The following is a 288,358-nucleotide window of genomic DNA, read 5'->3' on the forward strand; positions in this document are numbered from 1 at the left end:
GTTGTTACAGGTATGTGGAGTGCACCGGCCACCAGGCCAGCCAGTGTGGCACGGAGCCACAGCACAGCCAGTCCCCCCCCCCCTGTGAAGCACCAGAAGTTGGACAGTGCCCGGCGGGAGAGGGGGAAGACTCCAGCCAGCAAAACCGCTCACAAGGGTCCCGGGGGGAGTGTCGACTCAGCTGTGACTCCTCCCAAGGTGGGGAAGTGGCAGAAGAAATCTCCAAAGTCTGGGAGGAGCAGCACGGTGGAGAGGGCTGCCATCATCCGTGCTGCCCAGGAGGCCACCGCCAGCCCCATCGTCACTGGCCAGGACGCCACCGCCAGAGTGACTGCCCAGGAGGCCACCGCCAGAGTCACTGCCCAGGAGGCCAGCCCCATCGTCACTGGCCAGGAGGCCACCACCAGAGTCACTGACCAGGAGGCCAGCCCCATCGTCACTGGCCAGGAGGCCACCACCAGCCACAGCCCAGCTGGCCAGGAGGGCCCCACAAGCCACAGCCCAGCTGACCCATGAAGGACCGCCAGCCACAGCCCTGCTGGGCAATGAAGGACCGCCTTGGTGAACAGGCCAGGGACCGCTGAATAGGGCAAAGACCGCCATGGAATGCACTGCTGAACAGGTCTGACACTGGCAACGCAAGCACCGCTGAACAGGCCAGGGACCGCTGAACAGGGCAAAGACCGCCATGGAATGCACCGCTGAACAGGTCTGACACTGGCAACGCAAGCACCGCTGAACAGGCCAGGGACCGCTGAACAGGGCAAAGACCGCCATGGAATGCACTGCTAGCCCATTTGCGGCAGGGGCAGTGACGTAATTGGGACCGTCACAGGGTGTGTGCTGCACTCTGGGCACCAGTCCCCCTCCAGCACCAGTGGAGACTGTTATCCACTTGAGAGACTGTGGCTTTGCACTCCCCAGGATATGGCAGTGGGCAACCCACCCACTGTAGAGACTTGAGAGACTGTGGCTTTGCACTCCCCAGGATATGGCAGTGGGCAACCCACTCACTGTAGAGACTTGAGAGACTGTGGCTTTGCACTCCCCAGGATATGGCAGTAGGCAACCCACCCACTTGTGAGACTTGAGAGACTGTGGCTTTGCACTCCCCAGGATGTAACAGTGGGCAACCCACCCACTGTAGAGACTTGAGAGACTGTGGCTTTGCACTCCCCAGGATACATCAATGGGCATGGAGCCCCCTCGTGGATCTGGCGTGGTGCACTCATCCGGCTGAGGTGCCTCCTCTTCCCTTCCCCCTGAGGTGCCTGTTGTATTTCTATCTGATGCCCCAGCAGTGTTCTCTCCGTTTTGATCAGGTATCTTGTGTGGGCCTCGCCCATGCATTTTGGGCCCAGTGGTCCACTGACAATGAATGGTGCATTACCTGCACTACTAATCGTGGTGTATTTTTTGTTTAATGTGTATATATATCTGTATATATTTGCTTACCTTATTTTGATATATTACAATGGTTCAACTCATTTCCTTTTGTCTTTGCATTCTTCCAGGGGGGTTGGGGGTGTTACTGTAATGTATAGATATGCATTGGTGTGTGTGTTGTAGTGGGTGAGGGTCGGGGTGGGGGTTGGGATGTTGGTTGTGTGTGTCCCTGTGTTTTTGCCTCCCCCCCTCCCCTATGTCGTAGGTGAAGTACTCACTGTGCTCTTCGCCGCCGGCGTTGATGATCCTCCTATAGGAGCAGGAAGACTATCGCTGGCAGAATATGGAGTTCCGGCTCCATGGTGTCCTGATTCCTCGTGGGATGTGTAGAGGTGAGCGTTTTCCCTTTGAAATGGCTGTTTCCGCTGTGTTTTTATCCGCGGTGAATCCGCCCCGGAAAAGGTGGCGGATTGGTAGGTTGTGATACTGTGGGCAGTAGATTGTCTTCCGCCTGTCTGTTGGAGGTGACCGCCGCGCTGGTTGTTACGCCGTGGCGGTCGGAGTGTTAAAGTGGCTGTCTTTGTTGGCGGTTTCTGCCACGGTCATAATTCCAAAATTCTTACCGCCGGCCTGTTGGCGGTCTTAACGCCGCTTTAACACCGTCCGCCAGGGTTGTAATGACCACCTTACTGTGCAAAACGAAATGTTCGATTACTTGTTCCAACGATGGAATTGAGGTGCAGACAAACAGTGATGATGAAGGGGATGATGGTCAGTTCTCAGAGTTAGAGACAGAAACCGCGAATGAGGATTACCTTTTGATAACCTTATTCCCGATGCTTACAGTGACTGACTTACCAGCCGAGTTACAGGGAACAGTGACAGAGAATGTGTGGGATCTAACAGGAAAGGAAGTGGGACTGGTAAAAGGAGTGGAACCAGTTAAAGTACAAGTGAAGCCAAATGCAGTGTTTCCCCAGGTGCCACAGTACCACATGGCACAAGATGTCCTTATCCAGGTGTTGCAAATAATTGCGGATTTTGTAAAGCAAGGAGTTCTGAAAGAGGTATTGAGCAGCCCATGTAATTCACCAATAATGGGTCTGAAAAAGCCTTGTGGAAAGGTTCGAATTGTGCAGGACTTAAGGAAAATAAACAAGATTGTGGTAAAGTGTTGCCCCATAGTGCCGAACCTAGCAGTGATTATGTTTCAGGTCCCGTGTGATGCAGAATGGTTCACCGTTGTTGATTTGTCACAATCATTCTTTTCGGTGCCTCTTCATGAGGACAGCCAATTTCTCTTCAGTTTCAAATTCCTGGACAAGGTGTACAGTTGATGCAGAATTCCTCAAGGGTTTTCTGAGTCACCGTCCATCTTCAATCAGATATTGAAAAAGGACTGTAGCATATTTTTCAGCTACCTTGGACCCAGTCACAGCAGTCTTACTGGGTTGTTTGCGTGCAGTTGCAGCCGTTGGTCAGAGCCTCACGCAGTGTGAAGGCATAGTGATGGGACATCCCTTAACAGTAATGGTTCCACATTCAGTTGAAATTCTGTTGACCCGAACTAAGACTCAGCACATGACAAATGCCCAACTTACCCGATATGAGACAATTATTTTGAGGTCACCAAATGTCTCCTTAAAGAAATGTACTGTATTGAACCCGGCAACTCTACTTCCTATTGAAAGTACTGAGATTAATAATGAAGAGGAAGTGCAGCATGATTGTCTTGAGGTAACAGAACTATGTACCAAGCCCCGACCTGACATTTAAGATACGCAGTTAAAAGGAAATGACTGCATTATGTTTGTTGATGGATCCTGTTTGAGAGACTCAGTCGGAATACTGAGAGCCGGTTATGCTGTGTGTACAATCGCTGGTATCATTGAAGCTTCCTGGCTCGAGAGAGTGTATTCCGCACAAGTGGCAGAATTAATTGCCCTTACTAAAGCATGCCACGCCACTGAGAACCTGAAAGTCACTATTTATACTGACAGCAGATGCAGATTTGGCAGTGTACATGATTTTGGCCAATTGTGGTCACAGAGAGGTTTCATGACCTCTTCTGGTTCTCCAGTTAAAAACGGCAAACAGATTAAGGATTTGTTACATGCGATTCAGTTACCTCTTGAAATTGCGTGGTGAAATGCAATGCTCATGTTAAATCACAAGACTTTGTGTCAATGGGAAATGGCTATGCAGATCAAGTCGCAAGGTTTTGCGCATTGAACTGTATATCGTTTAAGGATCAGTGGGAATTGTTACCACAAACTGAAAATGAGACATGTTTGAACTTTGCCTTAAGAGTTGTCGACACACTAGACGAGTTGAAATCATTACAGGGCTGTGCAAGCAGGGAGGAGAAACGCTCTTGGCAGAGAATGCAATGTGTACAAAGAGCTGACGACTTGTGGGTCTCAGAAGAAGGGAAACTGGTTTTGCCAAACAGTCTTTGTCACAATTTGCAAGGCTTTATCATGGACAGGCACATCTTGGGAGAGATGCAATGATCAGGTTATTCAAAATTGACTGGTTTAACCCGAAATTCAGACAAGCCGCAGAGGTTACTTGTCACAGGTGCATCATCTGTCAGCAGATGAACGCAGGAAAAGGGACTGTGGTAACTTTGAGCCACATAGGGAGAGCTAGAGGTCCATTTAGCAAGATGCAAATGGATTTCATTGAAATGCCTGTATGTGGAAGATTGAGGTACGTGTTGGTGATTGTATGTGTTTTCAGCCACTGGATTGAAGCTTACCCCACACGTAGGAACGACAGTCTCACAGTTGCAAAGCTATTGCTTAGAGAACTAATACCCAGGTTCGGTTTTCCGGTCTCTTTAGAATCAGATAGGGGCAGACACTTCGACAATGAGGTGATTAAGCTCTTGTGTGCTGCATTAGACATTGAACAGAAGCTGCATTGTAGCTACCACCCTGAAGCCTCAGGACTAGTAGAACAGATGAATGGTACCTTGAAGTCGAGAATGGCAAAAATGTGCGCAGCTACTAATATGAAATGGCCAGATGCATTGCCCTTAGTACTGATGTCGATGAAAAACATCCCTGATAAGAAGACAGGACTATCACCCCATGAAATCCTCATGGGCAGAGCTATGAGGCTACCGGCAGTACCCGCAAATGCTCTTGTGAATATCACAGATGATATGGTGTTGGACTACTGCAAAGGTTTGGCTGATGTGGTTCGCTCTTTTTCCCACCAGGTGGAAGCCAACACATTGCCACCGATCAGTGATCCAGGTCACACCCTGCAAACCGGTGACTGGGTGGTTGTCAAGAAGCACGTGACAAAGTCGTGTTTGGAGCCGCGCTGGAAGGGGCCATACCAAGTAATACTGACAACAACCACTGCTGTGAAATGTGCAGGCGTTCCAAACTGGATACATGCCAGTCACACAAAGAAGGTAACATGTCCGACTGATGAGGAACTTGAAGTTTCCGACTCAGCAATTCCAGAGAAGGAAGTCTCAGGGCCAGAAAACAGCCAAGGGGGAACTGAGACTACAGGAGAGCCCACTGAGGACGGCCTAGTCCCTCAAACAGTAAACAAGTTCGAGAGAGGTGACAGTGAGCCTATCTCAGTAGAGGCAGCAGGAGAACTAAATCAAGGAGAAGTTCTCCCAGAAGTAGACAGGTACGGGTTAGAGCTTGAACCTGTTACAGACCCAGAAGAAGAAGAAGGGGAGATAGTAGAGAGAAGTCAAAGCACACCGGCATCCCCTGAGCCCGTTGCAGGTCAGTCAAGAGAAAACACCATAGCACAAGAGGAGGTTGCTGTTCAGCGTCCTGAAAGGCCAAGCAGGAAGAAGACGCATGAAGGTGATAACTGGCCAGAGAAGCAGGCTGCGAAAGAAAAGGTCGTACCAGGTGAAACAATAGCTGAAGAAATCGATACAACCCGAGTAGAGGATCTAAGTGAAGGAGAATTACAAAGTGAACGCAGGATGAAAAGAAAAAGAACCACAAATAGAAGGTACGCATGTCCTGAATGGGCATATGCAATGACATCTGAATGGCAACAAGAATTCTTAGCATTCTGTTTTGATCGAGGAGTACCAGGCCAATACTACGGTACCTGAAATAAATCAGAGAAAGAGACTGTGTTAAAATTGAAATCGAAATTGAAGGCTGAAAAGCTGAGAAAAGACACTTATAAATTACCGGATGTGACACTGATAACCGGAATTGACTTTGAAACCCAATTATGACAAGCTGCTAACCTAATTTGACAAAAGGGTCCTGGGGTGAGTGAAACGCTGTAAATACACGCAGAGAGCAAAAGAGACCTTGCATCAAGAGAAAAAAAAAAGACAGAGAGTTTTAAATCGTCCTCAAGTTGATTGTTCTGAGTTATTCTGCTATCTGATTCTTTACAGACCATGGCTTATAATAGAGGTAGTAGCAAGAAGGGTAAAGTGTGTGGTTGGTTAAGTGTTATCTTAGGTATTGTGTGTGCGATAATAATTGTAGGTGTGATTGTGGGAATGCTGTGGTTGGATAAGAAAGTGACTAACAATGTTTCAAAACCTGAGACTACAACGCTAACACCATGGGAAAAGTTTGAGCAGGATACAAAACACTTGCATGAGGGAACTAATTCGAAAGGGGAACTCTCCACTAACGTCTTCTATCGCTGGTTGAATGAGTATGTTGAAACCATGGATGCAAGAAATTGTTATGTGTGTACAAAGATTCCTTCATCAGTGCAAGAAGGGGTCACTTATCATAGCTTGCCGTTAACATATGGGATAAGCTGTAGTTTGCTACTAACAAAATTCTATAATCAGGAGCATGTGCAATATTTTTACTCAAATTTGGATGTGGTGTCTTCTTTTGTGCCTGTGATTGAGTTTCTGAGTAAGGAGCATAGTATAAAATTAGTTAGAGGTTTCTTTGAACCGACACTTACATTTGGGACAGCTTATGCACACCGCAACAATCTGACTTGCTTATTAACACCTGTAGAGAAAAGCTTCTTAGATCACACTGATGATAGACGCAAAGCACTGAAAGAAAGATTAGAAAAAGGGCTAGAGAAACGCACATATGCAAATGATTATGCTTACAAAAAAGACACAAGGCAAATTAGCTATAGATGCATTACATGTAGGGAGGCTTTGTATATACAGGCCAAAATCTGATCATGACACTTTATTTGTGGGAACGAGTGAATGCAGGCATGTGTTTTTGTTTCAGAGTAAATGGACATTCATGTTAAATAGACAGGATCCAGCGATCCCTGGGATCTATTATATCTGTGGACTTAATGCTTATTACTGTCTCCCTAAGGGATGGTATGGGACATGTTATTTGGGGATAGTTTTCCCAAAGATTTACCAGATTGATGACTTAAAGCAAATACCTAAAGCGTCTGAATTACAACATGCTGGACAAAAACGAGAGACAGCGGCTGCTGTCGTTGGTGATATATTTGGAGCCATAATTCCTTAAGTAGGGGTTATTTTAAACTCCATAAAGATTCGAAAGTTGTCCACTATTGTGGATAACATACTGACAAATTGTGCAGGGGCTATGCTCCTGATGGATACTGAACTTGCTGCGGAAAGAGCTATGACTCTTCAAAATTGGCTTGCTTTAGACATTCTTTTAGCAAAGAGCGGCGGAGTCTGCAAGATGCTCAACGAGCGTCATTGTTGCTCGTTTATACCGGACAATAGTAAAAAGATTAGAGGTATGCTTACTAACCTAACTAGAGATAGTGCAGATTTGAAGGAATTGAAGGTACCTGGAGTGTGGGAGAAAGTGGGAAAAGGAATTGCCAGAGTAGGGAGCTGGTTTAGCAACATTTGGAATGGGGTTCTTGCAAAAATATTAGGGGGTCTATTAATTGTCCTGGTCTGTTTATTAGGTTTATGGGGAGCATGCAAAATTAAAAGAAATTGGACAAAGAGAAACAAGAGAAATGAGGAAAGTGAAAGGGAGAAAATGTTCAATGAAATTTGGGAAAGTTCACACAAGGGACAAGATGTTGAAATGCGCATTATGCGCAAAGTGAAAAACTAAAAGTGAAAGGTCGAAAGGGAAAGGTTTGTATGATGACGAACGTCATCAGAGGAGGGACTGAGAGAGCGCAGCTTATATAATCTATATTAACATGAAATGTTTATGAATTAATGTGTGATAATGCTGCATAGAAACTGTAGTAATGATTTTTTTCGCTTAAACGTGCACTTGAAATGTGACCACGGGGAGTGGCCGCCAATGTATACATGGACTAATAAAAATGACTAATGTTATGAATTGACATAAAGAATACGTTTATACTAATTATTAATAATTGCATTATTGAATTTGTGCTGAAATCCTTGTAGGCCTTAAGTTAGCATGAGTCGAAGCTTAGCTGCTCGGCTCTCATGTTAAACGTATTTTTACTATCTTGCAGTGTGCTGACTCGCAAAAGGACATGACCCCTTGTTGTTTTTTTCTCAAACTAGAAGCTGAATGTAACCATAGTAGATCTGTTCTCACCAAATCCACATTCTTGTAGAAAATATTGGGCAAAATGCAACAGTGTAAATTAATGTAGTGTACAAGGTCGTTTGAACCGGTGAAGACAATGGAGCTACTGACCAAAAGATGTGCAAAGAATTACAGAAGGATTAAATCATACCGGACGTGCTACCTCTGAAGACGTCAATCATGTGGACCAATAAAAAGCTTGTAAAATAATATGGGGTGAAAGATTAATGACATAATCCATTTTCTAATTGGGTAAAGATAGTGGGGTATAACGTTCAACCAATAAAATCTTAGGGGAATGTACAACGAAAAAGGGATAAAAACCCATGACACGGGGAGCCATTTAGGTGGGTTAGGGAATGTTATTGATTTTATCCAGAAACTTTGTCACTCTGTTTGGTGACTTTGCTGGTTTTACTTAGAACCATCCTCTTTCTTAGATTGCCCATTTTACACTTTACCTCCTTATGAGGGAAGTGCCCCTTTTGCCCCAGAGCTGAATTCTGACTGATGGCAATTTGACTGGTGTCCTGAGGACGAAGACTGAACCTGAGTGCTGACCTAAACCTTGGAGGGTAACTATGACAATACAATTGTGATTTGTCTGTTTGCTTTTCCTTTCTAGTTACCAACTGCTTACTTTTGACAGAGACCATAGCTAGATGTTTTCCAAATTGGCGTTCCAAATTATTTTGCATGAAGCCCAACATGCCAATGCTCATCAGTGGGTTAGGTCAAGTAATCACTAAACTGACGCAAATAGACAAACAACTGAATCTATGCTTTGTTGAATTGACGCGTTAATGAGACTCTGCTAAAGTTGATCTATGCTGACTCTTTGTTATGTTTTAATAATTGCGTTCCTTGCGTCGTTTAAGTCTTATTCAAGTTGCCAAATTATGACAATGTTATTGAGTGTTTTGGTTTTAAGATTAACATACATGCTTTTAGAATTGTAATCAATAGGGAATAAACATCATAAAATTCTACTAAACTGGTGTGGTTATTCTTGACTGCAAGGTCATGGTAGTGTCTGGAATTGATTAATGACTTTGACTAAAGTGAAATGTATTGTTGTGATAAATATTGATGACATTATTGACGTATTGAATGACATATTGATTAGTTATCTCGTCCTAAGGTGTCTCTCAACTGGGTCAAAAGATTAATTGGCCTAAAAACGAGTCCTAATGTGTAATAAATTGTCATAAAGGGACGCGTTAACAAAGGTGTTCCCCGGTATTCCCTCAAAAAACACTGAAGGCTGAGGTCTGGGTCCTCAGCTTCAAGTGTGGCACTCCATAGGGCCTTTGTCAAGAGTACGCATGAGATGCTGAACTTCACCATTGGCCTGTGGCCACTGCAGGGTGATCAGTTGATGTTGGATGCCCAATCTACTCATCAGTTCTTGGAATTCGGCTCCTTGGAAAGGGGACCCATTGTTTCTTTTGACCTCTTTAGGGAGTCCAAATATATCTTCTCGATGTTAGGTGCAATATTGCTGAATGCAGTAGAGTCAATGACCTCTACAGGATACTTTGAGTACCAACTGATCAGAACCAATGTGGTCCTTCCATCTGGGGGCTCCCAAAATCAAGACTGACCTTTGGACCATGGCATAGTGCACTGTTCCTCCTTCATGACTGGTGCAGGCACCACAGATGTACTTACAAGCAGCAGGCTGGACACTGCCTCACAAAGACATCGACTGCATTTTCAAGGCAGAGAAATCATACCTTTTCTCATAGGGCTCACCCTAATTTTCACGGTGTCTTGATGTCCTCCATGTGCTAGCTTTGCCACTCATCCTTGGAGGCTGATGGGAATCACCAGCAGGTGTCCCCACAGTATGAGACCACCATAGGTCATGCTGATTTTGTTGCAAATTCTTCAGACTTTTGTCAGTCTGTCATTGTCCAGGCTTGTACAGTCATTTCCATCTTTGAGAAAATCTTGCCAGGAACCACCATCTAGAGCATGTCTCACTTTCCTCAAGATGGCATCATCAACTGTGTCTTCAGAGACCTACTTCAGGCCGAGGCCTCTAGGACAACTGCTGTAAACTAGCACTCCTACACATTCCTCAATCCCCTTGTCAGTGATCATGTTTTCTTCAGCCTGTTGTGGTGGGTGTCGGAATAAGAAATCATTTGGATTCCTCACACTAGGATGGTATGCTACCTCCATGCTGTAATGTATGGCCCTGGGTTATGTACTTAGAGGAGGATGTGGTGCAGTACCCTTGAACAATGGCACAAGTGGTTGATGGTCAGTGACCACTCTGAATGGTGAGGACTTCTTCTTCAATCTGCGCATAGCGCTACTCAGTTTATGTTATTGCTTTGCTTGCAAATGTGAGTTGTGCCCAATGGCCAGGCTCTACTTCCTGCTTCAAAACAGGCTCCCAGGCCTACTGGACTAGCATCACAACAAGCCCTGTCTTCTTTATTGAGTCAAAATATGCTGTAGTGGTCTTGCAGAGCAGTGCTTTTTTGAGAGCTTGAAATGACTTCTTCTCTTTGCCCCCACACCCAGGGATCGTCAGACTTGGTGAGGGCTCAGAGCAGTTCAGACATTGTGGCTAGGTTGGGTATGAACCTTCCACAATAGGTGGTCATCCCTAAAAATCTCTGCACTCCAGTTACAGTTCTCAGTGCCAGGGCCTGCTTAACTGCTGGTACTTCCACTGGATCACCTTGGACACCCTTTTAGCTAAAAATTTATCTGAAGAATTCAATAGGTGTCTGGAAAAAGGAACATTTTTTCCCTGATGAAGAGTGAAGCCATGATCTGACAGTCGCTTGAGGGTGACCCTCAAACATTTGTGGTGCACCTCAGCGCTGGTTGATTGAATGAGGATGTCATCACTTATGTTCATGACATAGTGCAGTCCTGATAGTATCTCACGGATGGCGTCCTGGAATACTTCCAGTGCGGAAGAGATGCCAAATCTAAGGCATTTATATCTCCTCAGTGTCAGCTTCCCTACCGACAATGTGGAACGTGGCTTGAATCTCCTTGTCCTCTGACTTGACGCTTACTGTCATCCGTCCTTTCAGTGGCATGGATGTGAGGCTCCCAGATATGAAGATTTTTGTGGTAGAGGCTACCAATGTTGGACATGGTTGAATGTGCTGATATTGCTCACGCCCATTACATTGATTGAGGTGCCTGTGTCTATCATGGCTTTTACCTGGGACCCCGCTACTTCAATCACACATGTCGGCTGGGTTTCGCTGGCTCTTTAGTTAATTTGTGAAGAGAGTAGGAAGACTTCCTCTTCATCAGGAAATGAGTCTTCAGGGTGTACTTTGACACCTGATGGCATGTTTTGTGTGACTGTGGTTCTTCCAGCAACAGTTGTTTCACTGCTCTTGTCGGAGCATGTCTTCCTCTTGCTCCTCTCCCTGGGGTGCCTCTTCTGCAAACAGTAGCGAAGTGATCAAATTTTTCACAATTGGAGCATACCCTTCCTTGTGCCAGTCAGCTTTTTGGAGCATGTTCTTCTCTTTCACAATACACGCAGTGTGCCCCTTGTTTAGCTGTGGTGTTGACCTTTGTACTCTGTGTCTACATCACATCAGCACATTCCATCTTTGTTGCTGTAGCCTTTTCAGGTGCTTGTGTTATTGCCAAGTCCATTTTGGCAGCTCTGGTGGTCGATAGATCATGTGACCGCGCCATTATCAGAGTGTCATCCAGGCTGATGTTCGAATGTCTCAGTGTGAAGCCTGTGAGCATTTTGTTTCGGCACCCTTGGATGATTTGTGCACATATCTCTTTGGCTTAGTCATACTCCATCCATGTGCTCACAAGCTCACTGATCCGAGCGTAAAATTGATCAATTAACTCCCCTTCTCTCTGATGTGCCTGGCAGAGCTTAAACCACTCAAAGTCTGGATTCAGTTGTGGGTCAAAATGAGCGTTAAGTGCCCTCACTGCTGTGCCACAGTCATCAATGGCACCGGTGTTTGGGAGGTGCCTGAAGGGTTTTTATATTTTGCATCCCCCAAAGTGTAGTAGAAGAAACCTCTTTACTGCTCAATCGTACTCACAAGTAATACTTTTCTAACCTTCCAACCCACATTCTCTGGCAAGGGAAAGCTGTGGTTGGGTCTGCCAGTTTGCTAAATGGAAGGAGTGCCTCCACCATGGTATGTTGTTGTGAAAAGGGTAGGCCACCAGCCTTGGGTTGTCTACCATTACTGATAAATGAGCGGCCCACCAGTGATGCTAAGCTGTAGTGCACCTCAAATTCTCAAGCGGTCACACTATTGTTGTGCAGACCAGGTGAATACTATGCTGCTCACGTCAACTCCTGCACCTGCACAGCAGCCAAATTGCGGGTCACTAGGAAAATGGTGATCATGATGTCATCAGATCATCCACTTGACTGTGTGAGGTGGCAGCAGGCCATGACAGGGTGCAGGGATATTCAGCAGGTGTTCTATGCAGGAACACATGCAAGGTAGAGTAGGCAGGACAGTTCGTGTTTAGTGAGCTACTGAAGACAACAAAACCCACTCACTTGCCTCAGCTAATCGATGATGTGTACAAACCAGCATCAGGGATGCAGGAAACAAATTATTGCAAGGAACAATCATCACTTGACAGGCCTGATGGAAGAGGATAACTGGGGCCTGTTGTGCGAGCCTCTCCAGGGATCTTAGTTGCTCTGATGCAGTATCGGCGGGGCTTCAGGGCCAGCAGTGTAGACAGTCAAAACATATCCAGAGCTTGTTGTTCAGGTGGCATGCCGGCCGTGCAGAGGGAGAATAGAAGTGTCCACTACAGGCTTCAGAAGGCAGTTGGGCTCTGCCGATATCCTACATCTGTAACATGGTGTGCTGTGTGGTTTCTGCTGATGCTGATGCTGGTGCAGGCGGCCCACGGGGACTCAGACAGCTTACGAGCAGGGTGCATGGGTAGGGACCCTCGTCGCCAAAGTGGTAGCCTTGTTGGCAGGGCCACTGATAGGCTGCGCCGCAGCACCGCACAGTAGATGCAGCAAATAGAAACATTCACACACCGTCACATATGCTTGGGTGGAAGACCCCAAGTGGTACTTCCCCAATATATATATTGCCTCTGGCCATGCCTGACCAGCGGATGTAATTAGTGCATATCTGGGACCAAAATGGTGATGAGAGGTCATGCCGCTAAGAACTACACGGCATCATTACAATCACAGCAATGTTTCTCATGGAATATTGCAGCACAGACCGCAAGGCGAATGTGTGGTTATCCACACCAATATGCACCTACTCATTGTTCCTTTATTTGCAAAGGCCAGTGCTCCTTGTGTCAAGGGGCATTGAAATTTGTCTTGGTCCTGTCAAAAACATTAACTTAGTTGAGTTGCAGATCTCTTTGTACACACAAGACCTCACAGAGTTTTTCAGCTTTACTGCAAAGTCTCTGGTCACCTTATTTAGCGCTGTGAAAGTTAGATTTCACAGCAATACTAATGGAAGAACAGCTGATCTGAAAATATGCTAGAGCAGCTCAGTCAATCAGTGAGTTGAAGAAAGACAGTCGTCATATCAGTTGTTCCAGAAATACACTACATAACTAAAACCTTCACCGGTCTGACAGCTGGATCTCAATCCAATTGGAGTGCACTTCTTTTAGACTTGCGCTAGACACACAGAGGATCCATTCTCAGCACCAGAGCTGCAAGGTGTCTGAAGGGGACATAACATACAAGAGCACTGTCTACTAAAGAATGATGTGGCCTATTTATAATGCCCTAGAGCCACCTTGCACCACATTAGCGTCATTATTTTTTACATTAATGTGGCTTAACGATGCCGTAATCCCCGCACCGTATATGCATGCATTGAGCCACTCTGTAACCCTTTGCGCTACATTATGCCTGCACCAGGCATAATATATGCAAAGGGGGCATTCCCCCATTAGGGGGGGCGAAAAAACGGAGCTAGGAAATCTAAGAGATTTCCTTGCACCATTTTTTAGGCACTTTTAATGCCTGCTCAGAGCAGGCGTTAAAAGGGGGCTTCAATTCTTTAGAATGGCCCCCTATGTACTCTGCAGGAGTAGCACCAACAGTTTGGCGCTAAACCTGCAGAGTACATCAATAGCGTCAAAAATAATGACACTATTGCCCCCTACACTGCGCCATGGTGGCGTACGGCACAGGGAAAGGCTAAGGGGCACAGGGAAAGTGGCACTGCACTCAGTGCAGTGCCACTTTCTATAAATCTGCCCCTATGTTTTTCTGCTTCATTACCAAGCAGTATCGTAAGGAGTTTTGGGGCCCTGGTCAAGACATATTATGTGGCACTTATCCATAATTTTGCAACCCATTTTCTACTAACTGAAGTTCACATGATGCCAAACAAACTTTTTAAAAATTGGGTTTATATTGAAACAGTTGAAATACATCTTTCCTCGGCCCCCAAAATCATTAAGATGCCACTCAGCCATAAAATACATACTCAGAGGTAGAGGTAACCAGCGAGGAGAAAGTCTGTGATATGGAAATAGACAGAGGAGGGAAAGTTCTTTTCCGGGGGCCCTTGGAAAGTAGGGGCCTTGGGCAACTGCCCACTTTGTCCATACCTTAAAAAATCTCTCTTATCAAGCCTCTCCAATATTAGATTTAATCAAAAGTCACTCTTGGTCATTCGGTGACCTGAGAAGACTTTAAATGACGATACCGCAGAGAAAGGCTGAACATAAGGCCACTATATGTAGAGAAAAAAACAAAGACTAATGCAATTCATATTGTGGTATGTCTATTCATGTGATGTTAGGCGAACTATAGACTAACACAGTTTGAGGGTTTTGTTCGTCTTCTGTTTTGGGAGGATAATTCTACGTTTCGGAACAAACATTGTTAACTTGCACAAGATAACTTCCAATATGTTATTTATCAATTGGCAATGTAAACGAGGACAGGTTCTATGAAAAATATACCCTGAGTTAGAAAACATTTCACTGAATATGGCCAACATAAGCCTGAGCATGTATCTAGTCCAGTGTGCCCGCGCATCTGTTTATCTAAATGTTTTTTTACTTACTGAAACAAAAAGTCAATAAAAATGTGCCAACCGAGCTCAAAGCAGATGTCCTGTTTAGGTATTAATAAAAGCTGAGTCTGGAGGGAAAAGTAGAGCAAGTAAAATGTCTTAATTGATGCGCATATTTTCTGCTGGAGAGCACACAAGCGTCAGTCTCTGTGAATATACCGTGAGGAAAAGATGAATCTAGAAGCTTAAAAAGCAGAATTGAAACGTTTTAGACATCATCAGAATTGTTGGGGTAATGGTAAAGTGACCATAATAATGATTTTAACACAACCCATGAAAAGTTATCTGACAGTGACAGGAACAACAATATGGGTGCACAATAATCAACTAGTGCATTTCCACAATGCCATGCCTGAAATAAAGAGATCAGTAAAATTCTGTAAAACATTCCACCTGCTTTTTGAATATTGATACCTTGACTTCATCTGCGCTGTGATTTTGAACCTCACTGAGGTCTCAGGCTTCTTTCAGGATGTCAGTCTTTTTTCTCATGTGCACATCATACTTGGCACGTAGAAGCTTAGAGTTACTGCACAGCACTAAACAGCCGTACCGTATTTTTCAAAAGGACTGGAGATATATGTATCTTGGCAACCACTGAAGCATTAGAGAAGTACAAAAGTGGTTGGTTTGCATTGTTCATTCCTCTAAGCGTGTATGTTCTCATCTCCAGAGGAACCAGAGTCAACCTACCCCCCTAACCCCCCCCCGTTTGTCAAAAATGAAAGTACAAAATGTGCGCAGAAAATCTGACTTCAGTAATGTCACTAGTTCTTTTAGGCTGCTTAGCACAGGAGTAGTTAGTCCGTGTTGGTTGTATATGTGCCTGGGAAGAGTACAGCACAAGGATAGAACACTATTGGTAGTACATGTGATATTAATGCATGTGCCTAATATATGTATACCTGTGAGGAATACACAGGGCCACTTCAATTGTGCATCAGCTGCGTTTTTCACATAATTATAGATTAGCCGCATTTGCCACATAATCAACCATCTGTTGCATAATCTGCAGACAACTCAAATGGTTCAAAAGTTACTAAAAGTGCAGCAACTTGTGTTACCACCCAGTGCAAGACCCTTTCCAAAGGTTGACTGATCACCCTTCTGGTTGTTAATTTGAGTGTTAAATTTGGACAAATGAGATGCAACCAATGCCCAATGTTAGCACGTGTAAAAATGTCAAAATAGTGAGATGAAATAATGATATCAAACAATTTGCTGCATTACGCTGCATAATTTGGCTTTTCTTGCTGCATACTTTACTCAGCCCTGCCGCATAATTTGGCCCTCCCCTGCTGCATAACTCCATTGGCCCTGGGAATACGACATGAAAGATGTCTTAGCACGTGTCATTTACCAGCCCTGTTAACTTTTTCATGAAGTGTTGTTTAAGTAATACTATTTATGATTTTTCTGCACAGTGTAATGCTTGCCCCCACTCCCATCCACCTCCTGTCCTGATCAGTACTTGCACCTATTCAACCTTTTGCTGGGGACATTGCCATTCAGGATGTTTTCTGTGCTGGTATGACAGGAGCCATGCTGCCCAGGATTAAGGCTGCCCAGTTTTTACCACCCCCATTACCAATACGGCCAACCCTGTCTTCTTGTGAGCACCCCCAAAGGCCCATAGCTACATCTGAGTGTCAGACTACAGTGGGATTTGAAGATCTGCTGCTGAGTTCAAGGATCCTGGACTTTTAAGGATTTACCACAGGATTCAAGGACCCCATTACATGAGGATTTCCTGAAGAATTTGAAGATTAACCCCTTCGCTGCCAGGCCTTTTCCCCCTCCTGTGCCAGGCCATTTTTTGGCTATTTGGGGCAGTTTGCGCTTAGGCCCTCATAACTTTTTGTCCACATAAGCTAGCCAAGCCAAATTTGTGTCTTTTTTTCCAACATCCTAGGGATTCTAGAGGTACCCAGACTTTGTGGGTTCCCCTGAAGGAGGGCAAGAAATTAGCCAAAATACTGTGAAAATGTTGTTGTTTTAAAAACAATGGGAAAAAGGGGCTGCAGAAGAAGGCTTGTGGTTTTTCCCCTGAAAATGGCATCAACAAAGGGGTTGCGGTGCTTAAAATCACAAGCTTTCCAGCTTTCAGGAACAGGCAGACTTGAATCAGAAAACCCAATTTTTCAACACAATTTTGGCATTTTACCGGGACATACCCCATTTGTTGTGCTTTCAGCCTCCTTCCAGTCAGTGACAGAAATGGGTGTGAAACCAATGCTGGATCCCAGAAACCTAAACATTTCTGAAAAGTAGACGGAATTCTGAATTCAGCAAGGGGTAATTTGTGTAGATCCTACAAGGGTTTCCTACGGAAAATAACAACTGAAAAAATAGATATTGAAATTGAGGTGAAAAAAACAGCACTTTTTCTCTATGTAACTTTTTCCTGCAATGTCAGATTTTTCAAAGCAATATACCGTTACGTCTGCTGGACTCTTCTGGTCCCCAGATCCCCAGTGCCTAGTTGGTCTAAATACAATTTGCCCCCCAGGGGAGCGACCCATCTCTAAAAAAAACAAAAACAAAAAAAAACATTTTTTTTTTTAGCCCTGGCACCTAGAGGTTTCTGCACCCCGTGGGGGCAGATCGGCCTAATAACAATAGGCCGATCTGCCCCCAGGGGGGCAGAAATGGCCTAAAATAAATTTGACCCCCCCACACCCGCAAGCCCCTCCGGGAGCAACCCTTGCCTACGGGGTCGCTCCCCTTGCATAACATTGGCACACAAAAAAAAAATCCCTCGTGCCTAGTGGTTTCTGCCCCCCTTGGGGGCAGATTGACCTAAAATCCACCGATCTGCCCCCGAGGGGGGCAGAAATGGTCTAAATACAATTTGCCCTCCAGGGGAGCGACCCTTGCCTAATGGGTCCCTCCCCATCTCTAAAAAAACAAACAAACAAAAAAAAAACACAATTTTTTTTTAGCCCTGGCGCCTAGAGGTTTCTGCACCCCCTGGGGGCAGATCGGCCTAATAACAATAGGTCGATCTGCCCCTGGGGGGGCAGAAATGGCCTAAAATAATTTCCCCCCCCCAACCCCCGCCTGGGAGCGACCCTTGCCTACGGGGTCGCGCCCCTTGCGTGACATTGGCGCAAACAAAAATTCCCCGGTGCCTAGTGGTTTTTGCCCCCCTTGGGGGCAGATCGGTCGATCTGCCCCCAAGGGGGACAGAAATGGTGTAAATACAATTTGCCCCCCAGGGGAGCGACCCTTGCCTAATGGGTCGCTCCCCATCTCTAAAATAACAAACAAACAAAAAACACATTTTTTTTTTTTAGCCCTGGCGCCTAGAGGATCGGCCTAATAACAATAGGCCGATCTGCCCCCAGGGGGGCGGAAAAGGCCTTCAAAAAGAAATGCCCCCCCTGGGAGCGACCCTTGCCCAAGGGGTCGCTCCCCTTGCGTGAAATTCGGAGAAAAAAAAAAAACTCCCTGGTGTCTAGTAGTTTCTGTCCCCCTTGGGGGCAGATTGGCCTCATAAAAATAGGCCAATCTGCCCCCAAGGGGGGCAGAAATGGCCTAAATGTAATTTGCCCCCCAGGGGAGCGACCCTTGCCTAAGGGGTTGCTCCCCACCTCTAAAAGAAAAAACAAAACAAAAACGAAACAAAAAAAAAAAAAGATCCCTGGTGCCTAGAGGTTTTTGCTCCTCCTGGGGGCAGATCGGCCTAATAATAGGCCGATCTGCCCCAAGGGGGCGCAGAAAAGGCCTTCCAAAAAAAAATGCCCCCCCTGGGAGCGACCCTTGCCCAAGGGGTCGCTCCCTTATGCCAGTTTCATAAATATAATAGAATTCCCTGGTGTCTAGTGTGCGTTTCAAAAGCTGGATTGCTTTACAATCCGGCTTTTGAAACGCTGAGAGAGACTTCAAAGGGAATGAAATACATTTCCTTCCCTTTGAAGTGTCTCTCGGCCTCCTCCACGTGATCGGAAGAGAAATGCTTTCCATTTCTCTTCTGAGCGCTCTGAAAGCTGAGCTTCCAGCGCGAAGGAGGAGGCCTCTGTGACAATAGCGCATAATGCGCGCTGATGTCACGGGGGTGGGGGGTCGGCGGTGGAAGGGGAAGGGATTCCCCTTCCATCCACGACCGGGGGGTGTGGGTGGGGGGCACATGGGGGGAGCGCTAACGCTCCCCCCGGTTCCCAGGTGCAGGACGAGGTGATCTCGTCCAAGGCACCCGGGAACCGGTGCCTTGGACGAGATCACCTCGTCCAATCCACCGTAGGGGTTAAACAGTCTATAAAGGCCTCACCAGGGGTGGCTAGTTGCTTGGCTCTCCTCCCCATTGATGACAAGGAACCTCTGCTCGGGCTCTGTTTTTCATCTGTATTCCTCTGCTTGGGCACATGTTTTCACCTGTTCCTGGCTCTCCAGTGTAGATTATCTTCAAACATTATGAATATCTCCCCAGATGTTTTTTTTGTTCCCAGAGTTTTTATGTTTGTGCTGCTTCTTGAAATTCCTTCTGTCACCACAGAAACTTTACTCGCATCCTTGGAAATATTTGTGTTTTGACAGTGAGCAGTGTAATGAGAGACTAGTCTTTTGTTGTGCTAGGAGAGTACTAGTTGATTATTGTTGCTTTTTCACATTTTGTTTAAAGAATTTTCAAAATATACTTTTTCTCTTGCTCCCTCCTCACTTGCAGATTTCACTTTCATTGAATTGCCAGGAAGTTGTCTTTGAGGTTTGAGGTACCCAGAAATACAGCTTTACTCAGAATAAGTTTGTCCTGTAAAAATATGATGTCAGGATCTCACACCTTCAAGTAGCTCCTTAACTTTTGCTGAATGTTTAATAACTTAGACCTTTAAGGTTTTGAAGGATCAACATGGATTGAAGGTTGCTAACCAAGTAACATTTCCCTTGATTCTGCTCATGTTTGTCTCTACTCAAGAGTGAGTCCTCTTTTCTTATTATTCTCTTAAACGTAACAAGAAGCCCCTTTCCGTTAAACATGGTCATAACATAATTGGGGTTGAGGGTTTGTGACCCAAAGGATTACATCTATGTATGCAGTCAATGTATAAAACTATATATGGCATTGAATTAGGCTGTAACCATCACTGAGAGCCAGATATATCATTGTATTGAGTTGCCCTTGTGTCATGCATGGTGTCGCAAGGGCAACACAATACTTAAGTCACATATGCTAAGCAATGCAAGGCCACCTTGGGTTGCTTGGTAAATCTAGAGTAACACAAGGCAGTGCAAGCTGCAGCGTTGCACTAGTCAGCCCGGGATGGCGCTTTAGGAATGGTGCATGGGTGTTCCCATGCATCCACCCATAGATTTGAGTGCATTCCCAAATTTACCAAGACTGGTAAACCTGGGACTTTGTCAAAATGCTACACCTTGCCAGGGGAGGGGCAACATGGAGAAATATTTTTATTTCTCCCTGTTGTTTCCTCTTTCTAAGTGTGATGCATTCTGCAGCACATATAGAAAGATGCAAAGGCCTCTAAGGATTGGTTTTGTACAGGAACGCCTTCCTCTCTGCACAAACACAATCCTACCTGTAACACAGGCCCCCTTGCACTATGGTGCAAGGGTGCCTGCCTTGGCGATAGGCAGAAGATTATGCGCCAGCACATGCAGAGAGGAGGAATGCACATTATATTGGTGAATATAACACATAACTGTCTTCTCCCCTTGAAGCACCGGATCAAGTTGTCTTGATAAATTGATAAATCTGGGCCCAAAATATCAGTGGTTGTCCCACTTCACAGCTTGAAACAGAGGAAGGTATTAAGTCTCAACAGCCATTTTGGTGCTCTCACTAGAATTCAAAGCTCTCTCAAGAAATGCAAGCCCAGCTGTTGTTTTGGCCACCTGCCATATCAAAAGCCATGCTCATTATCCACACAACCACTAAAGATAGAAGGCATGCAATGAAGAGAGCTACTGATGATTAAAACAATGTCCCAATCCTATATCCCTTGTTCTGTGTTTAGGCCCACCAGATAGTGAACTTGGTCCAAAACTAGTACTTCCTTCATGATGCTTCATGATTTTCATTGTGATTTCAATATATCAAACTAAGAAAAACCAAAAATATGTTCTAAGCAGATACTTAGATTTTCAATAATTACAAGTACATATACAAGATATATTGCCTTAGAAACCATATTTGTAGTACTAATTGTCTTTTTGTGTTTGACTAAATTTCACTCACAGACCTGTTGGAGGGATTGCAAGATGTGCCTAGAGTTCAGTCCAGAACAGTCTACTTTGGACGTTCTTCATCCAGCTGTAATTTGGATAACTCTTAGGAATAGGCTGTTCAGAGGGGTGAGAAGGACACTCATTGCTCATTCCAGACCAGTTTACAGTTACCTAGGTGAGCTGATAGCAGCCACTAGAGATCTCAATCTTTACAATAAAGGTTAGTGTTTTTGATGTCTATCATGTGTCTAGTCTGCCATTCTTCTTCACTGTACCTGATAGTTTTTTTCCTGCTTTTAGTAGCCACTGAAGAGTTTCTGTTTCTGTCACCATCCACTTAAATTGCACACCATAAGGCAGTGGTTCCCAACATTTTGACTTCTGTGGAACCTCTCTTTATCATTACTAGAACCTTGGGACCCCAACTGAATCATTATTGGAATCGGAGGACACCCCCACTGAGTCATTACTGTAAGCCAGGGATTCCGGCCTAAACATTGTCAATTATTTGAAATACAAAACAATACAAAAAAACTACAGAAACAGACATTCATCAATCTCATACACCAATTGTTAGAAATGGGGTTTTTGGTTGGCAGTCAGGTTACCCTCTGTCCAAGCAAAAGCCCTCACTCTAGTCAGTGTAAGTCACACACTATCCAAGATTATCCTGTGCCCACCCTCTGGTAGCTTGGCACAAGCAGTCAGGCTTAACTTAGAAGGCAATGTGTAAAGTATTTGTGCAATAAATCATACAATACCACCATATAGCACCACAAAAATACACCACACAGTGTTTAGAAAAATATATAATATTTATCAGGATAATTGTAGGTCAAAAAGAATAAAGTTGCAATGGAAAATTGTAGAAATATCACAGGGAAGTGATATAAAGTGTCTTAAGTCTTTAGAATGCAATAAAGTGTCTTTCAAGCACAAAGTACCTGGTTTCTGGTGGAAAATCTCCTCAGAGGGCCACAGGTGGAGAGATGCGTGGAAAAAGGGTGTGTGCGTCGATTTCTCCTCAGCACACAAAGACTTGCGTCGTTCTTTTCCACGCGGGGAAGTCGGGCGTCGTTTTCCGGCGCGCAGACAGTCTCTTTTCGTGGATCGCGAGGATTACCAGATGTCCCGGGTCTGTGCGTGGATTCTCCTGCTTGTTTTCCGGCTGCCCGTCGTTCTGCGGGGCTGTGCGTCGAAGTTTCGATCTCACGGTAGGCGTCGCGTCGATTTCTCCTTGGAAGTCGGGCGACGTTGTCCTTGCGAGGCCGTGCGTCGGAAGTTTGGTCTCACGGCAGGCGTCGCGTCGATTTCTCCTTGGAAGTCGGGCGGCGTTGTCCTTGCGAGGCCGTGCGTCAAAGTTTCGCGCTCACGGTAGGCGTCGTGTCGATTTCTCCTGGAAAGTCGGGCGGCTTTGTCCTTGCGAGGTTGTGCGTCGAAGTCTCGAGCGTCCCGAGGGCGTCGCGTCGATCAGCGTCGGTGTGCGGCGTTTTTCTCGCCGCAAAACAAGCTGTGTGTCGAAATTTTCGGCGCACGGAGCGTCCAAGTGAAAGGGAGAAGTCTTTTTGGTCCTGAGACTTCAAGGAACAGGAGGCAAGCTCTATCCAAGCCCTTGGAGAGCACTTTCACAGCCAGACAAGAGTTCAGCAAGGCAGCAGGGCAACAGCAAGACAGCAGTCCTTTGTAGAAAGCAGACAGGTGAGTCCTTTGAGCAGCCAGGCAGTTCTTCTTGGCAGGATGTAGTTTCTGGTTCAGGTTTCTTCTCCAGCAAGTGTCTGATTAGGTAGGGCAGAGGCCCTGTTTTATACCCAAATGTGCCTTTGAAGTGGGGGAGACTTCAAAGAGTGGCTAAGAAGTGCACCAGGTCCCCTTTCAGTTTACTCCTGTCTGCCAGGGTCCCAGTAGGGGGTGTGGCAGTCCTTTGTGTGAGAGCAGACCCTCCACCCTCCCAGCCCAGGAAGACCCATTCAAAATGCAGATGTATGCAAGTGAGGCTGAGTACCCTGTGTTTGGGGTGTGTCTGAGTGAATGCACAAGGAGCTGTCAACCAAGCCCAGCCAGACGTGGATTGTAAGGCACAGAAGGATTTAAGTGCAAAGAAATGCTCACTTTCTAAAAGTGGCATTTCTAGAATAGTAATATTAAATCCGACTTCACCAGTCAGTAGGACTTTGTATTACCATTCTGGCCATACTAAATATGACCTCCCTGCTCCTTTCAGATCAGCAGCTGCCACTTCAACAGTGTATGAGGGCAGCCCTAATGTTAGCCTATGAAGGGAGCAGGCCTCTCAGTAGTGTGAAAACGAATTTAGGAGTTTTACACTACCAGGACATATAACTACACAGGTACATGTCCTGCCTTTTACCTACACAGCACCCTGCCCTAGGGGTTACCTAGGGCACACCTTAAGGGTGACTTATATGTAGAGAAAGGGGAGTTCTAGGCTTGGCAAGTACTTTTAAATGCCAAGTCGAGGTGGCAGTGAAACTGCACACACAGGCCTTGCAATGGCAGGCCTGAGACAAGGAAAAAGGGGCTACTTAAGTGGGTGGCACAACCAGTGCTGCAGGCCCACTAGTAGCATTTAATTTACCAGCCCTATGCACATAAAGTGCACCTTACTAGGGACTTATAAGTAAATTAATAGTCCAATCAGGTATGATTCCAGGTTACCATGTTTTAAGGGAGAGAGCATATGCACTTTAGCACTGGTTAGCAGTGGTAAAGTGCGCAGAGTCTATAAACCAGCAAAAACAGTGTCCAAAAAAATGGAGGGAGGCAGGCAAAAAGTTAGGGGTGACTACCCTAAGGCTGTCAGGTCTAACATGTGTCCCCCCCAGCTGAAAGTGGGGAGAGCTACCCGACCTCCTGGGAGCTCTCATCGCTAAGGCAGAAGTACCTGGAGAGACCATCAGCATTGGCGTGGTCAACCCCTGGGCGATGTTCCACCGTAAAGTCCATCCCCTGTAGGGAAATGGACCACCTCAAGAGTTTTGGATTCTCACCCCTCATCTGCATGAGCCATCTGAGGGGCCTGTGGTCTGTCTGAACCCGGAAGTGAGTCCCAAACAGGTAGGGTCTTAGCTTCTTTAGTGCCCAGACCACAGCAAAAGCTTCTCGTTCAATAGCACTCCACCTCCGTTCCCGTGGTAATAGCCTTCTGCTAATAAAGACTACCGGTTGATCTCTGCCCTCCTCATTCAGCAGTGCTAGGACTGCCCCTATGCCATGCTCTGAAGCGTCTGTCTGCACGATAAATTCCTGGGAGTAGTCAGGGGCCATGAGTACGGGGGCCGTGCACATGGCTTCCTTCAGGGCGTCAAAGGCTTTCTGACAAGCCTCTGTCCAATTCACCAACTTAGGTTGCTTCTTGGAAGTGAGTTCTGTCAAGGGTGTTACAATGGTACCATAGCCCTTGACAAATCGGCGGTAGTATCCTGTGAGGCCTAGAAAGGCTCTCACATCCGTCTGTGTTCGGGGTGGTTGCCAGGCCTTGATAGTTTCAATCTTGGCCTGGAGTGGCTGCACCTTGCCACCACCCACTAGGTGTCCTAAGTACACCACGGAACCCTGCCCAATCTGGCACTTACTGGCCTTGATGGTCAGGCCTGCCTGTTGCAGGGCCTGAAGCACCTCCTTGAGGTGAAGCAGGTGTTCCTCCCAGCTGGAACTGTAGACAGCTATGTCATCCAGGTAGGCTGCACAGAAGGCATCCTTGCCAGCTAGGACCCCGTTAACCAACCGTTGGAAGGTAGCGGGGGCATTTTTCAACCCAAACGGCATCACCCGGAACTGGTAATGGCCATCCGGGGTTGAAAATGCGGATCTTTCCTTGGCCCCCTCAGTTAGGCCGATCTGCCAGTACCCTGAAGTAAGATCAAACGTACTCAGGAACTTGGCAGCGCCTAGCCTGTCCACGAGCTCATCAGCTCGGGGATGGGGTGAGCATCAGTCCGGGTGACTGAGTTGAGACCCCGGTAGTCCACACAGAACCGGAGTTCTGGCTTCGCACCTGGGGCAGTAGCCTTAGGGACCAATACCACTGGGCTGGCCCAGGGACTACTGGATTTCTCAATGACCCCTAGAGTCAACATCTTGGAGACCTCCTCCTTGATGCTGGCCTTCACCTTATCCGACAACCTGTAAATTTTGTTTTTCACAGGGAGACTGTCACCGGTGTCAATATCATGAACACAGAGGTGGGTCAGCCCAGGAGTAAGGGAGAACAGGGGGGAGAACTGCTCCAACAGCTCATAACAGTCTCCTTTCTGATTTAGAGTCAGGGAGTCAGACAGGATGACCCCGCTTACTGACCCATCACCTTCTTGGGCAGAGAGGAGGTCGGGGAGAGGTTCACTCTCCTCTTCCGTTCCTTCATCTGTGACCAGAAGCATGTTGATCTCCGACCTCTCAAAATGAGCTTTTAGTCGGTTCACATGGAGCACCCTTAGGGGATTCCTAAGGGTTTTGAGGTCCACTAGGTAAGTGGCCTTCCCTTTCCGCTCCTTTATTTCAAATGGGCCAGACCAGCGGTCCTGGAGAGCTCTGGGCTCTACTGGCTCCATTACCCACACTTTGTCTCCAGGTTGAAACTCTACCAGGGTGGCCTTCTGGTCATACCATTGTTTCATCACCTCTTGACTGGCCTCAAGGTTATCTTGGGCTTCTTTCCAGAAGCGGGTCATCTGGTTGCGGAGGGCCAACATATAGCTGACCACATCCTGAGGGGGTGTCTTTGGAGCTTTCTCCAATCCCTCCTGGACAATGCTTAAGGGTCCCCTGACAGGGTACCCATAGAGAAGTTCAAAGGGACTGAACCCTACCCCTCTCTGGGGGACCTCTCTGTAAGCAAAGAGAAGGCATGGTAAGAGGACGTCCCACTTACGCCTCATGGCCTCAGGGAGGCCACCAATCATGCCTTTCAGGGTCTTGTTGAATCTCTCCACAAGACCATTCGTCTGGGGTGATAGGGTGTGGTGAACTTGTAAGTTACACCACACGCATCCCACAGAGACTTCATGTATGCAGACATGAAGTTAGTGCCTCTGTCAGACACTATTTCCTTGGGGAATCCCACACGGGTAAATATCCCCATCAGGGTTCGGGCCACCACCGGTGCAGTTACTGTCCTCAGAGGGATTGCCTCTGGGTAACGGGTGGCATGGTCCACCAAAACCAGGATGAACCTGTTGCCTAAGGCAGTTTTGGGGTCCAAGGGACCAACAATGTCGATGCCCACCCTTTCAAAGGGGGTGCCAACGACAGGAAGTGGAATCAGGGGGGTTTTAACCCTTTTTCCTGCTTTACCACTGGCCTGGCAGGTAGGACAGGATCTGCAGAACTTGTCTGAGTGTGTCCTCATTTTGGGCCAATAAAAGTGGGTGACAAGCCTGTTAAAGGTCTTGCCCTGCCCCAAATGTCCTGCCAGGGGAATGTCGTGAGCCAGACCCAGTAGGAAGGTTCGGTAACATTGGGGGACCACCAGCATACGTGCTGCCCCAAAGCCCGGAACCTTAGGCTCACTGTAGAGGAGATCATTCTCCCAATATAGGTGGTGATCGCCAGAGGCGTCGCCGGCTGCCTGGTTTGAGGCTTGTTTCCTCAAACCTTCTAGAGTGGGACATTCTTTCTGCGCCTTGCAGAATTCCTCCCTGGTGGGTCCACCCTCAACTTGCCAGCCAGCAAGCTCAGGTAAGTCACCTAGGGCGGCAATGTCTTCCCCAGTTGGCTCGGAAGCCTCCTCCTCAGGAGCCCCGTCAGCCACTGTGGGAACAGCGGGGGCCGGTTTCCTGCACCCCTGGTCCCTCCTCCTGGCAGCTCTCTGGGCCATCGTTCCAGGCTCCAGATGCCCTTGACTTCCCTCTCGGTCAGCCATGGACCGTGTGGTCATGCAGACCCACTCAGGTAACCCTAACATCTCCAGGTGAGACCTGAGCTCCACTTCTTTCCAAGCAGTGTGCTCAAGGTCATTGCCTAACAGACAATCTACAGGCATGGCAGGACTCACAGCTACTTTCAGAGTACCAGAGACCCCCCCCCACTCAAAGGGAACCAGAGCCACCGGTAGGTGACTCTCGCGATTGTCAGCGACTCTGACCTGGTGGAATGTATTAGGTACTATCTGCTCTGCTGACACCAGCTGACTCTTGATAGTAGTCATACTGGCTCCTGTGTCACGCAGAGCCTCCACCCTCTGCCCATCAATGGTGACCCACTGCCGGTACTTGGAAGTATTTCTGGGCATGTGGGCCTTGGGCACCATTTCTCCTTCTCCCAGGGACACTAGGGAAATCTCTACCTGCTCCCCAAAGCTAGTTGGGTCCATCTCCCCCCCGAGTGCTACACTAGTCAACCCAGGTGCCTGTCCGGTAGTGGACGGTGCCCTCTTGGGGCACTGTGGATCGCCTTTGTAGTGACCATATTGGTAACACTCCATGCATTTGGGGCTAGATTTTCCTGACTTGTCAAATGTCCCTGGCTTTTTCCCAAATTTGGAAAAGGAAGGGTTGCCACCCCCTCCCTGGGAATTCTTTTGGGGGCCTTTAGAGAGTTCCTTATCTGTAAGTTTATCTCCCCCCTCTTTCTTCTGTTGGGAACCCTGACCACCTTTGTGGGAGTCCCCCCCAGGTACCTTTTTGGACACTCTGGTGCTAACCCAGAGGTCCGCCTCCTCACCAAGCTTCCTGGGATCAGTCAGCTTACTATCCACTAGGTGCTGGCGCAAATCTGTATAAGTAACATTAAGCATATGCTCTCTCAGGATCAAGTCATATAAACCTTTATAATCTGCTACTTTGTTGCCCCGCACCCATCCATTCAGTGCCTTACTAGAGAAATCAAAGAAATCTACCCATGTTTGTGTGGTTTGTTTGGTGCTGTCCCTGAACCTCTGACGGTATCCCTCAGGGGTCAGCCCAAACTTGGCAAGTAAAGTGGCTTTCTGGAGTGGGTATGTGTTTTGATCCGGTGGATCCAATGTGAGAAGTGTGTCCCTCCCCAATGGCGGCACATAACCCCACATAGCTACCCCCCATTGCCCTTCAGGAACCTCATGAGCCCTTAGTGCAACTTCATAAGCAGCTAACCATTTATCTATGTCATCTCCCACCACAAAACTGGGCACCACATTTTTGGGTATACAAACCTTCTTTTCTCCAGCAGGTCCTGTCTGTATGCTGCCACCATTATTGCTGGATTCAGACTGTCTTGCCTTGATCTCCAGCTCCTTGAGACTCAGTTCATGAGCCAACAATAGTTTCTTTTCAGCCAAAGCTCTTTCAGCTTCCACTTGTTTGGCTGCTCTTTCAGCTTCTGCTTGTTTGGCTGCCCTTTCAGCTTCTGCTTGAATCTGTTTGGCTGTCCTTTCAGCTTCAATCTGTTTGGCTGCTCTTTCAGCCTCAGCTTGTTTGGCTTCTCTTTCTGCCCTCCTCTCCTCCTGTTGCGCCTCAATTTTCAGTTTTGCCATTTGCAATTGGAACTCCCTTTCCTCTCTCCTTTCCTCTGCGGTCAGGCTTTGCATGGAGACACTGCTCCCTGGTCTGGAAGGGTGCACAATTGCAGTGGTAACACCATCCATAGATAGTGAAAATCCTTCTGAGGGGCCATTTTCTGACTCCCCTTCCTCATCATCCTCTAAATGGGCTTCTGCCCAGGCCCTCAGCGCCACTTGAAAGTCCTCCTTTCTGGAGGCCCCTTGGGTGGGTACCCTTAATGCCCTGCAGAATCCTCTTAGTTGTTTGACCGTGTATGTATCCAACTGGACTAGGTCAAAGTCCCCTGTCTGAGACCCAGTCAGAGACATGTTGAGTGAGGATTTAGTTTTTGAAAATTGTCAGGAAAAAACGGATTTTCAAAAAGAGATAAAAACCAAGTTGACCTTCAACTGTGGGTAGGTAGTGAGATACTTAGCTACTGTATGTCACTGCACAAATACAAGTCCTATCCTCACCGCTGATCACCAATGTTAGAAATGGGGTTTTTGGTTGGCAGTCAGGTTACCCTCTGTCCAAGCAAAAGCCCTCACTCTAGTCAGGGTAAGTCACACACTATCCAAGATTATCCTGTGCCCACCCTCTGGTAGCTTGGCACGAGCAGTCAGGCTTAACTTAGAAGGCAATGTGTAAAGTATTTGTGCAATAAATCATACAATACCACCATATAGCACCACAAAAATACACCACACAGTGTTTAGAAAAATATATAATATTTATCAGGATAATTGTATGTCAAAAAGAATAAAGTTGCAATGGAAAATTGTAGAAATATCACAGGGAAGTGATATAAAGTGTCTTAAGTCTTTAGAATGCAATAAAGTGTCTTTCAAGCACAAAGTACCTGGTTTCTGGTGGAAAATCTCCTCAGAGGGCCACAGGTGGAGAGATGCGTGGAAAAAGGGTGTGTGCGTCGATTTCTCCTCAGCACACAAAGACTTGCGTCGTTCTTTTCCACGCGGGGAAGTCGGGCGTCGTTTTCCTGCGCGCAGACAGTCTCTTTTCGTGGATCGCGGGGATTACCAGATGTCCCGGGTCTGTGCGTGGATTCTCCTGCTTGTTTTCCGGCTGCGCGTCGTTCTGCGGGGCTGCGCGTCGAAGTTTCGATCTCACAGTAGGCGTCGCGTCGATTTCTCCTTGGAAGTCGGGCGACGTTGTCCTTGCGAGGCCGTGCGTCGGAAGTTTAGTCTCACGGCAGGCGTCGCGTCGATTTCTCCTTGGAAGTCGGGCGGCGTTGTCCTTGCGAGGCCGTGCGTCAAAGTTTCGCGCTCACGGTAGGCGTCGCGTTGATTTCTCCTGGAAAGTCGGGCGGCTTTGTCCTTGCGAGGTTGTGCGTCGAAGTCTCGATCGTCCCGAGGGCGTCGCGTCGATCAGCGTCGGTGTGCGGCGTTTTTCTCGCCGCGAAACAAGCTGTGCGTCGAAATTTTCGGCGCACGGAGCGTCCAAGTGAAAGGGAGAAGTCTTTTTGGTCCTGAGACTTCAAGGAACAGGAGGCAAGCTCTATCCAAGCCCTTGGAGAGCACTTTCACAGCCAGACAAGAGTTCAGCAAGGCAGCAGGGCAACAGCAAGACAGCAGTCCTTTGTAGAAAGCAGACAGGTGAGTCCTTTGAGCAGCCAGGCAGTTCTTCTTGGCAGGATGTAGTTTCTGGTTCAGGTTTCTTCTCCAGCAAGTGTCTGATGAGGTAGGGCAGAGGCCCTGTTTTATACCCAAATGTGCCTTTGAAGTGGGGGAGACTTCAAAGAGTGGCTAAGAAGTGCACCAGGTCCCCTTTCAGTTTACTCCTGTCTGCCAGGGTCCCAGTAGGGGGTGTGGCAGTCCTTTGTGTGAGAGCAGACCCTCCACCCTCCCAGCCCAGGAAGACCCATTCAAAATGCAGATGTATGCAAGTGAGGCTGAGTACCCTGTGTTTGGGGTGTGTCTGAGTGAATGCACAAGGAGCTGTCAACCAAGCCCAGCCAGACGTGGATTGTAAGGCACAGAAGGATTTAAGTGCAAAGAAATGCTCACTTTCTAAAAGTGGCATTTCTAGAATAGTAATATTAAATCCGACTTCACCAGTCAGTAGGACTTTGTATTACCATTCTGGCCATACTAAATATGACCTCCCTGCTCCTTTCAGATCAGCAGCTGCCACTTCAACAGTGTATGAGGGCAGCCCTAATGTTAGCCTATGAAGGGAGCAGGCCTCTCAGTAGTGTGAAAACAAATTTAGGAGTTTTACACTACCAGGACATATAACTACACAGGTACATGTCCTGCCTTTTACCTACACAGCACCCTGCCCTAGGGGTTACCTAGGGCACACCTTAAGGGTGACTTATATGTAGAGAAAGGGGAGTTCTAGGCTTGGCAAGTACTTTTAAATGCCAAGTCGAGGTGGCAGTGAAACTGCACACACAGGCCTTGCAATGGCAGGCCTGAGACAAGGAAAAAGGGGCTACTTAAGTGGGTGGCACAACCAGTGCTGCAGGCCCACTAGTAGCATTTAATTTACCAGCCCTATGCACATAAAGTGCACCTTACTAGGGACTTATAAGTAAATTAATAGTCCAATAAGGTATGATTCCAGGTTACCATGTTTTAAGGGAGAGAGCATATGCACTTTAGCACTGGTTAGCAGTGGTAAAGTGCGCAGAGTTTATAAACCAGCAAAAACAGTGTCCAAAAAAATGGAGGGAGGCAGGCAAAAAGTTAGGGGTGACTACCCTAAGGCTGTCAGGTCTAACACCAATGATAACACATTTTACTTAATTAGCAAACAAATGTAAATACAAAAAATAAAAATAAAAATTAAATAGGAAGGCTGGAGCTTTTGTAAATTCAAATGAAGCCACACACCGTCCATACTATATTCTGTTTGATGCACCTGCACTGCTCCCACAAATCAATCTGAGGATATTAATTTATTGTTTAGCCTCCAATTTCAAATTTCCTGACATTTACAGTTGGTTTTAAAATTTTTAGTTGTACATTTAGCCACTATATTGATATATACTTTATTAATCTGTTAATTTTATTTAATTTTCTAAGCAGTCGCGGACCCCTGAGGAGGCTTTGCGGGCCCTCAGGGGTCCCTGGACCATAGGCTGGAAACCACTGCCATAAGAGATTCTTATTGGGACCACCACTGTACCTACTACCTACTCTTTAAAAGTGTAGTTGTGGACCCTATCTAGCTACATTATTTGACTATCGGAGTAATACATCTGGCCTTCCCTGAGTGGAAATTATTCCATTCTGATGTTGTATAGCTATTTTAGCTATATTTTATACACTTTATTTTAGCTACCTAGGCCTGCAGCTGTGTACTTTCACCTAGATATGCTTTAGTCAGCATGGTTTTATTTTTCTAGCAAGAGCCACTTTTGCGGTGCTGTTTTTATTATTTCTATTGAATTGTCCTTTAGCCTAGTATAACACTGCGTTCTTTGGAGAGACTCTGTGCTACTTCCAAGGCTACAGTTAGATAGGTTCGCCAACAAATGTGGTATGCTGTGTCTTTAACATTCACAGAAAGAGGGGACTATTTCTTAGAATGTTAGTAGTTTTACTATAGGAACACCTCTTTGTCCCAGACACGTTAGAGGGAGATTCCAGCCAGATGACCACAATGCCTCTGTTGTCTTTGCCTGAGTGAGATTTTTGTAACTGAGAGAAAGGAATATGATCTGATGTACCACGATTCCCTGAGGAGTCTATCTTGCCATGAGCCCGGTTGCCACAGTCATCTCGGTCAGAGATGAGGCGCTGCTAGTTATCCGGAAACCCTGGATTAGATGTCGCCAGGTGTGGAATTGTACTTTGTACCCGCAATTCAGGTGACCCTACCGGCCAAATCCAGTAGCCTCATTCCCATAATGAGAACCTATGAGACAATGGTGTATCTCAGGCAATCAGACATCTAGGGCCCTCTCTTACCAAAATCCCTCAGAGCAGTTGCCTGAGACATTTCTTAATATCTTCCCCTTGCCTGTCCTCACAGAGGTTACAGACCTGTATATTGTCTCAGTGTGGTCTATTCACAGGTTTCTCACACTTCTTGAAAGTCAAATTTGTTTCCATGTGGGCTACAAAAATTGTTTAATTGTAAATGTTTATATCTGCCTTTTAGCTATTTATGCCTGAATATCAATATTTACTTTAACTATATGTTTGCTGAAATCTGTGTTTAATTGCTGAAATTATTGATTAATAATGTACAAATGTTACCTCTTAATTCAGTTAGTCAAGTACTAATGTTGTCTTTTGCCAGTGACACAGATGTTTCTAATGTAGTATTGTTGATATGCTTTTTTGTGGTGTTTAACACCTGACGTATGCTCTTCATTTACAGGTTAAGGCCACTGAACCTAGCTTTTCTCTGGTATTGTGACAAGATGAACAAGTAGAACACTTTTCCATGTTCTATCTTCCTCTGACCTCAGTGGCCATACTAAAGCTGTGTTAACAGTTTAAGTATTTAAAAGTAGAACATTGCTGCCTAACAGTGAAAAGTGTAAGGAGCCATACACCATTTAATTGGGACATCACTATGATGGAGTCAACCATTCCTACATGCTCACTTCAATCTCTGTTTACTTCAATAGTTATGTGCTCATATATGGCATTTTATCCTAATACTCCCTCTAAAGTACCCACAATCTAACAGTGTTCTTCTCATTGTTACCCCACAGTGTACCTGTCTTACAGGCTGCACCGTGCCCAGAGTTATGATCCCTTCCCATCCTGTGAACACTCCACTTTTTCACTCGCAGTGGTTTTGATTGTCTCAGAAATTAGTTGCTTACAAACATGCACTGTCACTTTTAATACCATTGCATTTGAACTGAGCTACACCATCCAGTGAGACCCACTGTGTGAGACTTTGCATGTTATTATTATCTCAGATCTATAGCCTTTGACCTGTGTCTTTCACCTTTGGGACCTAACATTTGCTGCATGTCCAAGGCTTATTTTCAATGTAGCCTATGACAGAATTTAGGCCAATGAGATTGGGCACCTTCCTCTTGAGTTGCATATGTACTTCACCTCTTGTAATAGAAGACTTTCTAGCTAATAATGATTACTGCTAGAATTTTGTTTGTAGGAAGAAGTATCATCTATAACCATCGTAGTTTTTTCTATTTTTTACAGTTTTGCTCACTGGGCTACTGCTACTTAACATGTGATGTTTGCTATATTGTTAAATATATTTACTGGTAGATTGGTTTACAGCAAAAGTCTCTGAAAATACTAGTTCATGTGTTTTGTAGGCTGACTTAAATAAAAGCTTCTTAAAATACCGTTCCTGTGTTCCTTTTTTGCCGACTCAGAGGACAATGTGAGGAGAACACATTTGACTTCACTGCCTCTGACAGAGCTGAATGTATGTCCCAATATGGGTTCTTCTTCAGGTAAGGTAAGAGGGAGGGTTCATTAAAGATCTGTTGATTTTCTCTCCTCTAGAAGATATGTGGGTATACCCTCACTACCTGTCAGCCAAGTAAAATTTACCAGGTGAGTATCCTCAGTGCTCTTTTTCTTGTATTTGCTGTCCCACTCTACATAGAAGGCCCCTCTCTACAGCATGCATGTGGTGAAAGTGTTAATCCTACATACATCATTGGAGGATTAGAAGATTCACTGTCTCTCTCAACCAGTGGAGCACACCTTCTCACCACCTTCAGTTGCGCTTCCTGTAGATAATCCAACTTTGCTATTTATGAGTTTGGTCTTCAGAGCACATCAATGTGACTTAGTCCTGGCAGAACACTGTTGTGTGAGGGCAGCAGATTCCTCCTTATCAGTCCTTAATGTGCCCATTTGAGTTTGAAGAGCTGTAACATTTTCCCAAGAGTCATTTTAAGTATTCGTTCCTCAGCATTTCACAACTGGAGTATATGATGAGCCGGTGTATATGGCATTGTAAGGCAGATGATACCATCCAATTATCATTCATCAGCCTGGCTGGTCTTATTCATGTTGAGAGGTGCAAGCTAGGTGTTCTTCTTCTAACCTGCTGCTGGTATCTTGTATCAGGGATTCTGTTGTGTGAGAGATCGTATCTCATCACTCTGCTGCCTGTAGATCACTTCCCTTCAGCCTCCATCAGCCTTTAGATTTTTAAACTTTCTGGTACCTATTCTATGTATTGGGCTGGTACGTGACAATCACACCTGTTCCTCTGGTGCAATTTCTGTGGATTGGGCGAATCTCCGCTGCCTGTTTTCCAACTTGGCCAACATGACTAGAAGTCAGCTCTCCTTTTTAACATGACCATGTGTGTTTACCAATATTTAATTCTTTAGAACTACATTTGTAATACAGGAATTGGTACTAGCATCTCCAAAGCCTATAAATCGAGGAGAGGACCAAATGAAAGTCAATGGGTGATTGATTTACCCAAATGGGTGATGGACGTTAGAGCAGGTGGGAAATACATATTCTTGTTTGTGTTTTATACATTGGATTTTACTTCTAATAAAATACCCACTTGAAGAACAGATTGTCATAATGAATCAGCTATAATTTTTTGGAGTGCACTCTACTGCTGTTTCCTTGCATAGCTTTTACTGATAAACTACAACAGTGGCTGTATTATGTGTTACATAATGCAATGCATGCCTATAAAACTGATACTTTTTGTGATATTGCAACTACTTTGTGACCATCTGATGTGTGAGATGTGTGAGAAATGTTCTACAACATGTATTAGTTATCATGTTCTACTGTTTTGAAACAATATTTTTTGAAAAAATAGGAATTTCTAAAGAAGGTAGATTGCAATATACAGCCACACTTAAAATATGCTATCAAAAATGACTTGAAAAATATGTAACTTATCACAAGATAACACAGTTTTAGAGGATGCTTTCAGATTTGTAGTGTGCATCATTTTCCAAATAAAGAAGTGATTTCGTTTGATTTCAAGGTTAAAGCTCTGCATAGGAAAGTAACATCACCCTTCTCACAACTCAAACATTCTTAGAGAGTAACCTGAGCTTGTTTGTGAACGAGCATATCACTATCTACTCATCGATGTATGTATGCTGCACTCAGTGGAAGACAGTTAGCCACAGTGCACCCTTTACTGATTTGGATTTTCCCGGAATTTTGCTGCATATTTGTATAAACCCACTTTATCAGTGCTTCATGTACTAGCATTCTCCGAAACTCACACCAGGGTCATCAAAATATATCATCGAATGCTTTCTGTGGGATTCTTTTAAAGTAAAAAAAGCTAGTAACCTAAGTGAAAGGTTCATTTTAAGTTAGTTCAAATACTTTAAAAGAAGCTGAAAGCTGCAAATGACTCATGTCATGTTTACATTTCTAAGACTACTCACTGAGGTTCCCGCGTGTATTGTGGTTTATTAAATTGCTGCTGTCCTTACCAAATGTCGATATGTTGAGTAAGAAGACACTGTTCCCTGCACGTCCCTTAGGAGAGAGATTCTCAATTGTAATATAATGATATGATGTGTAGCACATTAAGGGGCATATTTAAGAGCATCTAGCGCCATTCCAAGGCCACGTTAGCATAGTTTTTTTACACTAATGTGGCGTTGGAAGGCCAAACATGCCACGCCATATTAACAAAGTGGTGCAATTCATGCACTACGCCACTTTGTAACCGTTTGTGCTATAATATGCCTGTGTCATTCATAATGTATGCAAAGGGGGCTTTCCCCCGTGAGTGGGGCCAAAAAAATGGCACAAGTAAATCGAAGAGCTCTCCTTACGCCATTGTTTTCTGCACTTTTAAAGCCTGCTCAGAGCAGACATTAAAAGGAGGCTTCCATTGTTTAGAATGGGCCTCTGGGTGCTATGCAGGATTGGCGTCAACATTTTTTATGCTAATCCTGGGAAGAGCCGGACTAGTGTCAAAAATGTTGATGCTAGTCCCCTAACTATCGCCATGGTGTGCCGTATTTTAAATATGGCACACACATGTTGGCCTTAGGGGGGGCACTAAGGGCTGCAAGAAAAGTTGTGCTGCATTGCGTGCCACTCCACTTTTCTCAAATATGCCCCTAAGAGCTTTGAAGAGCAAACGTAACCTAGAAGAGGGCATCAAAAGAATGACAAGTGAAGACCAGCATAGTCGTGACATACTTTCTCCACTGCTTCAATGCAAAGGCTTTGAGGTTTGGTGGCACATTGAGCTGTGCATTCTTTCAGACTATTGGTCTGAACAGTGGAAGTTACTGCAGAGATGTTTTTCCTCAAATGTGAATATGATTATAAAGTCAAATCGAAGTGATCATTAGTTTTGCAAAACAGCAACGCAGAACAGTGGTAGAATATTACAACAGTGACGCATTTCATAGAGAGATATGATTTATGTAGTAAACACTTATCAGCTCTGCAAAGAAAAACATATGGATTGGTACCTACAATCACACATGAGTGAAACATCTGGGCCTGATTTAGGGTTTGTCTGATGGGTTACTCTGTCACAAACGTGACGGACATCCTGTCCGTTCTATTATGATTCCCATAGGATATAATGGGATTACAGTACAGCGGATGTGATATTCCTCATGTTTGTGACTGAGTCACCCCATCCACCAAACTCTAAATCAGGCCCTTATTTGGTTAACATAAGTTATTTACTTGCTCTCTGGGCCACATTGGTGCCTTCCTCAGACAGCAGGCATGTTGTATGCTGTGACATTTATCATGTGACTGCATTTGAGACTGGGGCTCACCCTGTATTCCAACATTGAGTAATTGGTGTGTTTATATATGTATGTATGGATATATCTATCTATCTATCTAGATACGTATATATATATATATATATATATATATATATATATATATATTTGTATATATCTATATCTCTAGCTATATATATATATATATATATATGTTTATATTAATAATGTTGCAGGGATGTTATAGTTACGTTCTGAATTTACTCGTTCAAAACCACAGAAATTCAGCAGTTATAGTTTGAGTTTTTTCAAGTAACTATACATTGCACCCGATTTATGAAAAGTGACACAACACTTCAGCGACGCAGCTATGCATCAGAAACATTGTGCTGCAGTGAGACACTTTCTTGAGACATGGATGTGCCATATTTAGGTACGGCACAGGAATTCATAAGGTCCCAAGCTGCAACAAAAATGTTGATGCATCGCTGGGAAGGATGGCACACAGTACTGTAACTCATCGGCTACAAAAGTGCCACAATGTTACTGTGCCGCAAATCAGATATGCACCATGTTGGACTGCAATGTGCTTTGGAGAAGGCTAATAAATTGACGCATTTAAAAAAAAGTTCTGCAAAGAACAAATGCAAAAAATGGAGGGAGCAGCAAGCACAGGTAGGGGTCAATATCCCAACACCAGCCAAGATGTCCAGACAGAAGTCCAGGGGAAAAGGAAGAGCAATTTTAGTGAGGAGGAGAACCAAATATTAATAGCTGAGGTGGCAAAAAATGAACACCTTCTGTTTGCCACCTCAAAATTGACATTAGGAAAGAAGGAAGCCATTTAGCAGTCCACAGCAGATAAGATCAACAGTGTGGGCCAAACAAAAAGGACAGTTTCTGAGGTGAAAAAAGGTGCATGATTATGAGTGCAAGACCAAGGAAAAATTGGCAAAGACCCTGAGGACAGCCATGCAGACTGGGGGAGGACAAGACGAACAGGAGGAGTTGGACCCTTTCAAGGAGCAGGTGGCATCATTTATCCCAAAAGAGTTGGTGGCAGGAGTTAGACAGTGCTGCAGATCAGAACCAGGATGCTCTACAGGGTAAGTGCCATCAATAAACAATATGGTTATTTTTTTTATATTGTGCACACCTTGCTGCACTGAGCTTTGTCCAAGGGAAAGGGCATGGATGTCTAGCAAATCAATCTATGCATCACAGAAATGTGAGTCAGTTTGCTAAGTGACAATTTGTCCAGTCCAGTCCAGCTTAGCCAAGTTCCTCATTGCCATGTGTGATGTGCTGCATCCAGGTTGTCCTTTGAATACTGCAGCTTGTGGTCTGGTGTTTTACATAAGTGACCAGGAATACAAGTGCCCCAACACAAACCAAAAAACCTGGAATGGAGCAGCATATTATTCATGGACCTTCGAAACTTGCCCAACCTGACTGTCACAATACAGGCCCCTGCACCATGAGGCAAATGTGTTTGTCTTATGGTGACACAGCCAAAAGTGGATTGTGAACTAATGGAATGGAATTAGGTTTCCGGAGTATTAACTTTTCACTTGAGAGATATTCCCGGAGTTCAGTATGTGGTGTATTTCCAAGTAGGATAATGTGAACAGCAATGTGCACAGTCACTAGCATGAAACCACAATGCACGCAGCTGTCCTGATGTGCTGGGTCAAATTTCACAGATGTCGTCTGCCATCTTAGAAACAATACTACCTCCTGTCTTGTACAAATGAATATTGGGGTTGGAGGTTAATCCAAGGGATTCACACCAGAGGTCCTTGATTGTTTGTCAGAAGCATAGATGCTTTGAGACCCTGGTGGCGTAGTGCCTTGTAGGTTTGGCAGAGCTCCCTGAACTGGCAGTGTGTCTGAATGGGGAGCCGTTAGACCTCAAGGAGGAGAGGGGTGATATATCTGTGGCAAGGTAGCCTGAGTGAAATTCATGGACTGCTTCTTTTTTATAGTGTTGCATGTGTGTAGTAGCTGGGAAGTGATACTGTAAAAGGGGGCATTAATGCACTACACTTGACATGTTATGGGGGCCTTGCTAAAGGTGTTGTAGGTGTCAGGATGCAGGTGTAAGCACGCCTCTGACTATGCTACATATGTCAAAGCAGTAGACTGTTAAAAAGGGGTGAATAAAGTGACAGGAAGAGTCAATTGTCCAGGATGATAGGTCGGTTTTGGGGATGGTTAAGGGGTGAATTGCCTGGGCCTACTCGTGTTGTCAACCAGTATAGGTATATGCTAGAGATTTTTATGACTACTCTCTTGTAAGCTTTGGCATGTGCCCCAGTTCTGACATACAGGATAGGCATGTTGGGTAAATGTATTCATTTTTAGTAACATGTGTTCAACACATCTATGTGTAACATGAAGTGAATGTTAGTAAAGTTTAACATTTAATAAATAATAATGTTTGTCTTTTAACATACTATAGACAACATCTATAATTCATCATGATAAAACAATAATTATAATAATTAATTGCAGATGAACAATCAACACATTCTGTGCAGCAGCCTGTCCTGGATGACCCACATGTAGGTGAAGATCTCCTGTCCCCCATGGATGATGTCACCTTCCAGGAACACCTAGATGCCATAAAATCTCTTTCTCTGGCTAGGGATGACAGTGTTGCAGGGTCTCCACATGAACCACCACCAGCAGAAGGTGCCCTATCTTCACAGCTGTGGACTCCGAGGACCCCCAAGTATTTTTTCCAATGGCACTTAGTAGGAATACAGCAGCAGGCGGTTGATGAGGTGTGTGCGGGGATGGAGACAAAAGCAGGCACCCTTGTAGGAGTCCTTATTGGCCTCAGTCTATAATAAGAATCCATCTGAGGCAAAAAAGTCACCTGCACTGCCTCCAAGGGTGCTTAATTACAAGAGGCCTGCGCCACCACATCAGTGTCACTTTTTTAGACGCTCCAGTGGTCCAGGCCTCCCTATCATATCTATGAGATGACGCAAAACCACCCTGCGTGGCTTCGCATGGCCTTATAGATATGGAGTAAGGCAAGGCAGCTGAAAGCACTACGTTGCCTTACTCTGTGCCTAGGAGGCATTCCATGGGTGTTGCGGTGGGTGTTCCCATGCAATACCCATGGATTTTGACATTGCCCCAGATTTGCAAGAGCCTGTAAACCTGGGACAACTCCAAAACATTATGCCTCACCAGAGCAGGCATAATGAGGGGAAATGTTTTTCTCCCTCCATTCTGCATTCTGCAGCACACATAGAACGGGGAAAACAGCTCCATGGGTTGTTTGCAGGAAGGTGTCCCTTCCTGCACAAAAACAATGCTGCCAACAACTCAGACACTTTTGCACCATGGTGCAAAGGTGTCTGCGTTTGAGCTAGACACCAAATTTTGTGCCGGTGTAGGCTGAAAGTCAGGTATACACCATATCTTGTAGACATGTTGCATTCCTGCCCTTTTGAATTGGCGTAGAGCAGTGCAGCAAAAATACTTGTGGTGCTGCCCTACTCCAAATTTTGTAAATGAGGCCAATAGTATGCTCCAGTCTCTCGCTGACATTGCTGGTGTCATGAGGCAGAGGAAAAACCATCAGCTCTCCTCTTCAGACATCAGTGAAGTAGCCATGATGCTGGGGGCTATCAGTAATATCATGGAATCCATAGAGCGCAAGTTGGACTCCTACAAACCAACAATGGGTGACATCAGTTGAAACATTGTTGGTTTGTTGGCCAGCCACCACAACTTTGTCAGGGATTTGCGAGCTGCCTTAATGGCTCAGACAAACGCTACTGGGGACAGGGAAGTCACATCTTCTGCCTCTGGGGTGTGTGTGTGCCTCAGATTACCTTCACACAAACACCACCAACTGCAGGGAAGGTACAACACCCATCAGAGGATGAAGATGTGTTTTTCTCCAATTTTTGTTGGAGAACTACCAGGTGGCATTTATCTGTTCCCCCATACCTCTTTTGTTACCCAGAACTGCCACTTTATGTTTGTGCACCTGTTAATCTAATCCACCTGTGGACTTGTGAAGAGCTTACCTTCCCTAATGGCAATTTGTACCTCCTCATTGAAAGTCTCAACACCTCTACATGTTGCATGACATGTTTCCGCAGTCTGTTGTGTTGCTAACTATACATTTTTGTGTTATTGCCTCAAGTATAAATGCTCATGAACTCACACATGTAAATGCATTCTCTTCTGTAAACTTGAGTGTTGGATGGCTGTTCCAGAAAAGAATACTTATACCATGGTTTATGCATACATACATAATTCACATTTTAGCATTTCAATGAGAATGAGTTACAGTCACTATCACCTGCTCTTGTAGTATATGGACAAACATCATGTACCCCCACTTCCATTGCATTATGCACTGATAATATGCAGGTGCTCATGGCCACACACATTCAGATTTAGCATCATACCTATGGTGCAAAAGGATGTACAAGGTAAGCCAAACACCTTGGATGTCAGTAGGCATGAAATGCAACTTCAAATTACTACAGGGACATTTAGTAATAATGCTGTTGAAAGATCCACTGGGATACATAGGATTAATGTGTACCTCTGTCCCTGAGAGGGCTCACATGTATTGAGTGTGATTGTGACCACACATGACATCAGTTGTACAAAATACACACATATTACTGATTTGGAGCAAGATCACTGACCCTGGAACAAAACAATCCCTCTCCAAGCTAAGAGGCTTGTTTTAAAAACATTGCAAGTAGTGCACAAAGTTACATGCATTTAGTGCCACACTTAGCAAGTGCACAATGCCAAGGATTATTGAGGTTCTCCAGCCAGGTGGGGCCACATACATGAGTTTTAACCAACGAACAATAAGTAACTATGTGCTAAATTGTGCAAGGGTGTGCATGTCAGTGGCATGCATCTGTGTGTGTCCCAGCATAGCCAGTATGCTGTGATTTGTGTTGTCATAAAACCATCCACATGATACATAGTTTATCTCTTTCACATACAGTGCTTCATTGGGCGAGTTTCTGTATTGGCCTTTGTGTGAAATCACACTGAGGCCACTTACAATGAATTAAGATTGTCCAATAGTCCTTAAGTGTCTCATATGTGATAAACACTACCTGTTGACCGTAGTCCTCTTATAAAATCACATACACATTTAAAGACAGCAACAGACTCAACATAGTTAATGTTATAAACTCTCAATGATGCAATAATTACGAGGTTGTGAAAGTTAAAAAATATTTACTAAATATATCTCAATGTAAAAAACAAAACCTACCTAAACCACACTACCTAACTTAAACACCAACTAAAATTATCTACACTTATCCCTATTTAGCTAAATCTATGTATCTTAAACTAGCTATTCTAAACACTACCTAAAACTAACTTAACTTATCCTACAGTAACTTAACTACAAAGCACAAATGACTGTTAAACATCAACTCCCCACCTCCTTAACACACATTGAGTGACACAATACAAACATAAACTACACCTATACATAAAGTAACTATATGAAAATGTAAAAAATATTTATTTTTTGCTATTTCTTTTCTGTTTATTTTTATTTTTTTAATAACAAAGCCTAAAAATTATTCCCCAACCCACTAAAACCTTATAAACATAGAAATATATAAAAGCAAGAACTCATAAAATATCATAAACTTGTAAAACCTACCTTATTTAAACTTATCTCATTAACTATCTAACAGTTTAACTATCAAAGTACTACTCTATAAAAATATAATACAAGATGCTAAATAACAATGTTCAGGCAAGTTGGGAGAACTGCTTCATTGCTTCCTCAAGGTTGGTCATGCAAAATTGCAAGCTGGCCTGATCCCCCCGAATACCAACCAGTTTTTAGTTGACCTTTCATAGTTCCTTTTTATGGTGTAGATTACCATCTGCTCGTGTTGGTCTCTGCTGTGTGGCTGCCACAGTAGCCGGTGGAATTGGTGGCTGGTTGCCTGTTGGTGGCTTGGCCCTTCTCTGTCCTGGTCACTGTCAGATGTGAGCATTGCAGGTGCATCTTCCTGTATGCCTTTGAAATATTTCTCACATGTCAGAATTGATCATAAGGCATCTGAAAAGTACATGTTCCATCAGTTTTCATGTTGTCTAGAGTGAAAATGTAAAAATTAGCTACTAAATGCTGTACGCACCCATGATGTGTGTGAGAAATAGTCAAACACTGTAACACAATCATATGTCCCTGCCCAAATAATAGAGGAATAGATGTGGATATATGGACAATCTGTTGTCACTACATAGACATCCACTACTTGGGATCAGGAAAACTGAGTCAGGTGCCTTCTGTGTGGGAGCATGAAATGTAACATTAGTCACAATTACATAAATATCATATCATGCAGGACTAAAAATCACATTCATGTTGATTCCCATAGTTATAATTGGACACAGGGGCCTGTTTCACCAAATTTGGGATTTAGAGTTCCATCGTGCAAATGTGCTGATCATTGATCATCCACATAAGTATACTTGGATAAGGAGATACAGTCAAGCAGTGTGGCCTGGCCTTGCAAACCCCATGTGGAGTGTCATAAACCTCCTCACATTGCTGCCTTCACTTACACTGTGTCCGATAGTTAATAACTGGATAGGAGGTTGTCCTGCACCTCCTGTAGACCATGACTGGAGAACATTACTACTGTCCAGAAATGTAACACGTATCTCCTGCTTCAGACTTGTATGGAAAGTCATTAGGGGGCATATTTATACTCCGTTTGCGCCGGAATTGCGTCGTTATTTTTTACGCAATTCCGACGCAAAACTAACTCCATATTTATACTTTGGCGTTAGACGCGTCTAGCGCCAAAGTCCATGGAGTTAGCGTAATTTTTTAGCGTGGACACCTACTTTGCGTTAATTATATGCAAGGTAGGCGTTCCCGTCTAAAAAATCGACTCCGAGGCATGTGCGTCGGATTTATACTCCCAGGCAAAATTCACGCCCGGGAGTGGGCGGGTCAAAAAAAAATGGCGTACGCCCGCTTTTGCGCCGTTTTTTAGCGCCTGCAAAAGGCAGGCGTTAAGGGACCTGGGGGCTCTGAAGGAGCCCAGAGGTGCCCTCCCATGCCCCCAGGGACACCCCCTGTCACCCTTGCCCACCCCAGGAGGACACCCAAGGCTGGAGGGACCCATCCCAGGGACATTAAGGTAAGTTCCGGTAAGTGTTTTAAAAAAAAAAAAAATTGTGGCATAGGGGGGCCTGATTTGTGCCCCCCTACATGCCACTATGCCCAATGACCATGCCCAGGGGACAGAAGTCCCCTGGGCATGGCCATTGGGCAGGGGGGCATGACTCCTGTCTTTGCTAAGACAGGAGTCATTTCTATGGGGGTTGGGAGTGGAAGAAAATGGCGCAAATCGGGTTGAGGCGAAAAAATTGCCTCAACCTGACTTGCCCCATTTCTTGACGCCCAAGCCCCATATCCCCCTACGCCGGCGCTGCCTGGTGTACGTCGTTTTTTTTAACACACACCAGACGGCGCCGGCGGCTAACGCCGGCTAACGTCATTCAATAAATACGGCGCCCGCATGGCGCTTCAGAATGGCGTTAGCCGGCGCTAATTTTTTTGACGCAAAACTGCGTTAGCGCAGTTTTGTGTCAAAAAGTATAAGTATGGGCCTAGGTGTCATAGATAAACATGCTTATGTGCACGCACCATCCCAAGACTGAATTTGGATGCATACATCATTAAGTCTACATAGCATCTGAGTAGTCTGTATGGTTGTCAGACTACTCATTTGGATTAAAAAAGGTTTGATATGGGGCATGGACCTTTGTACCATAAATCTGAGAGAGGATGGATTACAACAGACACACTTTAGGAATTTGCTACCACATCAAAGAACTATGGCCCTCATTATGACATTGGCGGCAAATGCCGCCTAACGCCACGGTGACAGCTGCCAACATACCGTCGCAGTGGCTACCAACCGTCCATGCAATTATGACCGTAGCCAGAATTCTGCCAGAAGGATGCTGGAATTCCGGCAAAAGTCATGGTGGCGGAGGGCAGTAAAGTGGCGCTGCTGCCAGCAGCAGCGCCACGCCAGAAAAACACTGCCTACTGTATCATGTTCCATGATACGGCCTGGCGGTGTTTTGCTGGCTGACGCTGCTGCTGGCAGCAGCGCCACGTCCCGTCTTGAGCCAGAGGACCCCCTGCAAGCAGGTAAGTCCGACAGGAGAGGGGGTGGGGGGTGTTGTGTGCGTGTGTGAGGGTGTGTGTGACTGTTTGAATGTGTGCATGCATGTGTAATGCGTGTGTGCATGAAAGTGTGTGTGTGTACGTGCATGTTGTGTCGTGGGATTGTGTGTTTGCCTGGATGTATGTTCGTGAGTGTTGCTGTGAGTGTGTATGAATGTATGCATGCGTGGGTGAATGTGTGTATGCGTGTGTGTATGAATGTGTATGTATGTGTGTGTATGTGGGGGGTGGGAGGGCTCTGGGGAGGGGAGTGGGGTAGACCTCTGATAATGCCTACCGCTATGGTTTTTGTGGCGGTACAGAACCCACAGAAAGCATGGCAGTGGGCAGGGTCATAATGCCAAGGGCGACCTAGTGATGGCTGCCGGGCTGGAGACTGTAGTCTCCAGCCCGGCAGACGTTACTGCCGTGGCGGTCGGTGTGTTAACTTGGCAGTTTGGCTTTGGCCAACCCGCCAATGTCATAATAGTAGAGGTATGTACCACCAGCCTGTTGGCGGTATTACCTCCACTATTGCACCGACTGTCGGGGTCGTAATAACCTCCTATATGTCCCTACAAAGAAACACATGAATAGACACAGATTTAGGCATGTCATATGTTGTCTGTCATGGGCCAAAGACATTACTTAAGAATATGGTGGTCCATCAACAAAAATGCATGCTGCAGTTACCATATTCAAATATACTTTGATTGTGAGGGGAACCCTGATGCCAATGTCACGTGTTTACATTTTCTGCTTTATTTTTTTCATACCTCTATAGAGACAGTTCTGTTCTCTAAAAACAGATTATGTGTAGCACAGTAAGTGTGCTAGTCCACCCTTAAGTTTATTAAAACTGAAAAACCTTATCTGGAGAGCACAAAAGCATGCAGCATGTCTGAAGCCATTATGCTGCATGTTGATGATATATGTGTTGTAATATCACAGTGTGTGAACCTTACTCTATCCTGTCCATGTTTGGTAACAGTGCCTGTGTAGAAATATTGCACATCATCTGTCCCTGTGACATGCATTCATTTGGACATATGCAACTGATCCCTGCCCAGACTTGATTAGCAAAACGAAAATCACTGTGCTACCATATACGTTAACTCCAGAATATCTGGATTTCTGCCACTTTTTGTACAATATAATGCATTTCTGTGGAACACATGCAGACATTGTGCCACGTGATGATCACTGTACCCAAAGCCACATGACTATAGGTGTTCCACTATGTAGAGATGTTTAGTTACTGTGTCAAATATTTTAGACACTCATCATCACTGAAGGATCTGTGGGCAGGTTCTGTTCTCATTCACAAACTGTCATCTAATTGGTGACATCTGAGTCAAAATGGTACATACATGTACTAATAACACTTACTTGTGGCATTGATGTCCTGGAAGGTGTGAACCTCTCCCCTGGTGAAAGGAAGATGTCCACCTTTGAGACATGAATGAGGACGTAGCATTGTAAACATTGCTTTCCCAGGTTTCAACATTCTTATAACACAAAACATGCAATCCCAGTATTTCAGAAGTACACAACAGCTCATGCACACATGTAAATATTCCCAGATTATTTAATACATCTAGTCCACCTGCAGGCCTGACCTGGCTGGATGCCAAAGTTTAGATGTACCCATCATTACTTGTCTAAAGCATGACTCAAGGATGTGATCTTTATAGTAATGTTGACCAGCATAAATTCAGACTCCAGTGTACCATGAATCTTAGATGACATGTTTGACCCTAGGGGTTCCTAAGTATAGTTATGATGGAAAACGACAGACATACACCTTATTTTACATAAGTGTGTACTGGCACTGGTATATAGAGTGCTAAGTAGTAGTGAGCTGTTGTGCATTCCAACTTTGTGTAAGTCTGCATGGCTTCTCAACATGTATAATGTTGTTTGGACTGACAAATGCAGAGTTCTGCACATCTAGATATACATGAGACATAGCAATTTGTGTACTTGTGCAGCACAATGCAGCACACATTTAGGAGTACCCATGCAAAAATTACCGGAATAAGTCTGCAGCTTAGGCTTCAACATTGTGTGTTGTGGAAATTAAATGCCCTTGAATTTTGGTATTTCAGTTATAAGCACAACCCACTAACCTTTGGATTGACTCTTGTGACAGGGTATGGGAATAGTGCAAATTTACCAGTGCTTGTTTTAAGTTTCATTGGGGGAAGCACTGTGAGGTTCACTAAGTACCCTTACTTTACATCATCTCTGTTAGAAATTGGGTCTCTAGTTGGCAGAGGGATGCACCCTGTCCAGCTAGGAACCACCATCCTAATTAAGGTAAGTCACAACACAACCTAAGTTATCCCTTGCTCACCCTCGGGTAGCTTGGTACAGAGCAGGTAGGCTTAACTTAGAGGGCAATGTGTAAAGTATGTGTGCACTAACTCATGCAGTAACATAGTGAAAACACCACAAAAATTACTCCACACCAGTTTAGAAAAATAGACAATATTTATCTGAATAAAATATAATTACAATGACAAGAATCCAATATGCACAAGTCAAGATACCACTTCTTAGAAGTTTAGGTAAGTCTTAATCCATTGGAATCAATGGATGTATCTTTTTAGCACCAAGTACCTGGGATGCATCAAAAATAACGACACAGAGTCCCTCATTACAACATTGGCGGTAAAAGCCGCTTACCGCCGTGCAGAAGACCGCCAACACACCGCCGCGGCAGCAGAATTCCGCCACAGCTATTATGACCCACTGCTCGGAATCCGCCAAAATTCAGACACCCACACAAGTCCGCCACACCAAAGGTCAGTGATAAACTGGCGAAAACAAAAACTCCACCGTCACGCCAACAGAAATATGCCCACACTATCACGACCCACGAATCCATGCAGCGGTCTTTCAACCGCGGTATTCCATTGGCGGTACACACCGCTGCGCTCAAAATACACACACATTTACAAAACACTACCACATTGGACAATTCCAAATACACACACCTGATACACATACACACACCACTCCCACACACCCATTACAATATAAAACACACACCCACATCACCCACAAACCCCTATGACCAAAATACCGAAAGAAGGCCAGAGAGAGACACTACAAACTACTACCAAGCATCCACAGGCACACAATACCATCACCCACATAACTTCCACACATCTCACACAACACACCACTAAATATCACCCCACTTATCACTACACAAACCACCCGACACATCACCCACACCACCCCATGGTACGGCAAAGACACCCCAGGTTCTCTGAGGAGGAGCTGAGGGTCATGGTGGAGGAAATCGTCTGGGTAGAGCCACAGCTATTCGGATCACAGGTGCAGCACACCTCCATAGCTAAGAAGATGGAGCTATGGCGAAGAATAGTGGACAGGGTCAACGCAGTGGGACAGCACCCAAGAAATAGGGATGACATCAGGAATAGGTGGAACGACCTACGGAGGAAGGTGCGTTCCGAGGTCTCAAGACACCACCTTCCGGTTCAGCGGACTGCCGGCGGACCCCCACCTCCTCCCCCACAACTAACAACATGGGAGGAGCAAGTCTTGGCGTTTCTGCATCCTGAGGGCCTCGCAGGAGTAGATGGAGGAATGAACTCTGGTAAGTAAAACTTTAACTACGATATCCCCCACCCTACCTGCATGCCATCACATACCCCCACCCTCGCCCTCACCTCCATCACTCCAACTCCTCACAAATGTCCCAATATCACAAACCACACATCCCAACACCAAGCCCTGCATGCAACAACAAAGCATGGACACCCATCACCAAAGCATGGCCACTGCACATACCCATGCACCCCCTTAAACCACCATCACACAAGGTCCCACACAGGAATGCAAGCACTGGGGTACACGGTCACCCACCCATAGCACACCATGGCACACACAGATGAAATAAACATCCTTTTATACCCCTGCAGGACCCCTACCCAACGTCACCGGACAGGAGGGTCCACACATGTCCACACCACCAACAGAAGAGGCCCACAGTGATGACAGCAGCTCTGTCCAACTGGATCTAGATAACCAGCCCGGCCCATCTGGGACCTCGGGACAGTCGGTTCCCCTGACACAGTCAGAGGCCACCACAGAGCTTCCCCCCTCTGGAAACACCAGCACAGCACCCACCCAGAGGGCCCATACCTCTGTCCCACGACACGTCAATCAGCAGTGTGTCCATCACTACAGGGAACCCAGGCTAACCCACCACCCCAACAACAACAGGGACCTGGGGCAGTGGCAGTGGGCACACGATCCAGGGGACAGAGGCCCAGGAACACAGGGGAACTGGGAGGACTGCTGTGCGACAGGGGGAGGACAGACCCAGGGAACCCACTCTCCACAAGGCACTCTCCAACATCATGGGAGCCTACCACCACTCCCAGGAGACGATGGCAACGGTACTGGCCAAGTTTCAGGAGACCCAGCGGCTGCAGGAGGAACAGTATTTGGGCTTGAGGGAGGAACTCAGATCCATCAATTCCACCCTGGGCACCATCGTAGGGGTGCTGAAGGAAGTCCTCAACACCAGGAGGGACACTGTGGCACAACAAGGGGCCCCTGACACTAGCCTGGATGATGAACTGCCCACCACCTCTGCCGGCGCTAGTGGACAGGAGGCCCCGCCACAGGACCACCACACCAGCACCTCACCCCCTGCAGAGGGAGAACCACCCCGCAAATGGTCCGTGAGATCCAGGACAAAGACGGAGAACGATGCCAAGACCCCCGCCAAGAAATGAGACCGCCCTGATTGTCATCCTTTCGTCCCACCTTGTCACCCTTCCCATCCTCAAACTGCCCCAGCTCCACTTCCTAGGCCCATTTGGGCAAAGCACCTGTGAGACTAATAGATTGGACTCTGCCATAGACATTCCTCCACCCTCACCATTTTACAGCACCCTCCAATATTGAGCACTTAAGTAAACACCCTTAAAGCACAAAACAATCTGGAGTCTGTCTGTGATTTCGAAATAGTGTATTAGCAATTACAGTGTCAAAATGCTCTTTCAGTTGTAATGTCAACATACCTATGTCACACAGCTCTAGTCCATGAGGAAACAAAGCAGATGTCACACAGTGGGACCCACATCTGTGAAATCGTAAGGGAAAGTGACAACTCAGTGACCATACACTGGGTGAAAATGACAGACAGTAGAGAGGTAGTAGTGTTAAAGTACATGTAGTAGGCAGATTTGTATTCTTACCTGGAAGTATTGCAGGATCACCGAGTTCCTGTTGTCGATGTCCTCTTCTTCTGCTTCCTCGTCTTCACTGTCCACAGGATCCACAGCTGCCACAACACCTCCATCTGGACCATCCTCCTGCAGAAAAGGCACCTGTTGTCGCAAAGCTATGTTGTGAAGCATACAGCAGGCCACGATGATCTGGCACACCTTCTTTGGTGAGTAGAATAGGGATCCACCTGTCAGATGGAGGCACCTGAACCTGGCCTTCAGGAGGCCGAAGGTCCGCTCTATAATCCTCCGAGTTCGCCCATGGGCCTCATTGTAGCGTTCCTCTGCCCTTGTCCTGGGATTCCTCACTGGGGTCAGTAGCCATGACAGGTTGGGGTAACCAGAGTCACCTGCAAATGGCGAGGGACAACTGTTAGACACACACTAACCTGTAGGGATATCCCCAGACCCAGACAACCATTCCCACTGACTTGCTTCCAGGTGCTCACCTAATAGCCACACACGGTGCCTTTGGAGTTGACCCATCACATAAGGGATGCTGTTATTCCGCAGGATGTAAGTATCATGCACTGAGCCAGGGAATTCGGCATTAACATGGGAGATGTACTGGTCTGCCAAACACACCGTCTGCACATTCATCGAATGATAACTCTTCCGGTTTCTGTACACCTGTTCACTCCTGCGGGGGGTACCAAAGCCACATGTGTCCCATCAATGGCACCTAAGATGTTGGGGATATGTCCCAGGGCATAGAAATCACCTTTCACTGTAGGCAAATCCTCCACCTGAGGGAAAACGATGTAGCTCCTCATGTGTTTCAGCAGGGCAGACAACACTTTGGACAACACGTTGGAAAACATAGGCTGGGACATCCCTGATGCTATGGCCACTGTTGTTTCAAATGACTCACTTGCAAGGAAATGGAGTACTGCCAGCACCTGCACTTGAGGGGGGATTCCTGTGGGATGGCGGATAGCTGACATCAGGTCTGGCTCCAACTGGGCACACAGTTCCAGGATTCTGGCACGATCAAGCCTGTAGGTGATAATCACATGTCTTTCCTCCATTGTCGACAGGTCCACCAGCAGTCTGTACACCAGAGGATGCCGCAATCTCCTCACATGTCCCAGCGGACAGTGCCTATGAAGGACAACATCGAGCACAGAGTCAACCAACTCAGAGGTACGTACCAACAGCTTACACAGAACACGATTCATAATCCGAAATTTGCATGTATGAGTGTTGAGGCAAGGCCTAGGTATGTGTGACGCAGTTAAAAATTAAGCCATGTGGGCCCCTGAAATGGCGGCTGCCTGACCTGTAAAGTGGGACAATGGGATGTGAGGTAACTGCACTGGCGTTGTACACCGTTGCGGTAGGCGGTCGAAGACCGCGGCACAATTCTGCATTGGTTAACAGTGGACCCTATGGGTCCCAGGTGCCAATGACGACGTACGCCGGCGGTGACGGTACGCTCCGCCGCGGACCTGACCGCCATTTTCTATCTGTTCAATCACTCGATACCTGATCTTCGACAGGAGAGGACCTACACTGCAAGTGCTGCTGTGACCTCAGTCTGGAAGAGACAATGGCTCGTGCGTCTGGGGAAAGGGCCCCTGCCTTCACATCGGAGGAGTTGGAGAAACTCGTGGATGGGGTCCTCCCCCAGTGCACGCTACTCTGCGGTCCTCCAGAAAAACAGGTAAGTACAGTGGGAGCATGCTGTATGGGCTATGCCTGGGTGAAAGATGGGGGGGGGCGATTGAGGAGTGCATGAAACGACGGTGAGTGCATGTGCCACATGGCAAGGGTAGGGATGGGGGCCAATGACTGTGACGGTGCAGTTGGTAATAACTTTTTTCTTTTTCCCCTGTATAATTCATGTAGGTCAGCGCCCACCAGAAGAAGGACATCTGGCGTGCCATCGCCAAGGACGTCCGGACCCTGGGGGTCTATCACAGATGGAGCACTCACTGCCGTAAGAGATGGGAGGACATTCGCCGCTGGAGCAAGAAGACGGCGGTGGCCTCCAAACGTGGGAGGGGTGCCCGTCGCACCATGACCCCCCTGATGTTCAGGATCCTGGCGGTGGCGTACCCGGAGTTGGATGGGCGCTTGAGGGCATCACAGCAGCCTAAAGGGGGTGAGTACACTCTCATTCAGCTGATTCAGCGCGCAGTGGAGGTGTCTGGGTGGGGGAGGTGGGCTGTGGGTTTCCCTAGGCCAGGGCGAGTGTGCTAGTTAGGTCCCCTTGTTCTGGCAGACCCTGTGGCACCCCACCCCACCTGTGTACAGTGCCAACTACACCTAGTCAGGCTCCTCTGATATCCATGTGTGCAGATGTCGGCCATAGCCTTGTAGGCCATATCCCAGGGATTGAACAGTGGACCCCAAGTGCGTGGCGTAGTGCAGGGGGCTTCTGTGTCTGTCGTGTCCGCCAACGGTAGTGGTAATGCATGCACTCAACATGTCTTTCTTCTGTCGTCCCCCCCTTTTTGTGGTGTCCCTGTTCTTGTGTGCATTAGCATCATCAGGCGGAGGAGCAGTGGCACCGGAGCAGGAGGGAGCTGCATCCCACATGGCCCTGGTGGGCGAGACTACGGGCTCGGCATTCACCAGTGGGACAGAGGGCGAGGGGAGCTCCACGGCGGGGACAGGAGCTGACACCAGTGATACGGACTCGTCCTCTGATGGGAGCTCCCTTGTGGTGGCGGCCACATCTGTGCCCCCCGCATCTAGAGGTACAGCCGCCACCCACCCTACCAGCACCGCCCTCCCAGCAGCTCCTCAGCCTTTGCCCCGTGCCCGCTCACCCAGGAGGGTGGGAATCACCTTCGCCCCAGGCACCTCAGCCCCTGCCCCAGTCACCCCTGCTGCACTCAGTGAGGAGGCCATTAATCTCCTCAGGTCCCTCACTGTTGGGCAGTCTACCATTTTGAATGCCATCCAGGGTGTAGAGAGGCAGTTGCAACAAACAAATGCATTCCTGGAGGGCATTCATTCTGGTCAGGCAGCCCTTCAGCGAGCTTTTCAGACTCTGGCCTCAGCACTGATGGCAGCTATTGTCCCTGTCTCTAGCCTCCCCCCTCCAACTTCCTCCACCCAGACCCACACCCCTGTACCTCAGCCTACCCCAAGCACACCATCAGACCAGCATGCACACACCTCAACACACAAGGGAAGCTCTGGCAAACATAAGCACCACACATCCCACAGGCACTCACGCAAGCATCAAACACATGCAGACACACCAACATCCACTGCCTCCACTGTGTCCCCCTCCTCCTCGTCTCCCTCCTCCCTCCCAGCCTCATCTCCACTCACACCTGCATGCCACTACTTCCATCACCAGCACACACACCACCACACCCCACTCACGTGCAGTCACCACCCCCACTACCATTCACACGTCCCCTGTGTCCTCTCCCAGTGTGTCTGTGATGCCACCTCCCAAGATACACAAACACAGGCACACACCCACCCAACAGCCATCCACCTCACGACAGCCTCTAGCGCATGCACCTTCACCCAAAGTCACCAAACGTACACCTCTTACAACCACAAACTCTTCCTCCACTCCCAAACCCCATCCAGCTACCCGTCCCAGTGTTCCCAAGAAACTTTTCCTGTCCACCCTTGACCACTTTCCCTCACCTCCCCCACCCCGTCAGTCTCCTAGGGCCCGACTCTCCAGGTCCCAGCCTAGAACCTCAGCCACAACATCTCCGGGACCAGTGGTGCCAGTAGTCACCGGATTCTGGAGTGCACCAGGCAGCAGGGCAGCCAGTGTGGCAAGGAGCTACAGCACGGACAGTCCCCCACCTGTCAAGCATCAAAAGTTGGCCAGTGCCCGGCGGGAGAGGGGGAAGACTCCAGCCACCAAAGCCGCTCCCAGGGGTACAGGTGGGAGTGTGGAGTCAGCTGCGACACCTTCCAAGGTAGGGAACGGCACAAGAAACCCGGCAAGTCTGGGAAGAGCAGCACGGCAGAGAAGACTGCCATCCCCGCTGCCCAGGAGGCCACCGCCATCATCCCCGCTGCCCAGGAGGCCACCGCCATCAGCCCCGCTGGCCAGGAGGCCACTGCCATTAGCCCCGCTGGCCAGGAGGCCACCGCCATCAGCCCCGCTGGGCCAGACAGGACTGCCAGCACCAGCCCTGCTGGGCCAGACAGGACGCCAGCACCAGCCCCGCTGGGCCAGACAGCACCACCAGCACCAGCCCCGCTGGGCCAGACAGCACCACCAGCACCAGCCCCGCTGGGCCAGACAGGACCGCCAACAGCTGAGTCACTGACAAGGACCCTGCCACAAAAAGCACCGCTGAACATGACACCACCGCCACAAGCACCGCTGAACAGGACACCGCCGCCACAAGCACCGCTGCCAAGGACATCCCCGCCACAAGCACCGCTGCCAAGGACATCCCCGCCACAAGCACCGCTGAACAGGACACCGCCGCCACATGCACCGCTGTCAAGGACACCCCCGCCACAAGCACCGCTGAACAGGACACCGCCGCCACAAGCACCGCTGAACAGGACACCGCCGCCACAAGCACCGCTGGCCCATGAGCGCCAAGGGCTCTGACGCTACTAAGTCCGCCACGAGCAGGATGAAGCACTCTGGGCACAAAGCCCCCTCCAGAACTAGTGGAGAGATACATCCACTACCTCTGTCCTTGGCAAGATGAAGCACTCTGGGCACAAAGCCACCTCCAGAACCAGTGGAGAGATACATCCACTACCTCTGTCCTTGACAGGATGAAGCACTCTGGGCACAAAGCCCCCTCCAGAACCAGTGGAGAAAGGCATCCACTCACACAGTCCTTGGCAGGATGGAGCACTCTGGGCACAATGAAGCACCCTGGGCACAAAGCCCCCTCCAGAACCAGTGGAGAAAGGCATCCATTCACACAGTCCTTGGCAGGATGAAGCACTCTGGGCACAAAGCCCCCTCTAGAACCAGTGGAGACTGTTATCCACTTGTGAGACTGTGTCTTTGCACTCCCCAGGATCGAACAGTGGGCAAACCACCCACTGTAGAGACTTGAGAGACTGTGGCTTTGCACTCCCCAGGATTGAACAGTGGGCATGGGGCCCTCTCGTGGATTTGGCGTCGTGCACTCAACCGGCTGAGGTGACCCCCCTTTCCCTTCCCCCTGAGGTGCCTGTTTTATTTCTATCTGATGCCCCTGCAGTGTTCTCTCCGTCATGTTCGGGTATTGAGTGTGGGCCTCGCCCATGCAGTGTGGGCCCAGTGTTCCATGGACTTCAATGGAGCAATACCTGGACTACTAATCTTGGTGTATATATTTGTTAATAGTGTATATATATTTTTGCGTACTGGATTTTAATATATTACAATGGTTACACTCATTTAATTTTGTCTTTGCATTCTTCCGGGAGGTTTGGGGGCTGTAACTGTAATGTATCAACATGTATTAGTGTGTGTGTTGTAGTGGGTGAGGGTGGGGGTGTTGCGTGTGTGTGTCACTGTTTTTTCCCTCCCCCCTCCACTGTGTCGTAGGTGCTGTACTCACCGTGGTCTTCACCGCCGGCGTTCGTGCTCCTGGTAGAGGAGCAAGAAGATGAGGGCAGGGAAAATGTGAAGCTCAGGTTCCATGGCGTCCTGGTTCTTCGTGGGGTGTGTAGAGGTGAGCGTTTTCCCTTCAAAATCCTGTTTCCGACATGTTTTTGTTCGCAGTGAATCCACCCCGGAAAAGGTGGCGAATTGGTAGGTTGTGATACTGTGGGCGGTACATTGTCCTCCGCCTGTCTGTTGGCGGTGACCGCCATGCTGTTTGTTTGTACCGCCATGGCTGTCGGAATGTTAAAGTGGCTGTCTTTGTTGGTGGTTTCCGCCACGGTCGTAATTCCACTTTTTTTTCCACCGGCCTGTTGGCGGTCTTACTGCCACTTTAACACCGTCCGCCAGGGTTGTAATGACCACCAGAGTGCCACAGGTGAGGTGATACATCAGAAAGTAAAGCGATGTGTTGATTCTTTCCTCATTGGCAAGGTGATGTGTGTTAATTTCCGGGTGCGCAGCCTTGGCTCCTGTAGGAAATTACCATCTTGCCTGGCATGTTACCCCCATATTTCACTGTATATATGTTGTTTTGGTGTATGTGTCACTGGGACCCTGCCAGCCAGGGCCCCAGTGCTCAGAAGTGTGCCCTGTATGTGTTCCCTGTGTGATGACTAACTGTCTCACTGAGGCTCTGCTAACCAGAACCTCAGTGGTTATGCTCTCTCTGCTTTCCAAATTGTCACTAACAGGCTAGTGACCAATTTCACCAATTCACATTGGCATACTGGAATACCCTTATAATTCCCTAGTATATGGTACTGAGGTACCCAGGGTATTGGGGTTCCAGGAGATCCCTATGGGCTGCAGGATTTCTTTTGCCACCCATGGGGAGATCTGACAAATATTACACAGGCCTGCCAGTGCAGCCTGAGTGAAATAACGTCCACGTTATTTCACAGCCATTTACCACTGCACTTAAGTAACTTATAAGTCACCTATATGTCTAACCTTCACCTGGTGAAGGTTGTTCAGGGCAAATTCCCCGGACTTTGTGAGTGCGGGGACACCATTTCACGCGTGCACTGTACATAGGTCACTACCTATGTATAGCGTCACAATGGTAACTCCGAACATGGCCATGTAACATGTCTAAGATCATGGAATTGTCACCCCAATGCCATTCTGGCATTGGGGAGACAATTCCATGATCCCCCGGGTCTCTAGCACAGAACCCGGGTACTGCCAAACTGCCTTTCCGGGGCTCCACTGCAGCTGCTGCTGCTGCCAACCCCTCAGACAGGTTTCTGCCCTCTTGGGGTCCAGGCAGCACTGGCCCAGGAAGGCAGAACAAAGGATTTCCTATGAGAGAGGGTGTAACACCCTCTCCCTTTGGAAATAGGTGTGAAGTCTGGGGAGGAGTAGCCTCCCCCAGTCTCTGGAAATGCTTTGATGGGCACAGATGCTGCCCATCTCTGCATAAGCCAGTCTACACCGGTTTAGGGATCCCCCAGCCCTGCTCTGGCGCGAAACTGGACAAAGGAAAGGGGAGTGACCACTCCCCTGACCTGCACCTCCCAGGGGAGGTTCCCAGAGCTCCTCCAGTGTGCCCCAGACCTCTGCCATCTTGGAAACAGAGGTGTTGCTGGCACACTGGACTGCTCTGAGTGGCGTCAGAGACTCCTTCTGATAGGCTCTTACCTTTCTTACTAGCCTATCCTCCTTCCTAGGTAGCCAAACCTCCTTTTCTGGCTATTTAGGGTCTCTGCTTTGGGGAATTCTTCAGATACCGAATGCAAGAGCTCACCAGAGTTCCTCTGCATCTCCCTCTTCACCTTCTGCCAAAGGATCAACCGCTGACTGCTCAGGACGCCTGCAAAACATCAACAAAGTAGCAAAGACGACTACTGCAACCTTGTATTGCTTCTTCCTGCCGGCTTTCTCGCCTGTTTCCTGGTGGTGCATGCTCTGGGGGTAGCCTGCCTCCTTCTTGCACCAGGAGCTCTGAAGAAATCTCCCGTGGGTTGACGGAATCTTCCCCCTGCAACCGCAGGCAACAAAAGACTGCATCACCGGTCCTCTGGGTCCCCTCTCAGCACGACGAGCGTGGTCCCTGGAACTCAGCAACTCTGTCCAAGTGACTCCCACAGTCCAGTGACTCTTCAGTCCAAGTTTGGTGGAGGTAAGTCCTTGCCTCCCCACGCTAGACTGCATTGCTGGGTACCGCGTGATTTGCAGCTGCTCCGGCTTCTGTGCACTCTTCCAGGATTTCCTTTGTGCACAGCCAAGCCTGGGTCCCCAACACTCTAACCTGCAGTGCTCAACCTTCTGAGTTGTCCTCCGGCATCGTGGGACTCCCTTTTCTGACTTCGGGTGGACTCTGGTCCACTCCTCTTCTAAGTGCCTGTTCCAGTACTTCTGCGGGTGCTGCCTGCTTCTGTGAGGGCTCCCTGACTTGCTGGGCGCTCCCTCTGTCTCCTCATCCAAGTGGCGACATCCTGGTCCCTCCTGGGCCACAGCAGCATCCAAAAACCTTAACCGTGACCCTTGCAGCTAGCAAGGCTTGTTTGCTGTCTTTCTGCGTGGAACACCTCTGCAAGCTTCTTCAGGACTTGGGACATTCATCCTCCAAAGGGGAAGTTCCTAGTCCTCTTCGTTCTTGCAAAACACCAAGCTTCTTCCATCCGGTGGCAGCTTCCTTGCACACTCAGCTGGCATTTCCTGGGCTCCTGCCCACTCTCGACACTGTCGCGACTCTTGGACTTGGTCCCCTTGTCTTACAGGTACTCAGGTCCAGAAATCCACTGTTGTTGCATTGCTGGTGTTGGTTTTCCTTGCAGAATCCCCCTATCACGACTTCTGTGCTCTCTGGGGGTTGTAGGTGCACTTTACACCTACCTTACAGGGTCTTGGGGTGGGCTATTTTTCTATCCCTCACTGTTTTCTTACAGTCCCAGCGACCCTCTACAAGCTCACATAGGTTTGGGGTCCATTCGTGGTTCGCATTCCACTTTTGGAGTATATGGTTTGTGTTGCCCCTATACCTATGGGCTCCTATTACAATCTATTATAACTTTACACTGCTTGCATTACTTCCTTTTGCTATTACTGCATATTTTTGGTATTGTGTACATATATCTTGTGTATATTTGGCATCCTCATACTGAGGGTACTCACTGAGATACTTTTGACATATTGTCATAAAAATAGAGTACCTTTATTTTTAGTATATCTGTGTATTGTGCTTTCTTATGATATTGTGCATATGACACCAGTGGTATAGTAGGAGCTTTGGATGTCTCCTAGTTCAGCCTAAGCTGCTCTGCTATAGCAACCTTCTATCAGCCTAAGCTGCTAGAAACACCTCTTCTACACTAATAAGGGATAACTGGACCTGGTACAGAGTGTAAGTACCCCTTGGTACCCACTACAAGCCAGGCCAGCCTCCTACAGCTCCTAACTGCGACGCAGGGATATCTTGATGCCCAGGGAGGATGCTTGGAAAATCCAAAACATGCTGCAATGATGAAACAGGCACTGTGTCAATTCAGAAGGTGCTACAGCAATGTTTTCAGCCAGGAAACAAGCACTGTGCCGATTCTGAAGATGATGCATCGATTTTTTGCAGGCGTTGCATTGGTTTTCAGACGCAGTGAGTTTTCTGCCTCTGGTGAAGTCTTTGACGACCTTGAGACTTCTTAAGAGGAAGCAAGCTCAGTCAAAGTCCTTGGGGATAACTTGTGAGGGAAGGAAAACTCCTTCCAGCAGAGTCACAGAGCAGCAGGCAGCAGGACAACAAGCAGGAGAGTATTCCTTCCAGAAAAGCAGTCTAGATGAGTCCTTTGGGCAGCAAGGCTGTCCTTCTGACATAGACCAGTTGTAGCTCCAGAAATGTCTGATTTTAGGGGGTTGCAGACCCAGTATAGATACCCAAATGTACCTTTGAAGAGGGGGAAACTTCAAAAAGTGGTTTTGAAGTTCACCAGTTCCCCTTTCAACCTGTTCTTGACTGCCAGGAGATCTGTGGAGGGTGAACAGTCATTTGTGTGAGATCAGGCCACTAGCCTTTGACGTGTGTGTGAGAGCACCTCAATCCTTCCTGCCTAGGAAGACCCATCAGTATGCAGATGAGTGCAGATGCAGCTGAGTGTCCTGTGTTTATGGCTGCCTGGGTGGAATACACCAGGGGAGCTGTCAAGCAGCACAGACCAGATGTAGATTGGAGACAGGCTGTAAGGCACAGACAGCAGTGAGTACAGAGAAATGCCTACTTTCCAAAACTGATATTTGTAAAATAGTTGTGTTAAATCCAACTTCACCAGTAAGCAGGATTTCTCACTATCATTTCAACCATACAAAACATGACAATGCCACTCCTTTCAGGTCAGAAATGACTGCTTAAAAGTATATAAGGGAATTTCCAATGTTGGCCTATGAGAGGAGCAGGCTTCACTATAGTGAAAAATGACTTTGGGAGGTTTAGAGTACCAGAACATGTGAAACTTACCAGTGCATGTCCTGCCTTTTACTTACATAGCACCCTACCTTATAGGCTACTTAATGCCTACCTCAGGGGTGACTCATATGTAATAAAGAGGGGAGTGGAGGAGTTTAAGGCTTGGCAAGATGATTCAAATGCCAAGTCGAAGAAACAGTGAAACTGCACACACTGCCCTTGCAATGGCAGGTCTGAGACATAGTTAAGGGACTGCTTATGTGGGTGGATGCAATCAGTGCTGCAGGCCCACTGATAGCATTTATTTTACAGGCCCTGGACACATATAGTAAATTTTACTAAGGACTTATAGGCAAATTAAATATGTCAATTGAGTAGGAGTCATTGTTACCATGTTTAGGGTAGAGAGCACAAGCACTTTAGCACTGGTCAGCAGTGGTAAAGTGCACAGAGTCCTCAACCCAGCAAAAATTAGATGGAGGGTGGCACAAAAAAAGTTGAGGGAAGACCACCCTAAGGCTGTCAGGTTTAACAATCTCTTTATATAAGTGTGTCCTAATATAACTCAGGTACATTGCATATTGAAAAAAACACAAAAGAAGTACATTTCATATTTATGTTGGGCATCACAGAAAAACGTACATCACAAAAATCAAACAAAACATACATACATACCTCCGGCTTCACCGATCTCCAGTCCTAGGTAGTCTATAACATCGGATTCCTGGGACATCACATCTACCCATCAGTGCTTTATCTGGAAGGTAGTCTGGTCCACTTGGAAGATCTTTTGATGGTGCCAGTGCACCCGCTCCCACCTGTCCTTTTTCTCCTTGGCAGGGTAGCCCAGGTGCACCCTGCCACCAGCTCAAGCATCAGTTGCCAATAATGCACTATAAACTAAATAAGACGTCCAAACTGGGTCTTGCTGAAATTCCTGCTCCTCCATGACATTTCAACACCCTCCCAAATACACAGTACACAAATACTAATTCTCCAACAAAACCTAACCACCCCAGTAGGAAAACCCCAAAATGACCAAGTTCTGACAACACAGAGACAAATATTACAACAACACAATGACACTTGACCAAATATGTAATAGACAGAGACAAAACATGGACAGAACACACAGTGACAAGACCGAAAAGCTATATATCCACAGATACACTCTCAAAACAGTTCCAACACCAGGCACAGACTATCAGAGAGAAAGTGAAAGTAACTTCACACGTCCTAGTTTACAGCCTGCCACACCTATTCAGTGACTTCCTGGCTGTATCCAGCCCAATTTTTAGAAATGCATCATTTCATTCTGATGCATCAGTACTGAAATTGCTAATGCTTGATTAATGCCCAACACATTAGCCACAGTGCATTGTTTTCTACACATTAGTATTGATGCACGCTTTACAACCCGCACAGCAGGGGGCAATAAGCAAATGGATCAATGCACAGGTTTTGACCAACACAACTTGTCTGTTGTCTGGGATATGCTGTAGGGAATTGTGCAATGCAGGAAAAACCACCTTGGGCCCACTTCCCTTGCTCCTCTTTTCTTACCTGACAGGTTGTTTTTTCTGATGTGTGCTTTATCAGTGGTTTTAGTGTGCCAATGTATGAATGTTTAACTTTTGTCAAATTGATGGACAAAATAATTATTTGAATAACACACAAATATTTTAATGTGTTGATATGGTTATAGTGTGCCTATGTGTGAATGTTTACCTTCTTAGAGTTTCCATATTGATGAAATAGCCTAATGTGTTGCTATGTTTCCCAATTTTTGTTTAATAGTCTATTTGTAGTATTCTTGGGTGAGCGCAGTTAGCTGCGGAGAAGGCAGATTTTCGTCTATTAAAAAGTGTTACTATGCCATCAGTTTCCCCTGTTGAGGAATGTTGATGGGCCTGGCAGTTGGTGGCAGCAGACTTGGCCCACTCTTCTGGATTAATTCTATAATGGACTCCCTCCTGAGCCTATAGAATTTGACCACTTCATCCTCACTGAGGTTGATGTGGGAGATTCACTGGTGGAAGACGTGCTTCCTCCTCCTTCGCTGCCTATATGGTGGTGATGGTCTACTCACTACTCCTTGTTGCAAAATGATGACCTCCATTGTGTAGTTAAGCTTGTCAAAGTGTTGTTGTATTTTAAGGTTAATATAGCACAGCCACTGCATCGTAAGTATGGCCCTTAGTTATTATAAGAAAAACATTTGTTTGCCACTCACTTCAGCTGCTGTCTGGAAATTGTAGGGGTGATTTGTCAAGCGAGGGAAGACAAAAAGGAGGCATCCCAAAACATGATAACACCATGACATTTTCCATAGGGATTTTAAGCAAAACTACAGCCTGAACAGCTGAACAGAACAGAATTACACCAAATTTGGCAGGAAGCTAGATCTTGGTCCAGAAAGATCTCTTCCTGTAATTTGAAGTAAATCTGTTCAGTAGTTTTGGAGTTTTTAAAGAAATAAGATTTATGTATGTCTAGGAATGACGATCTGCCGCAGACCCACCACAGTTGATCTGCTGATACATGTACCAACAGTAACGCTGTGATTTTTTGGCTGCAATCTGAGAAGAAAGTTTTGGTTGCTATTTTGTGTATCAGCACTCAGTCCAGGAGAGAAAAAAAACGTAAAACCGATAGGAGGGACCTTGGCAGAGGTACTCTGACCCCAAGGGAATGATAGAGGGGTCTGTGAAGGACTCCTCATGGGCAAGAAACTACCCAAAAATATTTGGGGGGGCGTGGGTGAGGCTCTGCGGATCCTCCATGGTGCACAGCATGGCCCCCCAATGTGAATGCGTAAAGGATCTGCAGATCAATTAAAAAGAAACACACCCACTCACAGACCCACTCACAAACCCATTCACACACTTACACAACAACTTACAGATGCACAAAGCCACTAACACACCCAGTCACAGACCCACAAAGCATCTCACACACCCACTCACACACCCGTACAGCCACTTACACACCCACTCGCAGACCCACAGAACCGCTCGCGCACCCACTCACAGACCCACACAGCCATTCATACACCCACTCACACACCCATTTATACACCCTCACAAGCACTCACACATCCACTCACAAACCCATAAAGTCACTCACACATCCACTCACCGACCAACAAAACCATTCACACACCCACTCACACATGCCCTCACATACTCCCACTTACTCACCCACATAACCACACCCACCGATCATGCAGCCACTCACACTCCCACACACAGACCCACAGTGTAAGGGGTGTTTGGGTGAGATATATATATATATATATATATATATATATATATATATATATATATATATATATAGATATATATATATATATATGTGTGTGTGTGTGTGTGTACATATATACACACACCAGCAATAGTTCCTGTAAATTAGTTATGCCATAAGTGTCCATTCACTGTCCATGCAATCTACTGATGTCATGAAAAGTAATGAATACTAAGCAGATACAAATTCGTGTGTTCAACCAGACATTTTATATTTGTTTTAAAATATTTGTTGAAGCAGCTGAACTTGCGAGTTCAACATGAAACGTACTAATACTTTGGATATGTTTTATCAATACACAGAGTGCTACATGCATCTCTAAGGATGAAAATGAGACTCAAACATTCATGGTTTCCGTTCTTTTTTTATTCAGTCTTTTTCAGGCTTGTTGCATAGAACCACAACAGGCTCCCTCACCCTGATCAAGACTGCTAGGCACAAGCCAAGAGGCTGAAACACTGACTTTATTCTTAGGACTAAGCATATGATACTCTCACAAACTACCTAATTACCTTATTTTTGCCCACACAAAACAAAATACACAGCCAGAATATCTCTTTTTATTCCTATTGTTACTTTGGTATTTTGTGGAATTGTTTAACATTGTAGCCTGTACCAACTCATTGTGAGTTGGTAACCTGTCTCATTAGCCTAGCTGCAATGTGCACCCCCTAGGTCATGGGCTGATTTGATAACTACTGTCTATTGAAAAACTGTAGAAAAATTTCTGTTTGCACGCAGTCTCCAGTACCGGTTTAATATTTTGTAGTTTGTCTCATTATAAATTATTTGAACAAAGGATTGTAACATATAGTTGTAACAGGTGCCATGGAACACATTTTTTAGATAGCTGCACCATACGATGACATCCAGGTACAAAGATAGATGGTGAATACCACATCCTACGTGGGAGGATATCAAAAGATGTGCTACCATTTAGTAGTAATGGCTTGCCAATAAAAAAAAAATGATGCTGTAGTTAAAATACTCAGAATCCAGACTCAAATAATCATTTTTTTATGTTTTTTCGATCTGAGTAGCTACCCGGGGATATGTACCATATGGTCCAATAATATTCACAAAATCTACATTGGCAACGTGTTAATCTTTTGTCTTTTTCATGGATGCGCAAATATGCATTTCCAGATTCGCTTACACTAAAAATGTTTGAGCAGTTAATTAGGCCTTTGCACAATTATATTTACCATTACTTGTTTTCAACGCACTGCCGAGTTCTAAATAATTACTAACGAAGTATTGGAGAGAGCTAAAGATGAGTACAAACCAACAATGGAAATTTCGAAAAATTCCTTCCTCGTTTTATGCAGTTTGATGGATTTCTGTGGTTTTCCCAAGCCACAAAGAAACAGTAAGGACAATCCTTCATCCTAATGAAATGCAGAGGTCACCTGGGACCTTCTAAAAACACAGTTAGTATCTAGTTCCAGCACTTCATCTCTCATATTGTATCCAGAAAACACATAAGCTTTTTCGTTTAAGGCGGGCATGCTTAAAGGTTAACTAAACAGATACTGTATTTCCAGTGCGCTTGAAATGGCATCATTGTTCCTTTCATGAATCTGAAATACTTTAATGTTAATAGTAGGTCGTGGAATATGACCAGTAAATAGCATTGCATCTATTTCATTACATTTTTGCATGTTGTTCGAAACACATTTGGAATCCAAAACTATATCTGAGTGAGTATATAAAGGGTCTTTCTTATGCTTATACAAAAAGTTCAGTTGATGAGACCCACAAAGCGATATCTTATACCTGCCTTTTTTAATTCGCTTTGCTGCAGTACGCATTGTAGCCACTCAATATACAACAATGTTAACTTGCTTTTCAATATAGCCCTTTTAATAACAGATTTGATTATTTACCAATGTATGGCACTTAATTAAACAGCCTTAGGAAAAATGCACTGAAGAGACCTAGGCCTTGAGAGGATGGCTCACATTTATAAATTGAAATACAGCGTGTAATTTTTATATAATAACGATAGAAAAAAGAAGGATGGGTACTAAGGGCCATATTTAAACTTTTTCACGCAAAACTGCAGGAAGGCAGTTTTGCATTAAAAAGTTTACTGCTGGCTAGCACCATTCCAGAGCGCCAGCCGGGCGCCATATTTAAGGAATGATGCAAGCCAGAGCTAAGGGTGAGCTAATGTCAAGGAAAATGACGTTAGCCGTGTGGTGGTGGCGTATTGGGGGAATGGGGTTTTGCACTGAAAAATGACTTTAGGCTGGTTAGAGTAAAAAAGAAAATGACTCTAACCGGCCTAGATTCACTTCTCAACGCAAAACCTACCACCATACCACATGACTTCTGTCTTAGAAAAGACAGGAGTCATGCTCACCACCCCAATGGCCAGTACAGGGGACAAGGGTCCCCTGGGCATTGTCATTGCACCCAGTGCCATTTAAGGGGGCCCATTTCAGGGCCCCCAATGGCACTTAAATAAATTAAACCAAATACTTACCTCTACTTACCTATACTTACCTGGGATGCGGTCCCCCATCCTCGGGTGTCCCTCTATTGTGGATGGCTGTGCTCCTGGGGCTTGGGAAGAGCAACTGTGAGCTTATTTCATGGTGTTCCACCATGGAAATAGACCCACAGGTCCCCTAATGCCTGCCCTGACCCAGTCAATAAATAATGGCGCTAAGCAGGCTTAGCGCCATTATTTAGGCCCGCCTCCCTAACATGCATTATTTTATATGGTGCTAGGGCCTTAGAGTAATTTTTTGCCTAGGAACGCCTACCTTGCATCTCATTGACGCAAGGTAGGTTTCCACTAGCAAAAAATGACTTTAACTCCAATATTTTGATGTTAGACTAGTCTAGCATCAAAATATAAATATGGAGTCAAATTTGCGCTGAATTAGTGTAAAAGCAATGACGCTAATTCAGCGCAAACAGAGTATAAATCTGGGCCTAAATGTGCTGACTTTATTTGTGTATCCATGGGAAACGTTTATTAACATTTGTACACATAGCGAATCCTAGGTAAATTTAGTCATAGTAAAGAATATTCCAAAATCCAATATAAGCAGCAAGTGTGCTTTTGCAAATGCACTGTGGAGTTGCAGGTCGTTTTACCTTTATACATCAGTCAGACAGTGAGCACTGCGAGGGTGAACGGGCCCCCTGCGGCTGCAGCATTGCCGCCGCCTCGATTATGAGCTGGCCACAATGCTGCTGACAAGAGTGCAAGTCCTGTGTATTTCCATATCTAAACAAATCATAGTATGCTTTTTCCATAATGTATCTATTTTGCTTGTGTTGTGCATTGCTATCAAATCTGGTGTGACATGTACTCTTACATTTGATTAGAGGGATCTCTTATATAAAGAAATTGAAATCAACCATGAAGAAGTCTGTTGCGACACCTAGAACATATGAAGAAACACATGCTGGCATTGGCATTTGTGACTCATCTATAAGAAAATAAAGCCTTGCTCATCCAACATACGCCAGAGATTATTTCACTGCATTGAAAGGCATTTATCAAAAGTGCAGTTTTTTAAACAGGAACATAAAAAACAATCCTGCCACCCCCCCGCAACGCAAGCAGTGATTTAAGAGGCAAATTAGTTATCATGCACACTCTAGATGAGGAGCCACATTAAAGTCTACTTACATCAGACACATGGTGTGCTTGCATAGCATACACCCCGAACTAATTTTTTAAAAAATGCTCTCAATAGCAATAAGGAAAAAGGAAGCAGAGGGAAATAAATTATTTGCCGAAGATCCCACAGTTTAGTCAAATGAGAAAGCTGAGAAAAATCCAGGCCCATATTTATACTTTTTGACGCTAAACTGCGCTAACGCAGTTTAGCGTCAAAAAGTTTTGCGCCGTCTAACGCCATTCTGAAGCGCCATGCGGGCGCCGTATTTATGGAATGGCGTTAGACGGCGCAATCAGACCGGCGCTGCCTGGTTTGCGTGGGAAAAAACCACGTAGACCAGACAGCGCCGGCGTAGGGGGAAAATGGCGCATGGGCGTCTTAAAATGGGGCAAGTCAGGTTACGTCGAAAAAATCGTCTTAACCCGACTTGCGCCATTTTTTAACGACGCCCATCCCCCATCAACATGACTCCTATCATTGTAAAGATAGGAGTCATGCCCCCTTGCCCAATGGCCATGCCCAGGGGACTTATGTCCCCTGGGCATGGTCATTGGGCATAGTGGCATGTAGGGGGGCACAAATAAGGCCCCCCTATGCCACCAAAACAAAATATAAAAAAATAAAAACTTATACTTACCTGAACTTACCTGAATGTCCCTGGGGTGGGTCCCTCCATCCTTGGGGGTCCTCCTGGGGTGGGCAAGGGTGGCAGGGGGGGTCCCTGGGGGCATGGGAGGGCACCTGTGGGCTCATTTTGAGCCCACAGGCCCCTTAACGCCTGCCCTGAGCAGGCGTTAAAAAGTGGCGCAAATGCGCCGTTTTTAGCCACGCCAACTCCCGGGCGTCTCTTTTGCCCGGGAGTATAAATACCACGTAAAGGCCTGGGAGTCATTTTTTAGACGGGAACGCCTCCCTTGCATATCATTAACGCAAGGAAGGGGTTCACGCTAAAAAATGACGCACATTCCGGGAACTTTGGCGCTATTCGCCTCTAACGCCATAGTATAAATATGGCGTTAGTTGGCGTTAGTTTTGCGTCGAAATTGCGTCAAAAAAAACGACGCAATTTCGGCGCAAACGGAGTATAAATATGGCCCCCAGTGTTTTTTGATTTCACATCCTGCCATTCAGTCACTAGATGGCTATCTTTTTCGTCTCCCTTTTTAATAAAAGTTTCATTTTTCTTTAATTTGTGGAGCACTATGTGACAGCATGGGTGACAGACAGAAGCCACATAAAAGCTTGGCTCATTTTTGCTCAAGGCTGAGCCAGAGCCAGTTATCCGGCTCAAGCCTGATTTGAGCTTTTACTGGCTCAGCAACCTCTCGGAATGCATGGATACATTTTTGCAGTATTTTCTGCAAGTGTGGGCAAAGTGTGTGTAACAGTGCACCACTGGTTGTTGACGTTGATGTTCTTAGACTGTAATCTCTGCAAACCTTAGTAATAAAAGTATTTGTTATCTGTTTCGGTGCTCACAATGTCTATATATATGACATGACATTAACTGAATACCCACAGATATGCTCCTCTACCAATAACTTATGATGGAGTCTCGTCCTCATGACTCAATGAGACTGGGGGACAGATTTACCAAAGTACTACATTTCTCTCACATCACGCAAAGGGAAATGCAACATTAAAGTCAGATATACTATGCCACTCATGGCCACCTTCTGTGGCCCTGCTGTGCTTGGCAAATCTGGAATAACTCTTGGCAAGTCATTGCTTTGTGTTACTTTGCCCAAGGGAGGTAGACATGGGTGGTAGACCTGGGAATGTGTCAAAATACTACGGCTTCCCAAGGAAGGCGTAGCACATTTTTTTCCTCTTTTTATATGTGCTCTATTATGCAGCACACGTAGAAAGAGGAAAAAGTAAAAGGGTCTCTTCCTGCACAAAACAAATCTGCCTACAAAGCAAGCACCCTTGCACCATGATGCAAGGGTACCTATGTTAGCTCTAGGCAACCAAAAGTGCGCTAGCACATGGAGAGGACAGATATGCGCTATATACTTGTGATGTGCAAGATAATTTAATTTCTGTTTCTGAGGCTGGCAAAATTATATAGTATTCTCATAACTGGTTGATGCTTTAAACTCCAATATGAACATTGCTTTATGAACCTTGAACTTATCCAAGCTCTCTCATGACAGTAGAAGATAAACAATGGTGCCTATAGTATTTTTTCTATTGCGATATGCAGTTTTCACAATTCACTATCATCTTCCTGAGACACCACAGATGAATTCTTCCATAGTAACCATTTACTTGACAATTCTTTCCAGAAACTAAACAGCTTTTAAGTCTAAGGTGTACAAATAGAAGCCAATGGCAGATCTCTCAGAATACCAGGCTATGGGGGGATTTTCTCATAATAGGGGAAGAGGACTTCAACTGCCCATTGTGCCCCATCTCCTGTAACACTGTGTGTGGATTGTAGGACAAGGGTACAGCTGACTATTCGCACTTCAATCATAACCCAAGTGGTGAATCATTAAATATTATAATTGTGAGACATAATCTTACACTTACTGTCAACCTGGTAGAGGATATAATCACTAGGCAGTGTCTTTCACTGACCTATTCCAACCAAATATTTAATCTAAGGAAAGCACTTACTAGGAGCTGGCACATTCTTCAGACAGACCCAGACTTACATGAGGTTGTGGGCAACAATCCAGCACTAACCTTTCGTAGAGGCAGATCGCTTAAGGATAGCCTCAGCCACAATATAGTACGGAGCAGCATCGAATCTGAGAGTGATAGATCTGATATTGTGGGGTTCTTTTGCTGCCAACAATGCAAAGCATGTAGATATAGTAAAGACTGCAAAAATGTAACATGGGGTGGCGGGCAGAACCAATATGCCATAAAGGGATTCTTTACATGCAACACTGAATTTTGTGTGTACTGCCTACGATGCCCATGTGATAAGATATATGTGGGTAGCACAATCCACAAGGCGAAAAAGAGAATGCTGGAGCATGTTAGAGCTATTCGTAATTTTGACCGCAATTATCCTGTGGCACGCCATTTTCATGAAGTACATCATGGCGATGAAAAACAACTTACATATATGGTCTGTGATCAAATCAAATCTAATTTAAGAGGTGGAGATAGACAAAAAATGCTACGTGTCCTAGAATCCAAATACATTATTTAAATTCATGACTTTGTCGCCTAATGGGTTACATTTAAGTGAGGAAATGAACACCCACCTTGGCAGTTAATCTGATTCGGATTACAGCAATGTTTTAGTCTTCGAGCTTCCATACTGGTATATTTACACTTTTTTGAGGTTTTTTAGCTGTGAGTGTCTAATCATGACAAAAAGAGCAAGATGAAGTGGATACATGAAATTTATAGTGCAGTATTATGTATGTAACCCGTATTACATTGAATATGCAATTCAGAACTCATGGTATTTATATTTATATACAAGTTGATTTAATATGATGTGTGGAATGTATATTTATAGGTTAAAGATGAGCTTACACACGTACTATGATGTTTCTTGGTATGCATTTTGTTTTATATACTCTTACAAGATGGCACTCATGTTTTTCAGAAGGACATGTGTATGCACTTTGTGATCAGTCCTTTTTTATGTTTATGAATATGTATTTAAACCTGTTGTTTGTTACACACCCCCACCCGTGAATAAGGCTACGGCTGAAACGCGTTGGGAGGAATACCATTTTTCCTTTTTTTCAATATATTTTTGGAACTATCCGTTTGGTGTCTTGATCTCTTGTTTGATTGAATGAGTGAACTTACAAATGTATATATATATATATAATAATATAAATATTCACCTCCAGTTCTCTTGCAGCTTGCGTCTTCAAAGCAATGCACACACTCCAACTGCCACATTTCAACTGTAGCTTTTAGGCAGCAATAAAAAAGTCACGCTAACTCTTGTGATTATGTTTCTGCTAGAAAAGGATCTGACTTTAGTCTAGTGCCAGTGTTGATGCCATAAATTAGCACAGAAGGTTTATATGCCTACTGCAAAGATCAAATTGATATTTTATGTACTGTAAAAAGCTGAGTGGTTAGTAAAAGCCAGCCATTACCTGCGCTATAATACAAATGAAATGTATGTGCGAGGGGGGCTATGGAGACATGAAGGGCACTTTTGCGGGGCGATAATGAGGGAATCCGAAGAGGAGGTCACGGGAGGTGGAGCATCAATAATGATTGTCAGACTGGGCACCAGAGGAGCTAAAAACTGTGATGATTGGTATGTGACAAGGTGAAGTAATAGAGTGTCTTTTTTGTTTTTTGAGTGTCTTGAGAGAACGTGATGATTGAGGGAAGAAGCGAAGGTAAGATGACCTTTACTGTTGCAGACATTACACACACCCACCAGCAATTTTGTGACTGTCTACATAGACTAGTGTTTTAGGGCGAGAGTTTAGCCAGTAGCAGAGATGGCCTCTTACTGGATGACTGCTGCTCAAGCCCTAACACGGATTATAGAGGACAGCTCTGATGTAGGATCAGAGACTGAGACAGCAGATACTGAGACAGTATCTGAGGGATAGGACAATGGCGCAGACTCTGGGAGTGATTTTTCAGTCGGAAGAGTCCCATCCTATAACTCCTCTTCCAGTGATTCTGAAGGAGGTGATGAGGAAAGGCCTGCTGTCCCTTCACAAGCACAGTCTGTGCAGCGGGACAATAGCGGGTTAGCCCAACCCAGAGTAGGTGCATGAGGCAGCAAGCACAAAGAGAGTGTTCTCTTGGGAGCTCCTCAATTTAGTTCAGCCCTAAATTCTACTGCCTAAATCGCATTGTGGAATACATCAAAATTATCTATCCCTTGAGTGCGTGTACCTAGTGCCTGCATCAGGAATGGATAAACCCAGGGTCAACAGTTGCCCTCATGGAAGTACTAACATTGACCGTCCTGTGATCTACTCCTGACAATTGGCACTAGGCCTATCCACACAAGTGAGGTACCATTTTTATCGGGAAACTTGGGGGAATGCTGGGAGGAATTAAATTTGTGGCTCCTCTCAGATTCCAGAACTTTCTACTGAAATGTGAGAAAAAAGTGGGTTTTTTTTGCCGAATTTTGAGGTTTCTAAAGGATTCTGGGTATTAGAAGCTGGTGAGAGCACCACAAGCTACCCCATCCTTGGTTTCCGTGGTTGTCTAGTTTTCAGAAATATCCAGGTTTGATAGGTTTTCCTAGGTGCCGTCTCAGCCAGAGGCCAAAATCCACAGCTAGACCACTTTGCAAAAAACAGGTCAGTTTTCTTTGGGAAAATGTGATGTTTCCATGTTGTGTTTTAGGGCGTTTCCTCTCTCAGGCACTAGGCCTACCCACACTAGTGAGGTACCATTTTTATCGGGAGACTTGGGGGAACACTGGATGAAATGAAATTTGTGGCTCCTCTCAGATTCTAGAACTTTCTATCATCGAAATGTGAGGAAAAAGTTTTTTTTTTTTGGGGCCAAATTGTGAGGTTTGCAAAATATTCTAGGTAACAGAACCTGGTGAGAGCCCCACAAGTCACCCCATTCTGAATTCCTCTAGGTGTCTAGTTCCTGTCGCACAAACGTGAGGTACCATTTTTATCGGGAGAGATGGGGGAACGCTGGTTGGAAGGAAATGTGTGGCTCCCCTCAGATTCCAGAACTTTTTATCTCCAGAATGTGAGGAAAAATAGTTTTTTTTACAAATTTGGAGGTTTGCAAATTATTCTGGGTAACAGAACCTGGTGGGAGGCCCACAAGTCACCCCATCTGGGATTCCCAGAGGTGTCTATTTTTAAAAAATGCACAGGTTTGGTAGGTTTCCCTAGGTGCTGGCCGAGCTAGAGGCCAAAATCCGCAGCTTGGCACATTAAAAACACACATTGGATTTCAAAGTAAAAATGTGATGTGTCTATGCTGCACTTCCTGTCGCGGGCATTATGCCTACCCACACAAGTGAGGTACCATTTGTATTGGGAGACTTGGGGCAACACTGAATAGAGGAACAAATCTTATTACCCCTTGACTTTCTCTACATTTTTTCCTTCCAAATGTAAGACAGTGTACAAAAAAGGTGTCTATTTGAGAAATGCCCTGTAATTCACATGCTAGTATGGGCACCCCGAAATTCAGAGATGTGCAAATAACCACTACTTCTCAACACCTTCTCTTGTGCCCATTTTGGAAATACAAAGGTTTCCTTGGTACCTATTTTTCACTCTTTATATTTCACCAAATGAATTGCTTTATACCAGGTATACAATAAAAAATGCATTACACGGTGCAGCTCCTTTATTGACTCTGGGTACCTAGGGTTCTTGATAAACCTACAAGCCCTATATATCTCTGCAACCAGAATAGTCCAGCTGATGTAAGGTATATTGCTTTAAAAATCTGCCATTACTGTAAAAAGTTATAGAAGAAAACGTGATAGAAATGTCTCTTTTTTCACCTCAATTTCAATAATATGTTTAGTTTAGCTGTTACTTTCTGTGGGAAAACCTTGAAGGATCTAAACAAATGACCTCTTGCTGAACGTAGAATTTTGTCTACTTTTCTTAAATGTTTAGCTGTCTGGGATCCAGCATTGGTTTCACACCTATTTCAGTCACTAACTGGAAGGAGGCTGAAAGCACAAAAACTAGTAAAAATGGGGTATGTACCAGTAAAGTACCAAAATTGTATTAAAAAATTCGGGTTTCTGATTCAAGTCTGCCTGTTCCTGAAAGCTGGGAGGATGGTGATTTAGCACCATAACCCTTTTGCTGATGCCATTTTCAGAGATAAAAACACATGCTTCCTTCTGCAGCCGTTGTTTCCCATTCTCCTGAAAAAACTAAGGTGGTCATTACAACCCTGGCGGACGGTGTTAAAGCTGCGGAAATACCGCAAACAGGCCGGCGGACAAAAAAAGGGAATTACGACCCTGGCGGAAACCGCCAACAAAGACCGCCACTTTAACACACCGCCCGCCACGGCGGTACAGACAAGCAGCGCGGCGGTTACCGCCAACAGACAGGCGGGAGACAATGTACCAGCGGAACAGCTTTTGCTATGGGAAAACGCTCACCTGAACACATCCCACGAGGAAGGAGGCCACCATGGAGCCGGAATTACAAATACTCCCTGCCCTTGTCTTTCTGCTCCTCTATGACCAACAGCTACGTAGGCGCCGAAGACACCGGTGAGTACTGCACCTACGACACGGGGGAGGGGAGAGGCAAAAGTTAGGGGGACACCAACCAAACATCCCCACCCTCGCATATTACAACATACACACCAATGCATTCACAAAATATCACAGTAACAACCCACAATACCCCCGGAAGAATGAATAGACAATGCGAAATTCGGTCAAACATTATAATGTGCCAATATACATGTCATACAAAAATATACAGATATATATCTCAAAATCACTCATAATTATATGTACAATACGAGAAGTAGTGCAGATATGTACACAACAATGTCCGTGCACCAACAGTCCAAAAATGCATGGGCGAGGCCCACAAACAATACCTGACCACTATCGGAGAGAACCATGCCGGGGCATCAGATCGAAATACTACAGGCACCTCAGGGGGAAGGGAAGGGGGGCACCTCAGCCAGATGAATGCGAAGCCAGATCCACGACGGGGCTCCATGCCCATTGATGTATCCTGGGGAGTGCAAAGCCACAGTCTCACAAGTCTCTACAGTGGGTGGGTTGCCCACTGTGCCATCCTGGGGAGTGCAAAGCCACAGTCTCACATGTCTCTACAGTGGGTGGGTTGCCCACTGGACCATCCTGGGGAGTGCAATGCCACAGTCTCACAAGTCTCTACAGTGTGTGGGTTGCCCACTGGACCATCCTGGGGAGTGCAAAGCCACAGTCTCTCAAGTAGATGCAGTTCTCTACTGGTACTGGGTGGGACTGGTGCCCAGACTGGATGAGTCTCCCCGTGAAAGTTCATGTCCTGTTACTGTCCCACCTGCACATGGGATAAGGATGCCTGATGTGGCGGCCTTTTCATTCCTACACGGTGCTTGCCCTGTTCAGCGATCTTCACCATGGCGGTCTTTGCCCTGTTCAGCGGTCTTCACCATGGCGGTCTTTGCCCTGTTCAGCGCTGCTTTGCATGGCGGTTCAGGACTGTTCAGCGGTCTTCACCATGGCGGTCTTTGCCCTGTTCAGCGGTCTTCACCATGGTGGTCTTTGCCCTGTTCAGCGCTGCTTTGCCATGGCGGTTCAGGACTGTTCAGCGGTCTTCACCATGGCGGTCTTTGCCATGTTCAGCGGTCTTTGCCCTGTTCAGCGCTGCTTTGCCATGGCGGCCTTTGCCCTGTTCAGCGGTCTTTACCCTGTTCAGCGGTGCTTTGCCATGATGGTCTTTGCCCTGTTCAGCGGTGCTTTGCCCTGTTCAGCAGTGCCTTGCCATGGCGGTTCTGATACGGAAATTGGTGTGTGGCATGACGATCTCTACACTGGGCATTGGTGTGTGGCATGACGTTCTCTACACTGGGCATTGGTGTGTGGCATGATGTTCTCTACATTGGGCATTGGTGTGTGGCATGAAGTTCCATCATTGCCCAGCGGGGCTGTGGCAGCCGGGACCCTCCTGGGCTGTGACTCTGGCGGTGGTCTCTGGACCAGGGACGATACTTGTGCCCTCCTGGACTGTGACTCCGGCGGTGGTCTCCTGACCAGTGACGATACTTGGGCCCTCCTGGGCTGTGACTCTGGCGGTGGTCTCCTGACCAGTGATGATACTTGGGCCCTCCTGGGCTGTGACTCTGGCGGTGGTCTCCTGCCCAGTGACAATACTTGGGCCCTCCTGGGCTGTGACTCCGGCGGTGGTCTCCTGACCAGTGACGATACTTGGGCCCTCCTGGGCTGTGACTCTGGCGGTGGTCTCTGGACCAGTGACGATACTTGGGCCCTCTTGGGCTGTGACTCCGGCGGTGGTCTCCTGACCAGTGACGATACTTGGGCCCTCCTGGGCTGTGACTCCGGCGGTGGTCTCCTGACCAGTGACGATACTTGGGCCCTCCTGGGCTGTGACTTTGGCGGTGGTCTCCTGACCAGTGACAATACTTGGGCCCTCCTGGGCTGTGACTCCGGCGGTGGTCTCCTGACCAGTGACGATACTTGGGCCCTCCTGGGCTGTGACTCTGGCGGTGGTCTCTGGACCAGTGACGATACTTGTGCCCTCCTGGGCTGTGACTCTGGCGGTGGTCTGCTGACCAGTGACGACGGTGCTGGCGGTTGTGTCTGGACTGCCGGAAATGATGGCACACTTCTCCGCCGTGACACTCACAAGAGGCTGGGCAGACTTCCTCTGGACCTTCCCCACCTTTGTTGGAGTCACAGCTGACTCACCAATTCCCTTCGAACCCATGTCAGTTGTTGTCCCACCAGGAGTCTTAACACGGTCCCGTCGTCCATTCTCTAATTTTAGAGCCTTTACAGGGGGTGGGCTGCCAGTGCCTTGGCTCCGGGTCCTACTGCCTGCCCTAGTGGCTGGTGCACTCCACAAGCCTTGAACAGCCACCACTGGTATTGGAGGCTTTTTGGCTGAGGCGCTACGACAGGACTGATGAATTGGAGGGGGGGATGGGGGCAAAAATTGCAATTTTACAGAGGGACAGTTTCTGACGAACACTGGGATGGGTAGCTGGAGGGGGTCTAGTAGTGGAGGAAGAGGAGGTGGTTGTAGGAGGTGTCACTTTAGCTGTTTTGGGTACAGGTGCAGGTACTGGAGGCTGTCGTGAGGTGGATGGATGTTGTGTGGGTGAGTGATTGCCGGCGTTTGTGTACTTTGGGAGGGGGCGTCACAGACACACTGGGAGAGGACACAGGGGACGTGTAAATGGCAGTGGAGGTGGTGAGTGCAGGTGAGCGGCATGGGGTGCTGGGTCTCCTTGTGCGACTCATGGTGCCTGTAGATGTGGTGCATGCAGGTGTGTGTGTAGACGAGACTGGGATGGAGGAGGGAGAAGAGGAGGAGGGGGACACAGTGGAGACAGTGGATGTTGCTGTGTCTGTATGGGTGTTATGCTTGTGTGAGTGCCTGTGGGATGTGTGGTGCCTATGTTTGCTTGAGCTACTTTTGTGTGTTGACTTGTGTGCATGCTGGTCTGTAGGTATGCTTGGGATGGGCTGGGGTACAGGGGATTGGGTCTGGGTGGAGGAAGTTGGAGGGGGGAGGCTAGACACAGGGACAATGGCTGCCATCAGTGCTGAGGCCAGAGATTGCAGGGTTCGCTGAAGGACAGCCTGACCAGAATGAATGCCCTCCAGGAATGCATTACCGTGTTGCAACTCTCGTTCTACACCCTGGATGGCATTCACAATGGTAGACTGCCCAACAGTGAGTGACCTGAGGATGTCAATGGCCTCCTCACTGAGGGCAGCAGGGGTGACTGGGGCAGTGCCTGAGGTGCCTGGGGCGAAGGTGATGCCCACCCTCCTGGGTGAGCGGGCACGGGGCATACGCTGAGGGGCTGCTGGGAGGGCAGTGCTGGTAGGGGAGGTGGCGGCTGTACCTGTTGAAGTGGGGGGCACAGATGGTGCCACCACCACATGGGAGCTCCCATCGGTGGACGAGTCTGTGTCGCTGGTTGGTGATCCGGTGGCCGACGAGAAGCTCCAACACCCTCCGTCCCACTGGTGCATTAGGAGTCCGTGGTGTGGCCATCCATGGCCATGTGGGATGCAGCTCCCTCGTGCTCTGGTGCCACTGTACCTCCGCCAGTTGATGCTGATGTACAAAAGAACAGGGAGAGCAGGAAAAGGGGGGGAGACAGAAGAAAGAGAGTTTTAGTGCATGGCATTCCGCTACCGTTGGCGGACAAGACAGACGCAGCAGCCCCATGCATAACGCTGTGCTCCTGCACTCCGCACATACAATTTCTGGGTTATGGCCTACATGGCAATGGTGGACATCTGCGCACATGGATGCCACGGGGGCAACTATACCTCGACTTGGCACTCTGCTGAGGTGGGGTTGAGTGCCACATGGCCTACATTACGGAGGGGCCTTGCCTACCTAACTCGCCCTGGCCTAGGGAAACCCACAGCCCACCTCCCCCACCCAGACACCTCCACTGCACGCAAAGTCCTCAGAATGAGGTTGTACTCACCCCCTTGTGTCTGCTGTGATGTCCTCAAGCGCCCATCCAACTCCGGGTAGGCCACCGCCAGGATCCGGAACATCAGGAGGGTCATGGTGCGACGGGCACCCCTCCCACATTGGGAGGCCATCCCCAGCTGAGCCTCCGCCGTCTTCTTGCTGCAGCGGCGAATGTCCTCCCATCTTTTCCAGCAGTGGGTGTCCTGTCTCTGCTGGGCCCCCAGGGTCCGGACCTCCTTGGCGATGGCACGCCAAATGTCCCTCTTCTGGTGGGCGCTGACCTACATGACATGCACAAGGGAAGAGGAACAGTCATTACCAACTGCACTGTCAATGTGAGTGGCCCCCTCCTTACTCTGGCCATGTGGCCCATTCATTCCCATGCATTAATGTTCTATGAACTCTGCCCCCTTCCCTCTTCCACCCAGCCCTCTCCACCCAGGCCTAGCCCATCCAACGTGCTCCCTGTGTACTAACCTGTTGGTCTGGAGGACCGCAGAGTAGCGTGTACTGGGGGAGGACCCATCCACAAGTTTCTCCAACTCCTGTGCAGTGAAGGCAGGGGCCCTTTCCCCAGACGCAGCAGCCATCGTCGCTTCCAGACTGAGGTCACAGCAGCACTAGCAGTGTAGGTCCTCTCCTGTCGAAGGTCAGGTATCTAGTGATTGAACAGATAGAAAATGGCGGTGACATCCACGGCGGTGACGTCCGCGGCTGTGACGTCCGCGCGGTGTTCATCATCACCGCCGGTGCACCTGTTCATTGGCTCCTGGGACCCATAGGGTCCAATGTTAACCAATGCAGCATTGCGCTGCGGTCTACGACCGCCTACCGCGACGGTTTGCAACACCAGCCCAGTTACCCCACAATCCCATTGTCCCAGTTTAGAGGTCAGGCAGCCGCCATTTCAGGGTCCCACATGGCTTCATTCACGACTGCGTCACACATAGCCAGGCCTACACTCAACACACATACAGGAAGGGTTTTGTGTCTGGTGTAGTCTTGCGTGTAACTGTGGGTACATACCTGGAGGAATAGTGACTGGTTCTTCGCTGTTTTCCTTCGTAGGCACCGTCAGCTGGGACATATGAGAAGATAGCGGAATCCTCCGGTATACCGACCGCTGGTGGACCTGTTGACAATGGAAGAAAGACATGTCTTCGTCACCTACCGGTTTGACCGTGCCACTATCCAGGAACTATGGGGGTCATTCCGACTTTGGCGGGTGGTGGAGGCCCCCGCCAAAGTAACCCCGTCGGAAGACCGCTCCGCGGTCAAAAGACCGCGAGGGTCATTCCGACTTTCCCGCTGGGCCGGCGGGCGACCACCAAAAGGGCGTCCGCCGGCCCAGCGGGAAAAACCCTGCAACAAGGAAGCCGGCTCCGAATGGAGCCAGCGGAGTTGCAGGGGTGCGACGGGTGCAGTGGCACCCGTCGCGATTTTCACTGTCTGCAAAGCAGACAGTGAAAATCTTTATGGGGCCCTGTTAGGGGGCCCCTGCACTGCCCATGCCAGTTACATGGGCAGTGAAGGGGCCCCCAGCGGCCCCACGACACCCGTTCCCGCCATCCTGTTTCTGGCGGTGAAAACCGCCAGAAACAGGGTGGCGGGAAGGGGGTCGGAATCCCCATGGCGGATTCCCTGGGCCAGGGGAAAACCGGCGGGAAACCGCCGGTTCCCCTTTTCTGACTGCGGCTTTACCGCCGCGGTCAGAATGGCCCTGGAAGCACCGCCAGCCTGTTGGCGGTGCTTCCGTGGTCCCCGGCCCTGACGGTCATGGACTGCCAGGGTCGGAATGACCCCCTATGTACCCAGTTGGAGCCAGACTTGATGTCACCAATCCGCCATCTGACTGGAATCCCCCCTGACGTGCAGGTGCTGTCAGTGCGCCATTTCCTTGCAAGTGGGTCATTTCAGACTACTGTGGCCATGGCATCAGGGATGTCCCAGCCTATGTTTTCCAACATCTTGTCCAGAGTGTTGTCTGCCCTGCTGAAACACGTAAAGAGATACATCATTTTCCCTGAGGTGGAGGATTTGCCTACAGTGAAAGGTGACTTTTATGCCCTTGGACATATCCCCAACGTCATAGGTGCCATTGATGGGACCCATGTAGCTCTGTTCCCCCCTCACAGGACTGAACAGGTGTACAGGAACAGGAAGAGTTATCATTCCCTGAATGTCCAGATGGTCTGTTTGGCAGACCAGTACATCTCGCAGGTAAATGCTATGTTCCCTGGCTCTGTGCATGACGCCTACATCCTGCGGAATAGCAGCATCCCTGATATGATGGGTCAACTCCAGAGGCACCGTGTATGGCTATTGGGGGACTCTGGTTACCCCAACCTTTCCTGGCTCTTGACCCCAGTGAGGAATCCCAGGACCAGGGCAAAGGAACGCTACAATGAGGCCCATGGGCGGACTAGGAGGGTGATAGAACACACCTTTGGCCTCCTGAAGGCCAGGTTCAGGTGCCTCCATATGACAGGTGGATCCCTATTCTACTCACCGAAGAAGGTGTGCGACATCATCATCGCCTGCTCCATACTCTATAATTTGGCTTTGCGACGCCAGGTGCCTTTTCTGCAGGAGGATGATCCAGATGACGGTGTTGTAGCAGCTGTGGAGCCTGTGGACAGTGATGAGGATGAAGCTGAGGAAGAAGAAAACGACAACAGGGAGTCAGTCATACAGCACTATTTCCAGAGACACGCAGGTGAGAACATTTTCTGGTTTAACATTACATTAACTTTCACACGTCTACCTCTATCCTGTTCCTCCATTTCAATCACTATTTGTTAACTGAGCTGTACCCTTCCATTTCAGTTTCACAGGTGTGGTAACCTACGTGTCAACTGTTTGCATCCTTCATGGGCTTGTGATGTGTGACATAGGTATGTTAGCCTCACAATGGTACAGCCATTATGACACTGTCATTGATAATACAAAGTACCAAATCATAGACTGACTCCAGATTGTTTTGTGTTTCAAGGGTGTTTATTTAAGTGCTCAAAAAATGAAGGGGGGTTGTAAAATGGCGATGGGGGATGGTGGAGGAATGTCCATGGCAGAGTCCAGTCTATTAGTCTCACAGGTGCACTGCCCATCTGGGCATAGGAAGTGGAGCTGGGGCTGTTCGAATATGGACAGGGTAACAAAGTGGGACAGTGGGAGGACAATCAGGGTGATCTTATTTCCTGGCGGGGTCTTGCCATCTTGCTCTGTCCTGTTCCTGGATCTCAGGGACCGCTTGCGTGGTGGTTGTCCGTCTGCAGGGGATGGGGTGCTGGTGTGGTGGTCCTGTGGCTGGGCGTCCTGTCCACTAGCACCGGCAGAGGTGGTGGGCAGTTCATCGTCGTGGCTAGTGTCAGGGGCCCCTTGGAGTGCCACGGTGTCCCTCAAGGTCTGCTGTATGTCCTTCAGCACCCCTACGATGGTTCCCAGGGCGGAGCCAATGGTCCTGAGCTCCTCCCTGAACCCCAAATACTGCTCCTCCTGCAGGCGCAGGGTCTCCTGCAACTTGTCCAGGACCGTCGCCATCATCTCCTAGGAGTGGTGGTATGCTCCCATGATGGTGGAGAGGGCCTCGTGGAGAGTTGGTTCCCTTGGCCTGTCCTCCCTCTGTCGCACAGCAGCCCTCCCAGTTCCCCTATGTTCCTGTGCCTCCGTCCCCTGGACCGTGTGCCCACTACCACTGCCCCCAGGTCCCTGTTGTTTTTGGGGTGGTGGCTTACCCTGGGTGCCCTGTAGTGGTGGACACACCGCTGATTGATCTGTCCTGGGTAGGGAGGTTTGGGCCCGATGGGTGGGTGCTGTGCTGGTATTACCAGAGGGTGGAAGGTCGTTGTTGGGCTGTGCCTGGGCAAGGGGAACCGACTGTCCTGAGACCCACGATGGTCCGGGCTGGTCATCAAGATCCAGTAGGGCAGAGCTGCTCTCGTCACTGTGGGCCTCTGCTGTGGGTGGAGTGGTGTTGTCTGGACCCTCTGGTGTGGTAACGGTCCTTCGGGTTCCTGCAGGGGCATTCCTGTGTGGGGGCTTGTATGATGATGGTTGGGGGGGTGTTCTGGGTATGTGCAGTGAGCAGGCTTCAGTGAGGGGTGACCATGCTTAGTTGTGTCATGCAGGGCTTGTTGCTGGGATGGTTAGTTTGTGTTATGGGTACATTAGTGAGGAGTTGGAGTGATAGGGGAGGATGTGAGGGTGGGGGGGTGTGAGAGCATGCAGGTATGGTGGGGGATATGATAGTTAAGATTTGACTTACCAGTGTCCCATCCTCCACCGACTCCTCCGAAGCTCTCAGGATGCAAGATGGTCAAGACTTGCTCCTCCCATGTTGTTAGTTGTCGGGGAGGAGGTGGGGGTCCGCCGCCAGTCCACTGCACCGCGATGTTGTGCCTGGAGACCGCAGAACGCACCTTCCCCCGTTGGTTGTTCCACCTCTTCCCGATGTCCTCCCTATTTCTTGGGTGCTGTCCCACGGCGTTGACCCTGTCCACTATTTTGCGCCATAACTCCATCTTCCTGGCTATTGATGTGTGCTGTACCTGTGAGCCAAATAGCTGTGGCTCTACCTGGACGATTTCCTCCACCATGACCCTGAGCTCCTCCTCGGAGAAGCGGGGTGTCTTTGGCGTGTCATGGGGTGGTTTGGGTGAGGTGTGGGGTGGTGCATGTGGTGATGGTTGTAGTGAGTGTAGTGGTGTGTGGTGTTTTGTGTGTGGATGTTGTGTGGTTGATGGTGTTGTGTGCCTCTGTGTGATGGGGTTGTCAATTGCTCTGCTGTCTCTCTGGCCTTCTTTCTGAATTTCCGGTCGTAGGGGTTTGTGGGTGATGTGGGTGTGTGTTTTATATTGTATTGGGTGTGTGGGAGTGTTGTTTATATGTGTATCAGGTGTGTGTATTTGTAATTGTCCAATGTGGTGGTGTTTTGGAGATGTGTGTGTATTTTGAATGCAGCGGTGTGTACCGCCAATGGAATACCGCGGTTGAAAGACCGCTGCGTGGATTCGTGGGTCGTAATAGTACGGGCGTGTTTCTGTTGGCGTGGAGGTGGAGGATTTGTTTCTGCATGTTTATCACTGACCTTTGGTGTGGCGGTGTTGTGTGGGTGTCTGAATTTCGGCGGATCCCGAGATGTGTGTCATAATAGCTGTGGCGGTCTACCGCGGCCGTGGCGGTGTATTGGCGGTCTTCTGCATGGCGGTAAGCGCCTTTTACCGCCAATGTTGTAATGACCCCCTAAATGTTTGTGGATTTTGGCTAATTTCTTGGTCTCCACCAGGGGAACCAACAAACTCTGGGTACCTTTAGAATTCCTAGGATGTTGGGGAAAAAAGGATGCAAATTTGGCGTGGATAACTTATGTGGACAAAAAGTTACGAAGGTCTAAGCGTGAACTGCCCCAAATAGCCAAAAAAAGGGCTTGGCACGGGGTTGGGGGAGGCCCAGCAACTAAGGGGTTAATATCCATTAATACTTGTTCAGTGTCTGTCAGACGAACTAGGATAGGGGAAAGTTCTGTGTGTATAATTTCTTTAACTTTAGCAATGCAGTCATTCAATAGTTATAAAACCTACCACAGTTTAGATGCAGTTCCCCCTTTATAAGCCTTAAAATGTAGTTTATCTAAACCAGATGGTATGGAGGGCCATCTGACTGGGCTACTTTGCAACCGCAGTTGGCTATGAACACACCTCTGGAGAAAGCGGATTAGGAGATGTATACAAAGCTTGGACTTGGCCTCCATTCACTTCATAAGTGGCTGCAAATGTGTTTAAAGAGGCATAAAGTGATGTGGCAGGTATCATACCAAAGCCCGTGGACAACCACCTCTCTTTTAATTTGATTTCGGTGGATAGAACCCCAAGGTCCTCTGCAACATCATATCTATCAAGGAAGCTTTGGGACGAGGGATTGGGACAGAATGCCCTGCTACTGCTTTTATCTTGCCCATTCTACATATTGTTACAATCAAAACACACAAATATATTTTAGTCTATTTGTCCAATACCTTCAGGGACAATGTCCAAGGGGGGATGGTCCAACCCAACCCCCTTCAGGCCCCTCCTCAATGAGCAGCGGTAACCTGGGGGTTGGTAATTCACCCCAGGAGGGATCAGCAGATACATAAAACGCAGCGTGGGAAGCCTATTCCAAAAAGTCTTGCTTACCACATAGGAGTGGCCCAGTCGAGCCTCGTCTGTTTGTGGACTCCTGCAAATAGGGCGGGTAACTTCCTCAGCTGCAGGAGGGCTGTGGTGGGCTTTAAGGGTGATGGTAGTGGGAGGCCCTACCCCTTCTTAGCTGATGCAGCACCTCCAGGCACTGAGGATTAAGAATGTTCATCCCTGTTCCAGAACTGTAAGTGTCCATTGAGGGTAAGGAACCCCCTCCTGGAAGCAAGCGCTGCAGGACTTCGTGGAGCACTTCAAGAGCAATGGCAGTGGCATGGCTGTCGGGTGTCGGGTGGGTGTGTGCCTGCGTTTGTGTATCTTGGGAGGGGGTGTCACAGACACACTGGGAGAGGAAACAGGGAACATGTGAATGGTAGTGGGGGTGGTGACTGCACGTGAGCGGGGTGTGCTGGTGGGTGTGCTGGTGAGGGACGTAGTGGCTGTAGAGGTAGTGCATGCAGGTGTGTGTGCAGACAAGACTGGGAGGGAGGAGGGAGACAACGAGAAGGGGGACACAGTGGAGGCAGTGGATGTTGATGTGTCTGCATGTGTCTGATGCTTGCGTGAGTGCCTGTGGGATGTGTGGTGCTTATGTTTGCCTCAGCTTCCCTTGTGTGGTGAGGTGTGTGTAGGCTGGTCTGATGGTGTGCTTGGGATAGGCAGAGGTACAGGGGATTGGGTCTGGGTGGAGGAAGTTGGAGGGGGGAGGCTAGACACAGGGACAATGGCTGCCATCAGTGCTGAGGCCAGGGTTTGAAAGACTCGGTGAAGGGCCGCCTGACCAGAATGAATGCCCTCCAGAAATGCATTAGTTTGTTGCAACTGCCTTTCTACACCCTGGATGGCATTCAAAACGGTAGACTGCCCAACAGTGATGGACCTGAGGAGGTCAATGGCCTCCTAACTGAGAGCAGCAGGGGTGACTGGGGCAGGGCCTGAGGTGCCTGGGGCAAAGGTGATGCCCACCCTCCTGGGTGAGCGGGCACGGGGCGAAGGCTGAGGGGCTGCTGGGAGGGCGGTGCTGGTAGGGGGGGTGGCGGCTGTACCTGTAGATGCGGGGGGCACAGATGTTGCCGCACCACAAGGGAGCTCCCATCAGAGGACGAGTCCGTATCACTGGTGTCAGCTCCTGTCCCCGCCGTGGAGCTCCCCTCGCCCTCCGTCCCACTGGTGAATTCAGAGTCCGTAGTGTGGCCCTCCATGGCCATTTGGGATGCAGTTCCCTCATGCTCCGGTGCCACTACTCCTCCGCCTGACGATGCTAATGCACAAAAGAACAGGGAGACCACAAAAAGGGGGGGGGACAGAATAAAAACATGTTGAGTGCATGGATTACCGCTACCGTTGGCGGACAAGACAGACACAGAAGCCCCCTGCACTATGCCACGCTCTTGGGCTCTACAGTGCAATTCCTGGGAAATGGCCTACAAGGCTATGGACGACATCTGCACACATAGATGACACAGGGGCATGAATAGCCGCACTTGGCACTCTACAGAGGTGGGGTGGGGGGCCACAGGGCCATGCCTTACGGAGGGGCCTAGCCTATGGAATTCGCCCTGGCTTAGGGAAACCCACAGCCCTCCTCCCCTCACCCAGGCAACTACACTGCGCGCAAAGTCAGCTGAATGAGAGCGTACTCAGCCCGTTGTGTCTGCAGTGATGCCCTCAAGTGCCCATCCAACTCCGGGTAGGCCACCGCCAGGATCCTGAACATCAGGGGGGTCATGGTTCGACGGGCACCCCTCCCACGTAGGGAGGCCATCCCCAGCTGAGCCTCCGCCGTCTTCTTGCTCCAGCGGCGAATGTCCTCCCATCTTTTCCCGGCAGTGGGTGCTCCGTCTGTGGTAGACCCCCAGGGTCTGGACGTCCTTGGCGATGGCACGCCAAATATCTTTTTTCTGGTGGGCGCTGATCTACATGAAATGTACAGGGAAAGAAGAGAAGTCATTACCAACTTCACCGTCAAAGTAAGTGGCCCCCATCCCTACCCTTGCCATGTGGCACATGCACCCACCGTCTTTCATGCACGAAGAACTCTGCCCCCTTCCTTCTTACATCCAGCCCTCTCCACACAGGCATAGCCCATACAACATTCTCCCTGTGTACTTACCTGTTTGTCTGGAGGACCGTAGAGTAGCGTGTACTGGGGGAGGACCCCATCAACGAGCTTCTCCAACTCTTCCGATGTGAAGGCAGGAGCCCTTTCCCCAGGCGCACGAGCCATTGTCTCTTCCAGACTGAGGTCACAGCAGCACTTGCAGTGTAGATCCTCTCCTGTCAAAGATCAGGTATCGAGTGATTCAACAGATAGAAAATGGCGGTCACGTCCGCGGCGGTCACGTCCGCGGCGGTGCGTACCATCACCGCTGGCATACATCGTCATTGGCTCCTGGGACCCATAGGGTCCACTGTTAACCAATGGGGCATTGCGCCACGGTCTCAGACCTCCTACCACGATGGTGTACAACGCTAGCGCAGTTACCTCAGATCCCATTGTCCCACTTTAGAGGTCAGGCAGCCGCCATTTCAGAGTCCCACATGGCCTCATTTCCAACTCCGTCACACATACCTAGGCCTAGTCTCAACACACATACAGGCCACCTTTTGTGTATGATTGGTGTTCTGTGTAAACTGTGGGTACGTACCTCTGAGTTGTTTGACTCTGTGGTCGCTGTTGTCCTTCATAGGCACCGTCCGCTGGGACATGTGAGGAGATGGCGGCATCCTCCGGTGTACCGAACGCTGGTGGACCTGTCGACAATGGAGGAAAGACATTTGATAATCACCTACAGGTTTGACAATGCCACAATCCAGGAACTGTGTAAACAGTTGGAGCCAGACCTGATGTCAGCAATCGGCCATCCCACAGGAATCCCCCCTCAAGTGCAGGTGCTATCAGTGCTCCTTTTCCTTGCAAATGGGTCATTTCAAACAACTGTGGCCATGGCATCATGGATGTCCCAGCCTATGTTTTCCAACGTATTGTCCAGAGTGTTGTCTGCCCTGCTGAAACACATGCAGAGCTACATCGTTTTCCCTCAGGTGGAGGATTTGCCTACAGTGAAAGGTGACCTCTATGCCCTTGGACATATCCCCAACATCATAGGTGCCGTTGATGGGACCCATGTGGCTTTGGCACAGGAGTGAACAGGTGTACAGAAACCGGAAGAGTTATCATTCCATGAATGTACAGATGGTATGTTTGGCCGACCAGTACATCTCCCATTTGAATGCCATGTTCCCTGGCTCAGTGCATGACGCCTACATCCTGCAGAATAGCAGCATCCCCAATGTGATGGGTCAACTCCAGAGGCAACGTGTGTGCCTATTAGGTGAGCCCCTGGAAGCAAGACAGTGGGAATGGTTGTCTGGGGTTATCCCTCCAGGTTAGTGTGTGTCTAACAGTTGTCCTTCGCCATTTGCAGGTGACTCTGGGTACCCCAACCTGTCATGGCTACTGACCCCGGTGAGGAATCCCAGGACCAGGGCAGAGGAACGCTACAATGAGGCCCATGGGTGGACTAGGAGGGTGATCGAGCGGACCTTCAGCCTCCTGAAGGCCAGGTTCAAGTGCCTCCACATGACAGGTGGATCCCTATTCTACTCACCAAAGAAGGTGTGCCAGATCATCGTGGCCTGCTGTATGCTTCACAACTTGGCTTTGCGACGACAGGTGCCTTTTCTGCAGGAGGATGGTCCAGATGGCGGTGTTGTGGCAGCTGTGGAGCCTGTACACAGTGATGAGGATGAAGCAGAGGAAGAAGACATGAAGAACAGGGACTCAGTGATCCAGCAATATTTCCAGTGAAACACAGGTGAGAATAAATTCCTACCTACTACATGTACTCTTACACTACTACCTCTCTCCTGTCTGTCGTTTTCACCTAGTGTATGGTCACTGAGTTTTCACTTTCCCTTACGGTTTCCCAGATGTGGGTCCCAACGTGTGTCATCTGCTTAGATTCCTCATGGACTAGAGCTGTGTGACATAGGTATGTTGACATTACTATTTCAAGAACATTTTGTCACTGTAATTGCAAATACACTATTTCGAAATCACAGACAGACTCCAGATCATTTTGTGCTTTAGGTGTGTTTATTTAAATGCAAAATATGGGAGGGGGAAGTTAAATGGTGAGGGGTGATGGCGGAGGAGTGTCCATGGCAGAGTCCAAACTATTAGTCTCAGAGGTGCATTGCCCATATGGGCATGGGAAGTGGAGCTGGGGCAGTTTAATTATGGACAGGGTGACAAAGTGGGACAGTGGGATGACAATCAGGGTGGTCTCATTTCTTGGCAGGGGTCTTGGCATTGTGCTCTGTCTTGTTCCTGGATCTCAGGGACCATTTGCGGGGTGGTTCTCCCTCTGCAGTGGGTGGGGTGCTGGTGTGGTGGTCCTGTGGCGGGGCGTCCTGTCCACTAGCGCCGGCGGAGGTGGTGGACAGTTCAACGTCCATGCTAGTGTCAGGGGCCCCTTGGAGTGCCACAGTGTCTCTCCTGGTGTTAAGTAGTTCCTTCAGCACCCCTACAATGGTGCCCAGGGTGGAGCTGATGGTTCTGAGTTCCTCCCTGAAGCCCATATACTGTTCCTCCTGCATGCGCTGGGTCTCCTGAAACTTGGCCAGTACCGTTTCCATCGTCTCCTGGGACTGGTGGTATGCTCCCATGATGGAGGAGAAGGCCTCGTGGAGAGTGTGTTCCCTTGGCCTGTCCGCCCCCTGTTGCACGGCAGCCCTCCCAGCTCCCCTGTGTTCCTGGGCCTCCGTCCCCTGGACCGTGTGCCCACTGCCACTGTCCCCAGGTCCCTGTTGTTTTTGGGGTGGTCGGTTATCCTGGGTTCCCTGTAGTGGTGGACACACAGCTGATTGACGTGTCCTGGGGACGGAGGTATTGGCCCGCTGGGTGGGTGCTGTGCTGGTGTTTCCAGAGGGGGAAAGGTCTGTGGTGGCCTGTGCCTGTGTGAGGGGAACCGACTGTCCCGAGGCCCCCGATGGGCCGGGCTGGTCATCTAGATCCAGTTGGACAGAGGTGCTGTCATCACTGTGGGCCTCTTCTGTGGGTGGAGTGGACATGTCTGGACCCTCCTGTCTAGTGACGTTGGGTAGTGGTCCTGCAGGGGTGGAAAGGCATGATTATTGCAACTGTGTGTGGCATGGTGTGCAATGGGTGGGTGACCGTGTACCCCAGTGCTGGCATTCCTGTGTGGGAACTTGTGTGATGATGGTTTAGGGGGGTGTATGTTTATGTGCAGTGTGCATGCTTTGGTGATGGGTGTCCATGCTTTGTTGTTGCATGCGGGGCTTGGTGTTGGGATGTGTGGTTTGTGATATTGGTACATTTGTGAGGAGTTGGAGTGATAGGGGTGGGGGCGAGGGTGGGGGTATGTGATAGCATGCAGGTAGGGTGGGGGATGTAATAGTTAAGATTTGACTTACCAGAGTCCATTCCTCCACCTACTCCTGCGAGGCCCTCAGGATGCAGAATTGCCAAGACCTGCTCCTCCCATGTTGTTAGTTGTGGGTGAGGAGGTGGGGGTCTGCCGCCAGTCCGCTGAACCGCAAGGTGGTGTCTTGAGACCACGGAATGCACCTTCCCCCATAGGTTGTTCCACCTTTTCGTGATGCCCTCCCGATTTCTTGGGTGTTGTCCCACTGCGTTGACCCTGTCCACTATTCTTCGCCATAGCTCCATCTTCCTTGCAATTGAGGTGTGCTGCACCTGTGCTCCAAATAGCTGTGGCTCTACCCGGACAATTTCCGCCACCATGACCCTGAGCTCCTCCTCCGAGAACCTGGGGTGTTTTTGCCGTGACATGGGGTGGTGTAAGTGATGTGTGGGGTGGTGTGTGTGGTGATAAGTGTGGTGATATGTAGTGGTGTGTTGTGTGAGGTGCGTGGAAGTTGTGTGGGTGATGGTGTTATGTGCCTGTGGATGCTGTTGTACTTGCTGGTGGTGTCCCTCTCTGTGCTTTGTTCTCAATTTTGGTTGTAGGGGTTTGTGGGTGATGTGGGTGTGTGTTTTATATTGTATTGGGTGTGTGGGAGTGGTGTGTGTATGTGTTTCAGGTGTGTGTATTTTGAATTGTCCAATGTGGCTGTGTTTTGTACGAGTGTGTGTATTTTGAGCGTGGCGGTGTGTACCGCCAATGGAATACCGCGGTTGAAAGACCGCCACGTCGATTAGTGTGTCATGATAGTGTGGGCATATTTCTGTTGGTGTGATGGTGGAGGTTTTGTTTTCGCCAGTTTATCACTGACCTTTGTTGTGGCGGACTTGTGTGTGTGTCTGGATTTTGGCGGGTTCCGAGATGTGGGTCATAATAGCTGTGGCGGAATTCCGCGGCAGTGTGTTGGCGGTCTTCTGCACGGCAGTAAGCGGCTTTTACTGCCAATGTTGTAATGACCGCCTAAGTGTTTTACAGTCATCAAAACAGATACAGCAAAAAAGCTGGGGATAGACCACACAAAAGATGTCCATTTCCTACATGGGTCACCCACAGGAGAAGGCAGGAACAACTACCCACCCATGGGAGTTCTCATCACTAAGGTAAAAAAAAACTCTGCAGACCATCAATACTGGAGTGGTCCGTCCCAGGGCGGTATTACATCATTAAGTCCACCTGTGGGTTCCATGCACCACCTCATTAGCTTATGATTCTAAACCAGCATTTGCATTAGCAAACTGAGAGGCCAGTGTCCTGTCTAAATTCGGCACTGAGGCCAAACAGCTATGACCTCAGTTTCCTCAAAGCCCAGACAATGCAAATACTGTCTTGCACTCCACCTTTGCTCTTTGAGATGTAACTGTCTACCTGTTGATTAAGACTACCAGTTAGTCTAGGCCGTCCTTATTAAGATGTGATTGGAATGTCCCAGTGTTATACTTTTAAGCAGTTATTATTCCTACCCCCCCCCCATAGAACATAGCTGTGTCTTGCCCTTCATTCAGATAAGATGCTTTTGGACCCCGATCCAGTGAATTCAGCCCCCTGTTTCACTCCTCCTCTGGTCACTTTTTCTCTTTCTCTTTCTCTCTCTTTCTCTCTCTCTCTCTCCTTCTCTCTCTCTCTCCTTATCTTTCTCACACATTCCTTCTCTTTTTGTTCTTCCTTAGATTTGTTCTCGGCTTTGTGTTTTGCCAATTTCTTTTTCTTCAGTCACTTACCTGTATTCTTGCTATGTTTTGCATTATTTCTGCCATTGCTCTTTGTGTGTTTTCTCTCTCTTTGTCACTGCCCTTTATTTATCCCATTTCTCTTTGTCACTGTCTTTCATTTTTCTCTCTGTTTTCAGCTCCCCCAGCGCTCCTTACCTTCCCATGCCCCACATATCCCCATCCACCACCTTTTGTACTCCTCCCCCTTCCCAGGATTTACTTAAGGGTAGCCAAAGGCAGTTGGTGCATTGTTGGTGTGCTACAAGCACATTAAAGGCAATCCTGCCGACACCTGTTCATGACCTATCTGTGTCCAGCACCTGGAACCCTGGTGCTACTCCCACAAACTGTTATTTCGCTGCAAACCACTGATATATCATACCCAAATGCTGAAAGCTGCTGCCGCCCTGTACTCAACAACACTAGTGCAGTATTCTCCTGCATGCCCTTGAAGTTTTCACATACAAATCTGCACCCCACACTCACAGGTCCCACACCACTTAAATTCCCACTGTCTCACACTCACATCCTCCTGTCATCCTGCAAACAACACTCCATACTTGCATGCATGATCCTCAATACCTGTTTACCAAACATGGCATGGAGATCTGGAATCTGCTGCAAGACCACACTCCAGAATGGCAGAATTTGTTGCACCATTAGATCTCAACGCATGCAATGACACCTTGTCAGAGACCTAAGCTTCCACCTGAGATACCCCATCGACTCCAACCCAAAAACACTTCTCGATGGTCTTAGAAACCTGGGCCTCACCTATAAGATATAGGACCTACCCAAGTCCTCAGGCCCATCCTTGACCCCATTTCCATTTCCTTCATCACTGTCCGAGTCAAATAACCTACACCGGTCACCTGGACTGACCACACCCTTGTTAAGGACAGCTCAAGTTCAGCATTCTTGTCCCACTCCCACACAGATGTACCCCTGACAGAACAGTCTGTCACAATTGAAATAACATCCGATATATGGACTGGACCACCACTCTTAACACCCAGTGACCCAAATGTAGAAACAGCCTCCACAAAGCCATCAAGAAAACAATTGGGTCACCTTTTCACTGGTGCTCTGGCCCCTTCCACCCCAACCACCCCCTTATAGGACCTCTGCAACAGTATCTCCCTATTCTTCAGCAACACTAGCACCACCATATACAGCAACTTCAACCAGCACCCAGACCCAACAGATCTTTCTGATTACTCACAATCTCAAAGAACCAATACTTACCTCAGGGCACAACATCACCCAGGGCAAAATAGCCTCCTTCATGAAGTCCATTCACTCTGGGGTTCCGATCGACCCCTGCCCCAAGACGTTTATTTCATTGGGCTTCTGTGCATCAGTCCCATGCTCACATCCATGCTGAACACCTCCACTTGCAGAAAAATCCTCAGCGAACCCCTCTAAGCTCACCAACTACATGGTGATCTCCCTTCTTCCATACTTTGCCAAGGGATTACATAAATTCCCAATAGATCAATTGCTCCTTCCTAACCTTCTAAGCATTGTACACCTACCAAGGAAAGATCTGGATATTCCAATTTTACATGAATTAGCAATCTCTCAGGATAACACTCCAATCTCCAACCACACAGAATCTGACAAGACACAATGAGACAGATTTATACTTTTTTAGTGCAACGCAGAACAGCAACTAAGATGCTGCACTGTGTTGTGCAATGGGAATAAAGCAGCAGAGAGCTGTATTTCTTGAAAATAGCCTGCTGCACAGAGACGTTTTAAGGCACGTGCATTGTGGGATATTGCCCAGAACTTACCACATTCCAAATGGCCCCTGGGAAAAGTGGACTTCCTCTTTAATTGACCTCCATCTATTCAGTTTCTCTACTACACCTCTCTCCCTCTCTGCTTATGTCCAGCTCTGTCTCTCCACCTTGTGTCTTTGTAAGGATTTTTGGAATCCCAGGCAGACATTTTTCAACTGTTTTATGTAACCCTGTTACACTTCAACATATAATTTAGTACTGTTTGGCATCATGCAGGTTTGAATTAGAAGGAAATGGGTGATAACATTAAAAATAGTTTTGTGCGGGGGCCCCAAAAATGAATCTTGCTGGAGGCCACAAAAATCCTTAAAATCAAACTGGGTATTCTGTAATCTCAGCTTTGAATTGTGCACCTCAGGCATCAATGATCAGGTTGACATTGTCATCTTTTGTATTGTATTGTATTGTAATAGTATTTATATAGCGCTTACTACCCCTGACAAGGCATTGAAGCGCTTTTCGGCGAGTAGCACGCTACTCTGGAGCCCAAAAGGAATTAGTGGTGGATTAGTATAGGGAAGTATGACTACAGTTTTAGTATTATTATGGGTTAATTTGAGCTGTGGATATGTGAGTTTGTTAGTTGGATTGACTGGAGTAATGGAGGGATGGAGGAGGGAAGAACCCAAAAGTGTTAATTGGGAGTTTATGGTAATAGGATTTAGGCTTGGGGTGAGTAAAGGGGGGTATGGAGGAGGGAAGAGTCTGTAGAAAGGGTTAGGGAGATCATAGTAGCAGGTTGGGATAAATGAGGGAGACTTTAGTAGGGTTGTTTGGGAGATCATGGTAGTAAAGTGAGGCTTGGGTTAGTTTGATGTGGAAGAGGAGGGAAGAGCTTAGGCAGGGTTATTTAGGAGGTGGAAGTAGTAGAATAGATTTGGGATGAGTCAGAGTGGGAATGGAGATTGATAGAGACATGACATATGGTGATGGGTAGACAAAGTGTGATATAAAATGAGAGAAGGGATTCAGAAGTATCTAATATAACAACTTATCTAGGAGCTATGCAATGACCTATGAACATGTTAAGTATAGAATAACAAATATATATACACACACGTACACATGAATACACACACACACACATATGCACACATGTACATACATGTACATATTTAAACCATGAGTAAATATACATTAGTTAAACAGGTTCAAAGAGTGTGTGTGTAGTTTATTGTTATGACTTAGTAGTGATACATATTTTCTAAAGAACTATATATAACTAGAATATACACATAATCTGATAAAAAATAGTTATCAACATAGGCATATGAGTCCATAGCTGTTTCAATATGGTGGTTGTGAAGGAAAGAGCCAACTCTTAAGCAGTTTTCTGATTACAAGATAGTTATCTGTGGCTCTGTAGGTGTGTTAAATATTTTAACACTGTTGTGTCAAAGATAGTACATCATCAGCCATGTAATGGTAAATTTGGTGCTTCTCGAACAATACGCTCCTGACAGATGTAAACGTGCATTAAAGAACACTTCAGACTCAGTTCTCACACAAGCAGTAGGACATCACAGCTCTCTGGTTGGCAAAGCAATGTCGACCATCCGCAAACTGTTAGATTACCATACTGCACTAGTTAAAATGATCACAAATAGACGATTTAAAGCAATACAACATACTCCTCAAACGTGCTACAACTTTAAAAACAGAACACATTAGACTGTCCATTCTGACATGTGCAGTGAACCAGCAAAGCTGGCTTGCTAGCAGACGTGATGCGTCTCCAAAAGCACTTTTATTCCTTGTGCAATCTTCCAACATATGTCTAATAGAACATATTTCTCAGACTATTCAGCACTCTAACAGAAACAACACACTACTAAAACCATATCTCTAGCAACCAGGGGCCTCCTAATTACCCATATCAAAAAACTGGCTGAGTAATGGATAATCGACCTCCCACTTGAAATGAGATAGATCGCAACATCATACATCTCACTGACTCAACTTGACAAAAAGCCATCCCTTACATAATACTACAACGAGGAACAACTAAGGGTTACTCAGTGCCCTAATAACAAGCATCATTAAGAACATAACAGACACAAAAATATCTCAATAAAATGACCCTGGCTGACCAAAAACCTCAGAACTGTGTGTAAGGACACATTCAGACCGCTGAATACATCATGAGGCTCCACTCTTTAGAGTGCATTAATATTTCCCGGCTGTATCTATTGGTCTTCAGCTGGAATTGTACAATGGCTGCTTGTGTGTTTTTGATAAACTGTGTATTTTCTGCCATGTGTGGCCACTGGCTGTAACATAAACCGAGCACCTCATAAACGAATATACCTTTATTGAGTACTTGCAGTCAGGAGAAAACTAAAGGATTGGTTCAAGATTTAGAACTTACTCACTTGCAGACTATGGAAGATCTGGGAATGGCTGAATGAATGGCCAATGGGTGATTACAGGAGCAAGAATGCCTGCCTAGTCGAGCACCAGACAAGACTTAAGATCATTTGAACTCCGAAACATGCTGTGACTGATTGGCCTGGAAAAGGTTACAGGGCTTTTTTCGGGAAGGACAATTATGGGGGAATTCTCTGTATTCTTGCTACTGTGAAGCAAACAGTGCACATTGACGTGACTAAAAGGAAAGATGGTCACTTATTTAAATCATGATGTGGCATATGTGTATTAATGTTGCCTAGCTCAATGCTATAAACGTACTAGTTTGTACATACAGTGACCACCCAGGCTCCTTTCAAACAGCTCCAGTGTGGCACACTATTTTTGCGTTCTTTAGGTGTTCTGCATGACGAGCCCAGACCTGTGACAGGATATAACAACCTTTTAACAAAGAACTAGTAGAGCAGAGCCAAAAATGCATTTTGGAAATTAGATAACTTTTGGGGGCATATTTACAAGAAACTGGTGCATCGGCTCCAAGAGCCAATTTCCTTACATCACACTGCGCCCCACTAACATCATCATGATAGCGTTGTATTTACAATACAGCGCACCATGGAACAAATTAGCACAATAGCATAAAAATTTACGACGCTATTGTGGCGCATTGCTGGACCAATCTCAGGGAGGCCCATGGCAAATGGCTTAGCATCACTTTAACGCCACTGGCAGGCGTTAAAATATGACACTAGAATGGCACAATAAAATCTTTAAAATGTCACTGTGCCATTTTTTTGGGCCTCCCTGTGGGGGAACGCCTCCCTACCATACATGATACCTGGCGCAGGTATAATGTGACACAAGGGCTTATAAAGTTGAGCAATGCTAACATTGTGCCACTTTGTAAATGTGGTGCAGCATAAGGGCCTGTTTAGCGCAGCCATAGTGTAAAATAAAAATATGCCACAGCAGCCCTAAGGGGCGCAAGGGGCTTGTAAATATGCCCCTAAATGTATTACTACTGGAATACCGATAAATTATAATTTGTATGCATAATTAATGAAGGATGAACTGACCACTGATTTGATACAATTTGCAGGTGGACTTGCTCCAGAGAAGGGCCTGATTTAGAGTATGGCAGACAGGGTACTCCATCACAAACATGACTGAGTACGTGTCAGGGTACCTTAAGTATTCAATCTACAGGGACCTCATTGGCTACATCAAAGGAATACTTCCTCTAACAGCAGTGGACAAGTGGTCATGAGAGGAATGACTTTACACCATCCACCCAGTTAGGATGAATGGTATAATATATTTTTCCTGTCCATTGCCACTATGACAACCTTGGAGTAAGGGGCAGGAAAAAACCTATAATGACCTCACATCCTGGAACAAAACTCTCAGGATGTGGGTGGTGATTCATCTTTTGTTTTTCAAAAACAAACTCCTGATTGAGGAAGTTATTTCAGAAAAGCAAAAAGCCAAACGTTTGGTGAACGACCATTAAAACTAACGGCGGTCTTCCATCAAACATTTAGTACATTGGCAGGAACTGCTGTGGTAGCTGATCTTTTCAATGTATAGTGATGATCAATGGACTGGCAGTCATCTCTAAATTTGGCAACAGTAGTGTGTCAGGGAAGCAGAGGTAATCTTTCTGCCTCCCTGATAGACTGTTTTTTATCCTCCAAACATTACATTAGTCCTTGTCTTTAAACTGATAAGCAAATAATGAAAAACATCACCTTGATCAGTTAGTATACATCACCTCGAGGAAAAAGTGTCTGTGTAGAGTGTTTCCAGTGTTTCCTAACAATGATGACAGAGAAGGCACTAATGAATAATGACCTGGTACAGATAATACTTTTCTTTTTCTCTCCTCAGTTACTAGTAAGCGACTGCCACACACATCTATCAACAGGAATGAGACACTACAGACCTTCATTACATATTATTGTGCTGTGCTTCTGAAGGGGCCACATGCCAAATTCCTACTTCTTAGATTGCTTTTGGGTTTTATCCATCACATATTGAAAATATATGTCTGATTGCATGAGCAGTTATTTTACTCATGCAAAAAACATGGGAACTGCTCTTCAAATCATTTGCTGCAGAATGTTTATTAGGTGACGGTGTAGTGGTTAAAAGTATTATAAAAGGTAGTAACTGGTGTAGTTTCACGTAATTTCAATAATTTGACATTGCTCTTGTTACATAAAATTCTTGAAATGACTTTATTATGCTTCGTTGCACGATTATGTGTCATATGCAGCAAACATTCAGTGCAAGGGCACAACATAAATATCCAAAACGCAACTGTGCTTCTGTCGGTGGCACTGGCTTTTTTGTGCTATTTTTAGTGCAAAATGAAATCGGTGTGAGGACACCTTTTGCTCAAATGCATTTCACAGAATTTCACAGAATTTTCATAAAATTTGGAGTAATTAAGCAAATACAAATTACTTGAATTTCACACCCCCTGAGGTTTACCCGAATTTATTTGAATAGATTCACATTCATAAATGATTATGTTGGTACCGTGAGCCTCATTGATGCCTCGATTTTTGGGACCCGATTCACAAAGCTACATTTGTGTAAGTTCACTCTTTTTCTGTGTTAAAAAGACTGCAATTAATCAGCAATTTTCAAATGGCAGGGACTCTGCAGTTGGAGCGGAGAATGCCGCACATAAATAGATAGGGCAGGACGATCTTTTTGTGTGTGACGTTCTCTGCCCCAAATGGAGATTGTCCACAGTTGGAAAGTTACTATTAAATTGCAGTTTTGTGAATAACGAAATTGAGTAAACATGAACAAACATGCAAGATTTGTGAACCTGGCCCCATATATCATGTAAGGATAGATATTGTTCTGGAGACAAATTCATACCCACATTTACTAGTGGTATGTGTTGCCCTCCCTTTGTTAATGCAAAGCAACATAAACCTTAACTGCTAGGTGCCACACAGGGGGCTATTTGCACTACCTTCTATGCCAATGCGACAAAATATTATTCGACAAACACAGCACATAGCACTGCCTTGCCTTATCTTACACCATGCAGCCCTTCCATGAGTGGACAAGGGGTTTCCCATGCATCCGCCCATTGATTTTGCTACAATCCCAGAATAACATATAATTCTAACTGCCTTATCCACAAATTGTTAATTATCCCCAAGCTAGACAAGAGGAAGTGACCTAAATGTATTTATGCACATTATTTATTATTTGTGTGATGAATTCAGCACCACACATGCAAATCCTACCATCCTTCTACTTTTTTTGTTGGGTGCAGGGAAAAGTTTCCGACTGCTTAGACACAAAGCTGGTAATGACACAGGAACACTTGCTCCATGGTGAAAGGGTGTCAACAGTGTAGCTACAATGTCACAAGTGCAATAGCATACAGAGATCTCTATTCCTTTCACACAGCTCAGCACAGCAAGTTACCTTTCAGTTCTATCTGAGTATATTACATATGTCCTTATTTTAAAAGGGACCGTAGTTTGTATCCACTGCTTGTTACTATCAAACTACCCATCTTACTACCCTGTCCAAAAAAACAGAGGCCTCCACCACTGACATAGAGTTTCAATGGATTACACCAGTACATCATGTGTGAATTTTTGTAATCTTTTGGCCCTGGAATATGGAGTGAGGCTACTAATGTGAAGTCTTCACTGTCTCTCACCACAATGCAACATCTGTTTGTAAGGGCTGGTGGAAAAGAGAAAATGAGCACCACAGCATGGCAACTGGAAGCCACAGGGGATGCTCAGCTGTATACGTCTTAAATAAATTGACTAAATTAACATTTTGTTACAAACCTGTAAGTCTCCATCTTGTTCAGAAAACCACCCTACAGTCACTCAATGCATAGACATCACCATTGAAATAGCTTTTGCAGAGAATGCTTGAGATGTCCAGTGGGCCAGAGTTTATCTCAAAACTGGAGAAACATTTACTCCCAAGGGCAATTGAGTTCTTAACTCTTAGCTTTGAAGGACTACAAACACATCAGACGAAGGTTTTGCATGGTCTACACTTTAACTCTTGATACCAGCTTTTATTGCATACATTATAAAAGGTTAACGGGTAGTCTCAGGATGGAATTGATGGACAGAGTATTAAATGTCCTTCTCTTATAATTGACAACAGACTGTGACACCACACAAAGGCAGTATCCCAACTGGTAGCTCAAGAGAAAAAGGTGTCGACCAGCTGGTCACGCACCTGCATACCCTGCTGTCTGCTTGGGACAACACCCTAGTTCCCTGGATTTTGATGTTGGTGTTGGTTCAGAGGTATGTGTAAGCCTTGACATATTGCAATGCAAGACACAATAAGCTACTATTATTTTGCACATAGTTTCAGGGCGATACAGCAGCACCCCCTTTGTATACTCAAGACATCTGAATCACAACTATAGGAGACCAAAAGTGCACTCGATGATGACTCATGTACAAATGTGTGCCCTAGTGTAATTCCGTTGAGGTGCAGTGGTTGTACGTCAGTGTGGTATGAGATGAGGAGACAGTACATACACGGAAGGGGAAAACCGGCGGGAAACCGCTGGTTCCCCTTTTCTGACCGCGGCTTTACCGCCGCGGTCAGAATGGCCCTGGAAGCACCGCCAGCCTGTTGGAGGTGCTTCCGTGGTCCCCGACCCTGGCGGTCATGGACCGCCAGGGTCGGAATGACCCCCTTAGTGACATTCTGAAAGGTCTGAAAGAGTTTGTTTCTGCTTGTCCTTTTTGTATATTTAGTCTAGCTGTGATTGGCTGTTTGGTTAATGCCATTCAGGTGAAGACGGGTTGGGGATGATAAACAAGTTCACAGGTGTATGTGAAGTGTTTGAAAAACTGTTGGAAATGTAAGTTTTGAATTGACATTTTGACTGATGACTATAATTCACATTTGATCAGATTGTGAGAGAAAGTACAGAGCAGATAAGTCATTTTTATATTTAAACTGAAGGTTTTAATGCTGTTGCAAAATAAAATTACATTTTATTATTGCCACTTGTAGGATAATATGATAATATCACTGTGAATGTATTTTAGTTAATATTTCTAAATTGCTTTGCTGCTGGGTGTTGACAGTCTCAATAACCCTCCCAGTATACCTACTTTCTCCTCCCTAATTTCCTCACATTTAAAACACTGGTGTTGGCTTTTGTCCTCCAAGTTAAGCATATCACTCACTCATTATGTACTCCAATGTTTAGTTACATGTTGCCACATGCTGCTGTTTCCTACATGACATGCACACATATACATATGGGACAGATGGAGGCATGAGACTGCTTTTTGGAGGACTTGCATTTTGTACTGCTGTTTGTAGTACTAAAAAATGCACTACGTGATATGGTGTCTGATTCAGGGCCTATGTGCAGAGGCTTGCATCCCCATCTGTCCTATTATTTCATTGGAATGTGCACCTCCCCAAGAGCGGAAACTCCACCCGAGTGTGGAGACTGCAACCATAAAGGTAGTACTCATAAGTGCCTTTGTGAGTACCAAAAAGTAGTAAACTTAGACTTAAGTCTAGGTTTACCTTTGTGAATCGGACCCCCTAGTGTACAAATATTTAGACCTCTTTGTATTAAGTAAAAGCACACCTGGACTACAATGTTCAGTAGCCATTTAACATTTTTATATCCTCAAGCTCAGAGCCCATCAGAAAGGCTAAACTGTTGAATACCTGTGTTCAGCCTCTCTTGCTTAAGGTATCTGTTGCGTCCTGGTGATGTTGGCACACCCCTTCATCAAGGAATATGTTCTAGAATATCTTCAAAGTGCAAGTTCTATAGTGTTTTGGATAAGTTTGGCTATTATATGGGAGACTGCTCACGCTGTGGCTGGGTGCTGGATTTAAGCAGAGCTTTTATTCATCTCTTGACTTGTGTTAGTGCGTCAGACCTTTATAAGTAAACTTACAAAGGGACGTGAATAGGTCGATGAACCTTTTTGACTCGCAATTAAGAGGTTCTTACCATAGCTCCAGTACATCATCAATAATCGATACACAATAATTAAAAATCATTAGTAATCAATAAAATCAATAATCTATAGAGTCAGTAATTATCACATACCATGACCTTTCAGTCATGAATAACCACACCTTTAGTAAAGTTTAGAATGTTTATTTCCCTATATTAACAATGCTAAGGTCATGTAGATTAATCTAAAAATCAAATGAAACACATACAGAAACAACATTGGTTGTCTAAAGCGGTGGAAGAAACGCAATCTAATCAAAACTTGAATTACAACACATTCTAAAGTTACAGTGCAAATCAATAGCAGAGTCAGCTGCGTTAATGAGATGTAATACATGTAGTTAAGCAGAGAAATCCATTAAACATTAGTCTTTTCGTCATACGCCAGAATCCTCAACTAACACCAAATTAGCATCGGCATATTGGGCTTCATGCCAAACAATTTAGTAACACCAATTTGGAAAACGTCTAACTATGGTTCTATCAAAACAGCTCAGTTAGGACCTAGAAAGAAAAAAAAGCAAATATGCATGATAATCACATTTCATTTTATACCTATCCTCGGTATGTGTCAGCAAGGCAGAATCAGTCTTTGTCCTCAGGACATCAGTCGATCAGCAAGGCATCAGGCCGTCAGTCAGGGAATATGAGCCCAATGTCTGTATGAATGTCTCTCTCCTAAAATTTCAAATCTCTTAGAAAGTTCTGAAGTCTCTTCCTTTCGTCGCGTTGTTATATCAAAGTCACCTATACTATCTCCTAATTCCCTATTGGTCAGTTAATCATATGTTTGCACTCTCTCCAATAACACTACTATGCCAAATCTAAGAATTCTAATATTTCTCCGCTCTCATACGGATAATTGTTTTGCCTTACGATGTTCTCATCATCCGGTTCGTCAGGTAACAATATTGTTGCAGTTTCCACTCTAGTCAGTGTCTTCGTTGTTCTTCTCCTGGGAAAATCAGTCTCACACACATTACACATAAAATGTTGCGTTAGCAAGAGCATCACCTCCTAGCAGTTGGTTCCCACAAAAGGCTTCCGTTAAGCATATTTAACAGTACAATGGACATTTCACAGTTTAATTCACTTGGTCAGCAATTTTATTAAACTCTAAGAAATACAGCTTCTGCATGAGGCCTGGCAAAATAGGCCAAGACACTGGCTAAGTTAAGGCCTACAATTAATAAAGTGTAAAGCATACTTCATAACCCTTAATGTGACATATTACTGCACCAGTCTAACAATATACAATATTTCATAAGTATTAATTATTGATTAGTACACTTTGTTTACATCGGTGGCCATTCTCCAAGGTCACATTTTCAAATGTGTGCATTATTTTTCTACGTTATTTCATTTTCTACATAAAATCATTATTCAGAATACATAAACACTCATTAACACATTTTATTAAGAACACCTGCGCTAGCAATCCCTCCTCCAATGACTAAATATGTCATCTCACTAACTATTACCTGCAAAGTTTTGCATTAGCTAAAACGTTTACAATTAAATTTCTTCATAATTTCGTATTCCCCTCAAATTTTCTCTGTAATATTTTTCCCTTTTCTTTTCTTCCCTCCTCTGATTATCCTTTGACTTTTTCATAATTTGCATAATCCCCATATCCCCAATAAACAAACCACAACAATTAATATTCCCTGTAATATTTTCAATAGCACCCCATTCCAAATGTTGCAGAGCCAATTTCCCACTGAAACAAACCCTTTGTCAACCTTTTCCCAAACAACTGGTTCTTTCAATTCTTTCAAATCAGCACTTGCATTAGTCAGAATAGTAAGTAAGGGGCATATTTATACTCCGTTTGCGCCGAATTAGCGTCGTTTTTTTCGACGCAAATTCGGCGCAAAACTAACGTCATATTTATACTTTGGCGCTAGACACGTCTAGCGCCAAAGTATGAGTAAAGAGCGTCATTTTTTAGCGTGAACGCCTTCCTTGCGTTAATGAGATGCAAGGTAGGCGTTCCCGTCCAAAAAAATGACTGCGCCGCAAATGCGTCGTATTTATACTCCCGGGCAAAAATCACGCCCAGGAGTTGGCGGGGCAGAAAACCCCGCATTTGCACCACTTTTTAACGCCTGGGTCAGGGCAGGCGTTAAGGGACCTGTGGGCTCAAAATGAGCCCACAGCTGCCCTCCCATGCCCCCAGGGACACACCCTGCCACCCTTGCCCACCCCAGGAGGACACCCAAGGATGGAGGGACCCACCCCAGGGACATTCAGGTAAGTTCAGGTAAGTATAAAATATATTTATTTTTTTTTGGCATAGGGGGGCCTGATTTGTGCCCCCCTACATGCCACAATGCCCAATGACCATGCCCAGGGGACAGAAGTCCCCTGGGCATGGCCATTGGGCAAGGGGGCATGACTCCTGTCTTTACTAAGACAGGAGTCATGTAAATGGCGTCTGGGAGTCGTTTACAATGGCGCAAATCGGGTTAAGACGATTTTTTAGCGTCAACCTGACTTGCGCCATTTTTAAGACGCCCTAACGCCATTTTTCCCTACGCCGGCGCTGCCTGGTGTACGTGGTTTTTTTCCACGCACACCAGGCAGCGCCGGTCTGCTTGCGCCGGCTAACGCCATTCAATAAATATGGCGCCCGCATGGCACTTCAGAATGGCGTTAGCCGGCGCAAAAATTTTTGACGCTAAACTGCGTTAGCGCAGTTTAGCGTCAAAAAGTATAAATACGGGCCTAAGTCTCTTATCTCATTACTGCTATCTGGTACATATGAACAGCAATGCCTAGAATTAATCATTCTATAGACTCCACCATTCTTCGTTAAAAGAATGTCTAAAGCAAGATGATTTTGAAGAGTCATAGCTCTATCAGCAGCTAATTCCGTATATATCAGGAGTATGGCCCCTGAAAAATTTGTCAGCATGTTATGCACAATAGAAGACAACTTTAGAATCTTAATCAAATTCAGAATGACTCCCACTGAAGGAATCACCGCTCCAAATATATCTTCCACTATAGCAGAAGCGGACTCCCTCCTCTGTCTCTCATAATGTAATTCAGTCACTTTTGTGAACATTTTCAAATCCTCCATTCGATAAATCTTTGAGAAAACTATCCCCAAATAACATGTCCCGTACCATCCTCTTGGAAGACGGTAAGAAGCATTCAGTCCACAAACATAGTAAATCGCTGGAATTGTAGGGCCCTGTCAATTCAACATAAAAGTCCATTTACTCTAAAATAAAAACACATGCCTACATTCACTCGTTCCCACAAATAAAGTGTCAGTGCGCGATTTAGGCCTATATATACAAAGCTTCCCTACGTGTAGTTCATCTAAAGCTAATTTCCCTTGCAGTTTAATTGCACTATAAGCATAATCATTCTTGTACGTCCTTTTCTCTAAACCCTTTTCTAACTTCTCCTTGAACACTTTACTGCTGTCATCTGTGTGATCTAAAAAGCTCTTCTCTAAAGGTGTAAGCAAGAATGTCAGGTTATTTTTATTTGCCAAAAGTCAATGTAGGTTTGAGTAACCCTCTAACTAATACTGTGTCATTATCCTTAGCTACTTTGCTCAAATACTTAATTATAGGAACAAATGAAAACACATCATGATTTGAATAGAAGTTCTGAATGTACTCCTGGTTATAAAACCTTGTTGGTAACAGACTACAACTTATCCCATATGTTAATGGTAAGCTACGATATAAGGCTCCTCCCTCGACCGATAAAGGAATCTGCATGCACACAAAACAAATCTTCGCATTCATTGTCTCAACATACTTACTCAATAAGAGATAGAAAACGTTTTAGTGCACATTAGTATAGTCCTGAAATATTTCTCATCTAATCTAAACTTCTCTAATGCCGTTAGTGCAGTAGTCATTTCAAAAGCAGAAGTATAGTTGGCTCCTTTCGTATCAAGAACAGACATACCCACAATTACCACCACAAACAATATCCCACACATAATTGTCAAACCAATGCTCATATATTTACAGCACCTAGCACCTCTACCTTGTTGACTAAAGTTACTCATGATCTGTAAAGAATCAGAAAGCAGAAGAAAGTTTAGAAAAACTTCCAGCAAAAATAAAAAACAGACAATTCTTTTTTCAGCAGATCAGTTTCACTTCCAGGGTCCTCTGTTTGTCAAAATCGGTTAGTAGCTTTGTCAAAATCAGGTTTCAAAAGTCAAATCAGGTTATCAATGTCTCTTCCAGTTACTTCAACAACCTCTTTCTCAAGAATGTTCTCTCAGATTGTTTCAACAGTTCAGTTTATTAGCTTCCTTCACGTGCCAAAACACTGACCCGGAATTTTTCTATCAAAACAAAAAGACAAAACGTTTGCTGCCATTCATTTGTAGTTGCATATGTTCATGCAGGACCTGCGTATCTTCAACGTACAAATTCTCTTTCTCTTCAATTTTCGATCACCATTCAGCTCTCCTTCACTTAGATCTTCTTTCCTTGCAGTATCTATTTCTTCCTCTATTGATGGTTCGACAACTACCTCTTTCCCTTTCTCCACTTGCTATTCTGGCCACTTATCTCCTCTCGGGGGACCCTTTGTCAGTATTCTCTTAAAGATTAGACTTGAACCTTTTCCTTGCTCTGTGGTGTTTTCTCTTGACGAACCTGGAGGAGTCAGATCACTTTGACTTTGATTCACCTCAACTCCTTCCCCTTCAGGGTCTGGCAATGGCTCTGTTTGTCTCTCAAGATCATCTGTTTCTGGGAAAGATCTCCTCTGACTAGGCTCTCCTGGTGCTTCATCTGAGATAGGCTCCCCGTCACCCTCCTGAAGGTCTCCTCCCTCGTCTCTCACAGGAGTGACTGAACTGTCCTCAACGAGCTCAGATCTGGTCTCAGTTCCTCTTTGTTTTCCTTCAGTCCGTGAGATTTGTCTCTCTGTTGTTGGTACCCTCAACAACACTTCTTCGTGATCCAGTGGACATGCCACTTTCTTCGTGTGGCTGGCATGAATCCAGTTCGGAATTCCAGCACACTTCACAGCTGTAGTAGTTGTCAGGACCACTTCCAACGAGGCTCCAAATATGTCTTTCTCACATGTTTTCGGATGACAACCCAGTCCCCAGCTCTCAGGTTGTGCCCTGGGTCATGGATCGGTGGCAGTGTGGTGCCTCCACCTGCTGAGAAAAAGAGCTGACTACATCAGCCAGACCTTTGTAGAAATCCAACACCATATCATCTGTAATGTTGACAAGTGCATTTGCTATCACTGCTGGTAACCTCATTGCTCTGCCCATGAGGATCTCAAGGGGCGACAATCCTGTCTTCCTGTCAGGTGTGTTTCTCATTGACATCAACACTAAAGGCAATGCATCAGGCCATTTCAAATTAATAGCTGCACACATCTTTGCAACTCTTGACTTCAAGGTACCATTCATCTGTTTCACCAGTCTTGAAGCTTCAGGGCGATAACTACAATGCAGCTTCTGCTCAATGTTCAATGCTGCACACAGTAATTTAATTACTTCATTGTTGAATTGAAATCCCCTACCTGATTCTAAAGAGATCGGAGAACTGAAACACAGTATCAGTTCCCTAAGCAGTAGTTTTGCTACAGTGAGGGTACGCTTTGATCCAGTGACTAAAGATGCATACAATCACCAACACATTTCTCAAACCACCACACACAGGCATCTCAATGAAATCCATTTGCATTCTAATGAATGGACCCCCTGCTCTTCAAATGTGGCTCAAATTAACCACTGTCCCTTTCCCTGCGTTTAGCTGTTGGCAAATGACACAACGATGGCAAACTGCTTCGGCAACTTGTCTAAACTTTGGGTTAAACCAATCATGTTTGAACAGATGAACCATGGTCTCTCTCTCCCCAATATGTGCTTGACCAAAATAGTACCTTGCCATTTGAGACAATAGGATATTTGGGAAAAACAACTGACCCGCCTCAGAAACCCACAACTCATCTTGTCTTTGAACACATTTCAATTTGCTCCATGAACGTTATTCCTCCCTGTCAACATTATTCTGCAAAGATTTTAATTCTTCCAAAGTGTCAATTATTTTCAATGCATAGCTTGTACAAGTTTCATCTTCACAGGTAACATTTCCCACTTGTCTTTGGATGATATACAGTTCAATTCGCAAAACCTTGCGACTTGATCCGCATATCCATTTCCGGATGACACATAGTCCAGCGACTTCAGATGTGCACTGCATTTCACCACGACAACCTTTTCAGTCATGTTAATGGCATGTAACAGTTCTTTAATTATCTCACCATTTCTCACTGGTAAACCAGACGAGGTCAGTAAACCTCTTCGTGACCACAATTGACCAAAATCATGGACTATTCCAAATCCATACTGCCTATCCGTGTAGATTGTAACTCAGCTGAGCAGAAACATGGCTCGCTCTAGTGAGGGCTACCAGTTCCGCTACCTGGGCAGAATACAACTTATTCTGCTCTTAGTGTCCCTTTATTGTCTCTCAGATAAGAACCATCAACAAAGATGATTTGGTAATTTTCTTCCAATTGGGTATCTCACTGTCAGGTCTCGGTTGTCCTCTTTTTCAGTTTCACCATTTTCATTAGGAAGTAAGGTTGCTGGGTTCAGAACTGTACACCTTTTCAATGTTACATTTGGTGACCCTGCAATACTCGTTTCATAGCTAGTCAACCTCACAGCAGTCAAGTATTGGGTTTTCATCCTTGTCAGTAAAATCTCAATAGATTGAGGGACCATTACAGTCAGGGGATATCCCATCACCACGCCTGCACACTGTGAAAGACTTTGACCAACTGCGACAACTGTGCGCAAACAACCTGGTAAGGCTGCTGCAAAGTAGCTGAAAAATATGCTACTGGGCGATTTACACCTACATGGATCTGTGTCAAGACAGACAAAGAACATGCATCATGCTCATGACATAACAATGTGAAAGGCTTTATTTAGTCAGGCATACCTTCTCTTGTACTGTTCCCTGGAAATCAGGATGGAGCTCTTTCACTGTGAACATCAGGGAAAAACTTGATCAAAGGGTACTCCTCAATTGTAGTTTCACACTCTATTTCTGGGGCTTGATCTTCCTCAACTTCACTATTCACCTGAATCGCAATTCCATCATTTGAGCAAATAATCAGACACTTTGGCCCTCATTACAACCCTGGCGGTAAATGCTGCCTATCGCCTTGCTGACAACCTCCAACATATCGCGACCGCAGCGGTATTCCTCTACGGGTATTATGACCCACACATAGAATACCGCCACTATACAGACACCCACACAAGTCCGCCACACCAAAGGTCAGTGATAAATTGTTGAAATCAAAACTCATACAGTTACGCCAATAGGAATACGCCGACAGTATCACGACCCATGAATCCATGTGGCGGTCTTTCAACCGTGGTAAACCATTGGCGGTACACACTGCTGCGCTCAAAATACACACACATTTACAAAACACCACAACATTGGACAGTTCAAACTACACACACCTGACACATATACACACACCACACCCACACACTATAAAACACCCACCCACAATCCCTTACAATGAAAAGAAAGATAGCTAACTGAGAGAGACAAGCCAGGAGTGCCCACTCAATCAGAGGCACAGAACACCATCACCCATACACCATTCACGCACATCACAGAATACACAACAACACATCACCCCACGCATCACCCCACACATCTTCACACATATCACTCGCACCACATCCATGGCATCCAAAGACACCCCAGGTTTTCTGAGGAGGAGCTAAGGGTAATGGTGGAGGAAATCATCCGGGTAGAGCCACATCTATTGGGATCCCAGGTGCAGCAGATGTCCATTGCAAGGAAGATAGAGCTATGGCGGAGGATCGTGAACAGGGTCAACGCCGTGGGACAGCACCCAAGAACCACGGATGACATCACGAAGAGGTGGAACGACCTACGGGGAAGGTGCATTCCGTGGTATCAAGTCACCAGATTGCTGTACAGAGGACTGGGGCGGACCCCCACCTCCTCCCCCACAACTAACAACATGGGAGGAGAAAGTCTTGGCGATCATGCATCCTGAGGGCCTCGCAGGAGTGGCAGGAGGCCTGGATTCTGGTAAGTCAAATCTTACCTACCTTATCCCCCCCACCCTACCTGCATGCAATCACTCACAGACCTGCATGGACAGCCATCACCCCAGCATGCCCAATAGAGAGACTCAGCCAGCCCTCAAAATCACCACTCACACAAAGCCACAAGGGAAATCACAATTGTTAGAATTTTCATCCTCAGCGTTGTCTCCCTTAACTTTTTGCCTCTGTTCCCCAGGTTGGTGATGTGTGCTGGACTCTGATTTTGCTGTTTTTGTTACTCTAGGCACTTTACCACTGCTAACCAGTGCTAAAGTGCAAGTCTTCCTTTATAAAATGTGTATGTAATTGGCTTATCCATGATTGGCATATTTGATTTACTAGTAAGTCCCTAGTAAAGTGCACTGAAGGTGCCAGGGCCTGTAAATCAAATGCTACAAGTGGGCCTGCAGCACTGGATGTGCCACCCACATAAGTAGCTCTGTAATCATGTCTCAGACCTGCCACTGCAGTGTCTGTGTGTGCAGTTTTAACTGTCAATTTCACTTGGCAAGTGTACCCACTTGCCAGGCCTAAACCTTCCCTTTTTTTACATGTCAGACACCCCTAAGGTGGGCCCTAGGTAGCCCCAAGGGCAGTGTGCAGTGTGTGGTTAAGGTAGGACATTTAGGTGGTCATTACAACCCTGGCGGTCGGTGTTAAAGTGGCGGTAAAACCGCAAACAGGCCGGCGGTAAAAAAAATGGAATCAAGACCGTGGCGAAAACCGCCAACATAGACAGCCACATTAACACTCCGACCGCCACAGCGGTACAAACAAACACCACAGCGGTAACCACCAACAGACAGGCGGAGGACAAAGTACCGCCCACAGTATTACAACAGTCCAATCCGCCACCTTTTCCGGGGCGGATTCACCGCGAACAAAAACACAGCAGAAACAGGACTTGGAAGGGAAAATGCTCACCTCTACACACCCCACAAGGAACCAGGACGCAATGGAACCGGAACTCCACATACTCCCTGCCTTTGTCTTCCTGCTCCTCTACCAGGAGCATGAACGCCGGCGGAGAAGACCACGGTGAGTACTGCACCTACGACACAGGGGAGGGGGAGGGAAAAGAGAGTGACACACACATGTAACATGCAACACCCCCACCCCCACCCTCACCCACGACAACACACACACTAATACATATTGATACATTACAGTTACACCTCCCAAACCCTCGGAAGAGTGCAGAGACAAAAGGAAATGAGTTGAGCGTTTGTAATCTATTAAATTCAGTATTAAAAATATATATATACACTATTAACAAATATGTACACCACTAATACAAGTCCAAGGTATTCCACCATTAAAGTCCATGGACCACTTGGCCCAAAATGCATGGGGGAGGCCCACACAAGATACCCGATCAAAACGGAGAGAACACTGCTGGGGCATCAGTTCAAAATACAAAAGGCACCTCAGGGGGAAGGGGATGGAGGGCACCTCAGCCAGATGAGTGCACGCCGCCAGATCCACAAGGGGGCTCCATGCCCATTGATGTATCCTGGGGAGTGCAAAGCCACAGTCTCTCAAGTCTCTACAGTGGGTGGTTTGCCAACTGTTTTATCCTGGGGAGTGCAAAGCCACCGTCTCTCAAGTCTCTACAGTGGGTGGTTTGCCCACTGCTTTATCCTGGGGAGTGCAAAGCCACAGTCTCTCAAGTCTCTACAGTGGGTGGTTTGCCCACTGCTGCATCCTGGGGAGTGCAAAGCCACAGTCTCACAAGTCTCTCAAGTGGGTGGTTTGCCCACTGCTTTATCCTGCAGAGTGCAAAGCCACAGTCTCACAAGTCTCTCAAGTGGGTGGTTTGTCCACTGCTTTATCCTGGGGAGTGCAAAGCCACAGTCTCACAAGTCTCTCAAGTGGGTGGGTTGCCCACTGCTTTATCCTGGGGAGTGTAAAGCAACAGTCTCGCAAGTGGATAACAGTCTCCACTGGTTCTGGAGGGGGCTTTGTGCCCAGAGCCCTTCATCCTGCCAAGGACTGAGGTAGTGGATGCCATACTCCATTGGTTCTGGAGGGGGCTTTTTGCCCAGAGTGCTTCATCCTGCCAAGGACTGAGGTAGTGGATGGGATACCCCACTGGTTCTGGAGGGGGCTTGGTTCCCAGAGTGCTTCATCCTGCTTGTGGCGGCCCCAGTAGCGTCAGAGCTTTTGGCTCTCATTGGCCTGCGATGCTTGTGACGGTGGTGTCCTTGCCTGCGGTGCTTGTGGCGGTGGTGTCCTTGGCAGCGGTGCTTGTGGCGGCGGTGTCCTTGGCAGCGGTGCTTGTGATGGCGGTGTCCTCTGAAGTGGTGCTTGTGGCGACAGAGTCCTTGGCAGTGGTGCTGGTGGTGGCAGTGTCCTCTGAAGTGGTACTTGTGGCGGCGGTGTCCTTGGCAGCAGTGCTTGTGTCGGCGGTGTCCTTGGCTGCGGTGCTTGTGGCAGCGGTGTCCTCTGAAGTGGTGCTTGTGGCGGCGGTGCCCTTGGCAGTGGTGCTTGTGGCGGCGCTGTTCTTGGCAGCGGTGCTGGTGGCGGTAGTGTCCTTGGCAGCGGTACTGGTGGCGGTCTTGTCCGCCGTGCAGGTTTTCTGTGACTTGCCTGTCTTTCTGTGACCCTTCCCTACCTTGGATGGTGGCGCAGCTGTCTTCCCACTCCCAACTGTACTCCTGGGAGAGGCTTTGGTGGTAGATGTTTTGCCTTTCTCCCGCTGGGCACTGGCCAACTTTTTATGCTTTTGAGGTGGCGGACTGTCCGTGATCTGGTTCCTTGGCACACTGGCTGCCCTGCTGCTTGGCGCACTCCAGAAGCCGGTTACTGCTGGCACCACTGTGTCTGGTGATGTGGTGGCTGAGGTGCTGGGTTGGGACCTGGAAAGGCGGGCCCTAGGTGACTGAAGGGGTGGGCGAGGTCAGGGGAAGAGGTCAAGTTGGACAGGAAAAGTTTTTTGGACACAGTAGGACAGGTAGATGGAGGGGGTTTGGGAGTGGAGGAAGAGGTAGTGGTTGTAGAGGGGGACGTTTGCTGACTTTGGGTGAAGGTGCATGGGCTGGAGGCTGTCGTGAGGTGGATGGCTGTTGGGTGGGTGTGTGGCTGCGTTTGTGTACCTTGGGAGGTGGGCTCACAGACACACTGGGAGAGGACACAGGGGATGTGTGAATGGTAGTGGGGGTGGTGAGTGCAAGTGAGCGGGGTGTGGTGATGGGTGTGCTGGTGATGGAGGTAGTGGCTGAAGATGTAGTGCATGCAGGTGTGAGTGGAGATGAGACTGGGAGGGAGGAGGGAGACGTGGAGGAGGGGGACACAGTGGAGGCAGTGGATGTTGGTATGTGTCATGGGTATGATGCTTGTGTGAGTGCCTGTGGGATGTGTGCTGCTTATGTTTGCCAGAGCTTCCCTTGTGTGTTGAGGTCTGTGCATGCTGGTCTGATGCTGTGCTTGGGATAGGCTGAGGTACCTGAAGGTTTGGGTCTGGGTAGAGGATGTTGGAGGGGGAGGCTGGACACAGGGACAATGGCTGCCATCAGTGCTGAGGCCAAAGTCTGAAAAGCTCACTGTTGGGCTGCCTGACCAGAATGAATACCCTCCAGGTATGCATTGGTCTGTTGCAACTGCCTCTCTACACCCTGGATGGCATTCAAAATGGTAGACTGACCAACAGTGAGGGACCTGAGGAGGGCAATGGCCTCCTCACTGAGGGCAGCAGGGCTGACTGGGGCAGGGGCTGAGGTGCCTGGGGCGAAGGAGATGCCCACCCTCCTGGGTGAGCGGCCACAGGCACATGCTGAGGGGCTGCTGGGAGGCCGGTGCTGGTAGGGGGGATGGCTGCTGTACCTGTAGATGCGGTGGGCACAGAGGGGCCCGCCACCGCAAGGGAGCTCCCATCAGAGGAGGAGTACGTGTTTCTGGTCTCAGCTCCTGTCCCCGCCGTGGAGCTCCCCTCGCCCTCCGTCCCACTGGTGGCTTCGACTCCATTGTCTCGCCCTCCAGGGCCATGTGGGATGCAGCTCCCTCCTGCTCCGGTGCCACTGCTCCTCCGCCTGATGATGCTAATGCACACAAAAACAGGGAGACCACAAAAAGGGGGGGAAGACAGAAGAAAGACATGTTGAGTGCATGCAATACCACTACCGTTGGGGGACACTACAGACACAGATGCCCCCTGCACTACGCCGTGCACTTTGAGTTCCCTAAATAATCACAGGGACATGGGTTACAAGGCCTATGCCCGATTGCTGCACACATGGAAGTCACAGGAGCCTGACTAGGTGTAATTGGCTCTGAACACAGGTGGGGTGGGGTGCCACATGGCCTGCCTTACGACGGGACCTTGCCTTCTAAACTCGCCCTGGCCTAGGGGAACTCACAGCCCACCTCCCCCACCCAGACACCTCCATTGTGCACAGAATCAGCTGAATGTGACTGTACTCACCACCTTGTGGCTGCTGTGATGCCCTCAAGTGCCCATCCAACTCCGGATACGCAACCGCCAGGATCCGGAACATCAGGGGGGTCATGGTGCGACGGGCACCCCTCCCACGTTGGGAGGCCATCCCCAGCTGGGCCACCACCGTCTTCTTGCTCCAGTGGCGAATGTCCTCCCATGTTTTATGGAAGTTGGTGCTCCGTCTGTGGTGGACCCCCAGGGCCCAGACATCCTTGGCGATGGCACGCCAAAAATCCTTCTTCTGGTGGGTGCTGACCTAGAGGAATAGTACAGGGGAAAAGGAGAAGATATAACTGTTGGCACCATCACAGTCATTGGCCCGCATCCCTACCCTTACCATGACGCACATGCACTCACCATTGTTTCATGCACGCCTCATTCTCCCCCCCTATCTTCCATCCACACCACTCCACACAGGCATTGCCCATTCGGCATGCTCACAGTGTACTTACCTGTTTGTCTGGAGGACTGCAGAGTAGCGTGTACTGGGGAAGGACCTCATCCACTAGTTTCTCCAACTCCTCCGTGCTGAAGGCACAGAGGAGTTGGAGAAACTAGTGGAGTTGGAGAAACTAGTGGGCCCCTTTCCCCAGACACATGAGCCATTGTCTCTTCCAGACTGAGGTCACATCAGCACTTGCAGTGCAGGTCCTCTCCTGTCGAAGATCAGGTATCAAGTGATAGAACAGAGAGGAAATGCGGCCACATCTGTGGCGGTGCATACCGTCACCGCCGGTGTACATCGTCATTGGCTGATCGGACCCATAGGGTCCAATGTTAACCAATGCAGGATTGCGCCGTGGTCTACGACCGCCTACCACGAGGGTGTACAACGCCAGCGCAGTTACCTCATATCCCCTTGTCCCACATTACAGGTCAGGCAGCCACCATTTCAGGGGGCCACATGGCATTAATTTTAAATGTGTCACACATATCTAGGCCTTGCATACACACTAATACAGGCACATAGCGGTTTAAAAAAATTGAGGAATAACGTTGTGTTAACGTACCTCAGTGTTGGTTGACTTTCTGCACGCTGTTCTCCTCCATAGAGCACGTCCGCTGGGGCAGATGAGGAGGTGGCGGCATCCTCCGGTGTACAGACCACTGGTGGACCTGTCGACAATGGAGGAGCGACATGTAATTGTCACCTACAGGCTTGATCGTGCCACAATCCTGGAACTGTGTGCCCATTTGGAGCCAGACCTGATGTCAGCTATCCACCATCCCACAGAAATCCCCCCTCTAGTGCATGTCTTGTCAGCACTCCATTTCCTGGCAAGTGGGTCTTTTCAAACAACAGTGGCCATAGCATCAGGGATGTCCCAGCCTATGTTTTCCAACGTGTTGTCCAGAGTGTTGTCTGCCCTGCTGAAACACATGCGCAGCTACATCGTTTTCCCTCAGGTGGAGGATTTGCCTACAGTGAATGTGACTTCTACGCCCTGGGACATATCCCCAACATCATAGGTGCCATTGATGGGACACATGTGGCCTTGGTCCCCCCCGCAGGAGTGAACAGTTGTACAGAAACCGGAAGAGTTACCATTCAATGAATGTGCAGATGGTGTGTTTGGCCGACCAGCACATCTCCTGTGTGAATTCCAAGTTTCCTGGATCAGTGCATGACGCTTACATTTTGAGGAATAGCAGCATCCCTTATGTGATGGGTCAACTCCAGAGACACCTTGTGTGGCTATTAGGTGAGGACATGAAGCCTATACAGTGTGACTAGGTGTCTTGGTCTGGGGATGTCCCTAAGAGTTAGTGTGTGTCTAACAGATTTCACTCAACATTTGCATGTGACTCTGGCTACCCCAACCTGTCATGACTACTGACCCTGGTGAGGAATCCCAGGACAAGGGCAGACAAACGCTACAATGAGGCCCATGGGTGAACTAGGAGGGTTATAGAGAGGACCTTCGGCCTCCTGAAGGCCAGGTTAAGGTGCCTCCATCTGACAGGTGGTTCCCTATTCTACTCACCAAAGAAGGTGTGCCAGATCATCGGGCCTGCTGTATGCTTCACAACTTGGCTTTGCGACGACAGGTGCCTTTTCTGCAGGAGGATGGTCCAGATGGCAGCTGTGGAGCCTGAGGACAGTGAAGAAGAGGAAGTAGAAGAAGAGGACATTGACAACAGAAACACGGTGATCCTACAATACTTCCAGTGAGACACAGGTAAGAAGATATCACTGCCTGCTACATCTGATATAATTGTTCGACCTCCCATCTGTCTGTCACCTTCACCCAGTGTATGGACCCTGAGTTGTCCCTTCCCCTTTCAATTTCACAGATGTGGGTCCCACTGTGTGACATCTGCTTTGTTTCCTCATGGATTAGAGCTGTGTGACATAGGTATGTTGACAATACAATGGATATATCATTTTTACACAGTTATTGCAAATACACATTTTCGAAATCACAGAATGACTCCAGATTTTTTTGTGCTTTAAGGGTGTTTATTTAAGTGCTAAATATTGGAGGGGGTTGTAAAATGGTCAGGGGTGATGGTGGAGGAATGTCCATGGCAGAGTCCAGTCTATTAGTCTCACAAGTGCATTGTCCAAAGGGGCATAGGAAGTGGAGCTAGGGCAGTTTAAGGATGGACAGGGTGACAAAGTGGGACAGAAGGATGACAATCAGGGTGGTCTCATTTCTTGGCGGGGGTCTTGGCATTGTTCTCTGTCTTTGTCCTCGATCTCAGGGACCGTTTGCGGGGTGGTTCTCCATCTGCAGGGGTGGGTTGCTGGTGTCGTGGTCCTGTGGCGATGCCTCCTGTCCACTAGCGCCGGCGGAGGTGGTGGGCAGTTCATCGTCCAGGCTAGTGTCTGGGGCCCCTTGTTGTGCCACAGTGTCCCTCCTGGTGTTGACAAGTTCCTTCAGCACCCCTACAATGGTGCCCAGGGTGGTGTTGATGGATTTGAGTTCCTCCCTGAAACCCAAATACTGTTCCTCCTGCAGCCGCTGGGTCCCCTGAAACTTGGCCAGTACCGTTGCCATCATCTCTTGGGAATGGTGCTAGGCCCCCATGATGTTGGAGAGGGCCTCGTGGAGAGTGGGTTCCCTGGGCCTTTCCTCCCCCTGTCGCACAGCAGCCCTCCCAGTTCCCCTGTGTTCCTGTGCCTTGTCCCCTGAACCGTGTGCCACTGTCAGATAAAACACATTACTATGGGGGTCATTACAACATTGGTGGTAAATGCCGCTTACCGCCGTTCAGAAGACCGCCAACACACTGCCGCGGCCGTGGAATTCCACCACAATTATTGTGACCCACAGCTCGGAATCCGCCAAAATGTAGACACACCAAAGGTCAGTGATAAACTGGCGATAGCAAAACCTCCACCATCACGCCAACCGTAATACGCCCACACTATCACGGCTCACGAATCCACGCTGCGGTCTTTCAACCGCGGTATTCCATTGGCGGTGCACACGGCCACGCTCAAAATACACACACATTTACAAAACACTACCACATTGGACAATTCCAAATACACACACCTGATACACATGCACACACCACTCCCACACATCCAATAGAATATAAAACACACACCCACATCACCCACAAACCCTTACGGCCACAATTGCGAATGAAGGCCAGAGAGAGGCACCACCATCTACAAACTAGCATCCACAGGCACTCAACAACATCACTCACACAACATCCACGCACAAAACACCACACACCCCTAAACATCACCCCACACATCACAACACACACCACCCACACATCACCCACACCACCCCATGGCACCGCAAAGACACCCCAGGTTCTTTGAGGAGGAGCTCAGGGTCATGGTGGAGGAAATTATCAGGGTATTGCCACAGCTATTCGGATCACAGGTGCAGCACACCACCATAGCTAGGACGATGGAGCTATGGCGCAGAATCTTGGACAGGGTCAACGCAGTGGGACAGCACCCAAGAACACGGGATGACATCAGGAAGAGGTGGAACAACCTACGGGGGAAGGTACGTTCTGTGGTCTCAAGACACCACATTGCGGTTCAGAGGACTGGCGGCGGACCCCCACCTCCTTCCCTACAATTAACAACATGGGAGGAGCAGGGCTTGGCTATACTGCATCCTGAGGGCCTCGCAGGAGTAGCTGGAGGAATGGACTCTGGTAAGTCAAATCTTAACTATTACATCCCCCACCCTACCTGCATGCTATCACATACCCCCACCCTCGCCCTCACACCCATCATTCCAACTCCTCACATATGTCTCACTATCACAAACCACCCATCCCAACACCAAGCCCTGCATGCAACACCAAAGCATGGACACCCATCACCAATGCATGGCCACTGCACATACCCACACACACCCATAAACAATTATCACACAAGGTCCCACACAAAAATGCAAGCACTGGGGTACAGGGTCACCCACTCATTGCACACCATGCCACACACAGATATAATAATCATGCCTTTACACTCCTGCAGGACCCCTACCCAACGTCACTGGACAGGAGGGTCCAGACATGTCCACTCCACCCACAGAAGAGGCCCACAGTGATGACAGCCGCTCTGTCCAACTGGATCTAGATGACCAGCCCGGCCCATCTGGGACCACGGACAGTTGGTTCACCTCACACCGGCACAAGCCACAACAGAGCCTCCCCCTCTGGAAACAGCAGCACAGCACCCACCCAGCGGGCCCATACCTCTGTCCCCAGGACAAGTCAAGCAGCAGTGTGTCCACCACTACAGGAACCCAGGCTAACCCACCACCCCAACAACACCAGGGACCTGGGGGCAGTGGTAGTGGGCACACGGTTCAGGGGACAAGGCACAGGACAACAGGGAAGCAGGGAGGACTGCTGTGTGACAGGGGGAGGACAGGCCCAGGGAAGCCACTCTCCACGAGGGACTCTCCAACATCCTGGGAGCATACCACCATTCCCAGGAGACCATGGGCCAGGTACTGGCCAAGTTGCAGGAGACCCAGCGGCTGCAGGAGGGACAGTACCTGGGGATCAGGGAAGACCTAGCAAAAATATACACCATCCTGGTCACCATTGCAAGGGTGCTGGCTGACATGGGCAAGACCATGAGGGAGGAAGTGGCACAACAAAGGGCGCCTGACACTAGCCAAACCGCGGAACAGCCTTCCACCTCCGCCGGTGCTAGTGGACAGGAGGCCCCACCACAGGACCAACAGGCCACCAGCACCCACCCCCTGCAGAAGGAGAACCACCCCAAACAGTCCCTGAGATCCAGGAGGAAGACAGAGAACATTGCCAAGACCCCCGCCAGGAAATAGGACTCTCCCTTCTGTCCCACTCTGTACCCCTGTCCACCTTGAGCTGCCATTGCTCCCCTTCCTATGCCCCCTTGGACAATGCACCTGTGATACCAAGAGACTGGACTCCACCATGGACTTTCCTCCACCATCACCCCTGCCCCTTGCACATACCCCTATACTTATTAGCACCTAAATAAACACCAATGAAACAAATACCAATCTGGGGTCAGTTTAATGAATCCCAAATGTATTAGTATAACATTCTCAAAGCATTGCAACATATATGTACAGTGAAATATACTACAGGATGACCTTTGGTGGGCAGCAGTACATATAGCAGGAGCCAGAATGGGACACACAGATCTGAAAATAGAGAATCCAAAGGGAACAGTCAGAGGCCATAGACATAGGGTAAGAGGCTGCCATGTACAATGTCCAACAGATTACTGAAATTTTAAGTGGAGTTACAGTCTCTTACCTGTGTGTCACTGGAAGTACTGCTATATTATGTTTGTTCTGTTGTCCACATCTTCTTCCTCTACCTCCTCTTCCTCACTGTCCACAGGCTCCACTGCTGCCACAAGACCATCTCCAGGCTCATCCTTCTGCAGAAAAGGCACCTGCATCTCAAGGACAGGTTGTGCAACATACAGCATACCACGATGATCTGGCACACCCTCTTGGCTGAGCAGTACAGGGATCCACTAGTCAGATGGAGGCACCAGAACCTAGCCTTCAGGAGGCCGAATGTTTTCTCAATTATCCTCCTTGTACGCCCATGTGCCTCATTGTAACGTTCCTCTGCCCTTGTCCTGGGATTCCTCACTGGAGTCAGTAGCCATGACAGGTTGGGGTAACCAGAGTCACCTGTAAATATTGAGGGACAACTGTTAGACACTCACCAACCCTTAGGGACAACCCCATACCCAGACACTAACTTATACTGGGTGGGGACCTTGGGCTCACCTATTAGCCACACCTGGTGCCTCTGGAGTTGTCCCATTACATATGGGATGCTGCTATTCCTCAAGATATAGGCGTCGTGCACAGAGCCAGGATATTTGGCATTCACATGAGAGATGTACTGGTCCACCAAACACACCATCTGCACATTCATCGAGTGATAGCTTTTTCTATTCTTGTAAACCTGTTCATTTCTCCGGGGGGGACAAATGCCACATGTGTACCATCATTGGCACCTATGATGTTGGGGACATGTCCGAGGGCATAAAAGTCAGCTTTCACTGTGGCCAATTCATCCACCTGGGGGAACACGATGTAGCTGTGCATGTGTTTCAGCAGGGCAGACAACACTCTGGTCAACACTTTGGAGAACATTGGCTGAGACATCCCTGATGCCATGGCCACTGTAGTTTGAAATGAACCACTTGCCAGGATATGGAGCACTGACAGGATCTGCACTAGAGGTGGGGATTCCTGTGGGCTGGCGGATAGCTGACATCAGGTCTGGCTTCAACTGGGCACGCAGTTCTTGGATTGTGGCACGATCAAGTCTGTATGAGATGATAATGTGTCTGTCCTCCATTGTTGACAGGTCGACAAGGGATCTGTACACCGGAGGATGCCGCCATCTCGTAATCTGCCTCAGCGGATATAGCCTGTGGAGGAGAACGGTGAGCAGAGGGCAGATTTCCACATAGATTGCATTAATATTGCTGTATTTACCTCACAGAAGCAGTATGTGAAGTTGAGAGTCAGATGATGTGCCACTGTCTTCTGTGACACAGTCAGGTACCATGCCATGTGCCCCCCTGAAATGGCGGCTGCCTGACCTGTGAGGAGGGACAAGTGGAAATGAGGTTAGTGCGCTACCGTTGTGCGCCGTCGCGGTAAGCGGTCGATGTACACTGTGAGCATGATGTGTGGGCAATGCTTCTTTGGAGTGGTGTGGATGTAAGCCACATGTTGGGGGGTGATGATGCATCCTGGCCTGAGTGCTGCATGAGAGGTGGTCAGTGTATGTGCATCAGTGCATGGGTGGGAACTGGTGGGCAATGGGTATGCCCATCCGGACGTGAGAGTGATTTCCTTTTCTGCTGTCTTTTCCCTCCAGGGCAGCGCCCACCAGAAAAAGGGTATTTGGCGTGCCATCATCAAGGAGGTGCGGACCCTGGGGGTCTATCACAGGCGGAGCACCCACTGCCGCAAGAGATGGGTGGACCTGCGCCACTGGACCAAGAAAACGGCGGAGGTCCAGCTGGGGCTGGCCTCCCAACGCGGAAGGGTTGCCCGTCGCACCATGACCCCCCTGATGTTCTGCATCCTGGCGGTGACCTATCCGGAGTTGGATGGTCGCTTGAGGACATCACAGCAGCCACAAGGGGGTGAGTACAGATTCAGAAAGCTGATTTTGCACGCTTTAGGAGGTAGCTTGGTGGGTGATGTGAGCTGTGGGTGCCCCTAGGCCAGGGCGATCATGGCAGGGTAGGTCCCTTATGTGCAGGCTCTGGCACACTGATGGTGTAAGTCGCCATCTACTACTGGGCAGGGTCCTGTGGGTGTCAGGTGTGCAGATGCTGCCGTTAGGCATTGTACCCCATGGGCTGGTAACTATCTTGGTGACTGGTTGGGCATGGCCTAGTGCATAGGGCTGCTCACTGTTTGTTGTGTACGCCAATGGTAGTGGTGTTGCTGGCATTGACCAAGTGTATCCTCTGTCTCTTCCCCACCTTTTTGTTTTGTCGCCCTGTCCTTATGTACATTAGCATCATCTGGCGGAGGAGCAGAGGCACCGACGACGGACGGAGCTGCATTCCACATGGGAATGAAGGGTGAAGGCACCAAGTGGGACGGAGCTCCACGACGGGGATAGGAGGGAGACCACTGACAGCGACTCCTCCTCTGATGAAAGCTGCCTGGTGGTGGCGGACACCTCTGTGCTCACCCAACAACAGGTACAGCCGCCACCCCCCACCAGCACCGCCCTCCCAGCAGCCCCTCAGCATGTTTCCCGTGCCCGCTCATCCATGAGGGTGGTCATCTCCTTCGCCCCAGGCACCTTAGGCCCTGCCCCAGTCAGCCCTGCTGCCCTCAGTGAGGAGGCTATTGACCTCCTGAGATCCCTCTCTGTTGGGCAGTCAACCATACTGAATGCCATCCAGGGTGTAGCAGGGCATTTGCAACAAACAAATGCATACCTGGAGGGCATTCACTCTGGCGTGGTGGCCCAACAGAGAGCATTTCAGGCTCCGGCCTCAGCACTGATGGCAGCCATTGTCCCTGTGTCCAGCCTTCCCCTCCAACTTCCACTACCCAGACCCAAACCACTCTACCTCAGCCTATCCCAAGCACACCTTCAGACCAGCATGCACCCAAATCACCACACAAAAGTGGCTCAGGCAAACATAAGCACCACACTTCATCTCACAGGCACTCACACAAGCACCATGTCCATGCAAACACACCAACATCCACTGCCTCCACCGTGTCCCCCTCCTCCTCCTCCTCCACCTCCCTCCCAGTAGCATCTACACTCACACCTGCATGCACCACATCTTCATCCACTACCTCCATCACCAGCACGCCCATCACTACATGCCCCTCACTGGCAGTCACCACCCCCACAACCATGCACACATCCCATGTGTTCTCTCCCAGTGTTTCTGTGACCCCACCTCCCAAAGTACACAAATGCAAGCACCCACCCACCCAACAGCCATCCACCTCACAACAGCATCCAGCCCATGCACCTTCACCCAAACTCAGCAGACATACACCTCCTACAACCACTCTTCCTCCACTACCAAACCCTCTCCATCTTCCCATCCCAGTGTGTCTAAAAAACATTTGCTGGCTAATGTTGACTTCTCTACCCCTCCCCCGTCCTTCCCCTCGGACCAGGGTGTCAAGATCCCAGGCCAGCACCTCAGCCACCACGTCGGCTGTGGTACCTGCAAGTTGCAGAGGATCAAAGGGGGCACGCGTCAGGGCAGCCAGTGTGCCGCCGACCCCTGCGGAGGACCAACCCATTCCACCACCTGCCAAGGTGAAGAAGGGGCCAGCATGCAGCACGGGCAAAAAACATGACCCACCCAGCAAGGCCTCCCCGAAACCTCAAGCTGCCAGTGACAAGGTCCCAACAGCATTTGCCAAGGTGGGGAAGGGGAAGAAAACCCAAGGCAAGGCACCTCAGGCCTCGGAGGCTCTACTTGAGGGACTAGTGCCCACCATCAGCACTGACAGCCCCGCAACCTGTACCATGGAAAACACTGCCGCAGGTACCGCCACCTGCCCCGCCACCTGCACTGCCCCCTGCACTGCCGCCTGCACCACCACCTGCACTGCTGCGTCCACAACAACTGTGAGCAGCATCATCCCCAGTGGGCAGCCGTCCGAGGCTACAGGAGGTGGCCTGGTGTTTCCCTTCACCACTACCGCCACCTGCACCATGGCCAGCACCAGCAGCATCCCCGCCGCAGACCCCGCCGCAAGCACTGCCACCTGCACCGCCATCAACACCGCCACATGCCCTGCCGGTACCACTGCAACTGTCAGCAGCAGCATCCCCAGTGTGCCACTGTCCGGGGCTGCAGGAGACTGCCAGGACCCTCCCACCACCACTTGAAACACCCCCACCAGCACCGGCACTACCACCAGTTTACAGCCTTAGTCGCCGCAGGATGGAGTGTGGCTCTGCCTCCAGGGGGTATCATGCTACCTGTTCCCTACAAATCTCGTGCCTCAGACACCCAGATGAGGGAATGTGAACTGCCACACCCCAAGTGCAACTTCACTGGGCACAGTGCCCCCTCCAGAACTAGTGGAGACATGCATCCGCTCACCCTATCCTTGGCGAGATGAAGCAGACTAGGCACATCCCCCTCCAGAACCAGTGGAGACATGCATCCACTCACCCTATTCTTGGTTGGATGAAGCAGACTGGGCACAATGCCCCCTCCAGAACGAGTGGAGACATGCATCCACTCACCCTATCCTTGGCGGGATGAAGCAGACTGGGCACAATGCCCCCTCCAGAACCAGTGGAGACATGCATCCACTCATCCTATCCTTGGCGGGATGAAGCAGACTGGGCACAATGTCCCCTCCAGAACCAGTGGAAGAGGCCATCCACTAGAGAGACTGTGGCCTTGCACTCCCCAGGACCAAGCAGTGATCAACCCACCCACTTGAGAGACTGTGGCTTTGCACTCCCCAGGACCAAGCAATGGGCAACCCACCCACTTGAGAGACTGTGGTTTTGCACTCACCAGGACCAAGCTGTGGGCAAACCACCCACTTGAGAGACTGTGGCTTTGCACTCCCAGGACCAAGCAATGGGCAACCCACCCACTTGAGAGACTGTGGCTTTGCGCTCCCCAGGACCAAGCAGTTGGCAAACCACCCACTTGAGAGACTGTGGCTTTGCACTCCCCAGGACATCGCTGTGGGCAAACCACCCACTTGAGAGACTGTGGCTTTGCACTCCCCAGGACATCACTGTGGGCATGTTGCCCCCTCCAGGAGCAGTGGTGTAGTACCATCTTCCGGCTGAGGTGCCCCCCTCCCCTTCCCCCTGAGGTGCCTGTGTGCTTTCGACCTGATGCCCCTGCAGTGTTCTCTCTGTTTTGAGGCAGGAGTCAAGTGTGGGCTTCGCCCATGTTTTTTTGGCCCAGTGGGCCATGGACATTTGCATAGAACAGTGTACGGCCTTCTGTACATATTGTAAATATTTGTATATACTGTTTTTCTAATCCTTAACTATGTCTGCCTGTTTCTAATATATCACTGATAGGACTCTATTCATTTGTCCTTGAATTTCCAGGGGGTTGCGGGTGTAAATGTAATGTGGCTCCATGTTTTTGTGTGTATGGTGTTGTGGGTGAGGTTGGGTGTGTTGCGTGTGTGTGTCACTCTCTTTTTCCTCCCTCCTCCCTTGTGTGCTAGGTGCAGTACTCACCGTGGTCGTCGCCGCAGCCTTTGATATCCGTTGTGTATAAGAAGATACACCAGCATGGGGAACACCTGCAGCCGGGCCTCCATGGCGTCCTGGTTCTTCGTTTCTTGTCGAGAGGTGAGTGGATTCTCTTCCAAGTCCTGTTTCCGACAAGCTTTTGATAGCTTTGGTACCGCCACAGAAAATCTGGCGGATTGGCGGGTTGTGATAGGGTGGGCGGTACACTGTCTTCCGCCTGTCTGTTGGCGTGTTAAAGTGGCGGTTTCTGCCGTGGTCATGATCCCATTTTTTTACCGCCGGCCTGTTGCCGGTATTACCACCGCTTTAACACCGACCGCCAGGGTTCTAATGAGGGCCTTTATCTTACACAGCAAGTCTTTTCCCAATAGGGATACCGGCCTTGAGTCACAGACTACAAATTTCTGCAATCCCTGAAAATTACCAATCTCAACTCGAACTGGGTCTGTAATCGGGTTTGTCAAATACTGGTCTGCTACCCTCATGACCAGAACTGTTCTACCTGAAAGGGGCAAATTCGGGACTTCTGCACTTCTCACTGTAGAGTGCGTAGCTCCTGTGTCAACCAGGAATGAAACTCTGCGACCCATAACCTTTCCCTTCACATAAGGTCCTCTCTGATCTACTTCTAAAGAAGTTGCAAACACACATTGTTCCTCATCTGAACTGTCACTCATCCATTCACCATTTATTCCAACCTCACTGTGTAACGGGAATTGATTTACTGTGTTACTACTTCTGTTTTGCCTTGAACCTGTGGCCTGTTGAGAAAGCATCATCTGTTTCTGCTCCATCGGGGCTTAGGGTATTTGAATTTGCTGTCTAGGTACCATTGGAACCTGCTGCTGCATCATCTGAACTGTGACTCTTGTGCAAGGGGCATTTGCAGCTGTTGCATGGGCTGACAATTTTGCACCTGATTCATAGTATTCTGAAAATTTTGATTAGAACTCCTTAATCTCGGTCCTCTCACATTCTGCAATGAATTGATGTTATTACTCTGCTGAACAACATCTTCCTGCACCATCATCGTACACTCCTGTTTCCAATGTCCCACGGCTCCGAAAATGTGACATGGCAATAGCTTTTTCATCCCCTGCACATCATTCTGAACTACTACAGTATTCAAATCTGGACCACAATCCATGTTGCCCCCACAACCTCTACCTCTCATCTGAGGTTGAATCATCATATTTCCCTGCTGCTGCTGTGGCAACGGATGTGAAAAATTTCCTTGCACCCCCATTAGAGCCACTTTAATATGCATCACCATCGCTTTCTCTTTCACCTTTTCCTTCTTCAGCTCAATCTCATCACTACAGTATTTTGCATACTGCAATTCAAATGACTCTTAATGATCTGGCTGATTTCAGGTCTCAATCCTTCCACAAATCTGAACACAAAGTGTAGCATGTCTTTTGCCTCAATTGTTTCTGTACCACTGTAATGCTTGAATGCCTGCAACAATCTCTGATAGTACGCATGTATTGATTATTTTGCTTCCTGAGCTGTCCTGTCAATTCTCTGCCAATCAATGTTCTTAAGCGAAATTCTCAATTTCAGAAACTCAATCACCTTATAGTAATATTTCATTACTTCAGGAGACAGCGCACCTGTATTTTTATCTCTCTCTGGTTCACTTGTTGGCCAGTCTACACTCCTCCTACACTTGATCCACAGATCAGCTGGAACCACTATCTCTAATAATGTGTTCAAGTCTACCCACAAACACTTCGCAAGCTTCACAAATCTGTCTGTCTACTGATACCACTCTACTGGCTTTTCACTTAATTTCGGATAAACATTTGTGAATGATAGAATGTCACCTCTGCTCCAAGGGAGGTGAACAACGTTTCCCCATGGAATCTCTCTCATTAATAAAATCTTTACTGGATCTTTATCCTGCTGTACATTTTCAGTCAGCTCCAAAAAATCCCTTTTTCTCTGTTTCTTTTCTTTACCCATCTGCCTTCCCGTTTGTCTAATGCTACCCTGGGTCTGGGCAATTCTTAAAGGTGTGCCTTCATTCCGGCTGATCTCATGTGTTCAAAATCTTTTGCCTCAAAATCTAATCTGTAACTCCTCTTCAAATGCTTTGTTTTCTCAATTTCTATGCCATACTTCTCTGCGAAGTCTGCTAATCTCTGATGCACCTTGCTCACATCTCTCGTAATCTTTGGGCACAAATATCTCAACTCTGCCTCTGTGTAAGATTCTAACCTATTCACGCCAGTTCACCCGGTTCCATGCTTAGCCTAGCATAATTCAAATACTCCTCTCCTTTTAGGTCACTCTGCGGGGTATTCAGCTTGTCTAAACATTCAGTCAATTGCTGAGCTGTCAATCCCTGTAACTAAATGTTACTCGCTGGGGCCGGGGGCACCTGCTGTGCAACTGCATTCGGAGTCTGCGGTGTCAATAATTTCAAGCTCTGGCTAACATTTGGTCCTGTCACAGCATCTGGAAGTGCAACAAGTGGACTAAAATCTAACAATGATCTTGACGCGCCAGAAGTCTGACCTACAGGAGATACTACCAGAGCATGTTTGTTATGTCCTCCCCTCATTAAACTCTGGGTCATTGCGCCCTGTTCACTTACAGTCCGTTTCTTTTGTGCAAATAATGGTACTGCTGCACCAACAGTAATTGGTAGTGATATAGCATCTGGGAATGCTCTGGCACCTACTCTGTGGGAGAGTAACTCCCATATTCTGATTCATCATCAGAGTCATGCCTGTCACTGGTGTAAATCTCAGCATTACCTGCGGTTGCTCTTGGGGCAACAAAATCGGAGTTGGCTCAGGTGGTCATTACGACCCTGGCGGTCAGAGACCGCCAGGGGTAATGTAGCGTCCGTACCGCCAACAGGCTGGTGGTACGGAGGCCCTCATTACGACTGCGGCGGTAGCGCCGCGGTCGCACCGCCGGGGCCGGCGGTTTCCCGCCGTTTTAGCCCCGGCAGTGATAATCCGCCAGGGCAGCGCTGCAAGCAGTGCTACCCTGGGGATTATGACATCCCTACCGCCAGCCTGTTTCTGGCGGTTTGCACCACCAGGAAGAGGCTGGCGGTAAGGGGTGTCCTGGGGCCCCTGGGGGCCCCTGCACTGCCCATGCCACTGGCCATGCCACTGGCCTGGGCAGTGCAGGGGCCCCCTAACAGGGCCCCGGCCAGCTTTTCACTGTCTACATAGCAGACAGTGAAAAGTGCGACTGGTGCAACTGCACCCGTCGCACGGCCGCAACACCGCCGGCTCCATTAGGAGCCAGCTCCTATGTTGCGGCCTCATCCCCGCTGGGCCGGCGGGCGCAAACTTGGTTTGCGCCGGCCGGCCCAGCGGGAATGTCGTAATGGGGGCCGCGGGAGTGCGGCCGCATTGGCGGCCGCACGGCGGTTACCGCTTACCGCCGCCCACCAATGTCGTAATGACCCCCTCAGTCTGAACCAGTATTAGTCTCGGAATCACCTGCTCCGTGGTCACCACTAAGTTCGATGTTGTTTCCATAATGGGCACTTCAGGATACATTTTTGCACCTGTGGCGGCTGCATCTGAGTCTGCACTACAGGAGTAGTTGGCACATTAAGAGCACTTTGCACCGCATTCTGTGCCAAGTTAGCATTAACCTGCACTGGACTCGCTGTCTTATTAGCCTGTGTCGGGGCTGTCGGATCAACACTGGTACTCAGACCACTCTCATGTACTGTAGATGGTGGTGGTCGATCTCTCAATAACTGTGTAAGGAAGACTTTCTAGCTCCCTTACTTTTGGATGGACTTTATTCATCATCCTAGTCGCTTTCTTTCCTTCCTTCTCATTTTCCTGTGTAATTGCCGAAAACAACTTAGGCCCTCATCATGATATAGGCGGTAAATACCGCTTACCGCCACGGCAACAGCTGCCAAAAGACTGTCACCGTGGCTACCAGCCGACCGCCATATTATGACCGTAGCTGGAATTTCACCAGAAGGCTAGCAGAATTCCGGCTATGGTCATGGCGGCGGACGGCGGTAAGGTGGCGCTGCTGCCAGCAGCAGTGCCATGCCAGTAGACCACCATAGACTGTATCATGACACATGATACGGCCTGGCGGTGTTCTGCTGGCGGACGCTGCTGCTGGCAGCAGTGCCCTGTCCCGTCACATGCTGGAGGACCCCCTAAGGGGTGTTGTGGGGGTGTGTGTGGGTGAATGTGTATGTTTCTGTGTGCATGCATGCGGGTGTGGGGTGTGTGGAATGCATGTGTGCATGAATGGATGTGAATGGATGTGAGTGTGCGTGTATGTTGTGTTGTGTGAATGCGTGTGTGCTTGTATGTATGTAAGTGGATGTGTGTGTGCATGGATGTATGCATGCGTGGGTGAATGTGGGAATGTGTGTGTATGCGTGTGTATGTCTGTGCGTGGAGGTGTGTGTATGTCGGGGTGTTGGAAGGGGAGGGTGAGGATGGGGGAGGACTCTGGGGAGGGGGAGGAGGCGGGGGAGACCCCTATCAGTGCCAGGGAAGGAATTCCCTGGCACTGATGATGCCTACCGTCATGGTTTTCGTGGCGGTAAGAAAGCCACAGAAACCATGGCGGTGGCCGGGGTCATATTCCCGTGGGCGGCCGCCGGGCTGGAGACTGTAGGAGTGGCGGTCGGTGTGTTACATTGGCGGTTTTGCTTTTGCCAAACCGCCAATGTCATAATATGGCGGTATGTACCGCCAGCCTGTTGGCAGTACTACTGCTTCTATAACACCGACAGCCGGGATCAGAATGACCCCCTTAATCCCTTGCAAAGTCTCTGTCCTACATACCTTCTGAACGCAAACCCATCTAGCCTCCATTAGAGTCTTTTCTGCCTTTCTCATCCTCCTCTCAAATTTCAATTGCTGGTGCTGTCTAGCTACTAGCTCCCAAATCGCTAATGCCTTAAACTCTGCTTGTCTTGGAAGGGGCTTCAATTCATATAGCACCATCCGTAAATGCTCCAAACCCTCAAATTGAACATCCCATTTGAAGAAAATGCAAAGCTCCCATCTTTCTCTGTCAATTTGCACCATTGCTTTAACCAAAGGCATGGCACGACACCTCTATCTTCCATTACAATTTAAGCCAGTGCAGCTTTCGGCAGTGTAGACTCGCCTACACTCGCTGTAATATACATATCTCCCCTTAGGGCACTTTTTAACACTTTGAAAAACGTCATCATTTTTACTTTTTGTTTACACAAAATCAAATCAGGAAATGACTTTTAATCCCAAGATTCCTTTCACCCACGTTCTTAACCAATTGGCTCTCACGGACGGCTGCCAATCGTGAGCAACCCTTCTCACTAACTGACCTATTCCAGCGCGGCTCCAATGATATCACACTCACACGTACTGTGGCTGACAAAGTCTTGCGACTCGTCCTCCTAAACTCCAATCTACACAAAGCTAATGCAAAATATTGTGAGCACTAATCAAAACTCAAAAACCCCAAAACAAATCTGCTGGTTTACTACAGGAAAAGTAACACAATCGCTTCAGAAACCTTATGGATTTTTCACTGATGGCTCTTCCCGTACTTACAGCTACTCCTTCTTTCTCGGTCTCCAAGATTTGCAAGCAAAATTCGACCCGCAAATTTTACTCTCAACTGATCAATGGGTCTGTCCTGGTGCACATAGGACTCACCAAATCTCAGTCGAAATTTCCTCTCACCCACTTTAACTCACACACTGACTTGTTGAGCTCGCCTGATCAACCTTCTAAACCAGGCAAATTACAACATATAACCAAGTGTCTCATACACTTTTCAATATATTCCGGAGTCTTAGACCACGTAAGGTCCATACATCAACAAACACGTGGACAATTTTTGAGCACAAAGTGCCACACACATAAGAAGTTTGATTACCTGCCTACTCTCACACTACGGAGTACGCACACTCCTACTACAACTTCATTTGGAGTACGCAAACTCCCTAAAATCCTCACAAACCTCACAATTCACCAGCGATTTGCATAAGCTGTGCAAGCGTGACCTATTTCACTCCCTCTGTCTCTACAACGCTGAGAACATCCCCAAACAACAATTAGCAGGATCCAGAATCTGGGAAAGTCACTTCGGGGCTTAAGGGAACATCATTTTCTCTCCAAATATCATTATTGAGAAACAAAATCCAAATCTCAATATTAATAACTCTCGAAAGGACCATTTTCAAACTGCCACCATCTCTGGGAACACATATCCGAATGTCTATGGCAAGCTCTTGAGGAGACAAACATCCTCTGCTACCATAACTGTTAGCGAGTCAGACCTTTAAAGTAAACTTACAAGGGGGCGCGAATAGGTTGATGAATCTTTTGAATTGCAATTAAGAGGTTCTTACCATAGCTCCAGTACATCATCAGTAATCGATACACAATAATCAAAAATCATTAGTAATCAATAAAATCAATAATCAATGGAGTCAGTAATTATCACTCACCATGATCTTTCAGTCATGAATAACCACACCTTTAGCAAAGTTTAGAATGTTTATTTCCCTATTTTAACAATGCTAAGGTCATGTAGATTCATCTCAAAATCAAATGAAACACATACAAAAACAACACTGGTTGTCTAAAGTGGTGGAAGAAACGCAATCTAATCAAAGCTTCAATTACAACACATTCTAAAATTACAGTGCATATCAATAGCAGAGTCAGCTGCGTTAACGAGATGTAATACAAGTAGTTAAGCAGAGAAATCCATCAAACATTAGTCTTTCCGTCATACGTCAGAATCCTCAACTAACACCAAATTAGCATCAGCATGTTGGGCTTCATGCAAAACAATTTAGTAACACCAGTTGGGAAACCATCTAACTATGGTTCTATCAAAACAGCGCAGTTGGTACCTAGAAAGAAAAAAGCAAACATGCATGATAATCACATTTCAATTTATACCTATCCTCGGTATGGGTCAGCAAAGCAGAATCAGTCTTCTTCCTCAGGACATCAGTCGATCAGCAAGGCATCAGGCTCTCAGTCAGGGAATATGAGCCAAATGTCGATATGAATGTCTCTCTCTTAAAATCTCAAATCTCTCCTAAAGTTCTGAAGTCTCTTCATTCCGTCGCATTGTTATATCAAAGTCACCTAAACTATCCCCTAATTCCCTATTGGTCAGTTAATCATATATTTACACTCTGTTGAATAACACTACTATACCAAATCTATGAATTCTAATATTTCTCCATTCTCATACTGATGATGGGTTTGTCTTATGATGTTCTCATCATCCAGTTTGTCAGGTAACAATATTATTGCAGCTTCCACTCTAGTCAGTGTCTTCATTGTTCTTGTCCTAGGAAAGTCAGTCTCACACACATTACACATAAAATGTTGCATTAGCAAGAACATCATCTCCTAGCAGTTGGTTCACACGAAAGGCTTCCATTATGAATATTTAACAATGCAATGGACATTTCATAGTTTAATTCACTTGGTCAGCATTTTTACTAAACGTTCAGAAATACAGTTTCTGCATGAGGCCTGGCAAAACAGGCCAAGACACTCGCTAAGTTAAGGCCTACAATTAATAAAGTTTAAAGCATACTTCATTACCCTTAATATGACATATTACTGCACCAGTCTAACATATATTCAATATATTTCATAAGTATTAATTATTGATTAGTACACTTCATTAACATTGGTGGCCATTCTCCGAAGTCACATTTCAAATGTGTGCATTATTTTTCTAAGTTTTTTCATTTTCTACATAAACTCATTATTCAAAATACATAAACACTTATTAATACATTTTATTAAAGACACCTGCGCTAGCACTTGCAGTGCTTTCTTTCGAGAAGTTTATAGTATCCTTCAAAGATCCCCAATTATAAAGGAGGAGAAATTGTCCTCTGCTATACATGTTTCTTCATGATCATTTCTTAAATTGTGATGTGCAACCTTCTCATTAACCTGTCCAGCACCATAGCCTTAAGCTGTTACAAACCCATGCTGCTAAGAAATGCAAAAGGCAATCTCTGACCCAACCAGTGATGTAGCAAAGGCAAATGGATTCTAATACAATTAATCAAAATGGTCACATGTACCCCCTTGTTAGGCACCAAAGAACTGGCATATTTTGAGTAAAATGTGCTGTTCGCACTTCTGGGCCCCAGTATTTTTGTGCCTTCTCTACTAATGAGAGCTACAGTGCAGTTCTCACACTCTGTGCTGCTCTTATACAAGGTGAGAAATATCCTAAAATGAACTTTGATTAATATTAAGGATGGCAAAGCTTTGCAATGAAACGAAAACAGATAGTATCAACAGGTTTGGAAGCAAATAACATAAAAAAAGCTCTTATTGATTATTTCACTAAAAATTAAACATCTCAGCGCAGCACAAATATGCAAAGGACCGCATGTGCAATTCACACACACTGCAGGGGTCGAAGATGATGAAAATAGACTTACATGTGGGACCTAGCTAGCCGTTCAGAACACAGCTGTTCAGGATGTGTTGGAGTTAGGTGCGCTTTTGCTGGAAATCTAGAATTGACTACAAGACTTAGGCCCTCATTATGACCCGGGCAGATGGCGGTGTTATGGAGAAAAGTACTGCCAACAGGCTGACAATACTTTTCCCCCTAATATTACATTGGCAGTTTAGCCCAAGCCAAACTGCCAATGTACCACTCTGTCCACCACAGCGGTAACAGCGGGCAGGCTGGAGACTTCAGTGTCCAGCCAGGTGGCCGTCACTAGCCCGCCTGCTGGATTATGACCCCACCTACTGCCATGGTTTTCGTGGCCTCCTTACGCCACGAAAACCATGGCGGTAGGCACTATCAGTGACAGGGAACCCCTTCCTTGTCACTGATAGAGGTCTTCCCTGCCCCCTCCCCCTCTCCAGATGTCTCCCCACCCCCTCCCTCTCCAGCCCACACCCCAACATACACGCACCTCCACGCACCATCACACACACTCATACACACACCTATACCCACATGCACCCACGCATGCATGCATTCATCCATTCACACACACACATCCAAACACACTGACATACAAACAAGCACACAAGCATTCACACAACAGAACATACACGCACATCCACACATGCACACACATACCACACGCAACGCACACCCGCATTCACGAACACACAAACATACACCCCCACACACACAACAACCCCATCCCCAGCCCCTCCCCTGTTGGAGCACCCAACTTACCTGATTTCAGGGGGTCCTCTGGCAGGAGACAGGACTGGGTGCTGCTGCCAGCAGCAGCGTCTGCCAACAGAACACCGCCAGACCGTATCGTGGATCATGATACGGTCTGCGTCACTCTACTAGTGTGGCGCTGCTGGCAGCAGCACCACCTTACCACCTTCTGCCGCAATGATTGTAGGCGGAATTCTGCCATCCTTCTGGCAGTGTTCCAGCTATGATCACAATATGATGGTCGGCTGGTAGCCACGGCGCCGGTCTTTTGGCAGCCGTCCCCAAGGCGGTAGGCGATTTTTACCGCCAATGTCATAATGAGGGCATTAATTCCTTAGTAAAGTGTAATTTAAGTTGAAAGGATGGCCCACAAAAGGCCCTAAATGCCTATTTCTATCCCAGCACATAAGACAAAATGTGCAGTGCCACGCATGATATTATAAGAAACCAGCCAGCCAGTGATTAATTTTTGCAGGTGGTCGCCGGTGGTGGCTACTGGCACTAATTTTTGAGAAGCAGCACTTATGTTCTGCAGCAGACAATACTCAAGAGTGAGAGCGTGAAAAACATGCAAAGTGGAAAGATGAAGGAAGACAAAGATGGAACTACCATCACAAAGGGTGAAAGCAGGAACCTGCAAAAGTGAGATGAAGGGGCAGGGAGTGTCGGGTGATAGATTAAAGAGAAAAGACGTTAATTCAAGCTTATGCTGGCTTAGTTTTGCATTTATTTAATTGCACCAGCCATGGGCTTATGAGCTGCGTTTTGGGCAACAGCGCTTATTCTTTTACAAATTATGCACTGGAACCAGCCTAGGAGAGGGGTGAAATGATGTACAGAAATAAGTAAGACTCCTTTATAGGTTTCATTTTCACGATTTGTGAGGGCAAATGAACGTCTATTTGAAATGGCACCACTACCTTATGTGAACGACAGATTACACAATTTAACTAGTTCATCCCCACAGACAATGGGGGTCATTCTGACCCTGGCGGTAAAATCCGCCAGGGCCAACGACCGCGGGAGCACCGCCAACAGGCTGGCGGTGCTCCCATGGGCATTCTCTGCGGTCAGAAACGGAAAACCGGCGGTGTACCGCCGGTTTCCCGCTGCCCTGGGGAATCCTCCAAGCTGCGCCGCCATGGGGATTCCGACCCCCATACCGCCATCCTGTTCCTGGCGGTTTTGGCTGCCAGGAACAGAATGGCGGTATGGGGTGTCGTGGGGCCCCTGGGGGCCCCTGCAGTGCCCATGCCAATGGCATGGGCCCCCGTAACAGGGCCCCACAAAGATTTTCAGTGTCTGCCATGCAGACACTGAAAATCGCGACGGGTGCAACTGCACCCGTCGCACCCCTTCCACTCCGCCGGCTCCATTCGGAGCCGGCATCCTCATGGAAGGGTGTTTCCCGCTGGGCTGGCGGGCGGCCTTCTGGCGGTCGCCCGCCAGCCCAGCGGGAAACCCAGAATACCCGCGGCAGTCTTGTGACCGCGCAGCGGTATTCTGGCGGTCCCAGCCAGGCCGGCAGCTTCCGCCGCCGGCCGGGGTCAGAATGACCCCCAATATCCTTTTATGTGAGTGACGAAAATGATAATTAAGGCTCTTATTCACACCCAAAGTGACTTTAACGGAGTAATCATTCATGCATTATGCTCAAAACTTCAGCTTTGCAACTGCCACTTAGACTTGTGTTTGTGTGAATACTCTGAAAATAGGGTGACGTTAAACCAAGAGAATTTTAATTACATGGGCTGGAAAACTGCAAAAGGCAATCTAAATTGATCAGAAATATTCGGAGGGAAGAAACTAAGGCCCAGATTTAAGAGGTCCTAGGGCCTCCTTTCTTCACATTAGCGTTATTTTTATGACTCTAATGGGGCCCAACTAGGCCAAATTTTCCAACCAAATTTACAAAGTGGCACGATGCGCGCTTTGCACCACTTTGCAACCCTTAATGCCACATTACGCCTGCACCAGGCATAATGTATGCAAGGGTGGCATTTCCCAATTAGAGGGGCCAAAATAATGGAGCAAAGAAATCCAAAAGATTTCTTTGCACCATTTTTTCCAGCAATTTTAACACCTGCCCGGAGTGGCATTAAAAGGGGGCACTCAATTGGTTAGAATGGGCCCCTATGTACTGCTCAGGTTTAGAATCAACATTTTGGCGATAACCCTGAACAGAACATCAATAGCATAAAAAATAATTATGCAGTTGCCCCCTACCCTGCGCCATATTTTAAATGTGGCACACACGTATTGGCTGTAGGGGGCAAGAAGGGGTGCAAGGAAAGTGGTGCTGCACTGGGTGTAGTGCCACTTTTCTTAAATCTGCCCCTAAGTGCCTCATCTACGAGGCCCATGGCGCAGGGCGGTGCAGCAAGTGCCTTGCTGCACTGCCATGCACCACCGCGAAAGGGCAGAAATGCACTGTATCTACAAGATGTACCACTTTTCTGTCCTCTCCCCCTTCGCTGTTGCACAAATTACTGCCATGCGCCAATGTGGAGACCTTTGCACCATGGTACAAAGGTGCCTGCTTTGTGGGGATGATTATTTTGTATACCCACAATGGAACACCATTCTGCACAAAAACAATCACAAGAGATGTTTTCCTCTTTCTATGTGTGGTGCAGAATGCAGCACACATAGAAATAGGAAAAAAGGGAGAAATAAAGATATTTTGCCCTGTTGCGTCACTCTTACGCCACACCTGAGGTGGTGTAGGAATCTGAAACATTCCCTGACTTGTAAATCTGGGAATGCATCAGATTCCTTTGGGTTCCATGGATGTTGCGTAGGAACACCCCAAGCAACACCCATTGAACACCTTTTTCACACAGTGTTATGCATGAAAGGGGTCCATATATACAAGGTCATAAAAAGCCATGCAAGGTGGCTTTGCATGGCCTTGTAAATATGGGCTGGCACACTGCACCACCGGAGCATCAAAAAAATTACGCCATGGTGGTGCAGTGTGCCTCTAGGGCCTCATTAATGAGGCCCTAAATGGGTGATGTGATGTAGAGATCAAATAATTTGTTGCACACGGTTCTAGATGTTTTTATCCAGTGTATGCCAATATTTATAAACTTGGAAATGTTCTTGATGCTGCAAAATTAGGATATCAAAATTTGCATTCAAGAAGACGGATGTTAGAAGGCGTGCTCTGAGTTCCATATCACTCCTACGTAAACCTGGTTGTCACTTTTGAGATCAATTGCTGGATGTAAAAGAGGAAGTTATTATTATGACCTAAGAAAGACAAACAAACAGGACATGAAAATTATGTGAAAGGCCCTCCCACTGTTACAGCCATCACCACCATAATGGTGCATAGTTTTCATTGGAGAGTAATGGAGTGGAAGAGTGAGCAACATAACGAAATGAAAACATGTATACTTAAAAACAACTATTAAATAAACTGAGCATGTCACAGCTTTGTCTAAACTAAGGATACAATTAAAGTGCCAGTATATGGGTCAGCAGTACCAGGGTCTCTTACAGGGTCAGTTATTACAATTACTCCAACATATAATGTAATTTCACCACCATACACTTTGACAGATCAGGCTAGTTACACAATTATTTTTTCTACGAGCAAGTGTGATTTACTCTTATATTACCGCTGACTTACTCCTGAATTCTTGAAGTAAATTATGATTCTGTAAGAGTAAGTTGCAGCAAACTCTTTGTGACTCGAGGCATACATAATGGAATGTAAGATTCACAATGTGGAAAAAATGGGGAAGTAAGAGTAGAAAATATCAGATGAGAGTTCATGAATTACAATATCACACCTTTGAATGTTTCTTCTCGAAGATGCCAATCAAAACATTCAGTCCCACCCGCTGCTATGATCTTGTTTTTTATCTTAACATGTGTACTTGAAATTTAACAGCTTCACGAAATATCTTGCCTTATTTCCTACACCGATCCTTTATTGTTTCAACTAACAAAAAATATTTATCCTAAATAACTTTTCCCTGTCTCCATTTGTGACAGTTAATGTAGGTGTCAGCATTTAAAATGTGTTACATTAGGAAAACTTGGCAATTGCATACATCAGCTGTGGAATTGTGCTGCATTAGTATTAATTTGCTTAAGAGGGCAATACTTCCTAGAAGGCGAAATCAGACCTGTGTGCCCTCTTGACTTGTGAGAATGCCAGGCCAATGGATCAATGGAGGATTATTGCTGAATGACTGTGTCAGTCATTTGACCTATAGCTGAAAGATAGTCCTACCTCTTTTCTTTCCCTTTGCTATGCTCCTCGTAAGCAGCCGCCATATATCTCTAGAAGGCAGCAAGCAGACACTGCAGCCCTTTATGGCCTTAGTAATGAGCTGAGCCGCTGAGACAGCCATAACTCCAACTTTAAGGTACCCCATAGAATGCTTCTGATTTTCTAACTAGCACAAAGTGAAAAGATATGCCCTATTATATGTGGAGTTTACTTATCCTTCCCATAAAAGCTGAAATGTTCCCCAATGCAGCTGATACATGACAATCAGGGATTTAAAGTAGAGCGCATTTATATTTAAATACAAAAATTGTGATGCTTCATGAACGTCGCTGAATGTGTATTGATTTGCTCATTTTTTCGAGTTTGTGAGGTGAGGATACCCTATTTAGTGGAATGCCTTGAGTTTAATCAGTTTCAGGAATCACATGTCTCCTAATGATTTTTGTCTACAGCCATGTTGCCATTTCTTATCATCCAAGACAGGGGAAAACATGAAGAACTCCGCACAGTAGCACTGATTACTCTCTGTTATGCCGCAAAAATCCACAATCCTTGTGGAATGTAGCACAACACAACAAAAATAGTCAACATAGAACACAATACATAACTGCCGTACATCACAACAGCACAATGAAATAAGGTAGCACAAATACTCAAGAGCACAAACAACACAATATCGCCAAACATAATGCAACACAACAAACATTGATACAGATTCAGGTCACATAGAACCAACTCCACAATTATTCTTTCATAATATAGTGGAAAATGGCGTTCACACTGAGGGGCATATTTATACTCTGTTTGCGCCGGATTTGCATCGGGTTTTTTTACGCAAATCCGACGCAAAACTAACTCCATATTTATACTTTGGCGTTAGACTCGTCTAGCGCCAAAGATTTTTGAGTTTGCGCCATTTTTTAGCTTGGACACCTTCCTTGCGTTAATGATATGCAAGGTATGCGTTCCTGTCTAAAAAATGACTCCGAGGCATGTGCACCATATTTATACTCCCGGGCAATAATGACGCCCGGGAGTGGGCGGGTCAAAAAAAATGACGTCCAGCCGCTTTAGCGTAATTTTTTTGCGCCTGGTCAGGGCAGGCGTTAAGGGACCTGTGGGCTCGGAAGGAGCCCAGAGGTGCCCTCCCATGCCCCCAGGGACACCCCCTGCCACCCTTGCCCACCCCAGGAGGACGCCCAAGGATGGAGGGACCCATCCCAGGGAACTTAAGGTAAGTTCAGGTAAGTATATATTTTTTTTTGTGGCATAGGGGGGCCTGATTTGTGCCCCCCTACATGCCACTATGCCCAATGACCATGCCCAGGGGACAAAAGTCCCCTGAGCATGGCCATTGGGCAAGGGGGCATGACTCCTGTCTTTGCTAAGACAGGAGTCATGTCAATGGCGGGTGGGAGTCAAAAAAAATGGCGCAAATCGGGTTGAGGCAGATTTTTTGCCTCAGACCGACTTGCCCCATTCTTTGACGCCCAAGCTCCATTTTTCCCTACGCCGGCGCTGCCTGGTGTGGGTCATTTTTTTTGACGCACACCAGTCAGCTCCGCCGGCTAACGTCATTCCATAAATAAGGCCCCCGCATGGCGCTTTGGAATGGCGTCAGCCGGCGTTAAATTTTTTGACGCACAACTGCGTTGGCGCAGTTGTTCGCCAAAAAGTACAAATACGGCCCTAAGCATTTCCTTACTAATCACCAAACAAACATACCAGCGCCAGGCAAAATATGTTTAGCTAGTCAACTTAAACTGCGTGGGACTGATTCAGAACGATTTTTATATGAGTACTTTTTCCATGCTTAGATTTGGCATACTCATGCATTTGCAAGAGTAAGATAGCCTTATTCACAGAAAAGTATTCTGAACGACAATTGTTTTTCCATTATTTTGAATGCATCACACCTGTGACAGGCTTTGGGACTGCGAAAATTTAAATTGCTGTAAATTAAATGACATTGCCTTCATAAATGTTTTTGTGACTCTTACTCTCACTGTTGTTATTCCTTGCAAACTGCACGTAAAAGCCATAAAGGAATTTCAATGAAAAAAAATGGAGGTCAGGGAAAATAGACGTGTGCCTTCACCTCTAAGGACAACAGTACCCTCCCATGTCATTCAATGTAGAAACATCAAAACAAATGACAGACTTATATTCAACTCTTATTCTAAATCGATATATATCCATACAGATCCAATTTGTATGTTTCTTGGTTGGCCATTATGGAAATTTTAAAAGATTTCAGTTTCATGAAACTTCTTGCAGATATAAACATCAGTTCAAAGTATTAACCCCTTCCCTGCCAGGCCTTTTTCCCCTCAGGCGGCAAGCTTTTTTTTGGCTATTTGGGGCAGTTTGCGCTTAGGCCCTCATAACTTTTTGTCCGCATAAGCTACCCATGCCAAATTTGCGTCCTTTTTTTTCCAATATCCTAGGGATTCTGGAGGTACCCAGAGTTTGTGGGTTCCCCTGGAGAAGACCAAGAATTTAGCCAAGATGCAGCAAACATTTCGTTAAAAAAATAAAATAAATGGGAAAAAGGGCTGCAGAAGAAGGCTTGTGATTTTTTCGCTGAAAATGACATCATCAAAGGGTTTGCCGTGCTACCATCACCATCTTCTCAGGTTTCAGGAACAGGCAGACTTGAATCAGAAAACTACATTTTTCAATACAATTTTGGCGTTTTATTGGGACATACCCCATTTTTAATACTTTGTGTGCTTTTAGCCCCCTTCCAGTTAGTGACAGAAATTGGGGTGAAACCAATGCTGGATCCCATACAGCTAAACATTTCCCAAAAAGCAGACAACATTTTGAATTCAGCAAGGGGCCATTTCTATAGATCCTTCAAGGTTTTCCTACAGAAAATAACAGGTGAAATAAAAAAATATTGCAATAGAGGTGAAAAAAATAGCCATCATGTTCCATGTTTTGCTTTTTCCTGCGATATCAGATTGTCAAAAGCAATATAGCGTTACATCTGTTGTACTCTTCTGGTTGCAGGGACACATAGAGCTTGTAGGTTCATCAAGACCCCTAGGTGCCCAAAGCCAATAACCGAGCTGCACCCTGCAAGGAGTTTGCATTGTATATCAGATGTACAGCAATTCATTTGGTGAAATATAAAGAGTGAAAATAGGTATCAAGGAAACCTTTGTATTTCCAAAATGGGCACAAGATATGGTGTTGAGAAGCAGTGGTTATTTGCATATCTCTGAATCCTGGAGTCCCCATACTAGCATGTGAATTACAGAGCATTTCTTAAATAGACATAATTTTTATACACTGTCTCACATCTGGAAGGAAAAAATGTAGAGAAAGATAAGGGGCAATAACACTTGTTCTTCTATTCTGTATTCCCCCAAGTCTTACGATAAAAAATGGTACCTCACTTGCATGGGTAGGCCTACTGCCCGCAACAGGAAACACAATATGGAAACATCTCATTTTTACATTGAAATTCAATGTGTTTTTTAGAAAGTGCTTAGCTGTGGATTTTGGCGTCTAGCTCACCTAGGAAAACCTGCCAAACCTGTGCATTTGTCAAAACTCAACACCTAGGGGAATCCAGGATGGGGTGACTTAAGGGACTTTCACCAGGTTCTGTTACCGCTGAATCTGTTGCAATCCTCAAAATTGGACAATTTTTTTTTTTTTAGGTTTCGTTGATAAAAATTTCTGGAATCTAAGAGGAGCCGCAAATTTCCTTCCACCCAGTATTCCCAGAGGTCTCCCGATAAAAATGATACCTCACTTGTGTGGGTCGGCCTGGTGCCCGCAACACGGAATGCCCCAAACATAACGTGGGCACATCACATTTTCCCAGAAAAAACTGACCTGTTTTTTGCAAAGTGGCTAGCTGTGGATTGTGGCCTCTAGCTCATCCGGTGCCTAGGAAAACCTAACAAATTTCTGAAAACTAGACACCTAGAAGAACCCAGGATGGGGTAACTTGTGGCACTCTCACCAGGTTCTGTTACCAAGAATCCTTAACAAACCTCAAAATTTGGCAAAACAAATACTTTTTCTTCACATTTCGGTGCTGCAAAGTTCTAGAATCTGAGGTGAGCAACAAGCTTCCTTCTACCCAGCATTCCACCAGGTCTCCCGATAAAAATGGTACCTCACATGTGTGGGTAGGCCTGATTCCCGCAACAGCAAATGCCCCAAAACACTTCGTGGACTTATCAACATTATCAAATACAAAACTACCTGTTTTTGCAGGGGGGGCACCTGCGTTTTTTGTCCTGGGCTGAACAGTCATCTAGGGAAACCTACCTAACCCAGACATTTCTGAAAACTAGACACCCAAGGGAGTTCAGGGAGATGTGACTTGCGTGGATCCCCCAGTGTTTTCTTACCCCAAATCCTCAGTAAACCTCAAATTAAGCTAAAGAAGTCACATTTTTCCCACATTTCTGTGTGGGCTCACCGCACCAGCACAAATGTCCTACCACCCAACGTTTCCCTCAGTCTCCCGATAAAAAAGATACCTCACTTGTGTAGGTGGGCGAAGTACCTGTGACAGGGAAAAGCCAAAAGCATGTCAAAATTGAGGGGGAACCAAAGCGGGTCCAAAAGGGCAGTTTGAAAAAAAAAAAACATTTTTAGGCTGACAAGTTGGGCAGAATTTGTATTGGTATAGATGCGACCGTGCTGGGTGGTAGGAATTTTGCAGATTCCAGAAGGTTCCATCACAAAAATGTGGGAAAATGTGTGATTTCAAGCAAAGTTGGAGGTTTGCAGGGTATTGTGGGTAAGAAAAGGGTACGGGTACATGTGTCACAACCTGAACGCTTCTTACCGCTGTAATCTGCCAGCCTCCTGGCACCACCAGGTTTCTTGCTTGTTCTGGATTGACCAAGGTAGGGGCAACCCTTTCCAGTAGCCACAGTGCTGCTGATAATAGAACACCAAGCAGGCTGTAACCTCCAGAAGGAGTTCCAGAGGAAAAAAAACAAACTTGGGAAAAACTTCAGATCAAGGAACTCCTGGAAAAAATATAAAGAAAAGAATAAGTGAGGCACAAAAAGTCTGGAAAAAAAACTGGTGACAGGGAAAAGCAGGTGAAGTCCAAAACCGGATACAGGAGTGAGGAGCACAACCGGAATGCAAGTGTTTGCAATGCAAGAAACAGAAGACCAACTGTGCTTATATACTGACAAACAGGAAGTGACATGCAGGAAGTAATGAAGACACCACCTTGGATTGGGAAAATTCACATTAAAGTAAATGGAAAAATAGCGCAAAATAAAAAGTAGGGAGCAAAGCATGCAGGGAAGGAACCACAGACTCCTGGGAAGGGGAAATTAGGCCAAGAAGAAACAAAAAGGAAAAAAAGAAAAAAAAAAGGAAAACAGTAAAAAACAGGTAAGTAAAACTAGAGGATTAAAAGGTGGGTGCAGCGTGAAACAGAGACCAAAGGGAAAGTTTTAGGTCGTGCTGCGGCCCAACAAAAAGGTTGCTACCTGAAAAGCAGCCCGTGACAGAAATGGCCATCCGAGATGCGGACCGCCGATCTGACCACGGACCACCAGTGGGATGCCGCTGGTCTTCGCGGCATCACAGCATGTGAAGCACACCACCCTGGACCCAGATGTTTAGTTTTCAGATGTGTCTAGGTCTTGTAGATGTTTCTACATGGCAGTTTCCCAAAGTCCAAAAAGTGCAGCTCTCACCATTCCAAGTGGGATGATTTTGAGAGTTAGACAAGCTCTCATGGCCCAAATGTAAAACCAAATCCCAAAATAGTCAAATGTCCTCTTGCTTGCCGTGGGATAAGATGTTTTAATGTGCAGGGGGAGCTGAAAGACTATTACCCCCTTCAGTTGGGGTGCGGGCATAACCATGCCCATACTGGTTGGTAGCCACCACCCCACTATTTTTTTTTTATTCCCTGGCATCTAGTAGGCTTTCTGCCCCCCTGGGGAGTGATTGCGGGTAATTGCCCCATCTGCCCACCGGTGGGCAGAACAACTTTGTCCCCATTTACTTGGGGTGGGGATATGGCCATACCCCCACCCTCTTTATTGAAAAAAAATCTTTCCTGGTGTCCAGTGGGCTTTCTGCCCCCCTTGGGGGCAGATGGGCCTTACAAAAATAGGCAGATCTACCCCCAATGAGGGCAGAAATGGCCAACAGTAATGTGTCCCCATGGGGAGTGACCCTTGCCCAAGGGGCTGCCCCCAAACAAAACACTCACCAATCCCTGATGCCTAAGTGGTTTCTTCCCCCCAGGGACAGATCAGCCTAATAGAAATAGGCTGATCTGCCCCCCCATGGGGCAGAAAAGGCCTAAAATAAATTTGCCCCCAGGGGAGCCACCCTTGCCGAAGGGGTTGCACTCCATCTGTAAAAAATGAAAAAAAAATCCTTGGTGCCTACTGGTTTCTGCCCCCCTTTGGGGCAGATTAGCCTAATTAAAATAGGCTAATCTGCCCTCAAGGCGGGTAGAAATGGCCTAAAATAAATTTGCCCCTCAAGGGGAGCGACCCTTGCCTAAGAGGCCGCTCCCCTTGCATGAAATTGGTGCAAAAAGAAATCCCTGGTGTCTAGTGGTTTCTGACATCCTTGGGGGCAGATTGGCCTAAGAAAAATAGGCTGATCTTCAGAAATGGCCTAAAATAAATGTAGCCCCCAGGGGAGCGACCCTTGCCTGAGGGGCCGCTCCCCACATGTACAAAAGTTTTTAAAAAATAATCCCTGATGAATGAATGTCATGGTGTCATTTAGCAGCTGCTCCAAGTGGAACTGCATATTACATAGGTACTAGAACACTTGCCTTAATTGGAGGTTTCTGCCTAATTTAAAAATGCCCCCCAGGGGAGCGACCCTTGCTCAACGGTCGCTCCCCTTTATTGTAAGTAGACACTGAGACAAAATCCCTGGTGTCTAGCGGGCATTTCTGCAGCCCGGTTGCTTCATGATCAGGCGGCAGAAATGTTCAGAAAGACATCAAAGGAAAGGAAAGGCATTTCCATGAGCCAGTCCCAGGACGTAACGGTTAAGTCCTTGGCGCCTCAATGCCGCACCCAAGGACGTAACCAATACATCCTTGGCGGGAAACGGGTTAAAACAACATGTGCTTCACAGACACAACTCTCTGAAGCCTCAATTATGCATATTTCTCGATGCATAATCTCATTTCAGCATTTAATCAATACTTGAGTGACAAAAGAAATTCTACTGAGTTACAAAAATCATCTCTCATTTAATAAAAGTTTGATCAGCTAAGTGCAGCACCTCACAGACATTATATGAGTTTGTAGGAGTTCACTCTTCCTTACGTTTTGCAGTTTTCTATCTACTCTATCTTTGGACTGTGTGAATGACAGCTTTCATTGTAAACAAAAGCAGGCATTCATCTGAAGAACAGCTGCATGGGCATATCCAGTGGCCCACGTGGTACCCTTTTTAAGTCGAGAATAGCAGCTTGCTTCCGACCTGTTATTATCTATTTGGGCTTTTAACCACACCCACCTCACACCCATCACTATCGCTCGTTCATGGGCTTGCCCTTCAAAAATCCTTTGCCATTAATGGTAAATGCTTTAGCTTTATCCCTCCTTGGGGCGGTTTAGTTACTGTCTTGGACATCGACCCTGTTACATTGCTAATTGCACGTTTGCAGATACTTTTGACTGTGAATGAACTTCTTTTTCCTTTTGTGTGTCACCTTCACCCTCATTCCATGGCGCTTTGAATTGGCTTGCTTATGTGAAACTGTTTGATTTTTCATTTTCAATTTATGAAGCAAGAAAAGTCCGGTTAGGAGTTCACAACACTAATAGCTCTAACTCGAGCAAATGCAAGACCCATTGCATTGCAAATGCTTGTTTGGCATAGCAGCTATTCTTCTTTTGCGGGGGCATATTCTGCAATATTGGCACTTTGTGAATATAAGTGCAATGATGGAGGTCTATTGGTCCTCACAGGCCTCCATCTTTCCATTCACAGCTGCTTTCACAGATTCACAAGATAAAACCTAACTCATGAATATTGTTGAGGCAGTATTCTGCAAATACTGGTGACCATTCTGCCTTGTAAAATCATCAAGCACAGGGCAAGGAATTCAGTAGCCTCAGGAAAATTTTGAACAACTCTGGCATAATCTTACATAACTTTTACCATTTCATAATACACTTGTTACATGAAATACCAGAGATTATACCATGTCATGTAACTGAGATGTTATTTGGGTAAAAAACTTGGGCACATGGGAACAGCACAAAATAATAGAATGTGACCAGCTCTTTTTTGCATCATGTGGAATTTTGTGCTATTTTTTAGGGCAAAATACATCCTCACGTCCAAAACGAAAATGTGTATGTATTTCAAAGTAAAAATATCTATTTTTTGCACCCTTACCCCATAAACAAAGAGTTCTTCTTGGGTGAGTTATTTCCAAAGTACAGTATATGAAATCTATCAGTTTTGATCTAGGATATTTTAACATGTTTTCTATCATTATGTTGGTGACACTCAGCTGTACTTGAAATTCTCCTCTTTGGAGGACAAAGCTGAGCTTGCAGTGACCCAATGGACTCCAGTTATGGATGCCACTACATTACACTTTAATCTGAATATATGGGAAAGAGAATCCCCATCTCTCTCCTCCTAATTGCCTACTTTTGTCCAATCTTCACAGGTTGCATCTTATGAATTGCAAATCTTCCATTTGCAAAGCATTAAGGCTTCATTACTAGTTCCCTGGAGTGGTTTTCATGTGAGGGACACCATTCATGGATATCCTTTAGAAGTTGCCGGGGGACACAGATGTGACGCCTGGCTTGCCCTTTTCTACCCCTGGCACTGACTTTGTGATTCCTGGTCTCAGAGATGGCAAATTCAGTGCCAGAAATACAGTGGCAGCTCACCTTATGGATGTCAGTTGGGGTGCCACTGTCTTTGTTTTCTGTCAATTTTTTATTACATTAATAAAGGATAATAATGTATTATTCCACACTAGCGTAATAAAAATGGAGTATAATTAGCTGGAATATGCCTTTCCATTGCTGCTGGGACAAGTAAAAAATGCATTTAAATGTATGTTGTGTGCATGCTTGTCGATGAGAGTGTGTTTATGTGATAGAGAGTATATAAGTGTGAATTTGTACGTTTGTACAAGTGTGGGTGTGAGTGAAAGTAGAGGTCAAAGGACTTGTAATGTCACTTCCGCTACCCCTGACATTTCGGTGAATTGACGTCCAAAACCCCATTCCTGGTTTGCTCCATCTGTGCTGGTGTCTCCTGGTCCAAAATTACTGTGTCAGAAATGAAAGACCCAGTACCACTAGTCCCAGAGACACTGAACCTAGATTTGTCTTCAGAACTCCTCCCTTCTTCTACATTACAGTAACCACCCCCAACTTAATGCTGCCCTACTGTGTCATCTCCATTACACCCGAATTGTGTCATTTAGCAGCTGCTCCAAGTGGAACTGCATATTACACAGGTACTAGAACACTTGCCTTAATTGGAGATTCTGACCCCATGACCTAAATTGCCAAAACTTGTGGTGAGGACTTAAATCTCTGGGAATCATCCATAACAAAAACCTAAATCTTCGCATCCACTTTAAAACCTCTGTTAAATAAGCCCAGAACCAGATTGGACTCCTCCAATTACTGAAGTCCCTTATCCCAGCAGAAGACTTAAAAGCAGTGGTTCAATTGTAAGAGCTTTTATCTCTCAATGATGATGGCTCCATATAGGCTGGAATCCACAGTATCTATTTTACCCCTTTAGTAACAGTCTTAAGTGATGACAAGGTGTCAAGCCTATTTAAGCTGGCAGGTGTCATTCATACGCTGATTAATGAGGGGTCTGCAAAATGCCTAACACTTTATCTAAACATCTCAAAAACTCTAAAACAGGTCTTGTCAGCAAGTGTACCAGGATGCTGGAACTCCATTGCCCCAACAATCGGAATGGATCCTTCTCAACCTTTTTTTTTTAAAAAAGAAGGAGTTTGGAGTCTTCTCTTATCTTCCAGTCTTGATTGATTGTAAGACTATCCTCACAGAGCTCTATAACTTGGTGAATTAATAGAAATACTTTAGATGGAAATTATGTGACAGACTATGATATCATACTGTGCATGAACCCTAAGCCAAATTTTCCGATGATGCTTTTCAATTATGTATTTGGTATATTCAGCTTTGTACTTGTTGAGCTTTTCATCATGATTTAGCACACTAAGCTGCTCAGGGTGACTATAATGACCCCATATTAATACCAAATCAATGTGTTGTTTATGTAAGAACCTTACCAGCAAGGCATTTTTACTAGCTACCTCCCAATACGTTATTTATTGTACACTTTCCCATATGTAAGCATTTGTAAACAAAATGATTAAATACTGTTGGACCTGGCCCTCTCGCAGGACCCTCCAATGTTTTGCTTTCACTTCTCCTGTTTTCTGAACCTGTTTTTGTTTGATTTTAGGAGTCTGCACTTTACCACTGCTAACCAATGCTAAAGTGTTCTCTCCATAAAATATGGTTCAATTGACATACACCCAATTGGTATATTTAATATGCTGGTAGTGACAATGGGTAGGTGTGAGTGGCAGTTGTCCTTTGTGTATTCCTCCCAGACAGCCACACAATAGAAAGACTGGATGGTGGCAGGATGGGACATTTAGATAGGATGGGGTTGGGGTTGTCACCAACCACACTTGCACTTCAAAGGGGCTGCCTCAGCACACTCACAAAGGGTTTCACACTAGTCATTGTACCGCCAGACAACCTGGGACCAGGGCAGGGACAAAGGAAATTCCAGACACTTGTGTAGGGTGAAGGCTCCAGAAGTTTCTCCTGCTTAAAAGTGTGCACAGATATAAAAAGGAGACCCTCAACCCCACTCTTAAGTTCACTTCTGGACCTGTTGAAGGACTTTCAGAGGACTGTCTTTCTCTCTGTGGCCTGCTATGTACTTCGGAGGACTGCCTGCCCTGCTGCACCAAAGGACTGTGTTGCTGCTTGAGGCCTGCTTTTCTACTTACAGCCAGGACTACCAGAGTGACTCCAAGTGCTTTTTGTCTGGCCTCCTGATGATCAGAGTCTTAGGGACAGAAAAGGCTCCAATCATCGTGAACCACCACCTGGACACAGCCCGACTGAGCCCTAACGCTCTAAGTGGTGCCCCTCAAGGCCTGGACCTTTGGAAGTTGGATTAAAGTGCTGTACCTACCTAAATTAAGGTTACAACAAATCTGACACAAAGCAATGTAAAGTCCAGCAAAGCAGTGCTATGCAGACCCTGCACCAAGGACATAAGGTACAACTCTCAAAGTGCCAAACTTGGGCCCTCATTAAAACCTTGGCGGGCGGCGGAGGCCGCCCAACAGGGTTGAATCGCTGAGCACCCGCCTATGTGGCCACAAACCTGCCGGCCGCATTACAACATCCCCGCTGGGCCGGCGGGGATGTCGGCCGTAACATTGCAGCTGGCCCCTGATGGAGCCGGCGGTGTTGCGGCCGTACGACTGGTGCAACTGCACCGTCATGCTTTTCACTGTCTGCTGTCTGCTGACAGTGAAAAGCAGGGTGGGGCTGTGCCTGGGGGCCCCTGCACTGCCCATGCCAAGAGCATGGGCAGTGCAGGGGCAGTGCAGGGGCCCCGAGACACCCCTTCCCACCAGCCTTTCCATGGCGGTCTCTACCGCCATGGACAGGCTGGCGGGAAGGGGAGTCATAATCCCGAGGGCAGCGCTGCCCTGGCGGATTAAAACTGCCAGGACAACGATGGCGGAAAACCGCCGGTCCCAGCGGAAAACCGCAGCGCTAACGCCGCAGTCAAAATATGGCGATTTGTACTGACAGCCTGTTGGCGGTACGATCGCCAAAACAACCCTGGCGGTCCTTGACTTTGTAATGAGGGCCTTGGTTCTGTGCCTGGCCTCAGCTCCACATGGTCAGCATGAACTTGTGGCTCTCTCCCGTTCCAGCATGGCTAGATACTCTCAGTTGGAGCTTTGCACCTTTTGGCCATACTTTTACCTAAATCTTTAAAACTGCATATCTTCATTTCTACTAATTTGTTCTTTTTCATTTTGGTGTAATTTTATTCAATGAATTGTACTCGATTCTTCTAAATTGGTGTGGGGTTTTCTTTGCATTTTGTTTTCACTTTATTATTTTACACATTGCCTTAATTTAGTGACTTTTTGTGGTTCATCCTGACAAGGACTGTGGCTGTTGTTTAAGAAGAGCTTGCACACTAATCGACCAACAACCCACTTTCTCAAAATCACAAATTAAAACATTAAACCCTGGAACCACAAAAACGCATACACATTTTGCAAAGCTGCACCTTTGTAAATAGAATATAGTTTTGATAGCCTAATCACACTATTCCTCATGCCATATAAAAGGGGCCAACAAAAGATCAGTTTGAAATAATAAGGCAACTGTTCTCCATAGCTGTCAATGTATGTAACTTCCTTAAGGTGTCACAATATAAAGCCACTAATGGGTGTCAGATGAAAAAAATAATTCTACAGCTATGATAACTTTCTTTTTAAAGACTGAAAAGGTAGAGTGATTAGGAAAGCCCTGCAAGCCACACACAAGTGAAATAGTTAATAATACTTAGTGTGGCACTTTGTGTCAAACTTGGTAAAAGCTGTTCATATAACAAATCACCCACAATACCACAACAGAATCAGATTGGATTTCCCCCTTAATAATAATAGACAAAAGATCGTGGGACTGAAGAATCTTGTCAAAATTATTGAAGACCTAAATACTGGTTGCTGATATTTAAAATCTTGTCAAAAATATTGAGGACCAAAATATTGCTCATTGATAGTTTGTTCCTTTGTATTTATGACGTGGCTTGCTGGTACCACAATATTTTGGTAGGTCGTAATGTCAGAGAATGGAATACCACAATATTTGCTTGCTGCACTGTGCTTTAATGCAAGTAGCCAACGTAGGATAAGCAGCTGATTTGCAGATAGAACCTCTAAAGAATATAGTAAAGGATCCAGGAAATCATTGTGCTTGACAAAACAGAAACATAAGGGCCCATATTTATGAAATGTTTGCACCACCTTAACATAATACTTTTAACGCTAAAGAGGCGCTGACTTAACTCCATATTTATATTGTGATTCTAGACCCATGAAGCATCAAAATATCAGAATTAGCACCATTTTCAGGAATCGCCCACGCACATTGTGTCTCATTGCGACAATGAGACATAAGGTAGGTGTTTCTTTTCTAAAACTAAAAATGACACTATCCCTCTAGCGCCATATTTACCTCCTGATGCAAAAACAACGCATACCAAGGAAGTGGATGGCAAAAATGGTGCTAAGTCCGTCGGATTAGTGTCAAAATGTAACACCTGGTCAGACAGAAGGAGCACTGCTGTGAGGCCTGCTCCTTTCATAGGATAGCATTAGGGCTACCCTATATACTGTTTGAGTGGTAGATCCTGATCTGAAAGGAGTAGCCAGGTCATATTTGGTGTGGCCAGAATGGTGATGCAAAATCCTGCTTAATGATGAAGTTGGATTTTATATTACTATTTAGGAAATGCTACTTTTAGAAAGTGAGCATTCCTCTACACAAATCCTTTTGTGTCTTCCAATCCATGTCTGGCTAGGTTTATTTGACAGCTCCCTTGTGCATTCACTCAGACAACCCCAAACTCAGGATGCTCAGTCACATTTGCACACATCTGCATATTGAATGGGTCTTCCTGGGCTTGGAGGGTGGATGGCCTGACACTTACATGTCAAAGGACAGTAGCCTGCCCTCACACAAAGGACTGCCACACCCCCTACTGGGACCCTGGCAAACAGGATGGAACTGAAAGGGGACCTTGTGCACTTCTAAGCCATTCTTTGAAGTCTCCCTCACTTCAAAGGCACATTTGGGTATTTAAACAGGGTCTATAACACTATCAACTCAGACAGTTCTGAGGTAGACACTTCTACTTCACAGACACTTCCTAGAGAAGAAACCCTGAACCAGCACCTGCAACCTGCCAAGAAGAACTTCCTGGCTGCCCAAAGGACTCATCTGGACTGCTTTTCTGAGAAGGACTGCTGCCTTGCTGTTGCCCTGCTGCCTTGCTGCTCTCTGGCTGTGTTGAGAAGTGCTCTCCAAGGGTTTGGATAGAGCCTGCCTCCTGTTCCCTGAAGTCTCAGGACCAAAAAGACTTAGGGGGTCATTACAACATTGGCGGTAAAAGCCGCTTACCGCCATGCAGAAGACCGCCAATACACCGCCGCGGAATTCCGCCACAGCTATTATGACACACATCTCGGAATCCGCCGAAAATACAGACACCCACACAAGTCCGCCACACCAAATGTCAGTGATAAACTGGCGAAAACCAATCCTCCGCCGTCACACCAACAGAAACACGTCCATGCTATCACGACCCACGAATCCACGTGGCGGTCTTTCAACCGCGGTATTCCATTGGCGGTACACACCGCCGCGCTCGAAATACACACACATCTCCAAAACACCACCACATTGGACAATTCTAAATACACACACCTGATACACATACAAACACCACTCCCACATACCAAACACAATATAAAACACACACCCACATCACCCACAAACCCCTACGATCAGAAATTTTGAGGAAACCGAGAGACAGAGAGCACAGCAATTGAGAACCCCACCACACAGAGGCACACAACACCATCACCCATACAACAGTCCACGCACAAAACACCACACACCACTACACAGCACCACACACATCAACACATACACCACCCCACACATCACCCACATCACCCCATGTCACGCCAAAGACACCCCAGGTTTTCCGAGGAGGAGCTCAGGGTCATGGTGGAGGAAATCCTCCGGGTAGAGCCACAGCTATTTGGCTCCCAGGTGCAGCACACCTCCATAGCTAGGAAGATGGAGCTATGGCGCAGAATCGTGGACAGGGTCAACGCTGTGGGACAGCATCCAAGAAATCGGGAGAACATCAGGAAGAGGTGGAACGACCTACGGGGGAGGGTGCGTTCTGTGGTCTACAGGCACAACATCGAGGTACAGCGGACTGGCGGCGGACCCCCACCTCCTCCCCCACATTTAACAACATGGGAGGAGCAAGTCTTTACCATCATGCATCCAGAGGGCCTCGGAGGAGTCGGTGGAGGAATGGACACTGGTAAGTCAAATCTTAACTATCATATCCCCCACCCTACCTGCATGCTATCACACACCCCCACCCTCACCCCCTCCCCTATCACTCAAACTCCTCACTAATGTACTAATAACACAAATCACCCATCCCAACACCAAGCCCTGCATGACACAACTAAGCATGGTCACCCATCACTAAAGCATGCTCACTGCACATACCCATAACAACCCCCTAACCATCATGACTCAAACCCCCACACAGGAATGCTTGCACTGGGGTACACGCACACCCACCCATTGCACACCATGACACACACACATGCAATAATCATGCTTTTATACCCCTGCAGGACCACTACGGAACGTCACCACACAGGAGGGTCCAGACATCTCCACTCCACCCACAGAAGAGGCCCACAGTGACGACAGCAGCTCTGGCCAACTGGATCCAGATGACCAGCCCGGACCAACGTGGGCCTCGGGACACTGGTTCCCCCCGCACAGGCACAGCCCAACACTGACCTTCCACCCTCTGGTAACACCAGCACAGCACCCACCCAGCGGGCCCATCCCTCCGTACCCAGCACACGTCAATCAGCTGTGTGTCCACCACTACAGGGAACCCAGGATAACCCACCACCCCAACAACAACAGGGACCTGGGGGCAGTGGTAGTGGGCACACGGTCCAGGGGACGGAGGCACAGGAACACAGGGGAACTGGGAGGGCTGCTGTGCGACAGGGGGCGGACAGGCCAAGGGAACCCACCATCCACGAGGCCCTCTCCTCCATCATGGGAGCATACCACCACTCCCAGGAGACGGTGGCGACGGTCCTGGCCAAGTTTCAGGAGACCCAGCGCATGCAGGAGGAGCAGTATTTGGGGTTCAGGGAGGAGCTCAGAACCATCAGCTCCACCCTGGGCACCATCGTAGGGGTGCTGAAGGACATACAAAAGACCATGAGGGACACCGTGGCACTCCAAGGGGCCCCTGACACTAGCATGGACGATGAACTGCCCACCACCTCTGCCGGCGCTAGTGGACAGGACGCCCCGCCACAGGACCACCACACCAGCACCCCACCCCCTGCAGACAGACAACCACCCGCAAGCGGTCCCTGAGATCCAGCAACAGGACAGAGCAAGATGGCAAGACCCCCGCCAGGAAATGACACCACCCTGATTGTCCTCCCACTGTCCCACTTTGTTACCCTGTCCAGATTGGAACTGCCCCAGCTCCACTTCCTATGCCCATATGGGGAAAGCACCTGTGAGACGAATAGACTGGACTTTGCCATGGACATTCCTCCACGATCCCACATCACCATTTTACAACCCCCCTCCATTTTTGAGCACTTAAATAAACACCCTTGAAGCACAAAACAATCTGGATTCAGTCTGTGATTTGGTAAATTTGTATTATCAATGACAGTGTCAAAATGCGTTTTCTATTGTAATGCCAACATACCTATGTCACACATCACAAGTCCATGAAGGATGCAAGCAGATGACACACGTTGGTAACCACACCTGTGAAACCGTAATGGAAAGGTACAACTCAGTTACCAAATACTGCTACTAAATGACAGACAGGATAGAGGTAGAAGTGTGAAAGTGAATGTAATAGTGAAAAAAAAAATTCTCACCTGTGTGTCACTGGAAATATTGCTGTATGACTGACTCCCTGTTGTCTATGTCTTCTTCCTCAGCTTCCTCCTCATCACTGTCCACAGGCTCCACAGCTGCCACAACACCGCCATCTGGACCATCCTCCTGCAGAAAAGGCACCTGTTTCGCAAAGCAAGATTGTGAAGCATCGAGCAGGCGATGATGATCTGGCACACCTTCTTTGGTGACTAGAATAGGGAACCACCTGTCATATGGAGGCACCTGAACCTGGCCTTCAGGAGGCCGAAGGTGCGTTCGATCACCCTCCTAGTCCGCCCATGGGCCTCATTGTAGCGTTCCTCTGCCCTGGTCCTGGGATTCCTCACTGGGGTCAATAGCCATGACAGGTTGGGGTAACCAGAGTCCCCTAATAGCCACACCCGGTGCCTCTGGAGTTGACCCATCACATACGGGATACTGCCATTCCGCAGGATGTAGGCGTCATGCACTGAGCCAGGGAACATAGCATTTACCTGGGAGATGTACTGGTCTGCCAAACATACCATCTGTACATTCATGGAATGATAACTCTTCCGGTTCCTGTACACCTGTTCACTCCTGTGGGGGGGGACCAGAGCTACATGGGTCCCATCAATAGCACCTATGATTTTGGGGATATGTCCCAGGGCATAGAAGTCACCTTTAACTGTAGCCAAATCCTCCACCTGAGGGAAAACGATGTAGCTCCTTACGTGTTTCAGCAGGGCAGACAACACTCTGGACAATACGTTGGAAAACATAGGCTGGGACATCCCTGATGCCAGGGCCACTGTTGTCTGAAAAGACCCACTTTAAGGAAATGGAGCACTGATAGCACCTGCGCTTGAGGGGGGATTCCGGTGGGATGGCGGATTGGTGAGATCAGGTCTGGCTCCAACTGGGTACACAGTTCCTGGATAGTGGCACGGTCAAATCTGTAGGTGATGATTAAATGTCGCTCCTCCATTGTCAACACGTCCACCAGCGGTCGGTGCACCAGAGGATTCCACCATCTCCTCCCATGTCCCAGCTGACGGTGCCTAGGAAGGACAACAGCGACCACAGAGTCAACAAATTCCCAGGTATGTACCCACAGCTACACAGAACACAACACCAAATACAAAACTCTTCCTGTATGTGTGTTGAGTGTAGGCCTAGGTATGTGTGACGCAGTAGTAAATGAAGCCATGTGGGCCCCTGAAATGGCGGCTGCCTGACCTCTAAACTGGGACAATGGGATGTGAGGTATCTGCGCTGGCGTTGTACACCGTCGCGGTAGGCGGTCGTAGACCGCAGTGCAATGCTGCATTGGTTAACATTGGACACTATGGGTCCCAGGAGCCAATGATGAAGTGCGCCGGCGGTGATGAGACGCACCGCCGCGGACGTCACCGCCGTGGACGTCACCGCCATTTTCTATCTGTTGTCACTCGATACCTGATCTACGGCAGGAGAGGACCTGCACTGCAAGTGCTGCTGTGACCTCGGTCTGGAAGGGACAATGGCTGCTGCCTCTGGGGAAAGGGCCCCTGCCTTCACTGCTCAGGAGTTGGAGAAGCTCGTTGACGGGGTCCTCCCCCAGTACACACTACTCTACGGTCCTCCAGACAAACAGGTAAGTACACAGGGAGCACATTGTATGGGCTATGCCTGGGTGGAGAGGGCTGGATGTCAGTAGGAAGGGGGCAGAGGTCAGGGAACATGAAGGACTGTGAATGCATGTGCCACATGGCAAGGGTAGGGATGGGGGCCACCCACTTCGACGGTGCTGTTGTTAATGACTTCTCTTCTTCCCCTGTACATGTCATGTAGGTCAGCGCCCACCAGAAGAAGGACATTTGGCGTGCCATCGCCAAGGACGTCCGGACCCTGGGGGTCCACCAGAGACGGGGCACCCACTGCCGGAAAAGATGGGAGGACATTCGCCGCTGGAGCAAGAAGACGGCGGAGGCTCCGCTGGGGATGGCCTCCCAACGTGGGAGGGGTGCCCGTCGAACCATGACCCCCCTTATGTTCCGGATCCTGGCGGTGGCCTACCCTGAGTTGGATGGGCGCTTGAGGGCATCACAGCAGACACAAGGAGGTGAGTACACACTCATTCTGCGGACTTTGCGTGCAGTGGAGGGGTCTGGGTGGCGGAGGAGGGCTGAGGGTTTCCCTAGGCCAGGGCGTGTTCCGTAGGCTTGGCCCCTCCGTTATGAGGGCCATGTGGCACTCCACCCCACCTCTGTAGAGTGCCAAGTACAGGTATACATGCCCCTGTGTCATCTATGTGTGCAGATGACCACCATAGCCATGTAGGGCAGATCCCAGGAATTGCATCTGTAGAGGCCAAGAGCACGGCGTAGTGCAGGGGGCTGCTGTGTCTGTGTTGTCCGCCAACGGTAGCGGTAAGCCATGCACTCAACCTGTCTTTCTTCTGTCGCCCCCCCCCATTTTTGTGCTCTCCCTGTTCTTGTGTGCATCAGCATCATCAGGCGGAGGTACAGTGGCACCGGAGCACGAGGGAGCTGCATCCCACATGGCCATGGAGGGCCACACCACAGACTCTGAATACACCAGTGGGACGGAGGGCGAGGGGAGCTTCACGTTGGTCACCAGATCACCAAACAGCGACACAGACTCGTCCGCCGATGGGAGCTCCCTTGTGGTGGCAGCACCATCTGTGCCCCCCACTTCTACAGGTACAGCGACCACCCCCCCTACCAGCACCGCCCTCCTAGCAGCCCCTCAGCCTTCGCTCCGTGCCCGCTCAGCCAGGAGGGTGGGAATCACCTTCGCCCCAGGCACCTCAGCCCCTGCCCCTGTCACCCCTGGTGCCCTCAGTGAGGAGGCCATTGACCTCCTCAGGTCATTCACTGTTGGGCAGTCTACCATTGTGAATGCCATCCAGGGTGTACCAGTGGTGCGTGTTCAAGGTGTGTGGAGTGCACCGGCCACCAGGGCAGCCAGTGTGACACGGAGCCAAAGCACTGCCAGCCCCCCCCCCTGTAAAGCACCTAAAGTTGGAAAGTAGCCGACGGGACAGGGTGAAGACTCTTGGTGGCAAAACTGCTCACAAGGGTCCCAGGGGGAGTGCCGAGTCAGCTGTGACTCCTCCAAAGGTGGTGAAGGGCCAGAAGAAGTCTGCACAGTCTGGGAAGAGCAGCACAGCGGACAAGGGCGCCATCCTCCCCGGCGGCCGGGACGCCACCGCCAGCACTTTCGTCACTGGTCCGGAGACCACCGCCAGAGTCAGTGCCCAGGAGGGCAGCACTGTTGTCAATGGTCCGGAGACCACCGCCAGAGTCAGTGCCCAGGAGGGCAGCACAGTCGTCACTGGTCCGGAGACCACCACCAGAGTCAGTGCCCAGGAGGGCAGCACAGTCGTCACTGGTCCGGAGACCACCGCCAGAGTCAGTGCCCAGGAGGGCAGCACAGTCGTCACTGGTCCGGAGACCACCACCAGAGTCAGTGCCCAGGAGGGCAGCACTGTCGTCACTGGTCCGGAGACCACCGCCAGAGTCAGTGGCCAGGAGGGCATCACTGTCGTCACTGGTCCGGAGACCACCGCCAGAGTCATTGCCCTGGAGGGCAGCACAGTCGTCACTGGTCCGGAGCCCACCGCCAGAGTCAGTGCCCTGGAGGGCCCCGGAAGCCACAGCCCCGCTGGGCAATGAGGGACACACCAATGCACAGGTCAGAAACTGCAAAGTAATGCACCGCTAAACAGGTCAGAAACTGCAAAGTCAAGCACCGCTGAACAGGGCACAGACCGCCATGGCAAAGCACCGCTAAACAGGGAAAAGACCGCCATGGTGAAGACCGCTGAACAGGGCAAAGCACCGCTGAACAGGTCAGAAACTTCAAAGTCAAGCACCAATGAACAGGGCACAGACCGCCATGTCAAAGCACCGCTTAACAGGGAAAAGACCGCCATGGTGAAGACCGCTGAACAGGGCAAAGCACTGCTGAACAGGTCAGAAACTGCAAAGTCAAGCACCGCTGAACAGGGAAAAGACCGACATGGCAAAGCACCGCTGAACAGGGAAAAGACCGCCAAATCAAGCATCGTTAGCCCATGTGCAGCTGGGACAGTGACGGAACAGGAACTGTCACGGGGAGCCTGATGCAGTCTGGGCACCAGTCCCCCTCCAGAACCAGTGGAGACTGTTATCCACTTGAGAGACTGTGGCTTTTCACTCCCCAGGATGGTACAGTGGGCAACCCACCCACTGTAGAGACTTGAGAGACTGTGGCTTTGCACTCCCCAGGATGGAACAGTGGGCAACCCACCCACTGTAGAGACTTGAGAGACTGTGGCTTTGCACTCCCCAGGATGGTACAGTGGGCAAACCACCCACTGTAGAGACTTGAGAGACTGTGGCTTTGCACTCCCCAGGATAATGCAGTGGGCAAACCACCCACTGCATAGACTTGAGAGACTGTGGCTTTGCACTCCCCAGGATAATGCAGTGGGCAACCCACCCACTGGAGAGACTTGAGAGACTGTGGCTTTGCACTCCCCAGGATGGTACAGTAGGCAACCCACCCACTGGAGAGACTTGAGAGACTGTGGCTTTGCACTCCCCAGGATAAAGCAGTGGGCAACCCACCCACTGTAGAGACTTGAGAGACTGTGGCTTTGCACTCCCCAGGATGGTACAGTGGGCAACCCACCCACTGTAGAGACTTGAGAGACTGTGGCTTTGCACTCCCCAGGATAAAGCAGTGGGCAACCCACCCGCTGTAGAGACTTGAGAGACTGTGGCTTTGCACTCCCCAGGATGGTACAGTGGGCAACCCACCCACTGTAGAGACTTGAGAGACTGTGGCTTTGCACTCCCCAGGATACATTAATGGGCATGGAGCCCTGTCGTGGATCTGGCGTGGTGCTGTAATCCGGCTGAGGTGCCCCCCCCCTTCCCTTCCCCCTGAGGTGCCTGTTGTATTTCTATCTGATGCCCCTGCAGTGTTCTCTCCGTTTGTGGACAGGTATCTAGTGTGGGCCTCGCCCATGCATTTTGGGCCCAGTGGTGCACGGACATTGATATGTGCATACCTGCACTACTAATCGTAATGTATAAATTCTGGAATGTGTATATATATCTGTATATATTAGCTTACTGTAGTTTGATACATTACAAAGTTTGAACTGATTTCCTTTTGTCTTTGCATTCTTCCGGGGGAGGTTGGGGGTTGTTACTGTGCTGTTTGGACATGCATTAGTGTGTGTGTTGTAGTGGGTGAGGGTGGGATGGGGGTGGGGGTGTTGCGTGTGTATCCCCCTGACTTTTGCCTCCCCCCTCCCCTATGTCATAGGTGCAGTACTCACCGTTGTCTTCGGCGCCTACGTAGATGGTGATCGTAGAGGAGCAGAAAGACAAGCGCAGGGAGTATTTGTAATTCGGGCTCCATGGTGGCCTCCTTCCTCGTGGAGTGTGTTCAGGTGAGCGTTTTCCCATTGCAAAAGCTGTTTCTGCCGTGTTTTTATGCACGGTGAATCCGCTCCGGAAAAGGTGGCGGATTGGCGGGTTGTGATAATGTGGGCGGTACTTTGTCTCCCGCCTGTCTGTTGGCGGTGACCGCCGCGCTGCTTGTCTGTACCGCCGTGGCGGTCGGAGTGTTAAAGTGGCTGTCTATGTTGGCGGTTTCCGCCACGGTCATAATTCCCTTTTTTTTTTCGCCGGCCTGTTTGCAGTATTACCGCAGGTTTAACTCCGTCCGCCAGGGTTGTAATGACCACCTTAATCTCTACAAAAGAACTCCTTGTGCAGGGAATATTGACGCACATCCTGCAAGAAACAACGCACAGCCTGCATTGCGGTGAGAAAATCACCGCACGCTGAACCGGAATGACGCAGCCCAACTTCGCAAGGAGAAGTTCGACACAGCGCCAGCGTTGCAAGCGGAAATTCAACGCATGGCCAACTGGATCAACGCAACCCATGTGACTTCATCCTGCACGCCCAGGATTTCAACGCATCGTCTCCAGGGAGTCTGAAAACCCAGCAACCCCAAGAGGATCCCAGTCAATGTGCTGGAAATCGATGGAAAGGCTGCCCTGTGTGAAAACTCAACGATGCAGGTAGTTTGTGCTTGCAAGAGACACTTGCTGCATTTTGAAATACTAAATACACTTTATATCATTTTTACAGTGATATTTCAACGTATACTTATTGAATCTTGATCGTTTTGACCTGCATCTGACCAGATAAATATTATATATTTTTCTTAACACTGTGTGGTGTATTTTTTTGGTGTTATACTGTGTTATTGCATGATTTATTGCACAAACACTTTACACATTGCCTTCTAAGTTAAGCCTGAGTGCTCAGTGCCAAGCTACCAGAGGGTGGGCACACGATAATTGGATTGTGTGTGACTTACCCAGAGTAGAGTGAGGGTAATTGCTTGGACAGGGGGTAACCTGACTGCCAACCAAAGACTCCATTTCTAACACCTACCATGTACGACAAACAAGACAAACACCACACTAGATACACATGGGCAGGGGAACACAGATGTACAGGCAACAACACATATGCAATATGCCACACTACACCACAATCATTGCACTTCACAAACACATGCACCCACATGTACATATAGAACACAGCCACACCCTGACTGTCACACCACTTGTGGACAGGTGGAGCAATGTTCCCTTTGCATACAGAAGCTGCTCACAAACCCCTACACGTGTCCACTGGTTGACAATTAAATACAGATCCCACATACATTACACCAAACAAAGAATAGCTCATTCACGTCAGTGGCATACACATACCTGACAGACCTGTAGTGTGCACATACACATGTCTGCTGCATTGTGTCACACACATACAAATACAAATTAACCAGTTATGAAAGACCATGGGGCAGAATCATGAGAAATGGGGCAGCACCTAATCCAGTGCCACCTCACATGCGCCCCTTAGCACCCCCTAACACCACCATGTCTGTTCCATTTACTAGAAATGGTCTACCATGGTGCAGAGTTTGTGCAAAACTTTAAACATCATGGATGCCATAATAGGACTTGGCAGGAGTATAGAGGACATCCTGACCTTACATGCACCGTACTAAGGGACCCATGTGAAAAATAGCTGTGCCCCCTCCCAAAGCCTGCACTGTGCATGTGTTGAAAGTGTCTGTGATAAATCATGGATTGGAAGCTAGGAGATACTACTGCACTGAATTACATCATCCTAGAGATGTGTGATACACACCCTGGTACACTTGATGGCTGGTACAACCATCATCTGCCACAAAGGGTCACTAAGGGGGTCATTCCAACCCTGGCGGACGGTGTTAAAGCGGCGGCCAACCCGCCAACAGGCAGGCGGTGTAAAAAATGGAATTCTGACCCTGGCGGAAACCGCCAACAGAGACCGCCACTTTAACACTCCGACCGCCACGGCGGGACAAACAAACAGAGCGGTGGTCACCGCCAACAGATAGGCGGGAGACAATGTACCGCCCACCCTATCACAACTCACCAATCCGCCACCTTTTCCGGGGCGGGAGCCCCGCCGATAAAAACACGGCGGAAACTGACTACGAGCGGTGAAAACGCTCACCTCTACACACTCCACGAGGAATCTGGACAGCATGGAACCAGAACTACACATCCTACCAGCTATTGTCTACCTGCTCCTCTACCAGGAGCACGAACGCCGGCGCAGAAGACAACGGTGAGTACTGCACCTACGACACAGGGGAGGGGGGAGGAGAAAAGATTACGGGCACACACATACGCGACACACCCACCCTCACCCACAACTACCTACACATCAATGCAGAGCAACAACTCAGAGTGACACCCCCCAAGCCCCCCGGAAGAATGAAAAGACAAAATAAAATGATTATGAAATTCAAATATATTGTAAGGATACTTAAAATTCTTTTTAAAACATCTATAACTATATACACATATGTAAATTGTCCTGTCCAAATTGGGTTTCAGTCATTGTACGTGGGCCGATGGGCCTCAACACGTGGGCAAAGCCCACACAGGAGACCCGAAGCCATTGGAGAGAACACTGCAGGGGCATCAGATAGAAAAACTACAGGCACCTCAGGGGGAAGGGAAGGGGAGGCACCTCAGCCACATGAGTCCACGACGCCAGATCCACGAGGGGCCTCCATGCCCACTGTCCCATCCTGGGGAATGCAAAGCCACAGTCTCACAAGTCTCTACAGTGGGTGGCTTGCCCACTGTTACATCCTGGGGAGTGCAAAGCCACAGTCTCACAAGTCTCTACAGTGGGTGGCTTGCCCACTGTTACATCCTGGGGAGTGCAAAGCCACAGTCTCACAAGTCTCTACAGTGGGTGGCTTGCCCACTGTTACATCCTGGGGAGTGCAAAGCCACAGTCTCTCAAGTGGATTACAGACTCCACTGGTACTGGAGGAGGCATGGTGCCCAGAGTGCATTGTGCAGCCCTGCCCGACACAGATCCGGGCCTGCCCCTTCTGCCAATGGGCCAGCGGTGCTTGAGATGAAGGGCCCAGCGGAGCGGTGCTTGAGACGGCGGTGCCCAGCGTAGCGGTGCTTGAGACGGCGGTGCCCAGCGGAGCGGTGCTTGAGATGAAGGGCCCAGCGGAGTGGTGCTTGAGACGGCGGTGCCCAGGGGAGCGGTGCTTGAGACGGCGGTGCCCAGCGGAGTGGTGCTTGAGACGGCGGTACCCAGCGGAGCGGTGCTTGAGACGGTGGTGCCCAGCGGAGCGGTGCTTGAGATGAAGGGCCCAGCGGAGCGGTGCTTGAGATGAAGGGCCCAGTGGACCGGTGCTTGAGACGGCGGTGCCCAGCAGAGCGGTGCTTGAGATGAAGGGCCCAGCGGAGCGGTGCAGAGATGAAGGGCCCAGCGGAGCGGTGCAGAGATGAAGGGCCCAGCGGAGCGGTGCTTGAGATGAAGGGCCCAGCGGAGCAGTGCTTGAGATGAAGGGCCCAGGGGAGCGGTGCTTGAGATGAAGGGCCCAGCGGAGCGGTGCAGAGATGAAGGGCCCAGCGGAGCGGTGCTTGAGATGAAGGGCCCAGCGGAGCGGTGCTTGAGATGAAGGGCCCAGCGGAGCGGTGCAGAGATGAAGGGCCCAGCGGAGCGGTGCAGAGATGAACGGCCCAGCGGAGCGGTGCAGAGATGAAGGGCCCAGCGGAGCGGTGCTTGAGATGAAGGGCCCAGCGGAGCGGTGCTTGAGATGAAGGGCCCAGCGGAGCGGTGCTTGAGATGAAGGGCCCAGCGGAGCGGTGCAGAGATGAAGGGCCCAGCGGAGCAGTGCTTGAGATGAAGGGCCCAGCGGAGCGGTGCTTGAGATGAAGGGCCCAGCGGAGCGGTGCAGAGATGAAGGGCCCAGCGGAGCGGTGCTTGTCTTGAAGGGCCCTGTTCAGCGGTGCTTGTCTTGAAGGGCCCTGTTCAGCGGTGCTTGTCTTGAAGGGCCCTGTTCAGTGGTGCTTGTCTTGAAGGGCCCTGTTCAGCGGTGCTTGAGACGGCGGTGGCCTGTTCAGCGGTGCTTGTCTTGAAGGGCCCTGTTCAGCGGTTCTTGAGATGGCGGTGCCCTGTTCAGCGGTGCTTGAGACGGCGGTGCCCTGTTCAGCGGTGCTTGTCTTGAAGGACCCTGTCCAGCGGTTCTTGAGACGGCGGTGCCCTGTTCAGCGGTGCTTGACATGTGTCTCCAGGGCACCATATCCGGCAAAAATATGGAGTTCACTCGACATCCGACTTCTCGGTTCCGGGGCCCTCCTGGGCTGGAGTCCCGGGCCCGTGGGTGTCCTCCTTCACACCCGGAATGGGGCTGGTGGGGCCCTGCTGGGCAGCTCGCCTGCTGCCGGAATTGTCAGTTGTGCTGCCCTTGCCATCCTTCCGTGATTCTCTGTGGCCCTTGCCTCCCTTTGAAGATGTGCCAGGTGGCACCCCACTTCCTGACGGTGCCAGGGTAGTGCCTTTGGAGGCTGCCGTCTCTGGCCAATCGCGCCGGGCCTTGCCTTTCTTGGTTTTCTTCCCAGGGGGTGAGCTGGCTGTCCCTTTACTGCTGGCCGATGTTGCTGCCCTTGAAGGTGGTGGACTCCAATATCCCTGTACTATGGACCTTGTAGGTCCAGGGGTTGCGGTGGCTGAGGTGCTGATTGGACTCTTACGAGATGGAGGGGATGGGTCAGGTGATGGAAAGAGGTTAATTTTGGACAGGAAAAACTTTTTAGGAGCAGTGGGAAGGGTAGGTGCAGTGGGTATGGAGGTGGAGGAAGAGTATGTGGTTGTAGGAGAGTCAAGTGTGGTGTCTTTGGGTGCAGGTGCTTGTGACGGAGGCTGTCGTGAGGTGGATGGCTGTTGGGTGGGTGGCTGCCTGCGTTTGTGTGGTTTGGAAGAGGGGGTGACAGACACACTGGGAGAGGACACAGGGGACATGTAAATGGCAGTGGGGGTGGTGACTGCACGTGTGCGTAGTGTTCTGGTGGGTGTGCTGGTGATGGACGTAGTGGCTGATGATGTTGTGCATGCAAGTGTGAGTGGAGACGTCACAGGGAGGGAGGAGGGAGACGAGGAGGAGGGGGACACAGAGGAGGCAGTGGCTGTTGGTATGTCTGCATGTGGCTGTTGCTTGTGTGAATGCTTGTGTGATGTGTGGTGCTTATGTCTGGATGAGCTGCCCTTGGGTGTTGAGGTGTGTGCAGGCTGGTCTGTAGGTGTGTCTGGGATAGGCAGAGGAACAGGGGAGTGGGACTGGGTGGAGGAAGTTGGAGGAGGGAGGCAGGAGACAGGGACAATGGCTGCCGTCAGTGCTGAGGCCAGAGCGTGGAACGATCGCTGATGGGCAGCCTGACCCGAATGAATGCCCTTCAGGTATGCATTGCTCCGGTGCACCTCCCTTTCTACCCCCTGGATGGCATTCAAAAGGGTAGACTGCCCAACAATGAGCGTCCTGAGGAGGTCAATGACCTCCTCACTGAGGGCAGCAGGGGTAACTGGGGCAGGGCCTGAGGTGCCTGGGGCGAAGGAGATGCCCGCCTTTGTGTGCGAGCGGGCACGGGGCGATCGCAGAGGGGCTGCTGGGAGGGCTGAGCTGGTGCGCTGGGTGGCGGCTGTACCTGTTGTTGCGGTGGGCACGGATGTTGCCGCCACCACAAGGGAGCTCCCTTCCGAGGACGTGTCTGTGTCGCTGATGTCTCCACGTGTCCCCGTTGTGGAGCTCCCCTCGCCCTCCGTCTCACTGGTGAACTCAGAGTCGGTTGCATGGCCCTCCAGGGCCATGTGAGATGCAGCTCCCTCGTGCTCCGATGCCACTTCTCCTCCGCCTGATGATGCTAATGCACACATGAACAGGAAGAGCAGCAAAAAAGGGGGGGGGGGAAATGAAGACATGTTGAGTGCATCCATTGGCAACACAGTTGGCGGAGAGGACAGACAAAGAAGCCCCCTGCACTACGCCGCGCACTTGGGGTACACTACTCAATCATTGGGACTTGGCCTACAAGCCTATGGACAACAACTGCACACATAGGTGACACAGGGCCATGGATAGCTGTACTTGCCACCCTACAGAGGTGGGGGGGCGGGGGCACAGGGCCATGCCTTACGGAGGGGCCTAGCCTACAGAAATCGCCCTGGCCTAGGGATACCCACAGCCCTCCTCCCCCACCCAGACACCTCCACTGCGCGCTAAGATAGCAGAATGTGCTGGTACTCACCCCCTTGTGTCTGCTGTGATGTCCTCACGCTCCCATCCAAATCTGGGTAGGCCACCGCCAGGATCCGAGACATCAGGGGGGTCAATTGACGAGTGGCACCCCTCCTACGTTGGGAGGCCATCCCCAGCAGAGCCTCCGCGGTCTTCCTGCTCCCACAGCGGATGTCCTCCCACCTCTTGCGGCAGTGGGTCCCCCGTGTGTTGTGGACCCCCAGGGTCCGAACGTCCTTGGCAATGGCACGCGAAATGTCAGTTTTCTGATGGGCTCTGACCTATGTAACATGTACAGGGGGAGAAATAACAATATTATAATTTTCTGCATGCTCGATGTGAGTGGCCCCCCATCCCCACCCTTGCCATGTGGCACATGCTCTCATCCGTCGTTTGATGCATGCCTCAATCGCTCCCCTCTCCACCATCTTTCATCCACCCGATTCAACACAGGCATTGCCCTCAAAGCATGCTCCCAGTGTACTTACCTGTTGGTCTGGAGGACCGTAGAGTAGCGCATACTGGGGTAGGACCCCATCCACGAGTTTCTCCAATTCTTCAGAAGTGAAGGCAGGGGCCCTTTCCCCAGTCGCAGCAGCCATTGTATCTTCCAGACCGAGGTCACAGCAGCACTTGCAGTATAGGTCCTCTCCTGTGGATGATCAGGTCTCGAGTGATTAAGCAGATAGAAAATGGCGGTCACGTCCGCGGCGGTGTGTACCGCGGCGGTGCGTCCCACGACTGCCAGCGCACTTCGTCATTGGCTCCTGAAACGCATAGGGTTCAATGTTAATCAATGCGGCTTTGCGCCGCGGTCTTCGACCGCCTACCGCCACGGTGTGCCACGCCAGCGCATTGACCTCACATCCCATTGTCACACTTCACAGGTCAGGCAGCCGCCATTTCAAAGGCCCACATGGCTTATTTTCTACTGCGTCACACATGCCTAGGCCTTGCATCGACACTCATACAAGCCATTCAATGCATAGAGAATCGTGTACTGTGCAAGCTGTGGGAGCTTACCTGTGGGTTGATTGACTCTGTGCTCGCTGTTGTCCTTCCTAGGCACCGTCCGCTGGGACTTGCGAGGAGATGGAGGAATGTTCCCGTGTACAGACCGCTGGTGGACCTGTCGACAATGGAGGAACGACATGTCATTCTGACATACAGGCTTGACCGAGCCACTATACATGAACTGTGTGCCCAGCTGGAGGCAGACCTGATGTCACCCATCCGTCAACCCACAGGGATCCCTCCTCTAGTGCAGGTGCTGTCAGTACTCCATTTCTTAGCAAGTGGATCATTTCAAACAACAGTGGCCATTTCATCAGGGATGTCTCAGCCTATGTTTTCCAAGGTGTTGTCCAGAGTGTTGTCTGCCCTGCTCAAACACATGCGGAGATACATCGTTTTCCCTGAGGTGGGGGATTTGCCTACAGTGAAGGGTGATTTCTATGCCCTTGGACATATTCCCAACATCATTGGTGCCATTGATGGGACACATGTGGCTTTGGTACCCCCAGTGAAAGTGAACATGTGTACAGGAACAGAAAGAGTTATCATTCCATGAATGTCCAGGTGGTCTGTTTGGCTGACCAGTACATCTCCCATGTAAATGCCAAGTTCCCTGGGTCAGTGCATGACGCGTACATCATGCGCAATAGCAGCATCCCTTATGTGATGGAACAACTACAGAGACACGCTAATTGGTGACTCAGGTTACCCCAACCTGTCGTGGTTACTGACCCCAGTGAGGAATCCCAGAACAAGGGTAGAGGAACGCTACAATGAGTCCATGGGCGAACAAGGAAGATTATAGAAAGAACCTTCGGCCTCCTGAAGGTCAGGTTTCGGTGCCTGCATATGACAGGTGGATCCCTAATGTACTCACCAAAGAAGGTGTGCCAGATCATCGTGGCCTGCTGTATGCTTCACAACCTGGCATTGCGACGCCAGGTGCCTTTTCTGCAGGAGGATGGTCCAGATGGTGGTGTTGTAGCAGCTGTGGAGCCTGCGGAGAGTGAAGAGGAGGAAGACGAAGAGGACGACACAGACAACAGGGACACAGTGATACAGCAGTATTTTCAATAACACACAGGTAAGAATCAACACCGGCATTTTACATTTACTTACAGTCTCCTGCCTCTCTACTGTCAGTCCTTTTCACCCAGTGTATGCTAACAGAGTTGTGACTTTCCCTTCCAATTTCAGAGATGTGGGCCCCACTGCGTGACCTCTGCTTTGTTTGCCCATGGACTACAGCTGTGACAGTGGTATGTTGTCATCACAATGTAACTGGTCATTTTGGCACGTTTATGTCTAATACATATTTTCAAAAATACAGGCAGACTACAGATTATTTGTGTGCAATAAGTGTGTTTATTAAAGTGCTCAATTTTGGGACATGGTTGAAAATCGGTGATGGTGGAGGAATGTCCATGGCAGAGTCCAGATTCTCAGTCTCACAGGTGCATTGTCCATATGCCTGTGGAAGGTGGAGCAGGGGCAGTTTAAGGTTGGACAGGGTGACGATGTGGGACAGTGGGATGACATCAAGGGGTATCCTTTCCTGGCGGGGGTCTTGGCATCCTATTCTGTCTTCTTCCGAGATCTCAGGCCCCGCTTGCGGGGTGGTTCTTCTTCTGCAGGAGGTGGGGTTCTGGTGGCCGGTTGTTGCTGTGTCGGGGCCTCCTGTCCACTAGCGCCGGCGGAGGTGGTAGCCTGTTCCTGGTCCATGCTAGTGACAGGGGCCCTTTGTGGTGCCACATGGTCCCGCAATGTGGTGACAATCTGGTTGAGAGCCACAACGATGGTGCCCATTGCAGAACTAATGTTTCTCAGTTCTTCCCTGAACCCCATAAACTGTTCCTCCTGCAGTACCTGGATCTCCTGGAACCTGTCCAGGACCGTCGCCATCGTCTCCTGGGAGTGGTGGTATGCTCCCATGATGGAGGTGAGGGCCTCGTGGAGAGTGGGTTCCCTGGGCCTGTCCCCCCCATGTCGCACAGCAGCCCTCCCAGTTCCCCTGTTTCCCTGGGCCTCTGTCCCCTGGACCGTGTGCCCACTACCACTGCCCCCAGGTCCCTGTTGTTGTTGGGGTGCTGGGTTAACCTGGGTGCCCTGTAGTGGTGGACACACCGCTGATTGACGTGTCCTGGAGACAGAGGCATGGGCCCGCTGGGTGGGTGCTGGTGTTCCCAGAGGGGGGTAGGTCTGCTGTAGCCTGTGGCTGTCTGAGGGGAACCGACTGTCCCGAGGTCCCCGATGGGCCGGGCTGGTCATCTGGGTCCAGGGAGACAGAGCTGCTGTCATCACTGGGGGCCTCTTCTGGGGGTGGGATGGACATTTCTGGACTCTCCTGGGCGGTGTGGTGGCGTTCGGGTCCTGCAGGGGTATAAGAGTATGGTTATTGCTTCTGTGTGTGCCATAGCGTGCAATGGGTGGGTGCCCGTGTACCCCAGTGCTGGCATTCCTTTGTGGGGGCTGTTGTGACGACGGTTTGTGGGGGAGATGGGTATGTGCAGTGGGCATGCTTAGGTGATGGCTGTCGATGGTTTGTAGTGGCATGCAGGGTTTGGTGTTGGGATGGTTGGATGGTGATGGTGAGACATTAGCAATGAGGATGTGTGATGGTGGGGGGGGGAGGGTGGGGGTATGAGTTGGCATGCTGGTGGGGTGGGGGGGATGAAGTAGTGAAGATGAGACTTACCAGAGCCCATTCTTCCAGATACTCCTGCGAGGCCCTCAAGATGCAGGATGTTCAAGACCTGTTCCTCCCATGTTGTAAATTCTGGGGGTTGAGGTGGGGGTCCGCCGCCAGTCTGCTGCACCGCGATGTTGTGCCTGGATACTATGGAACGCACCTTCCCCCATAGGTCGTTCCACCGCTTCCTGATGTCGTCTCGATTTCGTGGATGCTGTCCCACAGCATTGACCCTGTCCACTATTCTTTGCCATAGCTCCATCTTCCTGGCAATGGTGGTGTGCTGCACCTGTGTCCCGAAGAGCTGGGGCTCTACCCAAACTATTTCCTCCACCATGACCCTGAGTTCTGCGTCTGAGAACCTGGGGTGTCTTTGGGGTGCCATGGGGTGGTGTGGATGAGGTGTGGGGTGGTGTTTGCGGTGATGAGTGTGGTGAGTGTAGTGGTGTGTGGTGTTTTGTGCGTGGTTGTTGTGTGGGTGATGGTGTAGTGTGCCTCTGTGTGATGGTGTTTTCTATTCTGTGCTGTCTCTCTCTGGGCTTCTTCTCTGATTTGTGGTCGTAGGGGTTTGTGGGTGATGTGGGTGTGTGTTTTATAGTTAATTGGGTGTGTGGGAGTGTTGTGTGTATGTGTCTCAGGTGTGTGTATTTCAAATTGTCCAATCTGGCTGTGTTTTGGAGCTGTATGTGTATTTTGAGCGCGGCGGTGTGTACCGCCAATGGAATACCGCGGTTGAAAGACCGCCGCGTGGATTCGTGGGTCGTAATGGCATGGGCGTATTTCTGTTGGCGTGACGGTGGAGGTTTGGTCTTCGCCAGTTTAACGCTGGCCGTTGGTGTGGCAGACTTTTGTTGATGTCGGGTTTTTGGCGGTTTGCCTCTTGAGGGTCAGAATGACCGTGGCGGTTTACCGCGACCGCGGCGGTGTTGTGGCGGCCTTCTGACCGGCGGTAAGCGCCTTTTACCGCCGAGGTCAGAATGACCCCCTAAGTGTTGCACTGTAGTGCCACATGGTAAAATGGACGGCACAGTTTGGCTTTGTAGGGCTACTATGGTGTCTCTACATCTGACACCATTGTGGTGCAAGGAGGTGGTAGGTTCCATCCAATAATAGGAAACTGCCTCAGATATGAACTACACAACACATTGTTGCTAAAGTATAACCATCATTACAACCATTTTGAAATCACTATGAAAATTCCCAGGTCCTTGATCCACTACCCAAGATTGCTATGTCCATCAACACAGTTCAATGAAACCATTTCACAAGAACAGGAACATACACCGTACCTCAAGCAAGTCTGAGTCACCACTCCACCTACAACTAACGAGGGCCATGGCATATTCCAAATCACTATCAAGATTTACCAACACATCTTTTCTCATTCCTTTGCAGCTGATCAAGGTTACGGCATGCAGCCATGGGTAATAATTCTATTTGCCAATCCCACATTGGTGGAAGAGTGTGGCTACAACGAAGGGCACAAAAGAACATGCAATGCGGTGAAGAGGACACTTGGCCTACTAAAATCAAGGTTCAGGTGACTCCCCCTGACAGGAGGAAGCCTCAAGTACGCTCCACCACTCGTATGCAAAATCATACTGGCATGTGCAATCCTCCACAACGTCGGTGTCAGAACAAAGGTTTCCTGGGATGAACAGGTTGATGTCCCCAACAAGGAGGTGGATGATGATGGAGCAGCTAAGTAGGAGGGGGAATAACAGAACACTGCCACAGGAGTTCACAAGAGACTCCACATAGTAGAGAACTTCTATACCTAGTCACTGGACTAACAACATCACATTGAAAATAGCACAAATAAAATACTTTGCACCTGATTCTCCTTGGTCAACTAATTCTCCACTACATATGCTATTGGAATGTGACTCAAACCTCAGGGAGCAGGTAAGAAACACAATAGTTACAAATATGGTGGCAACACCGTTTGTGATGTAATAGGGTCTACTGCCTCCATCTCACATATCAATGACACGCAATCCACGGGCATGTGTCTCCTGTAGGCCTATATCCATGCACCACTATATATATATTGTGCCATCAAGTGGTCAAGGTTCTGATTCCTAGCCCATTCCCCACAACAACACCATGCCTAACGGGATGTATGCAAGGGGGCACACATAAGTTAGGGGCTGTCAACAAATGGAGTTTAAGTACTGTTGGAACTGAACATTGTCACAACTCAGGGTGATTGCTGCTTTGCCTGCACAGTACATGTGTGACAAGGGGGGACATCATAGGTAACTATGTCCAGTGATTGTAACCAATGTCAGATGCAGAGCCTGCACAGTGTATCCATGGGATTATGTCCTGGCACTGCCGTTGGGCACAACCCTGACACATGGGGGACTGTACCTCACTTACCGCACACACACAGCTGTGGAGTGGCCAATAGGTTGCCAGACAAATTAAGCAGCTATGGGTGCAGAATCACTATCCAAACGCATGACTCATTGTCAGATCTAAGAATTTCATGTGACAATGCACTACCAAATAATGTCCAGGTGGAATGTCAGGAGAGTGTGTCACATTCCCTATGTATATAAGATGCACACTTTTCACACAAATCTGCTGTCTTCACACATGCCCACAGCAAATCCAGATAAACATGTTAAGACCTATGTCTTAGGTAGCAACAGGTTTACTAGTACCAACAATGCTTGACATGTGTCAGCATGTTTACCAAGGATGCTCTGTACAACAATATCATACAGCACATAGCAATACACACCACTTATTGTCACTCACATGACAGAACAAGTGCAAGGAAGCAGCAGTAGCAAATTATCCCATACATGTATTTGGCTCCAGCATCACAATCAGGTGTGGGATGTGCAACTATGTCCAGCAATGTTCAATAATGTTAGAGACCCATCATAAAACTGAATGGGAGTAGAACTAGCCATATATGTTGCATTTGGCTAATGAAAAATATAGCACAGAGATAATTTCACACCTCAACATCATTCAGTCATGGTAAGAGTTACCTAGGCTGTGGCATGCTGGAAGAAATGCGTTCCCATGTTCAACGGAGGATGTGGATGGACAGCTGAGAGATACCCACAGATACTTTCTAATACAACATGGGAGGTCTCTTAGAGACAACACAAGTGCTATGGCAGGTAATGTCATGTGTGTGTGTGGCACTCATTACATCTCACAAATATCATCAATGAAATGGTAACTATCATGTAGCCAGTAGAAGAATACGGGTACATCTACAAATTACACAAGTCACATGTTGCATCCTGTCCATGTATGACCAGACAATGTTGTTGTAGAAGATGTGTACAAAGCGTAAGCAGCCAAAAGAATGGGAGGAATGTAGGATACAATACATACCTTACCAGTAATGCTGGAAAACATGGAGAAGGAACACACATAGACCAACACTGACTGTGCAACACATCAATGTCTACTTGTCAACATTCAAATTATACACAGAGAGGGTAGCCAGGTCAGTACATAACCCAGTTATGTTTGCCACTACCATAATCTGGTATTTGCCCATCGCATGCCAACAAGACAGGAGGCAGTGACAGACAACGCCATCCATTCCCAAAATTGAAGTCACAACAGATAGACGACCCCTAAACAAGCTGCCAATGGAAATAACTAAGGACGTCAAATGATGAGACATGTCCTACATGTGCAAGTACCCAGTCCTCTGTACATGAGAGGGAAAGGTTGATGTAAAGTACCACAGAGGAAAATGTGATATCCCGGTGTGTTTGATCTCAATTGTGCATATGTTTGTCTGCAGGGGAGCTTGCATTGTTCTGCTGAGTAGCAATCATGAAGAGGCTAGATCTCCCCTCAAAAAACCCGAACACCACTGCTCTTTCTAAATAAATGTTTGACGTTGTCAGGGGCCTGATGCATGTGCACAGGGGGCTAACTAAACTGGAGCTCCTTTAACCTATCCCTTCACATGCAATCATGGGTTTGTGTTGCCATACAAACTCACACAGTAGTGATGATGAATAGGTTGCCATGTATGCCAGACTGGAACACTGCTACACAGTGGTTTGTCATTGTATGTGACAGTCATAACAAACATGATATGGACATATGTGAGTGCCTAGTTGGTGCCATGTACACACTAATCACATATTTCAGCACACATGTGCCACTGTAATGGCTCAGGCATGGTAATGTGTATGGATTTTGAACAAAAGGCAACCTAGCACAAAAGTAAGGGCATAGGTATCACAAGATCAATGGCTGTAAGAAATTACCTTCACATGTGTTCAGACATACAGAAACATAGGTGGCACTGATGTGACTACACATGCATTTGCCAAATGCCAACATGTGTCTATGCAGAAAGATGGTAATGTGAGGTTTCACAACCCATGAACATACCACTGTGGTCATATGTTACAGAAATTACTCTACACTTATCTTTATACATACAGCATATACCAACCTTCAGTAACACATGTGTACATACCATCTCCTGCAACTAAGATGCTTGGGGAACCATATGTCACACATGTAGCAGAGCATCATGCAGTAAAGGCCAACAACACACCCAAGAGTTGGCACACATGCACATGCAAATTGGCAGGGGTAACATGATGTCAACCCAGTCCTAGTCCACTGCATGCTCTGAGTACAAATTGTCATGGTTGTCACATGCCTTACTATGTGTTGGACATAGGCCATCATATATATTATGTCGTTGGAATGTGTACATTTGTATATCAGACATAACAATGTAGTACTCCCAATTTTTTTTAAACAAACACATATGTACACTCATAGTACACATGAGCCAACATGTATGTGGACACAGTGTAGCTACACATGTACATATGCACAAGTTATGAGAAATCACATGCAGCAGACTTGTTAACAAACCTATGGATTCAAAATACCAATGTCACCGTTATGACATGACTGGATAGTTACACACATGTAGCCATACTATATAAGCAACATGGTTGCATAGCCTATCTAACATAGTAAGTGAATCTGGGTGCCCTCAAGGCCTACATTGCAAAATTCCACTCATTCCTATCATGCGTAAAAATATTTGATACAAATGCCTCAAATCTACACTCTGCAAAATCAGAAAAAGGATGTCAGGGCCCTGAAGGTCTATCACAAGTTCACAGGCCTTTTCATGCATCATAGTCAAAAATCAATGCATGACTGTCAAGTGTAATTTTTTTTAATGCAAACGTCTAAACCTCATACTTTCCTCCACAGGTAAAAGTCACCTGGACCCTGAGCGTCTATCGCACATTCACAGGGCTTTTCACGCACAGTGTGGAAAAATATGACGCATGACAATTATGCGTCAAAAAAGTACATGCATACGCATATACAATACTAATCTCCCAAGCTAAAAGAAACCTAGCCCCTGAATGTCTATCGCACGTCCATAGATATTTTCACGCAAAATGGGGAAAAAACGACACATGACTGTCACGCGTCAAAAAAATGATGCATGACTGGAAATGTGGTGCACTGGCCCAGGAAGTAATGAAACATGACATCCTGCCTGCAAACATGGTGCAGTTAGTCCCCTTTCACTTTCACTTACCAATCATATTGTCTGTGACTGTGTGAAGGTGTGTGGAGCTGGTGCTGTTGGAGTTTTGGAGTGTTTGGAGTGATTATTGTGCTGTGTCCTGCAGCTGTTGTGTTTTGTTTGTCTTTAAACCTGTCTTTTGTATTGTAAGTGTTCTGTTTCCATCTCTGTATGGTGGGCTGTTTGCCTGGGGTGGCATAGTTGTTGGGGTAGTTGTAAGGAAATGATTTTTTTTTGGGTGAACTACATTTGTAGTCCATTATGCCAGGGAAAGGGAGGATGGCCAGGATGGTGGCCGATGAGCTGGGGGTTCCTATGGATTGTACAGCACTACCTCCCCATGATGCTGGTACTGTGTGGCTGTGTCATTCAAGGCTACCCCACAGAGGCCAGGAAGCTGTGGTGGGGCAAGGTGCTCCACCACCTGACAAGTGTTTTCGACAGGAAGGAACAACCACCAACTGAAGCACCTCTGGGCAGACCTCATAACAAGGTACCAAGATCTGCTGCATGATCTGGGGATCGAGATTGGTGGAGCAGATGGTAAGTATCTCATTTCCATACAGAGTCTATTTTCTGCATGTGCATGACAGTTGTAGATACAGTTGACTGCTGCATGTCATTGTTATGGATCTGGACATGTCATATGCTACCTGTATGAATAGCCCCAGCACCACCTTAGGCCTGCCATTCAAATGTACAATAATGAAGCCAAGGCAGGGAGATGTACCCTTTTTCCGGCAAAGTGTTGTGGTGCATGCGTAGGGCAACTCAATATTGAGCAGCACAACATGAGGCCTATGCCATGCATCATGTATGAGAGTGGGTCCCAAAACCTGTTTTGTGGACAAATTTATAAGCCACTGGGAAAAATGAGAAATACCTAAATTCCATATTTCATGCACTCTGAACGGCTGCTGAGAGTAGGTGTAATATGGGGGCATATAAATGTGTGATGTTCCCCCATGTACTCAGCAGAAGTCGTGCTGATATGTTTTGTTGTAACTCTTGTTGAATACATCATTTTTCTACACATAAATAGATGCAGTTGGACCCTACCTGCATCATGCTGTGCCTTAAATCTCATTAGACACACACATGGCGGTGGTAAGGGGTGTACTGAGGGCCACAAGGACTGTAGTGGTGCACTTGGTGCTGCACCACTGTTGTTCAATCGGCCCCTTTGCGTCATTGGCAAAGGCCATGTAAAAGAGCTTGACCATGCACTGAGTCCAGACTATTAACACTTTCCTCTTCCTGTACATTGTTTATCACATACACCATAAACTATGGGGGTCATTCCGACCCCGGCGGGCGGCAGGTGCCGCCCGCCGAGCGGAGACCGCCAGAAGACCGCACCGTGGTCAAATGACCGCGGCGGTCATTCTGACTTTCCCGCTGGGCGGGCGGGCGACCGCCAAAAGGCCGCCCGCCCGCCCAGCGGGAAAGCCCCAGCAACGATGAAGCCGGCTCCGAATGGAGCCTGCGGAGTTGCTGGTGTGCGATGGGTGCAGTGGCACCCGTCGCGATTTTCAGTGTCTGCTTTGCAGACACTGAAAATCTGAATGGGGCCCCCAGGGGCCCCACAACACCTGTTCCCGCCAGCCTCTTCCTGGCGGTGTAAACCGCCAGGAACAGGCTGGCGGGAAGGGGGTCGGAATCCCCATGACGGCGCTGCTTGCAGCGCCGCCGTGGAGGATTCCCTGGGGCAGGGGAAAACCGGCGGGAAACCGCTGGTTCCCCTTTTCTGACCACGGCTTTACCGCCGCAGTCAGAATTGCCCCAGAAGCACCGCCAGCCTGTTGGCGGTGCACGCTCCGTCCCCGGCCCTGGCGGTCCATGACCGCCGGGTCAATGACCTCCTATGTCTTTTACGCACACACATGTGCTCAGTTAGTTCCACAGGCCTGCTGTATCTCCCTAAGAGTATGGGGATGCCCTGCATCTGCTCCATCATTGGCACAATGCTCAGTAACCAACAAATGCATCCTTGGACCACAGAGCAAGTGTGTCTGTGTTGAGGCATATGTCTATGCCCATATTCTTAACCCTCCCTGGACAAATAATGGTAAACCATGCCAACAATAGCTGGCCACACACTATTGGCAATACATCCATGATTTCAATCAGTCAATGTGCAGGTAGGTACAATATTTTCACATGAGTAAACTATCATAGCATTATTGATCGTGTGTGTGCCTTGTGATGGCACACACATATTACTTACTTCATACAAGGATGTATTACAACATTCCTCAACACTTTGTAATACCCACACAATCCCTTTGCATTTGTTTGGTAGTTTGCTGTGACAATGAGCTCTACAACATCTGGGGCATGCTCAAATGTTATGGGTGCCACAATCGGATAGCCACTGCAACAACCATTCCATGCCCCTCAGATGCAGTATACGGTGTCATGCAGTCCCATATGGTCATGGAGGTGTAGAGCTAACAAACACCTGCATAACAATGCCATGTATAAATTGTTCAATGAGAACCACCACAGGAGTGTCAGGGACAGTGATGGTTTGTAGGTGTGTGGGTCTACATTATCTGAGATTATGTGTGATTGACTGATCATAGATGTTTGTCAGTTGCTCTGATCTATCACTAGGATGACTTGCTCACTTAGCCTACCAAGTTGACATTTAACAATGTCGTCCATTAACTGATATGTACAAATTACACTAAGTAATGTTTTCCATTCATGTCTTGGAGGTGGACCTGCACCCTACACCCTTGGTGACGTGGCCCGATTTGAAGACATCAATGCAGCCAGTAAGTGCCATCTTGTGCGTCATGTGTGCCATATGTGTGGTGTGAGTCAGTCTGAAGTGTGGAATGCTATGAAATCTTGTTTTGCCTGACCAATGATATCTTGGGAGAATGGATGGTGACATCAAGGCCCATATTTATACTTTTTTAGCGAATTGTATTTTATAAGTTTGCTCCGCTTTTGCGTCAAAAAATTACGCAAATGCGGTGCCAAAAAAAGTATAAATATGGGCCAAAGTCTGTTAGAATGTTATGCAATGAGAATGGCTTGCTTGTAGCACAAGGGGCAATGTGTGCCGGCATGGCATTATGGGGGTGATTCTGGGCCAGGGTCGGCGGGAGCACCGCCGACAGGCCGGCGGTGCCCCGCAGGGCATTCTGACCGCGGCGGTTCGGCCGCGGTCAGATGCGGAAAACCGGCGGTCTCCCGCCGGTTTTCCGCTGCCCATGTGAATCCTCCATTCCGCCGCCATGGGGATTCTGACACCCCCTACCGCCATCCTGTTCCTGGCGGGTCTCCCGCCAGGAACAGGATGGCGGTAGGGGGTGCCGCGGGGCCCCCGTAAGAGGGCCACACTTTGTATTTCAGTGTCTGCTATGCAGACACTGAAATACGCGACGGGCGCCACTGCACCCGTCGCACCTTCCCACTCCGCCGGCTCAATTCTGAGCCGGCGTCCTCGTGGGAAGGATGATTTGCCCTGGGCTGGCGGGCGGCCTTTTGGCGGTCGCCCGCCAGCCCAGGGCAAATCCCAAAATACCCTCAGCGGTCTTTCGACAGCGGAGCGGTATTTTGGTGGGGGAAGTCTGGCGGGCGGCCTCAGCCGCCCGCCAGACTTAGAATGACCCCCTATGTGTATTAGGAATTGTAATGGCTGCCCACATATTTATTGATGTCTACCACAATAGGTGTCAGGGCAGCTGTTTATGTACATAGCATGCCTGTTGACAACCACTTTGTCACAGCACTATTGACAGCACTGTGTGCCACACATAGCTTACACTTCCTCACAAGACTGTACAGATGTGGGTTATATCTTCAGATGTCTCTAGTGGGCTTATGTAGGAGACACGTGCACCACTGTTGCCACACTACCCTTCAGATATATGTATTGAGGCTGTAGTACTGCAAGGACCCATATTGTGCTTGACAACAGTAGTGTACACAATTAGTAGATAACTCATCTCCAGATGGTTGTGGGAAAAGTCTATGATTTTTCCTGTGCCAGATCTCATGCATAAGATGTGAGTGCTGTGTGCGTACCTGGTACCTTGATGATGTCTGACATGCATGTGCAAATGATGTACAATATATCAGGATACTGTTGCAGTACCCAGTGCAGTGCCAAACTCGCTGTGGGCCTAACGGCACCCCTACAGCAACCATGTGTGTGCTGTCTAACAAAGGCAGCACAAAATAGCACAGGGTGGGGGGGGGGTTTAGTTCTGTAATGTATTAACAACTTTGATGTGCAGGTCAGGCTTTGGCCAACATTTCTGGGGACATTGCATCAGTTGTACATGTGGGCACATCATAGGTAATGGTGTGCTCCTTTGTAACGTATGCTCAGGCCAGGTCCTACACCAGGACACATGAATGATGATTTACCAAACCTTAGAATATCCGGTGGGAAGTTTCCAGACACCTATCATGTGCCCCCCCACCTTGCACCCATGATGGCTGGGCAGCCTTGATGTTTCATCAGGGGTGTCAAGGTGGTGGATTGCATACACAGGCCCTCTTATGCACAGGAACACAGGAAATCCAGACATGTTGGGGCATTTTGATGACACAAATGTTGATCATGGGCAACTTTGTCCAGCCACCTCTGGGCCTTGTTGGTTAACAATGGATAGCCATCATCCCAGTGACATGTACATGATACTATAGATGGATGGAAGGAAATAGTCATGGATGAAGAGTAAGACATTGTTGAGGAATATGTGGTGGACTGTATGTGTTATCTGCAGTTGCAGTGTACATAATATGTCTGTTCAATCACCACCCAATGCTGGAAATGATGCTAGATTAGCTCCATATTTCAGTTGCCAATATGACACCAGACAGGAGGCATGAATTTCATAAGAGGGCCAAATGCTACTGGTGCATAATGGAGGTGGAAGCAGGATACCGCAGAATGGGAAGGAGATTCCACAGGGAAAAGGCAACTTGGGAATGGTGTGCGTTTGAACATGGTGGACCTCCACAGCAGCCACAGCCACAGAAGGACAGTGTTGGAAACCCATCAGGGGTGTAGTGGGCCTCAGCAGGTCCAATGCCCTCCACGTCAGCTACACCTGTCAGAAGCCAGGCACCTGTTCAGCCAACTGCTGCAGTTGTTTTAAGCCAATTTGAACAAGACCGGACATGGCCAAGATTTTTGCCAGACTTAACAAATCGGAGGAGAGTGCATACAACAGGAAAATGTTGCAGTACATCAAAGAGAAACTAAATAAAATGAAGAAATGAACTTATATTGATCTACAGCCTCCCAGTTTTTTCCACTCCCTTTTACTGTTGTACATAGTTTTAGATTGGGTTTTAGATGGGTAGTATTGTGTTAGTGTGGGGTAGGCATAGGTTTTGTTAAGTATAGTGGGGGTGGGTTTTTCTTGATTTTGTATTGGTGGGGGGTCATGTTTGGGTATTTGTGTATTTAAAAAAAAGGCCAAAATATATACATATTTGTTTAGGCAATAGGTTAGGTTCGTACATGTGTAGCCATAGTCTATGTTCTCCTGCTTGTATCTTGGCTCTTAAGGGGGGTGGGATGCCAATGTTTAGAGTGTGGTATTACATGTGTAAGATATGTTTAGAATATGTTAGATAGGTGTAGTTGTTCATTAGTTTAAGTTAGTATAGGTTAGTTTAGCATAGGGTAGTTTTTAGCTTTGTTAGACTAATCATTTTATAAGTTGATTGACTGTCTGGGGGTTCTCATGAGTGAACTGGCCAGGTTGGAGGAATGGCCTAGGGTATGCTTACTGTCTTGATTTACAAGGATTACCATGTGCATCCCCCATGACTAAGGATCTGTCAGATTGGCTGCTACATACTGTCGACTAGTGCATACATTGTCCATCCAGTGTTCCAGCCATGCACGATGGCCATTCACGATGTGTATGTATACTTTATCTTGGACAGGTAAATATGGTACATCTGTAAAGACTTGGTCTGAACTTTCTTGGTCGGCAAAAATAGAGAGGTTTGATGATAGGAGTCATCCTGTTTCTTTTGTAATTGAGGACTCAAGATATTCCATTCTTCAAGTGGAAGACATTGGTATTCTGTCTTAACACAATCAAGAAAGGACTGGGCAACTTCGATGATTCAACGGGGTTCTATTGTTTTTGGAGATTAAGTGTTAGCCCTTCCTGGATAGAGACAAGATAATGTGTCTGCTACTAGGTTCTGAGATCCAGGAATATAGGACACTACAAAGTCAAGTTGGCTGAAAAAGAAAGCTATTTTGACAATGGAAATTTCTGAGACATTGGAAATTTCGGTGATCAGTTCTTGCTTCGAATGGTTCTTTGGTCAGCCATTAGGAAATGTCTTCATTGTTTACAGGCAGCCTTGAGAGCAAGTAGTTCCCATTCTAACACAGAATAATTGTGTTTGGCTTCAGTCAGTATGTGGGATGAGCAAAAGACAGGATGTTACAAGACATTGTCTTCTTGTTTCTGCAGTAAGACCGCACATATAGCTCTCTCTGAGGCGTCAGTGACCACTATAAACTTCTTAGTAGTATCCAGGTGTTGTAAGATAGGAGCTTGGGTAAAGGCCTGTTTCCGATTTTGAAAGGCCATCTCTGAACTTTCAGTCCAAATAAATCCCTTCTTCAGATTTTCTCCTTTGATGGTCTGAGTAGTAAAACTTTGTTGATGGGAAAAGTCTTGTATGAATTGCCGGTAGAAGTTGGAGAGACCTAGGAAACATTGGGTTTCCTTACTAGAAGAGGGAGAGGGCCAATCCAAAATAGCTTGTACTTTGTCTGGATCTATAGCTGTTCCTGTCTGATTGATGCAGAACCCAAGATATTGTACTGCTGTCTTGTTAAAATCACATTTTTCAGGTTTGCGGTATAGCTGATTCTGTCTGAGTCTTTCCAAAACCTGAAGTACATGTTCAGTATGTTGTTCAGGTATGCGTATATTTACTAGCATGTTATCCAGATGTATCACCACACTGTGATTCAATAAATCAGAAAACACAGAGTCCATGAATCATTGGAATATTGAGGGTGTGTTTGCTAAACCAAAAGGCATGACTCAGTATTCATAATGACCAAACGGAGTACGAAAAGCTGTTTTCCATTCATCTCCTTCCTTGACACGTAAGAGATGATAGGCACCCCTCAGATCTAATTTTGTAAACCTCTTGGCACCTTGGACTGCGTCAAGTATATCCCTAAAAAGGGGTAAGGGATATCGATCCTTGATGGTTGTCCTGTTCAATCCACAAAAGTCAACATAGGGACGCAGATCTTTTGATTTCTTTGGAACAAAAAAAATAGGAGCCCCAGCAGGAGATGAAGAGGGGGCGATTAAACCTTTCCGTAGATTATCATCTAGGTATTCTTTAAGTACCGTTTTTTCTTGTTCAGTCAACGAATACATCCATCCAAACGGAACCACTTCACCCAGAATCAAAGGAATGGTGCAGTCATAGACCCGATGTGGAAGTAAACTGGGTTTGCTAGGGTTTCTGGAATACATCACAGTATTCTTCATAACAACTTGGTACTCCCTGTATCATGTTAATAGAGCAGCTCGTATCTTTGGAAGAAAGGATCAAGCCTTTAGGGGACCAATAAGAGTTCGTGGAGTAACAGTTCTGTTAGCAAAATCATAATGATAAAGATATGGTTCTTGCTTACCAATTAATATATAGGTTGTGCCAAGTCAGACACGGAATCCCTAATATCATGGTATGATTTGGAGAGGATATTAGATCATAGGTAATGTGTTCGTGATGTTTTCCAAAACGCTGAGAGAGGGTGGGTGTAGTGTCCACCACTGGTCCTGAGGTTAGCGGGAAGCCGTCAACAGTACGGGCTTGCTCCGGCAACTCGTTAGGAACTTGTGGTATACTTCTTTCTTTGGGCCAAGTCTCATCCAAATATATACCGCTTGCTCCACAATCCAATAGTGCAAGTACCTGCTCTTCTTGATTCTGGTAACACTGTACGGTAACGGACAGTATAAACAGAGCTGTGGTATTCTCTTTAGAGGAATATATTGACAGTAATTCTACTCCTCCCATCCCCTTCCTCCTCACAGGGAGCGGGAGCTGGTGTTTCCCATAGGTCTGGAAGGATGGACAGGACACATCCGGATCAAGTGACCAGCCTTTTCACAATCAAGACAAAGGCCATTTCGTCGCCTATCTTCTCTTTCTCTTTCGGATAAAGGACCACAGACTAGGTCTATCTGCATGGGTTCTTCTTCTGTGGTCTTATTTGCTTCAAGTTGGACTTCGTCAGAACGACAGGCTGTGGAAAGGGGTAGTCTGGACTGAAACTGTAATCAAGTCTTTGGCCTTTCCATCTTGCGTTCCCTCAATCGATACTCTATTTTCAATGCTTGATCCATCAGTTTTTTCATGGATTCTAATTGAGTAGAATGCACCAATTCACCCTTTATCTCTTCCTGAAGTCCTCGACGAAACAAGGTTACAAAAGTGCATTCCACCCAAGTGGTCTTGGCTGCTAACTGTTCAAGTAGGGTTATGTATTGCAGTACATTCCAACGTGATTGCCTTCATGTATATCGCATAATGCTTCTTCAGCAGCAGCCTCCAGCTTCAAACATCTGTTTAAAGAGTTTGCGAAAGGCAGGATAATTGGATAATACAGGATCCTCAGCTGATACCAAGGGGGTCGCCCAAGCTAGTGCAAGGCCAGACAAGGCCCACCTTGACTTTGTCAGATTAAAATTGAAAGGGTCGAAAGGCAAAGACGACTGTCAAAGAGTCAGGAAATTCCTTTTTTTCATGAGGATCTCTGGAATATTGTGGTTTTGAGGTAGACACAGGAGGTATATCTATAGGTCGAGAAGTCAAGGCTTGCTGTAGGGTGGTATTCTCGGCGTGCTGCGTGGAAGGGGCAATTGTTGTAATTCTTGGGCTTGTTGTTGCACAATATGAAGCATAGATTGTGCATTCTCTATGGCATCATAATGTGGTTCCTCCATGGCTCTCGGGAAACGCTGGTTCTTTTGCCTTTGCAATCTGTCATGGTCTACATGTTTCTTACCACTGTGGGCTGCGAGGGCTAGGAGGGAGGCCTGGTTTCTTACTGGTTTTGGGACTGGCCAAGATAAGGACGACCCCTTCTAATAGCCATGGTGCTGCTGACTAGGAAAAATGCCAAGGTAGACCATACCCTCCAGAAGGAGTCCCACAGGAAAAACCCAAGGAATGGGAGAAACCTCTATCACAGGAACTCCTGGCAAAGATGAAAAAACAATGAAAAAAAGGCAAACAAAATAGTAGTCCAATCCTGCAGGAAAAAAGCAGGAGATAGTAGAAAACTGGAAACAGGACTGAGGATCACCATCAAGATGGAAGTATTTGCAACACAAGGATGTAGGGAACTGCTGTGCTTAAATACCATGATACAGGAAGTGACAAACAGAAAGAATGAACAACACCATCTTGGATTGGGAAAGACCACATAGAAATGAATGAGAAAAAAGTATAAAAGGAAAAGGAACAAGGCATGCTGGGAAGACAAACACCAAAGAGGAAGACAATATGGAAGACAAAGAAAAAAAGAAGACATGAAGACAGAAGAAAAAGAAGAAGAAAGAAGAAAAAAGAGAAAGGACCCAAGGAAGGTAAGTGGGAAGGGAAGGCAGGGAGCCTGCAAGGGGCGGTGGCGCGACCCGGAGCACAAAATGTGCCTCCTGATCCGTTCCGCAGCAAAAAACACCAAAGGAGCCCAGAAAACCGTGCCGCCGTGGTACCGGCGACCCAAAATGCGGACTGCCAGCCTGACCATGGTCTGAAAAAGGGATGCCATGGTAGACCGCAGCATCACAGAAATGAGTATGAGTATTGGTCCTCTGAGACCACAACTTCAGAACACTTCTGGACTGAGGACATTCTGCTAGGAAGAAGAGCTGGATGAAGTAGGAGTGATTGCCACTCTGCCTGTTGCTTTGTTTTGCTAGCCTGCTGCTTGCTGCATGGTTCTGGGAGTGAAAGGACTGGACGTTTCTTTCTACATCCTGCTTTCCAAGGTTCTCCAAGGGCTTGAACTGAGCTTGCCTCCTGGTATAAAGTTTCAGGGACATCAAAAGCTTCATCTGGCAGTGCCTGGCCACTTCTGCTGAGAGTCCTGGCTTGTCAAGTGGTGCCAACTCCAGTTTCTGGCCCTTTGGAAGTGTAAGCTGGTGACTTCAAGAAGAAAATCGATGCACAGATGCAGCAAAAAAATCGATGCAGCGCCTGTCCCATGGCTGAAGAATCAACGCAGCACCTGTGTCACAGCTACAGAGCAGACACAGCGCCTGTTTCCTTGTGGCTCGATAAACACAGCACATCTGGATTTTCCATGCATCACCCCCAGGTGTCAATTTCTTATTGATCCCTACCACAGTAAGGAACGAAGCCTGCACATCTGGAAATCACCTCTGCGCCTTTCCGGCATGGAAAGAATTGACGCATCACTGCCCCTGCACAGTAAGGAACTGATGCATCGATTTGCTTTTTGGCTTCTCACCTCCTCTGTGGCCCGCATTGTATTTGTTTTTGATGCATCCCTGCTACTGTGTGTTAAAAAGATACAACTATTGATTCCTATAAATTAAGACTCATCTAAACCTTTAAATGAGTATGTTTGATTTTTATCATTTTGGTCTTGTTTTATGCAGATAAATATTGGCTATTTTTCTAAACTGGTGTGGAGTACTTTTGTGGTGTTTTCACTGTGTTACTGTGCATGTGTACAAATACTTTACACATTGCCTCTGAGATAAACCTGACTGCTTGTGCTGCCAAGCTACCAAGGGGATGAGCAGAGCAGGGGTTAACTTAGCTGTGTGGCTCCATTACCCTGACTAGAGTGAGGGTCCCTAATTGGACAGGGTGCAAACCACTGCCAACTAGAAACCCATTTTCTAGCATTGTTTTTTTTTCAACATGTTATCCCAGGTGATTTCTTTGTTGTCACATATTACACATTATGTCACATTTATGATCCTGATTTCATATTTATGGTGCCTATATGTAAAATGTTTAGGTATTCCCTCTCTAAATATAATTTTTGCAAAGCCATACCTAGTCATATTTTTGTTTCATCACTAAAGCTGTATTCCTTTTAACCATCCTGAACCATATGTGCTCATTTTCATTCCTCAAAAGAATGTCTGTTTATATTGTTACATCTGCTTATAAGATCTTTAAAAAAAATCACAGGATACTTTATATTTTCTATCAATTGAATAGATAAATTGAGCAGGTTAATATCCATAGTACTAAATTCTACACTTTGCAATGTTTATTATTGCTACCATTGGAAAATATGAATATTAGGCTTAATGGTGTGAAGTAGGACAATGGATGTATTTAGATAGAATATTTATGTCATGTAGACCTAAGCTGGATATTCAAAATTCACATGAAAATGGGCAACAGTTGAGGGGCATAGCTGATGAGAGGTTAATGGCTTTTGTCTAAATAATTTTTTTTGTATATGTCAGTAAGCTCAGTGCTATGTAGGAACTCAAAGCAACACTGACCTCTACATGTGTATGCATTGTACCCAGCAGGTGAGATGTTCCAAAGTGCAGTCCTCTGCTGCCCCTGCGCTAACCCTGATGAGTGACAAATGTTCCACCAGTAGGAGGCACTGAGGGGGATACAGAAAGAAATCAAGGTAAGTTGTGGAAGAGAAGCTGCTCGAGTGTTCACTCTGGGTCTGCCACTGGCCACTCTCTGGAATTCTGGCTAATAGACTGCTGTTTTGTGTACCATTGAAAGGATCAATACCCCTGGTACTCACATAATCCTGGAAAAGAGAGAGATATAAGAACATGAACCACACTACTAATTGTGTTCCATATAATCACCTATAAATATGTAAATTCTATACCTGTATAATGAGCAGCATTCTGAAACTTAATAGCACATGCAGATTTGTGACACCTTGTTGTAGAATCCAAGACCAGACACAGCTAAAGAAGGGTTGTAGACTGGGAGGAAGGACTCAGGATGCAGAGGAAGCTCTTGGAATTAGAGTTTAACGAATGATTCTGGAACTCTTAAAGTCCTGGGTATGCTGGGAAACACTCAATCACACTATAGCCCTTCCCACACACACACTACTTCACACATATCAAAAAGGAATATAATAAATGCAGGGCCACATGGCATATCAATCGGTATTGAATGGCTTTAAGGACTCTTGAGATTTGGTAAACATAAAACTAATAAGGCTTTTAGTCATAATGTTATTTCTTTCACCCAGCCACAACCGTGCAGGTAACAATCCGAAATGCAGAGCTGTGCGGTATACAAAAGATTTTCTAGGTGCTGTGAAGCAGAAAGTCTCGTAAAAGCGCTTTACATGGAAGTCCTGGCACTTGCTGTTGAATAGATGCCCACGATGCACATGCACACTTATCAATAAATTCTACTGACTTTTCCTTCAGTTTCCAGGATAAGGCTCAGCACCTCAGAGTGTCCACTGCTGTGACGCAGGACTTGAAGCCGGTATTTCTTAAAACGTGCCTGAGGAGGCTGGGTAAAAAGGAGGTGGTGCTAGTTTAGGAGCCAGAGCTGCTTGTCAAGCAAGGCATGGCTCTGTGTGTGGCATTAAGATGGCCTCTGAAACTTCCCCATCTTGTGCAACCAGGGAGCCCCCAAATCAGTGGCCAATAGTCAGAGCATGTCAGGCAGCACGTTTGAGCTGCGTGTGGTTGTGGGTGTGTCTGGGGGTATGGCCTCACCTGACTCACACTGCCTTAATGCATAAGAGCCTGCAAGGGGACGAAATGGGTGATGGAGGAAAAACAGCCCGTGACAGTATGGCTTCAAGGTGACTTTTAGCTGTCAAGAGAAGATTAAGCGCTAGCTTACATACACTTAGTTGATTAGGTTTAGTTTGCAGCAATTTTTGCCATCTGTGGATAAAGGCACGCATTTTTGCTATCGGAAGATATGGTTGGAGTGATAGCAGCTATGACAAAGCTTATTTTTGAACGAATGTTCAGATGATGGCCCACTTAAAAGGTGTCTTCAAAAGAGTCATTTGGAGTGGAGATCAGAATTGGAGTCTAGTCCTGGCAAATTTGTTTAAGGTATGCCAGGGTTAAATTGGATGAATGCTCCATTGGGAAGAGGACTGGGTGATGGAGGGCTTATTTAGAGCTTGATGGATGGGTTACTCAACACAAATGTGATGGCTATCCTGTCCGCTTTATTACAAGTGCAATTATAACCTATGGCACTTGTATTAAGGCAGATAAGATATCTGCCACATTTGTAACTGAATAACCCATCTGCCAAACTCTAAATATGACCCAGGGTTCTTAGCCCATTTTATACATGGATGCCATGTTTGCGACCCGCTTCCCTTAGACCTGGAACACACTGCGGTGGTATCTGGGTAGCCAACAGGTAGTCATAGTTAAGTCTGCTTTTCCATCAACGGAGCATTGTTGTGTTTGTTAATAACTTTGGCCCCATTGAAGGAATCTTCATAAACATTTCCAAAAAATAGTTTATCAACCTCAGCTCCTTCCTGGAATGTTTTGGGGTGATCCTTCAAGTGGGGGACAAGACAAAATGGGGGACTCAAAAGTGCAAAATCCCCATGCATTTTCCATAGACTTCTTAAAGACAGATTTTAGCAAAAACTACTGAACTGAATTAAACGAAATGCAGCAGGAAGCTAGATCTTGGTCTGCAGATTGTGCTTTTTATGATTTGGTGTAAATCTGTGCAGTAGTTTTTCAGAAATTAAGGGTGAAAAATAGGTGTATATTTTGGCTTTTGGGCTTGTGAGAGTACTGCAAGCCTCTCGTGAGAGTGTAAAATCAAATAAGGAGCACTATGATTGATAGAGATACCTGTTTTGCCTGTAAGCCTTCACACTCTCATGGGAGTGAGACGATCCTGTGAGTCCTGTAAGAGTTCTGATTGGCTGGCAGTTGGAATGTTACAAATGAAATGTCCGCCATTATTGTTTACTGTAAAAAGTTGGAGACGTTGTGGAAATTAAGTAAAAAAGCGATATAAGCCGGCAGCAGAAGGGCATGCTGTTCCCCTAGATTTGGAGAGAAAGCATCTAAGGGTAATTACTGAGAAAATTATAAATGTATATTGTTTTAACTAATATTTACTATCTCACAGAACTCCTGCATGATCGTGAACAGTAAAAAGGAGTATGCGAGTTCTCAATACACTCTAGTAGTAGAAATGCATATTGTGGTTCTTGTTATTGGGAGGAAGTGTGTAATAGATTAGTGATGAATAGAAGGGTAAATGTCTTTTTTTTTTTTTATGTTACGATCTTGAGAGACTCTTGTGGGATCATGAAAAATAGGAAGGAGTAGGTGATCTTTGAATACACTCTTCTATTCACACTTGTTAGTATAGAAAGGAGTCTACTATTTATGCCCATTGGCTTGTGAAGAGTTGTGAGTACAGGTAAGCCTCCTCTTATACCCTACTGTGCACACTCATCATCAAAGAGAGAGGTCTCAGTGGAGAGGCCAGTCTAACCACACACCCTACTACACACACCTGTCATGTGAAAGAGAGGTCTTGGTAGAGAGGCTAGTCTCTCTCCACACACCCTACCATGCATACCTGTCACCTGATAGAGAGGTCTGAAAGGAGAGACTAGCCCATCCACACTTTCTACTATGTATTCCAGTCATCTGAGAAAGAAGTGTGGAAGGAGAGGGCACTCTCCACACACCCTACTATGCACACCCGTCATCTGAGACAGAGGTTTCAGTGGAGAAGCCAGTCTCTCTTCATACACCCTACTATGCAAACAAATCATCTGAGAGACAGGTCTGACAAGAAAGGCCAGTCTATGTACACACTCTAATTTGCACACCGCTACCTCCAGGAGAGGTCTGAGAGGAAAGGGCAGTACCTCTCCACTCACTACTGCGCACACCTATCATCTCAGAGAGAGGTCTGAGAGGAATGGGCAGCCCCTCTCCACTCACTACCATGCACACCCACCATCTCAGAGAGAGGTCTGAGAGGAAAGGGCAGTCCCTCTCCACTATTATGCACACCTATCATCTGAGAGAGTACCTGTTCCCACATCCTATTGCGCAAATCTGTAATCTAAGACAGAGTTCTAAGTGGATAGGTTAGTGTCTCTCTACACACCCTACTATGTACACCCGTCATCTGAGAGAGAGGTCTGGCAAGAGAGGTCCATCTATGTATCCACCCTAATACACACACCTGTCAAGTCAGATAGAGGTCTGGGAGGAAAGGGCATTCACTTCTATGCACACCCCTCATCTCAGAGAGAGATCTGAGAGGAATTGGACATCCCTCTCTACTCACCAGTATGCAAACCTGTCATCTGAGAGAAAGGTCTTAGTGGAGAGGCCAGTCTCTCTCCACACACCTTACTACTCCCACTCATCATCTGAGAGAGAGGTCTGACAGGAGAGACCAGTCTATGTATATAGCTTAATACACACACCCATCATGTCAGAGAGAAGTCTGAGAGGAAAGGACAGTCTCCCTTCACTCACTACTATGCACAGCCATCATCTCAGAGAGAGGTCTGAGAGGAAAGGGAAGTCTTTCTCAACTCACTACTATGGACACCCATCATCCGAGAGAGAGGTCTAAGAGGAAAGGGCAGACCCTCCTCACTCACTACTATGCACATCCATCATCTCAGAGAGAGAGGTCTCAGAGGAAAGGAAAGTCCCTCTCCACACCCTACTATGCACACCCATCATCTGAGAGAGAGGTCTGACAGGAGAGGCAGTCTATGTATATACCCTACTACGCACACCCACCATTAGTGGGAGAATCTGAAAGAAAAGGCCGGTCCATGCACACACCCTACCACACTCACGCCTCATCTGAGAGAGAGGTCTTAAAGAAGGGGCCAGTCCATTCACATGTCCTACTACACACAATTGTTATCTGAGAGAGAGTTCTGAAAGGAGTGGCCAGTCCATGCACACACCCTACTATGAACATCTGTCATCTGAGAGAGAGGTCTTGAAGGAGAGGCCAGTCCATCCACACACCCTACTACACACATCTGTCATATGAGAGACAGATCTGAAAGGAGAGAAAAGTCAAAGGAGAGACCAGTCAATGCACACACCCTTCTATGCTCACCCATGATCTGAGAGAGAGGTCCTAAAGGAGAGGCTAGCCCATCTACACACCCCTCTATAAACACTTGTCATCTGAGAGAGGTCTGAAAGGAGAGGCCAGTCCATGCACGCGCACTACTACGCACACCTGTTATCTGATAGAAAGGTATCAAAGGAGAGGCAAGTCCCTCCCCATACCATACTATCCACACATGTCGTCCAAGAGAGGGATCTTAGCGGAAAGGCCAGTTCCTCCACACATTTTTCAATGCATATCTATCGTGCGAGAGTTCTGTTTGAAAGGATAGGGCACTCTAGTATAGACACCCATTATCCAATAGAGGTTCTTAGTGGAGAGTCTTGTCCCTCCCATTCACTACAAGAGTTTGGTGAGACCGACATAGAAAATTACTGGGCCTGTCAGTAGGTGTTTTATGAGCCTGCGAGCCACTCGTGAGACCCGCAAGGAAAATTGCTGGGTTTGCCACTAGGTGTTTTGCGGTCCCGCAAGAGGCTCGATATAGTGGATGCGGAGAAGCAAAATAAAGGGACAAGGCTCAACCAATAGTTACCATTCTTACAACATGATTGAAGAAATGCTGTGATGTGATTGGCTGCAGAACCAAAGATGACTCAGTTTGCCCTTGGTGCTATGAATGAGAAGGAAGTCCGTTTGAGTTGTGTTCAGCAGAAGTGGATTTATGTGGAGCAGAAAGAGACTGGTGTCTTCATCTGCATTTAAGAAACAACTTAATGTTCAGGTATTTAATAATATATTTTAGAAACTTTGTTTTGAAGTGTCAGTATATGTACTAATGTTGGTAAACTTATTCTGCACCATGTTAACAGAGTGAAAAGCTGTTTGGGGAGGTGTAGATGTGTTAACAATGTATAGAGATGTGTGGAAGGTTTGCAGATTGGTTTAAAAAAATATGTATTTCAACTGTATACACTTGTCAGTAAAGGAAGTACTGCTCCTTAAATTATAAAACAAAGAATTTAATAATATAAGCTTCACTGTTCTCATGAACCTCATTGTGTACATATATTTTAGCCCTATGAGATATTTGAGTTGTGTTATTGCTATTTCTAGAGTGAAACACTGTGGTGAGTGTTACCAAAGGTGCGTCAACATGATGTGTTACTTTAGAAACTGTCACGGAAGCACAATTCATGGCATGTTATAATTTAATTGCAAAATTATGAAAATAGACTGGTTGAGGGTGTGGTGTTTGTCAGAGAAACAAATAACAAGCCACTCGTGAACTAGATATAAACATGTGATTGTGGGTGAAAAGTGTAGTAAAGCTTAGATAATATGGGGCCAGATATAGCAAATTTTTGCGAATCGCAAATGGCCCGAATCGCTATTTGCGACTGTGCAAAATCGAAAATGGGATGCAAAAACCCCATTTCCGACTTGCAAACAGCGATGCGAGCCGTTAGCGACTCGCAAAATTTGCGACCCCATTTTGCGACCCGCAAATAGCAAGTCGCTATTTGCGAGTCGCAAACCTTATGCAATTGCAACTCGCAAATTGCGAGTACTCGCAAAAAGCCCAGTTTGCACTTGCAATTTACCACTAACTCAGAGCAGGTGGTAACCATTACCAAAGTATAAAAGGAGACCCAGAAGGCATCTGGGTTACTCAAGATGGCGGAGATATACCTGATAGCAGTGAGGAGGAGAGTCCACGCCGCCCAGCAGAGGAGGAGGAGGGGCCACAGACAGGAGAAGATATATAGAACAAGGCAGACTCTTTTTCAGCAAACTGAGGAAGAGATCTATGACAAATACCGCCTTAGCAGCGCAGCCATACTAGAATTAATTGATTTACTTAAACCACAGCTAGAACACCAGACTCCGCGCGGCTGCGCCATCCCTATGCATGTGCAAGTGCTATAATCACTGCACCTCTTGGCCTCAGGGAGCTATCAGGGAGTCATTGCTGTGGCAGGTGGGGTATCTCAAAGTTCAGTGTCAAGGTTCCTCAGGGCCTTCCTAGATGCCTTACTCACACACGTCTCACTTCATATACCTACCAAGGAATGAGGCAGAAATAAACAGCACCAAGCTGGACTTTTACCGGATTGCCAACTTTCCCCATGTCATAGGATGTGTAGATGGGACACATATTCAAATATGCCCCCCTGCAAACCTGGAACATCTGTTCCGCAACAGAAAGTGTACCCACTCACTGAATATATAGGTATATATCAGGTTGTTTGTGACGCCCATTATGTCATCACTGACATTGTAGCTAAGTTTCCAGGCAGTACCCATGACTCCTACATTTTTAGGCACAGTGGGATACACCAACGCCTGGAACGTGGGGAGTTTGGAGACGGATACCTCCTAGGTAGAGCTGCATACACCTTGCAGACATACAGACAGGTCACTCTGCACATCAACCAGGACTTTCTAACAGTGTGATGTTTGTGCCCAACAGGTGACAGTGCATATGCTCTAAGGCCATGGATTATGACTCTGTTTTTGACACCCAGCAATGAATGTGAGAGGCGATACAACAATGCACATAAGAGGACCAGGAACCTTATCGAACGCACCTTTGGACTCCTGAAAGCAAGATTCAGATGCCTCCACCGCAGTGGAGGTGCCCTCCAGTATACCCCTATTACAGCATTCAAAATTGTGGTCGCATGCGCCATCCTTCACAACATAGCCACCCGACGTGGGCTACCTCTCACCCCTGCAGACCCAGATCCTGATGATGAAGAGCAACCACATCGCCATCATGGGGATCGGAGTATAGCTAATCAAGGCAGACTGAGACGGGAACACGTCGCAAGCCAATACTTTGGAAGGTACGTGTCAACTCCAACCATACTCACCTATTGACCAAAAACTCCATTTGTTAAGTGGAACAAAAAAACTATTTAATTTGTGCAGAAATAGAACTATTTACAAATAATAACTGTTCATGGTCATCTAAATGCAAACCATGCATGGGGCACATTGATGTCATGTGCCACATCAACAGGGACAGGGTAATGTCTATGTCCTTCGGCGGCCCCTGCCAGCCTGGCTGGTCCCTGGTGCTTCTGCTGTGCTCTGCCTGGTACTGGTACTCCGGAGCACCCTAGTGTCAGTGGCAGAGACACTGCTCACTGTAGAGCCCTCCTCGCTGTCCTGGGGTGTTTCCCCTGTGCCCCTGGACAGATGCCGTGCCTCCATTAAGTCTATCACGTGTGTGATATGTCCCAGGCCCCTAGCCACATCTCCAGCAAAATGGCCCATTTCGACCTGGAGGCCAACTGTCCTCCTCAACAGGCCAGTGGTGTTCACAGCCAGTCTGCCGATGGATGTGGCCATCCTATCTAGTCTTTGTAGGAGCTGACGGTCCCTGCGCCGCCTACCCTCGGCCTGGGCCAGTAGTCCTGCCGCCAGATCCCTCATGGACAGGGCTAGGTCCCCAGTGTTTGTGGCAATAATGTCAATTCTGGAGTTCAGATGCTGCATGCTGGCCTCGTTATTTCAGACAAAGCGGTGCAGCACACCACTAATCCTCCCTAATATGTTATTTTGCAGGCGCTGACCACGCAGCAGCTGTGCCTCACTGTTGCTGGGAGGTTGACGGCCGGACGCAGCCTGCAGCCCTGATCTCCTGTACCTGCGTCGCCTGCGCAGCGGTGGCTGCCCTGTGTGTTCAACTGTATCACTCCTGCCTGTTGCTGGCGCAGCCTCCTGGAACACAGTTGCAGCAGGTGTGGACATTTCAGGGATGATGTTGGCCGTGCAGGTGGGAGTGCTGGCGGCTCCTGAGCTGTCCTCATGTGGCTGGCTGCTGTGGGTTGTGGTGGTGTCTTGTGGGAGACCTGTGGGACATGGGGAACAGACTGTCAGTGTCTACTATCTGTTGCACACTTCCTAATAAACAATTGCCTATGAACTGCCTACTTGACTACATTTCCCATAATGCATCATTCTGGTGTTTGCTACCCTGAAATAGAGCTATCTTGGTTGAGCATGCCCCTGTCTACATGGTGGGTGAGGGTATGGCATTGATAGGGGTACAGGCATGTAACATGGTACTCACCGGTTGATGTGGTGGGCTCTGAGGTGTCCAGGTCTCCAAATCCTGACACTGCCTCCTGCTCCAGGGTCTCCTCCACCCTTTCTTCCAGGGGTGTGGGTGGTAGTACTGAAGATGGTCCCCCTCCTGTGCCTCTCATCTCTCGGAGCCTTTCAGCCACCCTCTCCTTGGTCCGGGAGCGGAGGTCATACCACCGTTTTTTTATTTCTTCAACACTCCTGTGGCTCACCCCCAGGGAGTTGATTTTTTCCTGGATCTCCTGCCACAGTTGTCTTTTGGTGGCTTCTGGCACATTGAGGGCTGCCTTCCCAAATAATTTGTCATCGTGCTGACATCATTCATCCGTCAGCACCTCCAGCTCCTTCTCTGAGAATTTAAGTTTTCTCTTCCTAGGAGTTCCTTCCATTACAGCTGCTGTTTCTCCTGTGTGCAGTTCAGCAGTTAAAAAGGGTGTGGTCCTCCCTCCTCCCAGGTGTATTTGTAAACTTCCTGGCTGTGATGTCATCATCATGTGCCAGGAAGTGTTTCCAGAGTGTTCTGGAGTGGTTTCTGGAGTGTTCTGCTGCACCTGTAAGCAATTTACATGGTACTCGCAATTTGCGACACCCACTCGCAAATTGCGAGTTCGTTTTTTGCACGGTCGCATAAAGCGACCTTGCAATCAGCGGACTCGCTCTCTGCGTTGCGACTCCGGGTGCGAGTCGCTATTTCAACAATGACATTGTACCTGCATTTCAATTTGCGACTCGCAATTTGCGAGTCGCACCTACTCGCAAATTGCGAGTCGCAAATTTTTTGTTTCGTACATCTGGCCCATGGTGAGGTGTTACTGTTATGAATCATTAGTCAGTCTGTAACTTTTATCTTGTTTGTTATTTTGTCTTTTTTAGGGAGGAAATGGAAACTTGTCTCTGAGGAAATAAGTATCTGATTTCACCATCAGCAAAAAAAAGAGCCTCATTGACACAAGCTGGCTTTTTTGCTGTTCAGCAATAATTACTGCTTCTAGCTCAGTGTTTTCAGGTTGCATGGATGTGGAAGTTACTGAACAGGTGTGCAGTCCAACAGCATGAGCTAACTCTGTACGGGGTAGCCTTTGTGAACTGTAATTTATAGATGTGCTGTTTTGCTATTTTGTGAGTGGTACTGTGACCTGAGAGGAATTTTCCAGCATTTCTAGCAACCCCAGGTGAATTTCCTTTGCTCTCTACTACTTCTGCTCTCTACTGATGAAAGGCTAAACCCAGAAACATGTGTCTAGAGATATACAGCAATGTCTGCACCAACTTTAGTAAAAACCTACAGGCAATTTTGAAGTAGGCGCTAATTGTGAAATGCATTTACCAGGATGCAAAGGGGTGAACCGTGCTTGGATGTGAGGCAGTGTGCTCCCAAACCCCCTTCTCCTATAGCACCCAGTCAGGCCTAAAAAGGTTTAACATGAGTCTGTGTTTTTGGAGCTTTCCAGGCTGGAATTGTCTGAATCTTTGGCCGAAGAGGTTGTACATAGCAGGCATGGGAAAATAATATCCCATCTCGTCAGGAAAACTCATAACCATGGTAAACCTTTCAACAAGGCCATTACCTTGTGGGTGGTATGGTGTGGTGACCTTGTAAGTCACCCCACACTCATCCTGAATTGCTTTCAGATAGGAAGACATAACATGTGTGCCTCTATATGAAATAATCTCTGAGGGAAACACACTGTAGTAAAAATACTAAGGAGGGCTCTATCCACTGGATGGCAAGTAACTGTCCTGAGTGGTATGGCTTCTGGATATCTAGTGGCTTAGTTCACTACCACTAAGATAAACCTATACCCTGAGGTTGTAGATGGGTCTAGGTGACCAACGATGTTATTCCCCACCCTCTCAAATGCCCCCCCACTGGAAGTGGTATAAGGAGGGCCGCTGGCATGCTACCTGCCTTGTAAACAGACCTGGCAGGTCAAACAGAAGTGATAAAACCCCTTCACCTTTTCTGTCATTTGACCTCAATAGAAATGGCTGACAACCTTTGCCCAGGTTTTAGTCTGTCCCAGATGCCCAGTAAGGAGATTTCATGGGCTAGTTTAAGGGGGGACACTCTGTATTGTTGGGTGACCACCACTCTCCTAGTTGCCCCTAGTTTGAAATCTCTTACATCGCTGTACAGGATTCCCTCCTCCCAATATACCTTACGGGTACCACTGACATCTCCTTCCTTACATCTGACAGCTAGCTGTCTCAGGCCCTTGAGAGTGGGACACGTCTTCAGTTCCTGGCTCAAAACCTCTCTGGAGGGAGCACCCACTGCTTGAAGTTCTGCCAAGTCAGGCACGTCTCTCAAGGCAGCACCCTCTCTTTAGAGGCGAGGCTCTCTACCTGAGGGTTAATCTCCTTCTGGTTCTGAGGACTGTGTGAAGAAGCCTTCCAAGGCTTCATGCTCTTCTTTTTGTTGCTAAGGGCTGGGCCCACTGTTTCAGGATCCACAGTCTGTTTAGTTTCCCTTAAGGTCTTCTGTGCTGTAGTGAAGACACAAACCCACTCAGGGAGACCCAGCATTGCTGCATGAGTATCCCCCTCTACCCAAGCAGAAGTTTCAAGGTCATTGATCAATATGTACTCCACTGGGAGGGCAGGGGACACAGCTACTGTCTTAGGACCAGTAACCCATCCCCTCTCAAAATCTACCACAGCTATGGGATGTGGCTTTGTAACATTGTCAACGTTGACTATCTCATTCACCTCATCTTTTACCATCTGGTTTGGGGAAACCAGCTTGGCCATAACCATGGTTATACAGGCACCTGTATCCCTCAAGGCCTGAATTTCCACCCATTGGTGTCGGGCCACTGCCTGTACTTTACAATACAGCAAGCAAGTAGGCCAAAGGTTCAATATCCTCACCATCCAGGGAAACTAAAGTGGCTTAAGTGTACCATTTGCAATCCCCAGGAACAATGTCCACCCCAATCCCCACACTGACAATTCCCTTGGAAGAGTCACCAGTGAGTGACATTTTGGTGCACACAGCATCACCCCTCATGTGCCCTGGCAGTCTACAGTCAAAGCACACCCTAGCCTTTCAAGGGTCAAAATTCTTTCCAAGATACCCCCTCTCCTTAGTGTGGGATGTGGCTCTAGGCTACCTTACTTGGGCATCTTTTGGGGACTCTTTGTGCTTATCTATCTTTTTAAACATCTCCCTATGTGGAGCCTATCCTCCTTAGAGTCTACAGGATGCTGGTGTAAACTCTGAAGAAAAATTTGTCGAAATGTGCCCTTTAACCACTAACCATACATGTCCTCATAGGTATCAACCTTATTACTTTTTATCCACAAATCCAGTGACTTCACAGAGTCATCTACAAAGTCTACCCATTATTATGTTGGTCCCTTTTATGCGCTTCTAAATTTTTATCTGCACTCCTCAGGGGTAAGTCCAAAGAGCTTCGAGTCCATATTCTATGTGGGTACATGATTCTGCAACCCCATCCTCTAGTGTCAGCAATCTATGTCTCTCTACAGTTGCAATCAGTTTCCACAGTGAGGTCCCCAATGGTGTGAACGCACCCTTGTCATCCTAAGAGTTCTGTCATAGGATACCAGCCATGTGTCTATGTCACCCCACTTAGGGTACTTGTGCACAATTCCTTTTGCCAACCTTGGGTCATAGGCACCTTCAGTGACTCTGTTGCTGCCACCATTCTCCTGGGGTCTCCAACCAAGCTTGACCCTTCTCTCCTCCAGGGCTAATCTCTTCTCCTCTATGGCCATCATCCTGTCTTGTAGCTGCAAGAGGTTGAGCTGGGCCTCTAGGACCTTAGGCCTCCTCACTCAAGAGAGTCTCCAGTCACCCTCAGACAGAGAGTCATTTCTTAAATGCATTTTGGGGACCACACTCTCCTAGTTCCCCTGTGTGAATGGATCCACATTACCATCCTCATCTCCACTCTCAGTAGAACGTCCAGTAGAACTTGAGCTTTCCTTGCCTCTTCCAAGGCTGCAGTTGCAGAAAAAAACTTTTTGCAACATTTTCTTTTTGCAAGCAGGTGCATTTAGAATGCCAGAACTTGGACAAACATATATTTCTCAGTTTGACCAAAGCTCTTTTGGTCTGTTACCTACTTAATAGTTGTATGGTACAGCCAAACACAATTTCTACATCCCACCACTAGGCACCTATATGATAGTTTGGGTGTACTATATGATATGGCTGGGTAGCCTAATTGTACAGCAGACTCACAAGTAATGTCTAAGATCGAGTCAGGCATGTTTACTCAACCAGAATCTCAACCCTGGGTAGCTTTGGCTGCGAGCAGCAAGGCTTAGCAAAGGAACAGAATGTAAAGAATTTAACAGCACTAAACTACAAAATGAAAAAGTCACAGGACAGGAAAGAAACAAGACAACTTAAACAAATATACCTTAACCATCAAAGTCTATCAGAGGCCTGCAGAGATAAAGATTTTAGAAGCAATACATATCTTTTAAATCAACCGCAAACAAGCATTGACCAACAGAATGTTTGGATGCTTTAAAAAAGTTTGAATTGGTTAGTTTGTCAACTCTGACCCACATTTGGCAACCAAGTCCTAGAGGACAGAGGTCTATGGGAAAAAATGATACTTTGGATAGTTACCTGGCCACCAGAGTGTTTTTAAAACAAGATCCAAACTTTACAGGATGACTGCCACAGACGGCAATGTAGTGGTCCTGGTGCTGAGGAATGCAGGCTTAAAGATACTCAAGGATGCTTCTGATGCTGTGCGGTCTATGGGGGTGAAGTGCAGTTGAGTCCTCTGTCATAAGGTAAGTGGGGGCAACTCTGCCCATGGATCTTGGGGTCCCGCCAAGTCCTCTGTGCAGGGTTACAAGGGCGGCCAATGCAGACCATGGGCTTTTACAACACAGCAGTCGTGATGCAAATCCTTGGTGGAGTCTGGTGTCTACTGTGGGTGACGAATCCAGTCACAACCAATGCTCATGAGTCAAGCCGACATGAGTTCACCCTTTGGCTATCTCCATATTGTCCTTTGGGGTGCCCAGTGTCTGGTAGTGACAAGACTTCTGTGGTGGCTACCAGTGATGCAACTTGGGCTCCTTCAGGTTTAATGTCCCTAGTGCCATTGTGGGAGGTCAACCAAGTGACCTTCAGAGTATCTGCTGCAGACTAGGACCCAGAATAAGCTTTTCCCCAAGCCAGGCATGTAGAGTAGAGTAAAACCTCTGCTAGTCCAGCAGATGCAGTTGCTCCAGCACCACAGCCTCTCTTTGTGTGCTTTCAACAGATGCAGAGCTGTCTTCTCCTCATCTTCCTTCCAAGTCCAGCGAGTCCTGCGGGTCAACATGCCAGGGGTGCGATATGTATCCCAGAAAAGTGCCCCAAGGGGACCAAGAGGTGACTAGCCAAAGGGCTACTGGGTCCCTTCCTACCTAGTGACAAAGTATCTGTGATGTGTGGCATCTGGCTATCCCAAAATGGCACATTATAGCCCCTTTCAAATTTGTCACAACACTTCCTTGCCTTGAGGAGCAAGGGGCCCACCCTAGAGGTGTGGCTACCTGAGGGCAACACACACACAGTAAAACCGGCTTGGGGGCAAATTCCCTTCTCTGACCTTGTCTCCATGCTGCTACAAGAACAAAAGGCATCGTGCTCAGGGGTGTTGGCCCTGGCAGCCCATCAAAAGCAGCTTCTCCTTTAAAGCTCACGTCTGGGCTTACCCCCGCTCCCCCCCGAGTGGCCATCCTGGCAGAGGAGGTGACACCTTGCTGCTCTGGCACTGTCCTTTGTTCCTGAACCCGGCAGTCATTCACACATTTCCTAAGGCAGTCAGAAACCTGTGTGAGTGTGTATGCCTTTGTGAGACTGCTGGACAAACAGAGCACAGAGGGGCAACTTTCTAAAAGTTGGCCACTATTAATAGTGACATTAATTTCAACCTGGGCACAATTAATGCCACTATTAGTTTTATATCTCACATGACCCAGTTTGGTAGTCCCAATCAAAAGTTAGCTGGGTTGGGATGCTACCCGGTATCTCTTTTTTAACCAACAGTGTTACCAACTTTACCTGCAGCAAAATGAAAATTTGGAAGTGTTGCTGCTAAGAGGGATCGCAAAATATATGTCTTACTTAGTAAGATATTCCTCGGACTTGATGGGCCTTCTTTCAGGGAGATTTAAATGTAATGCTAAGGGATAAGGTAGCTTTATCATAGGTAGAAATGGCAAAGTCAAAGTGGCAGTGAAAACACTGCCATTCCAGTCTGCAGTGCAGTCACACAAAGGGTGGCATAAACGGTGCTGCAGCCCTGAGTGGACCCTCTGTCTTACATGCTCCGGGTACCATTTACTAAGGACTTATAAGTAAGTCAGGTCTTGCAAATTGGGTGTATCCAATTGTACATGTAGTTTATATAGTGTTAAAACACTGACACTGAGGTCTGGTTATCAGACCTCAGTGCACTGTCAGAGTCAAAAAACTAGCAGCATCAATCAAAAAATGTGGGGGTGAGCATGCAAAAATGGGCATTTCCTCACATTACCTTCGTGTCCCAGGGAGATGGGGAAATGGTGACCAGAACCCACATGCCTAGTGCTACTAGGATGTATAAGCAGTGGGTCACCATTAATGGGCAGAGGCACTGAGAGACACTGGAGCCAGTATGACATCCATCCGGTGTCATCAGGTGCCCTCAGAGCAGACAGTCCCTAATGTGTTCCACCAAGTTGTTGCTGCTCACAGCCGTGAGAGCCGTTACCCAGTGGCTCTGATTCCCTTTTAATAGGGGTGGAGGGGGTCTCAGGTTCTTTGAGGGTAGCTATGAGTCAATCCATGGCTGTGGATTGCCTGCTTGGCAATAACCTGGAATACACTGCCTGGAAGGAGCTAGAGCTCAGGACCCACTTGGAGATTTTAGGGTTGCCCGAATGGGTGTGCCTAACCACACAGTCCATGGCGGCCAGAGGCAGTGGTCAGAAGGGCCTAGAGCCTGGAATAATGGCGTAGGGTCCTGCCAAAGAGAGGAAGAGAAAGGAAAGTGAGAAACCTGCTTCTGAAAATCCCATGGTCTGGGAGGAAGCTGACCCGGAGTGGGATGCCCCGGAGCCTACTGGGAAGGATGTGGCCAAACTGGGGAACCTGCCGGAGCTGTCCAAATGGCAGAAGGAAGAGGGTCCCACCAGGAAGAAGTTCTGCAAGGTGCAGAGGGGAAGCCCTACTCTTGTGGGCCTGCGGCAGCAGGCTAGGACCAAGACAACTGATGGCGCCCCTGGCAAACACCTGAATTACTAGAAGAATTGTCTCCTGTATAGTGAGCCTAAGGCTCCTCAGCCTGGTGCAACCCGTGTTTTTGTGGTCCTCCAGTGCTACAGGATCTTCCTACTGGAGCTGGCTCATTATGTTCCCTTGGGAGGTCATTTGGGACAGAACAAGAACTTTGACAGGCTTGCTATCTTCTTTTACTCACCTCAAATGAAGAAAGCCTCAGATGCTTTCTGTAGGAACCTACAGGTGAGTGGCAAGATGGGGGGTAAGTGCAAGGCCCCCCTACAACCTTTTTCTGTCATTGGCACCCCACTTGAAAGTGTTGGTATGATCATGATTGGGTCTCTGGACCCCAAGACAGGAATGAGCAAAAGATTTGTTCTGGTCTTTGTGGACCTTGCTACCAGGTACCGGGAAGCATAAGGAATATGACTACACCTGGCCAGGGCACTGATGGGGATCTTTACCTGCATGGGTTTCCCCAAGGAGGTGGTCCCTGACTAGGGTATCAACTTCACATCAGGGTACATGAAGGCCATGTTGAAGGAGTTTGGGGTAACCTACAATTTCTCTACCACTTTCCAACACCAAACCAATGGGCTCATTGAAAGGTTCAACAGGACCCTAAAAGACATGATTATGGGTCTTTCTGAACCCAGGGGCTCCAAACAATATGTTCTCCTTCCATGTTGTTTGCGTACAGGGATGTACCGCCACAGCGGGTTGGCTTCAGCCCTTCAAACTTCTGTATGGGCACCTTGTGAAAGGACCTGTTAATCTGGTGAAGGAGGGGTGGGAGCAAGCTCCCCAGAAGGCACCTCAGGGAGAGGTTAGCTACATGCTGGCACTCTGCAACCAGACAGCGCACTTCTGGAAACTCGCGCAGGAGAATCTGAAAGCTAGCCAGAAGGGTATGAAACGCTGGTATGACCAGAATGCCACTCTGGTTAAATTTCAGCCTGGCCAAAACCTGTGGTTGATGGATCTCATGGAGCCCATGGAGCCTAGGGCTCTGCAGGACTGCTGCTGTGGGCCCTTTGAGGTGAAGGAGCGCAAGTGTAATGTCAACGACTTGGTTGACCTCAAGACTCCCAGGAATCCCTTTAGGGTCCTGCATTTAATCACCTGAAACCCCACTTCAAGAAGTCTAAGTTTAACATGGCCCTGGTTACTGATGAACCTCTCCACAACCTCCTATCTTCTAAGTGGCAGGATGGGTCAGTGGAGAGAGCCAGCTTGTCCCCTACACTAACCCTGGAGCAACGGAGAGACTGCTGCCAGATGCTGGGACAGTTTGCCTCTCCATTCTCACTTGCCCCAGGACTCACTACATGGTGTAGCCATGATATTGATACTGGCGACAGAACACTTGTGAAAAGCAAAGGAGAATATTTAAGAAAAATGGCACTGCATACAGTGCAGCAACACTTTTCTTGCACCCCTTAGTGCCCCCCAATGCCTCCATGTGTGTGCCATATTTAAAATACAGTGCACCATGGAGGTAGTTTGGGGAGTAGCGTCAGCACTTTTTATGCTAGTCCTGTGCTTTGCAGGATTAGCATCCAAAATTCTGAAGCTAATCTTGCAAAGCACCCAGAGGCCCATTAAAACCAATGGAAGCCGCCTTTTAACGCCTGCTCTGAGCAGCCATTAAAAGTACTGAAAAAATGGCGCAAGGATATTTCTTAGATTTCCTTGCACCATTTTTTTGTTTGGCCTCCCTAATGTGGGAGACACTCCCTTTGCATACATTGTGCCTGGAGCAAACATAATGTAGCGCAAAGGGTTACAAAGTGGTGCAATGCATGCATTTCACCACTCTGTAAATATGGTGTGGTGTTTTTGGCCTTTTAACACCACATTAGCGTAAAAAATAAATAAAGCTAATGTGGTGTTGGAATGGTGCTAGGGCCTCTTAAATATGCCCCAAAGTTTACTGGTTGTCTGACAAAGTAAGGGCCAGCATTAAGGAGGAAGTCTCCAAGATGCTGGTGTTAAGGGTTATTGAGCCCTCAAACAGCTCTAGTTCCAGCCTAGTGGCATTTGTCCCTAAGGCTGACTCTCCAGGTGTCACACCTGAACATAGGTTCTGTGTTGAATACTGTTGGCTCAATGCAATCACTAAGAATGACACACGCCCCATCCCCAGAGCTGCTAAGTTCCTCAGCACATTTGATTTAATGTCTGGGTGCTGGCAGATTGTCTTGATCGCAGGGACTAAAGAGAGGTTTGCATTCATTACCCCCTAAGGGCACTTCTGGTTCCAGGTGATGCCTTTGGGTTGAAGAACGCCCCTGCCACCTTCCAGAGGTTGGTCAACCAAGTCCTTGCTGGGCTAGAGAACTTCAGTGCCACCTACCAAGATGATATTGCGGTCTACAGTTTTACCTGGGAGGACCAACTGTGCCACTTCAAGGAGGTTCTCGAGGCTCTGCAGAGTGCAGAATTCATTATCAAGGTCAGTAAGTGCCAGATAGGGCAGGGTAAGTGGTCTACGTGGGTCACCAAGTGGGAGATGGCAAGGTACAGCCCCACCAGGCCAAAATTGAAACCCTTCTGGTTTGGGGACCCCTCAAGACCTAGATAGAGGCGAGGGTCTTTGTATGCCTCACTAACTATTACAGGAGATTAGTCAGGAGCTATAGCACTATTGTCATCCCCTTGACAGAGCAGACTTCCAGGAAGCAGCCACTTCAGGTGATCTGGACAGAGGCATGCCAAAAAGCTATAGACACCCTCTGGAGGCAATCTGCACATCACCCATGCTCAACTTCCCTGACTTCTCCAAAGAATTCATTGTGCTGACAGACACCTCAGAGCATGGCACAGGGGCTGTACTCTCACAACTAAATGAAGAGAGCCTGTATCAGCCTGTAGCCTTCATCAGTAGGAAGCTAGTTCCCAGGGAACAGAGGTGAAAGGCAAAAGAAAGGGAAGCCTTTGTTTTGGTCAGGGCTCCGAAGAAGCTCAAATGGTTAATGCAGATGAGTGGTGAGAATCTCAAAGAGTTGAGGTGGTCATTCTCCCATCAGAGAATGGACTTCATGGTGGAACACTGTCCTTGAACAGACTACACAAATGCTGATGGTCTCTCCAGGTTCTTCCAGCTTAGTGAAGAGAACTTCAAAAGGGTTGGGTAGTTCTCCCCACTTTCAACTGGGGAGACACATGTTTGATCTGGCATCCTTGGTGTGGTTTCCCCTAAGTTTGCACCTTCTGGCCTTCTATTTTGCTGACCTCGTTTTTGCTGGCTTTTGGGCTCTGGGCACTTATTACTGCTTACCAATGCTAAAGTGCATGCACTCTCTGCTTGAAATAGAGTAACATTGGTTTATCCACAATTGTCATATTTAATTTACATATAGGACCCTAGTAAAGTGCACAACCTGTGACTAGGGCCTGTAAATGAAATGCTACTAGTGGGTCTGCAGCACTAATTGTTCCACCGAATTTAATAGCCCTTCGAACATGTCTCAGGCCTACCATTGCGTAGCCTGTGAGTGCAGTTCAAACTGCCATGAAGACCTGGGAAGTTAGACCTCTTTCCAGATCCTAAACCTCCTTTTTAATACATATAAGACACCCCTAAGTTAAGCCCTAGACAGCCCAAGGGGAGGGTGCAGTGTGTTGAAAATGTAGGACATATACTTTTAGGTTTTATATGATCTAGTAGTGAAAAACTCCTAAATACTTTTTTCACTACTGTAAGGCCTAGCTCCCCCATAGGATAACATTGGGATTGCCTATTACATTTTATAAGTATCTTTTAGGAAGAGATGGGACCCCAAGTTGGAATTTAAACTGTATTTCTGAAAGTGCCACTTTTAGAAACTTGATATTTTCTGACTTTGACCACCTGGTGCCTTCTGCCTGTGTCTGAATAAACGCCTGGGTCTTGTGAATTGTCTCCAGACAGCCACACACAAAGGTAGCTAAGTTGTGACAGGTGGGCCATCCTGGGCAGGATGGAAGGGAGGATCCAACACTTACAGCTGAATGGGCTGTGTCCTGATCCCACACAAAGGGCTACATAATTCCCTGTAGTGAGCCTGAAGCCAGGCTAGGTAGGGCAGGGTCTCTGTGCACTTCAAATGACTCTCTTTGAAGTCTCTCCCAGTTCAAAGGTACCGCTGGGCATAAGAAATGCACTGCAGACACCACCAACTTATGACACGTCTGGATCTGTTGATACTTTTCAAGGAAGGACTGCTGTGCTGCTGAAGGGATTGGCACTCTCCCAGAATCTGCTGGACTCCTGCTCTGCTGTATCAACCTGCTGCCTGCTGTCCTCCTTGCCTGGTAGTGAGAAGGACTGGACACGAATCTCTCCAACCCAGAACCATAGTGACTCCAAGGGGTTGATGACTTGCCTCCTGTTCTCCTGAAGTCTCAGGGACACAAAAGACTTCCAACCTATCTGCTTCAACTCATGGACCCATCTTCAACCAGCTTCTGACCCCCAAGAGGTGCCTCTCCAGTCCTGGGCCCTCGGAAGTGGTTTTGTGGCTCCTGAAATCATGCGTCTGGGTCCTTGTGACCACAAACAGACCACTTGCACTGGAACTGCGCAGCTCACACAATGAATCAGCATAAGGCTCTGCATGTTTGTCTCTTCGCACAGCAATCATCAGTGTTCATGGCCGTGAGGCTGCAGTCCACCCGTCCGTAACGCCTGGCTGACTCTTCGTGCCCACGGACCCCCGTCAGTGACTCTCTCTCTCTCTGCTCCAGGCGAACTTCTTCCTCACAATCTTTGCTCATTTCTGAGAAGGTAAAACTTTAGAGGGACTTGTCTGGGACTGTATCAGTCCTGATCTCCATTGCATTCAGCCTGAACCTTTGTGTTTCACCCAATCTAGTGTGATCAGATAGCCCCAGTAGGAGCTTTATGCTTTTAAGCACTACATCTAACTTTAATCTCTAAAAATTCACATATTGACCTCAATTTATTAGATTTTTGTTGTTTTGATTTTGTTTTACTCATAAAATTAAGCTTTATCTTTCTAACCAGGTGTGGTGTCTTTTTCTGGGGTGCTTTCCTTATTTTACTGTTTGGCATAACACATCTCCTCTTAAACTAAGCCTGACTGCTCTATGCTAAGCTACCAGAGGGTGAGCACAGGTTAATTTATGTTATGCATATGACTTTCCCTGATTAGGATTATGGTTTCTGCTTCGGCAGGGTAAATACTTCTGCCAACTAGAAACCCAATTTCTATATATATATTCACTGAAAAAAACAAAGTTTACAGGGATGTCATAGATAGGTTCACTTTTCTACACACGATACTACAGAAATTCAGCAGTTATCATTATACTTATAGTTATACCTATGTTAAGAAGCTATAACTCGTGACCCAAAGTTACTTTATGGCATGAGTTATAGTTTCTTCATATAAGAATAACTAAAAGTATAACTGATAAATTTCTATAGTTGTGTGTGTGTAAAATGTTAACCTAAATATAACAGCCCTGTAACCTTTGTTTTTCAGTGAATTTTTATTGTGTTTTTAATGTAAAGTAATATGTAATTACCAATCATCAATCCAATCACCGCTGTACATGGCCGAAGGCTGTGTATGGAGGGGGTTGGCCTCAGAGCCTGCAGCCAACCCCCCCCCCCCCCACATGCCCCAAACCCTACACCAGGCACAGATTTTGGGCCATTGGGAGCAGGCGGTTGGAGTGCTAGTATGTGTATTTATTTTCATTGTGCTTCAGCTCCACTGATCCATCGTAAAGTAGCACTGGGGGTCAGGCTGAGCACCGCAGAGGATTCATGGATACATGCATAGGCCAAAAGAAAACTTGTGTGGCAATTTCCTGCCTGGACCCTACCAGTGTCCTATGGGGTCAGGATACCTGTTTCCTGACATCTTATATGTTTTTACACTTTCTTTTTTCCTTCCTCTGACCAAGCGACAAAATGTGGTCACAACTTTTCTCTAAGGTTGCAGCCAGCCAATCAGGACCTTGCTTTTGGCTATGGATCCACAGATTCTTCCCAAATGGAACAGTGATGGATCTGCTTCCCTTGATAACTATACATTTTTTTCTTTAATAACTCAAAAACTACTGAACTGATTTGCACCAAACACAAAGAAATCTTTCTGAACTAAGACCTAGCTTTCTGTCAAATTTGGTGTAATTCTGTTCAGTGGTTCGGGCTGCAGTTGTGTTAAAAATCTCAATAAAAATTGCATGGAGAAAATGTGTTTTGGGACTACCCCTTTTTTCTATCTCTGCTTCATGAATCATCCCTAGAAACTTTCAAGACAGCAGGTGAAGCAGCAGGTGAAGTGAGTGGCAAATTAGTTTTGAAAAGTTTGTGAACATTTGTCAAACAGCATCAAAGTTATGAGCAAAACAAAAAATGCTTTTCACACATATATATATATACCACTGGGCTGACTCCTGGTGGCCATTGACCCTATGCACCCCGTCCCAATAAACCACACACGCTACCTCAGCATCATCCTGGACTCATCACTTACCATGACCCACCAGGTCAACTCAGTCACATCCTCCTGCTTTCACACACTCCGACTTCTCCAGAAGATCTACAAATGGATCCCAAAGGACTGCTGCAAAACCATAATCCATGCCCTGGTTACCAGCAGACTTGACTATGGCAATGCCCTCTACGCCGGTACCACCCAGAAGAACCTCAAGCACATCCAAAACGTCTCCGTCATCCTGGACATTCCCCACCACAAACATATCTCCAATCACCTGAAAGACCTCCACTGGCTCCCTATCGAGAAGAAAATTAACTTCAAGCTCCTTGTCCATGCAAACAAGGCTCTCCACGACCTTACACCCGCCTAACTCAACCACTGCATCACCTTCGACTCCCACCAGACCTCTCGGCTCCGCTAAACAAGCACCAGCCACTGTACCCCGCATGCAGAAGACCTCGGCTGGTGGGAGATCCTTTACCTAACTCACGGCAAAGAGCTGGAACACCCTGCCTCTGCACCTTAGACAGTCACCATCGCTACCCCAATTCAGAAATTACCTTAAAACCAGGCTCTTCGAGTGAAGCTCAGAGGACAAACACCCTTAGTACCTTGAGACCCTTACCGGTGAGTAGTTGTGCTTTATAAACCCTGATCTGAAACATACAAAATCACAGAAATTCACTGTTATAGTTAGAGTTAACTCAAGTAATTATAATTCGGTCCCTAAGGTATCTATAACTCATGTCCCCAGCTTTAGAAACCAATGCCCCTAGGATCTGGCCCACCTGGGAACTCTATAGAAAGCAAGCACTGGAGCCCGTAAAAATATTTGTTGGATCTGTGGATCCACCGTAAGTCATGGCAAAAATAAAAAAAAATGCTTTTTAGTCCTGGAGGGTCCCCCTGCAACCCCCAGCATTAGAGCTCAGGGGTCAGGGTGACTCTACCCTGGCTCCTTGATTTAAAAAAAAACTTTTTAGTAGGACTTGGCTGAAGCTGAGTCCCAAGATGGCTGTTAACACTTCCTGGTTTGAAGTGTTTGGCAGCCAATCAAAGCTTTTCATTTCCCTGCACAAGCTTGTCTTTTTTTCTCAAGTCGTAGCTGCCAGAGATATACAAATTTGTTTTCTCTTTAATATCTCAAAAACTACTGAACGGATTTCACCAAATAACTGAAAGCTTAATCTGTGTAATGAATTGTGGGAATTAACATGGGCAAATTCAACTTTTTAAACACATATTTATACTCTGTTTGCGCCGAATGTGCGTCAAAATTTTTGACGCACAATCGGCGCAAACCCTGCCCCATATTTATACTTTGACGTCCGACCCCACGGGCGTCAAAGTTCCACCATGTGCGTCATTTTTTGGAAGGGGGAACCAGCCTTGCGTTAATGATATGCAAGGTAGGTGTTCCCTTCCAAAAAATGACTTTAAGGCCTGTGCCCCATATTTATACTGTGACGTCATTTTGACGCACAGGAGGGGGCAGGCCTTAAAAAATGGCGCCCAGCCTGATGGGCGCCGTTTTTTAACGTCTGGGTCAGGGCAGGCGTTAAGGGACCTGTGGGCTCAGAAGGAGCCCAGAGTTGCCCTCCCCTGCCCCAGGGACACCAGGGGGCATGACTCCTGTCTTTGCTAAGACAGGAGTCATTTCAATGGGGGTTGGGCGTGAAAAAAAATGGCGCAAATCGGGCTGAGGGCTGAATTTTTTGACGCCCAACCTCCATTTTCCCCTACGCCGGCGCTGCCTGGTGTGAGTCATTTTTTTTGACGTACACCAGTCCGCAGCGCCGGCTAACGTCATTCAATAAATAAGGCGCCCGCATGGCACTTTGGAATGGCGTTAGCCGGCGGTAAAATTTTTGACGCACAACTGCGTTGGCGCAGTTGTGCGTCAAAAAGTATAAATATGGGCCTTAGTTTTTCTCGACCCCCACTTGTCAGATCAGCCCGAAACATTCCATATGGAACAAGAATTATTGGGGCACTTTTTTGAAACATTTTGTGAACATTCATCAATCGGTGCCAAATATATACGCAAGTCAAAAAATGCTTTTTCAATGGAAACATGGTCCTAACTATAACTACCTAGTGGCAACCACCACTAGGTAATATGTCCATCAACACCTTTCTCTTCTCTAAGAAAGCCTGCACTCTAAGAAGGAAGTGTTCCATATCATTTTATTGAATAAACTGCACTGAAGAAATCCCTGGGTGTGACAGTTAAAATCCGTTGGCGCATACTAATAGAAGACGTGTTTGGGCTAAAACTCACAGCCTTTCTCAATCCAAAACAATGTGCTGCTGTGATTGCTCATTATATACTCATTAACCACTAGGCGAAGAAGAAATACTACCTGTTTCTTGTCTGCAAATCAATATGATTACTTTCCATAAATACACAATATTGTGCATATAACATACAAGTCCATTTCCATAAACCTCTAATACGTGTATAACTATGATTCTTTAGCACTTGAAATTGCCATCACTTTAGTAATTCTTAACTTTCAACCCTGCAGCAAAGAAACTGTTCATCCAAAATGTTTTCACACACATGCAAACCAAAGCAGCTTATTTTAAGGCAGACCATGCCGCCTCATATACATTGTGCAGGTTGTCATCCAAACGAAATATTGTTTTTCCTCCTTACCACTTGGCACCCGTCAAGTCAGAGCAAACAGTCCGCTTTTTGCAAGTGGGAGCTGTCAAACAGCTCCTGCTTGCTGAAAGCGGAGTTTTCATCTGTTCATCAGATGAAAACATTGCACGGCAGGCAGGGAGCTGCTATTTAAAGCAGCTCCCTGCTTGTGGAAGATATGCTGGCTCCAGCAGGAGTCGGGTGCCAGCTAGGACCATGGAGGGCCCCCTGGTCCTGTCACTCTCTCTCTCTCTTTCTTCTATCCCATAGTGGGATGGAAGAAAGAGAGAGAGAGAGAAAGAGAGAGAGATTGTTATTGCAATGGTCACTCCATGCAATGACTTCAAAGTGTCACTCCAGCAAGATGTTTGGTTCGAATGTTATACTTACATTTTGAGGCTCAGAGGAACAGGGTCATTTCTGGCCTAATGGTAAAGCCCTTCGACTGTCAGTAGGCTGAAGGTTCAAATCATTGTATCTCCCGGCCGTGTGTCTGTTAATTTTCCAGTGTTTTGACTGTTCAGAAGCTTTGGGTTCAATGTCCTAGCTACGTTTGGACACCACATCCTAAGAAGTCACTTTTGGCTTAGTAGTTAAGGTCTCAGACCCGTACACTGAAGGTAGAGGGTTCAAGTGTTTGTGTGTCTGTGGTCATTTCCCTAAGTCGGGAAATACCGGAACAACGAGTCGTGAACCACAAAGTCGTGGAAAAAAAAAGTGAAACAATGCTTTAGTTTTCCACGACTTCCTTGTTTTAGGGCCTTAACTACGCATGTGTGAACCACGTACATGCGTGGTTAAGGCACAGAACATGGGAGTCGACGCGATCAAGGAGGAGGTAAGTTGGGCTGGGACTGGGCTGTTTTTTGGGGGTGGGCTGGGGGCTCGGATGATTAGGTTTTAGGGGCGGGGAGGGGGGTCAGGGTTTAGGTTTTAGGGGTGGGCTGGGGGTTCGGGGTGCTTTAGGTTTTAGGGGCGGGGTGGGGACTCAGGGTATTTTTAGTTTTTGGGGGTGGGGTGGTGGTCCTGGGGTGATTAGGGTTTGGGGGAGGGGGGTCAGGGTTTAGGTTTTAGGGGTGGGTTGGGATGCTTTAGGTTTTAGGAGAGGGGGTGGGGGCTCGGGGTGATTAGGATTTAGGGGCGGGAAGGGGGGTCAGGGTTTAGGTTTTAGGGGTGTGTTGGGGTGCTTTAGGTTTTAGGAGAGGGGTGGGGACTCGGGGTAGTTTTAGTTTTTGGGGTGGGGTCTTGGGATAATTAGGGTTTAGGGGTGGGGAGGGGGGTCAGGGTTTAGGTTTTAGGGGAGGGTTGGGGGTTGGGATGTTTTAGGTTTTAGGGGAGGGGGTGGGGACTCAGGGTATTTTTAGTTTTTGGGAGTGGGGTGAGGGCTCGGGGTGATTAGGGTTTAGGTGTAGGGAAGGGGTGGGGTGGGGTTTTAGGGGTGGGTTGGGGTGCTTTAGGTTTTAGGGGAGGGGGTGGGGACTTGGGGTATTTTTAGTTTTTGGGGGTGGGGTGGGGGGCTCTGGTGATTAGGGTTTAGGGGCAGGGGAGGGGAGTCAGGGTTTAGGTTTTAGGGGTGGGTTGGGGTGCTTTAGGTTATAGGGGAGGGGGTGGGGACTCGGGCTATTTTTAGTTTTTGGGGGTGGGGGCTCGGGTTGATTAGGGTTTAGGTGCGGGCACAGGGGTCAGGGTTTAGGTTTTAGGGGTGGGTTGGGAGGTTGGGGTGCTTTAGGTTTTAGGGGAGGGGGTTGGGATTGGGATAATTTTGGGGGTGGGGGTTAGGGTAGTTTTGGGGGTGGGGGGTTTCGCGGTAAACTTTAGTGGTGGGGGACCAGGGGGGACGCATGCTGGAACCATGCATGCTGATCACTAATGCCTTTACCAGGAATGCCTTTACAACAAAAAATCATTGTTAAGGAATTCGTGGTAAAGGCATTAGTGATAACAACGAGGTCGTTGTTTCGACCTCGTTGTTCAGGCATTGGTGGTTGAAGCACTTGTTGTTTCAACATATAAGTGCTCGGGCCAGAAATGGCCAGGTTAGGGGAGTCCCATGGGCCCCTTCCCACCCCAAACAAATTAGAAGGCCAGGCCTCAGGTGATGAGGTCCCCAAGGCCCAAATCAGCCAGGGGAGGGGGTTCACAAAGGGCTGCAGCCAACTCCCTCTGTGCATTGCCAAATGCCGTGCACAGCATGAGGTTGGGTGTTGAGGGGGGTTAGCCACAGGGTCTGGCCACATGCCATCCCAGCAGCCAACCCCACTGTGCACAGCCAAAGGCCTTGTGCTGTGCAAGGTTGGGTGGTTATAGGGGGTTAGCTGCAGGCCCTGCAGCCAACTGCTACCACACACAGCTGAAGGCCATGCAGGGAGGTGGTTGGATTAACAAAGAGTAATGAAGATTACTTTACGTTAAAAAACATAGAAATACACACGAAAAAAACAAAGGTTACAGGGATGTTATAGTTAGGAATTTTAATTAAAAAAACATAGAAATTCAAGCTAAAAAATCAAAGATTACCGAGACGTTATACTTAGGCTCACATTTTAAATGTACAAAAAGGATAGAAATTAATCTTTTAGAGTTATCTCAAGTAATGATAAGTCAAACCCGAAGTCAAGTATAACTTGTGCCATAGCCATGGTCTGCTAATCACCCCACAAATTATGGCACTCATGACATCTTTGATAACATCATTGATAATATTGATGTAGTAATTCGAGTGAAATGTTTGACAAAAATACTGTGCATGGTGGGGGCGTGAGTTATCGTTACCTTGGGGCATCTTTGGTATTTTCAGTGAATTTCTATGTTTTTTTCTTGGTATTTCCTAAATATGACGTCCAAGTAACCTTTGATTTTTTCAGAGAATATATCCCTATCTTTGTCTTGTGAAACAATGAGAGAAATGGTGCTCTATTACATACTGTACCTAGTGCACACTCGTAAGTGACAATAAATAATTGAAATATTTTTGTTGCATTATTTCTCAAAAATATTATGGTCCTGGATTAATTTTTGGGTGATTTCACCTATTATTTTTTATTAATTCACTTACTAAATTCTCATTTGAAATATTCACAAATTTTAACGTCTATTTCAATGGTTCAATGTGAATATCAACACTCAAGAATTTTATATTTTCACTGTAATGACTCAGGACACCCACATTCCATTCTCCACATAATATAAAGCAGTCACTTTCCAGGCACATTAGCCATGGAAGCCTTTCAGTGTAGTTGTGCCATAACCATTGTATAGTGTTCACCAATTGAAATGTCCTAGTCTTTGTTCAACAAAAAGCATAACAAAATAATTAAACAAAACTACCATTGAACTATCTAAGGAGATATGGGGCGTATCACTCTAAACTTTGCATAAGTATACGCCTACAGTGGAATCTGGTATAAATTGACACCTGATTTGGTACTCTATCCCCTATAGTCTTGAGAAAAGCATTCAAAGAGTGGTCTAAAATGGACAGGAATGGGTTTCCGAGACTGTTCTAAATTGCAGTGAAAGAACAGTGAAAATGCTTTGGCTGGTGTTCACTGATTTATTTAGAAGTCCAGAATCTCCATCCTAGTGCAAGGTTGTGTCTAGTGCACCTGGGCGTACTGCCAGTGGCTTAGTCAGGACCCTGCCAAAACTATGAGGCAGTGAGGGGGTGGATGAGGGTGGTGTGGAGGGGTTGGCAGAGAAATCCTTTGAAGCCCTAAATTCAGCAGAAGGCAAATGAATATCTGAAAATCAGATGTCCATCATTTTGAGTTACACAACTGCGTTCAGCACAGTGCAGCCAACATGACCCTGCCACAGCAGCCTGTCAACAGTCCAACATACTAGAATGGACTTGGTCTTTTTTATATCATAACAAAGGATTTTAATGACGCTCTTAGAAAAGTAGGCACCTTCATGCATGTTCCTTCCTCCATAATTCGCTTTCCACTCCCAGTGTCCTGCATATGAAGATTAACATCTGCATGAGCATTTCGATACATCTGGGAACCAATTTGCCACATACCGCACCTTGATGGATCTTTGCTCTGATTTAATATAACCCTCAGAAATGCCTCTCACCCAAGTCCGGGGCTTTACCTAGCCATGCGCTGGGTTGAAGACCACCCTGGGACAGCAATCGGCGGACCTCACATCCCACAAGCAGAGATGATTTATCAGAAGCCCTTGATAATTGGCAGTAATACTCACTGGGCAACAAGTTGCTACCCTGGCTTCTCCAGCCCAGAGTTCCCTTGGAACTCCCGCCCTTATCTATTGGAGGTCCCATTAGCATGGGATCACAAGACATTAGCAGACAAATCTTAGCATCACTCACTTGGGGGACACAGCCCTGCTTTTTGAGCTTCTTAATGAAGGCCATTACATATCCCCAATCCCAGACTTTCCATCTACAGCCACACAGTTCTGATGTGAAAGGATGAGAGGAGCGAAGGCGACCCTTCTATTTATTAAATCATAAGGGCCCCAGGGGATGAGGTTCCTTTGGCCAAAATTGGCCTGGGTAGGGGGGCTCACATAGGCCGCCTCCCACTTAACATAAAAAGTATTTCCCCTGGACCCAGACCACACAGGGGGCAAACAAAAGCAAGCACAGGACACCGTGCTTTTCTTTATAATTTTGCAGAGGATTAGTGGATCCTCCATGAATTTGTACCAACATTTAAAAAAAAATGTTTTGGTCCCCAGCTGGGTCCTTGTGTGAACCCACAACAAGGCATTGGGGGTCAGGGTTTTCCTATCCTGCCCCTATGTGCTTTTTACTGCCCTTTTTTCTTGAGACTCGGACGCATCTAATTCCAAGATGGCTGCAATAGTTCCTGAATGAAGTGTTGGCAGCCATCCTGATCTCATTTTTAGGGGGAACGTCCGGAACAATGAGTCCGGAACAACGCATACATTAACAACGCAAGTATAACCACGCTTGTGTGAACGACTCCCTTTTTCCCTGCTTTAACGAGGCATGTGCTGAACAACGCATGTGCGTGGTTAAGGCAGAGAGGGAGAGTGCATTGGGAGAGGACGCGGTCAGGTAAGTGGGGCTGGGGCAAGGGCGGGGGGTCGGATAGTTTAGTTTTTAGGGACGGGGTGGGGGTAGTTTGGTTTTTAGGGGTGGGGCCAGGGGAGGTAAGTGGGACTAGGGCAGGGTTGGGGGTAGTTTTTAGGGGTAGGGTCAGGATACTTTGTTTTGTGGGGTGGGGGTTGGGGTTGGGGTAAATTGGTGTTTAGATGAGGGGTCGGGTAGGTAAGTGGGGCTCGGGCACGGTTGGGGTAGTTTTTATGGGTCAGGGTAGATTGGTTTTTAGGGGCCCGGGTTGGGGTTAGTTTATTTTTAGGGGTGGGGTGGGGTGGGGTTGGGGTAGTTTTGTTTTTAGGGGTGGGGTGGGAAGGTGGGTAGTTTTATTTTTAGGGGTGGGGCGTCAGGTAGTTTTGATTTTAGGGGCGGGTGAGCGGTTGCGATATGTAAGTGGGGCTGGGGCTGGGTTGGGGTCGTTTTTAGGGGTAGGGTTCATGGTAGTTTAGTTTTTAGGGGCAGGGGTGGGGGCTGGGGTAACTCTGTTTTTAGGGGCAGGGTGGGGGGAAGGTTTAGTTTTATTTTCAGGAGTGAGGGGTACGGGGAAGTTTTGATTTTAGGGACCAGGGTGGGGGGTCGGGGTAGGTAAGTGGGGGTGGGGCAGGGTTGGGGGTAGTTTTTAGGGGTGGGATAGTTTTGTTTTTAGAGGTGGGGCAGGTTAGTTTTATTTTTAGGATGGGGTCAGTTGTTTTGGGGGTAGGGATAGTAGTGTTTTTTGGGTGGGGTGGGTGGTTGGGGTACTAGTGTTTTTAGGGCAGGCGGGTCAGGGTAGTTATGATTTTAGGGCAGGCGGTGGGGGGTATGCTAAAACCACACATGCCGTTCCCACGCATGCCTTTACTAGGCATGCTTTTACAACGAAAAATCTTTGTAAAGGCATTTGTGGTAATAGCATGCGTGGAACCAAATACGGTACTTGTTCTGACCACGTTGTTCAGGCATGCGTGGTTGGCGCATGCCTTGTTCCATCATACAATCCATTTTTAGATCTGTTGGGCCCATGGAGGATTTGAATTCCTAGATATCTATATATTTTTTTGCCCTCCATTTGTCCTATGGGGTCAGGATACCTCTATCCTGATGCCTTATGTTTGTTTTTATTTATGGCTTCTCCCTGAAGGGCCCAGCCAAATAACAAAAGAGAGACCCCAGCTTTCATTTCAGGTTGTGGCCAGCCAATCAGGGCCTTGCCTTTTGCTCAGATCTACAGAGGATCTACGTCCCTAGATATCTATATGTCTGTCCCTTTAATAGCTCCGAAACTACTGAACAGATTTACATCAAATGACAAAAAGCACGATCTGTGGACCAAGATCTAGCTTCCTGCCACATTTGTTGCAATTCCAATCAGCGGTTCGGGCTTTAGCTGTGTCTAGAGACTGCAAAATCCCCATAGACGTAGAATAAAACTATTAACCAATCTACGAAATTCATAAAGAATGTAGTAATTCATTTTCAATTTAAAAATCATGTTTATTTGATGATTACCTAATTAACTTGCCACCATATACCACTAGAAGCCTAGCAACCCATAAGTATAATAAATAGGTCCAACAAAATTTATATAATTGCTAATTCATTCAATAACTAATTAAAAATTATTAATCAATTGTTGATTTATAATTACTTAATTAACTTCCTACCAACAACCCTACAAAACAAGCATCTCACACCCAAAATACAACTAAAATATATACTTAGTACACAAATCACATAATTAGTAATCAATTACATATTTAATGATAGAAAAATCAATATTTTAAAAATATTACTTAATTAACTTGCCTCCTTATACCCTTACAAAGCTAGCAACCCGCAACTAAAATATAACTGAAAATAATTCAGCATTACATAATGTACATAATTAAGAATCACTCCAATAATTAATACATTGATTAATAATTGCCTAATTAATTTCCCACCCTATGCCCCACAAACCCACCAACCTAATAATTCAAAAATACTTGTTAAATAATTATTACCTAATTTACTTCCTACCTTATACCTCTACTAACATAGCAACATGCATCTAAGGTATAAAAATGTAAATCAATATTGCATGATACACATAATTAATATCAATCACATATTTACTTAAACATTTTTAATTCATTGATAATGAATTATTACTTCATTAACTTTCCACCCTATCCCCCTAGCATCTTAATGCTCCTCTATGACACTATAAATTACTATTAATAATTAAATTAAACATTCTAAATCACTTACAATTACTATCTTTTAAAAAATGAACAACAATTATGCAAACAATAATAACATAAAATTAATATATGAACTAAAGTGCAAATAAAATAATTTAAAAAAATATTCCTTACAACTATATTATTGAAAACGATATTAACAACAACAATATTCCTAATAATGCTATTACTTAACTGAAATAAATGATATTCTTGACAATGATATTCCTCCATCATGATATTTTTCTCCACTTTCAAACCCCAAAAATTACCCTTACCAACCTATTGCATTACCCATCCCTAAACCCTTAGAAATAGTCTTACCACCCTATAACCCTAATCACCCCAAACCTTAAAAAATAATCTTACCACCTTATCCCCTTACCTACCCCTAAACCCTAAAAATACTTTTGTGTGGTAAAGGCATTGGTGGTAAAGGATGCGTGGTAAAGGCTGTTTCCCAAGAAAGTTGAAGACGGGCTATTTGCAATAATTTCCAGGGCAACCATGAGAAGTGTTCCCATGATTTCTGAAGCTGTGTGTGAAGAATATCATGGGAAATCTCACAGTAATATCACTAAAGGAAAATATCAGACCTAAGCTAAATAGTTGTGTAAACACACCACAAAAGGCAATCGAATACTTTTAAATAGCAATAATATTTCATGTTATGCGGAAATGTTGACAAGAATGGGAGGAAGATATGACTTTGTTTGTGAGGTTCACGGTGATTATGCATAATGAATATGATTACATATGCCATCAGTATTCCTTTAAATGCTACAAGAGATTGCTATAATAAGTAATATATGGTCAAATCTGCATACTTTCCTTTTGAGAATGATGTGAAATGCTCAACCAGTAATGAAAAATGATGTGAATGCGAACTGACATTTTGGACATGGGGATGTATTTTGCACAAAAAAACAAAATTGCCCCTAAGGTGAACAACAGTCGCTCACATTCTGTTTGTCCAAGTTGTTCCCATTCTCCCACTATAGGATTTTTATGTGAACGACATCTGAATTATGGGTTTTTCGCATATCATTGGGAAAACGAAAAGACAGAAATTAAGCGATATTAGGCTGACATAAACAACATTTCTCCCTAGCAAAACACTAACGCCTAAAAACTTAATTGTATGTCATTCTTTATCTTCACAAGTACTGGACATATTTGGCTGATTCCACTCTGTTCAGATACAATTTAAATACAAAGGAAATCTACTATGACAAATAATGACAAGTTAAGTTTTTAGAATCAAATCACGTAAATCTATATACAATTATGGTAGAATGAAAATATTCTTGTTTCTTTTCCATCTAATTGTCTCAGACCTTTTCGAGATTTAGCATCATGCATAGCTTGTTCCTATATTTGTGCGTTCTGGTGAATCGAGCCTAATCTAATTGGTTAAGCTACAACATAGATGCTCAATGTTGTGAAATATTTAAAGAAGTGCCAATGCAACGCCTAAACAAGTTTCATCTTGCTTTCTTTTCCGATATGCAATTAATTGAATTCCCAGGTAGATGTGATATGGACGCACTGGAGAATTGTGGCTGTGCTCTGCTTTTACATTTGAAATGTTTACACTACAGACGGAGCAGCGGGTACAAATTAAAGGGTCTCATCCCAATGCCCTTGACACTATCTAAAAGTGAATGTTAGGTTGTGAGATTCTTGAATAATCATGGTGAAGATTCTCACAGATATAAACCAACATTTATTTTACATAGAAAATGGATTGTTAAATAGAAGCTAAACTGTTTCTCACATCACTAACAACCTGGTCGGGGGTCTGTGCGATCATTAAATAGACCGATGAGATTGGTCACATTTTGTAATCCCTAAAGGGAAAGGATGAGCACATTTTACAGCTGTTGTGGCTACTCTGAAAGGGTTCAGGGTGTATACGCCTTCCTTGTTGTTTGGCCTGTTTTCAATATGCCTATTTATTATTCACTCTTTGTATAAAAAAATGCCGACCTCCTCCAGATCCAGCAAACGTCTATGTCTAATGGGTGGCGCAGGAGCTGAAAGGCGCCTGCACCATTCTTCATAGAGAGATTATCAGGGCTGGAGAAATCCCATCTCTTGCCTCGGGTCACTGCAGGTGTCTGTGAAGATAACCATGGGCGCTGCAGGTGAAGTCCTTCAATGACTATGGCCACATAGCAATCAGCCACTCACCCCATCCTTTCCTAACTCATCACGGAGTAGGGAAACAGTAGGGTGAAAAAGCTGAGACTGTAACCTGGTCCCTGAGACTGCACAGGTTTGAATTTAAGTGTCTTGCCCAAGTGCAAGAGGCAGAAACGTGCAAGAGTCCTAGGGCCAGATGTAGGTAGCTAAAAAATTGCGAGTCGGAAATTGCGAGTCTTTGCGACTCGCAATTTCCGACTCGCAAACAGGTATCCAACAAGAAGAAGCAACTTCATTTTGTGACTCGCAAATGAAGTCGCACCGCAGATTGCAAGTCCGCTGTTTGCGAGGTCGTTTTTTGCGACCTCGCTAAAAACTAACATGCAAATTGCGAGTGGGTGTCGCAAATTGTGACTGTGCCGCAAATTGCATGCAGGTGCAGCAGAACACTCTGGAAAACACTTCCTGGCTCCTGCTGATGACATCACAGCCAGGAAGTTTACAAATACACCTGGGAGGAGGGAGGACCACACCCATTTCCAACTGCTAAACAACCACCAGGAGGAACAGCAGCAACAATGGAGGACTCAGGCAGGAAGAAGAAACTCAAATTTTCAGAAAAGGAACTGGAGGTGCTGACAGATGAATGCTGCCAGCACGATGATCAACTATTTGGAAGAGCTGCCCTCAGTGTGCCTGAGTCTGACAAAAGGAGGATTTGGACGGACATCCAGGAGAAGCTGAATGCAATCGGGGTGAGCCACAGGAGCATAGACGAACTGAAAAAAAGATGGTACAACCTGCGCTCCAGGACCAAGGAGAGGGTGGCAGAGTGCTTCCGGGAGATGAGGGGAACAGGAGGAGGCCCATCTACCGTCCCACCACCCACACCCATGGAGGAACGAGTGCAAGAGACCCTGGAGCCAGAGGCAGTGGCTGGAATAGGAGAGCTGGACACGTCAGCGCCAGGACCATCAACCAGTGAGTACCATGAAACATGCTTGTACACCCATATCTGCCATATCCCCACCCACCCAGTACACAGCAGCATGCACAACCAAATTTGCTCCATTTCAGAGTAGCAACCACCAGAATGGTGCATTATGGGCAATGTAGTCCAGTAGGCAGCTGATAGGCAACAGTTTATTAAGAAGCATACAACAGATGGTAGATACTGACAGTGTGTTCCCTTTGTCCCACAGGTCTCCCACAAGACACCACCACCAGCCACACCATCCAGGGTGCAGAGGGCAGCCAACAGGCAGCACAGGACCCAGGAGCAGCCACCACAGGGCCCTGCACCACCCGACCACAGTCCCCTCCAGATGCACCATTTGACATTGTGGAGATTGACCCAGCACCCGGTCCCAGCCACAGTGCCAGCCAACAGGACCTTGATGCTCCACCGCATCGCAGACGACGTGTCCATGTCCCTGCAGAGTCCCAGGGAGATGTAGGGGACTCCTCCATGTCCACCGCCGAGGCAGCACTCATCAGAGGTCAGCGCCTGCAAACAAGGCAAATGAGACTGATATCAGGGGCCATGCGGCGAATGGAGAGAAATCACACAACAGGGCTGGCACAGGTCCACACAGACCTTCAAAACCTGAACAGTCATGTAGGTGACCTTGCACTCTCCATCAGGCAACTAGTGACTGAACTTGTTACGGAGAGAGAGAGTGCAAGGCGCCGAGAACGCCAACTGATCCACCGTTTGGACTGCATGGCTGCCTCCATTGTCCGCCTGGCTGTGAATACTACAGGGCTGTAACGCCGGACAGTCAGTTTACAAGTCGACAGGGGCCACTTTGCCGGCGATGTGGCTCACGGCCTGGGACGGATAAGCCACTCTGTGAACATGATGGAGGCAAGACAGGTGGCTAGGGGCGCAGCAGACACGCCTCAAGATAGTGAGGAGGGCTCCACTATCAGTAGTGCATCTGCCACAGACACCAGGGTCTTGAGGAGTGGCAGTGCACGGTAGGGATCTACAGACACTCCAGGCACTAGCAATGCTGGGCGTCCCAGGCGTAGGATTTGACATGAGGTTAATGTGTCCTCATAGCAGGTGGACATTTACAGCCCCTGACCAGTAGTTCAGTTCTATAGTTTTTTGGTTCACTTAATAAAAGTTCTTGTTTGTTCCACTTCACACCTGGGCTCTTTGTGTGTGACATTCGTGTGTGTGGTGACAGGCAGCACATACCTTCCAAAGTATTGGTTTGCAATGTGGTCCCGTCTCTGTCTGCCTTGATTTGCAATGCTTCTATCCCCAGGATGGCGATGTGGTAGCTCTTGCTCGTCGTCCTCTGAATCTGGGTCTTCAGGGGTCAGATGTAGCCCACGTCTGGTGGCAATGTTGTGCAGTATAGCGCATGCGCCAACGATCTTGAATGCTGTTATTGGGGCATACTGGAGGGCTACCTCCACTTCTGTGGAGGCATCTGAATCTTGCCTTCAACAGTCCAAAGGTCCTCTCTATAACATTTCGGGTCCTCCTATGTGCACTGTTGTATCGCCTCTCAGTCTCATTGCTGGGTGTTAAGTACGGGTTAAGTATCCATGGTCGTAGCGCATATGCACTGTAACCTGTTTGGCAAAAATTAACAATGTTAGCAGGGCATGGATGGTATCCACATTGCCCTGTGTGTATGTCTTCAAGGTGTATTCAGCTATACCTAGGAGATATCCGTCTCCAAACTCCCCACGTTCTAGGCGTTGGTGTATCCCACTGTGCCTGAAAATTTAAGAGTCATGTGTACTCCCTGGAAATTTGGCTACCATGTCAGTTATAACATTATGGGCATCACATACCCCCTGGATGTTCAGTGAGTGGGTACACTTCCGGTTGCGGAACAGATATCCCAGATTTGCAGGAGGGCATATTTGTATATGTGTCCCGTCTACACACCCTATTACATGTGGGAAGTTGGCAATCCTGTAGAATTCCAACTTGGTGCTGTTGATTTCTGCCTCATTCCTGGGTAGGTATATGTATCTGGACATGTGTGTGAGTATGGCATCTAGGAATGATCTGAAGAACCGTGAGAGTGCACTTTGGGATAACCCACCTGCCACAGCAATGACCCCCTGATAGCTACCCGAGGCCAAGAGGTGCAGTGAGCATTGCACTTGCACATGTGTGGGGATGGCGCTGCCGCGCACAGTCTGGCGTTGAAGCTGCGTATTGAGTAGATCTATTAATTCTAATATTGCTGCACTGCTGAGTCTGTATTTATCATATATCTCCTCCTCAGTTTATTGGAAAAGTGTCTGTCTGGTTCTGTATATCTTCTCCTGTCTTCTCCTCCTCATCTGCTGTGTGGCGTGGGCTCTCCTCCTCCTTGCTATCACATATATCTCCGCCATCTTGAGTAACCCAGGTGCCTTCTGAGTCTCCTTTTATACTTTGGTTCTGGTTACCACCTGCTCTGAGTTAGTGGTAAGTTGGGTGTGCAAAATGGGCTTTTTGCGACTAGTCGCAATTTGCGAGTGGCTTTTTCATATGATTTGGGACTCGCAAATTGTGACTTCCTATTTGCGGGTCGCACTATGGGGTTGCAATTTTTGCGAGTCGGTAATGGCTTGCGTCGCAATTTGCAATTCGGAAATGTTTTTTTTGCATCCCATTTCCGATTTTGAGGGGTCGCAAATTGCGATTCGGGCCATTTGCGACTCGCAAACTTTTGCTACATCTGGCCCTAAATGGGACATGCAGCAAGGTAAGTAAAAACAAAAGCTTTTAAATGTGTGCTGTGTGTATGTGGGTAAACGTGTGTTTGTGAGAGAGGGAGTGTGCATGTGGGAGCCTTTCTGTCTGTGGGAGTGAATGGAAGAGAAAAAGAATGAAAAGAGTCAATTAGATTGAGTGATAATAAGAGTGAGTATGAGCAAGAAAGGGTAATAGTGAGTGAGGAAGAAAAACAGTGTAACTCAGTGTTACTGTGTGCAAGGATAAGTGAGTCAGTGTGCGTGAGTCATAATGAGTGATACAGCACGAGAATCGATGAGACTGATTTTGTCAGAGTGATTCTGAATGAGTGGAACTGAGTAGAAATGAATCAATATGATTGAAATGAGGTAAGTCAGTGAGGCTGAATGAATGAGATTGATTGAGAAATAGTAAAAATAAGTAACGCTGAGTGAGACTGACTGAGAATGAGTCACAGTCTCAGTGAGTCAGAGATATAAGTGAGACTGAATGAATCAGAGAATGAGTGAGGCAGGAAGTCAGAATGAGTGGGACTAACTGGAAATGACTGAGATTAGGGGAGTCAAAGTGAGATCGCATGAGAGGTGAGTCAAAGTGAGTTTGAGTGAGAATGAGTGGGACTGACTGAGAATAAGTAAGCTTGAGTGAGACTGAGTTAGACTAACTGGGATTGAGTGAGACTAAATGAGTGAGTCAAAGAGAATGAGACTAAGTGAGTCAGAGTAGGACTGAGAAAGTGAGCCCCCCGAACCTACTGAAAAGTCAGGTTCACTCACTCGAATTGGATCCAAAGATTATGCCCCATCACTTTTGAAGATCACCAGCTGCCACTGTGTTACAGCCAATGAAAACCAAATAAACTTCACTCCTGATAGTCACAAAGATATCAATAAAGCACTGCAAGATGGACAATCTCTTTGGCCTAGCGAAGGCACTGTGGCCCAGTGCAAAAAAGGAAATTAGGCCTCTCTGTCCCCTGGTTGAATAGGAAAAAAAAAAATTCCGAGTCTATTGGGCCTCTAAGGCTTCTGGGCCCCAGTGCCTGCTGTGAAATTGATAGCTATGTTCTCAAACAGTCTTTTTTTCTTCGGATCATTGCTTAAAAGTGTCAGTTGTGGATATTTCTATCGGTTTTGACATTATAATTCTGTGGCCTATTTTATTAAATATTAGGTATCACCTATAGGTTTTGCCTGCTGAAGGCAAGTACATGCATCCTGCACAAAGACACCATTAAAGTCACCACAAACTCCCAAGACACCATCGACAGCGCAGAACACATGCACTTCCTAATCCACATTAACAACACCACCACCCTCAGAGGTACAATAATTTACAGACCCCCAGGACCACGCCCGCCTTCTGTGACACCATCGCCGACACCATTAGCACGCACGCCCTCACCTCCACAAACTACATCCTCCTCGGTGAGTTCAACTTTCACTTGGAGAACCCTCAAGACCACAACTCCTCCTCCCTCCTAGACAACCTCGCCAACCTAGGACTCAAACAACTGGTCACAGCACCCACCCACTCAGCAGGACACACACTTGGTGCAATGATTTGGAACTACACTTTTATTTTGTCATTAACAATGGTTTATGACTTGTTTTTTTTGCATAATATTGTATCAGGTTTTTCATATTTTTTGTAAATTCATAAATTTTGAAACCGTGTTTGAAGCAGTCATACAAGTCTGGTGGTTGGCTGCCTGTTTCTGTTAACAAAGCAGGAAACAGACATCTCAACAGGGTTTTTTTGGGTTGCAAATGTGAAAACGTCATTTTTTCCAGGCCCCACATCATCTACATCATCTGATTGCTATTGATGTAGGTAAATGATTTGTCAGGTAAGTATAGACCAAAGATTTTCTGAACCTAATTTAACATATATGTACCTTGACTATATATATTTTCATCATCTGTGAATGACCTCCTTATTTGCAGTCTGTCCTTTATGCTGTTTAATCTACGTTGAAAAGGGAATACAACTGATCAATCTGCATTGTCATATGGTTAACACCCAGGGAGGGTTAAAATGCATCATAGTGACTAGGGACTCTCAGCAAATAAATGATGTTTTTTTACAAGCGTTTGGAGAGCTCACTTAACTCTGCTGGGCTTGGTAAAGTGTTTTCTTGGGAATATTAAGTGGTGACACCCGGTTGCTAATGTTATAGGTAGGAAATAGAATTAAATAAACAAAGAAATTCATTTAAAAAAAACTAAGGTTACAGGGTCGTTATAGTTATGCGCATATTTAATTGTACAAAACCATAGAAATTCACCTGTTATAGTTAGAGTTAGCTCAAGTCCTAAGGTAACTATAACTCGTGCCTTCGCCGTGCACTGCTAATTACCCCACAAATTACGGACACACATGACATCTTAAATAACATCATAGATTATATCAATGTAATATTTCCACTAAAGTTTTAGACAAAAAAATCTCAGTGTGGGGAGGCACAAATTATAGTTACTTTAGGGTATGAGTTATAGTTACTTGAGCTAACTCTAACTATAACAGGTAATTTTCTATTGTTGTGTATGTTAAAAATGTGAGCCTAACTATAACGTCCCTGTAACCTTTGAATTTTTAAGTGAATTTCTTTGTTTATTTGATTCTATTTCCTAACTATAACGTCCCTGTAACCTTATTTTTTTCAGTGAATATATATATATATGTATGTGTGTGTATGTATGCACATATGTATATATATATATATTTGTATACAGATATATATATATATATATATATATATATATATATATATATATATATATATATATCTATACATATTCACTTAAAAAAACAAAGGTTACAGAGACGTTATAGTTAGTTTCACATTTTACTCAAGCACAGCCATAGAAATTCAGCAGTTATGATTCTGGTTATCTAAAGTAACTATAACTCATGTCCTAAGGTAACTATGACGCACACCTTCTCATTATTAATTTTACTGCAAATGTTACATTGATATTAATAATGATGTTGAAGACAATGTCATGAGTGATGTAATACTTTCGGCAATTAGCAGTGCATGGCAAGAGCAGGGTTATAGCTACCCTAGGGCCCGGGGACACTTATCCCCAGGGCTCAACCAATTATTAGAAGGAGAAAGTGGCAGTGTGACCCCTCCTACCTGGGCTGATTTTGGCCCTGGGGGCCTCATCCCCCAGGGCCTGGTCAATTATTGAAAAGGGAAGGGGACCATATGGCCTCCCTCCATGGGTCAATTTTGGCCCAGAGAACCCATGCCCTGGGGTCTGGCCAATTATTATTAGCAGACAGGGGTCAAGTGGCCCTCCACACTGGGCCTATTTTGGCCCAGGGAACCCCATCCCCTGGGCCCGACCATTATTAAAAGGGGAGGAGGCTATGCTGCCCCCCTACCTGGCCTAGCCACTTGTACCTGGGTGCCATATGCCCACCAAGGACACCCAGTGTGCATTGATGGGGACTGTGGAGGAGGCAGCCTGCATGCCCCGAGTACAAGCCGATTCCCTCCCTCCTGTGGGAGCCAGCATTGCTCCTGCATGCAGGAAGCTGCTAAAAATGCAGCTCCCTGCGTGCCTGAGCAATCCTTTCATCTGTTTCCATGTCTGCATGACAGCGGAGAGGGGAACTGATGAAACACTGTTCCCAGTGAGCAGGAGCAGTGTTGCTGCTCCTGCTTGAGTGGGAGTGGAGTTACTGTTTGCTGTTGCTTTGTAGGAGCTGTCAATACAAACATCTCTCTCCCAAGGCTGGGCACCTCAGGCGGTATTAGGAGCTGGTCCTGGGGAATGGCTATCCCCAGGGCTATTAATGGCTCTAGAAGGGGGGGGCTCGCAGTCCCCCTCCTTTAATATCACAGGCCTACCTCAGGGAGAAGGTGGTCCCCGGGGTCATATATGGCCCGGTAGGGGGACTGTGTGGCCCTCACCCAGTTTTATTTCTTTTAGAGGCCTCAGAGAGGTAGTGGTCTCTGGCCCCCTATTATGTTTTAAATTTGAACCAGGATAGGTGGTTGCCCCTGGGGCTTCTAACAGCCCAGGAGGGGGGTCCAGGTGGCCTCTCTCTGTTTTAAAAATAAAGTCCTGGGGAGGTGGTGGTCCCTGGGGCTCATTAGAGCTCAATAGAGGGGGGTTTGTGTGACCTCCCTCCAATTTGTTGCAAAAGACCTGGGGAGGTGGTGGTCCCCTGGGCTCAAAAGAACCCTAGGAGGGGGGGTCCCATGTGCCCCTCTTTATTTTTATCCAAAAACAGTTCCTGCTCTTTGTCTTGGCCCCACTTGCCAGTTTCGGTGCACAGCTATGGGTGAAGAACCCGTAATTATATAGCACAGCAAAAAAGACTTTAGAATTTCAAATGCCAGCACTCCAGGTTGCTCCAATAGTTGTTTAATAGCTCACATCAATAGCAACACATTTCAACCATTACGGTCTTCTTCGTAGCCAAAATCTTTAACAGAGGCCCCATCCCCCCTAGAAAATACGCTGATAGGTTTACTAGACATAAAAAAAATATCATTACCAAAGCGATACTGCACAATTCCCACAAATATTTTATATATTTTTCTTTTTCAAAGAATCTACAAATAGAATGTAAATAAATGGGTGCTCATCTAAATTATACTTCCTAAGAGAAAAACACAAATATCACCCAGTATTATTATAATTAGATTTTAAATGTGTATATTATGGCCTGTTCTGCTATTTTCATATAGGTATCCTCCTAGAATTAAATAAATTAACATTTCTTATATCCTGTAACCAACCAAGAGATTAATAAAATTTTTACATTTCAGACTGGACATCCATTCTTAACCTAATATCCATTTATACAGTTATAATATTACTATATAAAAGTCAAACCTTGTGCAGTAAACTAAATCATACTATTTTCGGGAGCGTGCCTAAACCTTATATTTGATGCCAGCTATCAATAATCTCGAGACATCAGGAACCCCAATGTCATGTAACCTTTAACAAGACCCCTCAATCAATAAATGATTTTGTTATGTTAACCCACATGCACAAAAAGTTCCTCATCCTGGTTCAGACCCCAAGGGTACTTGCTGTTTAGTCAAATTTTATACTCTGAATCCATTCTCCTAAGGATGCGTTCCCTGACACCTCCCCTGGGTGTTAATAACACCTTATCAATGCCAAAAATGACATTTTGTCAACTTGTCCACCATGCACTTGACCACAGTGGCGTGCAACCAGATAATTTACATAATTGTTCTTAATTGCTCGCCAATGTTCCAAGATTCATTTTTTCAAGGGAAAGTTATACTTCCAACATAGCGAAGCCCACATGGACAGCAGATAACATAAATTGCAAAATCTCTTTATTTTTAAATATTAGCACATCCTCCCGGGACCTAATACACACACAGGGGCTAAACTGAGAACAAGTGTGGGAAACAGCACTTTAAAAAACAAAATCAAAAAGATTTGCAGATCCTATGCAATTTTCAGATTTTTTCATGCTTTTTTGCCATGGCAGGTTCCCAGGGGGACTCCAGCACCAAGGCTAGGGGGGTCACGGTATTCCTACCTTGCTCCCTTTTTTTATTTGTTTCCTTTTTTTGGGACTCGGCTGATGTTGAGTCCCAAAATGGCTATCAACACTTCCTAGTTGAAGTAATGGCAGCTAATCAGATCATGAGATAAATTGGATTTGTGAAGGGTTCGAGCATCTAGATATGCAAATTTGGTTTTCTTTTAATATCTTGAAAACTACTGACTGGGCTTGCACCAAATTACAAAAATAACTCCTTCTGGACCAAGAGTTATCTTCCTGCCAGATGTGGTGCCATTCTGTCCAGTGGTTCGGGCTGTAGTCGTGTTCAAAGTCCCTGAAGGAAATTCTATGGAGAAAAGTGTTTTTGGACTCCTCCTTTCTCTAAGTCCCTGCTTGACCAATCATCCCAAAAACTTTCAAGACAGCAGCTGGAATGACTGTTGTGCTAATTTAGAAATGTTTGTGCAGGTTCATCAAATGGCGCCAACGTTATTGGCAAAACAATCATCACTTTTCCTATGGAAACTAGGTCATAACTATAACCACTGAATGGTGACTGCCAGTAGGAAATATGTATATTTATACATGTATGTAAATTTAGTGAAAATGTAAATGTTTAAAGTAATGTTGTAATTAAGTGTTAAAAATAAGGTTTTTGATTGAAAAAATACTTGGAAATTCAGTGAAAAAAAGGGTAAAGTAAGATAAGAGTTAGGTGCATTTTTCAAAGACAACATTAATGTTTTGACCTAAGACAACCACACAAATTCACAAGTTCTTGTTAGCAGCTCTAACTACAACTTGAGCCCCTCCATGTAGTGTTTATATCCTCACATATGACATCACTCCTGTCATGTTCTAGTACAATAATTTATGACATCACTGATGACATCTCAAATGGCAACATTGATGAGATAACTGATGAACGTGTTATAAATCTTTGTATTCAAGAGTAATTCTGTATGTAGGTAACAGTTGACTTATTTTAATTATGTTCCACACAAGTTTTTTGATTCAGCAGAAAATGTTTTCAACAAGAGTAAGATTCCACTTAGTAGATACTAACTTTTGTGTGCAGCCTTGAGTTGTTAGACAGAATCGTGTCAGCATAACAATTTCTACATAACTTAGAAGACTGTGTGCACCAGGTACTGTCCTATGTACATGTGCTTGTTTTGCTTAAGAAATGGTCTACCTGTAAAATATTTACCACCGTATGAGGGGTGCAGGTAGTATGATGTTTAGCACTTTCAGACTTTGGTTATATATTTTTAAGGTAAGTAGACGCTGGGCCAGATTTACAAAGATGTCAGGCAATGCAGAACAGAACCGCAAAATGCTGTGTCACATGACAACAAGGGAGCAGGAGAGTACCATGTCTGCTGAGATATGGCACTCTCATCCCCTCTCGAGCTGGAGCAGAATTTTGCTGCCAAGTGGAATGCACTTACTTTCGCACCATAGTGCAAGTATGTGTGCATGAGTGTAGCATAGGTTTTGCACTCGAGCGGTACCCTTCTAGTACAAAATTCTATAACTAGACAAGTTTCAAAATGTTTTCTATTTTGCATGTGCGCTGCACAGTTCAGCACACATGCAAAGTTGGAAAAGAAAGAAGACATTAAAACATTTCTCCTCTTAACGCCTGCTTTCCATAAAAGTTATTTTTTGGCACAAAACCCTATCTACTAATGTTAATAGGAAGGGTTTTAAATAAAAAATCATGGGTCGTTGCTTGGGAACAACCATGTATCACCCATGTAATGCCCCCTTGTCTCTAAGTAACGCAGAACAGTTTGTTGAGCTGATTTGTGTTACATTTCCTTACAAACCAAGGCAAAAACCAATTTGTGTTGGTTTGTAAATCACCACAAAGATTTTGTGTAAGGTTTGCATTAAAAAACTAATGCAAACCTGACACAAGACCTTTGTAAATCTTGGCCTCAGAGTTAGGAATAGTAAATCTATACTCTTCTGCATGCACTTAACTTTTGAAATTTTGTTCCTCAGTTTTTAGACAAAAATATTAATAACATGTTATTAAGGTTTCATGAAAGCTACGTTCTATTTCCAGTTCGAAGCTCAAGTGCACAGTGGTGTCTTTTTGTTACTGCATGATTATAGATTAAACATTGTTAGAAAGCTGCAAATGATGGAAACATCATTAGACCTCAAAATGTCTGAACTGTCAATGAAGCTCATTGGAAACATTGCTGCATTGTTGAAACCTAGAGACTTACAAATGTTAAAAACAAAGTTTCCAATTTATTTTATTGCAATTCTACCAATCTATTGTGAATCTATTGTAAAATTCAACCATGGGTCTTTAATTTTCATAATTATTAAATATTTGGACACTGTGGACCCATGAAAAAAGGTAAATATGTATGTATAGTTATATTTATGTGTATGATATATGAATACTGAAGCACACATGAATATTGTAAACAATAGTTACATTGATCAGTCTTTGTCAGTGCACAAAATAGTGACTTATTTATTATGAAAAACGTAAACAAAATCTCATAAGTTTTGATTTATAATACAGGGTTACTTCTTTGAACAGTACCATAAATGTCGATAAGAGATCCAATTTTTGCTTCATTATTCATATATCAGATTTGACTTTGTGAGGGTTGTCTCACAAATAATTTGCAATATATTTGTAGCATAGTGTTTGGATACCAGGTTAGCACTACAGTACTGTGCTCTGCTTACTCGTGCTAAGTTACCTAGCCCAGGAGAGTTTAGAATGTGCAAGGCTTATACCACTGCTACCAAAGACATTTTGTAACTCAATTTTATTCACCCATTTATCTACTCCTATTCATAGATGTAACTCACCCCTCTTCTGCTATTCACCTTTGCTGAGTGGAGATTAAACTCTTAGGGCCAGATGTAGCAAAATCCGATTTTGTGACTTGCAAATTGCGAGTCTCAGCGACTCGCAATTTGCAAGTCGCAAAATCGGATGCAGAATGGTGTCTCAGACACCTTCTGCGACTCGTTATGGGGTCGCAAAGACCCACCTCATCAATATTCATGAGGTGGGTCGCATTTTGCCACCCCATAGCGAATCCCTGCACTCACAGGAATGGTGGCCTGCTGTAGTCAGCAGACCTCCATGTCTGTGACTGCTTGTTAAATAAAGCAGTTTTTTATTTTTATTTTGCAGCCCGTTTTCCTTAGAGGAAAACGAGTTGCAAAATGAAAAAAATACCGAAACCATTTCCATAGGACCACTGCCTGCTCTGAAAAAATATTTTATTTGACATTCACAAAGGGGAAGGGGTCCCAAGGGGACCCCTTCCCTTTTGCGAATGAGTTACCACCAGTGTGACACTGGTGGTAACTGCGAGTTGGTTTGCGACTGCATTCGCGGTCACAAAGCAACTCTGAATTGCGATGCGAGTCGCAAATAGGAAGGAAACACCCCTTCCTATTTGCGAGTCGCATTCCCAAATTGCGAGTCGGTACCGACTTTCAATTTGGGATTGAGCATCGTGTGAGGCCGTTTGCATGGCGGCTACTTCTGGCCCTGTGTGTGGACGCACATGTAGCACTCCCTTAACAGAAGTTGCTGCAAGTAATTTTCCATCTGCTAGTAGAGATCTCCACAGAGAGGTAGATCTCATTATAGGAAAGTCTAAGGAAATAATAATAATAATAATAATAATAATAATAATAATAATAATAATCATCATCATCATTATTATTATTAGTATTATTATTATTATTTCCTTAGACTTTCCTTAATTATTATTAATAATAATAATACTTATTATTATTATTATTATTATTATTATTATTTTTAAGTATTTTATTATATAATCTGTGTAAAATAATCGAAAATATTATTAAATTGAAACAAATAAAGTAAAAAAGTGCAGCACAACAATTCCTCAAATGAAATTTCTTCTAAATTACAAGATATAGTAAATAAATATAAGTAACTTAAATGTATGAATTTATTGTATAAATAAAATATACTAATACCCACCTTCATTAAGTTTTTATTTGTGTTCATTTGTAATCAAACTGGTTCAGCATTATGTATTTAACTAAATTATGCCTACCGCCATGGCAACGGCCGCCAAAAGACCATTGCCGCAGCCACCAGCCGTCTGCTGGATTATGACCACAGCCAGATTTCCACCAGAAGGATGGCGGTAATCCGGCTCTGGCCATGCCGGCGGATGGCGGCAAGGTGGCGCTGCTGCCAGCAGCAACGCCATGCCAGTAGACCGCCGCCATCCTGGTGGTGTTCTGCTGGCGGACGCTGATGCTGGCAGCAGCACCCCATCCCATCTCCTGGCGGAGGACCCCCAGATGACAGGTAAGTAGTGTTCTCCGACAGGGGAGGGTGTGGAGGGTGCTGCATGTGTGTTTGGGTGTGTGTGTGCATCTCTGTGTGTGCGGGTATGCGGTTGTGTGTTGCGTGTTGCATATTGTGTGTGTGTGCATGTATGGATGTGTGAGTGCGTGTATGTATGTAAGTGTGTGCGAGTGTGTGTAGGAATGGATGTATGCACGCATGGATGTATGTTGGAATGGGTGTGTGTATGCGTGTGTGCATGTGTAAAGGAAGGGGCTATTATGGGTGGGTCTTGAGAGGACGGTGGGGAAAACCTGTGGAGGGGAGGGGGCGGGGAAGACCCCTATCAGTGACCTGTCACTGATAGTGCCTACCTCCATGGTTTTCATGGTGGTAAGGATGCCACGAAAACCATGGGGTAGGTGGGATCATAATCCCGCAGGTGGGCAAGTGACGGCCGCTGGGCGGTCAGTGTGATACATTGCCAAACCGCCAATGTCATAATATGGAGAAAAGTACTGCCAGCCTGTTGGCAGTACTTTCCTCCCTATTAACACCGACCGCCGTGGTCATGATTCTTTTTGCATGAAGCTAATGGTAAATTTAAAAAACAAAACAAAAATATAATCACTGTACTATATCCAATAAATCAAAAAAGTATTCAATAACTATGCATAGTTGTTTATCACAAAATGTATAATCGAAATGTTGAAATAATTTAATATTAATTCTTATGTGATACTATTTTATGAGATCTGGGCAAACTTTTAATTACTCTGGGATGATCACAGTAATTCTGGTATTTTGGCGTTATTTTTTTGCCCCAAAAGTATTAGAAACCAAATGATTATGCCCATTCATATATTTATGAGTAATCTGGCACAGAAATCTTACTGCAGGAGCACAGGAACAACAAACTTAGCGGGTGCAAGCAACTGCAGGCTGCATCCTTGGGTCTATTTTGGATCCGAGGATGCATTTTGCACTAAGAAAATATCACTAAATGCTGGGTTATAGTCTTTTCATAGTTCTGTTATGCAGTTCATACTTTGGTAATTGGACTGTGTGTTTAGGATGGAGGCACTGTAAAAAATGGAAGACAGAGTCCAATCCACATTTTTAATAGCTGTTGGCCAAGATCCTGGCTACCTCACAGTGCCTCACCCAAACCTCCTAATTCCCTGAGGAAAGAGGTGATTATGGCAACCTGAATATGACACTGACCCCTCAGGGAAGTCACAGAAAGAGATTGTACCCTATTCGCTCAATTACTCATGCATGCGAAGGGATGACAAAAAGATGCAAGCTAAGTTTTCGATACATTCATTGAAACTATAGCAGTGTAGTATGTAAAGAGTGAGCTGTGATAATTAGGCAGATGAAACAAAGCAAGGTGATCAGCATTACAGTCAGGGTAAAGAAGATAAACAATACAACCATGATTTTTTGGGATTGTAGATGTTTTAGATGGAGAGTCCTAACTAACCCTATATCTATCTCTGAGAGCATTATGGTTGTAACCCTTTGCTGGGCCTGATCTAAGGGATTAGTCTGAGCCGCATATCTGGATAGAATGTCAGGAGTCAGCCTGTTGTGTAGATGGCAATCCTCTTGGGGAACTGGCAGATCAGCACCAGCTGAACTGAGTGTCACCCAGCATGTGTCCCAGGATGGTTGAGGCAGGAATGTGCTCTGCCGTCCTTGGTTCATTGCATGGTTTATATAATAAGCCATGCCACTTTGGGGATACAATTCTGATGTAATGCAATGTCTGGGTGATAAAAAACTCCCTCTTGTACGAGCAAAACAAGCTAGCATATTGTGCTATAGCCTTGGGCAGAAAATACTGATTATATATGTCGTGCAAAGGCTAAGCTAAGCGAGCAGCATGTGGCTTGCTTTCCTAGAATAAAAGCAAACTGATAAAACAAGTAAAAGCCTTTCCTACAAGCAAACACAAGCTGTAAAACTAAGCTAAAACAGGGGTTACCAACTTGGGTCCTAAAACAGTCCACCTGACAGTTCCACATAATCTTGCGTAATTTTCCTGCAATTCTATGTAATTAAGCTGCAACATATTGCATGAGTTACGTCCACCCCTAATTTTATTTCCTTGTTTTGCACTTTGAGGACTGTGCTAACTATACAATTATATTTCGTGAATTGCAATGGACTTAGGCCATCATTAGGACTTTGGTGGTCTTTTCGTAAGACCGTTAAAGCCGCAGTTGCCAAAAGACTGCCAGTGCTGGTGGTCTTACGACCGCCCTATTACGACTGATTTGGGAATTCTGCCTGAAATCAGGTGGGATTCCAACACCATTCATGCTGGTGGTTGGAGGTGAACAGACATTCTACTTCTAGCACTGCCACAATTATGATCTGTAATATGGTGTGGTGGTGTCCTGATGGCAAGGTGCTGGCGACGGTGGAACCGCCGGGACCCGTCCACTCCAGGACGACCTATGCGATGGACAAGGTAAGTGTATTGTCCTACAGGGAAGGGGTGTGTGTGTGTGCATGTGTGAATGTTGTGAATGCAGGGGGGTGTTTATGGGTGGATGAGGTGAGGAGTGTGAGTGTGGTTGGGGGTGTACAAGTGTTTGTGGATGGAGTCTGTGAGTGTTTGTGGGTGGGGAGGGGTGATTGTGTGAGTGCGTGTCTATGTGTATGTAAGTGGACGGGAAGGGGGTGAGTGTTTGTATGAGTGGATGGGGGGGGGGTGCATATTTGTGTGAGTGAATGGGGAGAACGGGTGTGTTTGTGTCAGTGGAAGGGGAGAGCAGGTAAGTGCGTGTATATGGTGCAGGAGGGAGGAATGTGTGAATGCATGTATGCGCTGGGGAGGGTAGTGAATGTATGCATGTGTGCGGTGTTTGTGTATGTATGTTAGTGTGAATGGGGGTGTATGACGCGAGTGAATGGGTGAGCGGGGGTGTTTTTTTGTGTGTGGAGTGTGTGAGTGCATTACATTTAGCCATTGTTGAACGGGGACCCTAAAACTGCATCCCTTAGACTGGTCAGTTGAGCACATGCTACAGAAACTGACACTTTCAGGGTGCACTCCAGTAAAAATGAAATAACTCTGAAAATGGAGTGTTTGCTTCAGTGATTTATGCACGTATCTGCTTTTCAGAATATCATCCCCCTTCACGGTGGCACTCCTTCGAAACACAGCCATTCATTTACTCCGCTCACTCCACTCCACTCATTCCACTCATTGTGCTATCTTTTCTAGTTGGTTACACTGCCGAGAGTGTCAATAAATATTTTAGTTCTAGCCTCCATCTGACGGACAAAGAAATGCTCCAGCTGAAGTAACGCACAGAGAAAGTAAATATTTCTGCTGCAATTATCCATGCGTAGCTGCAACCTGAGATACCTACCGCTACTTGGGAGGTGTTTCAGAGTCATTCTCGCAAAAAAGGTTAGTGTGAAGCTTAATTGATTCATACTCAGTGACCCATTAGTCTTAATAGAAATGTCTCAGGTGTTAAGCCGCCATGGTCTGTAAAAGAACTTATAGCAACAGTAGAATTAGGTTGGGGACTATCATGCATTTTATGTAACAGTAGCTTCATTATGAGGGCAATTCTGATTTTAGTGGCATAGTCTCCTTACTTCTCCATTTGTCTACACATGTTTCCAAAAAGACTCCAGGATTGTCTCTTGAATTACGAACTTTAGGAGATGAAAGTACACAGAGAACAAAAAAAAGGAACTCAGTTTGCCCAGAGTGTTGCTCTTCTTTTTTCACTTTTTCGATGTTCAACTTTTAAAAATGTCCTGTGGTTTGAGACTTGCTGAACTCACCTCACCTACTGTTGTTCTCAGTCAAATTGTTTGTTTTACTCACAGTCTGCTCCTTGATGTCAAACTAAACAATTTCTGATGCTTGACATGTCTTAATCCAACCAACATAATTTAAAGCAAAAACGTTTAGCAAACAATGAAAATAAGATTTTAGGGCATTTTTAAAAGCAGTTGCATTGAAAATACTGTTCCTTACTCTTGTCTGCCAGACTGTGAGTCCTGCCTGGCCAAAATCTTCTGAAAGAGTGACGCTAAGCAGTCTTTTTTGCCTTTTCCCTCAACTTTTTTTCTGAACTTGTTTTTGTAGACTCTAGGACTCCAGACACATTATCACTGCTAACCAGTGCTAAAGTGCATGTGCTCTCTGCTTAAGGCATGGTAACACTGGCTTATTTACAATTGGGATATTTAATTTACTTGTAAGTCCCCATTAAAGTGCAATATAAGTGCCCAGGACCTGTAAGTTAAATGCTACTTGTGGGCGTGCAGCGCTGATTGTGCCACCCATACAGTAACCCTTTAAACATGTCTCAAGTCTACCACAGCAGAGCCTGTATGTGAAGTTTTAACATGCCATTTCGAACTGGCAAGTGCAACTACTTGCCAGCCCAAACCTTTCATTTTATTTCATATAAGGCACCCCTCAAGTATGCACTAGTTAGCACCAAAGACAGGGTCAAATTCATTTTCCACTATTGCAAGGTCTATCTCTCCCAAGAATAACATTGGGATTACCTTAAAGCATCTTTTTAAGTGTAACTACCAACTGGGGAAAGGATAGAAATTTGAAGATTGATGTCTCTGGACTCACAATTTAAAAACATAACTTATGGCGAAGATGGATTTTAAATTGTATGTCTTCAAATGGCACTTTTAGAAAGTTGGCCTTTTTTTAACTTTAAGCATTTTGTGCCTCTGCCTGCCTCTGAATACATGCCTGGGTGGGGTGACAATTGGGCTCTGTGCATTCCTTCTAGACAGACACACATATTGGGAGATTAGGTGTGACCTGATGGGCTTTAGTAGGCCATTAACTGGCTTGATGGGGAGTGGAGCTTAGCACAGTCTCACTTACACTTGAATACACTTGTCCTGTCCACCCACAGTGAGGCTTAACAACCCTGTATTGTCATTCCAGGCAGCTTGCAGCCAGGACAGGGGTGGCAGGACATCTGTACAGTTCAAAGCCTGCCTCTGGAAGCTTCTCCCACTTTCCAGAACAAGGGCACCAAAGTATGAATACTGGACCCCAAACCCTACCAAAGCATATTCTACTGGAAACAAGGACTCTCGGCCAGGAAGAAGGACGGCTGTGCTGCCAGGAGGGAATGCCACTCTGCAACTGCACTGCTGTGTTGGCCTAATGCTGCTGTTGTAGGAATTAACTGCCACTTTGCCTCTTGCTCTGCTGTGTTGGCCTAATGCAGCTGCTGTAGAGGGACTGCCACTTTGCTGTTTGTTCTTCTGTGTTGGCCTGGTGCTTCTGTCCTGCAGTGAGAGAGAATGGACTTGATGTTTACATCCTTGAACCCAGAATCTCCAAGGGGTTGTTGGCTTGTCCCCTGTTCTTCTGCAGTCTCAGGGACATCAAAGACTGCTTCCAACTCACCTGCTACAGCACCTGGACTCTGCCATCTGTGGGTCCACCCTTCCAATGATGCGACCACAGACCTGGAAATGGGCCTAAGGTGCTCTACCTTCTGTGGTTTTCATTAGAACCACCACAAAGCAACTGCAAAACCTCGCCACACAGCTCCCCAGGATCAATGCCCAGCGATGCCAAAGCCCAACAAGCATCGGAACCAAAGCTAGAGGATGCAATGCCTCACAAAACAACGCTATGCTGACCGTGCACTAAGATTTAACATACAACGCCTATCAGGCCCAAGTGGCTCCCTGTAGCTGTGCCATGCTCCATCATGGTCGGCCCGAACTTGTGATTTTGTCCCAGTCCAGTGTGACCAGATAACTACTGTTGGCTCTTTGCACTTCTATGCACTGTTTTCACCTAAATCTTAAAATTTGCATATCACAGGATATACTTATTGGATTTTTTTAAGTGCTGCACATTGCCTCTTAAGTTAAGCCTGACTGCTCTGTGCCAAGCCACCGGGGGTGAACACAGGTTAATTTAGAGTATGTATCTGGCTTACCCTGAATAGGACTGTGGTCCTTACTTGGACAGAGTGCAAACATCTGCCAACCAGAGACCCAACATCTAACAGTAAGGTTGATTGAAAATGCTCACTGTGGCAGCTCCCAATGAAAACAAGATTTAAATACATATGTAATTTTCAGTGACATTTCCAAATCTGAAGGCAATATGTCATCATCAGTGACCTCACCAAAGTCTTTGATAGTTTGTGACAGTGTGCCACTGATATTGCCTGTCTGAGTGGCATGCATTGCTTTTGAACCATAGGTGTGAAGTCCTCTTGCATTTCTGTGTCTGAATTTCAGTGTTTTTTTAAGAGCTGCTTCTTCTGAAGGAATGTGCCTCTGTCTCCTTTGTAAAAAATGTTATGATGAAGCACTAACTATCTGGCCCCACTAGACAGATCAGAGGATGTAGCTTTTGTTTGTATCTTGATTCCCTACCTGCTTCAAGAAGTATATCCAGCAACTTCAGTCACCTCCTCCTAATGGGCCACTCATTCCGAATACCATCCTCTTTGGTGGATTGGGTGGACTGTTTGAGGGAGGTTGTTGAGTAATAACAGCTTCTCTCTTTAAGCATTGTGGGGTGGTGTTGGAGCACTCTGCCACCTCCATACTTCCTTTGCAACACACAGTGTTTGTTTGAGATAATTTGATGCAATTTACATGCTGTTCTAATTCCGTGTTAAATAGTTTCTCTTGGGAATCTTCTCGTCATTGAGTATGCAGCACTGTCAAGGAATAGAGTGCTACTAAATTTATTGTCCTCGAAAGGATGGCCAGCTGAGTCAACCCTGCCTGTATAAACTCAGTAAGATCTGATCTCTGGTAACTCTTCTCTCTGCTGTTTTGTTCTTAATTCCCTGATGTGTTTGCATTTGTTAATTTTATTCACTTGATGCATATTAAAAGTGTTAATCAGTAATTTGTTGTCTTTTGCAGAGTAAATTAAAGTCGTTGTTTTGTACATTTGCCTAGGAGGGTTTGCTTTCCGCTGCCCTTTCAGATTGCACTTTATAAAATAGAGGCTGCAGCTGTAGCTATTTAATCGTTTGTTATGGCTTTACAATTATGTACAAGTTTGATTATGCCAATGAAATATTCCATATATTCCATATCAAAGCTTTTGGTGAGATTGTTGGTTATCTTGTGTGACTCCTGCTCATGAATATTTCTTGATGCGGTTATCGTTACTAATGTCACATGATATCTTTCACTTGATCTTTAATCTTTTGTTCACAATGGTTACCACCTTGGTTTGTTTTTGACTAGCTGCCTATCTCCAGGTTACAGGCAATCTTTTGAGATTTACAGGCTTTGATCCAGTTTGTTAGATGAATAGGTGCTGTAGAATGCATCTTTTAAATAATGATTCTGTGGGGTGCATTTAATTGGCTGTGATAAATAGAACCTTTTCTGAGTTTTTGTGGAAAAAAGTGTAGATTTTCAAGGCCAAATATTGTACACTGTTCCTCTGTTCAATTCCGTCAGGTTTGACAAGCCAGAATTTCAATAACCACGGTAAATATAAATGTTACAAATTGGTGGAGAGTCCAAAAAAGAAAAACATAATACATTTTTTTGAATGAAAGAACAATTATTTTTATTTCTTGAATGTATCAATACAATATTAATTACTTAGTTCTCCATGTTCATTTTACAGCTTTGTACCCTTATGTACGTGACATTACTTTCAAAATTCAACATTGCTTATTTAAATGTTATTGATGTAGGGAAGCCAACTAATTTTAAATATCAATAGAATCACTTTCCATTCAGATCAAGTTCAATAATTGGTTTCTTTGCTGTTGTGCAGCCAACTTCTGTTTCTTCAGGACTTCATCACATTGCCTCATGAGCTTATAAATTAGACATCTGCTTCAAAGAACTGCAAAAGTTCTCTTTTGGTTCCACATCATATTAATGCTTCGAAAAGTATCCGACTATATGAAAGACTCGATATGTTTTAAGAGAATCTATGGATTTTTCAAAGTTTTATTCACAAATTATCTTAAAGATCCAAAATTCACCAATTCATGATACTGAATTTCAGTATGAGGTTAAATGTCCTGCATCTCTTCATTAATAAATAATTCATTCTATTGATCTTCCCGATCTCCATTACACGTTCATCATCCCACCAGCTGCTCATGAGTTAGTTAAAAGAATAGGTGCTATTTATTGCATCTTTTAAATAACAGTATTGTGGGGTGCATTATTTATTGGATGTGATAAATAGAACCTAGTCTGAGTTTTTCGGAAACACATGATTTTGATGCCAAATACCATACACCTTTCTCCTGTTGCATTCTGACAGGTTTGGCAAGCCAAAATATAACAAGTAGTGAGGTATGTATTGCACACAATAATTACCAGTTGTGGTAAATACCACCCGACCTGAGACATCCTACTCCTGCGTAAACAGAGATTTGAGCAAGGGGCAGGAAAAACCAAACAGGAATTAGAGGCTTAGTGTAATTTAGCTTCACTCTGTACACCACATATTGTCAGTTATGTTTGTTCAACTGGCATTCCTATTTCAATTGATATTTATATTTAGTTAGATGCCCATTTGGGGTGTTTTCTCTCTTTGGAAACATGCACTCACAATTTAATTTAAACATGACCACCTATTTGGATACTATACTGATGTCTATTTTAGACAGCCGGACCCCAAGATAGAGACCTCTCTCAAAATTTCATTGGTGATCTCCTAAAAAATGTCTTGTTCCTTGTGTGGCTCTCCATCCTTAGATGCCTTTTTGAGTATTTTTTTACTACACCCTTTCTTCCATATTTTGTAAACTCTGCTTTGGGTCTTCCACCACACTGCACACTCTGTGGCTTTTGAAGGCTGTGTCAATAAATGTTGTGCACCTGTAGACGTTTGGTTTAGGGGAAGTATTGGGTGACCGTCTGACTTAGAGAGGACCATGTGTGTTCCGCCCTGCACTCCACATATGGCGGTTGCTATGGGCTCTCTCCTGCTGCTTCTTGATATACATTCTCACAACTAATATTGGGCAACTGTATCCTACAACCCACTTGAGCCACTTCAGTATTATGAATGTTGACTTTAAATTATTTCTGAGTTGAAGACTGGGGAATGCAGCTGACCTCTAAGAATGGCACCGAGTATCACCAGCAAACATTAGGAGACACAGTATGTGATGCCTCCTCACGTACAGACTCCTAATCACCCACAAATGTATTTCTTTTTTCTTTGTTGATGTGTACTGAAAAATAAAGGCACACATTCAGGTACTCTTACTTTCTATTTCTTATCGTACTTGCACTCACTATCACTTTGTTCTCTACCACTGATGGAGCTAATCTCTATCCATGTCCCTGTGCTGACCTCCACTCAAGAATGCATTGCTCGTTCCCCCACTCTGCCTGTCTGGACCTCAGCCAAGAAGTGACGCCTGGTGTCCTACACAGATCACATCCTGCAGGGTCCTAGTCCCCTCATCATGACATTGTCATATCCCAACTAAGCACTACTGATATTTTGTCCATAGTAGGTGTTAACTGTTGTTAATACACCCATGATTTGTGGTCTGACTTGAAGGAGAGGATGCAAAATGGGAAGAAGAGCTGCAAATATCTGTAACAGAATGAGGACAATACATTTATCAATGCCTCCCTCCTAACGCAGGGAGAAAAACAGGCAATTTGTCTTGTGTGGTTAATGTCTTTGCTTCACTCTCTTACTAAATCCAATATGCACAAAAAAACTATTAATTAATGCCAGCATTCAAACCTTTCTAAGAGAATGAGCCTCTGACATCAATCAACAGAGCATAATATTATGAATTTTGCCTTTTTTGATTGATTACTATGGGGTTATTTGAGTACTGAGTGATTGCCAATAGAAAACCCTGCCACACGTATATGTATTTAGCATGTTATTTTTAATAGTTAATGGTATTTGTGCTCTAATCTAGAATTATTGACATAATCACCTCTGCCCATCAATTTTATGCATAACACCGACACACAAAACATGTTGGGGTAGATTTAAAAGCCACTAGAGCTCCTTGTGCCACATTTGCGTTACTTTTTTAAATGCTAATGTGGCCCAACAAGGCCAAAATCACAGGGCCAAATTTACAAAGTGGCACACTGCATGCATTGTGCCACTTTGTAACCCCCTGTGGTACATTAAGGGCCTCATTACAACTTTGGCAGTCTGACGGTAAGACTGCCATGGTGGCGGCCTCCAAAAGACTGCCATGTTGGGGATCATTCATCTGCCGTATTAAGAGTCACACAGCTCAGACCGCCAAAAAACAGCCAAATACCTGAAACCGCCAGGACACTGAAGATTGGAAAAAAGGATGTTTGCCCACCAGCACCGCCACCCTGACAAAAATCATCTGATCAAGTTGCGATCCTCAAATCCCGAGAGCGGTTCTTCCATGGCGGAATACCATTGGTAGTGCGAACCGCGGCAGTCTGAACTCACATCAGTCAGAACACTTCACCACTTTAGATAGTGTGACACACATTCACACACCCAACACACCTACGCACTGCATTATATAACACACCTTTACACAACCCACAGTCCTTTGAAACCAGAACTACTCACACAGCCACAGACAAGCAATATTTTAGAGAGATAAAAATGCAAGAATAGGCACCCATACACATTTCACTACACATACATCCCACCCCTACACAACATACACAACAAAAACATTACTACCACACACAATACACAACTGTCGCCCTCTCATCACAGCACCCTCACCTCATCACTAACATTTTTTCATCCTTTTTTCGCTACCTCACCGTCTTCACCATCACTACCATGTTCCCACAAACACATCCACTTTTCACTGATGATGAGTTGAGGGTCATGCTGGATGACATTGTCAGGGTAGAGCCATATCTATTCGGATCACAGGTCAGGCAACCATCAATAGCCAGAAAATTGTGATTGTGGCCAAGGATAGTGGACAGGGTGAATGCTGTAGTAGTGTGTGTACTGTGTATGTGCGGGTGTGTGTGTGGCTGTATGTGAGTGTGCGTGTCAATGTGAAGTTGTGTGTCAGTGTCGCTCTTGCACCCCCTTCCTGATGGTATGTTGTGTGAGTGTACAAACATTGACAACATACAACAGTTACAGGTAAGAGTGTGTACTTACAGTTGCTGTCGGCAGCGGTGGCAAAAATTCCAAAGTCTTTGGGCAAGGAGGAGCAGCTGGATCATGTCTAGTTCTGGTTCCCTGGTGGATCCGGACGAGTATGGATTCCTGAAGGTGAGTGACTCCTTTTCTGAAGTTCGTTTGTGCCTGGGTTTCCATGGTGGTGTGACTGTGGTGGAAAGCTTGGTGGTGTGCTGCCTCATAATCTGTCTGGCGGAAACCTGGTCTCCGACACCCTGAAGGTGTCTTCCGTCATCCGTTTTAGTCTGACCGCAGTGATGGTGCCTGCGGTGCTTTGGCTGTATTCTGTTGGCAATACCACCATGGTCATAATTTGGCAGTCTTCTCTTCCAGCCTGTTGGCGGAACAACGGCCACTGCCAACATGGCGGTCCTGAGACCTCTAATCTAGTAATAAGGCCCTATGTCTGGCCCAGGCATAATGTATGCAAGGGGGGCATTCCCCCATTAGGAGGTCCCAAAAAGTGGTGCAAATAAATCCAAAAGATTTTTGTTGCATCATTTCTTTCAGCATTTTTAATTCCTGCTCAGAGCAGGAATTAAAAGAGGGCCTGACATTTTTTTGAATGGGCCCCCATGTACTGTTCAGGGTTAGCGCCAACATTTTGGCGCTAACACTGAACAATACATCAATAGCGTCAGAAATTCTGACACCATTGCCCCATACCCCCCACCATGGTGCGCCGAATGTTAAATGCGTGCACATATGGTGGCCTAGGTGGAGCAAGGGGTTGCAAGGAAAGTGGCCATTCATGTAATGTAGCACCACTTTTCCTAAATATGGCCCGATGTTTCTGAAGCCATGGATATGATTTCCTTACCTACATAAAATATGAAAAGATGGGGACCTAACACTAGCACAGCAAGAGCACCAAGTATAAACTAGTTTCTGTGTGATGTAAAAATGCAATTTTACATGGGGACTTAGTGACTCTTCCAATCAGGCAGACACGTGTTTGTGCTCTAAAACTTGATTGATTCTGACATACTCTTTGCCAGGCAGTTACTGGTGACAGATTCCCATGAATAAAAATCAGATGCTATTTGCTGGCAAGCAACTCACAGCATATTCAAACTGCAGATGAATACAACTTCAATCCACACAATTGCTCAATTGCTTGGTTTTCTGTAGAGGAAGGGGTGATACAAAGACCTTCGGTCATCACGTAAAGAGATTGCTTTTAAACATAAATATTTACAAAGTTATTTTTATTCACTAAAAACATGTGCATATGATCCTACATCAGTCATCCATTTGAATCATACGTACAAATTCCTGTTTGCTGAGACTACTGTATGTTTGAAAGTTTCAAAACGTGACTTTAACTTTTTGACAGGCACTTTGATTCAAAAGAAGCCAACACTTGCAATGGTTTAACTAAAAGCGACAGAAATTATGTTTACGAGGAATTTCGTTTTGAAACCAGCAGTCTATGATATCCCTGTTTTGTTTATTCTGATAATTTTTTTTATTTCAGTTGCATTGTGATTTTCTGGGAATTCGGCCTCTGATGAAGTGAATAACAATGACATTGAACCTCATAGTTAAATTATAAATTGATTGTAAATGGTAAGCTCTGATAAAATGCTTCACTTTTGTGATGACATATTTTGTTATGAAACAACTCTGCTTGCAATCGTGTATACCTTGCACCTGTTGTTGTGGTCATGTGGTTAGGGTTTGCTTTTTTAGTGGGCTCTGTTTTTCGTGTTATCCTCTTTCTTTGACCGGAATAATGGTATGTACCTGCTCTGCCAATGGCACCTGCAGAATATCTAAGAGTCCTGTTTTCAGAGCACATTCTCTGATTTGTTTCCAGCGTTTGCAGTGTTTCAGTAAGATTTTTAGGTGCTTTCAAGTCGTTATGCACTCACACTTTTACAAGTCTCTAGCTATTGTTCATGAGTGTTCCAATCTTTCCATGAAAACTCAATAGGTGCCCAAAGGTTGAATATCTCCCTACAACACATAGGGGGTCATTCTGACCTTGGCGGTCCATGACCGCCATGGCGGAGTGCGGCGGAAGCACCGCCAACAGGCTGGCGGTGCTTCCTGGGCGATTCTGACCGCGGCGGTAAAGCCGCGGTCGGAATAGGGGAGCCGGCGGTTTCCCGCCGGTTTCCCGCTGGCCCAGGGAACCCGCCATGGCGGCGCTGCTTGCAGCACCGCCATAGGGATTCCGACCCCCTTACCGCCGGCCTGTTTCTGGCGGTGTCCACCGCCGGAACCAGGATGGCGGGAACGGGTGCCGTGGGGCCCCTGGGGGCCCCTGCAGCGCCCATGCCACTGGCATGGGCAGTGCAGGGGCACCCTAACAGGGCCCCACAAAGATTTTCACTGTCTGCTTAGCCACTGCACCCGTCGCACCCCTTCAACTCCGCCGGCTCCATTCCGAGCCGGCTTCATTGTTGAAGGGGCTGTCCCGCTGGGCCGGCCGGCGGTCTTCTGGCGGTCGCCCGCCGGCCCAGCGGGAAAGCCGGAATGACCGCCGCGGTCTTTTGACCGCGGTGCGGTCTTTCGGCGGGAACCGCATGGCGGGCGGCGACCGCCGACCGCCGCAGTCAGAATGACTGCCATAGAGTCCAATTTCAATGCTTTTATATTTTGTTGTTAATATTCATGCTACCAGTTTCCTTCATATCATGTTCTTTAATGTAGAAAGGGTGGGGGAGAAGATTCTATGCAAGGTTCTGCTTTCTAGTAATGAGTTTACTGATCTGGACAAAAATCTTCATGAGCAAACTTTCTAGTTCTGTTTGATCATCAGTCTACTACAGTATATATTGGTGACAAGTATGTGTGATGTTTTCTGGATCCACTGACTACAACCGCTATCCATGCAGGTTAGCTAGCCAGAAATTGTATCCCTTCCCTTTGCCTGCAGCCCGATTAGCTTCTAATATGCCTGAGCAACAGTCTTTTGCTGTTTTGTGGTGCTGAAGAGACTATTGGGAAACTCCAGTCATTAGCATGAAGTTCCCATACCCCACTGGGCCCTCGAGGCAGGACCTTTTGGGTGAATATAAGTATCAAGAGCTGTAATCAAATAGTTTAGCAACAGTTATTTAACTATTTCAATGTTTAATCTTGGGTCAATGATGACAGTTTAGGCTATAGTTCAAAGGGTTTATAAAAGTGGTAATTCGTTAAAATCTTTATTCAGCATGCCAGAATTAAATGAGGTTACAAGAAGCGTGTTCCTTACAATCTAATCCATATCCTAAGTACATTTAAGACTAGTTAGAACCCACAACGAGTTCCAGCAGTTGATGTTAAAACATATGATTAATTAAAAGAACTTCCCACAAAGAGGTGTTCAAAAGATCCCATAAAATCTCTTAGCGAAAGTCGAGGCAAAAGTAAAATAGATCTGAGTAAATCTAGGATGTAACAGTAAAGTCTCCCTCTGAAAGTAACTAAAAATCTCTCTCAGTCTTAGTCTGGGAGCACATATTTATACAAAATGCATTAATATAACAATTTACAACTCTGCAGCAAGTAACGTTTCATGATGTACCACTGAAGGGTAGAAATATCAGATGATGGCAGAGGTTAGCCAAATTGGATTTGCTATTGCAACCTGGTGCAGATAAACCAGTTGTGCTTGCAGATATACAGATCTCTAATGTAAAATATGGTTTTAGCGATTAAAAACGTATGGATGGATAAGATCCTTAAAAGGTTCCCTGAAGTTTGTCATTTCTTTTGTCAAAGTCAAAGGCTTCGAACGTCATATTAGACTTAAGAGTCAGGTTACACCTGTTGTACACAATTAGACCATTTTCTGTGATTGCTAGAAGTGAATTGAGTTCTCTTTTCAATTGTTCAGCAGGGGTAATTCAACCTGCTGATTCATCTGAATGAGCTTCACCTGTGATAAGAAAACAAAAAGGTCAGGCAAGATTGTTTTATTTGACAATTTGTGTGCCCTCAATAACAATATGCTATTTGCTTGTCATCCATTACTACAGATTTTCAATAATAGATTTGCATTCTGCATGTCACAAGTTTCCCCCATCTCCATAATCTCAGGAGCTGACTATTTTGTGATGACTTTTGGCACATTCAAGTACCTGCACTTGCCATTTAAACTTGCCTCGTTGGTGAGCATTTTCCAAAAAATTATGTATCTCTTATTTTCTGATATGTCATGGGTTGGAAGTGTTTTAGGATGATACTTGATTTTCTCTCATGATACAAAAGATCATGATATTATCCTGGAAAGCATGTTAATGATCCTTACGGATGGAGGTATGACAGCCAACCAAAACAAGTGCACATTTTTCTTTCAGGAAGTTGATTATTTGAGACATACTGTTTTGTCTTTTCGGATTAAGCAAAAGTTTTTTTAGAACTGATGACTATTGTGAACATTTTTTAAATGAAGAATTCTTTATCATGCAACTTCTTAGGTTATTGTTAAAAAGTGTAATTGGTTTCTTTGATTTTCAGAAGCTCAAGATGCTTTTGAAAAAGTCAACACAATTATATTTGAAACATCTGCTTTTAGCTCTTTTGTGCCTTGAAAAAAAGATCATTGTGGTAAATGCTAGTATTTGTGGGTTTGGGGGCTGCTTTAAACAAATTGGTTGAGGGATTGCTGCATTCACTTCAAGTACCCTAAGACAGGAATAACATAGCTATTGTGCTGTAGAGCATGAAGAGCTTCCCTGTTCCTAAACAGTTAGATAATTCAAGAATATTAAATGGATGTCAAATTTGAAACTTTATTGGATCACAAACCATTAGTTTATTTGCTGTATGGCAATTATATGGAAAAAGTGTCAACACGACTTCCAAGGCTTTTATCAAAAACTACAAGAACTCACAGTTGTGATTAAATAGCAGGTGGAAGGAATATCAGAGCTGGTTGCCTTTCTCACATGCCTTTACTGGTAGAATCCAAAAAGTAAAACCTGGATGAGTTGGAGAGTATGGATGCTCCATTAGATACTGCTCGGCAATGCTAAGATGTGACACGTGAAAAGTTATTATGTTATGTTACGAAGAACTTTAGAAATTATTGACCCAAAGAAAGATTGCTTTTCGCAGAACTAAGATATGCTCAAGTCGTTCTTGAGTTTTCTCGTAATCAAGGCACAATTATGAAACTAGGGGGCAAGAGTATCATCACGGCCCTTTGCGATTCGGAAATAGCGATTTTTAAGAAATCGCTATTTCCGACTCTGAAAAAGTGCCATATATCACATTTGCGATTCAGTAATAGCGATTTCTTAAAAATCACAAATGCTATTACCGAATTGCAAATTGCGATACCGGCCCCATTCGCAGCTATGGGCCTGTTGGCCATATCTGCAAATTTTTAGCATTTCCAAAATTGCGATTTCTGAACCAGAAATCGCAATTTTGGAAATGCAAAACCCCAGGGTGCTGGGGGTCTAAGGCCCCCTCTGCTGCACCCCAAAAGTATTTTTGGGAACATTTAAGGTGCACACATGCCAAAAGGTCAGGTGTGCTTTACATGTACAATTTAAAAATACATTTTAGATGCATTTTAAAATTTTGCACATGGTTACCACCAAGTTCAACTTGGTGGTAATTAGTGATTCCTTAATGCCCAATTCACATTTAGGAATTGCTTCATACATGTGCTTAAGAAATCGCAAATAAGGATTCCTTATTTGCGATTTCTTATTTAGATAATCGCAATTTGCGATTCTCTAAATGGGGTCGCAATTTTAAGGAATCACTATTTTAGCGATTCCTTAAAATTGCACTGCGAATGCCTTTCTTACATTCAGAAAGGTGATTTTGCTTTCGCAAACGGACGAATTTTGCAATTCGCACCGTTTGCGAATGCAAAATTCTTTGATACATCTGGCCCTAGATCTCTTAATTCAACCTGCGTCTTTGAGGGATGCTTTAATTAAAATAACACATAAGGGCATTTGGGGATCACTGTTACCTATAAGAGATTAAGGCAGTTTTATTGGTGGGGTTCTTTGAATGACCAAGTGGAAAATGGTTCAACAGTTGCCCTGAGTGCTTACACTCAGACAAACAGTAGAATACATCACTGGATTTTGATGGACTATTTGCCGTTCTTCTGGCAAATTCAAAATATATGATTGTGGTAATAGACTACTACACTAAATAGTTATATTCCTCCTTCATTTATTGAAATAGCCAATACTCGTGATGTGATCAGATTTTTAATGTGAGGAGGTGGCTCTGCCCAAATAATCCACCCAGATTTTTTTTATTTTTGATCACCTGGTTTTAGACCTTTTACTGTGGAGTTGCTTAATAACCTGGAACACATTCACAGTAAACTCATGGCAAATGGACTGCACATGTCTACTGCCAGGGTCCGCTTTTTAAGATAAAGCCACTGCTGTGCAGCAAAGGGTAAGAGGCACTTGTCTGGCTCCATGTGAACGAGTGCACACATGTGTGAGGGCTGTGCTTTGTAGACGGCTGTTGTGCGCAATCCAGGATCTGCACCCAGGTAGCCTTGCGCAAATGGGACTATATAGGGTTTGGTAGTGACCTGGGATAGGCCTTCTAATGTGGGTGTACACAAATAGGGTAAAGTCAATGTGGTTTACTGTCTTGTCTGTAGTGACACGCCCTTATACACTACATGGGAAAGACTGTCTTAGGGCACAGTTCAGCTTCCCTTTGGTTTACAGACTCCAAAGTCGTACTGATGTACAGTGTAACCTGTGTGGAAAGAACAGTTCTGTAAAGTTTAAAGACATATCTGTACAATTTATGGGTTATCCAGAAATGTCATATTTTCCTGATTCAGCTCAAGATCAGAGCCTTGGACTTTTGTGACCCTGCTGAGCTGGGTTAAATACTTTTCTCTTCAGCTGCAGTAATAAAGGTCCTCCCACCACAAAAGGAGCAATTAATAGTGCTTAAGTCAACTACTGAGAAGGAAATGGGTGGGGCGGACTACTCTGCATCAATCAGCTATCTGTCATCCTGTGCCAGGAAGTCCTGCTTCAACCATGAAACTAAGTCAGGAATCCAGACCTCTGGAGACAAACTAGGAGCAGGGTTCCTTTGAATATTTGCTAGGGAAGGCCCTAGCAGTGGTTTCAGTGAAGTGGTGATGTAGTACATCAGGATAGGTCATCGGTGTAGCCCTGCTGGACACTCCTGCCCCCAGTTAAGAGGTCCTGTGCAGAGGAGAGATCTCTCACTTGGGTGTGGACAATTGGAAGGAGGAACCCCCTGACTACAATCTGGCCTAAGGAATCTGACTCTGATTGACCCCAGGACCAGGGGGGCACTCCCTAGGACCTGGGAAGTTGCTCCCCTTATGCCCCACCAGGACCATTTGTGGGAAAGACTAGGCGAGAAGGAGAGAAGCCCAGAATAAAAGGTAAGTGAAAGGCTGGCACAGTGAGCGAGTGAAACAAGCTCCCTGTAAAGTTTGTCACCTTTGGAGATCAGGAGGCCTGAAGAGAGTTCAGCAGGTATCTAGGGCTCACAACCAGGAACAAAATGAGTGAAAGACCATCCAAATCAGCCCAACGGGGCCTGATATATGCCTCTGTGGAGTTTGGCAACTTTTGATTACTTTTTTCCGGTTGCAGCAATGAAGTACATGAGGCACCACCGCCATACTTGATTTCTACCTCTGGGCTGAGCCAGGGCCCTGAGGCTGCCTTCTCGCTTTTCCTTGCGAGAAGCAGGAAGGGGACCAGGACCCCATCCCTGGGCCCTGAGAAGCTACAAGGGAGTTCCATGGTGCCACACGCAAATCCCGAGGAGGGCCCCAAGACCCCATCCTTAGGACCTGAAAAGAATAATGTTGAGGGAGCGCTGTTGTGCCTCTGCAAGTATGTGAAAGGAGCCCAGGACCCTATCCCTGGGCCCCATATTTAACAGAAGAAGGGGAGTGCCACTGCACTTCCCACGTGTGGCAACTTCCCCGCTCCCTGTGTCCATGTCTTGGGGAAGCAGGAAGGCCATCCACACAGCACATATCTCCCCTCAGGAGTAGAAAAACCAGAATGATGCTATGGGCTCTCACTGCAGCAAACCAGTGTGCTGGCCACGCAGGTAGCCAGCGAGAGAAGCCAAGTTGGGGTTCCTGAGCTGCCCTCCAATGTGAGTTGCTGCATGCAAGGTGCTTGGGTGGGACTAGGCACCCTGAGAAGAAGGATGGGGGAGGCCACAAGACAGAACCCCATACAGGCAGAACAAAAGAGAATCACTGCTCTCCCCAGCAGGGGCAAGCCACTCACATAAAATGCGCTGGGCTGCTGAGGAGTGACCCATAATGTTGTGTAGGCCTAGCCTGCATTTCAAAAGTAAACTCACTTTTTTTCTGGCTTGTGGTGGTCTCAGGAGGATGGGCTGACCACCAAATCAATCAATCAACCAGTTTTTGTAAAGCCCAGCTGCTCACCAATGAGGGTCTCAAGGCGCTGGGTAGGGGAGGGAGGGCCTCATCTCATCCGGAGAGCCACGTCTTAAGGTTCTTCCTGAAGATGGTAAGTGATGAGCTTTGTCTAAGGTGTAGGGGAGGTTGTTCCAGCTCTTTGCTGCAATGTAGGTGAATGATTGTCCTTCGGCTGTGATTTTAAGAATACGAGGGATGGTGGCCAGGGCAAGCTGGGTGGAGCGGAGGGATCTGGCAGGGGTGTGGAAGGAGACGTTGTGGTTCAGGCATGCTGGTCCTACATTGTGTATGGCCTTGTAAATGTGGGTGAGTATCTTGAAGGTGATTTTTTTCTTGACCCGGAGTCAGTGGAGGGTCCTCAGGTGTTGCGAGATACGTTTTTGAAGGTTCAGGTTGAGTCTGGCGGAGGCTTTCTGGATGAGTAGTAGCTTCTTGATGTTTCTCATCGAGGTGCTGGCATAGAGGGCATTACCTCAGTCGCGCTTGCTTGTGACTAGGGCATGGGTGACGGTCCTGCGGAAGTCTGCTGGGATCCATCAGAAGATTTTCCGAAGTTTGCAGAGTGTGTTTCAGCAGGAGGAGCCTAGTTTACCTGGCAGGTCATCGATAGGGTGGAGTCAAGGATGGTGCCCAGGTTGCGGGCGTGCCAGATCAGGGTAGGTGGGGCGCCAAGGAATGTGGGCCACCAGGAGTTGTCCCAAGCTGAGGTGGCGTTCCTGAAGATGATGAGCTCTGTCTTGTCAGAGTTGAGCTTGATGTAGCTTTCTCTCATCCAGATGGCGGTAGCTTCCATTCCTGAGTGGAAGTTCCTTTTGGCCGTGTCTGGGACTTCAGTGAGGGAGATGATGAGTTGTGTGTCACCAACATATGACACGTTGTTCATTCCATGGCTTCTGATGATGGCTGCGAGAGGGGCCATGTATTTGTTGAACAGCATGGGGCTCATTGAGGATCCTTGGGGGACTCCACAGTTGACTCCTATGGGTTTGGATGTGTAGGGTGGGAGTCTGACCCTCCGAGTCTGAGGAAGCAGTGGATCCATTCCAGGGCTTTTCCGCAGATTATTATGTTGTGGAGTCTGGTGCATAGGATGCTGTAGGAGACTGTGTCGAAAGCTGCTGAGAAGTCGAGGAGTATGAGCGCTTACTAAGGTGCAGGGGGAGCTCAAGGAGTGCCAAAGCCTCCCCCCAAAAGAATTACCAGGGTCCACATCCTAAGTAGGGTGAGACTCTGAAAGACTAAGCCCCGCAAGGGTTTTTGTATTAGAGCAGAGTATTATGCAGTAATGTTGGTTAGTCTTCACTATGTAATACTCTCACAATACCCCAAAGATGGTGTCTTGGATTTACAGTAATAGATCCTTAGCTCATTCCTGGCAGTGGGCAAAGAGCAATAAGGCTTTACTAGAGGAACATGTGTTCAGCATTTCAGAGTACCCTCATGGATAATAAGTAATGGCCATGACTCAAAAGAAATCCAACACCAAATTATAGAAATAAAGGAAATTTGTATATAGTTTTAGACACCAAAACAAAGTAAATCAGATACTATAACTGGAGTGTGGTATTCAAGAAGTGGAAGACCCATTAATAAGTAGTTGTGATTTTATTTTTAGTATCCCAAAGGTATGAGACAGATTGGGTTTTTCTGGTGGTACACATAAAGCTGGAATATTCTGTGTGGCTTCCTTTCTCTTTATTGGATGGATTCTTCCTTCCCAGTCTAAAGGAGGCCTTCAGCTGACCGGATACCTGCAAAAAGGGAAAAATCCGAACAAAAGCCTGGTTATTATGGCTGGTTTTTTTTATATGTGTAAGAGCCGTTACCACCACCACCAACAACAAGGTGAACATGTATGTTGTCATACAGTCTGCTGCCCTGATTTTCCACCATGCACGTTCACTGTTCTGGTTCCTTACACCTATGCATGCGTGGGTCACCACCCTCACCAAAATGAATGCACTGTCCCCAACACTTGCCTCAGGCCAGAACCTGTCTCCTGGATCGTGGCAATGGTACCAGGGGCATCCTGATTAATCTGCTGGCCGCCGGGCTGGTTAGAGTGGTCATGGGTGTCTCGGGATTTGGCTGCTTCTTATACTGTCACAACACAAGATGCTTTTTCCATCCCCCCATACTCTGACATCACTCCTCTGCTCCATCAGCCCTACTGCCTTGTCCTTCCTCTCTGACACGTTCCTTCTCCTGGCGTCCCCTTCTTTGGCACATCGATGACCGCCATGCCACATCTCCTTGCATCTCTCCAGTCCTCGTCGCCTTTTGCGTTCTGCTTCCCTGATGTCAGTATGTCACGCCCCTCATGGTGATCCTTCCCCTCGCTATGTAATGGGAAGGTGCATTTCAAATCTCCTTGCTCCTCCTCCTCAACCACTAGAGCATCAATACTGATGGCCCAGTCTATCCCCACGTGCCAACACACTGTGGGCTACCCGGTTCCTTCTTACACAGAATTATGGATTTTAGAGAGGAAATAAAATCAGTACATTCACAAGCTGTCAAACTTTACCATAGTGCTCAATGGGAAAAATCACTGGTGACACTCGGTCACTTGCAGGATGAGTTCAGAACACACTGGTAGTTAAGGTTGTGTGGGTCCCAGAACTAAGCTGCAACAGTCAGATCAATTATAGGTTGCTTATACGGCCCAGGTGCAGAAGTGTATGTGCTAAAAATGGTACTTGTGACATTCGGCCACTTGCAGATCTAGTTTGTGGGAGCCCAAAGGGTGTTAAGCTTGTGGACCCCTGCACTAGGAGTCACCAGGAAGAACAATTCTACCTAGCTTGGGTAATTTGGGTGCAGAGGTATGCTTGGCTATCCTTGGTGCTGAACAGGAGCTGCAGTTGCTGGTTTTACCACTGTGACTGTCCAGGCAAGGAAACGGATGCAAAAACTCAACAACTAAGCCATTGGTGATGTCGGATGCAGGTGTTGCTGAGTGCTCTGGGTGTTGAGTAAAGGTGGTGATGACAGGACTTGCTACCAACAAGCTTTGGCAGTGGCAAGTTGGAGGAGATGTTATATCCCTTCCAGAGGTCCAGGTAGGTGACTGTAACTAGGAGGAGAGCTGAACTACACTTCCCAGAATGCAATGGACCACCTGTCAATGGCCGGCACTTCTTCAGTTTTGGTAGGTGCTTTTCGTCTGCAGTGGACAGGTGACTAGTTCCAGTAGTCCTAGGGAGTCTGGTCTTGCCATGAACTCACAAATGGTTCCCTCATGTTGGGCCTTTGGTCCAGGACGAGCCACAGTTAAGCAGTTCCAAGTAGGTTGCCACAGGTACTGGGTATCATGCCGTTAGTTAGTATAGGGTCCTGTTTTGGTCTTTGCAGTCTTTTTTGTCCTTTCTTCGCAAGTTGTTACAGATCTGAGATTCTGTGCCGGAGGAGCCACTTAAATCCTAGATTTAGGGGTGTGAGTGCAAGTGGCCTCATGGCCTGCTAGCCCCAGCAGCTAATCCACATCTAGTAGGTTGTATCACCCTTTCTACCCGGAATCCCCTATTTTGCTGCTTTTCAAGATGGCAGAAGTCTTACTCAACTGTATAGACCGGGCTGCACATCCTAGATGTGTGGGAAGCCTCCTTACTAACTAATTATCCTTCCTGCCCATGTACAAATGTGCAAATGTGCCTGGGGGCAGGGGAGTGGCTTTGTCCTCCACTTGGGACAGCCTGCCTGCATATCAGAGGCAGTGGACCCTTTGAAGCTCACCACCTTGATGTGCCAATTCACTAGCCTTCCTGGGAGGGAAGGAGGTGTGATCTACTTCCTATCCAGACTATTGTCCTGACTCCTGGGAGTTTTCGAACTACTACCAAGGGGGTCAGAATCCTGCCTTGGCAGCAGCAGCAGCAGCAGCTGCAGACTGGCAGCCAGAGTACAGGAAAACTGGGGCTACTCAGTGGGCAACTTCTCAGGTTGCTCCCTGAGTCCATGCCACATCGCCCTCAACTCAGAATTCATGTCAGGGGTGAGAAGGTGAATTGTTTAATACCAAACATGACCCACTTCGGTGGTACCATAATTGAGCTGGCAACCTTGGGTTTGCCTGGGTGCCAGTTCATGTTATCCTATGGACCATTGTTCACTTATAGTACCCTTTAATGAGAAGGCCACTATAGGGACATTCAAGATTGTACCTATATGTCCATACCTCTAATATAATGCATCCTGCCTCCTGGGCCCAAGAGGCCTTCGTTAAGGGTGACTGACATATAGAAAAATAATGCTTAGGCTGTGCCATACTTGGTGTGGGCACAGTCGAGTTTGAGCAGTTTGCACTGCTCCTGCAGTATGCAATGGCAGGCCTGCTGTCCATAGTTTACGTGGGTCACTCAGGGTAGCACAAACAGTGCTTCAGGCCCTGGTGATCCCTCTAACACTCATGCCCTGGGTGCCATTTGTACCATATGCTAGGTTCTTATGAGGGGGTTAAAGTACTTGTCAATAGAGGGTGCCAATTCACATTTACCAATTTAGGAAAGAGCATTGGCACTGGGGCCAGGTTATCAGGCTCCAGTGCACTTTCAGAGTCACAACTTACAAAATCTACAGAAAAATGTGTGGGGTCGACCATCCAAAAAGGGTACTTTACATTTTCCAAGGACCTTTAAGCACTCTCCAGGTTGGAGCATTTGCTCTGCAGCTGGGAGTGTTATGGGCAAATACTATGGCTGCAGTATCTGTGGCCTGAAGGCAGTCAATATAAGTTTTTATGTTGCACAAACACCCTCCTGGGGTGAAAGGCTATAATTACACAGATATTATGATTATAAATGTGATGTCCTTTAGGGGCTATGTTAAATTGTGCTATTCATACTAAATGTTATGCTGAGTACACAGGTCACCCTGACATGCATAGATATTGTCACTGGTGAATGTTTTAATGAAATAATGACTCTGACAACGACTGCCTCAAAAGTATACATACTTTATTGACTGTATTAAGGGTATTCATTTAAAAGTTTATTCAAATATTGCATTTTCATACAAGTGAATATTTTGACTTGGGATATAGAATTCCCTTTGGGAGGGTAAGAGTGATCGTGCAATGGCACCAAGAAGCATTTCTATTTGTTTATGTATGTGTGTAAATTGCTGCATAGTATTGAGTAGTGTGTAGGTATCAAATATACTTTTCCTTTTTCAAAAGAAAAAGCACGGACTGGACAATCATACATTGAGTGCTATTATTGCATATCTGTGAATGGGTATCACTAGCCCATACCACCTCCCTTAAGTAGGCTTTGAACTGCTTGACTTTGCTACCCTGAAAGAGTTAAGCCCTACAATGGGGTGTTTGGTTCCCACTAGCGGACACATGTGGACCCATTATTTGTGCAGGCCACATAACTAATGACCCTTTCTTACATTTAACTTCTGTATTTTCTGTTGAAAGTGTGTCAAAAGAGATGTTTACAGATAATAGTACACATTTTTGTATGTGAGTGTGTGCAGAAGAAGCATGGTATAACCCTTTGTCTAATGGTCTTGTAGAAAGGGCCAATTGTTTCCTGAAAGAGGGAATTTTAGCTGATGGGCTTATAGGTGAAGAGTATCTCAACCAGAAAATGTGAAGTTATACATTTACACCACATAGCACTCCAGCTGTTTCACCTTCCATTTAATTAGGAGAAGGGATTAGAGTGTGTGGTTGACGAACCTTTGTATCACAGGGTTTGTGAGAAGGTCTGTGACAAGCAGTTAGCATACAAGTCTTATTTTGATAGGAAGAAATGTCAAACCTGATGGGATGAATGTTGAGGATTGGATTTTGATTTAAACTCCTAACAATTCTGAAAGGGCAGCCAACATTTTCTGATCCTGTCAAATTTATAAAGATTTCCCAAGCTGCAGTTTGCAGGTTGTAAATGCTGGTGGAACAAGATAACCTTTTAATGAGTGGCTGAAGAATAGGTTAAAATCATTAGCAATTATAAACAGGGTTATAAATTCTGACATTATCACCCGAGAATATAAAAATACAGTTACTGCCAGAATGAACAAAGCCAGTGGTGGTGTTCATAATAGTGAACATGGTCTTTCACTGCAGACACTGGGCTGTTTTTACGATCCATAAAAATTTTTTTTTTATTGATCACGTTTATTAGAATCACAGGTATCACCAACATATAGCCCACTCCTTGAGTGATGCCATTCTTGTGGCTAAGTTTGGTGTATTTGTAAGCATCTTAATTTTTGCCATTTAGGGCGTATGTATAGTAAGCATTCAGTGATAAATGATTTGTACACAATTCTCTTGCTGGCAGGATTTGACAGGAGGTAAGTTGTCACAGTGAACACAATATTTAAATGGGGTGTTTCCAAACAGAGCAGTAGCCCTATATTGATAGTGCAATCTCTAAACAGAATGTCTATCTCAGAGAGGCAAGAATGTGCCAACATTCCTGATACAACTGCAGACACAATGAGAATTAAGTAGTAGTGTATGCTCCTTGAATGACTGTCAGTGCCCTTTTTTATTCTGTTTAGTGAGTATGGTCCTGTAAATTACTAAAGGATAGATTGTTTTACCTACAGAACCGGCATGTTGACAATATAGGTCTGACCTAGGAATAGATTTAGCTGTCAAGCCAGACCCAAGCTTTCAAAGTAAAAATATAAACATATATGTATGCAGAGGGGATGTTAGCAGTCTTGCATTGTGAGTGAAGCCATATTGCTGGAATGCATGTGCACAGCCACCTAACAAGGATAGCACTTCAGTGCTTGGGCAATGTGCCTAGACTGCCCCTTTATTTGATACTTTTTGTATGTTTGCCATTTTTTGAATATTGCATGTGGTAACCAAAGAAGAAATTAAAACATATTCATTAATTAATAAATACATACATTGGATGCTTTGGAAGACTAGACATTTAGCTTTGTCAATGTTTTTATTGATGTACTTAGAATATTATGGGACACTTTTCTCCATAATGTTTCTCTTGTAAGTTTAATTCCGACTTTTTGCTCTAAACATATGCTAGGGTAGGACTGAAGTACCATTCTGCAAGTATCTTCTTGAAGGGCCTCCACTTTGATGTTTAGTTTACTACATTCCTACCAAAGAGGGTCATTTTCTACCTATAGTATCTCTGAATCTTATGCATGTGCAGTGCTGGGGGTAGCGGCAAAGTATAACCCTAGAAAGTGTTCCCTATTACGAATTTTGGATGCCTTCCATACACAGGAGAAAAGAGCCCCAAATATGGTCATAGTATTAAAATTTATCATTGACATAAAAAATAATCTGCTTGCAGTAGTCTAGCCTACATATTTCCATCAGGACATAGAGCCGATTAATGAGATAGGAGGTAACTGTAGGTGGTAATAATAGGTCTGTAGTTACTGATTCCAGATGATATCCCCATGCAATTTACCAGTTCTCACAATTTTTCTGGCTTAGAATGTGGATCAACATGTGGACCTGGAATTATTGGGCCAGTTATTACATGTGATTCCCAGAATCAGGGACCTTTCCTAGGCCCTTTTCCACACCACGTCTGTGCTTAAAAAGGCACTTGGTTTTACTGGGAGCGTTTCTGCACCTGATAAAACCTGTGATTGTGTCTGGTAGTATCTCCTGGAGTGATATCACTCTTCATGACTTGTGATTGACCCCAAAGTGTAAGTTAAGATGTACATTTGAGTTATAGTCTCAATTATACAGACAAAAACAATGTATTTTTAATTGGCTCTGGTAATGATAATCTGCTCATAAAAATAACTGAATTATGGTGAGTCAGGAAAATGCATGTAGGATACCTTCAGGATAGGATACCTTTATGTATAAGTAAGTTTGGTTTCTGTGCTAGCATGTTGGCAGTATTCCCATCATTAGAGAGGATCAACGTGGATGAAACTGCAGTTGACTAACAGGAATGAAATGAACCACTGCAAGACTGTTTGACCAACACACATGCATTTCAATGGGAGTCCAGCACCACTCATAGCCAATCACTGCTATGTCAGTGGTTGGCCATAAGTGGTTTTGGACTTACTACAAAAGCATAATTTACTAAAAAATTGCAGTTTGTGAGCACTGAAGGGTAGTGAACTTACTCAAAGGTGTAAGCTAACTTTGTGAATCAAGCCACTGAGATCCTAGGCTGGTAGTTAATATCAACAATCATGAGCACTAAACGGTTTGTGCTGCAGAATTAAGAATGTCTCATCATCCATCAACACAGGAAATGATATAACTGTGTTTCCCATCACACATCAGTATAGAAATTGACATCATTGCATTTCCCATCATTTACCTGCACGGGATGTGATATCACTAATTTCCTACTAGAAGCATCCATAACAGATGGCAAGCAGGAGGACTTCATTTTCTATTGTTCATTTACACAGGATCACTTTCTGGTGTCTTCCTACTTCAACCAAGACTTCTTGGATTCCCATGTCCTAGGCACCCCAACAAAGGGTAGACACAGCAAAGGTATTGTCTGTTTTGTTCTGTTGAGGCCAGAAAGGAACTTGCACCAGAACTGTTGATAATTAAATGGTAAGATAAAATCAATCGCCTCACTCATCAACCCGTAGTGCATATCACCATAATCACACTGAGGTTTACACAACCCTGACACTCAGATAGTGCTCACAAAGTACACAGACACAACCTTGTACATGTCCCTCTATCAACCACACACTTCAAACAACATTTTTCTTGCACCAGACAATGCAGACTTCATCAACTACTGCAAGCTTGACTACCTTTCATCACAGAAATATGGTTCACCCCCACGTTCTTGCACATCTTAGATATTCCTCTTCCCATTGGGTATAGCATCCATCAACTGGACCACTCACTACAAAAGGAGGAGGCCTCCGTGTCGTCATTGAGCCCAACTGGTCTTGCATGCTAGGCAGGACATTCAACTCCATGGCACTGCTGCATGTCATTTCCCACTTGCTGCAATTCACACCACTGCCTTCCATCTCATCTTCATTGATGATTCTCAGATATCCTTATCATCGCATCCATCTGGCATGTCCAACCCACCCTCTTATGTGACTTTTACCTCCCAGACACCACAAGCTGACAAAAAACAAGAGACACCCTCTCCAACCCCTTTGACACACTCAATGTGATACAACATATCACACAACCAACACACTCCATAGACCACATCCTGAACATTGCCTTCTCACCATTACCAACAAGCCAATGCAAAACATCTATACCCATGGACTGGATCAATCACTGCACCATCACTGCTCAGCATCCTACCAACAAACCAAGGTCTGCACAAAAGAGAGGACCAAATATTTAGGTCCTTTAAAACATTTTCTGTAGGTAGCCTAATATTAAAACACCCTTCCAAACAACTTCAACATTTTTTTAAACTATGTTAACATTCATGCCCCAGTTGAAAGGCTCAGGTGCAGGCCAAAGCCATCAGCATCCTAGTACTCTTAATACCTTGCTGAGAAGAAACAAGTCACCACACAGGAAAAAAATTAAAGAAAACCAAAACTCCAAATAATCTTATGATCATGAAGTCCTTCTGAACAACAAGCAGACTGTTCATTGCATCAGCCAAAACAAAATACTATAACAACCCCATCTCTTCATCAGTTCTCGATTGTATGTTGGTCCACGGAAGTAACTTGGTCATCATTGCTCTCCAGAACACCAAAGTTGCAGGGCTTTCACCTGTGGTTGAGTGAGAAGTCAAAAAGTAAGCTCCTAGGATAGAATTCAAGATTGTCTTGAGGTTGAGCTTTTCTAATGCAGCAGACAGGACAGCTTTCTTTAAGGTATTCATGAAATGTTCAACAGGGCCATTAGCCTGTAGCCAAAGAGGTGTGGGTGCTATTCTGATGCTTCCCATTGAAAAGATTGAGAATGTCTCTGCATTCTTGACTATTTTAAAAAGTGGGCCATTGTTAGATTTTAAAATTGCAGCAATGCCCCATATCTCAAAGATGCCATTTAATGTATTGATGACTCTTTCCTGAGTGATAGAGAAGAGATCTTCTACTAAAGGAAAGCAGGAGTATTAATCCATAATCACCATCAGGTGATGTCCATTGTCAAGTGGACCAAAAAAGTAACAGCAAATCTTTCTAGTATATGCTTTGGCAACTCTGACATATTTAAGGGGTGTGGAGTAGTTCTTGATGACAGTGCTTGATGACAGGCAGTTGCATAAATGACAGGCCTTCAACTCTCTTTCAACTCATTAATCAAGCTGAGGAAGCCAGACTCAATTTTGGAGGGCTAGTTTTGTGACAGCGATACTAAGATGGCCTTCAAGGGCTATTTCAATTATTTGTTGTCACAGACTCTGGAATGACAATTCTCCAACTTCTGAGGATAATGCCTTCTTGTGTCAAGGACTGTTCATCTTTGACTTTTTCAAACGTCTGGTATTCACTGTCACTAGTAACAGGTCGAGCATGTATATTCCATGACTGATGTGTAATAATGTCTTTCAGTTTTAACATGTCATTATCTTGTCTCATGGCAGTGACAATTCGTTCAGATTAAATGGAAGTTGGTGTGTTTTGATTTCACAATGAAGTTTATGTAGACCTCAGCTTCTTTAGATGGGGTACCTTGACCCAGTATAGGCACTCTGAAGAAGTAGTCAGCAGTTTTGCTCTTTTCCTGTATGATGCAGAATTGTGTAGTTGCATTCTTGTAATCATAGACACCAATTTTTAATGTGCAGTTGCATCTTGGCATTTGGATTGCCAAAGGTGGTCAGCAATGCTTGATGATTTGTCACAAGCATGAAAGGTTTTCTGTATAGGATCAAGTGGAAATGTTCACAAGCCCACCCCACTGCTAAACTTTATTTTTGAGGTTTTAAATAAGCAAGTTCAGCCTGGGACAAAGTTTTGCTTGCATATGCTATAATATGTCTTTGAGCACTTGGTTGTCCACTGTGCTGTGCAAATATTGCTTCTATCGCAATCAGGCTAGCTTCAACAACAACAACTTTGGTGTGTAGCTTTGGAACAAAATATGCCATTTCTGTAGCATTTTCAATAGCTTGTTTGATTCTCTTAAAACTTTGCTCACATTCATTTGACCAGTGAAATTAAATTCATTTTTTGTTAGTTCTGTCAATGGAGCACACACAGTGGCAACGTCTTGTATGAATCTGGAACAATAACTGGCCATGCCAAGGAATGAGAGTTACATGGAAACATCTTGTGGGGGATTGGCTGTTGACAACGCTTGTGCTTTAGCTGGATCTGGTGTCATGACCCCATCAGAAAAGATATGGCCAAGGATTTTTAGCTTTGTCTTATTGAATCCACATTTCTCATCATCTAGTGTTAAGCCTGCAACAACGAGTAAACAGCACACTTGCCTGAGAGCTTCATTCTGCTTCTTCTGTGTTGTTCTGAAAACTCATATGTCATTGCTAGATTTGAAATCTTTCACAACAGGCTAAAGGGTACTTCTAATGACATCTTGAAAAATCTCTTCAGCCGATGACACACCAAAACTGAGGGCATATTTAAGAGCCCCTAGTGCCATTCCAACACCACATTACTGTCATTTGTTTACGCTAATGTGGTATTAGAAGGCCAAAAATGCCTTGCCATTTCCTTTCACCATTTATGTTCAGCACTTTTTAACACCTGCTCAGAGCAGTTGTTAAAAGGAGGCTTCCATTGCTTACAATAGGCCTCTGGGTGTTGATTTGAGCTCCTTTTCAACAGCTTCTTGTAAATGAAATTCTTCAGTGTCTTAGAGCAACAGGACGTACAATAGGATGTACATCCTCTTTAATGTGCTATTGTACTTTCATGGTCTCAATTTTGCCTAATCTATGAAACAATAAAGTGAATGTACTTGCTGCTTTGTGATGAGCATTCATACTGTAGTTCATTGAGATCAGTTCCCTATCAGAATTTGTGCTGATACTGAGTAAACAGGCACTTCACATTGTACCTTGAAGTATGTGAATGGGCACTTGCACTTTTGTTTTCTTGTGTTTCATGATCACTACGAAGGAACCTTTACTTTTATAGAGTTTCAATGCAGCCATGTGTACACTTTGGTTTTTGACAGCATGAGATGTGGCAATGGAGATAGGTATTATATTTTTCCTTAGACATAATGCTTATCAACACTCCACAGTCAATGATGAAAAGTATTGAGCAACTGTTTATCTTCAGTGCAATTTTTGGACAATGTTTGAATGACTTGGGTACTTTTCCATGTCGCATTTTCTATGACTGGTATTTTAATTTACATGTGACCAGTCCAACATGAGCTAATTTTTCTGAGGTAAACATCTACATTGCTCAATCATCTTTTTCACTTTCACTTGATACTAGCACTGATGAACTTTTCAACACTGATTTAGATAATGATCCACTTTGTTTAGTGTTGATTTGTATCAACTGATGTTGTCACTTGACCTTGTAGGCATGCGTCGAATGTCGCTTCTGGAACATTCGGTTAGTCATTTTGTCTTCTCATAGTGATGCACTTACTTTTTCTTTTGGCTTGCAACCCAAATGGTTCTCTTTACCAAAGTCTTGCACACCTGTCCAATGACGGGACATTTACCTTTATGTGGAAATGATAATCCACACCTGAAACAAACCTATTTTTCATGGAGTCATCACCTTTCAGCTTTGTGTCTCAGTTTTCTTTTCATGTTCATGAATGACTCACTTAAGGCACCTCAGCCTCCAAGCCAGCAGCTTGTTAATCAGCATGCTGTTTAGCTCTGACAACTATGAGAACTTGCTCCAGACTAAGGGTCTGATATAGAGTTTGGCAGAGGGGGTTACCCCATCACAAGTGTGATGGATATCCTGTCTACTGTATTATGATTGCAAAATAGCCTATGGAGATCGTAATGTGGTGGCCGGCCAAACTCTAAATGAGGCCCTAAGAGTTTCTCTCAGCATTTGTCATCTGAATGAATCTGACAGGCATCCATCAATAAGTCTGAGATGTGTTGCTTCTTCATCATTAAATTAATTGAATCTGCTGTATTTGATGAGTGTATCCAGTCTCTCAACAAATTCATCTATGGTTTCACCAATTCTTTGTTGTTCTTGACTGAAAACGTGCATTTCATAATCTAGATTTGGCATTGGATTGAACTTGAGATTCAAGGCTTCTTTAATTTGACAGTACATAACTTCATCAGCTCACAATATTTTCTTTATGACTTCTTTTACACCATCACCAGCAAGATTCTTCAAATACTTGATAATCTTTTTGTTATCTATTTCTTCTAGTACATCAATGAGACCATCAACTGTTTCTATCCAGGCAGTCTATCTAGCGCCAATATTTAGCTTTTTTGCAGTATCAAAGGGTAGTGGTGGTTTTTAGAAAGGCGGCAGATTTGTAACTGTTCATGCGAGTGGCTGACAAAGGATTGGAGCTCTCTCTGACTCCATCTGGAGGTCTTTGTGAATTTGTTCATGCTCACCATTTCTGAAGCCTTTTGATGTGGTGGCCTCTGGGTCATCTTGGACAGTCAATGGAACTGTGACCTCTTTCTTGGTCTCCATTGGAGCCCTTCACTTTCTGGAGACTCTTGGAGTTGTGCTGAGCCGCCACCAGGCAGCTTTGGTGGGGTGCCGCTTCAGCTCCAGGACAGCTCAGTAAGCACAACCCCTATGCTTCTTCTTGCATTTCCTTGCCCACCACTGAGGTCATAGCTCTTCTTCTTGAGGCTCAGGTAGTGTAACTACAGAATGCTTTGTTATCAACTGTTTTGTCAGATAGCGCTCTTTTCTGTATCTGATTGTGGTTGCCTTTAGTTTTATCATATGTGCACTGTACAGCTTTATATTGTGTAGTTGTGCTGTACCTTTCAGTATGGCCTTGCTTGTAGTTTCATGGCCAATGTCATGTAGACTTCTCATTGACACTTTCTTTAGCTCTCAAATGCTTGATACCAGCTGGAGTTGCGTTTTGACTCCACATACACCACACTTCGATGATGCACTTTGACGAATGCATGCGTTGTATGTGGCACATATGAGCTGTTTGCTTGGACCACAGCAAACTCTCTGGGAGAGCACTGTCAATCTTGGGGTTACTTATCCCCTATCTCCTCACCAGTTGTAGTGCCTTCCCCAGCCTGGGTACTCACCAATGAATATGCCACACACAGAGCTATGTTTTACACAACTTTATTCATTAGTGTGTAACCACGAACTCCACATCCTAAACCTGCATTCACTTATCACGTTCTAATACTCGTGTCATCACTCTACGGAGTCTTTGATAAGCCAAAAGGGTTCACACTCGCACAACACTACAACATGTAGGAAATATTTTTCGTCATGGGCAACCCACAACCCCCTACAATCTCTTCATGCTCAGAGGTGATTAATTCCCATTCCACCTTTGAAGAAGAGCTTCTCCTTTGAAGAAGAGCTACTCCTGTATTTTCACCTGAGTAACCAGTGACATTGACCCACTGTTGCACAATACTGAGCATTTACCAACACAAACAACAGTCTCTTGTTTAGAAATTGTTGAAAAACCTTTTTTAGCTTCAGTAGGCACCTTGGACCTGATGATCATTGTGATTTTATGGTCACAAATGTCAAACTTGAACCTTTACGACCACTAAATGGCTTTTTTAAATGTATAAAACCCAAATTGCAATTGGGGTTACACAGTCCCAATTTGGATTTCAGACTAAGGCCCTCATTATGACCCTGGCGGTGAGTGATAAAGTGGCAGTAATACCACCAACAGGCTGGCGGTAATTACTGCCAAATTATGACCATGGCGGTGATAACTCCCATAGACAGCCAATGTACCTCACCAACAAACTGGCCGGAAACAACACTCACCATGTCGGTAGCCGTCAACAGCAAGGCAGAAGACAAAGTACCACCCACCATATTTTAACCCATCAACCTGCCACATTTTACAGGGTGGTACCAATGCCATCAAAAGCCTTGTGGAAACGCACCACAGAAGAGCAAGGCTCACCATCAGAGACACTGGGAAGAACAATGCTGCCATGGAACTATAAGTGCAAGTTTTCCCAATGCTCATTTACTTCATACTACACCTGGAACACCAACCCCGACGAAGACGACAACAGTGAGTACAGCCGCCTAGCACACAAGGGAGGGAGGGAAGAAAACGAGAGTGACACATACACTCATGACACACACCCAACACACAGACACCATACACACACCTAGCTGCAGACAAAAAACAATGGCACACAATAGACGGCACAATAACGCAAAGAAAACAAGAATGCAGTAATGAGAATGTATTGACATAAACAGCTGCTAAATAATCCAATTGTACGTGAAACAGATATGTACAAATGTACAAAAAGGGCCACTGCCCAGTTCAATGTACTAAGGACCCACATGGCCACAGGGCACAGTCCAAGCAAAGCTCAACTTGAATCCTGACTTAATCCAGATAGAACTCTGCAGGAGCATCAGTTTGTAAGTGGGCAGGTACCTCAGGGGGATGGTGGGTGGGGGGCACGTCAGCCGAATAGGAGAACAAGCCCATTGGTTCCGGAGGGGGCGCCATGCCCATTACTCTGTGCTGGGGAGTGCAAGCCACAGTCTCTCAGGTGGGTGTCTTTCCCACTGGTTCTGGAGGGGGCTCCATGCCCATTTGTCAGTGCTGGGGAGTGCAAGGCCACAGGCTCTCAGGTGGGTGTCTTTCCCACTGGTTCTGGAGGGTGCTCCATGCCCATTTGTCAGTGCTGGGAAGTGCTCAGCCACAGTCTCTGGAGTGGGTGTCTTCTCCACTGGTTCTGGAGGGGGCACCATGCCCATTTGTCAGTGCTGGGGAGTGCAAGGCCACAGTCGCTCAGGTGGGTGTCTTTCCCACTGGTTCTGGAGGAGGCTCCATGGCCATGTGTTAGTGCTGAGGAGTGCAAGGCCACAGTCTCTGGAGTGGGTGTCTTCTCCACTGGTTCTGAAGGGGCTCCATGCCCATTTGTCAGTGCTGGGAAGTGCAAGGCCACAGTCTCTCAGGTGGGTGTCTTTGCCACTTGTTCTGGAGGGGGCTCCCTGCCCATTCGTCAGTGCTGGGGAGTGCAAGGCCACAGTCTCTGGAGTGGGTGTTTTCCCCACTGGTTCTGGAGGGGGATCCATGCCCATTTGTTAGTGCTGGGAAGTGCAAGGACACAGTCTCTGGAGTGGGTGTCTTCCCCACTGGTTCTGGAGGGGGCTCCATGCCCATTACTCTGTGATGGGGAGCGCAAGGCCACAGTCTCTCATGTGGGGAACATGCGCACTGCTCCTGGAGGGGGACCCTCATACAGCAGCCCCTGGAGGGTGGCCTACATGCCCTCCGCTGGTGGTGATGGCTGAATTGTGTCATCTGGAGGTGGGGGCTGAACTGTGGTGGCAGGTGAAGGTGCCTCCTGGGTAGCCTCTGCTGGTAGAGAGGGTTGAACTGTGGTGGCAGGTGAAGGTGCCTCCTGGGCAGCCTCTGCTGGTGGTGAGGGCTGACTTTGGAGGCAGGTGGAGGTGCCTCCTGGGCAGCTTCTGCTGGTGGTGAGGGATGCACTTCCTCAGCTGGTGGTGGGGGACTCGTGACCACTGGTGGGGGTGGAGGTATCACCCTGATAGCCTCCCCTGGAGTTGAGGGCTTCTTCCCCTTCTAGGCATGAGGCATGGGGTGCTTACGATTCCTGGCAGGGGTTGAGGGCTTCTTTCCTTCATGGCAGGTTGTGCGTGTTCCTTAGCCTTCTGGGCAGGCATCAAGGGCTTCTTCCTCTTCATGGCAGGAAGTGCAGGCTCCTCCCCCTTCAAGGCAGGAGGTGTGGGATCCTTAACCTTCTTGGCTGGTGGAGTGGGATCCTTCACTGACTTGCCACCACAACTAGGTGGTGCCACCACTGTCTGTATGGACTGTTTGGCTGAGGTGCTGGGCTGAGTCATTGGGATCCTGCTCTTAAGGGCAAGACGGAGGGAGGGGGAGGGAAGAGGTCAAGTTGGGCAAGGAAAAGCTTCAGGGATGGTGGGGCGGGAGGAGGGAGGAGGGATGTGAGTGGAGGTTGAGGGAGGAGCTGTAGGAGGTGGAGGAGTGGACCAAGGGGACACATGCATGGCTGTTGTGGAGGTGTCTGCTAGTGAGGTGTGTGTGCTGCTTGGTGTGGTGATGCTGGTGGTGGATGTTGATGCAGTGCATGCAGGTGTGAGTGTGGACGTGACTGTGAGGGATGTGGAGGAGGAGGAGGGGGAGACAGTGGAGGCAGTGGAAGTGGTTGTGTCTGGAAATGTCTGGGGTTTGCATGAGTGCTTGTGGGATGAAGTGTGGTGCCTGTGTTTGACTGTGGCACTCTTGGTGTTGTCTTGTGTGCATGCTCGCCTGTATGTGTGCATGGGATGGGTTGGGGTTGAAGAGACTGGGACTGGGAAGTGGAAGTTGTAGGGGGGGCGGTAGAAACAGGGACAATAACTGCCATCAGAGAGAAGGCCAGGCCAGAGCGTGAATCAATCTCTGTTGGGCTGCCAATCCACTGTGCATGCCCTCTAGGAATGCATGGCATTGTTTCATCTGGGATGCCAGCCCCTGGATGGTATTCACAATGGTTAACTGCCCTACAGAGATGGATCTCAGGAGGTCAACAGCCTCCTCACTTAGGGCATCAGGGCTCACTGTGGCAGAGTCTGAGGTGCTTGCGGTGAAGGAGATGCCCACCCTCCTGGGTGAGTGGGCACGGGCGACTCGCTGAGAGGCTACAGGGAGGGTGTTGCTGGTACAGGGGGTGGTGGCTGTACCTGCAGCTGGGGTGATCACAGAGGTGTCAGCCACCACCAGGGATCTTCCATCGGAGGAGATATCTGAGTCTGTGTTGTCACCTCCTGTCCCCGCTGTGGTGCTCCCATCGCCCTCCGTCCCACTGGTTCCCTGAGCATCGGTGGACTCTGCCTCCTGGGTCCAGTGGGATGCAGCTCCCACTGTCGCCGGTGCCCCTGCTTCTCTGCCAGATTATGTTAAGGCACACATGGACAGGATGACAGAAGATAAAAGGGGGGGAGAGAGAAAAAGGAAACACTCAATTACTGTACCAACACCACAGTTGGCCTTCACAGCACCGTCACATACAGGTGTCAGGCTTCAACACTATACATTGCACTGCCAGTAATTTCGCTAGATGCCATGGCAAGATGAGGGCCATACACTGCCACCTTCACCCATCCTGGGATCCACAAAGCTGTGACTGACATGGAATGCTAACAGCCTAGGTTACCTGTATTTGCCATACACCCATTACTTTAGAGTTGACTCTCCCTGCAATGTCTGGCCTGGCCTTGGGAGCACCCACTAACTCACCTCCACCACCCGGATCCCATGCCACCTGCCAAAAATGTTAATAATGCCCACTGTACTCACCCCCTTGCGGCTGCTGTGATTCCCTCAAGTGCCCATTCAGCTCTGGGTAGGCCACCGCCAATATGCGGGCCATCAGGGGGGGTCAGGTTCCGATGGGGACCCCTTCCTCGTTGAGAGGCCATCCACAGCTGAGCCTTCATGGACTTTCGTGCCCAGGGTCTCAGGTCCTCCGACCATTTCCGATAGTGGGTGCCCTGCCTGCCATAGACTCCCAGGGTCCACATGTCCTTCGCGATGGCACACCATAATCCCTTCTTTTGATCGGCGCTGACCTGCAGAGGTAATATAGAGAGGGGAACACCATTACACATACAATCCAGTCTGTCACATATATGGCCACCCAATTCTGTTTCCGTCACCATTGGCACACACATCGGCCAGTGCACACCATGTACACCATCAGAAGACATTCCCCCCAATGACACAATGCTTGCACACACTTCTCCATGCATCCTTCCCACATGCATCGTGTCAAAAGTGTACTTACCTGTTGGTCTGGTGGCCCATACAGCAGTCCGTACTGGGGTAGGACCCCATCCATCAATCACCCCAACACCTCTGAAGTTAAGGCAGGGGCCCTTTCCCCAGTCGCACAGGCCATTGTAGGTTCCAGGTAGAGGTCACAGCAGCACATGCAGTGTAGGTGTTCTCCTGTTGAAGGTCAGGAAACAGGTGAAAAATCAGATAGAAAATGGAGGTCACGTCCATGGCGGTGTACAGCATCACCACCGGTGCAGATCCCCATTGGCCACTGTACTCCATAGAGCCCCATATTATCCAAAGAAGAATTGCATGGCATTGCAAGACCGCCATCAGCCACAACGCCCAACGTCAGCGGAGTCACCTCACTTCCACCTGTCCCAAGATACAGGGCAGGCGGTCGCCATTTCATGGTGACGAACAACATTCATATCAGCCTTAACTGTGTCATAGCCTAGATTAACACATAACTCGCCATTCCCACTGTCCCATCACATAAATGCACTATGTACACTGAAGTTGTGGTTCCATTGTTCAAATTGTGACAGCCTACTCACTCTTGTGTCCCTTAGATACCTACTGCTATGGATAAATAGGAGGAGGAGACATACGCACTTGTACAGACCCCTTTTAGGCTTGGCTACACCAGAGGATAGGTATATTATACTCACCTATAGACTGGACAGAGCCACAATAACTGAGCTGTGTGCCTCATTGGAGCCAGACCTGATATCTGCTATCCATCAACCCACTGGGATCCCCACTCTTGTGCAAGTGCTATCAGTGCTCCATTTCCTGGCAACAGGTTCTTTCCAAGTGCCGGTGGGCTTGGCAGCAGGAATGTCACAGCCAATGTTCTCAATCGTGCTGGCAAGAGCTTTGTCTACCGTGGTAAAAAACATGTGCAGCAACATTGCTTTCTTCTAGGTGGAAGATTTGGCCACAGTGAAGGCCGGATTCTATGCAGTGGGAAATATCCCCAACATTATTGGGGCGATTGACGGAACACATATTGCGTTTGTACCCCACGCCAGAATGAACAGGTGTTCAGGAATCGTAAGAGTTTCCACTCACTGAATGTGCAAATGGTGTGCCTGGCGGACCAGTACTTCTCCTACGTCAATGCTAAGTACTCTGGGCCGGTGCATGGCGCCTTTGTTCAGAGGAATAGCAGCATCTCAAATGTGATGGCCCAACTACAGAGGCATAGGGTGTGGTTAATAGGTGAGCCATGGCCCCCTCCCACTGTACGTTAGTGTATGTTTTCATGTGTCATCCCTATATCATTGTATGAGGCTAAATGTTGTCCCTCAATACTTGCAGGTGACTCTGGCTACCCAAACCTATTGTGACTGCTGACCCCTGTGAGTAATGCCAGGACAGGAGCAGACAAACATTAAAATGAGACACATGGGCGAGCCAGAAGGATCATCAAGAGGACCTTTGGCCTCCTGAAGGCCAGGTTCAGGTGCCTCCACCTGAGAGGTGGATTCCTGTGCTACTCACCCGGGAAGGTCTGCCAGATAGTAGTGGCATGCTGCATACTGTATGTGTCAGGATACTTCAATTCGATTTCCTCAGAAGCAGAAGATAACTCCTCAGTCCCGACCCGAGCTACTCACAACGAATATTAATCCTTTGTGCTGAGTACCCCGGAGGGGGTAAGGGAAATGGGATGGTAGAGAGACTGCCACAGAGATGATGAACGTCAGTACTCAGTCTGCCTCTTCACATCTAAGATTGGATACAGCCCCTGCAAGAGTCACAGTCGCAATTACTAGGGACATACAACATCAGTTTTTCACTTTCTACTCTCAACACTTAGGGCCTCATTCCAACCGCCGCCCGCCAGGCTGGAACCGCCAGATGGCCGCCCCGCGGTCAAAAGACCGCGGAGGCCATTCTGGCTTTCCCGCTGGGCCGGCGGGCGCCCGCCAAAGGAGCGCCCGCCGGCCCAGCGGGAAAGGCCCTGCAACGAGGAAGCCGGCTCGGCAAAGCAGACAGTGAAAATCTTTATGGGGCCCTGTTAGGGGGCCCCTGCACTGCCCATGCCAGTGGCATGGGCAGCGCAGGGGCCCCCAGGGGCCCCACGACACCCATTCCCACCATCCTGTTTCTGGCAGTGAAAACCGCCAGAAACAGGCTGGCGGGAAGGGGGTCGGAATCCCCATGGCGGCGCTGCAAGCAGCGTGGCCATGGAGGATTCCCTGGGCCAGGGGAAAACCGGCAGGAAACCGCCGGTTCCCCTTTTCTGACCGCGGCTTTACCGCCGCGGTCAGAATGGCCCTGGAAGCCCCGCCAGCCTGTTGGCGGTGCTTCCGTGGTCCCCGGCCCTGGCGGTCATGGACCGCCAGGGTCGGAATGACCCCCTTAATTCTCTTTAATTCTATTATTTCTTCACTCACCCTGAGTTCTCTGTAGCCTTGCTTCTCTCTATAAATGATAGCTCTTCTTAAAAAAATGCTTATTACTGATTCTGAAGAACTTCTCAACCTTTGTTAGAGATTGGTTTTATGTTGCTATATATATATATATATATAGTTGGTGATAATGCGTTCTTCAAATCAGCTGATGTTATTTAATTTCTCCTGTCTTATTGTGACTTCTGTCAATACTTGTATTTGTAAATGCTTGTTTATTAAAGTTAGTTTCTCCTTTCTTACTTCGACATTTGGTGATAACTTGTATTTGTAAATGCTCGTTTATTACAGTTAGTTTCTCCTTCCTTACTTCGACATCTGTCGATAACTTGTAGTTGTAAATGCTTGTTCATTTAAGTTTGTTTCTCTACTAAACTCTATTTTGGTTTATTACCATTGAATTTGTAAATGGTTATTTGTTAACAGTTCGTTTCTCCTTTAAACTTGGCCTTCGTTTATAACCTTGACATTTGTAGATACTTGCTCTTTTAAAGTTCGTTTTTTCTTTGACTTTAATATCTTAAACAAGAACCTTGTAAACATAAGATTAATTCAAACATTAACTCTGTAGCCTTGCCGACTTCCACGGGAATGGTCTACTATCAAACTCTTCGAATAAACCTTGACAATATTTATCCGTTTTCTGTAATATAATCTTCAAATGTAATTTTACCTCACAGGAGTTTCTGTTCTGAAGCGCTCTCTCTCTCCACACAGCTGATTCCTGTCAGACCTCAGTTGAAGTGCAAGGCTTCCAGCTGGAGAGCTCGTAACCTAGCAACCAACCGATTGCAAGACTAGAACTGTAACTAACCTTCAGGACTCACAGCGGCCATCTTGGATCTTCTCTTCTTGATTCTTCCTTTGAAATAAGCGCAAGATTACTCTGCAAACCTTCTTCCAGTTTGGGCTTTGCTGTCTCCACTGAGGATATCTCTTTGCTTTTCTCATGCACTTCTTTGATTTGACTTGGCAAGTTTTTGTGGTTATGACAGTACTCCCCCTTAAGGAACAGTTCTCCAATTTAGGTTTGCTTGGGTAGGTTCTATGAAAGTTTTTCACTAATCTTGAAGCATGTACATAGTCGTGTGGCTCCCAGGATCATTCCTCTGGACCATAACCTTTCCAATCAATTAGATAATAAAGCTGGCCATTACGGATTTTGGAATCTAAGATTTGATTGACCTCATACTCTTCTGCAGAGCTAATCTGGATAGGAATTGGAGGAGAGTTTTGACGTAAATTTGGAGGACTGTTCTTTAACAAGGAGACATGGAAAACAGGATGTATCTTTAGATGAGCTGGCAACTGCAATTTAACTGCCACTGGATTGATCATCTTGTCAACTTTGAATGGGCCTATAAATCGTGGCTGAAATTTGCGATTTCCTTTGAGACGTAAATGACGAGTGGATAACCAAACTTTGTCTCCTTTCGAATAAATGGGGCTCTCTCTTCTTTTTCTATCAGCCTGAGTCTTATATGAGTCTTTTGCTTGAATGATGTTTTTTCTAGCCCTAACTAACGTGGTCTGCAAATCCCTCACCATCTCTTCTACTGCAGGCACTGAATCATCTTCTTTACCCAACATTACATTAGGATGTCTACCATGGTTCAGATAAAAGGGGGTGAACCCAGTGGTGGAATGAACAGCATTATTGTAAGCAAATTCAGCTGCCCACATCAACTCGGGCCATTCCTTCTCTTTATCGAATAAATTGAGTCTTAAATACTGTTCTAACTCTTGATTCAATCTCTCTGCTTGCCCATCGGTTTCAGGATGGTAACTGGTAGAGTAACGAGAATCAATTCCTAATCTTTTACTAAAGGCCTTCCAAAAGCGAGAAACAAATTGGGACCCCCTGTCTGAAACTAGAATTTTTGGGATACCATGGGCGCGTAATATGTGTTGTGTAAACAACTGTGCAACCTGTGGGGCTCGAGAGATTTCTTTCAAAGGAATGAAATGCACCATTTTAGTGAAAGTGTCTACAAAAACTAGGATAGTGTTAAAACCTTGGCTACTAGGGAGGTCCACTATAAGATCCATAGTAACAGTATGCCAGGCATGGGGTGCAGTGGGCAAAGGTCTTAACAGACCTTGTGAAGCTGTTCTATTTGATTTCCCTCTTTGACATTTGTCACAAGTTGACACATATTGTCTTATCTGAGCTTTCATTTTTGGCCACCAAAATTCTCGTTGTATTAGATTTTGAGTCTTTTGAATTCCTTTGTGTCCAGCCAATTGTTCTTCATGATAAGCCTGAAGAATATTTTCTTGCAGCTCCACAGTCGGAACATACAGTGCACCTTTAAAGTATGGCAAACCTTTTTTGATTTCTCTTCCTTGGCCTTCTTTGGACCACTTCAGCATTCCTTTGAATGTTAAGTTTTCTTGAATTTCTTTGGTTAAATTTTCATACAATATGGAAGATATGAACTTCTCTTGTGGAATAATCAATTCTTTTTCTGGAGGCTCTTTAACTGCACCGGTATCAATTCGAGATAGAGCATCTGCCTTCCCATTTACTTTTCCTGGTCTGAAAGTGATAACAAAATCAAAGTCTGCAAAATATAGGGACCAACGCAGTTGTCTAGCTGTTAGAGTTCGAGCTGATTTTAAAAACTGTAAATTTCAGTGGTCCGTCTAAACGGTCACTTTATGCTTAGCTCCCAAAATGAAATGCCTCCACTCACGAAAAGTTTATTTGACTGCCAATAGCTCCTTATCCGCAATTGAAAAATTTATCTCTGGTGGTGTTAATTTTCGAGAGAAATAGGCCACTGGATGTAATTGACCTGTATCTTTATGACGCTGGGAAAGGATACCTCCTATGGCAACATCTGAAGCATCTGCCTCCACATAATATGGCTCATCTGGATTGGGGTGGAGCAAGATTGGAGCTGAGACGAAGGAATTCTTCAAAAAATTAAAAGCATTTTCAGCTTCTTTTGTCCACTCAAACTTCACTCCTTTCTTCAACAATCGAGTAATGGGTGTAACTGTTTGAGAAAAATTGGATATGAATCTTCGATAAAAATTAGCGAACCCCAAGAAACTCTGGATCTCTTTGACATTGCAAGGAAAAGGCCAATGTTGCACTGTCTTTATCTTGGCAGGATCCATACCAACTCCTTCTGGTGACAAAATGAATCCTAAGAAATCAACTTGTTCCACATGAAATGCACACTTCTCCAATTTTACATAGAGATGGTTTTCTTGCAACCTTGTGAGGATGGATCGAACATGGAAAATGTGCTCCTGTAGATTGTCGGAAAAGATTAAAATGTCATCTATATAAACCACGGCAATCCGGTCGAGTAATTCTTGTAATATATCATTAACAAAATGCTGGAAGGCAGCGGGAGCATTGCATAACCCATAAGGCATCACTTGATATTCAAATAATCCATCTCGAGTCCGAAAAGCGGTTTTCCATTCATCCCCTGAAGCCACTCGAATCAAATGATATGCTCCTCGCAGGTCCAATTTGGTGTAGATTCTAGCATTCTTTACTTGATCTAATAAAACTGACACTAAAGGTAGTGGGTATCGATTCTTGATGGTAACCTGATTGAGGGCTCGATAATCAATGCAAGTTCGAAGACTCCCATCCTTCTTTGGTATGAAAAATAGTGGGGATGACACTGGAGATTCAGAAGGACGAATAAAACCATTAGCAAGATATTGATCCAAATACTCCTTTAAATGTTGATTCTCTGCTTCGGTCAATGCGTATATTCTGCTACATGGCAATATCGCACCTGGCTCCAGTTCAATTTTGCAGTCATAGGGTCGATGTGGTGGCAATTTCTCAGCCTCCTTTTCATCAAAAACGGTGACTAAATCCTCATATTCTTTTGGGATTTCTGCTGTCTTTAGTGCACAGATCACTGAAGAGTGTGATGATAAACAGGCCGCTTGGGACTTGGTGGACACTTCCACTCCATCATGAAAGCAATTCTATTTGCAGTAAGAGGAGATCATCTTGATCGTTCTTTTGCTCCAATCAATTTGTGGATTATGTTCTGTAAGCCAGGGCAGACGCGAAATGAGTTGAAATTGTAGAGCATCTATCAAATTAAAGATTATCTGCTCCTGATGTCCACCAAAACCTTGCATCTGAATTGGTTCGGTCTCATGGGAAATGGGTCCTGAAGAAAGATTGGTTCCATCCACAGCTCTTACTACTTCCAAAGTAGATTTCTTGATAAATCGAATACCCATTTTACGAGCGTATTTGATATCACAGAAGTTGCCCGTAGCTCCAGAGTCTATCATAACTGAGATCCCTTGAATTTCCTTCTCAAGGGTCTTAACTGATACTGTTTGTACCAAATGTGGCGCTGCGGTTTGTAAGGTATTCGCCACTCATTGATCTAAAGGAGTTGTCTTGGGTTCTGCTTTCATCAGGGCAACTCCCTCTACTGATGAAGCTGGCCTTTTCCCGACTGAAGAGCTTTGTGTTTCTTGGGACAGTTTTTAACAAAATGCCCAGATGCACCGCAATATAAACATAGTTGATTCGCTCTTCTTTTCTCTTTTTCTTCCTTAGATAAAGGACCTCGGATGGAACCAATTTGCATTGGTTCTTCTATCGTTTTCCCTTCTCCGGCTCTCGTATGATCATTTCTTACACGATCAATTCTCAGGGGAAATGGTCGATACTCTCTTCTCTTTTCAGCTCTTCGTTCAGTAAACCGGTGGTCAATCTGTAACACAAGATCAATTAACTCTGAAATTTCGGTGGGTCTATTTGGAACTTGTGCTAAGGCATCTTTCAATTCATCTCTCAGTCCACGATAAAATATGGCGGCTCTTTTTTACTCCGGCCAGGCAGTCTCTACAATGAGTTTATTGAAATGAGCCAGATAGGCTACTAGATCTTTATTACCTTGCCTGATTTCCAGTAGTTCATTGTCAGTGGCTTGAGCTGCAGTTCGCCGATCAAATATTCTTAAGAACTCTTCCTTGAAATTTTGGAAATTATATAAAACAGGATCATTTCTGGAAATTATTGGCATGGACCATGCGGCCACATCTCCTGTCAGATAAGACAATATAAATGCCACTTTGGACTGGTCTTCGGAAAAAATTACTGGTCTACATAAAAAATGCAATGAGCATTGGGTCAGAAAAATCTGCGCCTTATTTGGATCCCCACCGAAGCGCTCGGGTTGAGCCAAAGGAATAATAGGGGAAACTGCATAAATTACTTGAGTGGATATACCTGCAGACTGTGAAGGGCTAGGGATTTGTGAAAACACAGATTCATTTGATTTAGCGGTGTTCCCTAACTCATTTATTCGCTGTTTTATTTAGACTGTTTCTTCTATGGTGTTATTTAATTGTTTCTGTAACCCTTCCAAAACGGTGGCTAATGCTTTTATATCAATTCCTTCTGCCATTCTGCTCAGGAGGAAATCTGTTTTTTCCCTAAAATTAGGGTGAAGGCACTTCAATCTGTCAGGATACTTCAATTCGATTTCCTCAGAAGCAGAAGATAACTCCTCAGTCCCGACCCGAGCTACTCACAATGAATATTAATCCTTCGTGCTGAGTACCCCGGAGGGGGAAAGGGGAATGGGATGGTAGAGAGACTGCCACAGAGATGATGAACGTCAGTACTCAGTCTGCCTCTTCACATCTAAGATTGGATACAGCACCTGCAAGAGTCACAGTCGCAATTACTAGGGACATACAACATCAGTTTTTCACTTTCTACTCTCAACACTTAGGGGGTGACTCTAACCCTGGCGGTCGGTGATAAAGCGGCAGCCAACCCGCCAACAGGCCGGCGGTCCAAAAAATGGAATTCTGACCCTGGCGGGAACCGCCAACACAGCCCGCCACATTAACACTCCGACCGCCACGGCGGTACAAACAAACAGCGCGGCGGTCACCGCCAACAGACAGGCGGCAGACAATGTACCGCCCACACTATTATGACCGGCCAATCCGCCACCTTTTCCGGGGCAGGAGCACCGCCGATAAAAACACAGCGGAAACAGACTACGAACGGGAAAACGCTCACCTCTACGCACTCCACGAGGAAGGAGGACAGCATGGAACCCGAATTAAACATCCTACCTGTTCTCGTCTACCTGCTCATCTACCACGAGTACGAACGCCGGCGCAGACGACAACGGTGAGTACTGCACCTACGACACACGGGAGGGGGGAGGAGGAAAGCTTACGGCACACACATATGCGACCCCCACCCCCCCAAACTATGTACACACCAATGCAGAGCAACAAGTCACAGTGACACCACCCAAACCCCCCAGAAAAATGCAAAGACATAATTAAATTGTGAATAAAAAATTATGTACAAAATAGGCTCTGAAAAGTAATGGTCAACTAACCAAATAATCAATATCAAAATAAATCCATACACAGTGCAATGGATAACCGAGGCAATTAGGAAACCGAAGTGTCCGTGGGCCAAAGTGTAACAACACAAGGGCAAAGCCCACACAGGAGACCTGAGTCCTCTGGAGAGAACACTGCAGGGGCATCTGATGAAAAAACTACAGGCACCTCAGGGGGAAGGGAATGGGGGGCACCACAGCCACATGAGTCCACGACGCCAGATCCACGAAGGGGCCACCATGCCTACTGTGCCATCCTGGGGAGTGCAAAGCCACAGTCTCTCAAGTCTCTACAGTTGGTGGGTTGCCCACTGTTCCATCCTGGGGAGTGCAAAGCCAAAGTCCATCAGGTGGATTACAGTCTCCACTGGTCAAGGAGGAGGCATGGTGGGCACAGTGAACCGTTAACAGTGCATGCAGGAAGGGCCCAGCGGAGCGGTGCTTGAAACGGCGGGGCCCAGCGGAGCGGTGCATGAGACGGTGGGGCCCAGCGGAGCGGTGCTTGAGACGGCGGGGCCCAGCGGAGCGGTGCATGAGACGGCAGGGCACAGCGGAGCGGTGCTTGAGACGGCGGGGCCCAGCGGAGCGGTGCTTGACAGGAAGGGCCCAGCGGAGCAGTGCTTGACAGGAAGGGCCCAGCGGAGCGGTGCTTGAGACGGCGGGGCCCAGTGGAGCGGTGCTTGACAGGAAGGGCCCAGCGGAGCGGTGCTTGACAGGAAGGGCCCAGCGGAGCGGTGCTTGATACGTCGGGGCCCAGCGGAGCGGTGCTTGACAGGAAGGGCCCAGCGGTGCTTGAGACGGCGGGGCCCAGCGTAGCGGTGCATGAGACGGCGGGGCCCAGCGGTGCGGTGCTTGAGACGGCGGGGCCCAGCGGAGCGGTGCTTGAGACGGCGGGGCCCAGCGGAGCGGTGCTTGACAGGAAGGGCCCAGCGGAGCGGTGCTTGAGACGGCGGGGCCCAGCGGAGCGGTGCTTGACAGGAAGGGCCCAGCGGAGCGGTGCTTGACAGGAAGGGCCCAGCGGAGCGGTGCTTGAGACGGCGGGGCCCAGCGGAGCGGTGCTTGACAGGAAGGGCCCAGCGGAGCGGTGCTTGACAGGGAGGGCCCAGCGGAGCGGTGCTTGAGACGGCGGGGCCCAGCGGAGCGGTGCATGAGACGGCGGGGCCCAGCGGAGCGGTGCTTGAGACGGCGGGGCCCAGCGGAGCGGTGCTTGAGACGGCGGGGCCCAGCGGAGCGGTGCTTGACAGGAAGGGCCCAGCGGTGCGGTGCTTGGCACGGCGGGGCCTAGCGGAGCAGTGCTTGACAGGAAGGGCCCAGCGGAGCAGTGCTTGAGACGGCGGGGCCCAGCAGAGCGGTGCTTGAGAGGAAGGGCCCAGCGGAGCGGTGCTTGACAGGAAGGGCCCAGCGGAGCGGTGCTTGAGACGGCGGGGCCCAGCGGAGCGGTGCATGAGACGCCAGGGCCCAGCGGAGCGGTGCTTGAGACGGCGGGGCCCAGCGGAGCGGTGCTTGAGATGGCGGGGCCCAGCGGAGCGGTGCTCCTCTGCACGGCGGGGCCCTGTTCAGCGGTGCTCTTCTGCACGGCGGGGCCCTGTTCAGCGGTGCTCTTCTGCACGGCGGGGCCCTGTTCAGCGGTGCTCTTCAGCACGGCGGGGCCCTGTTCAGCGGTGCTCTTCTGCACGGCGGGGCCCTCTTCAGCGGTGCTCTTCTGCACGGCGGGGCCTTGTTCAGCGGTGCTCTTCTGCACGGCTGGGCCCTGTTCAGCGGTGCTCTTCTGCACGGCGGGGCCCTGTTCAGCGGTGCTCTTCTGCACGGCGGGGCCCTCTTCAGCGGTGCTCTTCTGCACGGCGGGGCCCTGTTCAGCGGTGCTCGTCCAGTAAGTCAAGGGAGCCAGACCTGGCCTGGACTCCCTGCTCAGTCGCCCTCCGACCGTGCTGTTGCTGGACCCTTCGGTGACGGAGTCCTGGGCCCTTTGGTGTTCTCCCTAACACCCGGGATGGGGCTTGTGGGCCCCTCCTGCTCCACGCTCCTGCTGGCTGACTTCTCCGCCCTGCTGCCCTTTCGCTCCTTAGATGGGGCTCTCGGGCCCTTGCCTCCCCTAGATGTTGTGGCTGGTGAAGTGGGCGAACTTTGCTCCTTGGGGGCAGCCGTGTCAGTCCTCTCACGGTGGCCCTTTAGTTTCCTGGTCCTCTTGCCTGGTGGGGGGCTGGCTGTCCCCTTGCTGCTGATTGAAGTGTCACTGCTGGCAAAGGGTGGACTCCAGAACCCATGCACCACAGTGACACTCGAAGCTGGGCTGGTGGTGGCTGAGGTGCTCTTGGGACTCTTTGCAGATGGAGGGGGTGGGTCAGTGGAGGGAAAGAGGTCAAGATTAGCGAGGAAAACTTTCTTAGGACCAAGGTAAAAGGTAGGAGAAGTGGTGATGGGAGTGGAGGAAGAGGATGTGGTTGTAGGAGAGTCAGGTGTGCTGTCTTTGGGTGCAGGTGCTTGTGCTGGAGGCTGTCGTGAGGTGGATGGCTGTTGGGTGGGTGTCTGCCTGCGTTTGTGTGTCTTGGAAGAGGGGGTGACAGACACAGTGGGAGAGGACACAGGGGACGTGTAAATGGTAGTGGGGGTGGTGACTGCACGTGTGCGGACTGGACTGGAGCTTGTGCTGGTGATGGAAGCACTGGCTGATGGTGGTGTGCATGCAGGTGTGAGTGTAGACGTCACAGAGAGGGAGGAGGGAGACGAGGAGGAGGGGGACACAGAGGTGGTAGTGACTGTTGGAATGTCTGCATCTGGGTGTTGCTTGCGTGAATGCTTGTGGGTTCTGTGGTGCTTGTGTCTGGATGAGCTGCCCTTGGGTGTTGAGGTGTGTGCAGGCTGGTCTGATGGTGTGGATGGGATAGGCTGAGGAACAGGAGACAGAGACAGGGTGGAGGCAGTCAGAAGAGGGAGGCTGGAAACAGAGACAATGGCTGCCGTCAGTGCTGAGGCCAGAGCATTGAACGATCGTTGATGGGCAGCCTGACCCGAATGAATGCCCTCCAGGTATGCATTGCTCCGATGCTCCTCCCTCTCTACCCCCTGGATGGCATTCAAAAGGGTAGACTGCCCAACAATGATGGTCTGTAGGAGGTCAATGACCTCCTCACTGAGGGCAGCAGGGGTAACTGGGGCAGGGCCTGAGGTGCCTGGGGCGAAGGAGATGCCCGCCTTCCTGGGCGAGCGGGCACGGAGCGTAGGCTGGGGGGCTGCTGGGAGGGCGGGGCTGGTGCGCTGGGTGGCGGCTGTACCTGTAGAGGCGGGGGGCCCGGATGTTGCCGCCACCGCTAGGGAGCTCCCATCCGAGGACGTGTCGCTGGTGTCACCACCGGTCCCCGTTGTGGTGCTTCCCTCGCCCTCCGGATCACTGGTGCCCTCTGTGTCTGTTCCTGGTCCCACCGGGGCCTTGTGACTTGCAGCTCCCTCGTGCTCCGATGCCAATTCTCCTCCGCCTGATGATGCTAATGCACACATGCACAAGAAGATGAAGAAGAAGGGTGGGGGGAGAAAAACGAAGACCAGGTTGAGTGCATGCAATGTCAACACCGTTGGCGGAGAGGACAGACACAGGAGCCTCATGCACTAAGCCGAGCATTCGGGGTACACTACTCAGTACTTCTGACTAGGACAACAGGTCTAGAGACGACAAACGCGCACATTTGTGATGCTGGACCATCGATAGCTGTACTTGTCACCCTACAGAGGTGGGGGCCGGGAGCAAAGGGCCATGCCTAAAGGAGAGGACTACACTACAGAAAGCGCCCTGGCCTAATGTCACCCTCAACCCTCCTCCCCCACCCAGACGCCTCCACTGCGCAGAGAGATAGCAGAATGTGCTGATACTCACCCCCTTGTGTCTGCTGTGATGTCCTCAAGCGCCCATCCAAATCAGGGTAGGCCACCGCCAGGATCCAGGACATCAGGGGGGTCAGGGTACGACTGGCACCCCTCCTAGGTTGGGAGGCCATCCCCAGCAGTGACTCGGCGGTCTTCCTGGTCCCGCTGCGGATGTCCTCCCACCTCTTGCGGCAGTGGGTGCCCCGTCTGACGTGGACCCCCAGGGCCCGGACTTCCTTGGCGATGGCACGCCAAATGTCCACTTTCTGATGGGCGCTGACCTATTTGACATATACAGGGTGGGAAGGAAAAATTCATCAATTTTCTGCATGTTAGATGCGATTGGCCCCCCCTCCCCAACCTTGCCATATGGCACATGCTCTCATCTGTTGTGCGTTGCACTCCTCATTCGCCCCCCACCCCACCAACTTACATCCACCCCACTCCACACAGGCATAGCCCATTCAATGTGCACCCAGTGTACTTACCTGTTGGTCTGGAGGACCGTAGAGTAACGCATACTGGGGGAGGACCCCATCCACAAGTTTCGCCAACTCCTCAGACGTGAAGGCAGGGGCCCTTTCCCCAGTCGCAGCAGCCATTGTCACTTCCAGACCGAGGTCACAGCAGCACTTGCAGTATAGGTCCTCTCCTGTGGATGATCAGGTCTCGAGTGATTAAGCAGATAGAAAATGGCGGTCACGCCCGCGGCGGTGCGTACCGCGGAGGTGCGTACCGCGACCGCCGGCGCACCTCG

This window comes from Pleurodeles waltl, chromosome 5 (assembly GCF_031143425.1).
Source record: "Pleurodeles waltl isolate 20211129_DDA chromosome 5, aPleWal1.hap1.20221129, whole genome shotgun sequence".
Taxonomy (NCBI): domain Eukaryota; kingdom Metazoa; phylum Chordata; class Amphibia; order Caudata; family Salamandridae; genus Pleurodeles; species Pleurodeles waltl.